The 288,358-nt window shown below is 37.3% G+C and overlaps 3 protein-coding genes and 1 pseudogene across 5 annotated transcripts in view; 2 read left to right on the top strand and 2 right to left on the bottom strand.

The window, feature by feature from the left end:
* The first annotated feature begins 63,587 nt into the window (after positions 1-63,587).
* On the top strand, positions 63,588-205,728 carry PKN2 (protein kinase N2). Of its 2 annotated transcripts, none has more exons than XM_043460749.1 (22): positions 63,588-63,959; positions 109,910-110,210; positions 130,872-131,026; positions 147,967-148,084; positions 148,426-148,571; positions 148,657-148,870; positions 164,642-164,827; positions 165,804-165,913; positions 177,812-177,955; positions 178,279-178,354; positions 178,947-179,121; positions 179,347-179,467; positions 181,548-181,678; positions 181,762-181,837; positions 181,929-182,020; positions 189,073-189,249; positions 193,668-193,730; positions 195,021-195,097; positions 197,934-198,076; positions 201,574-201,681; positions 202,151-202,231; positions 202,318-205,728. In XM_043460749.1, exons 1-22 carry the CDS (start codon positions 63,912-63,914, stop codon positions 202,519-202,521), a joined length of 2,946 nt encoding a protein of 981 aa, XP_043316684.1. In that variant the 5' UTR covers positions 63,588-63,911; the 3' UTR covers positions 202,522-205,728. The 2 variants fall into 2 exon arrangements, with proteins under 2 accessions (XP_043316684.1, XP_043316685.1); XM_043460750.1 differs by having other exon boundaries at positions 63,733-63,959; positions 109,910-109,942.
* Positions 205,729-223,903: 18,175 nt separating this feature from the next.
* Positions 223,904-255,235, bottom strand: GTF2B (general transcription factor IIB). Its single transcript, XM_043460748.1, has 7 exons — positions 255,105-255,235; positions 250,470-250,576; positions 230,938-231,071; positions 228,583-228,729; positions 228,114-228,243; positions 226,765-227,046; positions 223,904-224,320 (listed from the first exon to the last, which is right to left on the bottom strand). The coding sequence occupies exons 1-7, from the start codon at positions 255,119-255,121 to the stop codon at positions 224,187-224,189; spliced, it is 951 nt and encodes a 316-aa protein (XP_043316683.1). The 5' UTR covers positions 255,122-255,235; the 3' UTR covers positions 223,904-224,186.
* On the top strand, positions 238,841-239,000 carry LOC122437397 (annotated as a pseudogene).
* A 25,462-nt stretch (positions 255,236-280,697) lies between the features above and the next one.
* Positions 280,698-288,358, bottom strand: part of KYAT3 (kynurenine aminotransferase 3) — a 94,961-nt gene continuing 87,300 nt past the window's right edge. For both annotated transcript variants that reach the window (XM_043460745.1, XM_043460747.1), the window contains 3 exons: positions 288,343-288,358; positions 287,848-287,934; positions 280,698-280,893 (listed from right to left, as the gene is read on the bottom strand). The exon at positions 288,343-288,358 is cut by the window's right edge and continues 61 nt beyond it. In XM_043460745.1, coding sequence (XP_043316680.1) covers positions 280,831-280,893; positions 287,848-287,934; positions 288,343-288,358 — 166 coding nt within the window. In that variant the 3' untranslated portion in view covers positions 280,698-280,830. The remainder of the gene's footprint in view (positions 280,894-287,847; positions 287,935-288,342) is intronic.

Genomic DNA, 288,358 nt, shown 5'->3' with positions numbered 1-288,358 from the left:
ATATTCTAGGCTATATCATCTGGCCTTAGCACTCATCAGGATGTTAAATTCCATGTCTGTAATGTAGTTTTTAATCCAATTTGAATGAAACATTAAGGGCACCTTGGAACAGAGGATTCAAGTGTGGATAAGGAGGGCCAGGCAGGCCCAAGGCTCCAACTCAGACTGCAGCCTGTTCAGAGAATTCAGTAAAGGAGTATCCAGGTACTAGTGATGGCCATGGTTAACAGCCCAGACCCGGGACCAGCAGTGTCTTCATAAAGAAAGTAACCACGGTAGTCTCAGGTGGACAGCAAAGGGACAATCACAAGATTGTTTATCAGATATAATCCAATATAAAATTAAAAGTTCTTAAAAAAAAAATAACAAGGAAAATCTGAGAAGGTGCCCAAAGTTTGTGTTTCAATTACTGGAAAAGACTTAACACATTTAGTCACTGGGGTGGAGTCAATAGAGAAAAGTTTGAAGGCACAGGAGAGAAGGAATCTCTTTGACTGAGAGATTTGGGTACTAAAAAAGAAAAAGAAAAAAGGTGGAGACAGAGGTAATTTCACAGGAAAGGTGAAAGGAGATTGTCAATTCCCCCTTAAACTCTATTAAATTTCCTCAGTCCTTGAACATATTTATTTAGTGCTCACCTCCCTGATACTATTTGAGCTGGGCACCAAGAAAAGTCAACACTATAGTCCACCAACCTTAATCTAATCTTCCTCTGACTTTAGAGATTGTATGCAAAGTTCTGTGCTCTTTGGGGACAGAGAGAAAGATATAGGGTAGAATAAGATATTATAGGGCTTCCCTGGTGACTCAGATGGTAAGGAATCTGTCTGCAGTGCAAGAGACCCGGGTTCAGTCCCTGGGTTGGGAAGATCCCATGGAGGAGGAAATGGCAACCCATTCCAGTATTCTTGCCTGGGACTTTCCATGGATGGAGAAGCCAGGTGGGCTACAGTCAATGGGGTCACAAAGAGCGGGACATGACTGAGCAACTAACACTTTCACTTTCTGGTGGCTCAGTGGTAAAGAATCTGCCTGCAAGGCAGGTAACCCGCGTTTGACCCTGGATTGAGAAGATCTCCTGGAGGAGGAAATGGAAACCCACTCCCGTATTCTCACCTGGGAAAATCCCATGGACAGAGGAGCCTGATGGGCTAGAGTCTACAGGGTTGCAAAGAGTAGGAAATGACTGAGCAACTGAGCACACAGGCAAGCTATTCTAATCAAATATTGTCAGGAAAGTGACAACCCAGATAATATCATCAAGGAATAAGGAATGGCACACTGCAATTTTCTGGGAAGGCCCCTTGGGCAAAGATTGGAGAGACTGGCAGTGAGCCACCATCTAGGCTTTTAGCGTTTCTGTAAGACCTGGGTGCTGATCTTACTTTGTCATCTACTGATTGTATCTGCCAAAATTACTTAAGCTTTTTAAGTCCTAGCTTCCTCTTTTGCAAGATGGAGATGATAATAATTGTTCCTAACACATTGTATTTCTGTATTAGATAATATATGACAGGAAAACACTTCGCGTAGCACCTGGAACATGCTAGGCGTTGTTTTTTTATGGAAACTAAAGCTGTGCCAAGTGTGGAGGATCACCATGATGAAAGAGTCACAGATCCCTAAACTGGATAACCTTGCCAAAGAGGTAAAAAGGTTCGTACATGGAAACAGATCATCGATGGAGAAGCCTCTGCACTCCCTGCTTCTGCTCCACGCATGACACCTCTGCCCTGGCTCTAAACACATAGAAATTCTGGACACAACTTAACAACAATGACAAAGTTTAAATGCATAGCTACATTGTGAACAAGTAAGAAAAACTATCTAGTTCTTAGAAATAAAGACAGAATTCAAAGTGAGAGCCATGAGCAGAAACTGAAGCCAAAATTTTACAAGGTCATTCAAAAAAATAGAGGCCTGGAGTCTTTAATACCTACCTGAGGGACAGAGAAGTCTAGGCCTCAGACACCTGATCTCTGGGACCTGGAACCAAGCTACCTGCATAATCCTAGGAGCAAGGAAGGCTGCTCAACTATGTGACATGGACCTGAAATAGGTTCACCTAGGCTAGAAACAGTTCTCTGTCTAGTACAGCAGATTAAAAACATCTAAAAAAAAATGAAATCTGTGCTGTAAGTTGCACAGGGACATGTGGTCTGAATTCAGACTACCTGTAAGTGAGGAAATCTAAGCTAGGAAGTTGACATAAACCTGGGCCAGAACAGATGGAACTTTTAAAAGTAAAAGCAAGCTGGACACTGTTCATAGGAATATTTCCAGGACCTAGGACTCCCATTAAAAACAACTTACAGGAAGAAGCAATGCACATTAAAAAAAAAAAAAAAAGAATTTTTATCTTTAAGAACAAGAGGAAAAGAAAAATCTAAAATAAACTTCAAGATAAAGGGAAGTGTTCAAAATTATAAAAGAAGAATCTAATAAGGCAGTAAAAGAACAGTTCTTCTTTAAAACACAAATCAAATTTTAAAAATTCTGGAATTTAAAAATACAAGCACTAAAATTAAATATACAATGGATAGGTTGAAATGTAAAGTAGACATTTCAGACAGCTGAAAAGAGAATTGATTAATTAAAAGACAAAATCTAGAAAAATCACTCAAAATGCAACCTAGAGAAAATAAGAGAGGAAATAAATGAAAGCAGAATTAAGAGGAAATAATGGCTAGTGTAGGAAATTTCAATAGATGGTCAATAGGAATTTCAAAAGAGTGAGAATCAGAAAGATGCAATATTAGAAGACAAAATGGCAGGAAATGTTTTAGAATTGATGAGAGACCCATGTATAGAATATGAATGGCATATACACCATTTACACATATACACTCACAGCACATGTACCATTTTAGTGTGTTTGAATCTTGTCTGTCTCAGTCTACTGTCTCTTTGAGCTACCACTCCAGTGATTGACTTCATTCAGGCAAAACACTTACCTCATCCTCATGCTGCACATTTGTCCCTTGTTACCTTGGTGCTTCTGTATTGATATCAAGGTCCAGACGCTACAGTGCCCATATATATATATACCCCATGAATGAAAGGGAAATAACACTCCATGGGGTGAATCTCTGACATCAGCTAAGTTGTGTGCTTATCACGAATCAATCTGTGGTGTTTTCATTACTCTAATTTGTTACTGAATTAAAAATTTTGTAAACTGATGAAGTAAACTCACACAGTAAACTGTGTGAGAAAAAAAGAGAATTTTTTTATGAAATTTAAGTGGAATACTTTGATAAGACTAGATGAAAGCAATTGTTAAAAAAAAAAAATTTACTGTCAAAGTAAATGTAGACGAGACAAGTGTAAAAAATTGGGGAAAAATTTAAAATCTCAAGGGATATAACACTAAGATTGCTTTGCAGGTATCTTTAAACTTTTGTTTGGGTTTCAGGAAATGAAAATTGGAAATCATAGGCAATGCATTATGGTCATGATTCAAGAGAGGAAAAAAAAAACTTTAGAACAAGGTTACATTTTAAAAACAAGTCCTTAACCTAACATCAAAATATTGATGAACTAAGACATCCCTGGTGGTCCAGTGGTTAAGAATTTGTCTGCCAATGCAGGGGACATGGGTTCAGTACTCTGGGCCGGAAAGATCCCACATGCCATGGAGCAACTAAACCAATGCATCACAACTTCTGAGCCCGGAGCCCTAGAGCCCATGCTCTACAACAAGAGAAGCCACCACAGTGAGAAGCCCAAGCACTACAACAAATTAGCCTCCACTCATCACAACAAGAGGACTTCCCTGGTGGCTCAGAGGGTAAAGCGTCTGCCTTCAATGCAGGAGACCTGGGTTGGATCCCTGGGTAGAGAAGGTCCCCTGGAGAAGGAAATGGCTACCCACTCCAGAATTCTTGCCTGGGAAACCCCATGGATGCAGAAGCCTCGTGGGCTACAGTCCATGGAGTCACAAAGAGTCAGACACAACTAAGTGACTTCACTTTTCACTTTCATCACCACAAGAGAAAGCCCACAGGCAGCACCAAAGACCCAACACAGGAAAAAATAAAAATAAATAAATACATAATTTTTTTTTAAAATAATGGTGTATATATGTACATCTTTGGGATTTAATATAATATAAAGTAAAATGTTAATGGCATTCTTAATAGCCGTCCATTACACACCACTTCCATGCTTATCTTCCAAATGCTGTGTTTGCTTCCCAAATCCAACCAATAAACTAAATCCAGTGATTTAACAAATTCTACATAATTTTGCCTAGCTTAATTTTCCAATTTAATTTTCTAATCATATACCTTAACTTTAGCTCAATTAGACCTGTAATTCTCTGAACACAGGCTCTAATTTTAAGCTCATGCTAGTCTCTTTAACTGGAAGGAAAGGAAAGAGAGAGGGAGACAGAAAGGAAAGAGGGGAAGGAGGAAGAAAGGGAGATGAAGAAAACAGGAAGAAAGGAAGAAAAGGAGGAAGGGAGGGACAGAGACAAGAAGGAAGAGAGGAAGGAAAGGGGGGGAGGAGAAAGGGAGGGAAGGAGGCAAAAAGGATTAGCTGGATGAGCTAATTTCATCCCATTACCAGTGCTCCCAGGACATCTGTCCTCCCACTCAGCTCAAACTACCCCATTTATTGTTAGTCTCACTCAGTCGCATCTGACTCTTTGCAACTCCATGGACTGTAGCCTGCCAGGCCCCTCTGTCCATGGGATTCTCCAGGCAAGGATATTGGAATGGGTAGCCATTCCCTTTTCCAGGGGATCAAATCCAGGTCTCCTTCACTGCAGGTAGATTCTTTACTGTCTGAGCCACCAGCGAACCCCATTTATTACATGTATTAAAATCTATGGATTCACAGTAATGGGTTATTAAATGGGGCAAGCATAGGGAATGTGGGCTTCCCAAGTGGCTCAGTGGTAAAGAATCTGTCTGCCAGTACAGGGAACCACCAGAGATGCAAGTTCAATCCCTGGTTCAGGAAGATCTCCTGGAGTAGGAAATGGCAGCCCACTCCAGTATTGCCTGGAAAATTCCATGAAGAGAGGAGCCTGGTGGGCTACAGTCCAGGGGGGGTCTCAAAGAGTCTGACACAACTGAGTGCACACACAGTTACATAGGGAATACACTAACCCATGAAAGAGTATAAATGAAGCCAATTCTGTGGAACAAAGCAGAATTTTAAAATTTTGTAAGTAAAATGTAAGCAGCTAACTTTTTAAAGGACAGATGTAAATTTTGAGTGATATAAAGAGCTAATGTTCATTTGACTGTTTTATTCTGTAAATTTGCTTCAGTTCACAATCAAAAGAAATTTGTCATTAAATACAAAATCTTCTACAAGATGAGATTAGTTGTGAAGTGAATTAGGGGAAACTAAAGTATTCTGGATTGGAAAGGAAAAGACAGGATCCTCTGTTGGTTAACACTCAGTTAAGCCCCAACAAGGGAGTTCTAAAACAACTGACTTTGTGATTTCAAAATAATTTCTAACTTAACAAATCTGAAGCTTTTGAATCTCTTCACTTCTTTCTCACTCCTGACCCAAGAGAGAATTAATAATTTCGTTAGTTTCCCATTTTTTTTTTGCATTACATTCTGCCCGTAATTTTATTTTTCCATTGATTCAATAAAGTTTTTCTTAAAAGTGACAGAATTATAAAAACTCTAAATTAGAAAAGACCTTGGGCTATTATCTTCCATTTCATACAGCATCACAAATAAAGCTATCCCAGGCAGATGAAGAACTATGTTGTTTTTTAAACCTCCAGAGAAGATTCTACAATCTGCCAACACTGACAACTCACACTGTCAGAAAATTTTTCCACATATAATCTAAGTCTCTCATGCTGCTGTTCAAATCAGTTTCCACTCGGCAGAGCTGAGTCAATATTGAGAACAGCTGGTCTTCAGCCTCTATGTAGAAATTCTTCATTTGCTGCCACTGTAATGTAATAAGATTGAATTTTCTGTATAGCTTTGATTTAGTCCTTGTGAGGCTGTCACGGCTAACGCCATGGCAGGCAGCCTAGATTAGGAGTAGGCCTGGTTTCCCAGGGTAACATAATAATCAGGCCTCCTAGAGCCAGCCAATCAACATATGCCTAGCCAGAGAAAAGGGAACCTATCAGGGGAAAGCTGAAAGCCCCACGTTGGGCCAACAAAAATTACCTTGCAACTGTGTAACCTATCAGCTTGCGCCAACTACCCACTGTGTAACCAATCCGATTGCGCCAACTACCTGCTGCTTATTTTGACCTAATAAATACCCGAGAGAACTGGGGCTCGGGGCCTTTCGTCCTCACACACCTGGTGAGGGCGGGAGGCCCTGGCTCGAGTCAGTAATAAATTCCCCTATTGCAAGTTGCATTGTTTCGAGGAGTCTTCTTTCCCAACCGGGGACTCGGACTACGGGCAGAACATTTAGGGGCTCGTCCGGGATCCCTTGACCGGGGAAGAACGCTCTTTGGAACAAAGGGGAAAAAAAGATAGGGAATAGCACCGGTGCTCAGGCAGGTTTAGAAAAAGACCAGAGTAAAGCTGAGGCCCTGCTGTGAAGCGGGAAGGTGTCTGGTGCAGAAAAATACCAGAGTAAAGCCGAGGCCCTGCTGTGAAGCGGGAAGGTGTCTGGCGCAGAAAAAGACCAGAGTAAAGCCGAGGCCCTGCTGTGAAGCGGGAAGGTGTCTGGCGCAGAAAAAGACCAGAGTAAAGCCGAGGCCCCGCTGTGAAGCGGGAAGGTGTCTGGCGCAGAAAAAGACCAGAGTAAAGCCGAGGCCCCGCTGTGAAGCGGGAAGGTGTCTGGCGCAGAAAAAGACCAGAGTAAATCCGGGGCCCTGCTGTGAAGCGGGAAGGTGTCTGGCATTAGGGAAAGCTTTCCATGAGGGAACGGACTGGCCGTTCCGGCTGGTGTGAGGCTGCGGCCAGCAAGCGTGCTGGGAGGCAGCCAGCTCTGTGGGAAGGAGACCTCCTCTCCTAAGCCCGAATCTGGGGAACAGTGGACGCCATACGGTAAGGTGACCCTTGTTCCAGAGGATCTGTGTTGTCAGCTGATGTATGTCTGTCTGTGTGTTTTTCTGTGTAACTGCCGGCATTGTCTCTTGTCTCATTGTTCTCTGGTGTGTCGTTGTCTACTTCTTCCTATAAAGCCTTGGAGCCTCATTTCTGTTTCTGGGAGTTTCAGTGAACAGGCAGACAGTTGTCGGGGCAACTGACGAGTCCCGGCCAGGGCTACTCCCTGGCGGATTCTGAAGGCCTCCCAACAAGTCAGCCCCAGTAACGGGAGCCCGAGAGGGTGAAACTCCTTTCTTTTTTTCTCGTATTCTAAACCGAGAATCTGGCCAAATAAAAACCCATCTGTGTGGGCACGGGACAGGCACTTAAGAGCCGATAGGGTGCCTGCCACTGGAAGACTCCCATGAAAGGATAAGGGGGTCATGGAACGGGCTAGAAACCCTTAGGGTGCCTGCCCCCAGCAAGAAAACTTCCGTGCAACGACTAAGGCACTCAAATAGTTCCACAAAGCATACCACAAGCCCAACCTCCTGGCCGCCACCACTCCTGATAGGATTTATTGGTGGTAATTCTCGGTGACTTTCTTCTGACTCTCGCTATGGGGCAAGAAAATCTACCTCACTCTCTCATGACTGATCATTTCTCGGATGTCAGGGCTAGAGCATATGATCTGTCGCTACTGGTTACAAAGAGTAAATTAATAACCTTTTGCTCTGCAGAGTGGCCCGCCTTCCAGGTTGGATGGCCTTCAGAAGAAACTTTTCAACCTTCTATTATTCGGGCAGTGAAAAAGAAAAAGTTATGGCTCCTGATCCCTGGGGCCACCCGAGCCAAGTCCCATATGTTATGGTCTGGCAAGATCTAGTAAAAGATCCGCCCGAATGGTTAAAACCTTTTGTTCACAAACTCCCTGATTCTCCTAATGTACAGGCCCTGGTTATGAAAACTCCCACTGCCCCAGAGGAAGCCAAGAAGAATAAGGGCCCAAAACCGGTCTTGCAGGAATCCTCGGACCGGAACCTGATTGACTTGGAGACAGAAATTAGGCCCCCGCCACATGCCCCTCCTCCGTTGCAGGTTCCCCCAGGGGGAGGAGCCCCCCCCCCCAATGAATCAGAAGGGACAAGGGAATCCTGACCCCAGAGAAAGAATAGAAGAAATAGGGGTGAGCAGGATCATGGGGAACCTTCATCTACTGTACAGGCACTCCCCGTCCGGGTAGGACCAGCTAACCCGGACGGAGAGCGAACCTATCAATACTGGCCCTTTTCCCATTTTGTTCACTCATAACCCCACCTGGGATGATTGCCAGCAGCTGTTGCAGGTGCTCTTCAACACGGAAGAATGGGAGTGAATCCTGGCAGAGGCACGGAAACGGGTCCCGGGGGTCGACGGGAGACCAACCGCCCAGCCTCATCTCGTGGGCGAGGGGTTTCCTCTGTTGCGGCCTAACTGGGATTTTGAGCGAGTAGAAGGTAGGGAGCGTCTCCGAGTGTACCGCCAGACTCTAATGGCTGGCCTGCGGGCCGCAGCTAGGAAGCCGACAAATTTGGCAAAGGTAAATTTAGTAAGGCAAGAGCCCACTGAGAGCCCGTCAGCCTTCCTAGAGAGGCTAATGGAAGCCTTTAGGCAGTATACACCCATGGACCCCCAGGCTGAGGAATCACGCGCTGCAGTTCTACTAGTGTTTGTGAATCAGGCAGCCCCAGATATTAAGAGGAAATTACAAAAGATAGAGGGGTTAAGAGAGCAGACAATACAAGACTTACTGAAAGCAGCTGAAAAGGTATTTAATAATAGGGAGACCCCAGAAAAAAGGGAGGAACGACTTCGTCGGGAGGAAAGGGAACTAGCTGAGAAGATCAGGAAAGAAGATAGGGAACATAGGGCAAAGGAAAACCAGAAGAACCAGAGAGAGCTAACCAAGATTCTTTTTGCGGGGATGAAGGCCGGAACAGAATTGAGGGAGCCTCGAGACCCCCAGACGGGAGAAACAGAGAGACCAAAAAGGCAGGCCCTAAAGAAAGATCAGTGTGCTTACTGCAAAGAAGGGGGCACTGGAAAAATGAGTGCCCTAAGAGGGACCCGAAGCAAAGAACAACCCAGAGAGAGAATTTCCCCTGGAACTCGAGTTCTATATGCGGGGGAAGACAGTGACTAGGGGAGTCAAGACTCGACACCCCTCCCCGAGTCCTGGGTAACCATACATGTAGAGGGGAAACCCGTTGGCTTCATGGTGGACACTGGTGCCCAACACTCTGTTTTAAATAAAAAACTGGGACCAATGTCTAAGAAAACCAGCTTGGTGCAGGGAGCCACGGGGACAAAAAAAATATTGCTGGACCACAGAACAGAAAGTAAATTTGGGGACCCATCAGGTGTCCCATTCGTTTTTGGTGATACCAGAATGCCCAGCCCCTCTACTTGGACGGGACTTGTTGACTAAAGTTAATGCTCAGGTCCATTTTGACCCTGGGGGAATGTCAGTCACGGAAGGACTTGGACAGCCGATACATGTCTTGTCTCTAGCTTTAAGAGATGAATACAGACTTTTTGTGCCTAAGCCCTCAGAGGTTATAGCACCAGATATACAACCATGGGTCCACAAATATCCGTTGGCATGGGCAGAAACAGCAGAAATGGGACTGGCTAAACAGAGACATCCGGTCATCATCAAATTAAAAGCCGAGGCGACTCCTGTGAGGGTGAAGCAATATCCTATGAGCCAGGAGGCTCGGCGGGGGATCACTCCCCACATTCGATGGCTTATGGATGCCGGAATTCTCAAGCGGTGCCAATCCCCTTGGAACACCCCTTACTACTGATGAAGAAGCTGGGGAGTACGGATTACAGACCTGTCCAGGACCTACGAGAAGTCAACAAGCGGGTGAGTGACATACACCCTACTGTCCCCAACCGGTATACCCTCCTGAGCAGTCTGCTGCCTGAGTACACTTGATACACTGTGTTGGACTTGAAAGATGCTTTTTTCAGCCTACCCCTGGCGGCCCAGAGCCAGGAGATATTTGCCTTTGAGTGGACTGAGGGGGAAGGCCAACCAGTAGTGCAGCTAACTTGGACCCGCCTCCCACAAGGGCTCAAAAACTCCCCTACCTTGTTTAATGAGGCTTTGAGTGAGGACCTCTATGAATATTGGACTCGCCACCCAGAGGTCATCCTGCTGCAATATGTGGATGACCTTATGTTGGCTGGAACCACAGAGGAGGCATGCAGCCGTGCCACCGGTGACCTCTTAAAGACTCTAGGCACCTTGGGATATCATGCTAGCACAAAGAAGGTGCAAATGTCCCGGCAAGAGGTCACCTATTTGGGGTATAAGATCAGGCAGGGGCAAAGGTGGCTAACTCAGGCCATAAAGGAAACAATATTGCAGGTACCAGAGCCCAAGACCCCCCGCCAGGTGAGAGAGTTTTTAGAGACTGTTGGATATTGTAGACTATGGATCATGGGGTTTGCTGAGAAGGCCCGGCCCTTATATGAGGAAAGTAAAGAGACCCCAAACTGGACTTGGACTGAGCCAATGAAACAGGCTTTCCAGACACTCAGACGGGCCCTACTAAAAGCGGCCAGCCAGGACTACGCCGCCCCCATATTAGCCATGGGACTTCCACCTCCTGGTATGGGGACTCTGCCTCCAGTCCCCGACTATTCCCTCCCTGACCTCGTTTGGATCAAAGAGGATACCACCCTCCAGAAGAATAACAAAGATGGATGGTACTGAGATCAAAACAACAACCTGATATTGCCTGCCATCCTGGGTCGTCACCTATGTGAACACCTGCACACAACTACACACTTGGGAGAGAAAAAGACCTTGACTCTTCTCCAGACAGCCTGCCTGAGGTTCCCTTGACAAAATGCAACTGTACGAGAAATAATCCAGGCTTGCAAAGCGTGCCAGCTGATGAGAACAGGGAAAAGGCAGCACACTGGAACGAGGTACCGAGGGGAAGAGCCAGGGCAACACTGGGAGGTAGATTTCACTGAGGTAAGACCAGGCAAGTACAGGTATCGCTATCTGTTGGTTCTGGTAGATACCTTCTCAGGGTGGGTAAAAGCCTTCCCCACTAAGGGAGAGACAGCAACAGTGGTTGCTAAAAAGATCTTAGAGGAGATAGTGCCTAGGTATGGGCTGCCAGTGACTATGGGCTCAGATAACAGACCTGCCTTTGTGAGCCAGATTGTACAAGGGCTGGCCTAAGCTCTGGGGACAAAATGGAAGTTACATTGTGAATATAATCCCCAGAGCTCAGGACAGGTTGAGAGAATGGATCGGACCCTAAAAGAAACTCTGACAAAGTTGGCAATAGAGACTGGCGGGGACAGGGTGACCCTCCTTCCCTTCGCGCTCTTTCAAGCGCGTAACACCCCTTATAAGCTGAATCTTACCCCTTTTGAGATTCTGTATAAAAGACCCCCTCCTGTGTGTCATATATTCGAAGGAAAATGCCTACCACCCCCTACCTTGGGACAATTCCAGCAATCACTGATGGCATTAGGCAAGGTGCATAGCCATGTCTGTAAATTAATTCGAGAGATACACGAGGGAACAAGCAAGGGGACCATCCCCTCACATAATATTGGCCCGGGTGATTGGGTTTGGGTAAAACGACACCAATCTAAAGCATTAGAACCTAGATGGAAAGGCCCTTATGTTGTTCTCCTTACCACTCCTACTGCTGTTAAGGTTGACGGGATCGGGCCCTAGGTTCACTGCAATCACGTGTGGCAAGCCACCCCAGAAGAATAGGAGACGATGCAAGCAGAATGGGAGGCAAGACCTCACCCGTCAAGTCTTTTGAAACTGAAACTCATACGACGGGAGCCCTCTTAACTCTCCTGCTGATAACAGTTTTCATTGGCCCAGGAGGAACCAGCCATAACCCCCATCAGCCAGCTAACCTGACTTGGGTGATCTACAATCCTGAGACTGGAGAAGTGCTTAATTCGAGCTCCAACGTGGCCCCAAAGGGACATGGTGGTCAGTACTGACCTTTGATTTGTGCGTGCTGGTGGCTGACGGTAATGGGTTTGGTCCCCACCAACAGACCAAGTTCTTTGCCCATGGCTCTTTCGGTCTGTTCACCCGTAACTGTGAGCAAAAAGGCCCACAGTACTACGAACAGGTGCCTGTCTATGTCTGCCCGGGGGGAAGAAGGGATCAGAACCAAAATGAAAAATGTGGGGAAGTTGACTCTTTTTATTGCGCCGCTTGGGGTTGCGAAACCAAGGGAACAGTCCATTTCGCACCTCCAAGAATCCTTGAGCTCCTTGGCTGAAGTAATGTTACAGAATAGGAGAGGTTTAGATTTGCTGTTTCTGCAACAAGGAAGATTATGTGCAGCACTGAGAAAAGAATGCTGTTTCTATATCGACCATTCAGGGGTGTTACAAAAATCTCTCTAAAAAGTAAGAGAGGGACTAGCCCAGCAAAAGAGAGAACGAAAAGCCCAACAAGGCTGGTTTAAATCTTGGTTTCAGCGCTCCCCCTGGTTGACCACTTTGATTTCCACCCTCCTAGGTCCACTCATAGTATTAATATTGTTACTGACCTTTGGTCCATGCATTTTAAACTGTCTGGTCTCATTTATTAGGGAGCGCCTAAGTACCATCCAAATTATGGTATTGAGACAACAATATCAGTCAATTTCACAGAGTAAAGAGGAAGATTCCTCTACTTGAACAACAGACAGGGGGGAAATGTGAGGCTGTCACGGCTAACGCCATGGCAGGCAGCCTAGATTAGGAGTAGGCCTGGTTTCCCAGGGTAACATAATAATCAGGCCTCCTAGAGCCAGCCAATCAACATATGCCTAGCCAGAGAAAAGGGAACCTACCAGGGGAAAGCTGAAAGCCCCACGTTGGGCCAACAAAAATTACCTTGCAACTGTGTAACCTATCAGCTTGCGCCAACTACCCACTGTGTAACCAATCCGATTGCGCCAACTACCTGCTGCTTATTTTGACCTAATAAATACCCGAGAGAACTAGGGCTTGGGGCCTTTCGTCCTCACACACCTGGTGAGGGCGGGAGGCCCTGGCTCGAGTCAGTAATAAATTCCCCTATTGCGAGTTGCATTGTTTCGAGGAGTCTTCTTTCCCGACCGGGGACTCGGACTACGGGCAGAACAGTCCTTAGCTTGTATCCTTCTCCAAGCTGATTAACCCCCGTAACCCAACCTACCTGGAGGGTTCATTCAAACTCTGATCTATACTCCCACTTCACTTTCTAAGTTTCTCTACCAGAACATTATCACAATTTAGTGTGATTATCTGTATACAGGACTATCTCCCCACACCTCCTCCTGCCTTATTTGTGTGCCTATCTCTGTGATTAACATACAATAGGTCCTCAATAAATGACTATTGAATGAATCAGTGAATTAACAAAATGGCATCCAGATAAATAATTTTCTTCCAACCTTTCAGGCATGGTTGTGGCCATCTTCTGTTAGTTAAGTTTTTTTGTATAACACGTAATATAAACCAACTCCAGCAGTAAGAGCAAAAACAGGGAAGTGAAAGCAAGAATGTCTTACAGAATCCAAGAACTAAACCGAGGCTCAGAAAGGATAGGACCTAGGGCAACTCCATGTATTTCTTCTGCAGGAAGTTTTGGGCTTTCCTTTCAGAGCACTACAATGTGTCTCAGCTACCAACAACTTCCAATAACACTGATGCTCTTCTAGCAACATTTTCATTTCATGGGAGAAACAAGCCCATTTTCTCACTTTAGGTGAGATGACAGACCAGAATCAACAAGCCATGGTCCAGGGAACTCTTTCCGAGCAATGAGATGGCTGTCGAGACCCGGGCAAAGAGAGCCCCTCTCTCTGTATCCTGGCAGCTCCTCAGAGAAGCAGAAGCCTAGACTGTGGAGTCACGACCAGAGGTGCCCACTCAGGCTTGTTGTCACCACTGAATTCTTGTGAGGATGTCACAGCTAAATAAATAAGGTAATTCAACCTTAACCTTTTTTATAACTATTTTCTTTAGGCCTTCCATTACCAAGATTTAAGAAGATAAAAAATTTATCTTACTGTGTTGGCATGTAAATTTCCTTTGAATTATGGATCAGTACTCGAGTTAACGACAAATATTATTACAAGGTTTATGGTACACAGAAAAGTCTCCCTTTCTGAAATTCGATGCAATTTATGTATCACTGAATTGGTAGCAGACTTAAATGTGAAATACTGATTAGCAAGAAACAAATAGTAGCCAAGGCCACAAACATGCCCCAACTGGCTCAGTATCTATGCAGTATCCGGTCTTGAACTTCCTCAAGAGCATACCTGCCAAAAAGACCCTGGAAAAGAAGAGGAGGAACAATGGAGCAGCTTTATGGCAGTAACACTCTGAAGTGATTCGGGAGTATTTCATTTAAGTCAGATTCTTTATATTGCTTAGCCCATTCTGTAATTGAGTTAAATACTTAGAGAGGTGAAAATAAGCCACCAATTTTTTCTATCCTCTCTCACAAAGAGGAGGCAGCTTCTCCATTCCTTAAATAGGGGATGGCCTTGAGACTAGGTCTAACTAAATGAGGAGGAAGTGACATTGTGTGAATTACAAGGCTAGGCCTCAAGAGACCTTATGAACAAGCCAGGTAAGAGGATAAGAAACCATGTGGAAACTTCCATATTTGGGAGGGTGGGGGATTGCAGGAATAGATAACATACATCAAAAAAACTCACAGCTAATTTCAAACCATAATAAGAAAATAGGGATCCAATAAGGCATTTATAGTAAATATATATTTCAGTTCAGTTCAGTCGCTCAGCTGTGTCTGACTCTTTGTGACCCCATGGACTGCAGCATGCCAGGCCTCCCTGTCCATCACCAACTCAGAGCTTGCTCAAACTCATGTCCATAAAGTCGGTGATGCCATCAAACCATCTCATCCTCTGTCTTCCCCTTCTCCTCCCACCTTCAATCTTTCCCAGCATTAGGGTCTTTTCCAATGAGTCAGTCCTTCACATTAGGTGGTCAAAGTATTGAAGCTTCAGCTTCAGCATCAGTCCTCAATGAATATTCAGGACTGATTTCCTTTAGGATGGACTGGTTGGATCTCCTTGAAGTCCAAGGGACTCTCAAGAGCCTTCTCCAACACTACAGTTCAAAAGTATCAATTCTTCAGCACTCAGTTATCCTTATAGGCCAACTTTTGCATCCATACATGACTATTGGAAAAACCATAGCCTTAACTAGACAGACCTTTGTCAGCAAAGTAATGTTTCTGCTTTTTAATATGCTATCTAGGTTGATCATAACTTTCCTTCCAAGGAGTAAGCATCCTTTAATTTCATGGCTGCAGTCACCATCTGCAGTGATTTTGGAGGCCCAAAAATGTCTGACACTGTTTCCACTGTTTCCCCATCTATTTGCCATGAAGTGATGAGACCATATGCCACGATCTTCGTTTTCTGAATGTTGAGCTTTAAGCCAACTTTTTCACTCTCCTCTTTCACTTTCATCAAGAGGCTCTTTAGTTCTTCTTCACTTTCTGCCATAAGGGTGGTATCATCTGCATATCTGAGGTTATTGATATTTCTCCCAGCAATCTTGATTCCAGCTTGTGCTTCATCCAGCCCAGCATTTCGTATGATGTACTCTGCATACAAGTTAAATAAGCAGGGTGAAAATATACAGCCTTGACGTACTCCTTTTCCTATTTGGAACCAGTCTGTTGTTCCATGTCCAATTCCAACTGTTGCTTTCTGACCTGCATACAGATTTCTCAAGAGGCAGGTCAGGTGGTCTGGTAATCCCATCTCTTTAAGAATTTTCCACAGTTTATTGTGTTCCACACAGTCAAAGGCTTTGGCATAGTTAATAAAGCAGAATTAGATTTTTTCTGGAACTCTCTTGCTTTTTTGATGATCCAATGGATGTTGGCAATTAGATCTCTGGTTTCTCTGCCTTTTCTAAATCCACCTTGAACATCTGGAACTTCATGGTTCATGTACTGTTAAAGCCTGGCTTGGAGAATTTTGAGCATTACTTTACTAGCATGTGAGATGAGTGCAATTGTGTGGTAGTTTGAACATTCCCTGGCATTGCCTTTCTTTGGGATTGGAATGAAAACTGACCTTTTCCAGTCCTGTGGCCACTGCTCAGTTTTCAAAATTTGCTGGCACAGTGAGTGCAGCACTTTCACAGCATCATCTTTTAAGATTTGAAATAATTCAACTGGAATTCCATCACTTCCACTAGCTTTGTTCATAGGGATGCTTCCTAAGGCCCACTTGACTTCACATTCCAGGATGTCTGACTCTGGGTGAGTGATCATACCATCATGATTATATGGATCATGAAGAGCTTTTTTGTATTGTTCTTCTGTGTATTCTTGCCGCCTCTTCTTAATATCTTCTGCTCCTGTTAGGTCCATACCATTTCTGTTCTTTATTGAGCCCATCTTTGCATGAAATGTTCCCTTGGTATCTCCAATTTTCTTGAAGAGATCTCTAGTCTTTATCATTCTATTGTTTTCCTCTATTTCTTTGCACTGATCACTGAGGAAGGCTTTCTTATCTCTCCTTGCTATTCTTTGGAACTCTGCATTCAAATGGGTGTATCTTTCCTTTTCTCCTTTGCTTTTACTTCTCTTCTTTTCACAGCTATTTTCAAGGCCTCCTCAGACAGCCATTTTGCTTTTTTGCATTTCTTTTTCTTGGGGATGGTCTTGATCATTGTCTCCTGTACAATGTCATGAACCTCCATTCATAGTTCTTCAGGTGCTCTGTCTGTCAGACCTAATCCCTTGAATCTATTTGTCACTTCCACTGTATGATCATAAGGGATTTGATTTAGGTCATACCTGAATGATCTAGTGGTTTTCCCTACTTTCTTCAGTTTAGATGCTTCAAGATGATGCTTCCATAAGCCTCTTATCCTTCTCCATCAGAAGGCAGACAGACTGAAAGCTTTGGAACTCGGAAGGTCATTAATGGCTGAAGTCTTACCTATAAGAAATGGGGGACATAAAGGCCTTTCTGCCTGGAAGCCCCACAGGGCCCTGCTTGGTTTCAGTAGCTCTTGCTTTTTATTTGTGCTAAGTCACTTCATTTGTGTCCAACTCTTTGCGACCCTATGGACTGGATCCCACCAGGCTCCTTTGTTCATGAGATTCTCCAGGCAAGAATACTGGAGTGAGTTGCCATTTCCTGTCCCAGGATATCTTCCTGACCCAGTGATAGAACCTGTTTCTCCTGTGTCTCCTGCATTGGCAGGCAGGTTCTTTACCACTGTACCACCTGGGAAGCCTTTTATTTGGTATGACACAAATCATAGTCTTCCTTCAGAAATTTTTGATATATGTTTTTCTTTACCATAAAATTAATAAGTAAGTTCAGCTTGGTTTCCTAACATTTTCAAATAATGTTCACACTTAAAATGTGGTTAATTCATGATCATTCTTCTCTAGGTTATTTTAGATATTCAGATAGCCCATAAAATCTTTTTCCAAATGTAAGACCATTTTGAAAATTCTTGCCTCTCTTTTTGCATCATTTACTGAGAGAATTAAGCTTATGTTTTATACGCTTCCAGTTCTGTTCTCCTGAGTGAATTATCTGAAAGTTAACTGGGTAGTTGAAATCTATGGTCCATCTCCCTGGATGCAGAGATTTGGCTTCATTCCACTTCATCTTCCCTGACTTCCTGATTTGGAGATCTGTCACAAGCCCCTGCTGTGAGAGCGTCTTTATTCTATTTTCCTTATCTTTACCCAGAGACTTTCAAGAACTCTTTGTTCCTCCTATTTCCATAGTTACTTTGGTATTTGAATATCTTCCTAGGTCTCACCATGCTAGAGAGAGAAGTTTATGGATGCTTAGCCTGAATATGGAATGAGAGCTGGGATACTTCATAATTAGCACAGAAGCCAGCCTAGGAATACCCACAGCTGGTCATATCATATAGCCTTCTGTACTCATTATTTTTACTATGTTCTTTGATAATATTCTGCTTCTCAAAGACTAAGTGAGTCAGTTTCTTGCCCTGAAAAAAAAATCATTCATTTTGTATGGCTCCACCTTTTATTCATTTTTAATCTAATATCTTTATTGTCCTTATTTCCAGTTTCTGATTTTCTCTTCTCCCACAGTGATTATTGGGTTTTCTTCCCATGTGGCTCAGTGGTAAAGAATCTACCTGCCAGTGCAGAAGAACTAGATTAGATCCCTGGGACAGGACGATCCCCTGGAGAAGGAAATGGCAAACCCACTCCAGTGTTCTTGCCTGGGAAATCCCATGGACAGAGGAGCTTGGAGGGCTACAGTCCATGAGGTCGCAAGAGTCAGATATGACTTAGCGACTAAACCACCACCACAACAAAAGCAGTTTAGCCACTAAACAACAACAAAATACCTGCTTACTCTAAATCGAGCCTCTTTTTTTACCTCAGAAAAGAGACAGTAATCACTCTGATAAACAGGAGACAAGAAAAACTAAATTCTATAGAATAAGAGTTGGAACATTATTTTAAGAGATTCCTGCATTCTTACTATTTCTCCAGGCATCAGCATACCAGGCACCTCTATTCACATTCACCACTTGCTCTTCCAAAAGAAATAATGCTTTTCTGGAAGGCTGGGGAGAGGGTGGGATGGTACTCCATGAGAAGACCAAGACACTATTGCCTGAAAACATCAAAAATAAATTACAATCTTTTTTATTTGAAGTTTACATTAGGGGGAGGAGAGAGAAAGCAAAACTTTGATCTCTTTCTTCAAAAAGCACTTATTGAGCACCTTGGTTATACAGTTTACATCTGCATGCCTCAGTTTCCAAAGTGCTTCATGTAAATTATATGTGAGATAAATAGGTAGCTAATGAGTTATTGCACATGAAACACTTTAATGATAATACACTATATACATGCAAGAAATATTTCTATTTTACATGTTAAGCAAAGGGGGGTCTCAAAGAAGCTGCGAGACCTGCCTAATCTGATATGCCTGCTCTCCTGACCACTAGGAACCTCTGCATCACACCTGTGAGTCTCCTCTGTTCAGATATCTGACTTGAAAGAGTTTACAAATCTGTTATGGAAAAATGCTGCACACAAAAAAGAATAAATAACATCACCACCACCACTATCATCATCATCATTTAGTGCTTACTTTCTGCCAGGCATTGTTTTACCTGCAATGATTCATTTAATCCTCTCAGCAATCTTGTTAGATAGGCATTATTTTTATTTTCAATGTAGCATGCAGAGAAGTTTAGCAACTTGACTGAGATCACCAGGAATAGTGAGTGGTGGCACCAGGATTTGAAATCAGTTGCCTGGCTCCAGAGTCTATACGCCACAGACCACTGAACTCCACTGCCTTTCTACAAAATGGTATATGGAATTCCATATTCAGTATATGAGTGTGGTAGACCATTAGGGAAATTCATGTTGAGGAAAAGAAAGAAAAACAAAGAGAGATAGATAGAAGAAGAAAGGAAGGGAATGGAGAGGAAGGGAGGAAGACAAGAATTTGTCTCCCAGAAAAACTAGTATAGAACAGAAATTTAAGTTAAGATTTACTTAACTGGAAAAGGCTAAGAAAATACTGTAAGCAAAAAAGAAAAAGAAAGTCTGTGCTTGGTATTTCTGGGAACTGCCAATGGAACCATCTAACTAAAACCGAGGATTTAGGTAAGGGCATAACAGAAATTAACACTGGAGTGTTAGGTATGAATAAGTTGTGACTGGTCTATAGTAAAAAGCTAACTTTAGACTCAGTAATAAACAATAGGAGACCAAAATGACTTCTTAGCAAGGGGCTAAAGTCCTCAAAAATGTGTTTTTCTGTGATAAACAGAATAGATTAGGGAGGGGAAGACACAAGGCCTGTGGGGATGAGTTAAGTTACTCTTGCAGTAGGCCCTGGAGGTCACAAGGGCTTGAACTAGAGTGATGTGAAGAGGAAGGGAAGGGCAGAGAAGCCCAGTGAACATCATTCACAGAAGACTCATAGGTTCTGGTGTCTGACAGGAGGGAGAAAATGGGGATCTCAGAGCTGACTTGACACTTCCTAGCCTGTGAGAATGAGAAAATGATAAATGCCATTCATGGGAACAAGGTGTTCATAAGGGAACTGAGTTGGAGACACGTTCGATTTGGACAGAGTAGATTTGGGGTGACAGGGTGACACTGAAGGGGAAACATCAAGGAGTCAATCAGCGAGTATCTGTTGAGCCCCTACTTGTGTTAAGGCCATGTGCTGGTGCCTGGGGCCAGTGCTGCGACAAGACAGACAAGGTCTCTATGCTTGTGGAGCCTGGGGTAGAATCTGGACAGATAGAAGACTAGGCAGACTTGAAGAAAAGCCAAGGACAGAGATCAAGATTTCGAAACTCCCTATCCAAAGTGGTGACTAGAACCAAGATGCTGTCCTACACTCTTTCTCTCTCTGGCTCTTTTCTTTTTTTTTTTTTTTTAACCTTCTAAGAGATTCTTAGAAAAGACCCTGATGCTGAGAAAGACTGAAGGCAAAAGGAGAAGGGGGCAGCAAAGGATGAGATGGTTAGATAGCATCACTGACTCAATGGACATAAATATGAATCTGAAAAAACTCTGGGAGATGGTGGAGAAGAGAGGAGCCTGCCATGCTACAGTAGTCCATGAGAATGCAAAGAGCTGGACACGATTCAGCAACTGAACAACAAAAAGATTCAGTTATTACTATTTGGGTTCTCACCCCATCAATTCAATTACTGTTAAGAGTTGTTTTTCTTCAACTCAATTAAATTTTTTAATTTAGAATTAAATTTTTTAAATGCTTACTTGGGAACCCAAAGAGGCAGGGAGGTATTCCAGGTCAAGAACTTGCTTGAGTTTGCTACATCCTACAAATAGGGATGATCAAGCTCCTGTCACAGCCAGCATCAAACAAGAAGAGAAGACTAAAAAAAATGTAAAAGAGACAATTTATTTTTAAATTCTATACATCAATTTGCTGATAAATGAGCTATGGCCCCTAATGTTGGCCACGCAGCCCCCAAGCCAGTGATGACTGTTTGGAGCTCATATCTGTGCCTATCATTAGACCTTGTGCTTACTTAATTACAGAGCAGAGAAACCAAGAGCTTGACCATTTTTGATGTACAGGTCAAAAGTCAAAAGTGGTGCCCAAGGGTTAGATTGGCCCATAGGCCTGTTTCGTTTGGCGTGCACAGTGTTTGCCTTTTCTTTAAGTTTGGGTCAATATTTAAAATCCAGGTTTTGAATTTAGAGGTTATACACAAGACTCAGGATTTCCAGATGCTCTTGAAAAGTCAGAGTACCTGTCAACACTGGGTTAGCTTTTCTGGCTGACAATATTGGAACAGAATTAAGTCAAATCTGTTATTGTGGACACAGCTCATACCTTCACACAAGAAATACAACCTCTCAAATGTGTAGATCTCTGGGGAAGTTCAGCAAAGGCCCTTGTTTTTGGACACAGCTCATACCTTCACACAAGAAATACAGCCTCTCAAATGTGTAGGTCTCTGGGGAAATTCAGCAAAGGCCCTTGTCTGCAGGACTGTGGCCCCATCCTAAACTGATATGTTAGGTGGAATAATAATGAAGGAGTTAACCAATAACCAATAGGGGGCTCATTCAGGAGAAAGAGGCTTTGGTCATTAACAGTGAGACCTTGAGCAAGTAATTTATATTTTCTAAAACTCAGGTTTCTAATTTGTAAAATTAAATTAATAGAATTTATCTCCCAAAATTATTGATTCCATATAAGGACATCATGTTACATAAAACCCTTAGTACAGTGCTTAGCTTCAGATGCAAATACAAGCTGATTTTTCTATATATTTTATTCATGCATATTTATCGTGCACCTCCTGGGGCGCCCTCCATCCAGAGAGTGAAAAAGCTGGCTTAAAACTCAACATTCAAAAAACCAACATCATTGCATCCAGTCCCATCACTTCATGGCAAATAGATGGGGAAACAATGGAAACAGTAAGAGACTTTATTTTCTTGGGCTCCAAAATCACTGCAGATGGTGACTGCAGCCACGAAATTAAAAGACACTTACTCCTTGGAAGAAAAGCTATGACAAACCTAGACAGCATATTAAAAAGCACAGACATTACTTTGCTGACAAAGGTCCATCTAGTCAAAGCTATGGTTTTTCCAGTAGTCATGTATGGATATGAGAGTTAGACTATAACGAAAGCTGAGTGCCAAAGAATTGATGCTTTTGAACTGTAGTATTGGAGCAGACTCTTGAGAGTTCCTTGGACTGCAAGGAGATCCAACCAGTCCATTCTAAAGGAAATCAGTCCTGAATATACACTGCAAGGACTGATGCTGAAGCTGAAACTCTAATACTTTGGCCACCTGATGCAAAGAACTGACTCACTGGAAAAGACCCTGATGTTGGGAAAGATTGAAGGTGGGAGGAGAAGGGGGCGATATAGGATGAGATGGTTGGATGGCATCATCGACTTGATGGGCATGAGTTTGAGCAAGCTCCAGGAGTTGATAATGGACAAGGAAGCCTGGCATGCTACAGTGCATGGGGTCACAAACTGTTGGACACCACTGAGAGACTGAACCGAACTGACTGTGGCTCTATCTCTGTACAAACATCAGAAATATATAAGAATAAACATTGTTCATGTCCTTGGGGAATTCCCTAGTAAGAAGTCAAAGCGTTCAAGAAAAAAGGACTAACAAGAGAAAAGAGTTTCTGAAGTGGACAAAACCATCTACGATGAAAAATTAGAAATAAACAACTGGAAAGAAGCAAAAGAGGCTCAATACCAGAGTCAAGAAGATTGTATATGGGAAAATATCACAAAAGGTGAAAGCGAAAGAATATTTTAGATTATGTTGAATTGGGGATATTGCCCAATATTCCAATTGCCTGGAAAATCCCATGGACGGAGGAGCCTACCTACAGTCCATGAGGTCGCCAAGAGTTGGGCATGACTGAGGGACTTCACTTTCACTTTTCACTTTCATGCATTGGAGAAGGAAATGGCAGCCCACTCCAGTATTCTTGCTTGGAGAATCCCAGGGACAGAGGAGCCTGGTGGGTTGCCATCTATGGGATCGCACAGAGTCGGACACGACTGAAGTGACTTAGCAGCAGCAGCAGAAAGAATGTTTTAGATCATGTTAAATTTTGAATTTCTAGAAAGAAACAATATTCTTGTTCCACAAAATATTATCTTCAAACAATAACTCTGTGACAACTAACCATTATAGCACTTACTACATATCAATCACCATTCTTAGTGCTTTATATATATATACATATATATATATATATGTATATATATATATACATATGTATTAGTTTATTTGCTTTGCAGAACAACTTTTCAGATAGGTTCTATGATTTACTTTTTACAAATGAATAAATAACAGCCCACAGAGGTCAATAATTTGTCCAAGGTTATTCTACTATTAAATGGTGGATCTAAGATTTATAATCAAATTAGGCATGTCCATAATCCATGCTCCTAAGAGAATCTGGAAGTAGAAGGGAGGTATTTTCATAGCGGAAACCCTTCCAAGGGAGAAAGAAAACGTGGTCTAACACATCAACCCAAAGTGCTGTTCTCCTGGGATACATATGCAGGTAACTTCAGGGAATCTGTCCTTACACTTTTTCTGATCAACTTTGCCATAAGGAAAGCTTGGCTTTAGTGACAAACCATGTATTGAAGGTCTGAGGAAGAAAGAAGGGAAGAAGATCTGACTTGGGGCATGTCCAGGAGCAAGCACACCATCTCTGCTTTCCAGCTGAGTGCTAAAATTTTAGGAGAGAAAGCTGGATTTAGAAAGTGAATAACTGACCATATAAATAACGTCATATGATGGGATTTGGGTTGCTGTCACACTGAAAATACTGCAATGAAGAGACCTTCTCAGAGTAGGAACACGTTACTAACTCAGGAAAGCAAGAGATTCCCAGTGGCTTTCCAAATGAATCCTGAATACGTGTCATGATTCAGTTACATACCAAATCAATACCAGGAAATCCACAAACATACAAAAGTCAATAATAATACTAGGACAACTTTACTGAGTACTTATTCTGTGTCAGATATAGTCCCAAGTGCTTTCCATGCAGTATGTAATTTAACCTCACAACTCTATGAGAGGAGCAGTATTATTTTCATTTTATGGATGAAGAAGCTGAGACACAAATGTGTACACAGCTAATAAGGTCTGATGTTAGAGTTTGAACCCAAGTAGCCTGACCGGCAGAGAAGGTGATGGCACCCCACTCCAGTACTCTTGCCATGGATGGAGGAGCCTGGTGGGCTGCAGTCCATGGGGTCTCGAAGAGTCAGATACAACTGAGAGACTTCACTTTCACTTTTCACTTTCATGCATTGCAGAAGGAAATGGCAACCCACTCCAGTGTTCTTGCCTGGAGAATCCCAGGGACGGGGGAGCCTGGTGGGCTGCCATCTATGGGGTCGCACAGAGTCGGACACGACTGAAGTGACTTAGCAGCAGCAGCAGCAGCCTGACCGGAAGCCCATATTAACCACAATTTATTACAGGTACACATGTAATCTTGATTTCAACTAGACTAATATTTTTCACTCAACTCACAGCACGTTTCAGGCCTTGTTAAGGCCTGAGCCAAACTTGTCGTCCTAACCTCAGAAGGGCTCCTAGCATTTCTTTCCTGCTGATCCCGGCTAGCCCTAAATTTTCTTTTATTTTCAGAATAATATACAGATTTAAAATGTAGGTATAGGGCTTCCCTGGTGGCTCAGTGGTAAAGAATCCACCTGCCAATGCAGGAGTCATGGATTCAATCCCTGGTCCGGGAAGATCCCACATGCCACAGAGTAACAGCCTGTGGGCCACAACTACTGAGCCTGTGCTCTAGAGCCCAGGAACCACAAACTACTGAGCCTATGTGCTGCAACTACTAAAGCCCGTGCTCCCCAGAGCCCACGCTCTACAACAAGGGAAACCACTGCAATGGGAAGCCCACACGCCACAACTACAGAACAGCCCTTGCTCACCACAGCTAGAGAAAAGCCCACGCAGCAGTGAAGACACAGCATAGCCAAGAAAATAAAATAAATAATTAAAGTTTTAGATAAAATTAATAAAATGAGTTAAAATAAAATGAGATAAAATGAATAAAATAGACATAGATATCAATGTCATGCTTGTTCCTAGACTGAGAATGAAATAAGTATTTGAAGTTTGACTTAGTGAGCAAATACATCTTTAAGTCTATAAAGAGTAAGTAGTGATGTTTTCTTTTTATGTGGAGTAGTTCTCTGTCAATTAAGTGGCATAATAAAACAGTGAATCTATTAAATACTTGCCGGATCAAAGTTGAATAAAATCTTATCCATGAAAAACTAAAATCTCTTACTAAAGTCATATAACGGTTCACCACTAGATGGAGCAACTAAATTTTATATTTTTTCACTAAAGGCAACCCTTCAAGCTCGTTTTGAATTTAGTCCTAATTTTAGGTTACTTATTAACTGTGCTCCTTTTCCTTATCAGATGTTTTGACATTTATTGTAGTCTCTAGTAGAGAAAATTTAATAAAACAGCATTGCTATTTAGTGCATCTGATACTTGTAAACTTAAAGCTTTGTGAGAAAAAAATTGGTCAGAGACATAAGTGCATAATTTCAAGGAAAATACAAGAAATTCAACTTAAACAGATTTTAATGTGCTTAACAACCACCTTAGCTGCCCTCCTATCTGTAATCTGCTACCGAACAATGTGCCTCATCCAGTTAAACCAAGCAAAAAACACCTCTGACCCACTAGAGCAAGTTTCACAGAGTTGGCTTACAGATGGCTTCATGTACGTTAAACAATATTAGTGCTGGCTGGAAGAGCCAGGATGCTGTTTGATCCTGGGCATAGGAAACACAACAGTTTAGGGGTAATGACTTCTGTGTAATTGAGGGTCATTTTCCTAGACAATGTGTATTATACTTTTCCCACTGAAAGGCAGAGCAATCATCATTCATTTAATAGATATTTATTGAGAGACTGATAGGTGCTGGGCATCATAATCGCTATGACTTTCATCTCAGAGACAGAACCTTGTCTCAGAATTGGGCTGAGGCTGACTGTGCGCTGGGAATTTCAGCATTCATGGGTTTGTTCTGGAAAAACAAGGAGAGATAACCAGAATGGATGGAACAAAACTGCTGAAGCTTGTGAAAACCAGGATTGATGGAAGAAAGACAAAGACATTTCTTCATCCACAACTGACTAAGGATGTTACCATTTCCTGAACATAGAATATTAGATATCAACATCAAAACCCCACAGAACATTATTTTGAGCATCATTGTTAAGAGAGCTCCTCATAAAATATACGTGCTCATGTTTCAGGCTAAGCCATTTTCATATAATTTTGTGTTGTCATTATAAATACCTGAGTTAGAGAATACTTTTGTATATAACATTAAAATTCTCTCTGGACCAATTATAAGGGTCAAGATTCTGTTGATCAGAAAAAGCAGGTCAGGTAAGCAGTCCCTCTTGACAGAATGATACCTCATTAAAGCTTTTTCCTGCCTGAATAGGCCAGCTGCACTTATGCTGGCTTTCCTCATAAACTGGCTGGGTTAGGCATTCACTCACAGGCCATTTCATTTTATCTTATTTAGAGTTTGAAAAAGCCTGATTATCTGGTTTCCTAGTCCTTAGCAGATTTGAAATAACAGACAAGAAAGAGAATGACAATAACAAACATTTATTGAGTATCCATTATTTTCCAGGCATTGTTCTAAGCAGTTTTATTTCACCTAATCTTCATGACAACCTCATGAAGTAGGTACTATTATTATCTGCCACTTCATTCATGAGGAAACTGAAGAGCAGAAAGGTTAAGTAACTTGCCCAGGGTTTCCTGCTCTTACAAGACACATCTGAGATTTCTACCCAAACAGCTTGGCTCCACACTCACGCTCAAGTCCACTACCTCTACTGTGAGGAAGGGCTATTAGCTGGCAGGTCTTAGACAGCAGCAAGAAATGGCTTGACAACAAGGGAAGAGAGGACATTTGAAAGGCAGCTGAACTGATTTAAAATTCACAGTAACCTCGGATTGTTTAAAACACCAGAAAACTGCTCTTTAAGCACATGTTTTCTGGATTTTTTTCAGGATACTTCAGATTTTAAGTATTATTTCCATAATGTCCATGCTGCTGCTGCTGCTGCTAAGTCACTTCAGCGTGTCCGACTCTGTGCGACCCCATAGACGGCAACCCACAAGGCTCCCCCGTCCCTGGGATTCTCCAGGCAAGAACACTGGAGTGGGGTGCCATTTCCTTCTCCAATGCATGAAAGTGAAAGTGAAAGTGAAGTCGCTCAGTCTTGTCCGACTCTTAGCGACCCCATGGACTGCAGCCTACCAGGCTCCTCTGTCCATAGGATTTTCCAGGCAAGAGTACTGGAGTGGGGTGCCATTGCCTTCCCCACATAATCTCCATAGTGACACTCAAAATTTTCCCACTGTTTTTCCTAATTTTCAATTAAGAAAATAGTTACTACCCCCAAAACTTTCTTAGCAGTAAGTGCAATCAATGATGTAGCTCAGAGATCATGAGAGTCAGTGTCTAAATGTGCCTATGTCCTGGAGGAAATATCACTGATCCAAGTTCTCTGAAAGTTATTTGTGTTCTAAGTACTAGGGCCCATGATTAGGGGCCAGGATTTCTATAAATGGGGGCCTGGGGTGTATAAGGGGAAAGCTTAGAGAGAAGCCACCACAAATCTTATTCAGGTGGCAGGGCATGTGCCCCACCCCACCTGCAGAGCTAGTTACTGGATGTGCAAGGGTGCATACTAAGAAACCAGTTCTCACAGCCAGTCCTGTGACTCAGCCTAGTCTATACATCTCAGAGGAGAAGACAGGAAAGCTGTGGTGATACAGACCCCCATCCGTAAGACAAGTGAACACAAGGGAACACTGAGGTACTGCTGCCTGCTTCCCCTGGAATCAACATCCTGAGCTAACTTTTCAGGGTATGTCTCCCCTTTTTCCAAGAAAGGAAAAACTAGAAAACCTTTGAGGGGGATTCCATCAATCTCCTATTTTTGTTTAGTCAGTAAGTCATGTCTGACTCTATTTATGGCCTCATGGACTGGAGCCCTCAAGGCTCCTCTTCCTTAGGATTTCCCAGGCAAGAACACTAGAGTGTGTTGCCATTTCCTTCTCCAGGGGATCTTTCCATCCCAGGGGTTGAACCTGCATCTCCTTCACTGGAAGGTGGATTCTTTACCACTGAGCTACCAGGGAAACCTGTCAACTTCCTATAGGAAGACAAAAACTGTACAAAATAAAAAGCTCAGTGTATAAATTATGCTAAGAAAGTGGGGTGAGTACAAGGATGGGTCCACGTTTTATGATGCCTGATGCTAGCACAATTTGGGAGTATCTTTTAAGAAAAGGAATAAAAACTTATGAATTTAAGACAGGGTCAAAAATGAATATGCATACAGAATAAGAACAGAAATTACAATAAATTACAAATTTTGAAAAGCTGAAAAATATCACAAACATCTCTAAATCCAGAAAAATAACATTTTACTAATTAATTTTATGATAATGTAGAATAGTTTTCTATATCTTTTGGCTGTGTATTCTCTGATAATATCTTTAAATGATAATGATTTTATAAAATTATCTATAGAAGGAATTAAAAGATAATTCATCTTTCCTCTAGAATGACTGATTAAATATTTTTAGTTCCCTGACCAGGGATCAAACCTGTGCTCCCTGCTTAGGGAGTGCAGAGTCTTAAACAATGGACCACCACGGAAGTCCCCAAAGTCTTTTATTATTATATTATTACCAATAGATTAGAAAAGTTTCTTCCAGGTTCACAGTTCACTATTCCCAATGTCATTTTTAGGACTGCTGTCAAACTCTGAGAATATAAAATTTTAATATAAATCAACTACAAGATTTTAGGGCAATTCAAGTTCTTTTGGCAGGAACGACATAAGAAACTCCTTGAATTCACAACATTCAATTGGCCAGGTTGCCGGGGTCTTGGCATCAGCCCAGGCAGGTGGTGGGCCCTGAAGCTTAAGCTTCAGTGACTTCATGATAAACCCACTTCTGGGTGAGCAGACAATTTCAGCTGAGATTTGGGAACCAGTAGAAAGCTCAATGGAAGATGTCTGTGGCAGCAAGGGCAGCTAGCTACCCATAGTGGAACACTCCCACAAGTGGCCATCTGAAGACTGGGAACCACTTCCAATCTTAACAACTAAACCACACAGCATCAGCAACAACACAGAGGCTTCAGCTAGGGGATAAATCTCTGCAAGCAAAATAAGGAAACATTGCATGAATTTGGACCATGTCAGTCAACAGTAAGAGTGGCCAGAGCTATCATACATTATTGGTCAAAAGGAAAACATACTCCTTCTATTTCCTTTCTCAAGGCCCGACTCCTTTAGAGGAGATTTAATAAAAATGCAGAGGCAAAGGAGGATTTCAAAAATCAATGCTTTACTTCATTTTAGAGGAGACCTAGAAAATATGGTATTGCAATTGATGATGTTTGGAGGTCACTCCTGATAAAACAGTGTATTGGCTTTGGAAGTAAGTGGACTTAACCTCAGACTTCATCATCCAGTTTAAATTTTTTTAATATTGATTAATTAATTGATTAGGCTGTGTCAGGTCTTAGTTGCGGCATGCGGGATCTTCATTGCATCATACAAGATCTTTCACTGTGGCGAACAAATTCTCTAGTTGTGGCGCTTGGACTTCAGTAGTTGCGGCCCGGGAGCTTAGTTTCTCTGCAGCATGGGGAATCTTAGTTCCCTGATCAGGGATCCAACCTGAGTCCTCTGCATTGCAAGGTGGATTCTTAACCACTGGGCCACCAGGGAAGTCCTCCGTTTCAAAATGTATTAACTCATGCTAACCTGGTTTCTCCTATACCCAACCCACCCCCATCTCCTTCGTCTCCAAACAACTGTAAAAACAAATTCCAGAAATCATAACTGCTCATTGGCAAATATTCTAGAATGTATTTCTAAAAGAAAGGGCTTGTTTTGTTCAGCTTGGGCCGCTCTAACAAAATACCATAAGCGGGGTAGCTTATAAGCGACAGAAATTTCTCACCATTCTGGAGGCTGAAAGTCAGAGATCAGTATGCCAGCACATCAGCTTTTGGCCCTCCTCCAGGCTGCAGACAGCTGACTTCCAGTTGTAACTTCACACGGCAGAGCCGAGAAAGGAAGCAAGCTCTCTCCTGCCTGTTATGAGGGCATCAATTCCATTCATGAAGGCTCCACCCACATGCCCTCATCTGACCCTAATCTTCCAAAGGCCCCATCTCCTAATACCATCACACTGGGGGAAGGGGTCAACATATGAACTTTGGGGGACACAAATATTCAGTCCATAATAGGACTTTAACAACTCATAATAACCATAATATCACTATCATATCTTCGAAACTAATAGTAATTCTATAATACCAAGAAATAGATAGTCATATCTTCCTTTACCAATGTAAAAAACTGAAAACTTAAAAAATGAAGAACAAAAATTTTTAAAGAGCAATGAACTGATAGTGGAAAAAAAAATGTTTAAATCAGTTTTTTCCAGTATGCATACATGGCAAATTCTGGACTTTGATTCATCTTTATAAAATGAAGACAATTCCTATCCCACGTAACTCTCATTCTCTCATCATTATTACAAAGAGCAAGTTACACTTCTCAGAGCTTTAGTACCTCATCTACAAAATGGGAGTAATAAATAACCACCTTATAAATTTGCTATGAATATTGGAGGAAATGAAACATTTGAAATATCTGGCACATACCACCACTGAGAAAAAGAGATTAGTTCTCTTTCACTTTTGAATCCCAAATTCAACTTCAAACAATACTGCTACATTTCACAGTGTACAATCCTTGCTCTGATTTTCTCTCTCAAGTATTCACAACAATCTGGAAAAGTATATAGCTCAGGTTGTGTGTAATCCAGGGATCAGAGCGATTGAGTTGCCCAAAGTGCACAGCTGTTAAACGATGGAACCAAGATTTGCATAGAAAAAGCTCCTTAATCTTCTGTGTTTTTTTGAACCTGTGACTTCAAGTGAAAGTTAAGTTTTATTCTGAATATTAGTTCACAAAGGCATATATATATATATATATGTAATAGTCTTAAGGAAAACTTCCTTCCAAAATGGTTATATATTTAAAGTTTTTCAAACTAATTAAGAAAACTAATTTATCTCAGAAATTTGTTTCTTAGATGTTCAGGACAAGAGGTTTCAGTTTTATCAATGCCAAAAAGAGCTATGTGAAGGCTTTTAAAAACTTAACTACACTGACACTCAAGTGTCCAATTTGTACACATTTCAAGTGCAGTTTTTTAAAGTTGAATGCCTATTGGCTTTAAATAATCACATTTTAAATCTGTTAATGATAGTTCACAATGATTTTTAATTTATTAACAAACATGCCTATATTTTCTGGTAAAATAAAACTAGAAACCATTCCTGCAAGAAATACCACAACCTGACCAAATGCTCATTGTAATTAGAATGTTTATTGCAATTTGGGTTGCAGGTGGCCCAAAACCCTTTAAATTTCCTTGATTTGGTGTGCTTAGAAAGTAACAAGTCACAAAATGTGTAGCTTCCACCACAGCTCTTCCGTTAGAAACAGTAGCATCCGTTCACTTAACTCAATTCACCCCTGGGTGAATACTAAGTCTTTCTCAGCTACAAACCTGTAGGAAAAGTTATCTTATAGCTCAGTAGTCCTGTATTTTTCTTTACGTGAGCCTCACATGATTCTTCTTAAGGTCATTTCTAGGTATTTTATATAGTTTGCTGCTATTGTAGGTGAAATTCCCCTATGCGGGCTTAGTCACTTCAGTCCTGTCCGACTCTTTGCCACCCTGTGGACTGTAGCCCTCCAGGCTCCTCTGTCCATGGGATTCTTCAGGCAAAAATACTGGAGTTGGTTGCCATGCCCTCCTCCAGGGGATCTTCCCAACCCAGGGATCAAACCCATGTCTCTTATGTCTCCTGCATTGGCGAGCGTGTTCTTTACCACTAGCGCCACCTGGGAAGCCTGATATTTGCTGATACATAAGTAAATGATTGGGCTTCCCGGGGTGCTGCTGCTGCTGCTAAGTCGCTTCAGTCGAGTCCGATGATGTGCGACCCCATAGACAGCAGCCCACCAGGCTCCTCTGTCCCTGGGATTCTTCAGGCAAGAATACTGGAGTGGGTTGCCATTTCTTTCTCCACGTCCCTGGTGGCTCAGTGGTAAAGAATCCACCTGCCAATGCAGAAGACTCAGGTTCGATCCCTGGGTTGGGAAGATCCCCTGCAGAAGGAACAGAAATGGCAACCCAATCCGATATTCTTGCCTGGGAAATCCCATGGACAGAGGAGCCTGGTGGGCTACAGTCCATGGGGTCACAGAAGAGTCAGACATGAGTTAGCAACTCAACAACAACAAGCAAATTATTGCAAACCTAGGTGAGAGAAGCTCCTAAATATTGCTGGTAGTGGATAACCATTAGCCAAAAGGTTACACCAGAATTCAAAATGACCTTGGAACATTAGCAAAATGTTAGAAACCAAGAATACAGTATTTACCGGAGCAGGCACAACACAAAACGACAACCACCCATTTTTTTTCAAAAAGAAAGGGATTGTGGTTATACAAAAGACTGTCAGCAAAACATGTAGGGTCAAAGTGAATAAGTAGCTGACCATGAATGAGCAATGAAGCCCTACATTTTTTTCTTATCTGGAATCTGGTACGTGAGAACCGTCAGACCACCTCCCTGGTGTGTTCAGGGCTAGTGGAACCTCTCCCATGACAAACACTAACGCTGACAGCCACCTCTTTAAGAGCAATGCAGAGATCTTAGAACCTAAGTTGACATGACAACGCTGAGGATATCCATACATTTTTTTAAAAGAGACCAACAGTAGCCATGTACACTGATGACAAAAGATAAAACAGGCTTAACCTACAACTTGAAGTCTTGCCATAAATGGCAATGTTTTTGGATAGCAGATTTATTAGTCACTAAAATGGATTAACACGTGAGATTGTCAGATTTCCTGTTCTGGAAATGCAGTTTATTAAAGATCTCTACTGTGTTTCTCAATTCTAAGAATACTGAAAACTCCAGTGACATCAGGCTGTTTTTGAAGATGCTAGTGGCTAAGATATCCACAGCTAAGAAAGTAAATAATTCACCTTGCTCCTGAATACAAACAAAAGGACTTTATAGTCCAGCTAGTGAGCGACTGGAAAAGAACAGAATGTTTATCTTACAGTGCTTAGTGGAAGAGGAACATGGCGTGTTTGTTATACCCAGCAACCATCCAGGTCTAGTCTGTGGTGTCTGCTGTGTTTCACAAGAAAAGACAAGGAGAAGCAACTTGGAAATAAGGTAGGATCTTGTTGGATCAAATACAAAACTACCTCCTAACCAGTTCCGAGAAGAGGCAAAAAGAGACTCCCGGCATCTGAGAAACAATCCCTAATCGAGAGAGACAAATTCATTTAAACAGTTTTGGTCCAAGGTATGAGAGTTTAAGGTTGGTATGACCTCTTAGAGAAAAACATTAGGAATTGATAGGGAAACATAACAGCAGTGGTAAAGATTATAGCAGAGATGAAGAATTACTCCATGCTTCATTTAAAAATAAAAAGGAGTATGCCTTTTTTTTGATGGTATATTCAGGATTATTTGAGATATGGCCTCTTGAACTGCCCCAGGTCAGTACTGATGTTTTTATTCACCTCTTTCTGGAGCCCCATGAAGGTCACTGTTCTTTTTTTTTTTTTTTTTTTTGGTACATACCAGTATATTTTCCTTTCCCATAATCATATGTTCTTTCTTTGTAATATGCACTTTTCTTACTTAAAACTTATTCTACAATTCATTACATTTATGCTAATGACTGCTTCCTATTGTCTTAAACTTAACCTCATGAAAATGTGCAGATAGATCTGTAATGCAAACTGACTCTCCCTAAATTGGCTGTCTTACAGTTTGCCCCCTGTATTTATATCATTTCCTGACCTGTAATTCACTACACTAGCATACAGAGCAATGACACTGAGTAAGGCTAGATGTGAAACTGGAAATATATGTGGAAGAGTCAGTCTACTACTTACAAAAGAAAACTATACTTAAAATACCTATAGTACAGAGACTTGAGTTGGCATAGGTTGGAACAAAACATGTGCTCCCATTTTGAATACATGGAAGTAATACTTTTTCTCTTTGATTTTCTTTCTCAAAATTTTCAGATGTCCTTAGACTATCAGATTAATGCTGACCTGAGACAGCAGACAAAGGATTCCAGTTCTTACTCTCTGCTGACAACAGATCTTTACACATGGCTAGATTATAGGATAAGTCAACATATTTTTTAGAGGCACACTTTTGTTCACAAGGAATCCTTGGTTTGGTCTAAGTTAGGCTTTAATTATTTTCAGAACATTTTATTAAAGCTCCAAATTTTATAATTAATACAAACTAATAAAATATTATTTTAGGGTCATAAAAACTGATGAAAATAATACAATATTTGATAGCTCAGTGAAATCTAAATTTGCATTTTTATCATTTGAGATTTGGTGGAAATAGCATTAGAATATTACTCTGAATAATGCAGATCACAAGGAGCCTTGTATGGCATACAAATGCATAGGATTTTAACTGAGAAGTAATGGGGGGCCACATTAGAAGGAGCAGCAAAATCTGATTTGCATTTTAGAAATGCATCTCCATGGAAGTAAAAAGATGTATTACAGAGAAAGTGAGGCTAGAGAAGGGGAAGCCTTTTAGAAGGTGATTGCAGAAGCCCAGAGGAGATAACAAGCATCTGAGGGAGGATCCTAAGGCAATGACCATGAGGATGATGAGAAGATTAATCTGACATACGTTTCAAGAGTAGGTTTGACATGCTAGTACTACATGAGAGATAAAACACAGAACTGAGGAGGCCTTACAAATAGCTGTGAAAAGAAGAGAAGCGAAAAACAAAGGAGAAAAGGAAAGATATACCCATTTGAATGCAGAGTTCCAAAGAATAGCAAGGAGAGATAAGAAAGTCTTCCTCAGAGATCAATGCAAAGAAATAGAGGAAAACAATAGAATGGGAAAGACTAGAGATCTCTTCAAGAAAATTAGAGATACCAAGGGAATATTTCATGCAAAGATGGGCTCAATAAAAAACAGAAATGGTATGGACCTAACAGAAGCAAAAGATATTAAGAAGAGATGGCAAGAATACACAGAAGTGTACAAAAAAGCTCTTCATAACCCAGATAATCACGATGGTGTGATCACTCACACTCACCTAGAGCCAGACATCCTGAATGTGAAGTCAAGTGGGCCTTAGGAAGCATCACTATGAACAAAGCTAGTGGAGGTGATGGAATTCCAGTTGAGCTATTTCAAATCCTACAAGATAATGCTGTGAAAGTGCTGCACTCAATATGTCAGCAAATTTGGAAAACTCAGCAGTGGCCACAGGACTGGAAAAGTTCCGTTTTCATTCCAATCCCAAAGAAAGGCAATGCCAAAGAATGCTCAAACTACCGCACAATTGCACTCATCTCACATGCTAGTAAAGTAATGCTCAAAATTGTCCAAGCGAGGCTTCAGCAATACGTGAACTGTGAACTTCTAGATGTTCAAGCTGGTTTTAGAAAAGGCAGAGGAACCAGAGATCAAATTGCCAACATCCACCGGATCATCAAAAAAGCAAGAGAGTTCCAGAAAAACATCCATTTCTGCTTTATTGACTATGCCAAAGCCTTTGACTGTGTGGATCACAATAAACTGTAGAAAATTCTTAAAGAGATGGGTTTACCAGACCACCTGACCTGCCTCTTGAGAAACCTGTATGCAGGTCAGGAAGCAACAGTTAGAACTGGACATGGAACAACAGACTGGTTCCAAATAGGAAAAGGAGTACGTCAAGGCTGTATATTGTCACCCTGCTTATTTAACTTCTATGCAGAGTACATCAAGAGAAATACTGGGCTGGAGGAAGCACAAGCTGGAATCAAGATTGCTGGGAGAAATATCAATAACCTCAGATATGCAGATGACACGACCCTTATGGCAGAAAGTGAAGAAGAACTAAAGAGCCTCTTGATGAAAGTAAAAGAGGAGAGTGAAAAAGTTGGCTTAAAGCTCAACATTCAGAAAACTAAGATCATGGCATCCGGTCCCATCACTTCACGGCAAATAGATGGGGAAACAGTGGCTGACTTTATTTTTCTGGGCTCCAGAATCACTGCAGATGGTGATTGTAGCCATGAAATTAAAAGACGCTTACTCCTTGGAAGAAAAGCTATGACCAACCTAGACAGCATACTGAAAAACAGAGACACTACTTTGCCAACAAAGGTCTGTCTAGTCAAGGCTATGGTTTTTCCAGTAGTCATGTATGGATGTGAGAGTTGGACTATAAAGAAAGCTGAGAGCTGAAGAATTGATACTTTAGAACTGTGGTGTTGGAGAAGACTCTTGAGAGTCCCTTGGACTGCAAGGAGATCCAACCAGTCCATCCTAAAGGAGATCAGTCCTGGGTGTTCATTGGAAGAACTGATGTTGACACTGAAACTCCAATACTTTGGCCACCTGATGTGAAGAGCTGACTCTTTTGAAAAGACCCTGATGCTGGGAAAGATTGAGGGCAGGAGGAGAAGGGGACGACAGAGGATGAGATGGTTGGATGGCATCACCGACTCAATGGACATGGGTTTGGGTGGACTCCAGCAGATGATGATGGACAGAGAGGCCTGACATGCTGCAGTTCATGGGGTCGCAAAGAGTGGAACATGATTGAGTGACTGAACTGAGGATGATTCTAAGTTTTCTGGCTTGACCAATTAGGTGGCTAGTGATGCCATTAACTAAAGTAGATAGTATAGAAGGAAGAGTAGATTTGAACAAAAACAATAAAATGAGCTTGGTTGAAGATAAATGGGGTTTGAGGTAGAACTACTTGGTTGTTCCTTAGAAATATTGTGATTAGGACAAAGATATGAGCAGGATACACATATGCATAAGTAAGTAAGAAAGTCTTACTTGCTCAGTCGTGCCCGACCCTTTGCGACGCCATGGACTGCAGCCCACCAGGCTCCTCTGTCCATGAGATTTTTCAGACAAGGATACTAGAGTGGGTTGCCATTTCCTTCTCCAGGGGATCTTCACGACCCAGGGATTGAACCTGGGTCTCCTGCACTGCAGGCAGATTCTTTACCGACTGAGCTACAAGGGAAGCCTAATTATGCATAAGTGATAACCTAATTAACAGGATTTGATGAGTTGGCTCAGGTGTGAAACACTGATTCCTAGCCATTTCCCAGGCCAACATACCTGCATGATATATTGCAGCCACTTTGGTGACTGTAGCAATAGTAGCTTTATAGGCACGTGATCTTAGCACTCTCTCCTTTGAGTGTTGAGAAAGAAAGTGACAGAATCCCTAAGAATGGATATACTTAAAGCACTACTGCTTAAACTCAATGTGTATAGATCACCCAGTAAGCTTGCTAGAAGGAAGATGCCTAGACTCACCCCCAGAGACTTGGATTCAGGGTGTAAGACTCAGGACTACGCTTGTTTAGTAACTTCTACTATGTTGTATACACACTGTAGTTTGAGAAGTTCTAATAAAAAGAAGAAAAGGTAGTCAGAAGTTTGCATATGTGAGTTTTACCTTTATTTTTTTTTCCATTTATTTTTATTAGTTGGAGGCTAATTACTTTACAATATTGTAGTGGTTTTTGCCATACACTGACATGAATCAGCCACGGATTTACATGTATTCCCCATCCCGATCCCCTCTCCCATCTCCCTCTCCACCCGATCCCTCTGGGTCTTCCCAGTGCACCAGCCCTGAGCACTTGTCTCATGCATCCAACCTGGGCTGGTGATCTGTTTCACCCTAGATAATATACATGTTTCAATGCTGTTCTCTCGAAACATCCCACCCTCGCCTTCACCCACAGAGTCCGAAAGTCTGTTCTGTACATCTGTGTCTCTTTTTCTGTTTTGCATATAGGGTTATCGTTACCATCTTTCTAAATTCCATATATATGCCTTAGTATACTGTATTGGTCTTTATCTTTCTGGCTTACTTCACTCTGTATAATGGGCTCCAGTTTCATCCATCTCATTAGAACTGATTCAAAGGAATTCTTTTTAATGGCTGAGTAATATTCCATGGTGTATATGTACCACAGCTTCCTTATCCATTTGTCTGCTGATGGACATCTAGGTTGCTTCCATGTCCTGGCTATTATAGACAGTGCTGTGATGAACATTGGGGTGCACGTGTCTCTTTCAGATCTGGTTTCCTCAGTGTGTATGCCCAGAAGTGGGATTGCTGGGTCATATGGCAGTTCTAATTCCAGTTTTTTAAGAAATCTCCACACTGTTCTCCACAGCGGCTGTACTAGTTTGTATTCCCACCAACAGTGTAAGAGGGTTCCCTTTTCTCCACACCCTCTCCAGAATTTATTGCTTGTAGACTTTTGGATAGCAGCCATCCTGACTGGAATGTAATGGTACCTCATTGTGGAATTTTACCTTTAAAATGACCATGTGTTTTACTTGAATCCAATTATTCTTTTTGTTCGTTTTAAAGTTCATGGTTCATTTATTTTTCTGGAATTGAGCTTCAAGAGTTGCTTGTATATTTTTGAGATTATTCCTTTGTCTGTTTCTTCATTTGCTATTATTTTCTCCCAATCTGAGGGCTGTCTTTTCACCTTGCTTATAGTTTCCTTTGTTGTGCAAAAGCTTTTAAGTTTCATTAGGTCCCATTTGTTTAGTTTTGCTTTTATTTCCAATATCTGGGAGGGGGTCATAGAGGATCCTTGCTGGGTTTATGTCGAGAGTGTTTTGCCTATGTTCTCCTCTAGGAGTTTTATAGTTTCTGGTCTTACATTTAGATCTTTAATCCATTTTGAGTTTATTTTTGTGTATGGTGTTAGAAAGTGTTCTAGTTTCAATAAATAAACGACCCAATCAAAAAATGGGCCAAAGAACTAAACAGACATTTCTCCAAAGAAGACACACAGATGGCTAACAAACACATGAAAAGATGCTCAACATCACTCATTATCAGAGAAATGCAAATGAAAACCACAATGAGGTACCATTACATGCCAGTCAGGATGGCTGCTATCCAAAAGTCTACAAGCAATAAATTCTGGAGAGGGTGTGGAGAAAAGGGAACCCTCTTACACTGTTGGTGGGAATGCAAACTAGTACAGCCACTATGGAGAACAGTGTGGAGATTTCTTAAAAAACTGGAAATAGAACTGCCATATGACCCAGCAATCCCACTTCTGGGCATACACACTGAGGAAACCAGATCTGAAAGAGACACGTGCACCCCAATGTTCATCGCAGCACTGTTTATAATAGCCAGGACATGGAAGCAACCTAGATGCCCATCAGCAGATGAATGGATAAAGAAGCTGTGGTACATATACACCATGGAATATTACTCAGCCGTTGAAAAGAACTCCTTTGAATCAGTTCTAATGAGATGGATGAAACTGGAGCCCATTATACAGAGTGAAGTAAGCCAGAAAGATAAAGAACATTACAGCATACTAACACATATATATGGAATTTAGAAAGATGGTAACAACAACCCTATATGCAAAACAGAAAAAGAGACACAGAAGTACAGAACAGACTTTTGAACTCTGTGGGAGAAGGTGAGGGTGGGATGTTGCGAAAGAACAGCATGTATATTATCTATGGTGAAACAGGTCACCAGCCCAGGTGGGATGCATGAGACAAGTGCTCGGGCCTGGTGCACTAGGAAGACCCAGAGGAATCGGGTGGAGAGGGAGGTGGGAGGGGGGATCGGGATGAGGAATACGTGTAAATCCATTGCTGATTCATGTCAATGTATGACAAAACCCACTGAAAAAATAAATAAATTTAAAAAATAAAAAATAAAAAAAAAAAAGTTCATGGTTTTAGTCAAAATCTAGAGAATGTTTTTCCTAGAAAAGTTTGTAACAAACAAATTTTCCTGCTTTGATTCGTAACAGCATGATTCCCAAGACTTAAAAAGGAAAAAACCTAAAGTTAAAAACAAAACAAGCAGTGAAAAGCAACTGGTTTATAAAATCTGGAAATTTCTAATTTAAAATTTTGGACTCATTATGCTTAATGGAAAGGGTGCTGGACTGAAATTCAGAAAACCTGCATTATATGGTATTAGTACTAACCTTGAACAAGTCCTTAGAAGTTTCTAGGCCTTCATTTTCCCATTTACCACAAGAAAACCTTGGGTTAGGAAAGTCTCATAAAATTCTAGATAAAGATGAAGTGTAATCTTTTAACTTGTATGGTAGGTTGAGTCAAGTGAAAATGAAGCTGTTAGTATTGAACCATTGTGACCTACAAAAAATGGCAATGTCTTATGTGTCAACATCTCTAGGATCAAGCTGGAGGAGGGCATGGAAACCCACTCCAGTGTTCTTGCCTGGAGATTCCCCATGGACAGAGCAGCCTGGCAGGCTACAGTCCACGGGGTGGGAAGGAGTCAGACACGACCAAGCAACTAAGCTCAGCACAGCACAGGACTGAGCTGACCCCCGAGGTGTGAGCAGCCCAGGGGCTCTCCATCACTCCATCTCACAGTCGCAGCTTGCTTTATGTCCTCCAGCTACAAGTAATCTTTCTGTACGGCCACAAGCAGACACACATTTCCATCCTTCAGGTTCTGTGATTCCAAATTGAATACTCCTAAAGAAGGATTCAGATTATCATGGCTGGGATCATACCTTCACCTCAGCCGAATGCTGCAGTCAGAGTACTATTTCTGGATGGAAATGGATGACTTCCTGTTCCTAGTGACCAGAGGTGTAGAATATCATGAACGGCTGCTGTTAGTCCCCTCAGAGGTGTGGTACTGAACAGGCAAACTAGATATCCTCTACATGTCTGTATGTCTCTGGGTGTGTCATGACTTAAACCATACTTTATTCATTGAAAGTAGACATTATGAACAAACCAGCCAGAAGGAAGATGATTTGGATTCAAAATCTTTATGACTTGGGAAGTTATTTCCTTCTTTTGAATCTATTTTCTCATCTGAAAAAAACTTATTAGAAATACCTCAAAGGTTTATTATGGGATTATATGACAGCATGTATATGAAAATTTCCACGTGTATGACATTATAAAACACTATAGAACTTAAAGAATCTTTCATTCAATAAACTATTGAGTACCTACTAAGGGCTGTGAAACTTGTTAGGTGTTGGGAATATAAAGATGAATACAATATGATATTTTTTCCCTCTGTAACATCACAATAGATTAGTATAACATCAAGTATGTAAATTACCTCAGTGCATCTTTTTAAATATTTTAAATAGATCAAGTGCTTGACAGTTGAGTCAAAGAGTACAGTAGTTTAACAAATGTGTGCATGCATGCTCAGTCGCTTCAGTCAGGTCCGACTCTTTGCAACCCTATGGACTGTACCCACCAGACTTCTCTCTCCATGGGATTCTCCAAGCAAGAATACTGGAGTGGGTCACCATTCTCTCCTCCAGATGAACTTCCCGACCCAGGGATTGAACCTGCATCTCTTATGTCTCCTGCATTGGCAGGCGGGTTCTTTACCACCAGAGCCACCTAGGAAGACCTTAACAAACGCAGGGATAGGCAATATATTACAGAATAGAGATATTACTGAAAATTTGAGTGTAAAATAAGTTTCTTCAAAGCAAATCTTTCACTTGGTTTACCTATATTGACAACACTTTATTTGGTTCTGTTCACCTCTTGAGCAAATGATTAATTCCTCAAGATTAACATTTATTGCCTCAAAACTGGCTTTTATCAATAAACAATCATATAGCTAGTATTCTATTCTGTGTCTTATCTCTATACACACTTAGCCTAAATACAGCAATTCTTACCACATAGTCTCTCATACACTATTTTCAAACTCTTTCCTAAACAAATCAATTTTGAACTTGATTTATGTTAGTTTTTATTTTTATCTTTTCTTGGCACAATTCTCTTATTGAATAGTATTGTCCCACTCAAGCTCGTGTCTTGGGAAAAGGTTGATAAAACTGAGACTTGTTTATAAAATGATCTTACAATTGTCCTGCCGTTTGGAATCTAAAATTACCAATATCACTCAGGGCAGTCAAACATTTCTCACAGTGGTCTACATTTTCATCATTATGAAACACATTTTGAAACATGACTCATTCAAAATGTTAACAAGATTAAATAATAAATTATAAGAAACTTTTCAGGAACTTCCTGCTAAAAAATATTTGCTTGCTCTGCACACAGTTTATATGACAATCACATATTTATTCAGCATGAACTGGCCACACTGCAATGAGTTCCTGTCACCACTAGAACTGCATAAAATCCCCAAACCAAAGGCTAGCTTACTGTTTATAATGCACTCCTTATTGCTAGTACTTTATACTTATTGTTCAGTTTGGTATGGGTTCCAATTTCATTCTTGAAATTCTTTGCCTGGCTTTGCATATTCATTTCTTCAGCAAATATTTACTGTATCTTTGGGGGGGTAGGTACAAAATTAACAAGGCACAATCTTTGCTCTCTCTCCTGTGACAACACAGGAGAACAGTGGAATATGGGAAGTATGGTTTGTGTCTATCTCCTCCTAGTTCCTTTAGGTGATCCTTCCCCAATTCTACTGGTCTAAAAATTCTACTGGCTGATCATATGGGTTCAGGGATGAAACTGGCCCACGTCTATCAAAGGCCTCCTCAGAGCTTTCCTGCTGGAGTTAGAAGGGGAGGAGTACCCCTATGTCACAAGCGTCAAGTGTGGAGCCTGAAGCATGCAGGTGATTTCACTATTCGAAATGAGAAGTAGCACTTTTCCCACCATATGGAGAAAACAATTCAGGAGAGACCACAGGTAACATCCGAGGAGTAGCAGAGGAGAGCAAGACCTGAGAGATGAAGAAAGCCTCGCTGGTCTCTCGGTCTGGTGTGCCTGAAGCTGTCACTTCCCTAGACTGACCATATGGGGTGGCAGGCAATTCTGGGACAGTATGGGTGGCTCCATAATCATTGGGGATCCAGGCTTCTGCTTTTCTGCTCTGCAGTCCTTAACATTTGACTTCCATCCTCACATATCAACTGCACTTTCAGGCGCAATTTTACTACAGCCTCCATCGTTTCTTATCATCTCCCAGACACTGTGTTCTGTGCCAATTGTCATTTATCCTCAAGTAGTGTTGTTTTCCTTATGCTCTGCCCACTTCACTCATAACTCACTTAAACCCTGTAAGCTTTGAGAGTATTGTCCCTAATCAAAATCAAGAGGGTCATCTATTTAAGTACATTCCTATTGAGCTCAAGCAAGAAGTCTAACCACTCCTTTGTTGTAAATCTTTTGGAGAAAAAAGAAGACCCATCAATGGCAATGTTCTCAACTCCAAGTTTATGGGACAATGGTGTATCTACCTATTGTGAAGAATATGAGGTATATCTAGTAAGCTTACTAGATAGACATAGATTATTTTTAAAGTTTGCTAACAGTGCTGTTTTTCTTTTTAGAGAAGACTTAAGTTCATTCATATAATAACATCATTTTCTGTCTCTTGTATTCTTGTATGCTTGATAAAATAGGAAGATAAAAGGTCAGAAATACTGGTTAATTTACGACCTTGAAGTCTATTTAAATATATTCATAAGTGTGTCATGGGGGGATGGGTGAGAGGCTCCAGAGGGAGTGAATACAGGTATACTTATGGCTGATTCACGCTGTTATACGACAGAAACCAACACAACATTGTAAAGCAATTATCCTCCAACTAAAAAAAAAGTATGTCACAGATTTGAACTTCATCCTTTATATGCAGTAGCAGCAGAATGTCTAAGTACAATGCCAAAGCAGACAGACATTTTGATAAAGCTTGAAAAGGGACAGGGAGTAGAGACCAACTGTCATCACTAAACATACAAGTCATCTCACTAGTCATGTTAAGCGCCAAATGGGATTCGCTTGTTGGCCAAATGGGGCCCTGTGTGAACTTTAGCATGTGTCAGTAGTCTCCCGGGAAAGTCCTTTAAGATTAGGAAGAGAAGATTGATGTTAGATTTAGGAATGGAGTGTTGTGGATAAGGAAAGGGAATGATCTACTTCTGGGACCATGGCTTACTCCTCTAGTAATTTGGAAGGAGTAAGCTGTAAATAAAGGGAATCTAAGACTAAGTAAGAATTTCAAATCAGAGATGGTGCTGCCGGAGATGTGGACTCTGCTACAAAGTTTGTCTTAATAGAAAAATAGAAGGAATCTAGGCCTTCAGGTGTAGCTGTTAGCCCAAAATGATGGAAAAAAAGAAAATCAGCTAAGAGAAAAATACTGGCAAGAACCTAGATAATAATTTGATGGTGGTGATGTTGGCAATAAGCAGATCTTAGCAGCAGAAAATGGAGCAGCCAACTTGATAGGAACAACTCATCCAAAAATTGTGTGATTTGGGAGAATGCTTAGTAAGAGATATTATAAGCCTATGAGATATACTGGAGACTGTGACTAGCGAAGTGGCCTTAGGAAAAAAAATAAGGGATAGATGTAAGAAACACTAATGAAGTAATCAACAGACAAGACTTGGAAACTGAAATGGATGGGTGGGAAGGGAGTAGAGAGGTAAGGAATAAAAATTCACTTTGTTATTTTAGGTCTAAATAACTAGAAGAAATATATAAAAATATAGATAAACTATCTTCATATAAATAAAGAAAACTGGTGGAAAGACTATTTTAAGGGGAAAGGTGATGTGTTCAGCTCTAGATAATTTGAGTTTGAGGTGAATGAGAAATATTCAAGTGGAAATGTTCAGAAGAGTCAGTAAGTAACAGGAAATGTGAGACGGAAGTTAAATGAGAGAAGTCAAGGCTACATTTCTAGATTGGAAGCTACTGGTCAGTGATATTAGTGGAAGCTGGAAGAGAAGATGACATCACCAAGGGACATGCTAGAGACCAAAGTGTGCCACGTGAGCATGTCTTTTCCCTTGTTTATACATATTAACCTTAAATATGTGGACGGAAGATACTCAATTATTGCCTTGAACTGGTGGTCATTTATAGCCTATTGTCTGAAACATAACACAACAGGGTACTTTGAATTTGAATTTCAAAATTAGATTAGTGCAATCAAGAAATTTAAATACATGTGGTGGGTAAGAATATTTGGATACCAAAAAGTTGCTCCTAACTTGTGTTATAAACTAAGTTTAGTGACAGGTACATTAAAATTTAAGCTTTAACCTATACAACTAAATGTATAGGTTGACCTTCACATAATCTTTTTCCTTAATTCTACTGCAATATTTTTTTAAAGAAGAATTTCAAAATCATTTCTGAATTTTCTTAATTGTATGGCTTTAAGTTAGACGAATGAAATATGCCTTTTCAAATATAGCATTAAAGATTTTAGTATATTTATAATCCAAACTATTAATATCTGTGTTAATGTCTAATTATATAAAGAACATTATGCAAATATTTACCTGAACAAGTAAGATATCATTATTAATGATGACTTGTGAATATAATTAGAAATGAGTAATTAGGAAAAATACAACAGTAATAAAGAGTATATTTCAAAAGTAGTACACTGGGGATATGAAAATAAGCCCTTTATATGTCCTTTACATACCAGTAGAATATGCATATGGTGTTCCTGCCTATGAAATGATTTGAAATAAAAAGGTAGGAATAAAAGAATCATAATGGTCTCTTATCCTCTGAGTAATCTTAACTACTATATTCTATTACTCAGATTTAAATAGACTAGGTATCCTAGAGAAAGTCTTATCTTCTGAAGAGCAGATTGTTATCTTATCTTCCAAGATAACATATTAAAAACGGAGTTTTGAGGCTGATGGATCAAGATGGAGAGTAGGAATACTCTGAGCTTACCTTCTCCCATGGACACACCAAAACTACAACTACATATAGAACAGTTATCTCTGAGAATGACCTGAAGTCTAGAAGAGCAAATTTTCTATAACTAAGGATGTAAAAAAAGGCCATACTGAGAAGGGTGGGAGGGGCAGAGATATGGTCTAATCAGAACCCACACGCCCAATGCAGCAACCCACAAGAAGAAGGGTTATCACAACTAGGAGGTCTCCTCTGAGGAGGAAGGAGTCTGAGCCTCACACTGGGCTCCTCAGCCCAAGGAACCAGCAAGGAAATGGGCCCCCATTACATCTGGCTTTAAAAAAAACAGTGGGGCTTACCTCTGGGAGAGGAGGAGGGCTGTGGGAAACCAAGACTCCACTCCTGAAGGGACTTGCATGAAAACTTACTTACTCCAAGTCCCAGCAGAGAGGTAGCAGCTTGGAAAGCACAAGGGAATTATGAGAAGAAAATTCAGATTTAATTTTAGAGCATGTGCCAGAGGGAAGAGATCTGATGGAACTGTCTCCAGGGATGGAAGCATTCAAGGCACCATATTTTTTATTAAACTCTCCTTCCACCTAGCTGGTACAGAGCTGGTAGCTACCATTTTTGCCACTCTCTATCAACCTTGCTAACATCATGCACCTTGCCCAGGCATTCTTCTGAGGACCAGCCCTGCCCAATAGGGTTGCCCTAGGAGGCCCCTCCATCATGGCTCCCACCCCTCCCCATTTGGTGGGCAGCACTGGCCTGCACCAGCAGTAGCCCCCCAAAATGGCTCCTGCTTTGGGGGGGGGGGTCTAGCCCACACGTCACCATGCTCACAGCAGCTGTAGTTGGACATCACAGCCAGTCATGCTGGGGACAAGTCCTGCATACGAGTGTGCCCATAGTAGTCATAGCCAGGCCTCTCATCCAGCCAACTCGGAGGCCAAGCTCACCCACCAGCAATCCCACAGCAGTCACAGCCTAAGCGCAACAATGAAACACATGCAGCACGTATAGGGGATACCCCTAGAGCACCTAGCTCTGCTGACAGGGGGATAGTACCACTGGCCACACTGAACACTTCCTACATTAGGCCACTCTTTCAAGACTAGGAGACATTGCTGACTTACCTAATACATCGAAACAAACACAGAGAGTTAGGTAAAAATGAGGAGACAAAAGAATACCTCCCAAAGGGAAAAACAGGATAAAACCTCTGAAAAGGAACGAAAGAAATGAGGGTAAACAATCTACCAGGGAAAAGGTCAAAGAAATAGTCATAAAGATGCTCACCAAATTCGAGAGAAGTCAGTGAAAGGGTCAACAAACAGAAAATATTAAAAAGAACTAATCATAACTGAAGAATATGATAACTAAAGCGAAAAATACACTAGAGGGAATCATCAGCAGATTAGAGGAGGCAGAAGAATGGACTGAGATCTGGAAGACAGGGTAACGGAAATCACCCAATCAGAACAGCAAAAAGAAAAAAAGAGTTTAAAAAATGAGTATAGTTTAAGGGACCTCTGGGACAATATCAAGCATGCTAACGTTTTCTTGATAGGGGTCACAGAAGGAGAAGAGAAAGAGACACAAAATCTATTTAAAGAAATAATGGCTGAAAATTTCCCTCACCTGGCAAAGAAACAGACACCCAAGTCCAGGAAGCAAAGAGAGCTACAAATAAGATGAAATGAAAGAGACTCACACCAAGGCATATTAGAGTTAAAATATCAAAAAAGTAAAATAAAATAAAATAGAGAATCTTAATAGCAGCAAGAGAAAAACAACTAGTTATGTACAAAGGAACTCCCATACAACTATCAGCCAACTTTTCAGTATTGACTTTATAGGCAAAAAGGGAGTGACGCTATACGTTGAAAGTACTGAAGAAAACTTACAAATAAGAACACTCTACCTGGCAAGGTTATCATCAGAATTGAAGCAGAGATAAAGAGTTTACAGACAAGCAAAAGCTAAAGGAGTTTGTCACCACTAAACTGGCCTTTTAAGAAATATTAAGGGGACTCCTTTAAAAGAAAAAGAAAAATCCATAACTAAAAACAAGAAAATTATGAAAAAAAAATTCACTGGAAAAGACAAATATAAACTAAAGGTAGTGAATCAACCACCTACAAAGCTAACATTAAGGTTAAAAGACAAAAGCAGTAAAAAATTATCTATATCAAAAATAATTGAGTGATATATAAAATTAAAAGATGCAAAATATGATATAAAAACATAAAACAAGGCAAGTACTTTTAGAAAGTACTCAAACTTGAGTGACTATCAAAACAGACTATCAAAACATACATAGGTTGTTACATATGACCCACATAATCATGAACCAAAACCTGTAATGGATGCAAAAAAAATAGAAAGGAATGCAAACATATTAATAACACTAAAGAACATTATCAAATCACAAGAGAACAAGAGAATAAGAAAGGAACAGAGAACTACAAAAAAAAAAAAAAACCCAGAAAATAATTCACAAAATGGTGACATGTACATACCTATCAATAGTTACTTTAAATGTAAATAGGCTATATGCTTTAATCAAAGGGTATAGGATGGCTGAATAGATAAGAAAAAACCAAGATCCATATATGTGTTTACCACAAGAGACTCACTTCAGATCTAAAGACGCACACATACAGAAAGTGAAGGGATGGAGAAAGATATTTCATGAAAATAGAAATAAATATCAATGGAAATAAAACTGGTGTAGCAATACTTAGACAACACAAAAATATTTGTCTCCTAACAAGAGACAAAGAAGGGCATTAAATAATGCAAAGGGTTCAAGCCAACAAGAAGATAAAATACTTGGAAATGTATATGTACCCAACATAGGCGCACCTGAATAAGTAAAACAAATATGGACATAAAGGGAGAGAATGACAGTAATATATTAATAGTAGGGGATTTTGACACCTCACTTACATCAAAGGATGGACCATCCAGACAGAAAATCAATCAGGAAACACTGGCCTTAAACAACACATAGATCAGACAAACTTAATGGGTATATGTAGAATATTCTACACCAAAACAGATTTTTTGCAAGTGTAAATGAAATTTTCTCCAGAATAGATCAAATGGCATGCCACAAAACAAGACTTCATAAATTTAAGAAGGTTAAAATCATATCAAGTATCTTTTCCAACTACACAGTATGAAACCAGACATTCATTACAAGAAGAAAACTGGAAAAATAGGATAGTACTTGGCATAAATCTTTATTATTGTCATAAAGAATCTATTCGAACCATGCAAATACACATATTCACATAACACATACATATTACATTTTGTTGTTTGTTATGGTTAGGTACAAAAAGTACCAAGTTACCTTGGTAGACACAAATGGAATCTTCAATTCAGTCTCAAGAGTTAAACTTAGAGCTAGTATAGGACCTCTGGAGAGAAGTAAAATTGAATGTGTGTTTTATTTAACTTCATGTTCCACTGTTGTTTTAAACTCTTTGCTTCTTTATTCTTTACTGTTTTACTCTTTGTGACTCAATTAAACAGATGCCAATATAGTCATGCAGAGAAATACAAAATAGTGCCAACACAGTCAGGTGAAAACAATAACAATAAAATTGTAGGGGCAATTTGAACTAAAGCTAGAACTCAGATCTTAAACTCTGACTGTCTAAAATGAAAAGGAAGAATTTTCTTTTCTCTAGGTTGGCTGGTCATATTGATCAGATCCACAGGATAATTCAAATTAAGAAGCAAATGGGACTCTAATACATTCTTTTGATATTTAAGGAAATTGAATTTGGGTCACAAGTAACAAGTTAACAATTGATGGACAGAGAGTTGAATAAGTCATCCAATTAATTTAATTTTAATACATACATATATCTGTAAATTATTTTGTTTTCAATTGCTAAATGTAAACATAATTATTCTAGTTTGCTATCTATTCAGAAACTCTATTTTACAAGTTGAGAGTGGAGAACTGACATAAATTTGAAAAAAATGTATACATTTGACCAAAGGAAGAATTTTAAGATTGCAATTCAGGGGGAAAAGATGGATTATTTTCTTTTGGAAATTTTAAAGTTAGAGTTATTCTCCTGGTTGAGTTAGGTACAAAACACTTTAGAATTCTAGATTCTTAAAGTATATGTATGGACAAAAAAATCCAAACCCTGAAATGAATTGATGCTGTAGCTGTGGGATATTATACTTATTCTACATGTCTTACTTCACCAATCTATTGTGAGTAATTTCTAACCATGTGAGGTAAAGAAGGAGGTGAGTAGGGGAGGGCAGGGGGTCTGTGTCAGGGGAAAAATGATGGTATGTTGGAAAACATATTTTGCCACTTATAGATATAACTACCATTTGTCTACAAGCTACCTCCATCAAAGAGATACATTGATATCTCAGCACGTGTGGAAGGAATGAATACGTAGAAAACCCTGACTATCACATTTCAGACCTTTCTCAGGAATGTCCTATCTTTCATCCATTAACACTGCCTTACACAAAGATGTTCTGTATGCACTGCATACTGATAACACTTCACATATTTAATATTTTAGCTTCGTTTTTCACAAAAGTTTTTATAGCTTCTGGCCTCATTTACTTTTCAAAGAAAAACAATGAATTGAATGTATTATTACAGCTAAGAAATTTAAATTCTTTCAGCATTTAAGGGATAAGAGAAGGCCTGAATTGAAATCAGCTTTCACTTGGTACATAGGGCAAGGAAAACAGGTGTTAATGAAAAATGATTCACTTAGAGCTGTCATTACCAGCATTGTTAATCTATATCAGAAGCCAATGAGAGGAGAAAAATGTATTAGAAGGTTAATAGTTTTAGAATGACAGTTCAAAAATGAACATTTGAAGTAATGTAATATCTGCTAAATAATCAACAGGCTGTAAAAAATTATTTGCTTTATTTTTCTATTAACTATACTCAATGCCAAACTGAGAAGTTGAAAATGAGAAAATTTTGTTTATCTGCTCATTTTGTTAAATATAACAGATTTTTATCATTATACAGTTATATGCAAACAGTGTCTACACTGTGAGCTATAACATATGGCCATAACATAAATAATATCTATTAAAATAATTGAAGAAAGTAAAAAGTGAGCATTTATTTCCCATTGTGTGTCTCCTCTATGTATCTATGTTTCTTTGTCTTTATTCATATACTGATGAATATATTATAATGAATTTCAAATTTTAATATGGTTTGATCAGTATCCAAGGTTATAATGTAATTAATTGTTAATGTAATACTTTATTAACTGTCTCAGTACAGAGAAGTACTTATGAGAAGTGTTTCAAGTCAGGAAGGCATGCATTTCTTAGGTGAATTGCTCCAAGTACAGATTTTATCAGCAAAAGAAAACAGTGAAAGTGGATATTGATAATATAAGTAAGCCATTTACCACTATTTAAGAAGCATTTATACTAAAACAAACATAATCTGAAAAAAACTTTAAAAAACATATGTTCCTTTGAGTGATAGTCCATAAAATATGTTTATACCCAAAATAGGTTGTATGATTATATATCCATTACTAAAAACTAAAAAATTCCAATTATAAGGTCGGTCATTTTCATTCTTTGTTTTAACATAGGTAGCTCTCAAGAGCTTTCCATTCTTAGCACATGAAAAATAGGAAGTGTTTTTCTATGCCACAAATGAACTCATGAGAAAATCTTTGAATATCTTCTCTGCAGCCCCAATTTCAAGTCAATAGATTAAGTGCCCACATTGTTTGCAACTAAGTCACAGCTGTCTAAATTGCTTCAGAAATGTTTAGCAGATTGCTTTATAGCAGGATAACACAGTTTGAACCACAGTTTCTTGAATACATCTTGCTGAGAGCTTATCTCATTCAAATGATGAAAGCAGCTGAAGCATGGTATTTGAATCAACCACATTTTGTTCTAATAAAGGAAAATTTTAGGAAGCTCTAGTTGTGATTGGCAACACAGTAAAGCAATTGAAATGTGGATATTATATTTTACACCATTCAAACTACTTGTGTATATGTGTGTGGTGATAAGATATTTTAAAAATAAAATTTTTTTCATTTGGCGAAAAGCTTACAGTTAAACTGTAAAAGCAATATACAAATCATGTGAATTGCGAGCATTTAAAAATAAATATGCAAATGAGTATAATACTCTTTTCCAAAATAGCATCTTTAATAGGAAACCCTTCATAAGAATCTTTACAAAGTGACGCATTTTAAAGTCATTTTTATATTTCATAAGTACTTATAACTAGCAGTTCTTATTTTTAATTAAAAAATAGACATCTCTTCAGCCATACCTGAATAAACTATAGATATGAACAAGAGGAATGGATACATTCACTTCTAAATTTTAAAAATTCTTATCAGAGAAGTTCTTATAAAGTACTTTCTACACATGAGCTTTACATATACTAGATGCTGTTGTAATTACAGAAGTCTTATATATTAATTTTTTTTTTCACTCAAGAAACTTAAAATCTACTTGGGAAACATAAGAATGAGTATAATAGGATCCTAAGGTGTGTGACTTATAAATAAAAACCCAGTAAGTTGTAGATACTTCAAAAACTTATTGAGAAAGTGAATGTGTTATATAGAAGCTAAATTTTGTTTTTAACTGATTAGTTTAGAGAATGTATTTAAATATTTCAGAAAAATTCTATCAATGGCAAGTTTGAGAAGAAGGCTTATCTAAATATCCAGCTTGGAATGTATGCTCCAATGATCTATTGCCAAGTATTGAGTTGGTCAAACATTTCCTTTTTTTTTTTTTTAAGTAAAAATAAAATACCACATTTTTCATTTTCACTCAGAACTTTATGGAACAATGGATTCACCATTTTATTACACTACCTTATGCCATTGTTCAGGTAACTTCATAAGTCCATGTTCCCAAAACTTTTTATCTTTTTGAGCAAAGAACTGTTATAGGTGCCTTTTCCAGTCTTCCAAGAAATTGAAATCTTTTTCCATTAAAAGACTTTTGTAAAGACCAGAACAAATGGACATCCAAAGGTGCACCATCTGGTGAATAGGGCAAATGAATCAGAACTTCCCAGTCAAGCTGTAAGTTTTTGCCTGGTCATCAAAGACACATGCACTCTTACATTATCCTGAAGGAAGATTATGCATTTTTGACTAATTCCAGACACTTTTCATGGAGTGCTGCCTTGAGCTGGTCTAACTGGGAGCAGTACCTGTTGGAATGCATAGTTTGGCTTTCCAGAGGAGCTCATAATAGAGGACTCCATTCCAACCTCACCACATACATAACATCATCTTCTTTGGATGAAGACCGGCCTGTGGTGTGGTTCGTGGCGGCTCATTTCACTTGCTCCATGAACTCTCCCATTCCACATTATTGTACAGTATCCACTTTTCATTGCCCATCACAATTTGTTTGAAAAATGGAACATTTTCATTACATTTCAGTAGAGAATCACATGCAAAAATAAGCTTCCAAAGGTTTTTTTTTGGCTTACCTTATGTGGAACACAAGCATCAAAGTGATTAACATAACCAAGCTGGTTCAAGTGATTTTCAGCTCTTGACTTGAATATTTTGAGTATGTCGGCTATCTCCCAGGTGATATAACATTGATTGCTCTCAACTAATGTCTCCATTTGATCACTATCAACTCCAACTTTTCTATCCGACCATGGAGCATCATCCAGCAAGAAATGTCCCGCAACTAGAACTATCTTACAGAAAAAACAAAATGAACTTTTTGGCCAACCCAATATATCTATTGCTCCCCACCCCTGAAACAATTCTATTATGCTCACAAATTATAAATTCAGAAATTTGGACAGAATATAGCAGGGATTGTCTCTTCCCATAATGTTTATGGCCTCAAATAAAATGATTCTAACATTTGGTGACTTGAACAAACGGGCTGAAATTGCTGAGGCAAGAAGATTTGTTACCAAAACGGTTCTTCACTCACCTGTTTGGGGCCTGAGCCAAAATGATTTGAAGGTTGGGCTTAGCTGGGACTGTTGACCAGAATATTTACATAGAGCCTCTCCGAGAGGCTTTGACTTCTCACAGAATGGTGGCTGGTTCTAACAAAGCTCAGATTAAGAGGGAGCGTTTTAAGAAAGAAGTGTTTTAACATAGTAATGTCTGCAGGACGAGAAGGGGATGACAGGATGAGATGGTTGGACAGCATCTATGACTCAATGGACAGGAGTTTGAGCAAAATCCGGGAGATAGTGAAGGACACAGAAGACTGGTGTGCTGCAGCCGGTGGGCTCTCAGAGCCGGACAAGACTTAGCAACTGAACAGCAACGCCTGCCATGACTGTGAAAGAATTTTTTTTTAAACTGATACAATGTATGTTTACTCTGTGACACAATGTAGTCACTCAGTGACTAAAGAATCTGATAGTTACAGATTTGGAGCTTGCATTTTAAAGCCTGAAAAGTAGAACACTTTGCTGACTAGAAACTCTATGTGATGGATACTGTGAATTGTCCATCAAAATCCAAATTCCTCTTCTTCAGCAAAAGGGTTGACCCATGACTAGTCAGACACCACAGGTCTCAGCCTCCTTTGAGGCTGTGTGGTCAAATACCCACATTCTCACAATGGAATGGAAACAGAAATGATGTGTGCTACTTTTGAACCTGGGCCTTAAAACAAAGTACATATCATCCCTCATGCTCTGTTTTCCTTCCTTCAAGGTAGATCATGGAGTTGCTTGACCCAGCTTCAACCAGGCAATTGAAAATAATGCCATGGAGGATAGTAGAGTGGTAATATAGAAAGCCCCTGGATTTCTGGATGGCCTTATGGAGCATAGCTATTCTGAAAACTTGGATTTCATGTGTATGAGGGAGTAATACATTTCAGTGTTTTTTAAACCACAGAGTTGTCTGTTAAAAGTTTAGCTTTACTCTAATTTAGACAGTGGATGCACATGACTTAATAGTAGCTGGGTGCTAAAGAAATGATGGTAGGAAAAGCCAACTTCTTGTTGTCCAGCTCCCAAACACTTTAAAATGCTTGGTATGACTGATGTTGCATTCTTTGTGTCCATTCATTTTTATTGACATTTTGCAGTGGCCGAAGTTTTCTTCTAGAGGAAGTGCCACTAGCAAACCAGTCATGTTTTACGTAATTCTTTTTTTCATACCTATACTCCTTTTTTATTTTGAAAAGGATACATTTTTCATGTACCACATCAATGTTCCACTTGAAAACTCCAGAAGTTTGTAATTATTTTGACATGGTTGTAGATCTTAAACTCTGGAAACACAGAGATCACACTCCCATATTTACATTTAGAGAAATTGTACTAATTCAGAATCATCAGAAGTAGCTTCACAGGGTAGAAGAGCAGTTCACAAAGTGTGGTTCAGGTGGTCAGCAAGGTCAAACCTATTTTCATAATGATATTAAGATGCTGACTCACCTTTTTCACTTTTATTCTCCCATAGATGTAAGATAGAGTTTTTCAGAGGCTAAGTTCATGGGAAGAGGTCATCACTCTGATAGACAATGAAACGTGAATTTGTATATTCTTGTACTTTAAAAACTCTTCAGTTTTAACTTCTAATACAGTATACATTAGAAGATGTAACCCACATAAAAGTTCTTTAGTCTCCAATAGTTTTTTGGTCAAGAAAATTTTAATTTTTAATTATTAAAATGCATTACAGAATACTTTATACATTCCAAAGAACAAAAAGTTAACAGAAATCTATATGCTAACTACCAGCTGGTTTGCCAATTGTAGAGTACATTTCACTTGAATTATGTAAACATAGAACACCTTTCTTGCAACAGGCAAATGAACGGCTGCAGACTAAATTCTTTTCTCCAATTTTTCTTTCTTTTTTTTTGTCCAGTTGACATTTAGTCACCAGTGAGATCTCAGAATAAGTATAAAGTACTTGGGAAAGAATCAACTGACCTGTGTTCAAGGACTCTGAAATCACCTTCTTATTATGTCTCTTTAACTAAACTACAAGCCCCATGAAGACAAAGACTAGGTATGCATTGATAACCATTATACTGCAAGTGACAAGGAGGAAGGACTTTTCTCTTTCCAAAAAGCAGCTTTTTCTGCATCTTTGGACACATGGCAGAAAATAGCCTTTCTAGCACTAGGACCATAACACTTCCTACTCTAGGGCCACCAACTGACCAGCATTTCAATATTCTATTTCTAATAGAATATTCTATTCTAAACCTGGACATGTTCTATCATGGTCCATCCATAATTTTCTGGATGATCTAGGTAAAGACAAATCAACATGGCTACAGAGACTTCTCTGGTGACAGAAGCAATTCTCAGAGAAGGGAATGAGGCTGAGCTGCTGCTGCTGCTGCTGCTAAGTCACTTCAGTCGTGTCCGATTCCATGTGATCCCATAGACGGCAGCCCACCAGGCTCCCCCATCCCTGGGATTCTCTAGGCAAGAACACTGGAGTGGGTTGCCATTTCCTTCTCCAATGTGTGAAAGTGAAAAGTGAAAGTGAAGTTGCTCAGTTGGGTCTGACTCTTAGCGATCCCATGGACTGCAGCCCACCAGGCTCCTCCATCCATGGGATTTTCCAGGCAAGAGTACTGGAGTGGGGTGCCATTGTCTTCTCCGATGAGGCTGAGCAGACGCCTTCAAAAGTACCTGTTAGTCACTACAGAACACATGTGTTCTGAACTTTAACAATCTTGCTCTTGAAATTATCCTCATAGAGCTTACGAGGGAACAGCCCCGACAAAGGGTTCCTAAGGAAGTAAAGGGTGGTGACCAACTCTCTTCTGAGTTTGCCTCTCCTTTGGGAGTCTCTAACTTTGATTACCACTGTTACTTTACTTTTACCCCTTGGGAGTAGGGAGTTTACTCTTTCTTTTTTTTAACACTAATGTTGCAAAAACAATAATAACAAAACAAAAACAAAAAACCCTTCCATGAATTCTCCATAATGCTGTTGGAGAATTTCCAAAAATACTTCACTATTTAAGAACAAAAGAAAAATTGAAAAATACAAGGTAATAAAAGCACTTGTGACTCACAAAGTAAAGGTTTCTGACCATTTCCCTGGATATACAGTTCTTGTCTCATTTCTAAGAGAAAACAGAAGGCTTACCATTTGAATAGCTGTCTGTTTCTTGCCAGCAGCCCAGAACACAACAAAAAATAAAGTTCAAGTCTACTAGGATTTTTCCTGTAACATTTCTTCCTTCTTAAAAAAGAAAATAGAAGATACTTTCTAATTATTGTTAATTAAAACTATTCTACATGTTTGGTCATTTCTATTTCTTAAAGACTTTATTTTCTTGGACTCCAAAATCACTGCAGACAGTGACGACAGACATGAAATTAAAAGGCACTTGCTCCTTGGAAGGAAAGCTATGACAAACCTAGACACCTTATTAAAAAGCAGAGCCATCACTTTGCCAACAAAGGTCCATACAGCCAAAGCTATGGTTTTTCCACTAGTCATGTACAGATGTGAGAGTTGGACCGTAAAGAAGACTGAGCGCTGAAGAATTGATGCTTTTGAACTGTGGTGTTGAAGACTCAAGAGTCCCTTGGACTGCAGTGAAATCAAACCAATCAATCCTAAAGGAAAGCAACCCTGAATATTCATTGGAAGGACTGTTGCTGAAGCTGAAGCTCCAAAACTCTTGTTACTTGACACAAAGAGCTGACTCATCAGAAAAGACCCTGATGCTGATGGCAAAAGGAAAACAGGGTGGCAGAGGATGAGATAGTTAGATAGCATCACCAACTCAATGGACATGAATATGAGGACACTTCAGGAGATAGTGGAAGACAGAGAAGCCTGGCATGCTGCAGTCTATGGGGTTATAAAGAATCGGACACGACTTAGTGACTAAATAACAAAAACAACTTCTTAAAGACCTTTAAAATATCCATGAAAAAAATTAATAGCTACCTGCAAAACTAGTGACACAATTCAGATACTTTTTAGGTCTTTACTTTCTTATATGGAAATTAAGTTTTAAAAACACTTTTTCATTGTTTTTTTTTTTCCATTGTTAACATAAATGAGAACATAACTTGAGATGAACTGTATTCAGGATTCTCTAAAGACATTTGCAAGTAGGGATTGAATACAACTCATTTGAAGCAACATGATAAATGTGTCCATTAAAACTTTTTCAAGTGTGCTTCATTTTGATAAATACATTCCACATTCTATTACTTGTTCTTTCTCCTCACTATTCCCCCCATTGTAGACTGGGATCTGGGTAGTAGTACCTTAAGTTAATTTACTGTTTAAACCACCACATTTTTTAGATTCTCAGGCAGCTTTTATATTGTCTTGACTCCCTTTTGTACTATTTTCCCCAACATAACTAATATCAGAAATAATTCCTATAACTTTAAAAACTTTTTATGCTGGTTGCTTACATTTACATGTGATACCTGAAATTAAAATTACTATCAATACTTGACTTAGCATTGGAAACATGTAAGTTTGAAGTCTTTTTCTTTGGTAAAAAATACAGAGAGACTATAATGTTTTGAGTTCAATTTAAATGAGGAATCTATTTTAAAGTACTTATAGCAGCATGATGTAGGTTTAAACAAGCACAGGATTGGCAATTAGGAGACTAAGATTCCAATTTCCATCTCTGCCACTAATAATGTTTCCATGCTCCTAATTAGTTAAGTAAATTATGGCTTATTTTCTTCTACCTATAATAAGAATTGGACTCAATATTTTAAGTCTCTTCTAGTTCTAAAATTCCACAGTACTAAGAGGTGAACGCTTTTATATGTTTATTTTTAAAAAGAATGCTCATTGGCTATCTAACTCCTTACATAGGTACTTTTAAATTACATCATTATTAAGCACTTACTATGTGTGTCAGTCATCTTAAATCCATTCTGGAATAAGGCAAAAGAAAAATAAGCAAAATAAATCTGCATGCATTTGATGCCATTGAACTATATACTTAAAGTTAGGTGATATATCTTTATTACACACAGACACTACATATATAATATATATATATATATATATTATATATATCAGTTCAGTTCAGTCACACAGTCATGTCCGACTCTTTGTGACCCCATGGAATACAGCACGCCAGGCCTCCCTGTCCATCAACAACTCCCGGAGCTGACTAAAACTCACGTCCATCTTGAAGGTGATGCCAACCAACCATATCATCCTCTGTCCTCCCCTCCTCCTCCCACCTTCAATCTTTCCCAGCATCAGGGTCTTTTCAAATGAGTCAGTTCTTCACATCAGGTAGCCAAAGTATTGGAGTTTCAGCATCAGTCCTTCCAATATTCAGGACTGGCTTCCTTTAGGATTGACTGGTTGGGCCTTCTTGCAGTCCAAGGGACTCCCAAGAGTCTTCTCCAACACCACAGTTCAAAAGCATCAATGGTTCAGCACTCAGTTTTTTTCACAGTCCAACTCTCACATCCATACATGACTACTGGAAAAACCATAGCTTTGACTAGATGGACCTCTGTTGGCAAAGTAATGTCTCTGGTTTTTAATATGCTGGCTAGGTTGGTCATAGCTTTTCTTCCAAGGAGTATTTGTCTTAATTTCATGGGTACAGTCACCATCTGTGATGATTTTGGAGCCCCCAAAAATAAAGTCTCTCACTGTTTCCATCATTTCACCATCTGTTTGCCATGAAGTGACTGGACTGGATGCCATAATCTTCGATTTCTGAATGTTGAGTTTTAAGCCAACTTTTTCACTCTCCTTTCACCTTCATCAAGAGGCTCTTTAGCTCCTCTTCACTTTCTGCCTTAAGGGTGGTGTCATCTGCATATCTGAGGTTATTGATATTTCTCCCAGCAATCTTGATTCCAGCTTGTGCTTCATCCAGCCTGGCACTTCACATGATGTACTCTGCATATAAGTTAAATAAGCAGGGTGACAATACACAGCCTTGATGTACTCCTTTCCTGATTTGGAACCAGTCTGTTGTTCCATGTCCAGTACTAACTGTTGCTTCTTGACCTGCATACAGATTTCTCAGGAGGCAGGTCAGGTGGTCTGTTATTCCCATCTCTTGAAGAATTTTCCACAGTTTGTTGTAACCCACACAAAGACTTTGGCATAGTTAATAAAGCAGAAATAGATGTTTTTCTGGAATTCTCTTGCTTTTCTGATGATCCAGTGGATGTTGGCAATTTGATCTCTGGTTATTTTGCCTTTTCTAAATCCAGCTTGAACATCTGGAAATTCACAGTTCACAGTACTGTTGAAGCCTGGCTTGGAGAATTTTAAGCATTACTTTACTAGTGTGTGAGATGAGTGCAATTGTGCAGTAGTTTGAACACTCTTCGGCATTGACTTTCTTAGGGATTGGAATGAAAACTGACCTTTTCCAGTCCTGTGGCCACTGCTGAGTTTTCCAGATTTGCTGGCATATTGAGTCCAACACTTTCACAGAATCGTCTTTTAGGATTTGAAATAGCTTAATTGGAATTCCATCACCTCCACTAGCTTTGTTTGTAGTGATGCTTCCTAAGACCCACTTGACTTTGCATTCCAGGATGTCTGGCTGTAGGTAAGTAATCACCCCATTGTGGTTATCTGGGTGGTGAAGGTCTTTTTTGTATAGTTCTTCTGTGTATTCTTGCCACATCTTCTTAATATCTTCTGCTTCTGTTAGGTCCATACCATTTCTGTCCTTTATTGGGCCCATCTTCTCATGAAATGTTCCCTTGGTATCTCAGATTTTCTTGAAGAGATCTCTAGTCTTTCCCGTTCTATTGTTTTCTTCTGTTTCTTTGCATTGATTGCTGAAGAAGGCTTTATCTCTCCTTGCTATTCTTTGGAACTCTGCATTCACATGGGTATATCTTTCCTTTTCTCCTTTGCCTTTCGCTTCTCTTTACTCAGCTATTTGTAAAGCCTTGTCAGACAACAATTTTGCCTTTCTTTTTCTTGGGGATGGTCTTGATCACTGCCTCCTGTACAATGTCACAAACCTCCGTCCATAGTTCTTCAGGCACTCCGTCTATCAGATCTAATCCATTGAATCTATCTGTCACTTCCACTGTATAATCATAAGGGATTTGACTTAGGTCATACCTGAATGGTCTAGCGGTTTTCCCTACTTTCTTCAATTTAAGTCTCAATCTGCAATAAGGAGTTCATGATCTGAGCCAGAGTCAGCTCCCTGTCTTGTTTTTGTTGACTGTATAGAGCTTCTCCACCTTCAGGTGCAAAGAATATAATCAATCTGATTTCAGTGTTGACCATCTGGTGATGTCCATGTGTAGAGTCTTCTCTTGTATTGTTGGAAGAAGGTGTTTGCTATGACCAGTGCATTCTTTTGGCAAAACTTGAGCATAAACTCAGGCTTCGTGGTGGCTCACTGGTAAAGAATCTGCCTGCAATGCAGGAGACTTGCAGGAGACACAGGTTCAATCCCTGGGTTGGGAAGAAAGGAAATGGCAGCCCACTCCAATATTCTTGCCTGGAAAATCCCATGAACAGAGGAGCTTGACATGTATGTGTATGTATATGTATACATACACATATATCTGAATTCGGTGGGACTCTAACATTTCATAATTGCCATTTAAAATTGCATTACAGTTTTGGATACAAGTTGGTTTCTCCAAAGGACTCAATCACTTTGGGGACAAAGACTTTCTTAATCCTAGCTGTAGCTCCAGGATCTAGAACACTGTCTGGCTCTTACAGGGAGGACATTCATATTCTGGCTTTGCCAAGTGTTTGATGTATTTTAATGATCATTTTCAACCAATCAATGTACTAAACACGTTGCTACTGTTTAGTTGCCAAGTGATGTCCAAGCCTTTGAGAGCCCATGGACGGTAGCCTGCCAGGCTCCTCTCTCCAAAGGGCTTCCCGGGCAAGAATACTGGCATGGGTTGCCATTTCCTTCTCTATGAGCTCCTTCCCACCCAGGGATCAAACCTACATTTCCTGCTTAGCAGGCGGATTTTGGCGAATTCTTTACCACTGAGCCATCTGGAAAGCCCAACGTATTAAACATATGAACAGTTTTTAAACTTCTGAAATACTTATCAGAAAAAATCTTTATCATGTGGAGTTCAGAAAACATCATCAAAGAACACTAGACCTTCTTCAAATGTTTGTAAAACAAATGTGTTAGACTTTAGAAGACAAAAAGATAAACCTAAGCCCTAGCATCAGCCCAACAGATCTTACATGCAGCAATAAAAGTTCAGGACAGCGTACTTAAAAAGTATGCTAACGAAGCCATCCTTCAAGTAGCTATCTAACTAAATAATCCCTATCACTTTCCTTATATAGCTTTTAACAAAGCCAAAGTGTCTCAGCCTCATATAACAAAAGTCACCCAGTTGCCTAGAATATCCATTCACTGCTCAGACAAAAGCTAAGGGTTGGAGATTTTATTGACATTCCTGAATACCATAGTGTCATTTCTTGAGCCCAAACTTAAGACTATCTAACTCTAGGTTACTAATAGGTTATTTTGGATGTTTACTACACCAGGGAAAGCTGCCTTTTTCCCATTCATGAGGGTAAAACCGTCCCACCTCCTTCACTTTAGATTCAGTTAAACAATTCAAGAAACCAGTTAAATTCTAAGCTCGGAGGAATACTACAGCCCAAACCATAGTGCTAGCGGCAATCGGTCTGCCAATGCAAGAGACTCAAGAGAGGCGGGTTCGATCCCTGGATTGGGAAGATCCCTTGGAGGAGGAAATGGCAACTCACTCCAGTATTCTTGCCTGGAAAATTCCACGGACACAGGAGCCTGGCGGGCGACGGGTCCATGGGATTGCAAAGAGTCTGACACGACTGAGCACACACACACACACACGCAACCATAGTAGAGCGCTTGGGAAATGGTATCTTTAAAACACCGTGCGAAGGGTCCATGGGATTGCAGAATCCGACACGACTGAGCACACACACACACACACACACACACACACGACTGAGCGCGCACACACACACACACACACACACACACACGCAACCATAGTGCTGCGCTTGGGAAATAGTATCTTTAAAACACCGTGCATTAAAAGTTGCCAAAGGTCGACAGCCGCTAACACGTCTCGAAATGTACAGACCACACCCAAGTTTCACCAGCTGAGCACCTTACTGGTCTCTGAGCGGCGCAAAGCAGAAGAGAGAGAAAAACCCAAGTTAATCGTTTGGGCTGCGGAATAATCTGTAAGGTTTGAGTTTCGAAACTTTTGGGGTTGTGGAGATTAGAAAGGGATCCCTTTGCGTTAGGCCTAACCTTGGGCTAGAAAAGAGAAAGGGGCCCGGCGAAAAGGAAAGGAGTAGGCTCCTGACTTCCAGCGTTCTCGGCAGGGCCGTTAAACGCAGCAGGAAAGCGGGCGTGTGTTTTCTTCTTCCATTTCCCGCCTCCCAGGAGACGCGAGCCCAAGCCCGTTCCCCTCCTTTACACCCCGACGGGGTCCAATGGCAGTCCCCGCCGCGGAGTCGCGTCGGAAGCCATCCCGCCCTTGGGGTCCCCTACGCCCCACCTTCCCAGCCCGGCGGGAGGCGGTGGGGGGGTGGGGGGTGGGGGCGGCCGTGGCCGTCACGTGACCTGGCTGCCGCCAAGTGAGGCCGCTTTTGCGACGAGGTGACAGCCAAATGGTGCGACAGGAGGAGCTGCCGCCGCGGCCGCACCGCCCTGCACCGAGAGGCTCAAGGCGGCTCCTGGCGTCGCCCAGAGGCAGCGACTGAGCAAGGGAGTCCGGCGCAGACGGGCGGGCGAGCGGCGGCGGCGGCGGCGGGCGGCGAGGGGGAGCCCGCTACGAGTACCCTCGCTCCCCGCCGCTCTCCATGAACCCGGCGAAATAAGCCGCGCCTCCAGCAGGGGCTGCGCCTCCATGAATCCCTAGGTTTTTTCTTTCTCTCCCCGCTCCTCACCCCCCACCCCGGATCCCGTCCCGCCTTCTCCCTTCGCCGGCAGCGGCTGCGTCCAGGTGCGGAGTCCAGAGCGGATCGCAATGGCGTCCAACCCCGAACGGGGGGAAATTCTGCTCACCGAGCTGCAGGTAAGGGCCGCGGCCCGGGCGCGAGGCGGTGGCGGGGGAGAGAGGGAGGGAGGGAGAGGGTCTGGCTCCGGGTAGGGGGCCGTGGGGAGCGGTGTGGCCGCCGCGCCCCTAGCCCGCTAAGTGCGGAAACTCGGGGATGTCACTCGGGAGCCGCTTCCTTCTGAAGCCAGAGCTTCTGGCCCCACCGGAGCCCTGGCCTGCCACCGCTTTAATTTGACTCTACCCACCAGAGGGACCCCATCTTGCGGCCGAATTCCGCTCTCACCCGGTGCGGGGGCGGCCAGCCCGCTGCCCCCTTCTTAGTGTCAGAGCCGCCCGCGGACACCCCTGGCGCCCCCTCCCTCCTCTTGGCCGGGCCCCGCCCCGCCTTTCCCTCGAACACCGCTCCTTAAACTCCTTTGAATGACTCCCTAGCTGTTTTCTCGTCCCTCCCCTTCCCCTCCGACTCCGCACAAAGAGCGCCCCCGTAACTTCCAGCCCCCAGACAAGTTTTTTTTTTTCTTTTTTTTGAGGAAAAAAAAAAAAAAGAAAGGGGGGAAGTATCTCACCAAATGCTTGCTTCACTTCACCAGCCCTCTTCAGGTGACTAGATTTCTTTCTTTTATCTTGCGGGCTACTCTTTTTGTTTTTTTGTTTTTTTTACAAATAGATACAGGTCCCCTTCTCAACTACTCCCCTGCTCAGATCCGGAAGCCCAGATGCTGATGCTTTTCAGGCTTTCATTTTCCCTCCTGTTTGAATACCAGAAAAAGAGCTACAGAAGTTGTTTACAAAGGGCAAAGCAGTCGACTCAGGGAAAATGTTGGGCACCACATGCTTGCAGAAGATGAGAACAAAATAGATCCCTTAATTAGTTAAGTCCACGTTGAGTAGCAATATTATTCTTTCCATTTTCCAGCTAAATATTTGATGATGTAGGCATGATTTTTGTTTTTAGATCTCTATGATGTGCGCTACCTTGTAGAGTTTATTTTTTTACTTTGGAGTGTACCAGAGATGTTTACATCTGGATTAAAGTTTCATGCATGTTCTGTGACTTAAACTTATTTTGGTTTGTTTAAATATAGTCGTTTTCTAGCTACTCGAAGATTGAGATGGAAATTAAGAAAAAAATAGCCCACTTACATTGATTTTTGTGTGTGTGTGTGTGCTGGGTAATTTTTTTGAGAAGGCTTAATCTAGGCACCCTGAAGGATTAATTCTTGATTTCAAAATTCAGTTGCTTCTACATTTTTTGCTGTTTAAATATATTTTTCGGTAAAATCCTGTATTAGCTGGTTTATTGTACATTTAGATGTAAGCTTGACGGCACTGTTGTAATACTTGATATATCCTCCATAAAAATAGAAATTTCAATAAGGTGTATCAATGCACGTTTGTGAATTTGGAATCCTTTAGAAACGTACAGCTGAATTTCATATTATTGAACATGTTGCTGTATAGTGTTTTAATTACTCTTAGCTTTTTCTAAGGAGGTCTTACAGCATACTGGTTTGCTAAATGAATGGAATTTGTTTTATTACTTTACATGAGCTTTTGAAGTGAAGTTTGAGGCACATTGGAAATGCTTTCCATTATCTAGTCTTGAAATATGAAAAGCATACTAATGACTGAAAAATACCTTGAAAATGACAGGAGAATTTTCATTGAGTAGAGTGGCTTCAGAATCATAAAGTATTTGGTATCCTTATTTGTATTTATAGAAAGTTGACATAAAAGAGTCTTACTTTGGCACTGAATGTGAAAATATACTTTCATCTATATTAAAATATAAGATTTAGGAACTTTTGATAAGACCATTTTTTACAGTAACAAAGAAGCATGTTAAATAAATGGGAATATTTAAACATGAGTATTTTTAAAATGGGACCAAACCAGGGGAACATCCAATCTAAAGCTACACTTTTAAATAAACTAAAATATAATCCCTCCAGAAAAAGAATAGTTTCTATTAAATGTTGCTGATAGGTTGTCATGTATATCCAGGGCAGTTTTCTTGGTATACTTGACTCCTAGTTCTGATAAAGGTTATTGCATTTGAACTTTATCATGTTTATTAAAATAATTGAGAATAGTATTTATATCAGTACTCAAGATAAACCGTGATAAAATTTGCTTCACAAGTATTATGTATCTGTTCAGACATTGTGTTATTTCATTGGGTTATGAAACTAGAATATAGTAACCAAGTATTTATCAAACTTGTTTGGAGAACCAATTTTTAAAAACCTTCTAAGTTGTTTGAATTTATTTAAATTGAAAAGTTGTTCAATGTGAGGTTCTTAATGCTTTTCTTTCGTACAGATTTTAAGTATTTAAATAGTTATTTGTGTAGCAAATTTTTAAATTGTTTAGTTGAAAACTGTTACTTTCCCTTATCTCACTGAAAATTACATGTTACAGCCTCTTTTAATGAAATTGATATTTATTTAGAAATATTGTATATCCAACTTTTAAAAATTTATTTTTCAAATTATATTGCAGAATTTGAAATACTTTACTACTTGAGATGAAACCAATAACTTTTGGTTATGAAAAGACAAAGAAAACCTGAAACCAGTCTTGTTGATTACTTTAATATTTCTGTATAATGTAATGTTTCTCACTCTTGTTAGTCATTTAGGAGGCTTATTCAGCAAGGAATCATTAATAAAGTATACACAAACTTTGATGGCTGGAGGCTTTAATATGTAAGGAAGAATATTTGCTGTGGTAAAAACAAAAATAGGCTGTTAAAAAATATAAACTTGGTTGGCAATTTCTAATTAATTATCTCTTTTTTTTTTTTTAATTAATTATCTCTTATAATTAACTTACATCCTGTTCTTGTTTTTTATTTGAAGTGTAGTGGGAAAATTAGTGAGATACTTTTGTGAAGCCAAAGAAATTAAAGTTTAATACCATGAAAACTGAATTAATGAAAACTATATAAAGAATCTCAAAATGAAAATGTTGGCTGTGACAGTAACTTTGTACAGTGCAGACTCAAATATTAAGTAGCATACTAATAAAATTACCTGGTTGATTACTGGAAATTCATCTTCATCAGAATGGTTAATAAAGTGTTGGGAATCTTAAGTTCCCTTCTCAGCAGAATTTGTTTAGGTAGAGTTGACTTGCTTAAGTGGAAGGTTGAGTTAATTAGTCTTAAATTACAGGGATTCATTTCAAGAAACATTTATTGAGTAGCTACCAAAGGTATATCAGAGGGCATAAAGATGACAGAATATGGCTTTCACTTTCTACAGGAAAGTAAAAAAACATTTCTTGATTATCTGCACTATGTCAAACATTGTACTTGGTACCCTGTGTACTTTATATAATCTTGAAAACCATCCAGTAAAGTTAATGTTGTTATTTCCATTTTACAGATCAGGAAACTAAGTTCAGAAATAGTAAGTCATTCATGTTCACACTGTAAGTCTTGAGTTTGGATTTATATCTTTCCCACTATACCATTTGTAATATGTGGACCCATAAATAAATGTTTTGTATTCTGATGTTGTAAATATGTGAACTTTCTAAAAACTGGCCCAGAATATAGTAAAACAAAGCTAACTTTAATATAAACTTCTCTTTGTTAGGTTCCCCTATAACAAGGAAAAGTGATTTACACATTTAGTTAGGTCATTTAACAGTACTTTATTACTGCAAATAAGGTGTAACATTCTATAAAGAATAACAGGTCAAATAACCTTTTTTGCAAGTTTTCTTCATTTAACAATTACTGTTTCTGATGAAAATTGTCAAATGTTTGCTCAAAGCTTTCCAAAAGATTTCATATTTCTCTGTAGACTGTCCATAAGATAAACTTTGCTTTAAAAATTTAAGCTATGTAACCTGGCTATGCGTTTGCACTGAGTAAGTACTCAGTACATTGATGCAAAGGTTCAGCTTGTCACCTAGGATGAGAAATGTCTTGACTGTTAAAAGTTTCTTATGATTACTTAGTTTTCTTTAATTACATAGCTAATCCCTTGTCCCCAGAATATTCCCTTATAAAGTTCAAAAGGATTTCTGCACTAGTTATGTTAAATCTACATATAACACCCTCTTATTTTACCCATTTGATGGGAAATTAGGAGGTGAGATCTAATTTTGCAGTGATGCTGAAAAGTAGACGGTGTCTGTGTTGTGAGGATTAAGACTTTAGTGTGAGTTGGAGGAATGTAGTATGAGAACATAGGCACATGGGTAAGACAAGTTTCACAACTTTTTTCAAGTTATGAGTATAATACAGGTTTGTTCTAGAAAATCAGGAAAATGCAGAAAAGCACAAAGAAAATAAAATGTGCTCATAGTCTCATAGTTCTGTCAGTCAGTTAACTGACAAACTTTTCCAACTTATGAGTCCCAGGGCATTTGAGTTCATTTCCTCTTTTTTCCTCCCTTTTATTAAAAAAAAAAGAGAGAGGGAGGGGGAGATATTTGACATAGAATGTGTAATTTTAAGGTATACAACATACTGATTTGTTATTTTTTCTTCCTTCTATATCCTATATTACTGACTAGAAATTGAACCTCATTTCTGTGTAATGAGTTTTAAGACAGAAATAACTATAAGTTAAAAATTGCCACTAGTTCTCGTAAATGGATCTAATTAGTTTTATTGACTCTTTTTGTCTCAAAATATTTTGATTTTGAGTAAGTCTTTGTGCTGAAACTAGTATTATAAAATGATAGCTCTAAAATGGTCATGTTTTCTTATTGTCTCTATAGTTCTAGTCTCCTTACAGCTCCTGCTGTTCACAAATGATCAATATACTTTAAAATTTTTTTAAGTTTTTATGTATGTATTTTCGGCCGCGCTGGGTCTTCATTGCTTTGCGAGAGCTTTCTCTGGTTGCTGCGAGTGGAGGCGTGGTGGTGTGTGCAGCACAGGCTTCAGGAGTTGTAGCACGTGGGCTCAGGAGTTGTGGCGCTTGGCCTTCGTCGCTGCACACCATGTGGGGTCTTCACAGACCAGGGGTCCGACCCACATCCCCTTCGTTGGCAGGTGGGTTCTTATCCACTGAGTCACCAGGGAAGTCCTGTTCTCAGTGTTGAATAGGGAAAGGTAAGGGGCACTTTCCAGGTGTTTTCTGTTGGCCCCAGGGCTTCGCATCTGATTCCTTGGGCCCTCCTCTCTGCTTTTTAAATTTGGCAGCAGTAAATTTTCATGCCTTTTATCAGGTAGTTCCTCTGTGTCTACTTTTAAACAAATGGGAATAGTGGAGTGGTAGTTTGCAGAGAGGAGTATCACTTAAAATAATGTTACTTCCAGACGCATATATGATATGTGAATAGAGTAGTTAATTTTGCATCATTTTCTAGTATTGTGTTCTATGTTAAACAATTGTCAAGTGTCTACTGTTTTTCAGAAACCCATATACTCTAGAGAATGACAAAATCATGTGACATTTCATATGGTTATATACAGCAGAGTTCAAACTTTGCAACAAAGAAAGTAAAAACTAGTTAAAAGCTTTAAAAAGATATGTAAAATCTTGACTGGAAAAAAATACACTAATGGAAAAGTAAGCTTCTAATGTTTTACAAAAGCAGAAATAGAGAACATTTATTTTGATACATGTCTAGATTCCCTTAATTTTATCTAATGAAATCCTATTTGAAGCTATCTCTCTTGTCACATTTAGTTTTTCACAATCTCAGAAACATTAAATTTTTGTAACAGTATATACATAACTATTATCTGTTAAAAATGAAGAACAGGAAAGCCTGAGGAGTGTATTTGGTGATGATAATAAATACGTTAGATCCGAAGGTAACATCTGAAGGTAATATCATTTAGACATCAACATCTAAATGTTGATGTCATGTTATAGAGATGAACTGATAGATAAGAATTACATAATATATACCATTATTATAAGAATTTGTCTATTTTAGGAACTTGGCAATGTTTAGTTTTTACAATTGTTTGAAGCTTTACTGCTCTGGCTTACAAACATCTTAATTTATTGGAATGTTGTTATTATAGAATTGAGCATTTAGTTTAGATTACAGAAAATATACTTACAACCCGATGAAAGTGAACGTGAAGCCACTCAGTCGTGTCCGACTCTTTGCGACGCAGTGGACTGTAGCCTACCAGGCTCCTCTGTCCTTGGAATTTTCCAGGCAAGAGTACTGGAGTGGGTTGCCATTTCCTTCTCCAGTGGATCTTCCCGACCTAGGGATTGAACCCCAGTCTCCTGCATTGCAGGCAGACGCTTTACTGTCTGAGCCACCTGGGAAGCCTTACAACCCAATATGTGTGCTGAAATTATATATTTTACAATTAATCATATTGTTTTCCCTTTGCTATAGTTGTTTGTGTAGTAATTCTCTAAGGAGGTGCTGCTTTTGTTTGTTTCAGAATTTTCATTGAACAGATTTCATTAAATTTTCAGATTTTATTTTTCTTTTTATTAAACCTTAGGTACACTGGTTTGGATTAATCATTATCCATCTATATATATTGTAATAAACACCCAGGAATCACTACACACTCCGTAACTCCCCCAGAAAGCTAGGATTTTAACCTACACATGGTTTTTCTTTATTCTATCCCCCTACCTCCACTTTCTTGTCATCCAGAGTACCCATCATGTTGAGTTTTGTGTTCATTCTCTTTCTTTGAATTCAGTTTTCTTGGATATATAATTCTAAAAGTTGTATCTTTTATTGAGTTGTTTATGGTCTCTCTAAACTTGATTTTTCACTTATATTGCTGATTTAACCATATTGTGTTTGCTGTGTAACATTTCAATGAGTAAAATATTCAACTTATGGGATATTTGGATATTTATCCACTGATTCTTCCTTATTGGGTGTTTATTTTATGGTTTTTATAATTGTGAACAATGATGGATGTTCTGTGCATATTTTCTTCTTGCATATATATGTTTCTATTAATTATACACCAACATGTGGACTTGTTACTTCACATGGAAATGCCCGGCTTCCAGTGTGGTTGTGCCAGTTCATATTCATGTCAGCATATAGTAGATAAACGATCCTTTGCTTATCCATCTTCTCTGACATTTGGTATTGTCTTAATGTCTTGCAGATGAGGAAAGTGAAAAATGCGATCTTATCATGGTCTTGATTTAGGTCTTGATTTACATTTTTCTGAATTGGTTATTCAGTTATATGCATAGCTTGTCAATAAAGTGCTGTAGTTGATCAGATTTAATATTGAATATAAATAAAAAATAGTCTTCTCTTGCAGGATTTATTGGTATTTATAGATCTAGGATACTAAATACAGTTCTTGTCATTTCTGTGGTATCTTTTGATGAAAAATTAATTTTTAATTTAGTTAAATTTACTGATGGTCTGCCTGAAAATCTTTTTGACAAACAGCATTCCTTAAAATTCCACTAAGAAAAATGTATTTGTTGAATATATAAATATATTTATATCATATAATCAAGAAAACTTTATAACTTAAGGTACATTTTTGATAAATTAGTAAATTTATTGATTGATCATATAGTATTTTGATCCATTGGCAAATTAGCCTGCTTCCTATTTTGCAACTCTTGTAATTGAATATATGGCAAGTATGTATCAATATGCATCCAATTGTTAAATTGAATGTGTATCCAATTGTTAAATTATATGTGTATCTCTCAGTTTCAGGACAAGAATTAAATCTTACTCAATTTTCTGTCCGTAGCACCTGACATATGGCTTATAGTTAATATATGCTCACATAAACAAATGCATAATAAATAGATGATGTCTATGACTAATTCTGTGAGCAGTTACTGCATCTGACTTCTCTGTATCTCTGAAGGTGATCATTCATTCCCTGGTTGACCAAACTAAAAAAATCTACTTTTACTTGACTGCTGTCTCAGCCTATTCAGTTGAGTCCTTCTACTTATGTAAAGTGAATTCATCCATCACTTCGCTACTATTTAAGTTTGGACTCTCATTATCATTTGGATTGGATTACAATATCTTGATATTCCACCTCTACCTCTTCAGTCTCATTCTGTTTTTGTTTAGACTGCGTACAACTGCTAGATTGAGAAGTTGCAGCATTCAGGGACTCCTGACTGCTTGTGAGATATAGTCCTAATTCCTTAGCTCAGCACTGAAAGCTGTCATTGTTGTGGCCTCAAAATACCTTTTAATTCTTTTAACTCTTTTCATACAGACAACCTATTTTTTAGGCATACTGTGATTAGCGATTTTTTTCTCACCTATATTCTGTCTATATTGTTACGTTTTATCAACTGGAATGCTTCTTTAAGACATAGTTTAAATCAGCTTTTTAGTTTTGTCCCTTATATTCCCCTAGTCATGTATAATGTCTCCTCAAAACTTAAATAGGCTGTTTTCTGTCTCATGACTTTTACCATACATTGTATGCCACTATAGTTATTTGTATCCTACCTCATCTTCTCTCCTGTGTTGAATGCTTAAAATCTTTGATGAAAAGAACTATATATCCTGTCTTCATCTTTACCCTTTTGTCCTGAGCAGAGCAACTTGTACATAGTAGCTATTTATTAAAGTTTGTTGAATAAATATCAGTCTTTTGCCTAAAAGTCCGAAATTTTAAGTGTATTACTTCAAACTTTTTTTTTCTTCTATTTTTGCTGTGGTATTTATGAGGGAATAGAACTGCATTATGTTGTTTCTTTAGGTGGAGCCACTTGACCAATATATGATTTTTAAGTTTATTACCTTCAGTCATAGTAATTTGGTCTTCCCAAGTGGCTCAGTAGTAAACAATTCACCTGCCAAAGTAGGAGTCACGGAGCCACGGGTTCAATCCCTGGGTCGGGAAGATCCTCTGGAGGAGGAATACTGGAGAAGTTCTAGTATTCTTGCCTGGGAAATCTCATGGGCAGAGGAGGCTGTCAGGCTGTAGTCCTTGGGGTCACAAAAGAGTTGGACACAACTGAGCATGTACATAGTAATTTAGGGATCCTAAATTACTATGGGATTACTATGGGATTACATAGTAATCCCAAATTCTTGAGGAATTCAGGATTTCCATAGGACACAGGAGGCAGGCTCCTGTGTCCGTGGGATTTCCCAGGCAAGAATACTGGAGTGGGTTGCCATGTCCTTCTCTAGCGGATCTTCCCGACTTGGGGATGGAACCCATGTCTCCTGCTTGGCAGACGAATTCTTTACCAGTGAGCCACCTGGGGAACCTATTATGTAAGTTACAGTGTACAGTATAGTGATTCACAGTTTTTAAAGGTTATACTCCATTTACCAGTTCAGTTCAGTCGCTCAGTCGTGTCCAACTCTTTGCAACCCCATGGACTGCAGCACGCCAAAAGGAGTCAGTTCTTCGAATCAGGTGGCCAAAGTATTGGAGCTTCAGCATCAGTCCTTCCAATGAATACTCAGGACTGATTTCCTTTAGGATTGACTGGTCTGATCTCCTTGCAGTCCAAGGGACTCTCAAGAGTCTTCTTCAGCACCACAGTTCAAAAGCATCAATACTTTGGCACTCAGCTTTCTTTATAGTCCAACTCTCACATCCATATGTGACTACTAGAAAAACCATAGCTTTTTATTATGAAATATTGACGGTATTCCCTGTGTTGTACACTGTATTCCTTTTGTACCTCCTAATCCCCTGCTTCTGTGTTGCCCCCACCTCTACCCCTCTCCCTACTGGTAACCCCTCGTTTGTTCTATCAGTGAGTCTGCTTCTTTTTTGTTATATTCACTAGTTTGTTATATTTTTTAGATTCTACACATAAATGACACTGTACAGTGTCTGGCTTATTTCACTTAGCATAACACCCTTCGAGTCCATCCATGTTGCTGCAGATGGTAAAATTTAATTCTTTTTATGGCTGAGTGTGTGTGTGAGCACACGTGCATGTACCACAATTTCTTTATCCATTCATCTGTGGGTAGACACTTAGACGCTTAGAGAGCTTCCATACCTTGGCAACTGTAAATAATGCTGCTATGAACATTGGGATTCATGTGTCTTTTTGAATTAGTCTTTTTTTTTGGATATATACCCAGGAGTAGAATTACTGGGTCCTGTGTAGTTCTATTTTTAGTTTTTTTGAGAAAACTGTTTTCTGCAGTGGCTGCGCCAGTTTACATTCTTACCAACAGTTTGAGAGGGTCCTCTTTTCCCCATATTCTCACCAACGTTTCTTTAACTTTTTATTTCATGCTGAAGCATAGTCGATTAACACTGTTGTGTTAGTCTCAGGTGTCCAGCAGAGTGGTTCAGGTGTATAATACATGTGTTTATTCTTTTCACATTGTTTTCCCAGTTAGGTTGTTACGTAACATTGAGGGGAGTTCCTGTACTATACAGCAGGTCCTTGCTGGTTACCCATTTTAAATACAGCAGTGTATATACATGTCAATCCGAAACCCCCAAACTATGCTTCCCCCTACGCCCACCCTTCTCTGGTAACTATAATCTCCTTCTCTAAGTCTGTGAGTCAGCTTCTGTTTTGTAAATAAGTTCATTTGTATCTTTTTTCTTTCTTTTTTTTTAAGATTCTGCAATAGAGGATATTATATGGTATTTTTCTTTTTGTTATTTGTGTTTTTGTTGCTAGCCATTCTGACAGATGAGTAATATCTCATTGTGGTTTTGATGTTCATTTTCCTGATGTGTTTTTTTGAATGATTTACATAAAGTTCCTGGTATATAGTAAACAATAATCTTTCCCCTGGAAGTTTATATTTTAGGATTACTTCATTTTTCTTTAAATATTTAAGTTTTGTGGTTGACAGGCTGACTGAAGTTGGGCATAAAAGCTCTAGAGAACTGATCATACTTCATAGGTTGTTTTCCCTTCTTTTCTTCCCTCTTTTGCTTCTTGTAGAATATAATGTTGATAGCTGTCTAAAAGGTGTATGTGTTTCCATGATTGTCTTAATTTAAAGTATCAGTGTGCTGAAGTATGGTGTGTAAGAATAATAAAAGAAATCATAGGTAAATGATGAGCTTCCAGGATTAAGCTTTCATGTGAGAACCTATTTCCTTGTCATGCAGAACATATGCATTGTAAATATCTAGCAGTAAAGCAGTTCAGAGATTTCACAAAGCAGTTTAAGTGAGTTCAGGTTCTTATCTTGTCCCTTCCCAGAGGACTTTTTATAAATTTGAACTAAGATTATATAGTTCAAATTCCAAAATGGTCCTGTACATTTCAGCATTGAAAAAACAGACTTGTGGTAATAGACTTCTGAATTTTAATAAGTCATATCAACTCTAATTGAATATACTTGAGCTTTGATGTGTAAGTTATAGTAAATGTCCAATTGTCTGTTGCTTATTTATTAGCATAATTGACTTTTCATTTTATTGCTTTGGAGACCTTGTCTTTGCACTCCGGCATCAAGAGAGTTCTTTTTACTATCATTTTTTTTTCTGGCATGTGTTTTCATTGTGCTAAAACCTCATAAAACTCTGTACAAAATCCTACAGTTAGTTTTGGCTTGTCCTTTTAAGGACTAGAAATCTTAAGTTTCAGATCTAAGGTAAAATTATTACTTACCAAATCCCTAAAAAAAAGCACTTAACTAAATCTTAAAAAAATGGACCTTTCCTTTCCTTTTCTTTGAAGTTGGCCAGATGGTGAATAGCCTGTATTTGACTATACTATAATGGTAATTATAGAAATGGAACTAGTATTAGTTATAAAGGTAGCTCATATAAAATAAAGAGGAAAACATTGAAAAAAATATGGGTAATATTACTAATAGCAATATCACTCTGTTTGTGAGCATTTTTGAGTTACAAAGCACTTCTATATGTATTATTTCAGTTGATTCTTAAAATAATCCTTTTGGTTAGGCGTGGGAGGGGATTATTATACCCCGTTTACAGGTGTTCATGTTTACTCAGCCAGTGCTTTAACATGAACTGTTGTCTTCTGATTCCTACCCTTCATTTTAGTCCTCTATACAATTCTAGTTTATTAACTTTTAAAGTTGTAATTTTTTTCTTTAGTATACCTGAAAATGGTTAACATTATTAGAGCTATTTTTCAAATGCTAGTCTATTTTTTTTTTTTCCAAGAAAACAGAACTATAAAGGTAATATATAGTTTCCAACTAGCTATCAGTATTCATGGTAGTATCAAAGTCCTCTGTAGAATTTTTGTAACATAAAAATACTGTAGAGGTGTAGTGATGCCGGCAGCAGTAGTATGTAACTTCTGGAGAGTTTATCATGATTTAAAATTTATACAAAATTTAAAAATCATTTAAAGAAGTTATTACTAATGAAGTTGAATAGTATTTTCTATATTTATGTAAATTATGTTAAAATGGGCCAGTCCTGTTACCCACAATATCAACCTGCAAAGTGTTACATTGTGCATGAGATGCATTAGTGCACTGAAAAAATACTTGTTTGTTTTATATCATTTAAAGGAATAATATATTTATTCCTATAAGTGATGTTAAAGTTTAGTCTGCACTTATTTCTAGTTTATGACTGTGGGGTCAAATATAGTAACAAACTGCTTTAAATATAAAAGTTTAAAAAATTTTTATAGACCCTTCATTTTATACACCCTTTTCCACTTGAGCATCTAATAACTTTCCTAAAATATTTTGTTGTGATGTGTTAATATTTCTGTGATTGTAGTATTTGGGCCTAAATACATTCAGATAGATGTGTGAGAAAAAGGATGATCTGTTTGTTTTTGTTATCTACATTAATTTTATCCTCCTATCTTGCACCTAAGTAATTTCTTATTAGTGGTAGTATTCTCATCCCTACCCTAGTTTTTCCCTGCTAGGCTCTTTACAGCCTGAGAGCTGTATTTTTATTATGCCCTTTTACTAAAATAGAATTCATGTTATCTTCTAAGAAAGTTAAAAATAGCTGTACAGTTAACTGAATGTATTTCTGTTTTGTTTTTCTTGTTGCTCATTATGTGACTCGCCCAAGGCCAGCTCTATTGCCGGTGCCTAAAACCAAATTAAACCAAACAACAAAACAGACAGTACTTTAGAACTCAGCTTTGACTCTACTTTGTCTAGCCTTGTGCCTTCTCAAAAGAAACAATATTCTTTGTCCAGCTAGATCCTGAAGAGGTAGAATGCTCAGCTTTTGGCTCTAGTGGTTAATGTAATACACCTTTATTCCTTATGGGCTTACTATAGCTTTTTCTCAGCAGATCTGAAGTTTTCATGTGTAGGAAGCACGGTATTCGCTTTTTTGGTGACTTTAGATTTCCAGTTAGCTATTTTATCAGAAGTGCTTATTTGCTCAGATTATGATGCTTTTAAAACGTTTTTTTGATTGTGGTAAAATGTACATGACATTTGCCATCGTAATGATTCCTAAGTGTGCATGAAGTTCAGTGGCGTTAAGTATATCCACTGTGTTGGGCAGCTGTCACCGCCATCCGTCTGTGGAGCTCTTCTCACCTTAGAAAGCTGACCTTGTGCATCCATTCAGCCCTAACTTCTCATTACCATCTTTCTTCAAGTCCTGGCAAAACTATTCTACTTTCTGTCTTTATGAATTTGACATATCAATGGAATTATGCAGTGTATATCTTTCTGTGTTTGGCTTATTTCACTTCACATAATGTTTTCAAGGTTCATCTTTGTTGTAGCATGAATTTCCTTCCTTTTTAAGCGTGAATAGTATTCTCTAGTATGTATATACCATATTTTGTTTATTCATCCATTAATGGACACTTGGGTTGCTTACTTGAATGCTTTTCTTTTAATATGTGTTACACTGAGGGATCATACCTAGTTGTGATCATTTGATAGGCTGTAACTGTTGTTCAGTGCAGTAGCCACTAGTCATATGTAGCTATTAAAACTTAAATTAATAAAATTAAAATTTAATTCTTCAGTTGCATTAGCTACATTTTAAGTACTCAGTAGCCATATGTGGCTAGTGACTGCCGTAGAGACAGCATTGATATAAAGAACATTTTGATCATCACAGAAAATTCTGTGGAATAGTACTGTATAATGAATACACAGGCCTATTTTAATATTTTTAGTTTAAGGAAGACAGAAAAGTCTCTTGTGGATTATGGAAATATTTTTATTTGAATAAAGACATGTTTTAGTTTTGCTTAGAAAATAATTACATCTGTTTAAAGATAGTGTTCTTTTGTGTTTTTTTTTACAGTGAGTTGAGGTTTTGGTTCACACTGATGGGAAAGTGTTAAGGTACTTTGTACTGAATGAATGTTAAGTAAATTGGTTTTCAAGGGAAGTAAATAATTAATGTCTTAGAAGTTTAATACATTAAAAATTTATAAAGTATCATATATATTTATATATATCAGAGATTTTCAGAAAATAGATTGCATTTGAAATGCTGTTTTGTGTCCATCATTCTTAGGACAGTATGTATTGTGTTCTCTTTTAAGAGTTGGAGTTTAATTGATCTCAGGTGTAGAAGACAGCATATGATGATTAGTAGTAATTTTTCCGGTTTTTCTTCATGTTGAAATCTTAAAACAGCTTTATCCTAGAAATTTTATGTTTAAAATTTTTAATTGTGTTTTTTATCAAGATATAATTGCTGTATAACACTCTAATAGTTTTAGGTTTACGACATTAATGATTTGATACAGTATGTGTTGCTAAATGATTATTTTAATAAATCTAGTTAACATCACTATCACACATAGTTACAAGTTTTTCTTATAAGAACTTTAATAAAATCTGCTCTTAACTACTTTTTAATATGATGTACAATATTGTTAACTAGAAATTCCGTACTGTATTCTAAGCATTTTTACTGTCATTGAAATTAGATGAAACTTCTCTTTTTTTTGCTGACAATCTCAAATGCCATCTTTAGAAAACTGGAGGGGCAAGTGGGGTGTGTGTGTGTGCGTTTAGCATTCCCTCTATTATTCTGCGTTGTGTGTGTTTCTTAATACCAGTTTGTTGACCTGTCTCTTTAGGTTACTTTTTAAAAATATGTCAGAGGATATTTTTAAATGCATGAAACAGTTTTTTAACCTACAGGTTATGTGTAGAAATTATTTTGATTGCTGAATAATTACTTGAACTTGAGAACTTATTTAAATCTTGCATTTTTATAGTAATTTTAAAAATTTTATTAATTCTGTGAGTATATTATTTGAAAGACTGTAAGTCAAAAATAAAATCCCTCATTTCTTATGAATAATGGTTCATATATCTCTTTTCAGAAGTAAATGGGAAATTGATCTAATTTCATTTTTAAAAATCTATCAAATGACTTTTCTCGTATCAAAACTTTTAACTGTTATTGCACTAATTTGAAAACCATTTTTAGTTTGAACTAATATTAAGGGGCAAAAAATTAGGCAGTTGTTTATTCTGATCTTGTGGAAAGAGAATGGAGTGATATTGACAATAAGCACCTTTGGAATAGGTATCTTTTTAGGCTTAATTATTGAAGTTGGACTAAGAAAGGATACCAGTTCACATTCCAGTTCTTTGCAAAACAGAAACTTTTTGTTTTTCTGTTAATAACTTGGCTTCCTATAGTTATAGTTAATGAGCCAGTACGATACCAAGAAGTGACTGAAGCTGAGGAAAGTAGATAATTTTTTAAATCTTGTGTATGTAGGTACAGTAAAACACCTACAAATAATATACATTGAGTTCAGAAAAGAGTTATAAAACCAGAATTTCACAGTTCACTATTTGAACATTAACGTTTTATTTTTATCTGATGATGCTTAAAGCAATTTTTTTTTCATATCTAAGCAAGGATAGAATTCATTAATTCAGTCAATAGGAACGCCTGTTGTGAGTCGGCTATTGTTATCAGTATAAGCAAATGAATTTTGGTATTATTGTGAAGTTAAAATAAGCACCTATTAGTTTCAGTAGTCCTCAAAGGGAACTTTTAAAAAAAATAATCTCAGTAGTTGCATTATTAAGATGTGTATTTGAGAGACTCTCCCTGAAAGGCAGTCATTAGGCATTGCCAACTAGACAGCAAACGTAAATTTTTTATTCAGAACTTTTCATTTTTGTAAAAAAGAACAGTTTATTTTAAGGACTTGTAATGTTGAAAGGATTATGTGTCAAACTGGCCATGCAATTTTAAGTACGCTATAACTTTAGAAAACTGATCAAAATTATTTCTTATATTACTCAATAAAAAATAATTTTTAAATGTCCATAGAGTTTAGAGCAGAGGTCGCAAGTAATATGCCTTCACCATATAGGCAAGTAACAAAAGAGTGAAACAGGTGAGTGTAATGAACATACATACAACGTGGAATTGACAAGTATTAAAGCAACTGACAGCAATCATTTCTTGACTGTGGTCGTTTGTTTCCATGCTTTTTTTTTCCATTCGCTCATTGCTTTTTTGGGAGGAGAGATGCTCTAAATTTTAAAATATTTGTTTAAATTCTTAAAAGACTTCAACAAGACATTTGTAGGACCCTCTCTGCCAGTACAGTAATTTGTCTTTGTTAAATTAAATATTGAAGTGCCTACCATATTCAGGTCCTGAGTTAAGAACTATAGTGTATACAAGTAAACATTGGACCTGGCTACTACCCTTTAGAACAGCATTATTCAGTAGTACTTCTTGGGGTGGTAGAAATGTCATATATCCTTATGGTAATTGTTCCACATGGGAGCCACTAGCCACATGTAAATCATGACTAGTACAACTGAGAAACTTGCTTTTCAGTTTAATTTAAATTTAAATATACACAGCTACCTGTGGTTAGGGTCTCTTGAAACTAAATTCAGTTGCTAAGAGCATCATGAATAGTTTACCAGTCCAAGATTTAAATTCTACTTCAGAACAGCCATGGAAGAGATGGCTGGAGGTCACACAATTTCTAAGGGTGTTGTCCAGGCAGTTGCTATAGGACTTCAGAGAGGGGAGTGGTCACTTAAAGATAAACTTTAGAGAAGAGGTGAAATTTAAACTGGCTCCAGGGATAGGTGGAATTTTATTAAGAGGAAAAGATGTTCTTGGAGAGTGGGATAATGGGAACCAAATGCATGCAGACAGGGAAAGTTAAAGAAGACTTTTCATTCAGAAGGCTGCTTCAAATTATGTGTCTTGTTTTTTTCCTATTTTGACAAGCAGATACTTTAATAGTTGAAGTTGGCCTTGATATATTTGCTGGTTCTAAACTTTGGTCAATAGCTCAAGATATAAGGCACTGTGCTGTTTTTATTCTTTAAGGTGAACAGCCAAAAAGATGTAAAGAATGTAAACTTTTAAAAAATAGCTTTAGTAACTTTCACTCAGTTTCACTGTGAATCTAACAATACTGTAAGAAATAAAGCCTTCTACTTTATATCATATTTACTCCTTTTCCTTGAAATATGCAGATTTCACCACTTTTAAAGTTTTTTCATCAGTTATCTGTTTTTTTTCTGGGATGATGAGAGATATTTTAACTCAGAGAGCTTAGGGGAAAGCAAATGAAAGCTCTCAAATGCTTAGTTTTCATGAGGTATCCTAGTTTCAGTTGAAAACTTTTTCTGTTTAATAGTTGCTGAATCTTTTTTGGGGGTGGAATTTAACTTGCAGCACAGTGTTTGAAGTATTATGTGTCTGTTCATCCATATATCACTTTAAAGGGACTTCTTAAGTAGTGTAGAAAAATGTTTTATGAATTAAAATACTCTAAAATCCCTCTTAAATAATACGTTATGAGAGAGCATTTCCTTGGTTATCCTATGTAAAAGTAACAGTTCTTTCCACCCTACCTTCCAGCACTCCTTGCCCCCTTCTGCTTTCTGTGGTTTATTTATGTAACTTACATGAAATAGAGCATGTATTCCTTTATGTGCCCCGTACTTAGATGGGCACTCAGTAAGTAGTCTTCTCTAACCTTCCTTATTCATGATGAGTAACCAGACTCTTGCCTTTTAAAATTTATAGTGAGGGATACTTTTTAAGGTGGTAGTAGCTATTTTAATTTATGCTAATAAATGGTAATTGTTTTCATGTATTACAATGAAATCTAAAGCATGCAAATAGTTTTATAACTTAAAGCACTGTTTTATCATTGTTATTACCATTCATTAAACACTTGTTATGTGACAGTCATCTGCTGGGCATGTTACCCTTTTTACTTCACTGATCCTCACAATAATTTTGTGAGGTATTAATTTGTTTTCTTTATTTACATATGACAAACTGAGGCATAAAGAAATAAAATTACTTGTTGATATTACACAGCAAATTAGCTCAACAGGCATATGAAACTAGGTCTGTCCAAGCCAGTGCTTTTTTCTGTATATTTTATATTTTAGTTTTTTCTTCCAGTTTTATTGAGCTATAACTGATATATCATACTATATAAATTAAAAGGTGTGTAGCATAATTATTTGACTTAACATACACCATGAAATAATTATCACAGTAAGTTTGGTGAACATCTATCATCTCATCTCATATAAAGAAACAGGGAAAACATTTTTTTTCTTTGTGGTGAGAACTCTTATGAATTAACTCTAATACCAGTATATGTGTATATAACACAGAGCAGTTTTAATCATATTTATCATGTTGTTTATTATATCCTTGTCCTCATTTATCTTATAATCCATTTCCTTCTCCCTCCATCCCTTACCTGTGATAACCACAAATCTGATCTCTTTTTCTATAAGTTTGTTTGCTTGTTTTTGAAGTATAATTGGCCTACAACAATATGGTAGTTCTTGTTACACAACATAGTGATTTGGTATTTCTGTACATTTCAAATAATCACCACAATAAGTCTAGTTAGAATATGTTACCATACAAAGATGTTACATGGTTATTGACTTTATTTCCCAAATTGTACATTTCATACCGATTACTCATTTATTTTGCAATTTAAGCTTATATTCGCTCACCTATATTTTTCTTCCTCCACTTCACCCAGGGATCAAACCTCAGTCTATATTCCATGATATATTTATATACACACCATACCTTCTTTATGCATTCATCTATTGATGGATGCTTGAGTTGCTTCCATATCTTGGCTGTTGTATATTGTATAGGCACAGAGAAATAAAATTACTTGTTCATGTTACATAGCAAGTTAGCCCAACTGGAATTTGACAGTAGGTCTATCTAAATCTAAATTGATGCTCTTTTCAGTGTATAGTTCATATTTTAATATTTTAAACAATTATAGAGGTGTACTGTTGAATTTTGTAATAAACATTTTCCCCGTCACAGATGTGATTTGACTTACTATAGAATTCTTGGAACAACATAGTTTGATAAAAAGCTGAGGCATCTTGTCTAGTCTATAGATCTATAAAGTATTAAGTGAGATAGCAGTATATCAATTTAGCCTACAGTATATCGACTTAGCCTAATCTAATTTTACAGATAAGAAAAATGAGACCCAGAGAGATTAAGTGATTTGTCTGCTATCACTAAGTAAGGGAATTGAGACTAAAACCAAGGTATACTAACTCAAATAGAGTATGGTTTTTAATAAACAACCTTGAATGTAATAAAAGGAAAATATAAGCATGTCTAAAATAAGGCAATAAGATAATTAAAAGGCTTTCTCTTTAAAAAAAAAATACCTTTCTTTGTTGAGATCTAATTGATATACAGTAAACTGCACATATTTAAACTGCACAATTTGATATAAGTTTTGGCACACCTGTACGATCATGAAACCATTACTCATGAAAGCAATCATCATAATGAACCTATCTATCACCCCCAAAATTTCTTTTTGACCTTTTGTGATCTTGCCATTACATACTCTTTCCTCAGTTCCCAGGCCCAGGAAACTGCTCTCTCTCCTTTTTTTAATGTGGACCATTTTTAAAGCCCCTTTATCGAATTTGTTTCAATGTTATGTTTTTTGCTTTTTGGCTGCAAGACGTATGGGATCTTAGCACCCTGACCAGGGATCAAACCCACACACCCTGCACTCGAAGGCAGAGTCTTAACCAATGGACCACCAGGGAAGTCCCTTTCTATACTATAGATTTATTTGCATTTTCTAGAGTTTTACATGAAAGGATCTTACAGTGTGTACTTCTTTTTAAAACATAATTTCTTGTACTAGTGATTTTTGAGATTTTACCATGGTATTGTATATAGCCATAGTTTGTTCCTTTTTGTTGCTGAGTAATATTCCATTGTGTGGATATACCACAATTTATCTATCTGCCTCTTTATGGATATTTGGATTGTTGCCAACTTTTGATTACCAATAAAGCTACTTACTAAGTTGGATTTCCCAAGTGGTTCAGTGATTAGGACTTTATGCCTTTGCTTCAGCGGGGCATGGGCTTGATCCCTGGTTGGGAAACTAGGATCTGGCATGCTGTGTGGCCAAAAAAAAAAAAAACCAAAAAGCAAAGCTACAGGGAACACCTGTGTGCAGGTATTTTAGTGTGTTTATGCTTTTATTATTCTTGGGTAAATGCCTATGAGAGAAATAATTTGTTTTGGTATGAAAAATATCTCATTATTTTAACGACATCTCCTAACAGAGGTTTGGTGGGTTTTCACTTCCTTATTGTTCATTCTGAATTCTACCTGGTTGTGGGTTTTTTTTTTTGTTTTTGTAACCAAAATATTGAAGGAAAGCAACTCTTAACATATCACATTTGTTCTTCCCAGGCTGCTTTAGATAATGACAGAAGTAATCCACGAATAATTTACATTTGAATTGCTGCAGCACTTGGATCAATAATTGTTTTTACATTTTTCTTTTGAATCATTTTAACTTATTTTGTGTATTTGAAGAAAATCCAGCTTATCAGTCTCTGGGAAGAAAACTTACTTGCCATTTGGTTACGTTCAGTAGCATGACTAACACTAATGCTGATTGACAACTTGCAGTGGGGAGGGGAATCTCAAATTATTATTATTGTTATTGTTTCCTTGATGCATAATACCTTAGTGCCATTCTATAGATTTGCAGTAACAGCCTACCTGTTATCCTCTAACTACGATTTTTGTGGTTTAACCTGTCCGACTTGTAGTTCTTGTGTTAATGTGAATAGAAATAAGGAAACTAGTTATGGCTATTGACTGGCTCTCTGGAGGTTTTTGTTATCTAACCCCACCCATAATGGAGTATGTCATTTTATAAACTGTGTTTTATTTAGTAATAGAGAATAAGATAGTTCAAAGTCTTATTGTAACTACTTATCTTACTTTGGGGTACTGCTTATATCAGTGGAAAAGTTGGTTTTTCATTTTGGAGAATGTGAAATTGGATGTGTTGTGATATGATAGTCATACTTCAAAATTACCAATTTTAAATTGTGATTAAAATGTAGTTTTATTAAGTATTCAGACATAATTCATCGATGGGAATAAAGTATATATTTTCCAAATAAAGTAGTCTAAATCCTTTAAACATATGAAGCATTGATTTTTAACATTGTTTTTAGAAATTACATTTATGCAGTATGTGTCACCTTTTGCTGCCTGATTTACATAACATACATAGAAAATTTGACTCGTTCTTGAAATATGTAGTACTTCATATTTCTGTACCAGATGACTTTAGTGGTAATTCTTTCTCTTCTTTTCCACTCAGGTATTATTTCTCACTGAAGTATGTCAGCTTTTCTCCACTTAAAGCCATTTCTCCATTCAGTTAATATTTACTGAGCACCTTCTGTATTCAGAGCATTTTGGGGCCTGGTCAAAATGTTTAATAATGATCAAATATACTTCCTTCTTTCAGGGAATTTAAATTGTAAAAAAGAAGATAAATATTAAGAAATTATACAGGGATATTGGGACTTCCTTCTAAACTAAGATAATGAATAGGGGGTTAAAAGGAAGAATATAATCCCAGATCATTGCTAAAGCAAAAATTGTTTATAGTATTCATAATGGATACAATGTAAAGTTTGAATTAAAATTAGAACTGATGACCAATCTGGGGGAAAAAACGTTAAAACAGTTTAAGAATTTACCATTGGTCTTATAACAAACCAGTGACAAATCCATGACTAGAATTTCAGTTTTCTTATTCCTAATATTTCTGTCTACTGTCTTTAATATCCTGCCTTTGCTTTATCATTGTCTATAGTTTTGGTTGTGAAAAGAGTTTCTGTGTTGGAAGCATGTGAGAGCCTGAGATTTGCACATGCTGGCTATTAAAATAGACATGATTTTCAACTACATTTTTTATTGAGATGTCATTTTACCAGTAATAATTTTAGTAATATTGAATAGGAGATATGAAGATGACCGTGCTTATGGCAGAAAGTGAAGAGCTTCTGATGAAAGGGAAAGAGGAGCGTGAAAAAGTTGGCTTAAAATTCACCATTCAGAAAACTAAGATCATGGCATCCGGTCCCATCTCATGGCAAACAGATGGGGAGACAATGGAAACAGTGAGAGACTTTATTTTGGGAAGCTCCAAAATCACTGCAGATGGTGACCGCTGCCATGAAATTAAAAGACGCTTACTTATGGGAAGAAAAATTATGACCAACCTAGATAGCATATTAAAAAGCACAGACATTACTTTGCTGACAAATGTCTATCTAGTCAAAGCTATGGTTTTTCTGTAGGCATGTATGGATGTGAGAGTTGGACTATAAAGAAAACTGAGCACTGAAGAATTGATGCTTTTGAACAGTGGTGTTGGAGAAGACTCTTGAGAGTCCCTTGGACAGCAAGGAGATCCAACCAGTCCATCCTAAAGGAGATCAGTCCTGGGTGTTCGTTGGAAGGACTGATGCTGAAGCTGAAATTCCAATGCTTTGGCTGCCTGATGGGAAGAACTGACTCATTGGAAAAGATCCTGATGTTGGGAAAGATTGAAGGCAGGCGGAGAAGGGGATGACAGAGGATGAGATGGTTAGATGGCATCACTGACAAAATGGCCATGAGTTTGAGTAAGCTCTGGGAGTTGGTGATGGACAGGGATGCCTGGCGTGCTGCGGTCCATGGTGTCACAAAGAGTTGGATACAACTGAGCAACTGAACTGAACTGATAGGAGATATGATTGAGCCAAAAAAAATGATTTCTATATTAATAAAGTGATTAAATCATAGATGTTTAAGTTATTACTTTGGGTATAGAAAGCATTTTAATAAATGGAAATACTTTAGGAATGCTTACTATTGTTGTTGTTCGTATACTAAGTCATATGCTCTTTGCAAGCCCTTAGAATGCAGCAGGCCAAGCCCTCTATCCTCCATTGTCTCCCAGAGTTTGCTCACATTCATGTCCATTGGGTTGTTGATGCATTTTAACCATCTCATCCTCTGCCGCCCCCTTCTCCTGTTGACTTTCATCTCTCCCAGCATCAGAGTCTTTTCCAGTGAGTTGACACTTCATGTCATATGGCCAGAGTATGGGAACTTCAGCTTCAGCAGCAGTCCCAACAATGAATATTCAGGGTTGATTTCTTTTAGAATTGACTGGCTTGATCTCCTTGCAGTCTGAGAACATCACCACATTTGGAAAGCAGAAATTGTTTGGCGCTCAGCCTTCTCAGTGGTCCAACTCTCATGTCCATGACTACTAGAAAAATCAGAGCTTTGAGTATATGGATCTTTGTTGGCAAAGTGATGTCTCTGCTTTTTAATATGCTGTCTAGGTTTGTCACAGCTTTCCTTCCACAGGGCAAGTGTCTTTTAATTTCCTGACTGTAGTCACCATGCACAGAGATTTTGGAGCCCAAGAAAATAAAATCTGTCACTGCTTCCACTTGTCCTCCTATTTGCCGTAAAGTGATGGGACTAGATGCCATGATCTAGTTTTTTTGATTTTGAGTTTCAGGCCAGCTTTTTCACCTTTAAGAGGTTCTTTAGTTCCTCTTCACTTTCTGCCATTAGAGTGGTATCATCTGCATATCTGAAATTGTTAATATTTCTCCTGGCACTCTTGATTTCAGCTTGTGATTCATCCAGCCCAGCATTTCACATGATGTATTCTGTATAGAAGTTAAATAAGCAAGGTGAAAATATACAGCCTTGTTGTACTCCTTTCCCTATTTTGAACCAGTCAGTTGTTCCATGCAGGGTTCTAACTATTGCTTCTTGACCGGTATACAGGTTTCTCTGGAGATAAATAAGGTAGCTAGTACTCCATTTCTTTAAGAATTTTCCTCATTTTGTTGTGATCCACACAGTCAGAGGCTTTAGTGTAGTCAGTGAAACAGAAGTAGATGCTTTTCTGCAATTCCCTTGCTTTCTTCATGATCCAGTGAACGCTGGCATTTTGATCTCTGGTTCCTCTTCCTTTTCTAAGCCAAGCTTGTACATCTGGGAGGTTCTTATTTCATGTACTGCTGAAGCCTAGCTTGAAGGATTTTGAGCATAACCTTACTAGAATGTGAAATGAGAGCAATTGTTCAGTAGTTTGAACATTCTTTGGCATTGCTTTTCTTAGGGACTGGATTGAAAGCTAACCTTTTCCAGTCCTGTGGCCACTGCTAGAGTTTTCCAAATTTGCTGACATAGTGCAACACTTTAATAGCATCACCTTTTAGAGTTTTAAATAGCTCAGCTGAAATTCCATCACCTCCACTAGCTTTGTTTGTAGTAATGCTTCCTAAGGCCCACTTGACTTTATGCTCCAGGATGTCTGGCTCTAGGTGAGTGACCACACCATCGTGGTTATCTGAATCATTTAGACCTTTTTTGTATAGTTCTTTTGTTTATTCTTACCACCTATTCTTAATCTCTTCTGCTTCTGTAGTTCTTCTGTTTATTCTTACCACCTATTCTTAATCTCTTCTGCTTCTGTTAGGTCCTTGCTGTTTCTGTCCTTTATTGTGCCCATGTTGGCATGAAATGTTCCCTTGGTATCTCCAGTTTTCTTAAAGAGATCTCTAGTCTTTCCAATCCTATTGTTTTCCTCTATTTCTTTGCATTGCTCATTTAAGAAGGTCTTCTTATCCCTCCTTGTTCGTGGAACTGTGCATTCAGTTGGGTATATCTTTCCCTTTCTCCCTTCCCCTTTGCTTCCCTTTCTCAACTATAATATTTGTAAAGCCTCCTCAAACAACACTTTGCCTTCTTGCATTTCTTTTTCTTTGGGATGGTTTTGGTCATTGCCTCCTGTACAACGTTCTGAACTTCCATCCATGGTTCTTCAGGCACTTTGTCTACCAGATCTAATCCTTTGAATCTGTTCTTCACCTCTACTGTGTAACCCTAAGGGATTTGATTTAGGTCTTACTTGAATGACCTAGTCATTTTCCCTACTTTCTTCAATTTAAGCCTTAATTTTGCAACAAGGAGCTCATGATCTGAGCCACAGTCAGCTCCAAGTCTTTGTTTTTGCTGACTGTACAGGACTTCTCCATCTCTGACTGCAAAGAACATAGTCAAACTGAGTTTCGTATTGACCATCTGTTGATGTCCATGTGTAGAATCATCTCTTGGGTTGTTGGGAAATGGTGTTTGCTATGATCAGCATGTTCTCTTGACACAACTCTGTTAGCCTTTGCCCTGTTTCATTTTATACTCCAGGGCCAAACTTGCCTGTTATTCCGGTATCTCTTGACTTCCTACTTACACACTTTAGTTGCCTGTGATGAAAAGAATATCTTCTTGTGTTAGTCCTCAAAGGTGTTGTAGGTCTTCGCTGAACTGGTCAACTTCAGCTTTTTCAGCACTAGTGGTTGGGGCCTAGACTTGGATTACTGTGATGTTGAATGGTTTTCCTTGGAAGCAAACCAGTGTCATTCTGTTGTTTTTGAGACTGCATCCAAGGACTGCCTTTCCGACTTTTGTTGACTATGAGAGCTAAGCCATTTCTTCTAAGGGATTCTTGCCCATAGTAGTAGATATAATAGTCATCTGAATTAAATTTGCCTGTTGCCATCAGTTTTAATTCGCTGATTCCTAATATGTCAATGTTCACTCTTGCCATCTCCTGCTTGACTACATATAACTTACCTTGATTCATGGACCCAACATTTCAGGTTCCTTCTTTCTGGAGCTGTTAGTAATTGACCTCTGTTTTTCCTCACTAGCATATTGGACACCTTCTGACCTGGGGGGCTCATCTTCTGGTGCCATATCTTTTTGCCTTTTCATAGGGTTCTCGTGGTGAGAATACTGGAGTGGTTTGCCATTTCCTCTCCAACGGACCACATCGTGTCAGAACGCTACACTGTGACCCGTCCGTCTTGAGTGGCCCTGCACAGCAAAGCTGATAGCTTTATTGAGTTACGCAAGCCCCATCTCCAGGACAAGGCTGTGATCCATGAAGGGAAGAATGCTTATAAGACCCTACAATTGTAGATAGAAATATGATCATTTACTAATATATTGCTGAGGAGGTAGAGAGATGAAATCTCCATAATTTCAAACATACAGTATTAAAATGAGGTTTGAGGAATAGTAATCACAATTTGAGGAGGAAGGAATTGTATTTTATGTACTTTTCTTTCATTGCCTGGTACAGTTCTAATATAACATATTTATGATTTGGTTGGTTTATAAAATTATTAGGTATATTTATATATGTGTGAAACTCCAATACTTTGGCCACCTCATGTGAAGAGTTGACTCATTAGAAAAGACCCTGATGCTGGGAGGGTTGGGGGCAGAAGGAGAAGGGTACGACAGAGGATGAGATGGCTTGGTGGCATCACTGACTCGATGGACATGAGTTTGAGTAAACTCTGGGGGTTGGTGATGGACAGGGAGGCCTGGCGTGCTGCGGTTCATGGTGTCGCGAAGAGTCAGACACAACTGAGCGACTGAACTGAACTGAGGCCTGCTAAGAGAAACGGAAACTTTAAGATAACATGATTGCAATTTTCAGATAAAGGAGATATGCTTCTATGAATTTCAGTCTGAGCCACTGCTTTATAGGAAGAATGGCATGATCATTTTTGTATCATCAGTGTCTAGAATAGAACTTTACGTTTAATAAATTGTTGCTGAATGAAGCAGTTTTTAAAATGCAAACTTGTTTGCTATGTTATAAGACAGAAGATATATGAGAGTTCCTATGCCAAGACCCAAATTATGGTTTATGTCTGAACAGACTACTCCCACTTCTTTCCATGAATGTTTTTCTAGTACCTTATGGAATATGACTTTTGTAGGAGGAACATGCTTGCAATTATGATTATTGTATACTACTATATAATTTGTCAAGAGAACTAAACACTCCACATTCTGAATTGTTAAGAATGTATGATTCCTTCAGATGGGTAATAATCAGGGGTTTTATGAGTTATTAAAAACAGTATATTAATGTACCGTATTAATGTACCATAAAGTATAAAATATTTTAAATTAAGGCTGTAATTCAGAATCAGTTTAAGACATCAACTTGACTCCTTATATATTTGTCATTTTGTTTGATATATTAATATTTGTGAACATCATCTTTACAGTATGAGAAAAAATCAGTGAGATACCACTAAAAATGTAATTAAGTAATAGCTAGGAAGCTTCATTTTTAGAAATTATAAAAGAAGCTTTTGTATTACATTGGACACAAATTTAAATATGTATTTAATACTATATTCAGTATACTCAGTAACATGCCATTTAAACTTAATTCTTATGATGTTTTCAAGCAAATATACTCCCTGAGTAGAACAATTTTAAGAGCTTGGGGGGCCATTACCTTCAAAATTCCAGACAGGGAACTAGTCTACATTAGATGACCATCCCAGAATTCTGTAGTCTTCCAAAACTACTTTCTCAGTAGTGAAAGCTTGTATCTTTTACTGTTAGGTAGCTCTCTCCTTTACTTTTTGCATCATTCTTTCAAGTGTGCATAGGGAGTATTAACTACCCATCTAAAGAAGTAAACATGACAAGTGCAATCGAATGAAGCCTTCTGGATACCTCTTTCTAGCATTTTTTCCCTTCCCATCCAACTACTTTACTTTATCCCCAACTACTTTACTAAATCTGGTATATTTAGGAATCATTTCCACACCAGAGGTTATTTCTTGATAAAATCTCTAACTCTGAAACTATTTTTTCTTGTGTAATCAGCAGACCTGAAGACCAATATGAAGGACGGTGTAGTGGTTGCTCCTGTTTTCTTTCATATACCACATTTCTGTCAGCTTGCCAGTAAAATACTGTATAATTTACTAAGTTTTAACTTGCTTCAACCAAGTCACTTGGCTGTTTTTTGTTTCTATTTGTAAACAGCTGTTACATATCTAGCTTTTGACTAATTGGTTTTGCTTCTTCAGGGACCTTCTTTTGTGTTCTGTATAGCTTCCTTGTTGTGTTCCCCAGGCCCCGCTCTGAGTAACTGACAGCTTGTTTTCTATTTCTTCACCCTAATCAGTAAAATAAAACATTAAATGAGAACCCCAGGTCTGATTCCCTCCTTCTGTCCTCTCCCCCTCTCCCCTCCTTTTACCTTCCTTCCTCCCTCCCTTCTTCTCTCCTGTCTGTCCATCTGTCTATAATCTGTTTATAATCTTAGTTTGGTTGCCTTTTATTGTATACTTTCAAATAACATGGGCATCTCTGGGCTTTTCCTTTGCAATCTTTTTTCTCTTAATATCTCTTTATTCTTAAGCTCGCAAATACTTACATTATGCTTGAAGGCAGTATGCTTCATCTATTTTGTTTATGCCTGTGTTTTTAAAAATATTTGCCATTTTAGCTAGCACATTGGAGTTTTTGTGTGATAGGTCTGCTCTAAATTAAGCATAACAAATAAAAATTAATTTTAGTTCCATATATTCTTCACTTTGATATCCTATAATCCTTTGCCAAAGCACTTTTTGACTGGTTTTAGTAATAATGGTTGATTATTATGGTCAGTGGTCAATTATATGATTGAACTGACAAAGATTTTTGTATTTTACTAATTTAATCAGTCTATATTCTCTCAAGATAAAACTTTGATTGATCTTGACTCTTCTGGTATACTTATAGTTACTATTTTAATAGAGGCTTTTGGCTTTCTTTGTCATAGTATTTGACTCTGCCTGGTCACTTCCCTACCTATCTGTCTGTCTCTATCTTATTGTCATCTTTATAACCAAAATTTCTATTTCCAGACTTATCTTAGGAGGTGATAAAGCCCCTAGTAGAAACTCTGGCTAGAAGAAATGACTTGTAGTTCACATGTATAAATGAAACAAAAATACAGTGTTTAAGTAGACCTTTAAAAATTTTGTTTACACTTTGTTTTTAAAAGTTTCAGTTGAGGTTCAAGAGGGAGGGGATATATGTATACCTGTGACTGATTCATGTTGATGTATGGCAGAAACCAACACAATATTGTAAAGCAGTTGTCCTCCCATTAAAAATAAATAGATCTTTTTAAAAAGTTTCAGTTAAAGTATAATAGTCAGTAATAGGTGTTTGAAGCTGTTATCATTATTTCTTTTGTATTAGGACTAGGACTATAGACACAAAACAGGGTTTGTATGTTTTGTCTCCTGGGGAGCACAGGAATGGGGGAGGTTCAGAATGAAGATCTCCAGTTTTACCTTCAGTCCTGTGAGGACAAATAAAATCTAGACACTGAGAAGGATTTGTTTCTCTGATCATCTAGGGCACTGCTTAATATAATTTTTGAAGTTGTTTAAATTTTTAACATGATTAATTTTGGATAAAGGAGGTATTCTGGGAAGTTAATTAGTCAAGGCCTTGTTGTATGCCTTTTTGTGAATATGGTGTATTTTCCTTAAAAGTCCTTTTTGCATGTTAGGCTCCTAAGAAATAGGTAATAGCTAGAACTGGTTGACAGAAGGGTAGACATACATGGGTTCTGAACTTGGAGCACTTGAATGGGCTTAGGGATCTTTGAACCCCTTAACGTCTTGCCACTGTGTGTGTGTGTGTGTGTGTGTGTGTGTGTGTTACATACATGCAATTTTCTGAGAGTCCATTACTTTCATCTGGATCCCAGAGTAGATCTGTAATCTGTGCCCTGCCTCCAACCACCTTTACCCCAATTCCATGTACACAAAAAAATTTGAGAACCACTGCTGGAAAGTTGGTAAAATTGATCAGTGGTATGGTGATTAGAGTTGGGGTAGCTGTATTATCTGTCACTTGATAATGAAACCTAAAAGATTCTAAGAATTTGAATAAATAAAGAAAAAAAATACAGGAAAATCAATCCAGTCATTAAAAGAACAGTTATTAACAAAATTTGGACTTTACCCACTGTATAATTTATTTTGTGCTTGAATATATATGTGACTTAATTGAAAAGAATAAAAACTTCTCTCTGAAAGTGAAAGTGTTAGTTGCTCAATCATGTCTGACTCTTTGCAACCCCATAGACTGTAGCCTGCCAGGCTCCTCTGTCCATGGAATTCTCCAGGCAAAAATATTAGAGTGGGTTGCCATTCCCTTCTCCAGAGGATCTTCCCACCCCAGGAATTGAACCCTGGTTTCCTGCATTGCAAGCAGATTCTGAACCTACAGAACCTGAGCCACTGTGTCTGAAAACACTTTCTATATTATAAATATGAGGATTTTCTTGATTTCTGACTCTAGCCATTTGTGTCTTTCAATATCATTTTTTGCCTGAAACTTTTCCTATAACTAGAGCTTTTGGTGGGGGAGGGTAGAGTTTTGGATTTGGATTTGGGGGATTGCTGTTCTACTTAGTAAACTTGAAGCTTATCACTTTATTTAAAATTCCCTTAAGAATATTTATTGGGAACTTTCTGGTGGTCCAATGGCTAAGACTCTGTGCTCCCAGTGCAGGGTGCCTGGGTTAGATCTCTGGTTAGAGAAGTAGATCCCACATGCCACAACTAAGAGTTTGTGTGCCACAACTAAAGATCCTTTGTGCTAAAGATCCCACATGCTTCAACTAAGGCCCAGAGCAGCCAAGGAAATAAATAAATATATATTTTTAAAATATTAATTAGATATGATGTTCCAGACACTATGTTGGGGACATAGTAATGAACAAGACAGATAATGCCTCTGTACTTAGGTCGTGTCTTACTGTCAATCAGGGAAGACAAAGAGAATAAGTTATTATAAGAAATATGATAGGGAATGTGCATGGGTACTGTGGATCAACTCACAGCAGCATCTAAGCAAAAATTGTAGATGGTATTATGTTTTTAATGTTAGTGTCCATATGCTCATTGTTTGTACATAGAAGTACTTTTTTTTTTCAATTGGAGGATAATTGCTTTACAATGTTGTGTTGGTTTCTGCCATATAGCAAGGTGAATCAGTCATAAGTATACATATATCCCCTCCCTCTTGAACCTCCCTCCCACTTTCCTATCCCACCCCTCTAGGTCATCACAGAGCATAAGCTGAGCTTCCTGTGCTATATACCACCTTCCCACTAGCTATCTATTTCACGCATGCTGGTGTATATATGTCAGTGTTACTGTTTAAATTTGTCACACCCTCTCCTTCCCTCACTGGGTCCATGAGTCCATTCTCTTATGTCTGTGTGTCTGTTCCTGCCCTGCAAATAGGTTCATCAGTACCATTTTTCTAGATCCCATGTATATGCATTAATATATGATAAATTTTTCTCTTTGTGACTTACTTCACTACATATAATAGGCTCTAGATTCATCCACCTCACTTCAACTGACTCAGATTCATTCCTTTTTATGACTGAGTAATATTCCATTGTGTATACATACCACAGCTTCTTTATCTGTTCATCTGTTGATGGACGTCTATTTTGCTTCCATGTCTTGGCTATTGTAAACAGTGCTGCAGTGAACATTGGAGTACGTATTTCTTTCTGAATTATGGTTTTCTCACAGTATATACCTGGCAGTGGGATTGCTGGATCATGTGACAATTTTATTCCTAGTTTTTTTGAGACTTCTCCATACTGTTCTTCTTAGTGACTTTATCAGTTTACATTCCCACCAACAGTGTGAGAGGGTTTCCTTTTCTCTACCCCCTCTGCAGCATTTATTGTTTGTAAGTTTTTTGATGGTGGTCATTCTGACTGATGTGAGGTGATACCTGTAAGTATGATTGATATTTGTGTCTTCTTGTATCCTGTGATATTATTGAACTCTTTTATCCGAGAAGTTTCTGGTAAATTTCTTCGGATTTTCTATGTAGATGACCATGTTATCATGTAATAATGACAGTTTTACTTCCTTTTCAATCCACTATGCCTTTTATTATTGTATTGCAGTAATTAGATTGTCCAGTGCTGTGTGGGATAAGAGTGCTGAAAGTAGACATCCTTGTTCTGATCCTGCTCTTATGGGAAAGTATTTAGCCTTTCACAACTACATATAATGTGCAGTTCAGTTCAGTCACTCAGTCGTGTCTGACTCTTTGTGCACGCCAGGCCTCCCTGTCCATCACCAACTCCTGGAGTTTACTCAAACTCATGTCCATCGAGTTGGTGATGCCATGTTAGTTGTAAGCTTTTTGTGGGTGCTCTTTATCAAAATGGGGAAGGAAGTTCTCTATCCTAGTTTACCGAGTTTCTGACTGTGAATGCATATTGAATTTTGTCAAATGCTTTTTTTTGCATCGTTATGAACTCTTGTTCAGTTTAAAGTAGATATGAATGTCTTTTTTAAACCATATGTCCAGTGTCAAGTACAGCATCTAGCACAGGTAATAGGTATTTGGTAAATATTTGTGGAATAAATGGATCAGTAATGTTTGGTCAGGATATGGGACAGTCAGATTTAATCAGGCGTTTGTCCTTAGAGATCTATAGGATCATGTAAGAGCATCAAGGGGCTTCCCTGGTGGCTCAGTTGGTGAAGAATCCACCTACAGTGCCGGAGACCTGCATTTGATCCCTGGGTTGGGAAGATCCCCTGGAGGAGGGAGTGGTTACCTACTCCAGTATTCTTGCCTGGAGAATCCCCATGGACAGAGGAGTCTGGTGGGCTACAGTCTATGAGGTCACAGAGAGTTGAAAACAACTGAGCAACTAAGCATAGCACAGCACAGGAGCATCAAAGACCTCACTAAAATCATATGGTTTGAGTGAGATAAATATTTCCCAGAAGCTCAGGGGAGAAAAGCATGCAAAATGAGACAAAAAATTACTAGTGGTATCCTTTAGAACAAGGGTGGAAATCTGACCCTGAATTCAGTTTTGTGGTGTAAAATGAGATTATTTAGAGTGATAGAGAACACAAACACTTATTGGGGAATATTTTTCTTGATATTGGAGAAAAATCATATATAGAAATTTGAATCACAGTTATCATTAATAAATTAGAGAAAATTTCATGTTTCAAAGCAGGGAGCTAGACCTGTCAGTATTATTTGAAACTCTGATTTGTGGTAAGAGAAAACTTGAAGTCACACTAATTCAAGCAAAAAAGGAATTGGTTGACACTGTGACTAAGAAGTAGGGATGTGAGGGTATGTTTGCTTTAAGCATGTTTAAAGATTTAAGGATTTAGATGCTCAACCTGTGTCCTTAATGATCTTTTTCTCTTTAATTCTCATAGTTGCTTTTCTCTGAGTCAGTTTTGTTTTCTGGCTGTCTATGGTAAGAAAAGCACTTCTTTCATCAGTAGCTTCAGATTTTTGTTGTCTTTGGATCCTGTGTTCTCTGGAGTGGGATTTCCTAATCAGTCCCTGAAAAGGGCATTCAGTTCAGTTCAGTCACTCAGTCGTGTCCAACTCTTTGAGACCCCATGAACTGCAGCACGCCAGGCCTCCCTCTCCTCACCAACTGCCAGAGTCCACCCAAACCCATGTCCATTGAGTCAGTGATGCCATCCAACCATCTCCTCTGTCGTCCCCTTCTTCTATCCTAAATCTTTCCCAGCATCAGGGTCTTTTCAAACGAGTCAGCTCTTCGCATGAGGTGGCCAAATTATTGGAGTTTCAGCTTCAACATCAGTCCTTCCAGTGAACACCCAGGACTGATCTCCTTTAGGATGGACTGGTTGGGTCTCCTTGCAGTTCAAGGGACTGTCAAGAGTCTTCTCCAACACCACAGTTCAAAAGCATCAATTTTTTGGTGCTGGAAAGGGCTTATTTCAAGCACATGACTACTCCTAAACCAATCACTAAATCTAAGGATTGAATACTCTCACCCACATTCAGCTTATGCTTAGTTTTGTGACAGGAATGGTGGAGAAGCCAGGCAAAATTTTTTAAGCAATTCTGTTTTTTAAAATAATGACTTTGTTTTGTTTTTTAAGAGGATTGTTGTCTCTGCCTGCATCTTCTCAAAGTGTTAGGATGGTGAGGTAGAAAGTGGGAAAGAAAAGGAAAATTGTTTTTTCTTTTTTAACCTAATGATAATGTTAAACCGCCCCCGTTCCTACTTTTTATCTACTGAGAATCAACAAAAAGCAATTAATAATCAGAATTGAAGAGACTGCTTAAAGATCTCATTGTCTGTTACCTGGATTGCTACAGTAGCCTCTGTATCATGTCTATTGTAGTGTAATAAACTCACCTCAGAATTCTTTGGGTATAAGAGGTGTTTCTTCTTCCAGTCTTGCCTGTGCTGTTACAGAGCTGCATTAATCTGGTGGCTAAGCTGGACTGGAATGTCCACTGTGGCCTCTCTCACAAGCCTGGTGCCTCAGCTGGAATGGCTGGGACAGCTGGAAAGCTTTGGTTCTCTTCCACATGGCCTCTCTCCACATAATCTCTCTCATTCTCCAGGGGCCTGGCTCTAGCAGAATAATCCGGACTTCTTTAAATAGTAGTTTTCAAGAAGCAAAACAGAAGCTATTAGGCTTCTTGAGATCTCTGCTCGAAACACTCTGCCCATCATCAGAATGTTACTTCCACTATACTATTAGTTAGAGTAAATCAAAAGGTGCTCTTTGAGTCAGTGTGGAAGGAGGCTACATGATGATATGAATATAGAGAAGCAGAATTCATTTGAGGCCATTTAGTAACAATCTGCCATAGCTTCATAGCAGGTTTCCCTGCCTTTCCTTGCCCCCCCCTCAAATCTACTCTTAACACAGGAGGTCATACAATATCACTTATCTGCCTAAGCCCTATACCACTTCATTTTGAATAAAAGCCAAACTCTTTTTTTTGGCTTATGAGGCCCTATATAATCCTTAGTCAGATTGGGATTTATAGTTCATCTGAAACATCAAGTACAAAGTAGGCAGTCTTGGACCTGTGTAGCAGTTCAAGAAAGCTATCAGTGTTCTGGGCACTTCCTCTCTGCTTTGTCATCCTTGTTGTTTCTGTCCTATTGACCTATTACTGTCATAGGATCTCTCCTGCACCTTTGCCTAGGCTTTGAGTCTGCATTCTAGGCAAAAGGAAATGGAAAAGTGGAAGCTTTTTCCAAAATCCTGGGTGTCTCTTTGACAAAGATTTTCATATGACTACTTCTAGCTGCAAGGGAGTCTGGTAAAGCAGGAATTTTATCTCTGCATTTGTTGCATCTAACAAAATGGAAATTTTCTTAATAAGAAAACAGAGGCTGGATATTATCTCTCAGTGCTGTGAGCCAGGAATTATGCCATTGCTATAAAAGCACACTTCTTATTCCTAGGCATAACTGTTATGAGACTTAGAAATAATACAGTCAAGGTAGTTATAATAATTCCATTGTACTGAAAAAGAAATTGGAGCTTTAGCATGGTTACAGTATCAGAATATATGCATGGCCAGTCTGACTCTAAATGCTCAGTCCTTCCTTTCACACTGTATTCAGACTGAGCTTTTTGTAAAAACACACGTGTGTGCACACAATATAGCCAGCATTTGCTGCTGCTTCAGATTTTTGGTTTTCGTGTCTATCTTCCTTAATAAACTGAATACTTGAAAGAAAGTAGAATTGTGTCATTTCCATTATCTAGCTCTAGTGAATATTTGAATAAATGAAGGTTTTTTTTTCTTTTAAATTAAAAGATGGGAGAACCAAATATAATTTGGCAGATGGGCAAACAGGTACAGAGGGATAGGATAACATGCTTGGGTTGTATAACTAGTGACAGATAGTTGGTGTTAGAAATGGCTTCTTGCTTTCTGGTGAGAGCATTCTCTTCTTAGATGTGGAAGGTTGGATTAGGATGATGGGAGAGAATAAGAGGAAATATGTCCTGCTAGTATCCTGCTTAATTATGTGAATTAAGGCACATAATAGTGCTTACTTAATGCAAATCAGTTAAATAAGGGGAAATGGATACTCCTCTCAGAAGGTGGTTTGGAGTAAAAGAGCACCAAACTAGGAGTTAAGAAAATAATATACTAAACCTAGCCAGGTCACTGACTTATTTGTGACCTTATGTGCTTTGACCCTGCTTTCCTCAAAACTAAAATCAAGGGAGTTATACTACATAATTTTGAAATCCCTTCTAGCTAAATAGTGTATGAATCATTGTACCCAGTGAGTTTTTATGGGTTCTCTAACATTTCTTGGCATCTATCAGGTCAGACTGTTTTATATTTCTATAATATAGAGAAAGTAACAGCTTTTTCACTTCTTCTCTGGGAACTTGGCCAGTGAAAAGTAAACATCCTTTCCTGTTTCTCCCTAAATGAAGTACTTGGTCATACGTGACAGACTTTTTTCTTCATTTTGTTCTTTGAATGTTATCCTGTTCTTATTTTAATGTTTTTCTTAACTTCACTGTGAGTTTGTTGAAATACACTAATTTGAAAAATGTCAGTTTGTTTTAGCCTACAGATCAGAATTTCAGTATTTCATAAAATAAAAATAGTTGTATTTATTAAATACATATTAACACATTTGTGTATTTGAAAATACTTGGCTGGCACATTCTGTGGTCTAGTTATAATGAGTGGGATGTGTAGTCTCATCTTTTGCAGTAGAATTGTATTGACTTGAAATAGCTTAGTTAAATAATAGCAAATATACTGTATAGAGTATAAGATATCATTATAAGCTTTTACACTTGTCAAAAGTGAAATAAAGGGAAAGTTACCTTTGATGTCTTTAAAAAATGTAATCCCCTCCTTATTAGACAAGCAGCATATATTAATTGCTTTAAAAATTGAGAAAATATGGAAAACTTTGAAGAAATGAAATGAAAATCCTTCTTAGTTTTTTTCTTTTTTAACCCAGACATAATATTTTAATCTCTCCCCTTCCAGTCTTTTTTTTTATTCTTATTTTAAACATATTTTTTAAAATTTATTTTTTAAATTTATTTATTATTTTACTTTACAATATTGTATTGGTTTTGCCATACATTGACTTGAATCCTCTATGGGTGTACATGTGTTCCGCATCCTGAACCCCCCTCCCACCTCCTTCCCCATCCCATCCCTCTGGGTAGCCAGAACATGGAAGCAACCTAGATGTCCATCAGCAGATGAATGGATAAGAAAGCTGTGGTACATATAAACATATTTTTAAATAAAATTGTGTGTACATAGCAGCAATACACTGAGGTGGACATACTACTGAGAAATAATAAACTATAAGTAAAAGAAACTTTTCCTTATTCCCCAGTCTATTTGAAATTCTTTTGTTATGACACTTAGCATTTTGAGCTTTCTCTTTTCTGTATATTGGTTTAAAGCCCTGCTACTTGTAAGTTTTGTATAGGAGTCTGTCTGTGCCCAGCATATATTATTATTTTAAAATTACTGCATTTATCATTCTATATAGTAATTATCTTATTAGTTTACATTTGCCAAAGTAGAATTACTGGGTCAAAGGGAATCACTATTTTAAAATTTCTTCTTACATATTTCCAACTTTTATAAAGTCTTAGAGCTTACATCTGGATTATTGCCAACAGTATGATTAGAAAAGTCTTTGTCAATTTAAAAGGTAAAAATGGTACAGTCTCTTCTGCAATAGCACAGGTTTTTTTTTTTCTTCAATAGAAATGAACACATACTTGAAAGTGAACAAGGGAATGATGTTAAGTGTAACGTGGGCACTGGCTTAATTCATTTGTTATTTTTCCAAGAATGTTAATATTTTGAAGCAGCTGGGTTTTAGATTTTTTTAATTTTAGAGGAAGCCTTAGCAGTATATGAAGACCTTAAGATAAAGGCTGAAAATCCTGTTTGATAAGTTTGGAGCCTCTGTTGTTATTAAAGAATAGTCTTCTGCTGATCTAATTATCATTCATTTGCAGATGAAAATACTTCTGTTTTCTTTGTTGTTTTTGCTGTTATATTCATTTATTTTATTTGCAACTTGGGATGACCTTCCAGTCTAAGGGTATGTCATACTTCAATTCTGGAATATTCTCATGCATTTATTTCTTCATGTAGTGCTTCTCCCTCATTGTCTTTATTTTCTTATTCTGAAGCTCTTACTATGTGGATCTTGGATCCTCTCATTCTGTCTTCCAGGCCTTTTAATTTCTCTTACCACTTTATGATGAGTTCAGAGTAATTCCTTCAAGTTATCTCTCTGCCAGTCTACTAATTTATTAGCTTAGTCTAATCTGCTATTTAACCTATCCACTGAATTTTTAATTTTGGTTCTTTCAAACTCAATCTAATTTTTGTTCTTTGTTTTTTACTCGTTAAAGTCTCTCTTCCTCCTTTTATTTGTTTTGCTACATGAAATCTACTTAACCTAAAAATCATTTGATTGTACTGCTATAAATCCCAAGTGTTAATTTTACTAATGGTTTCCTTGATTTTGGATTTGATCCATCTGATTTGAATGACTGCATTAAGGATATGGATGATATAAAATTTAAAGTACATTAAAAATAGGCTGAATCATGAAAGAGTTGAAATATTTTTTGAGCAGTATTTTGTGATGGTGGATTTGGATTGATAGTGAAAAGAATATGGTATAAGAAAAAAGACAGATGTAAGAAAATATAGCAGCAAAAATGTTAGATTAATTTATGTAGAATGGAGTGGCTAACTTAAGTTTGTTGATTTCAGTGGTAATTAATGGTATTTCTTTTTTGTATAGATGCCTAGAGAGTCATGAGTACTATTAGGAGTTTAGTTTTATGTTTAGGATTAAGTTTGGTTTTTCCTTTTCCTTCCTTTTCTCTCTTTACTTTCTGAACATATTAATGAATTGTAAAAGGGTGCTTGTGATTAGAAGATGATGGATCAAACTTTGCTTCATTTTGAAAACATGAGAAAAGGTTACCTACCATTTACTTTTGGAGGAGACCTGAAGCTCATTATAATAGGAGCACAAAGACTTGACTAGTGGATGAAAGTGAAACACTTGTAAATATTAATTAATATAATGTTCCTACAGCCTTTGAGAGAACCTACTGCGAGAGATGATCACTGAAGATTTTCACTGGTTAAATAGCTGTTTATTTTCCTGAGGCTGATTTATTTCACTGTGTCAAGATTATTATTACATTGCCTAGTACTGATTCCATTCCCATGTAATTGCTCTTATTATTTTTTAGGGTAGAGACATAATTTAATAGATGGAATATCGCATTTCAGTGTTCCAAAAGGAAGAAAAATATATTTTTGAATAACTTTCACAGTTTATTGCAACTAAAATTTTCAGGAAAGGAGTATTAGTACTGTAACCTTTCCTATTAGCTGTTCGGGGGCATAGTTTATCTTCAGTTCAGTTCAGTAGCTCAGTGGTATCCGACTCTTTGCAACCCCATGGACTGCAGCATGCCAGGCCTCCTTGTCGACCACCAACTCCCGGGGCCTACTCAGACTCATATCCATCGTGTGGGTGATGCCATCCAACCATCTGATACTCTGTTGACCACTTCTCCCCCTGCAATCTTTCCCAGCCACAGGGTCTTTTCAAATGAGTCGGTTCTTTGCATCAGTTGGAAAAAGTATTGGAGTTTCAGCTTCAGCATCAGTCCTTCCAGTGAATATTCAGGACTGATCTCCTTTAGGATGGACTGGTTGGATCGCCTTGAAGTCCAGGGGACTCTCAAGTCTTCTCCAACACAGCAGTTCAAAGGCACCAGGTCTTCAGCTCTCAGCTTTCTTTATGGTCCAACTCTCACATCCATACATGACTACTGGAAAAACCATAGCTTTGACTAGACAGACCTTTGTTGGTAAAGTGAAGAATTTGCTTTTTAATATGCTGTCTAGGGTGGTCATGGCTTTTCTTCCAAGGAGCAAGCATCTTTTAATTTCATGGCTGCAGTCACTATCTGCAGTGATTTTGAAGCCGCCCCCCCCCCAATGCCCCCCCGAAAATAAAGTCTGTCACTGTTTGCACTGTTTCCCCATCCGTTTGCCATGAAGTGATGAAGCCAGATGACTGGATCTTAGTTTTTGGAATGTTGAGTTTTAAGCCAACTTTTTCACTCTCCTCTTTCACTTTCATCAAGAGGCTCTTTAGTTCGTCTTCACTTTCTGTCATAAGGGTGGTGTCATCCGCGTATCTTAGGTTATTGATACTTCTCTTGGCAATCTCGATTGCAGCTTGTGCTTCATCTACCCTGCATTTCTCATGATGTACTCTGCATAAAGGTAAATAAGCAGGGTGAAAATATACAGCCTCGATGTATTCCTTTCCTGATTTGGAACCAGTCTGTTGTTACATGTCCAGTTCTAACTGTTGCTTCCTGACCTGAATACAGATTTCTCAGGAGGCAGGTCAGGTGGTCTGGTATTCCCATCTCTTTAAGAATTTTCCTGTTTGTTCTGATCCACACAGTCAAAGGCTTTGATGTGGTCATTAAGCAGAAATGGATGTTTTTCTGGAATTCTCTCATTTCTTCGATGCTCCAGCGGATGTTGGCAGTTTCATCTCTGGTTCCTCTGCCTTTTCTAAATCCACCTTGAACATCTGGAAGTTCACAGTTCACATACTGTTCAAGCCTGGCTTGGAGAATTTTGAGCATTACTTTGCTAGCATGTGAGACGAGTGCAATCGTGTGGTACTTTGAACCTTCTTTGGCATTGCCTTTCTTTGGGATTGGAATGAAAACTGACCTTTTCCAGTCCTGTGGCAACTGCTCAGTTTTCCAGATTTGCTGGCGTATTGAATGCAGCACTTTCACAGCATCATCTTTTAGGATTTGAAATAGCTCAACTGGAATTCCATTGCCTCCACTAGCTTTGTTTGTAGTGATGCTTCCTAAGCCCCACTTGACTTCGCATTCCAGGATATCTGGCTCTAGATGAGTGATCACACCATCATGGTTATCTGGGTCGTGAAGATCTTTTTTGTATAGTTCTTCTGTGTATTCTTGCCACCTCTTCTTAATATCTTCTGCTTCTGTTAGGTCCATATCATTTCTGTCCTTTATTGTGCCCATCTTTGCATGAAATGTTCCCTTGGTATCTCTGATTTTCTTGAAGTCTTTCCCATTCTGTAGTTTTCCTCTATTTCTTTGCATTGATTGCTGAGGAAGGGTTTCTTATTCTCCTTGCTATTCCTTGGAACTCTGCATTCAAATGGGTATATCTTTCCTTTTCTCCTTTGTTTTAGCTTCTCTTCTTTTCTCAGCTGTTTGTAAGGCCGCCTCAGACAACCATTTTGCCTTTTTGCATTTCTTTTTCTTGGGGATGGTCTTGATCACTGCCTCCTTTATAATGTCACGAACCTCTGTCCATAGTTCTTCACGCACTCCATCTATCAGATCTAATCCGTTGAATCTGTTTGTCACTTCCACTGTATAATTGTAAGGGATTTGATTTAGGTCATACCTGAATGGTCTAGTGGTTTTCCCTAATTTCTTCAGTTTAAGTCTGAATTTGGCAATAAGGAGTTCATGATCTGAGTCACAGTCAACTCCTGGTCTTTGGCTGACTGTGTAGAGCTTCTCCATCTTTGACTGCAAAGAATATAATCAATCTGATTTCGGTATTGACCCTCTGGTGATGTTCATGTGTAGAGTGTTCTCTTGTGTTGTTGGAAGAGGGTGTTTGCTATGACCAGCACGGTCTCTTGGCAAAATTCTGTTGTTCAGTTCAGTTCAGTTCAGTCGCTCAGTCATGTCCGACTCTTTGCGACCCTATGAACCACAGCACACCAGGCCTCCCTGTCCATCACCAACTCCTGGAGTCCACCCAAATCCATGTCCATTGAGTCAGTGATGCCATCCAACCATCTCCTCCTTTGTCGTCCCCTTCTCCTCTGGCCCTCAGTCTTTCCCAGCATCAGGGTCTTTTAAATGAGTCAGCTCTTCGCATCAGGTGGCCAAAGTATTGGAATTTCAGCTTCCTCAGTCCTTCCAGTGAACACCCAGGACTGACTGATCTCCTTTAGGATGGACTGGTTGGATCTCCTTGCAGTCCAAGGGACTTCTGCAACACCACAGTTCAAAAGCATCATTTCTTCGGTGCTCAGCTTTCTTTATAGTCCAACTCTCACATCCATACATGACCACTGGAAAAACCATAGCCTTGACTAGACGGACCTTTGTTGACAAAGTGATGTCTCTGCTTTTTAATATGCTGTCTAGGTTGGTGATAACTTTTCCTTCCACGGAGTAAGCGTCTTTTAATTTCATGGCTGCAATCACCATCTGCTATAGTTTATCTTAAATTACTGATTATGTTGTGTTTATCTCCTGTTCCTTTCCAAAAGGTATTTGAGCCATGTCACAACAAAAGATGGGAGTAAAATATGGTTAGTAAAAATCCTTTTAGGAAAGGAAGCTAACATGGTAACTTCATATTGTTTATATCTAGTATCTAATTCTAGCCAGTGTAGTTGCTGTGATTGAATATCAATTTTGCTTTTGAGCTTCCTGGACTATGAATTCTCTTTATCAGAAAGAGGAAAGCATGACTTCCTTAGCAGTGATAGATTTTCCTGAATTCTAAAAGAAGAATATTAAATAATTATATCATAATCAACAAATCATTAAGAAAACAAAACAGAACCACTCTGCCAGGCATAAACTCTGCTCTCAAATTGCTCACAGTCTTTGGAGTTGTCAGATAAGAAAAGGAATAATTGTTTAAATAAAATCCACATTACCAGAGTACACAGGAGAGAGGCATTTAATCTAAATTCTAAAGAGAGGGCATAAGCAGGAAATTCTTTTCCAGGGGAAAGATTATGGTAAACTTTGAGACAAAGTTAACTAAGAAAAGAAGGGACTAGGAAGAGATAATTGAAGGAAGAAGGAAAAACAGTACATCCTAAAGGTGCAGCATGCGTAGTAACTAAGCCAGAAGAGATTGTCTTTCGAAGTTAATTTCTGTAATTTGATATGATTGGAATTTAGGGAGCAAATTTAAAAGAAGTAGGAGTTGAAGTAGCCCAGGGGTAACTGTTTGTGTGTGTGTGTGGTTGTTTTGGGGTTTTGGTTTGTTTTTCTTTTGTTTTTGAAAGTGATAGTCTTTTTCTGACTCTTTGTGACTCCATGGACTGTAGCCGTCCAGGCTCCTTCATCCATGGACTTCTCTAGACAGGAATACTGGAGTGGGTTGCCATGCCCTTCCCCAAGGGATCCTCCCAACCCAGGGATCTAACCCAGGTTTCCCATGTTGCAGGCAGATTCTTTATCATTTGAGCTATCCAGGAACCCCTTTTGTTTTTAATAGCCTTTAAATATTAGTACCGCGACTTCCAAACCTGCCACAGAACTCTCTGGGGTGCCTCAGCAAACTCTCAGGATGCCGCAGTATACTTTAAAATTTTCAAGGAAACACAGTGATACCATTCAGTGATACCATTTGTTGCATACCATGTGAGCTAACTAGAGTCTGTAAAACTTCAATATTAAGGTTATTCTACAACCCCTATGTACTGGCAGAATAGAAGATGAAGGTGGGAATGTCCAATCTGATTTCAAGTTTTGAGAAATTCCATTTGTTTAGTTTTGCTTTTATTTCCAATATTCTGGGAGGTGGGTCATAGAGGATCTTGCTGTGATTTATGTCGGAGAGTGTTTTGCCTATGTTCTCCTCTAGGAGTTTTATAGTTTCTGGTCTTACATTTAGATCTTTAATCCATTTTGAGTTTATTTTTGTGTATGGTGTTAGAAAGTGTTCTAGTTTCATTCTTTTACAAGTGGTTGACCAGTTATCCCAGCACCACTTGTTAAAGAGGTTGTCTTTTTTCCATTGTATATCCTTGCCTCCTTTGTCAAAGATAAGGTGTCCATAGGTTCGTGGATTTATCTCTGGGCTTTCTATTCTGTTCCATTGGTCTATATTTCTGTCTTTGTGCCAAATTGAGAAATTCCAAGTTACCCAATGGGCAGATCCTGTTAATAAGTAACTAGTTATTAAAGAATGAAATAAATATTAATTTTTCTTTCAATGTATATTATTTTAAACATACTAAATTATTACAAGTATTGATTAAGTTATTAAATGGAATTGTTAATAAATGGAATTGTTAGGTATTTCTTTATACCCCTAGGCTATGGGGCATAAAGAAAAAAATTCCTGAGACACTTAAGTTCTGGATTAGTACCTAGTATTAAAGTATAGATTTGTGAAAGCAATTCAAGGTGTTTTCTAAGTCTATAAAGATAGAAGCAAAAATATCAGATATCTAGAGGAGTGTAGTTAGCTTAAACTTTTTCATTTAAGAATTGTTTGTCTCAGTTCATTTTACCTGAAGCTAGACAACAGAAATTTGGGATTTTATGTTTTTATAATAGTCGTACGTATTTGATGACCAGTCAAAGGTGGATGTATAAACTTTGGAAACTGATTAAATAGATGATAGGATTTACATTCCATTATAAATAGTGACAAACCTAATAGACATTTTAGTCCTGATAGGAGATCACTCTGTTTGTATTTAAGGCCAACTGGTGTAGATCACCTATTTCAAGAATTTGTAAGAGCTATGATACCTAGAACTTGTACATACAGATATGAAATTTTATTTGTTCTACTCTTTTTTTTTTTTTTGGTCAGAGTTTCAAAGGCATTCTTGGCCCTAAAAGGTTAAGAACAAATTTATACATCAACTATATACTTCAGTTTTGGGTTTCCCAGGTGGCGCTTGTGGTAATGAACCCTGCCTACCAATGTAGGAGACTTAAGAGACTCAGGTTCAATCCCTGGGTTGGGAAGATCCCCTGGAAGAAGGCATGGAAACTCACTCCAGTATTCTTGCCTGGAGAATCTCATGGGCCAAGGAAACTATCTGGTGGGCTACAGCCCACAGGGTCTCAGAGAGTTGGGCACAACTGAAGTGACTCGGCACACGCATACTTCATTTTTTGCATAGTATGTCTGTTGGCACCAGGTAAATTCATACCAAAGCCAAGACAAAAATCCTGATCTTTGCATTTATTAACTCACTATTTTGCAAAATACATGTTTTTCAGAGGTTAAGAGACATAATTCTTGCACCAAGAATTTAAATAGAACTAATTTTATGGGTGTGATGAATTCTCAAAAAATTAAAGAAAATCTTTTAATTACTTAGATCTGTGGTTCAAAAGATACATAAAGGGTGAACATCTCTTCTGTGTCCTTCACAAACTTAATTCCTCGTCCCAAAGGTAAAATTTAACTTAAAAACCAATAGTGTTATAGTATTCGAATTTAAAATAGTGAATGTATCAGTACAAATAGCCAGAACATGTTTTCTTATTTTAAATATGGATTAGATGTGTTTACCTGATTTGATTTTCATTTTAAGATGAATAACTGATACTTTGTATTCTTTTAGCTTCTATCAGTAGGATATGGTTTAGACACTTTTTTTTTTAGTAGTTATTTTTATGTAATGTCAACCAAATTATCAATTGGGATAGTTAGCCATGAAATAAATAGAGTTCTAAAATAGTTTTCCCAAGCCCTAATGCTTTTAATTGCTTAACTAAAAAGTGGTCATAAGGATATAATTTTATTTTTGTGAATATTATTTTTAAGAGGTTTCTTATAGAAGATAAAATAGAATTTTATCTTACCTATGGAATTTAATAATAATCTTTACTTATTATTAAGTGACTATATACTGGGTCAGAAATTATATTTGGAATTTCACATATGACATTTTTAATTACCATGTTATCTGAAAAATGCCTAACATTTAGATGTTGCAGACAATTAAACTGAGTATTTGAAAGGTTAAATAACTTGCTCAATAGTCACGGTTGTAGGTGCTGCTAGCATCTAATTTGGGCACTGTTTTTACAGCCCAAAGATGCCTTTTTGTGCAGATGTGTTTTATTTTAATGTAAATTTGTCAGGTAACGCTGTTTAGTGAGTGGGCGGAGATTTTGAAGAACTGCCTTCAGTACAGTTTTATTCTTATACTGAATATTTTACTGAGCAGATAACTTTTTCTAAACTCCCATATTTGTATGCTTGTTTTTTTCTGTAGGGCGATTCCCGAAGTCTTCCATTTTCTGAGAATGTGAGTGCTGTTCAAAAATTAGACTTTTCAGATACAATGGTGCAACAGAAATTGGATGATATCAAGGATCGAATTAAGAGAGAAATAAGGAAAGAACTGAAAATCAAAGAAGGAGCTGAAAATCTGAGAAAAGTCACAACAGATAAAAAAAGTTTGGCTTATGTGGACAACATTTTGAAAAAATCAAATAAAAAATTAGAAGAATTACATCACAAGCTACAGGAACTAAATGCACATATTGTTGTATCAGATCCAGAAGATGTTACAGGTATTTTATTTGATGTTTATATAGTGTACTAACAAGAATGTATTATTTTACAAATAGTAAGATTTTTGCCATGTATAGTCTTTAGCCTTAATGAAAGTACAGGGGCTATATTTTCTCCTACAGTTAAGGTCTTATTTATATTTTATTCAGAAGTGCATTGAATTGATGGATGTGAAGATTAAAATATTTACTTAAGAGATGAGTAATTCTGCTGTCTGCTGTCTTACTGTCACTAAGACATTACTTATTTCCCATTATTAGTGTTTTGTATTGGATCAACCACATGCTCTTACCTGATTCATTCTTGTGATCAGCAGCACGAGTTTGCCAGATGACTTTAAAGTTAAAAATGCACTCTATGAACAAGAGATATTTTTATTTTTATTTTTTTGCAAATGTCATTGTTCAAACCTGTGACCTCTGTTCTTTGTGCTCTAAGTGACTGAATTAACAACTTATTCTACCAGGCATTTTGTTTAAAAAAGAAGAAAAACATTTAAAAAGCCAAACATTACTTTTTTTCCTTCAGTATAGAAAATGAAAGGAAAATACAACCTATAAGTCCAGATTAAGAGCATAATTTCTAAACAGTAGAATTAACAGATGTTCATATTGGAAATTTTTCAAATGGTACAGAAAGTAAAAATAGAAAAATGACCTCTATCCAGTCTAGGCCCTCTCCTTAAAGGTAGTATTGCTAACTTTTTTGTTGTATATCCTTCCAGAAAAAAAAAAGTCTGTATTTGTATCAGTGTTCATCCATTTACATTTATACATTCTTTCTAAACTTTTTACTTAACAAATCATATAAGACACATTTGATCTAATAATTTTGTCTTTGCAAAGAAAATATTTTAAACTAGTAATTGAATGTCTATAATCCTTTATTTATTTGTAAAGACAAAGAGTGGTATATGTAGAATGATGTATCTAGCACCATAGAAATTTTAGAAGAACTTGTGTGATTAGCTAAGAAAAAACGATATAAGTAAAATTAAAGTGAAGAAAGTACATAAATTTGATTAAGATCCATAAATTGCCAGTCTTAAATGTTGTACTTCTGATATTCCATGTACTTGATAGAACTTGTTTTATTACATTCCTTTCAACATCTGGGACTTACTTTAGGGATTTCATTTGGAGATTCAATGTAGAGATTTTAATCATGTAAGAATAAGTAAATCTTAAAAGTGAAAGAAATCATAAAGAAACCAGTCTTCTTATTTTAGAGCTGAAAAAATCCCAAAAATGTAAATTAATTTGCCCAGAATTACAAAACTAGCTAAAGAACTCTTCAATCTAGTATTTTTTTTATCCACGTGTTCAATAATTACATTATAAATGGAAATTTGTATTATGAAATGCTTTTTTTAGCAATATCATATAAACTTGGAAATAGCCTGTTCTGTTGGAACTCTGCCGAGCTCTACATTCTTTGCCCATTACTTCTTTAGGAGAGTTCTAAAATAAGAAATTGTGCTGGAGCTTTAAACTCCATTTAGAGAAAACGTTTTGCTAATCACAAAATACCAATAACTACCTTCTAATTGGAATATGAAAGTGTTTCTACCACACAGAGAATAACCCATTTGGTTTCCCAAGTCATTTTTAAACAACTAACTTTACTGACGTGTATAAATTACTTACGATAAAATGCACATATTTTAAGAATATGATTTGATGTGTTTTAACAAATGTCTATATCCAGGTAACCATCACTACAGCTAGGGATCCTGACCATCACTTCAGTGGTTCTTGTATAGTATACATAATAGTCCCCGTTGGTCTCTGATTCCCATTCCTGGGTTTGGGTAACAGCTGGTTTGCCTACTCTCACTTTAGATTAGACTTGTCTTTCCTAGCGTTTCATATGAAGAAATGACCTTATAGACCTTCTGTCAGATTTCTTTTCTACCTCAACACTCAATTTGGATATCACTGAACCCTTCCTTGACTTTCTCTGATTCTCTATTCTGGTTTGTCCACTCATTGTTGTATTATGTTGTATTACAGTTCACTTCTGCACATTTTTATACTACTTACTAAACTGTATGATCCTTGAGGACAGGACCCTTTTTTTATTCAGGTATTTTCAAGGTTTATTATAAAAGCATGGAACATAGTAGGTGTTTAGTTGTGAATATCATATCTTAAAAAAAAGATCCCAGTAAATAAAAATCTTATATTAGTTTTTATACTTATAATAATACCAAACCATAATTTATCATGGTATTTTATTTAATAACTTGGGGAATAAAACCTTAAATAAAGTTTTAGGATAAATATTTCCAGAAACTTTCTATGCTGTTCTTTTGACTTATCAGATAATTACAGGGCAGATGTTCTTTGAAGCATAACTTTCTACTGTTACTCCTTAATGCTTAAGTTTGTTGCAATGAACTTGACAAGTTGGTTAAAATTTGAATGTATTTAAAAAACAGTTCTCTTTGCAAATGTCATATTCACACATCTTGGTGATAAGTTGTTTTTGTTTTTTTTTTTTTGCTTTGTTTTGTTTTCATTTTCCCTTATAACTTACTTGACTGCATTAAAATCAACAATAGCACAGAGGATTAAAGTAGTTAATCATTAATTTTAGGTCCGATTGCCATGAAATTTTATGTTTTACATTGCATACTAAAGTAGGCAAAATCATTAACTTGATTAGATCTGACATAGAGAGTCAAGGACCTGGTGTTTGCTTTCACTTCTCTAAAGTATGTGGATTAATAAGTATGTGCAGAAGTATTTGGCTAATTTCTGTTGTCTTGAGGGTATGTGAGCAGAATAAATGATTCAAGGAGAGAGGGATAGAACATAAATTTGCATTGTATATATGATTGCCATGTAGGCAGTTAGGTGACCTGCTTTTAACTCACTTCTGCAATAATTAACTCCTTTAGCCATTAGTTTGTAATTTGTAAAATATGGACATTTATCAGATAAAATTTAAGACTTTAGCCATAAAGGTCTCTGAAATATTGCTTACTATAATATGAAGATGATCATTTGAGACTGTTAATGTCTAAAATATATGTGTTTATTCTTGACTAGTAAAAAGTGAATTTTTTGATGTTCTCTTCATGTTTATGATACTATAAGCTTCCTATTCACCTTCCATATACTTATAGGATAGTCTCATGGAGTATTATTATTATGCCCACTTGGAAATTAGAAACATAAAATGAGGCTAACTGTACGTTGTGAAAAAAGTTTTGGATCTGTAAATGGATTTGTAATCTAAGTCATAGTTGATACTTACTCTAGATATTTAAGAAAGAACTGATTTTCTGAATCTTTGGAATCTTATATGTTATCCCTAAAGAAGAGGACAAGAATAGTTCTCATATTTTACTAGGTATAACTAATAATTTGTATCATTTAAATCCCTCTGTTTTTACCTTCCTTCTCTTGCCCTCTTCCCATTTCCATTTTCTCAGACCCCAACAAACTTAGATTGATTTTTTGCCATTTGAGGTGGGGAATATTTTCTTTAATATGTAGAATACTCGGAAAGGAAGTGTTGATTTAGTGTAGAACTAACGGTGTTGGAATTTTGTGTGTGATTTTGTTTGTTTGTTTTGGCTGCAGCACATAGCATGCATTATCTTAGTTCCCCAACCAGGGATTGAACCCATGGCCCCTGCAGTGGAAGCACAAAGTCCTAACTAGCGGACTGCCAGGAAATTCCCTGGAATTTTTTGGAATTAACTTTGGAAACTTCTCAATTTCTGAGCTGTATCTGTATCGAGGGAGCCAACTTAATGACTAAAATGTAGTTTATGAAGTCTTTCTTGAATGAGTACAAGTGAGAATTTAAATTTCTTTTTTATTATTGGCCTATCCACCTAAATGTAGCATAGAAATTATAGTTGACTTTTATGTTTATTAAAATGTATAGCTTGATTTATTATGCTATTTCTACATAATCCTTATTTCTGATTGAATTTCTCATTTTGAGGTAAGCATATGTTGAATTAAGTTGTGAACTCCTAAGGAAAGGATTGCCATTAGGTTGGTAACTATAATCATTAATTAACAAGTCACTTTTAATGCCTCTGGATTTATTTTCTTGTCTTTAAAATCATGAAATTAATTGATTAATAGACACCTAATATGTGAATTCTTTGATGATATATTTTTTAAAGTTAATACACAGTAAAACTGATTCTTCCTGGGTACCTCATTCAGTGAACTTTAACACACAGATAGGTTCATCTAAATATCACCACAGTCAGGAAAAAGGGCAGTAGTATCCCTTCGTAGTCACACCCTCTTCCTACTCCATATCCCCTGGCAACCACTGATATGTCCTCTGTCACTTTTAGTTTGCTTTTCAAGAATATCATATAAATGCAGCCATAAAGTTTATAACCTTTTAAGTCTGACTTCTTTCACTCAACATATTGCTGTTTGAGAGTCATCTAGGTTATTGCATTTAGCAATAGTTTATTCCTTTTTACTGCTGAGTAGTAGTCCGTCATGTAGATGTACCACAGTTTATTTATCCATTCTTCCACCGGGAACTATAGAGTTCTTTTCAATTTTTTGGCAGTTATCAGTAAAGCTGCTATAACTGACCATTAACAGGTTTTTGTTTGAACATGTTTTCAATCCACCTTGGTAAATACTTAGGTGTGTGATTGCTAAATCATATATTAATATGTTTGATAATATAAGAAACTGCCAAAGTGGTTGTATTATTTTTCCAGAGTGACTATATTATTTTTCATTCTCACCAGCAATATATGAGAGCTCCAGTTGTTCCACATCCTCTCCAGCACTTGGTATTGTTAATGTATTTTTTTAAGCAGTTTAACTGGTGTGTACTCATTGACTTGATATATTATTGTAATTAGGAAGAGCACAGAAGAAAAAATGGCACCATCTTAAGCAGAATTTATGAAAGAATTGTGCATGCTGTAGGTACAGAATGTAGGCCTTTTCTACCAAGAGTTAGGCAATACACAGTGTTTAAACATTAAGGTGTCATGTAACAGATGAAGGCAGTTATGAAATTTTAATGCCTAAGTTGCTTATTTTAAACAAAAAAAATTACAGCCCACAATCTTGTTTCTTTTTTTCTTAATCTCAAGATCATCAACTAAGTTTTGTTTATTTTATATCTGTATCACCTAGCATCATGCCTGAGAGTAAGCAGGTCCTCATTTGTTTGTTGAATAATCAGAATGAGTTATCTTTTAAGTCTATATATTAAAAGCAGTCTTTGAGCTGCAGATTGATCAAAGACTGCCAGACTCATAGCTTTGTGCTTCTCCCTGAATCTTAAGTTGCATTGGATTTGTTGCTAATAAAGCCCCATTTTCCCATCTTCTATGTGGGTTGGCCAGGGTGTAGTCTAGATGTTTCTGCCACTTGCCAGATCAACCTCAGAGCTCAGAAGGATTTACAGCTACCCAGTGGTTCTATGGAGCTTCCCTGGTGGTTCAGCCAGTAAAGAATCCACCTGCCATGGGGGAGACCTGGGTTTGATCCCTGGGCTGGGAAGATTCTCTGGAGGAGGGCATGGCAACCCACTGCAGTATTCTTGACTGGAGAATCCCCATGGACAGAGGAGCCTGGCAGGCTACAATCCATGGGGTAGCAAAGAGTCAGACATGACTAAGTGACTAAACACAGCACAGCACAGTGGTTCTATCGTTTGTTAGAGATTTTTTCCATATGTTTTAACTCCAAACTTCAGTCGTCAGTTGTGTTTTCACAGCTTGACCTCAGTTTCCGGCTTTTATAAATTAGCTCTGGGTCTTCTCAGTACTTCATTCTTTTTTAGTGCTGAATAGTATTCCATTGTATGATTATACCATGTTTTCCTTAGTTATTCACCAGTTGATGAGACATCTGGGTTGTTTCCACAGTTGGACTTTTATAGATATTGCTGCTATGAACATTCACATACAACTTGTGGTGGAGACACTTTTATATAAACTTATCTTTATGTAGGTATTTAACTTTTCTAGAGCATTTTATTTCTTCATGTGGATTTAAGTTACCAGCTGGTGCCATTTCTTCTCAATCTTAAAGACTTTTAATATTTCTTGTAAGAAAGTTCAGATAGCAATAAATTCTCGCTATCTTTGTTTAACTGGGAATTATTTCACCTTCATTTTTGAAGGATCATTTTGCTGGATATAGAATTGTTGGTTAACAGTTTTTCCATCTAGGACTTTGACTGTGTCATCCCACTTCTGTCTGTCCTGTATTATTTCATATGAGGAGTCTGGTATTCATAGTTATTGCTCTGTATGTAGTAAGTCTTTTTACTCTTGCTGCTTTCAAGATTTTCCTCTTTGTTTTCAGTTTTTAATGCTTTGACTATGATGAGCTTTGGTGTGAATTTCTTTGTATTTATCTTGAGCTTCTTAGTTGTGTAGATTAATGGTTTTCATCAAGTCATGAAAGTTTCTGGCTTTCATACGTTTTCTTCTCCTTTTTCTGTTGCTGGTATTTCTGCTTAATTAAAAAGTATATTATTCTTATCTTATTTTTATACTTAAGCTTGGTTTGTTGGGGTTTTTCCCTGTGACAGCATAGCATAGTGTCAGACAATGATGGGTTAGATGTTATGCTCAAATGCTTTGGGTCAGATAATCTTATACCCTTTGCTGGTAGGAATGCAAGAACAGTACAGTCACTTGGGAAGACAGGTGTTTTTTTTTAACTGGAGTATAGTTGCTTTACACTGTTGTGTCAGTTTCTGCTATACAGCAAACTAAATCAGCCACACACGTACACTCCCTTTTTTTGGATTTCCCTTCTAGTTAGGTCATCATAGAACACCAAGTAGAGTTCCCTGTGCTATACAGTAGATTCTCATTATAATACATTTTATACATCATAGTGTATACGTATCAATCCCAATTTCCCAGTGCATCACACTCCCCCACTTCCCCTTGGTATCCATTAATTTGTTTTATACATCTGTGTCTTTGTTTCTGCTTTGCAAATAAGATTCCACACATATGTGTTAACATTATTTTTCTTTCTGACTTACTTCACTCTGTATGACAGTCTATGGGTCCATGTACATCTCTGCAAATGACACAATCTTTTCCCTTTAAATGGCCGAGTAATATTCCATTGTATATATGTACCACATCTTCTTTATCTGTTCCTCTGTTTATGGACATTTAGGTTACTTCCATGTCCTGCCTATTGTAAATAGTGCTTCAGTGAACATTGGGGTGCATGTATCTTTTTGAATTACAGTTTTCTCTGGGTATATGCCCAGGAGTGGGATTGCTGGATCATGTGGTGCCTCTATTTTTAGTTTTTGAGGACTTTCCCTACTGTTCTCCATAGTGGCTGTATCAGTTTGCATTCCCACCAATAATATAAGACGGTTCCTTTTTCTCCATACTCTCTCCAGCATTTATTGTTTGTAGATTTTTTTAATGATGGCCATTCTGACCAGTGTCAGGTGATATACCTCCTTGTAGTTTTGATTTCCATTTCTCTAATAATGAATGATGTTGAGCATCTTTTCATGTGTTTGTTAGCCATCTGTATCTTTGTCGTCTTTGTAGAAATGTCTAGGTCTTCTGCCCATTTTTTGATTGGGTTGTTTGTTTTTTTGAAATTAACCTGCATGAGCTGCTTGTATATTTTGGAGATCAATCTTTTGTCAGTTGCTTTGTTTGCAACTATTTTCTTCCATTCTGAGGGTTATGTTTTCATCTTGTTTATGGTTTCCTTTGCTGTGCTCAAAATTCTCCAAGCCAGGCTTCAACAGTACATGAACAGTGAAATTCCAGGTATTTAAGCTGGTGTTAGAAAAGGCAGAGGAACCAGAGATCATATTGCCAACATCCACTGGATCATCAAAAAAGCAAGAGAGTTCCAGAAAAACATCCATTTCTGCTTTATTGACTATGCCAAAGCCTTTGACTGTGTGGATCACAATAAACTGTGGAAAATTCTTAAAGAGATGAGGGTACCAGACCACCTGACCTGCCTCTTGAGAAACCTGTGTGCAGGTCAGGAAGCAACTGTTAGTACTGGACACAGAACAACAGACTGGTTCCAAATAGGAAAAGGAGTACGTCAAGGCTGTATATTGTCACCCTGCTTATTTAACTTCTATACAGAGTACATCATGAGAAACGCTGGGCTGGAGGAAGCACAAGCTGGAATCAGGATTGCTGGGAGAAATATCAACAACCTCAGATATGCAGATGACACCACACTTATGGCGGAAAGTGAAGAACTAAAGAGCCTCTTGATGAAAGTGAAAGAGGAGAGTGAAAAAGTTGGCTTAAAACTCAACATTCAGAAAACTAAGATCATGGCATCTGGTCCCATCACTTTATGGCGAATAGATGGGGAAACAATGGAAAGAGTGACAGACTTTATTTTTCTGGGCTCCAAAATCACTGCAGATGGTGATGGCAGCCATGAAATTAAAAGATGCCTACTCCTTGGAAGAGAAGTTATGACCAACCTAAATAGGATATTAAAAAGCAGAGACATTACTTTGCTGACAAAGGTCCATCTAGCCAAGGCTATGGTTTTTCCAGTTGACATGTATGGATGTGAGAGTTGGACTATAAAGAAAGCTGAGCTCAGAAGAATTGATACTTTAGAACTGTGGTGTTGGAGAAGACTCTTGAGAATCCCTTGAACTGCAAGGAGATCCAACCAGTCCATCCTAAAGGAAATCAGTCCTGGGTGTTCATGGGAAGGACTGATGTTGAAGCTGAAATTCCAATACTTTGGCCACCTGATGTGAAGAACTGACTCATTGGAAAAGACCCTGATGCTGGGAAAGATTGAAGGTGGGAAGAGAAGGGGATGACAAAGGATGAGATGGTTGGATGGCATCACTGACTCAATGGACATGAGTTTGAGTAAACTCCAGGAGTTAGTGATGGACAGGGAGGCCTGGTGTGCTGCAGTCCATGGGGTTGCAAAGAATCGGACACAACTGAGCAACTGAGCTGAGCTGAACTGAACTTGCTGTGCAAAAGATTTTATGTTTAGTTAGATTCCATTTGTTTATTTTTATTTTTGTTACTCTAAAAGGTATGTCAAAAAAGATCTTCCTGCAACTTATGTCAAAGTGTGTTGTACCTATGTTTTCCTCTTGAGTTTTATGGGGTCTGACCTGTAACCCACAATCCTGTCCATGCTGTTTTTGTAAAATACTAAGAAAGCTCAATTAAAGGTTGTACTAGTTATAAAATATTTCAGCAAAATTACTTCAGTTGAGTGACATCTGACAAAGGTCATCCTGAGTACACAAAGATCTTGATTAAGATCCATTAATAACTAATGAGCATTTATTATAATCTGGACAGGTTCCAGATGACTGTATAAGGTAAGCATATCTGTTTAAACAAGAAAGGTGAATTTGGAGGGAAATAAGCATAGTTAACATGATTGTAACACAGGTCAAGAATCTGGAGTAGCTTATTTTTAAAATCAGTGTATAAGTACTGTGTATAAGTAAAAACCAAAATGTTGACCAGTCAATAGTAACTAAGAGACATAGATTGTCTTTGTGAAAGTGGTAGATAAATAGTAAGATAGTGCTTCAGCATACTACTGCCGTTATTAATTTAGATTTGGCTAGATTTACTTCAATTATATTCAATTATATTTCCTCTTATTAAAAAAAAATAGTTTTGTTCCCTAAACAGACATCCTGGCTATACAAGACAACGTTATGAATATTGAGCATTGGGAGTTAGCCAGGTGTAAAGACCATAGTTTGTATAATCCAAGGTCTCATCCCAGCTGGGCCATCATGTATTTATGTGGTTGTATACCGCCTGTAGTGGTACAGTCTCTCCAGGCCTTGTTTTTCTCATTCATAAAACAAAGAAAATACAGACTATTTATGTTCTTTCTATGGTGTTTGGTGAACAGGTGTTTTAATAGCCTAAGAAAAGGTCAAGTATGAGGCATTTAATTGTTGTTCTTTAGTAACTAAGTCATATCCAACTCCGCAACCACATGGACTGTAGCTTACCAGGCTCCTCTGTCCATGGGATTTTCCAGGCAATAATATTGGAGTGGGTTGCCATTTCCTTCTCCAGGGGGATCTTCCCAACCCCGGGATCGAATCTGTGTCTGTTGCATTGCAGGCAGATTCTTTACCACTGAGCCACCAGGAAAGTCTGTGAGATATTTAAGCTTTTCTAAATCTGAACATGAAACTTCTATTGGGATGTAGGTAAAATCTGAGGAAACTTTCCTTAGGCTGGGAAGTAAAGATTCATTTACATTACTAACCACCAAGAAAATCAAGGAAACAGTTTAAGGCTGAGCCTTAGTTAGGAGTCTTCTATGGATGGGGACTGCACCTGTGTTCTAGAACTCAGCTCATCTTGAAAGCCAACTGCTCAGTTGCGGATTTAGAGAAAATACTAAAAGCACCAAAAACAGTATATCTGTTACTCTACACGTTGTTGGGAAAACTGCTAGCAAATTCCATTTTTACTCATCTTTCTGCCCTTGGAAAATGTTATCCCTAAGGAGAATAACAAGAATAACTAGAGAATTGGAAAAAAACATATACTTCTGGTTCATTGACTAAGCTGAAGTCTTTGAATGTGTGGATCACAACAAACTGGAATATTCTTCAAGAGATGGGGATAGCAGACCACCTTACCTGCCTCCTGAGAAACCTGTATGCAGGACAAGAAGCAACAGTTAGAACTGGACATGGAATAATGGACTGGTTCAAAATTGGGAAAGGAGTACGTCAAGGCTGTATATTGTCACCCTGCTTATTTAACACATATGCAGAGTACATCATCCAAAATGCTGGGCTAGATGAATCACAAGCTGGAATCACAATTGCTGGAAAAATATCAACAACCTCAGATATGCAGATGATACCACTTTAATGGCAGAAAGGGAAGAGAAACTAAAGAGCCTCTGATGAAAGTGAAAGAGGAGAGTGAAAAAGCTGGCTTAAAACTCAACATTCAGAAAGCTAAGATCATGGCATCTGGTCCCATCACTTCATAGCAATAGATGGGGAAACAATGGAAAAAGTGACAGACATTTTTTTCTTGGGCTCCAGAATCACTGTAGATGGTGAACGCAACCATGAAATTAAAAGATGCTTGCTTCTTGGAAGAATAGCTATGTCAAACCTAGACTGTTTTAACAAGCAGAGACGTCACTTTGCCGACAAAGACCCATATAGTCAAAGCAACAGTTTTTCCAGCAGTCAAGTATGGATCTGAGAATTGGACCGTGAAGAAGACTGAGCGCCGAAGAATTGACACTTTCGAACTGTGGTGCTGGAGAAGACTCTTGAGAGTCCTTGGACAGCAAGGAAAGCAAATTAGTCAGTCCTAAAAGAAATCAACCCAGAATATACACATTGTAAGGACTGATGCTGAAGCTGAAGCTCAAATACTTTGGCCACCTGATGCAAAGAACTGACTCATTGGAGAAGACCCTGATGCTTGGAAAAATTGACGGCAAGAGGAGAAGAGTGTGACAGAGGATGATAATGTTCAATGGCGTCACTGACTCAATGAACATGAGTTTGAGCAAACTCAGGGAGATAGTGGTGGACAGAGAGGCCTGGTGTGCTGCAGTCCATGGGGTCGCAAAGTTGGACACGATTTGACAGCTGAACAACAACAACAAGGAGCTTTTAACCATGTCGTATTTTCTGCTGACTTCCAGAGTGGTATTTCAAACCAAGATAGATTTTCTGGGCTTCATCTGAGAATTTATAGCCTTATAACCTTTTGGATAATTACCTGAATATAGGTATTATCCTACTGACTTTGCCTTTTGTCATGTTTAAAGTTGAACTCTTCTTTCCTGGAACACTGCCTCTAAATCTTTCCGCTTTTGTTTTCTGCCCTGTTAATGGCATAACCCCCATAATCTATAAATGAAATCTGATGTTTACTGTAGATTTCATTCTCTCTTTTTACTTTCAGTCTTCAGTGTAAGTCAGTTCACCAAACTTGTAGATTCCACCTCTGACATAGGTCTCAAATTTGTATTCTCAATCCTCACTGCTAAAGCCTCCAAGTTCAGGTTTAATCCAACCTAAACAGTGCTGCCAATAATTTTTACTTAGTATTCAGTTTTGATCCTGTTACTTTCTTGCTTTAAACCTCTCAATGACTTTCCATTCTTTACAGAATAGAGTACAAATTTGTAGCATTACAGAGATACCATCTTCATATAATCTGGCCTCTGTCTCTTACTTCAATTCTGATGCTGTTCCTCCCGAATCTAATTTTCCCATCTCTCCTCCTACCATTTATATTTGCTTTCTCTCTCTCTCTTTTTTTAAATCTTTCTTAACATGTGTGTGGGGTGTTTGTGTGTTTGTATGTGTGTGTGTATTGGCAGAATCTAGGTGATAGGAATATGGGTGCTTACTACACAATTCTTTCAATTCTTCAGTATACTTGAAAATGTTAATGTATGCACACATATACTATTTAGAAATGGGCACACATACCCCTTTATGTAAGTATACAGACTGTATCTGCTATTTGAGAAAAGGAATTTTTTTCTCAAGTCCTTTGCACAATACCTGAATATTCATGATGTAACCAATTCCCTGTGTTAAATTCCCTTTATTCAAAATATCTAGCGTGGTTTCTGTTTGTCAACTAGACTCTTAATGGTATACCTTCTTTCCATACCATATAAGAAATTTAGAATAATTTCAGTCTACTTAACTCCACTTATGTGCTATCATCATTCATATTTTTGTTCTATCATTGTATCTTCAATTCCATAAATTAGATTAATTATTATTTTATATAGTCATTGTTGGTTTACATTTATTTTCTCTCTCTTTTTTTTAAACATTTATTTTTATTTATTTGGCTGCATAGAGTCTTAGTTGTGGCATGTGGGATCTAGTTCCCTAACCAGGAATCGAACCCAGCCCCCCTGTATCAGGAGCACAGAGTCTTAGCCACTGGACCACAAGGGAATTCCCATACATTTATTTTCTTTGTACATCACTTCTTCTTGCTTCTCAGACCTTCCTTCGTTTTGTTTCTTTTTCTTCTTAAAGGTATAGACTTTAGAAAGATATTTTCTCTGGTATATCATTCTAGATTGGCATTTAATTTCTATCAATAGCTGTAAACTATTATTTTATGTCTTCTGGATTGCCCTGTTGTTGAGTAGGCAGCTGCCATCTAATAGTTAAACTGTGCTGATATCCTGCCCTTTCTCCCTAGCTGTTTTTAACAAGCTGTTTGTCTGCAGTGTTCTGTATAATGGTATAGGTTTCCTTTCATTTGATCTGCTTGGGATTTGTTGGATTCCTGAATCTGAGATTTGTGTGTTTCATTGATTATGAGAAGTGCTTAGCCCCTCTCTCTTCAATATTGCTTCTCCTGTATTCTCTCTTCTGTTTCATTTTGGTGCTCCAGTTAGACGAATAGTAATTTCTTCAAGTCTACGTCCATTTCACTAATAATTACTTTCCGCATGTCCAGTTTGCTCTTGACCACATACATTATATTTCTAATTATGCTGTCCATCTATCTATCTATATTTTTTTACTACTACAATTTATGCTTAGTTTTGTTAATCTTTGACAGTCTCTTGCTTTAGTCATTCTTTTAATACCTTTTTAATTTAACTTTACCTATAAAATATACTTTTTCACATTTTGTGCAACATAATGACAACAAATGAAATCTTTGCTATGCTACTCCTAGATTTTTTTCTCACTCGTGGTGAATTTCTTTTCTGCCTGTACTTTGTGATTTCTAATTGTTGTACATTTTCACTGGAACTTTATCTGTGGGAATTATTTTAAGTGCCTATTTTAAGGGATTTAAAGTGCCTTCTTTCAAAAAGGATTTGCATTTGTTTCTGTATGATGCCTGAGAGCATTATTAATCTGAGGCCAATTAAAATTCATGCTTAGTTTTGGCAGGGTCACATAGTATGGTTTCCTGCCTCAAACCTGTATGAGAGTAATAGGAATTTTTTTTTTTTTTAAAGAATATCCATTTCCCTTCCCCCCAGTCACCCCAAGCCAAAGGCAAGTCAACAAATTCAGCTGTTATGGATGACAACTTTTGAGGTTCCTGTCTTTAATCATATTTTTCCTGATCTGACTGACTACTTTGTAAGAGTCCTCAGGCCTTTTCTTGAACTCTTATTAAAATCCAAGCTTTACTTCACTAGGATGATGAGAACCCAATAAGTCCTTTTGTTCAGAAGAGCAAAACCATTCTCAGAAGCACAAAGGTACAAATGTCTACTTATATCTGTCCTGGAATTCTGTCACATGCACCATGAATGCACTACCTCCTCCCTAGCCCCCAAGTGCAAGTAAGTCTGAAAAATCTTGCTTTTTTGGTTTTATTTTCCCCTTAACCTGCCTCTTATTTTAAGCATGAAAGAAGGAGATTACACATGGAGTATTAAGTTAGTCAACCTACCTTGTCAGGTGTTTAAAGACTTCATATATCTCCTAGCTAATTTATTTGAGGTGTCTTGTAGCACTGTGATTTTTTTATAACTAATTGTTCTCTCTTCTAGAGTTATTTTTGTGGAATTATAAATTCCTAAAATGTTCTCCAAAGATATCACACACAAAAAAGACAGTTACAGGCCAATATCACTGATGAACATAGACACTAAAATACTCAATAAAATACTAGCAAATCAAATCCAGCAATACATTAAAAGAATCATGCACAATGATCAAGTGGGATTTAGCCCAGGGATGCAAGGATTTTTCAGTATGCACAAGTCAATCAATGTGATACACAACATTAACAAATTGAAGAAAAAAACTGTATGATCGTCTCAATGGATGCAGAAAAAACTTTTAATAAAATTCAACATCCTTTTATGATAAAAATTCTCCAGAAAATGAGGATGGAGAGAACATACTTAAACATAGGAAAGGCCATATATGGCAGTCCCACAGCTAACATCATACTCAGTGGTGAAAAGTAGAAAGCACTTCCTTCAAGATCAAAAATAAGACAAGATTCTCACCGCTTTTATTTAACATCATTTAGGAAGTCCTAGCCACAGCAATCAGAGGGAGGAAAAAAAAAAAGAGTCCAAATTGGAAAGGAAGAAGTAAAACTGTCATTGTTTCCATATGACATGGTGCTATACATAGCGAATCCTAAAGATGCCACCTAAAGATGCTCATTGATGAATTCAGTAAATTTGCAGGGTACACAATTAATATACAGAGATCTACTGCATTTCTATACATTCACAATGAAAAATCAGAAAGATAAATTAAGGAAACAATCCAATTTACCATTGTATCAACAAGAATAAAATAACTAAGGAGGCAAAAGACCTGTATTGCAAAAACTATAAGATTCTGATGAAAGAAATTGAAGATGACACAGATGGAAAGATATACCTGTTCTTGGACTGGAAGAATCACTATTGTTAAAATGACCATATTACCCAAGGTAATTTACAGATTCATTGCAATCTCTATCAAAATACCAATAACATTTTTCACAGAACTAAAACAATTTTATAATTTATATAGAAACACAAAAGTCCCCAAATAGCCAAAACAGTCAAGAACAGAGCTGTAGGAATCAAGCTCCTTGACGTCAGACTGTACTTCAAAGCTACAGCTATCAAAGCAGTATGGTACTGGCACAGACTCAAGGGAACAGGATAGAAAGCCCAGAAACAAACCCATGTTCCTGTGGTCGATCAGTCTATGACAAAGGAGGCAAGGATATACAATGCAGGAAAGACAGTCTCTTCAGCAAATGGTGCTGGAGAAACTGGACAGCTGCATATAAAAGAATGAAGTTAGAACATTGTCTATCACCATGTACAAAAATAAATTCCAAATGGATTAAAGGCCTATTTAAGTCTAAAAATGTTAAACTTCCAACAAGAAAACAGGCAGAACACTCTTTGACATAAATCATGGTGATTATTTTTTGGAACTGTCTTCTAAAGTAAAGGAAATAAAAGCAAAAATAAACAGATGGGATCTAACTAAAAAGCTTTTGCACAGCAGAGGAAACCATTGACAAAACAAAAAGACAATGTGTTGAATAGGAGAAAATGTTTTCAAATGATATAACTAATAAAGGATTAATACCCAACGTATGTAAACAGCTCATACAACTCAACGCTTTTTAAAAAATTTTAAAATAGGCCAAAGAAATGAGTAGACACTTTGCCAAAGAAGAAATTTAGATGGCCAACAGGCACATGAAAAGATGCTCAGCATTGCTAATCGTCAGGGGAATGCAAATCAAAACCACAAAGATGTCAGAATGGCTATCATCAAAAAGCCTATAAAAAACAAATGTCCACAAGGAGATAGAGAAAAGGGAATCCTTGTACACTGTTGATGGGAATGTAAGTTGGTGGAACCACTGTGGAGAAAAATACGGAGATTTCTCAGAAATAATATGACTCAGTAATTCCACTCCTGGGTATATATAAAAAAAAATCACCAAACCACCAATTCAAAAAAATGCATGCACCCCAATGTTCATAGCAGCATTGTTTATAATAGCCAAAGTATGGAAACAACCTAAGTGTCCATTCACTGTTGAATGGACAAAGCAGCTGTGGGGGTGGGGGTGTGGGGTGTGGGGTTGTGTGTGTGTGTGTAAAGGAATACTACTCAGTCATAAAAAAGAACAAAGTTTTGCCATTGTAGTCACATGGATGGACTTGGAGGACATTGTGCTAAGTGAAATAAGTCAGAAAGATAAATACTATATGATAATGCTTATATGTGGAATTTAAAAAGTATGACAAATGAATATAACATAAAATAAGCAAAGTTGTTGCTAACAGAACAAGCTAGTGGTTACCAGTGGGGAGAGGAAAGTGTGGGGGGACAGTTTAGATGTGGGAGAGTGGGAGGTACAAACTGTTGAGAGTCTGATAAATGCAAGGATGTATAATACAACACTAGTAATTGCAAATATTTTGTAATAACTGTAAATGGAAAGTAACCTTTAAAAATTGTATAAAAGTTTTTTAAAAATTTAAAAACAAAAAAACTAGAGAAAGTAGCAGGTTGAAAGAGAAAACAGCTGAAGTCTAAAGAATCCAGCACAGTGTTTTTCTAACCTCTAAATGAATAAAAAGTGGGCTTTATAAAACAAGACATTTCTAAAGTTGAATTTCTGACTTGGCATATACTTGTGACTTTTGCAAATTACTTAGCCTCTCTGAGTATGCTTTTTTATTAGTAAAATGAGGTTATGTTACAAAATTTGTGAGTTCCTTTGGAGATTAGATGGCAGAAATATCGGCTGCTTCACTGAGCCCTGACATGTAATTTTATTGAGCCCTACATTTTTGCCTAAGCACTATTCAGGATTTATCTCCACAATAACACCCAATTGGTGGTTAGATAATTATAACACAGATATTAAGTATCTGATTAAGATCACACCAATAAGTAACAGTCACAGGATTTTAACTCAGACATTCTGACCTCAAGAGCCCAGACTCTTAACCATTGTGTTCTTTCTTTTTTGAAATTTTGTTTATTTATTGGCTGTGCTGGGTCTTTGTTGTTGGGTGCGGGCTTTCTATAGTTACGGCAAGTGAGGGCTAGCTACTCTTCGTCTTGGTGTATGGTCTTCTTGTGGAGCACAGGTTCAGTAGTTGTGGCACACAGGGCTTATTTTCCCTATGGCATGTGGAATCTTCCCCGATCAGGGATCAAACCTGTGTTCTTTGCATTGATTGATAAGCGAATTCTCAGCCACTTAACTGTCAGGGAAGTCCACCAGCGTGTTATTTCTTATGTTCTTAAAATTCTTTTAAAACTCAAGGTGTAATTTTCTGTGGAAACAGTACTAGACATAATAATATTATTAGAAATTCACCAACTGATAGAATGAATGGATATTTCAATGTCTTGGACAGTGTGCTGTAATGTGCAAGAATTTCTTATTTAGTATCTTCAATAGTTTGTAATCTAGTTTCTATGTAAATGCTTCCAGAGACAAAGGATTTTATTACATTTTTAAAGTAAACCATTTAATTTTTAGATAACTCAAAATCTAAGGAATTTTTCTTTTCCTGGGATAAAAGTTTTGCTATCACTACCTTTACCCATTGTTTCTAATTCTCTACCCTGTGAGAAGATTGTGAAAGGATAGCTTCTTTCATAGTTTTTTAAATGTTTAGGCAAGAATCATTTCTCTTTCTCACTATAAGCTAAACACCATCAAGTATTTTATAAGCAATACATTTCCATATGTGTCTCTATTGAGGACCTTTTAACTCTGCATTCCAGTTCTTTTAAAAAATGTGCTTACTAGAAATTAACTTTAAGTACCAGATTTTGTATAATTTTAAGTTTTTTCCAAGAGTCTTGGATCATTTATGTTTTTAAAAAAAGGAAATGGAGGAGAAAACATAATTGTTCACAAATCTGAATATACTTTTTAGTCATTACTGTAATGTGCATTTGATTTATGTATTCAGCAAACACTTGTACACTGACTAGTTCTAGTTAATGTTTATTGGATTTACTATGCACCATGCCCTTTTCTAAGCTCTTTACACATAACATTTAGTCACAATAATTCTGTGGGGTAGAGGTCATTTTCACTATTTAACAGATGAGAAATATGAGACATAGAGCTATTAGCTAATTCATCCCATATCTCATGGTTTGTACTAAATCTCAGGGTCAAAACTGAGATTCAGACCTAGGCACAATCTCTGAAGTGTGTGTGTGTGGGTGTGTTAGTGTGTGTATTTATGTCTTAATCTAGGCTACTTTAACAAAATACCATAGGGACTTCGCCAGTGGTCTAATGGTAATGCTCCACACTCCAAATGAGGGGGCCTGGGTTTGATCCCTGTCCAGGGAACTAAGATTACACACACCACTACTGAGCCCGTGTGCTGCAACTCCTGAGCCCACACGCTGGGCTAGAGAAGCCCTTGTGCAGCAACACACACCCAGTGAAGCCAAAATAAATAGTAGATAAAAATATAATAATAATTAAAGGAACTACTTCTTAGCAATTAAAAAAAAAGAATGTAAACAAAATTTTAATTGTTTTAAATTCTTTTTGTTTAAAGAATTTAAACAAAATACCATACACTATGGTATTTAAACAAAATACCATAAACTAGAAATTTGTTTCTCATAGTACTGGAGGCTGAGAAGGCCAAGATTAAGGTGCCAACATAGAGTTATAATGATGGCCCTCTTCCTCGTTTGTAGACATCTTTTCACCATATCCTCACGTAACTAAGGGAGACTGCCCTTATGACCTCATCACTCCTGAAAGCCTCACCTCCAAGTTCTCTGACATTAGAGGTTCAACATATGAATTTTGGGGGGTGAACAAACATTCTGTCCCTAGAAATATGTTTTATAGTTCTTTTGTGTGCCTGAAAAATTATCTACCTTTTAGAGTAGTTTTAAGTGTATGTCACTTACAAAAAAAACCAACTTTTGGATCAGCTCATTTGTAATATGAGAGTTCAGTAACAATAAAAACCATTCATGAATTTGAATCCTAGCTAATAACTGTAACTTTACCTATTTCCTGATGTGTAAAGTGTGCCTAATATCTGTCTCAAATGGTTGTTTCTCTTAAAGAATTAATATGCATATATACACGTGTTAGTGTGTATAAATTATACTGTTAAATATGTAAGTATACACAGAGTCTAGTACACATGTTTACAAGACTTATAAATGGCTAAAAGGTAGCATAGCACCGCAATTATTAGGCTAGACTTTGGAACAGAGCTGACTTACGAGCTGTATGACCTTGGGCAAGTTTCTTAACTTCCCTGTGCTGTAGTTTTTTTTCTGTAATATAGGTATAATACTTGTTATAGGGCGGTTATGAGGCCTAGTGAGTCAAGAAAGTCCTTAGATCAGGACTTACACCTTGTAAAGTAGCTATATAAATTATAAAATGGTATTATTTTTTATCAGTATATAACATAGTATCTGTATTTTTGTAAGTTCATTAACTTGGTGTGGATAAAACACAAAATAATGAACTTCAGTATGAAGAATTTTAGATATGTGGTCAAATTATTAGATGTGTTTCAACAATAATGGATTACTAAGAATAATTAGAAGGTTTTATTTGAAGTTTTTGTTTTTGTTTCCAAATAAAAGTACCATGGTATGCTTTATGAAAAGCAGTGGACTTGAATTTTTGGTCTTCCTACACCCACTACCATCATAGTAGAAAATAAAATGTGAAGGCTTTATGCATACACTTAGATTATTACTTAATTAATGCTAGTGTGATATTTGAAGTACCCTTAGTCCTGTTTATAAGTAATTATTTTAGTAGAGTTTGTTTGAGAATGCTTTGTTTTCTAACCAGTCAGGTAATAAGTAGGGAATTTAGTTTAATTGTTGAACAGATTAGTCAAAATGATTTGATTTAATTATAAAGTAATTGTGCTAGTAAAACTTTGAATAGTGATTAAACTCAGCTTCAGACTCAGGATAGTCACTTCTATAGTATCCTTGGCAGGTGGTCCTACAACTCTACTTGAATATTTTCCTGACTTAAATTCTCATATTATCTGTAAGCATAAGGAGATTCTATTTAAATGACTTTAAGCTTATCTCAAACTTTATAATTCTTTATTCTTTGAAAATATTAACTTGCAATTTTAAGCAGCAATTGATCCTAGTAAATAATTTTTAACATACTATTTGACTTACAGATTGCCCACGGACTCCAGATACTCCCAGTAGTGACTCTCGTTGTTCCACCAGCAATAATAGGTTGATGGCCTTACAAAAACAATTGGATATAGAACTTAAAGTAAAACAAGGTGCAGAGAACATGATACAGATGTATTCAAATGGATCCTCAAAGGTAAGTACAGTAAATAAATGTAGGTGTATATAGTTGATTCTCATTATTCACAGATTTCCCCATGTGTGAATTAGCCTACCTGATAAAATTTATTTGAAACCCAGAATCAGAATTTGTGGCACTTTCACAGTCATTTGTGTACAGGGAACAGAGGTATAAAAAATTTATCTGATGTGAATGTTCACAGTTGATGTGAACAAGATGATACTCTTCTTGTTTAAGCTCTTACACTGTAAACAAGTATCCTTTTCATGGTTTGTTTAGCACTACATTTTTTGCATTTTTGTACTTTTCATGATTTTACAGTTTAAGCACTGTATTAGGATTTCTGAAATCTCTTTAACCTCCAAATTTATAAGTATTGACAACAAAACAAGTTGGAAACTATAAAGATTTCTAAAGTAATACTTTCTGAATTGCTCATTTCTTCCAAAATCAATCAGTAAAATTTTTTTAAGTAGAATTGTCTGAGTAAAGGGTGCAGAGGAAACCGCAACTTTTCTGTAAATCTATAGTTGTTCTGTTAATAAAACAAAAAATTTATTTAAAAACATTTAAGCTATAATGAGCTTTCCATCACTACATACAGATCTTTAAGAAAGAACAAATGAAAAGAGAAGACATTCTATTGTTAATGATTGGACTCATCTTTGGGTGTTTAGGGAATCTGGTATGGGCATGTTACTCCTAATTGAAAACTAGTGTTACAGGGAGCACTTGTTACTAATGGGAATGTGTTCTTTTTCTGAGATATAATGTGAAAGAGAAAATGTTAGGAACAACCAAACCAGTTTAACATGAAGGTCCTTTCCAATCTAAGGTTCTATAGTTTTATAATTTTCAAAAAGTCTTAGAAAAGTGGATTTATTATAAAATCCACCCTTTTACTTTCTACTTATTTATTTTAAAGATTTTTGTCTCTGTGAATTAGTTTCTTCCATATTTTAATAGAGATTTCATAATTTCAGAATAAAAGTGAGTAGGATTTTTTTTTTTTTTTAAGTTTAGCAAGAATTTAAAATTGGGGGAAGAGAAGGGGACAGTGGGAGTCTTTGCTTGGAGACATGTACCCTACCTACGTGTGTGTGTGTGTGTTAGTCGCTCGGTTGTGTTCGACTCTGCGACCCTACGGACTGTATCCTGCCAGGCTCTTTCTGTCCATGGAATTCTCCAGGCAAGAATAGTGGAGTGGGTTGCCATTCCCTTCTCCAGGGGATTTTCCCTACCCTACCAAACATGGGTCTTCTACTTTGCAGGCAGATTCTTTACTATCTGAACTACCAGGGAAGCCCCTAATGCAATTTGTGAAAATGCTGAAAAGAGAGAAATGTGTATATGTTATAAATAACATTTTTTTAAGCTTAATTGTGAAAATTAGCTTCAGTATATGCCATATTTCAAAATAATTTTAAAATTACTTTTAGAGAAATATATTTGTTCCTACTTGATATATTATTTACATGATCTAATACTATACTACTTCACTAACTTTGAACTTTTATTATGGGGTAGTAGAGTTGGTTTTTCTCTGTTATTTTTTAGTATTGATCATTAGTTTGGGTTTTTGTTTTTGTTTTATTCCCACTTTTATCAAATGTTATTTTGGGCTTCCTTTTTTAGAAGGTAAATATGGTGTTCTTGAAACTGTGAATGCAAACATATTATACTCAGTGTTTTGAAATGGAAACATTCTGGAGTAAACTTTTAACCTAGGATTAGATTAGATTTTAACCTAGGGATTAGATTGAGAGATTGATGAATCCTTGAAGTTATAAGCAAACTGTAGCCTGCCAGGCTCCTCTGTCCATGGGATTTTCCAGGCAAAGATACTGCAGTGGGTTGCCATTTCCTTCTTCAGGGGATCATCCTGACCCAGGGACTGAATCTGCATCTCCTGCATTGGCAGGCGGGTTCTTTACCACTGAGCCACCGGAGAATCCCCAATATTCTGATACATAAGATGAATAAGAGGATGAATAAGAGTGCCACAGGTTTCACCATATTCTCAAAGTGGTCTGTAAGCAACACCCTCCCTTACCCAAATTTAATAGATTTATGGATGTATTAAAAGGAAAACATAACTTATAATAACCACAGGTTGAAAAATAAACAGGCCTGTGAGTAGCCTGATAAAACAAATGGATAATTTCCAGTAACCTTTTATTTTTAATTAGATTCATTAATTTGAGAAGGGGTCAAGTTCAATATCCAGAGCATATCAACAGCCATTATAGTCTCTGAGATAGTTCTGTGAGTTATTCTTGTCTAGATTTGGTTCTAATAGTAATAGTCATCAGTTCTAGCAGTTATTTTCAATGAAAAGCCATGACCTAATGGGGAAATACCTGAATCTCCACAAAGGCACAATAAGACTTTTTCTTTTTTCCTTTTCCTCCACTGAAAGAACTTTAAGCAATGAGATATAGTGAGAGGTGTAGCTAGCATAAAGACAAACCAGATTATAAGTACTTTGTACAAAATTAAGCAGTTGAGATTCTATCTTATAAGATGTGTGGAGCTGTTGAAAGACTTTTAGCAAAGAAAATGCATGTTCAGATTTAAAATTTAGATCGTTCACATCCATCTTCCTAAGACTTGGAAAATTAATGAGAGGGTCAAGTCTACAGACAGCAAGTTTAGGGAAGCTTTTGTAGTAGTTCAGGTTAAACATGCTTAAAGCCTCTTGTAGCACCAGTAGAAAAAAAAAAAAAGAAGACAGTCAAGCAGTTTTGGTAGAATAAATATGTGCTGTCTGGATATGAGGAAGAAGGCAGAGTCAGAGATGATTCTTAGATTGGTTATGTGAACAGACTGATAAATGGTAGTATCCTTCACAAAGATAGGTAATTCTTAATGAGGAGCAGATTTAGGGATAGGTATGATGAATTCAGTTAGGCAGTAGTTAGTCCTCTTCAGAACTTTGGTTATTGGATTCTGTGATCCAGTTTTTACCCCCGTACATGTTAGAGTGTGATTTGTCCTTGTGAAAGGTAAGTCAGATATTTTCACATGCTTATTAAAAACCCTGCAGGGACTTTCTAGTAATTTTCGAACAAAATCTTACAAAAGAGTCCTTACTGTGATTCTGCAAGTTTGTACATGATTTACCCCTGGCTACCTTGCTACCTTATCTTCTAAAACCCTCTCATTCTCCCTCGTTACACTCTAGCCATATTGGCTTCTTTGCTATCTTTTGAACATACCAAGCACACTTACCTCAGAGCCTTTGCGTTTACTGTCTCTGCCTAGATGCTCTTCTCCTAAGTACTTTCATGGCTTTCTCACTTCATTGAAATCTCTGCTGATATGGTACCACTTCAAAAAGTTCTTCATTACTATCCTATGTAAAATAGCACCCCCTGCCTCTCTTTATCCCTTTCACTGCATCACCTCTACCTGAAATAATAATTTACACAACTTCTTTATCTATTTTCAACATCAGAGTGCAACTTCATGGCTCTTAAGTAGTACATTGATTTTCATAATAATTTCTGAGGGCTTGATAAGACATGTTGAAGAAATGTTCCCTGTTCATATATTCAGATGACAGACCAAGCTGTTCATTAATATATTGGATTATTTCTAGCCTCTACCACTTTTGAAAAAAAATGCTTCTAAGTTTTTTCATTCCTGTTCATCATTGAAAGTACCTGACCATCTATCTAGGCCTCCCTTTCTCAGTCTTTTAAAACAGATAGTCAGTGGGAATTTGTATGACTCAGGGAACTCAAACAGGGGTTCTGTAATAACCTAGCTAGAGGGGTGGGATGGGGAGAGAGTTTCAAGAGGGAGGGGACATGTGTATACCTACGGCAGATTCATGTTACTTGGCAGACACCAACAAAATTCTGTAAAGCAATTATCCTTCAGTAAAAAATAAAAATAAAGCTAATATACTCCAGTCTTATATATACCAAGGGAACATTTCATGCAAAGATGGGCTCAATAAATGACAGAAATGATATGGACCTAACAGAAGCGGAAGATATTAAGAAGAGGTGGCAAGAATACACAGAAGAACTATACAAAAAAGATCTTCACGACCCAGATAATCATGATGGTATGATCACTCACCTAGAGCCAGACATCCTGGAATGTAAAGTCAAGTGGGCCTTAGGAAGCATCACTATGAACAAAGCTAGTGGATGTGATGGAATTCCAATTGAGATGTTTCAAATCCTAAAAGATGATGCTGTGAAAGTGCTGCACTCAATATACCAGCAAATTTTGAAAACTCAGCAGTGGCCACAGGACTGGAAAAGGTCAGTTTTCATTCCAATCCCAAAGAAAGGCAATTCCAAAGAAGGTTCAAACTACCGCACAATTCTACTCATCTCACATGCTAGCAAAGTAGTGCTCAAAATTCTCCAAGCCAGGCTTCAACAGAACGTGAACTGTGAATTACAGATGTTTAAGCTAGTTTTAGGAAAGACAGAGGAATCAGAGATCAAACTGCCAACATCCTCTGGATCATTGAAAAAGCAAGATGGTTCCAGAAAAACATCTATTTCTGCTTTATTGACTGTGCCAAAGCCTTTGACTGTGTGGATCACCACAAACTGTGGAAAATTCTTAAAGAGGTGGGATTACAGACCACCTCACCTGCCTGTTGAGAAATCTGTATGCAGGTCAGAAAGCCTCAGTTAGAACTAGACATGGAACAACAGACTGGTTCCAAATAGGAGACGGAGTACGTCAAGGCTGTATATTGTCACCCTGCTTGTTTAACTTATATGCAGAGTACATCATGAGAAACGCTGGGCTGGAGGAAGCACAAGTTGTAATCAAGACTGCTGGGAGAAATATCAATAACCTCAAGATATGCAGATGACACCACCCTTATGGCAGAAAATGAAGTAAAGAGCCTCTTGATGAAAGTGAAAGAGGAGAGTAAAAAAAGTTGGCTTAAAGCTCAACATTCAGAAAACTAAGATCATGGCATCTGGTCCCATCACTTCATGGCAAATAGATGGGGAAACAGTGACAGACCTTATTTTTTGGGGCTCGAAAATCACTGCAGATGGTGACTGCAGCCATGAAATTAAAAGATGCTTACTCTTTGGAAGAAAAGTTATGACCAACCTAGACAGGATATTAAAAAGCAGAGACATTACTTTGCTGAAAAAGGTCCGTCTAGTCAAGGCTGTGGTTTTTCCAGTGGTCATGTATGGATGAGAGAGTTGAACTATAAAGAAAGCTGAGCGCCAAAGAATGGATGCTTTTTGTTGTTGGTGGTGGTGGTTCCCTCACTTCTTATCCATTTGTTTTTATTAGTTGGAGACTAATTACAATGTTGTAGTGGTTTTTGCCATACATTGACATGAATCAGCCATGGATTTACATGTATTCCCCATCCCGATCCCCTCTCCCATCTCCCTCTCCACCCGATACCTCTGGGTCTTCCCAGTGCACCAGCCCTGAGCACTTGTCTCATGCATCCAACCTGGGCTGGTGATCTGTTTCACCCTAGATAATATACATGTTTCGATGCTGTTCTCTCGAAACATCCCACCCTCGCCCTCTCCCACAGAGTCCCAAAGTCTGTTCTGCACATCTGTGTCTCTTTTTCTGTTTTGCATATAGGGTTATCATTACCATATTTCTAAATTCCATATATATGTGTTAGTATACTGTATTGGTCTTTATCTTTCTGGCTTACTTCACTCTGTATAATGGGCTCCAGTTTCATCCATCTCATTAGAACTGATTCAAAGGAATTCTTTTTAATGGCTGAGTAATATTCAATGGTGTATATGTACCACAGCTTCCTTATCCATTTGTCTGCTGATGGACATCTAGGTTGCTTCCATGTCCTGGCTATTATAACAGTGCTGCGATGAACATTGGGGTGCACATGTCTCTTTCAGATCTGGTTTCCTCGGTGTATGCCCAGAAGTGGGATTGCTGGGTCATATGGCAGTTCTAATTCCAGTTTTTTAAGAAATCTCCACACTGTTCTCCATAGCGGCTGTACTAGTTTGCATTCTCACCAACAGTGTAAGAGGGTTCCCTTTTCTCCACACCCTCTCCAGCATTTATTGCTTGTAGACTTTTGGATAGCAGCCATCCTGACTGGCCTGTAATGGTACCTCATTGTGGTTTTGATTTGCATTTCTCTGATAATGAGTGATGTTGAGCATCTTTTCATGTGTTTGTTAGCCATCTGTATGTCTTCTTTGGAGAAATGTCTGTTTAGTTCTTTGGCCCATTTTTTGATTGGGTCATTTATTTTTCTGGAATTGAGCTGCAGGAGTTGCTTGTATATTTTTGAGATTAATCCTTTGTCTGTTTCTTCATTCGCTATTATTTTCTCCCAATCTGAGGGCTGTCTTTTCACCTTGCTTATAGTTTCCTTTGTTGTGCAAAAGTTTTTCAGTTTAATTAGGTCCCATTTGTTTAGTTTTGCTTTTATTTCCAATATTCTGGGAGGTGGGTCATAGAGGATCCTGCTGTGATTTATGTCAGAGAGTGTTTTGCCTATGTTCTCCTCTAGGAGTTTTATAGTTTCTGGTCTTACATTTAGATCTTTAATCCATTTTGAGTTTATTTTTGTGTATGGTGTTAGAAAGTGTTCTAGTTTCATTCTTTTACAAGTGGTTGACCAGTTTTCCCAGCACCACTTGTTAAAGAGGTTGTCTTTTTTCCATTGTATATCCTTGCCTCCTTTGTCAAAGATAAGGTGTCCATAGGTTCGTGGATTTATCTCTGGGCTTTCTATTCTGTTCCATTGATCTATATTTCTGTCTTTGTGCCAGTACCATACTGTCTTGATGACTGTGGCTTTGTAGTAGAGTCTGAAGTCAGGCAGGTTGATTCCTCCAGTTCCATTCTTCTTTCTCAAGATTACTTTGGCTATTCGAGGTTTTTTGTATTTCCATACAAATTGTGAAATTATTTGTTCTAGTTCTGTGAAAAATACCGTTGGTAGCTTATAGGGATTGCATTGAATCTATAGATTGCTTTGGGTAGTATAGCCATTTTGACAATATTGATTCTTCCAATCCATGAACATGGTATGTTTCTCCATCTGTTTGTGTCCTCTTTGATTTCTTTCATCAGTGTTTTATAGTTTTCTATGTATAGGTCTTTTGTTTCTTTAGGTAGATATACTCCTAAGTATTTTATTCTTTTTGTTGCAATGGTGAATGGTATTGTTTCCTTAATTTCTCTTTCTGTTTTTTCATTGTTAGTGTATAAGAATGCAAGGGATTTCTGTGTGTTAATGTTATGTCCTGCAACTTTACTATATTCGTTGATGAGCTCTAGTAATTTTCTGGTAGAGTCTTTAGGGTTTTCTATGTAGAGAATCATGTCATCTGCAAACAGCGAGAGTTTCACTTCTTCTTTTCTTATCTGGATTCCTTTTGCTTCTTTTTCTGCTCTGATTGCTGTGGCCAAAACTTCTAAAACTATGTTGAATAGTAGTGGTGAGAGTGGGCACCCGTGCCTTGTTCCTGATTTTAGGGGAAATGCTTTCAATTTTTCACCATTGAGGGTAATGCTTGCAGTGGGTTTGTCATATATAGCTTTTATTATGTTGAGGTATGTTCCTTCTATTCCTGCTTTCTGGAGAGTTTTAATCATAAATGAGTGTTGAATTTTGTCAAAGGCTTTCTCTGCATCTATTGAGATAATCATATGGTTTTTATCTTTCAATTTGTTAATGTGGTGTATTACATTGATTGATTTGCGGATATTAAAGAATCCTTGCATTCCTGGGATAAAGCCGACTTGGTCATGGTGTATGATTTTTTTAATATGTTGTTGGATTCTGTTTGCTAGAATTTTGTTAAGGATTTTTGCATCTATGTTCATCAGTGATATTGGCCTGTAGTTTTCTTTTTTTGTGGCATCTTTGTCTGGTTTTGGAATTAGGGTGATGGTGGCCTCATAGAATGAGTTTGGAAGCTTACCTTCATCTGCAATTTTCTGGAAGAGTTTGAGTAAGATAGGTGTTAGCTCTTCTCTAAATTTTTGGTAGAATTCAGCTGTGAAGCCATCTGGTCCTGGGCTTTTGTTTGCTGGAAGATTTCTGATTAGAGTTTTGATTTCCTTGCTTGTGATGGCTCTGTTAAGATCTTCTATTTCTTCCTGGTTCAGTTTTGGAAAGTTATACTTTTCTAAGAATTTGTCCATTTCATCCAAGTTGTCCATTTTATTGGCATAGAGCTGCTGGTAGTAGTCTCTTACGATCCTTTGTATTTCAGAGTTGTCTGTTGTGATCTCTCCATTTTCAGTCCTAATTTTCTTAATTTGGTTCTTCTCCCTGTGTTTCTTAATGAGTCTTGCTAACGGTTTGTCAATTTTATTTTTTCAAAAAACCAGCTTTTAGCTTTGTTGATTTTTGCTGTGGTCTCTTTAGTTTCTTTTGCATTTATTTCTGCCCTAATTTTTAAGATTTCTTTCCTTCTACTAACCCTGGGGTTCTTCATTTCTTCCTTCTCTAGTTGCTTTAGGTAGAGTTAGGTTATTTATTTGACTTTTTTCTTGTTTCTTCAGGTAAGCTGGTAATGCTGTGAACCTTCCCCTTAGCACTGCTTTTACAGTGTCCCATAGGTTTTGGGTTGTTGTGTTTTCATTTCCATTCGTTTCTATGCATATTTTGATTTCTTGTTTCATTTCTTCTATGATTTGTTGGTTATTCAGAAGTGTGTTATTTAGCCTCCATATGTTTGAATTTTTAATAATTTTTTTCCTGTAATTGAGATCTAATCTTACTGTACTGTGGTCAGAAAAGATGACTGGAATGATTTCAATTTTTTTGAATTTACCAAGGCTAGATTTATGGCCCAGGATGTGATCTATTCTGGAGAAGGTTCCGTGTGCACTTGAGAAAAAGGTGAAATTGATTGTTTTGGGGTGAAATGTCCTATAGTTATCAATTAGGTCTAGCTGGTCCATTGTGCCATTTAAAGTTTGTGTTTCCTTGTTAATTTTCTGTTTAGTTGATCTATCCATAGTTGTGAGTGGGGTATTAAAGTCTCCCACTATTATTGTGTTACTATTAATTTCCACTTTCATACTCATTAGCGTTTGCCGTACATATTGCGGTGTTCCTATGTTGGGTGCATATATATTTATAATTGTTATATCTTCTTGGATTGATCCTTTGATCATTATATAGTGTCCTTCTTTGCCTCTTTTCACAGCCTTTATTTTAAAGTCTATTTTATCTAATATGAGTATTGCGACTCCTGCTTTCTTTTGGTCTCCGTTTGCATGAAATGTTTTTTTCCAGCCCTTCACTTTTAGTCTGTGTCCCTTGTTTTGAGGTGGATCTCTTGTAGACAGCATATATAGGGGTCTTGTTTTTGTATCCATTCAGCCAGTCTTTGTCTTTTGGTTGGGGCATTCAACCCATTTATATTTACTAGGTAATTATTGATAAGTATGGTCCCGTTGCCATTTACTTTGTTGTTTTGGGTTCACGTTTATACAGCCTTTCTGCATTTCCTGTCTAGAGAAGATCCTTTAGCATTTGTTGGAGAGCTGGTTTGGTGGTGCTGAGTTCTCTCAGCTTTTGCTTGTCTGTAAAGCTTTTGAATTCTCCTTCATATCTGGGTGAGGTCCTTGCTGGGTACAGTAATCTAGGTTGTAGGTTATTCTCTTTCATTACTTTAAATATGTCCTGCCATTCCCTTCTGGCCTGAAGGGTTTCTATTGATAGATCAGCTGGTATCCTTATGGGAATCCCTTTGTGTGTTATTTGTTGTTTCTCCCTTACTGCTTTTAATATTTGTTCTTTGTGTTTGATCTTTGTTAATTTGATTAATATGTGTCTTGGGGTGTTTCGCCTTGGGTTTATCCTGTTTGGGACTCTCTGGGTTTCTTGGACCTGTGTGACTATTTCCTTCCCCAATTTAGGGAAGTTTTCAGCTATTATCTCCTCGAGTATTTTCTCATGGCCTTTCTTTTTGTCTTCTTCTTCTGGGACTCCTATGATTCGAATGTTGGGGCGTTTCACATTGTCCCAGAGGTCCCTGAGGTTGTCCTCATTTCTTTTGATTCTTTTTTCTTTTTTCCTCTTTGCTTCATTTATTTCCACCATTTTATCTTCTACCTCACTTATCCTATCTTCTGCCTCTGTTATTATACTGTTGGTTCCCTCCAGAGGGTTTTTGATCTCATTTATTGCATTATTCATTTTTAATTGACTTTTTTATTTCTTCTAGGTCCTTGTTAAACATTTCTTGCATCTTCTCAATCTTTGTCTCCAGACTATTTATCTGTAACTCCATTTTGTTTTTTTTGTTTTTTTTTGCCCATTACTTGCTTTTATTTTTATTTTTTTTTTTTTTATTTATTTATTTTTTTGGTTTTGTCATACATTGATATGAATCAGCCATAGATTTACACGTATTCCCCATCCCAATCCATTTTGTTTTTAAGATTTTGGATCATTTTTATTATCATTATTCTAAATTCTTTTTCAGGTAGATTCCCTATCTTCTCCTCTTTCGTTTGACTTGGTGGGCATTTTCCATGCTCCTTTACCTGTTGGTATTTCTCTGCCTTTTCATCTTGTTTAGATTGCTGTGTCTGGAGTGGGCTTTCTGTATTCTGGTGGTCTGTGGTTCCTTTTTATTGTGGAGGTTTCACCCAGTGGGAGGGGTTGGACAATTGGCTTATCAAGGTTTCCTGGTTAGGGAAGCGTGCGTCAGTGTTCTGGTGCGTGGAACTGGATTTCTTCTCTCTGGAGTGCAATGGAGTGTCCAGTAGTGAGTTTTGAGATGGGTCTATGTGTTAGGTGTAACTTTGGGCAGCCTGTATGTTGACGTTCAGGGCTATGTTCCTGCGTTGCTGGAGAATTTGCGTGGTATGTCTTGCTCTGGAACTTATTGGCTCTTGGGTGGTGGTTGGTTACAGTGTAGGTATGGAGGCTTTTTGATGGTCTCTTATTACTTAATGTTCCCTGTAGTCAGGAGTTCTCTGGTGTTCTCAGGTTTTGGGCTTAAGTCTCCTGCCTCTGGATTTCAGTCTTATTCTTCCAGTAGTCTCAAGACTTCTGCAACTATACAGCACTGATAATAAAACTTCTAGGTTAATGGTGAAAAGATTCTCCCTTGTGAGGGACACCCAGAGAGGTTCACAGAGTTACATGAAGAAGAGGAGAGGGAGGAGGGAGATAGAGATGAGCAGGAGGAGAAAAGGGGGCACTTAAGAGTAGAGAGACAGATCTACGCAGCTGTCTGTTCCCAGAGTGTTCTCCGTAGCCCAGACACCCACAGAGATTCACAGAATTGGATTGGGAAGAGAAGGGGGAGGGAGGAAATAGAGGTGATCTGAGGGAGAAAACGGAGAGTCAAAAGTGGGAGAGAGTAATCAACACACTCCTTAGTAAAAATGGCTACTGAATATTGGATTCTTAAATGTCCGAAATTGATATCAAATACTGAAAAACAAAGATTAAAAATCTAGAGTAGAGGTTAAACTCTTAAAAATACAATATTAAAACAAAAACAAAAAGTTTAGAAATATATATGACATTTGGTTTAAAAATAGGGCTTTTTTTTTTTTTGCAAGATTATAGTGAAATGAAAATTAAGCAGCAGTAGAGGAGTAATAGAGGACTTTAAAAGAAAATAAGAGAAAAAAATTTTTTTCTAATTAAAAAAATAGTAAAAATATATGAAAATGAAAGTTAAGGAGTAATGGAGGCATAATAGGGAATTTTAAAAGAAAATAAAAGAGGAAAAATTGAAAAAAAAATTTTTTAATGAAAAAAAAAAAAGTACAACAATATCTAGGAATTTCTCTGGAGCTGTTGCGGTCAGTGTGGGTTTGGTTCAGTTTCAGATAGCTCCTCGTTCCAGGTTACACTTCTCGATATCTATAGGCCCCTTCTGGTGTAGTCGGTGTTAACTACAGGGATTTTAATCTGTTGCAGCAGTCAGTTCTGAAGCGGTTCCCTTTGTTTATTCGGCTTCTGTTTGCAGGTCTCTTCAGTGTCTAACTTCCGCCCTGACACAGGCGGGCGGAGGTGGTCTCTTGTTTAGGTTCGCTGGTTCAGTCTTGCTGCGGGGAGGGAGGGGCGCTGCAGACAAATGTCACCGGCCTGTGTGGGGAGCACTCGCAGTGTTCCGGCCACACTGGGTTTGCCCCCGCTCACGGGTGTGTGTTTTCCCCGTCTACACTGCTCAGGCTCCCGGCTGCTCTACATGGAGCGGGCCCTGCATTGCGTGCGGTTCTAGTTTTCAGATATTCCACAAAAGCGCAGACTCGGTTGGGCCTGCGTTTTGTGCCTTCCCCTGCAAGCAGCTCAGGCCGCCAGGAGCTTGACAGGCGCACTCTTCCCGGGTGCAGTGCGCCTTAGCCCCTCCACGGTCCCAGCCTCAGTTTCCGCGAACGCACCAGTTGGGTGCGCCTTGTGTCTGTTCTCGGGAGCTGGCCTCTAGCCACGACCCTCCTGGTGGATGTCAACCATCCAGAATCTCAGGAAGTCTTTGGTTAGAAACTGGGAGCCTGTTTGCAGTTTGGTAGGGGTGCCATCTCTGGGGCCGAGTTTGCCCCTTTCCCCTCCCCCCTGCCTCCTGCCTCCAGCTGGGGATGGGTCGGTCTGCAGCTAGCTCTTCTCTGGGATCGCTCAGTTCTTCCTTTGTTTGGGAACGGGTTGCAGTGTGTTCTGACCGGTTAATTTTCTCTTGCTATCCCACAATTTAAGTTGCTATCTCACGTTAGCTCCCTCAGATTGCCCTCAGGGCATTCAGGCCTGGTCCTTACCCTAAGCAATGCAGCCTGCTCCTCTCCCTTACGCCCCCACTTGCTGGTGGTGGATGCGGGAGTCTGGGGTACTTTTCTGCTGGGAGTTGCTTTTAGGCATGTAATCTGTGGGGTTTTATTTATTTTTCCTCCCAGTTAGGTTGCCCTCCGAAATTCCAAAACTTCCCCCTGACCCGCCAGTGAGAGGGTTTCCTGGTGTTTGGAAACTTCCTCTATTAAGACTCCCTTCCCTGGACGGGTCTCCGTCCCTAGCTCTTTTGTCCCTAGCCCTTTTGTCTCTCTTTTTATCTTTTATATTTTGTCCTACTTCCTTTTGAAGATGATGGGCTGTTTTTCTGGGCACCTGATGTCTTCTGCTAGTGGTCAGAAGTTGTTTTGTGAAGTTTGCTCAGTGTTCAAATGTTCTTTTGATGAATTTGTATGGGAGAAAGTGGTCTCCCCATCCTATTCCTCTGCCATCTTAGCTTCTCCCCCCAGAGTTGATGCTTTTGAACTGTGGTGTTGGAGAAGACTCTTGAGAGTTCTTGGATTGCAAGGAGATCCAACCAGTCCATCCTAAAGGGTTATCAGTCCTGGATGATCATTGGAAGGACTGATGTTGAAGCTGAAGCTCTAATACTTTGGCCACCTCATGCGAAGAACTGACTCATTGGAAAAGACTCTGATGCTGGGAAAGATTGAAGGCAAGAGGAAAACGGACGATAGAGGATGAGATGCTTGGATGGCATCACGGACTCAGTGGACATGAGTTTGAGGAAACTCTGGGATTTGGTGATGGACAGAGAGGCCTGGCATGCTGCAGTTCATGGGGTCGGAAAGAATTGGACGCGACTGAGCGACTGAACTGTACTGAACTGAGTCTTATCTATATTAACACTCACAGAACATTTCTGCTGAAACTGATCCTGTCTTCCTGTGAATTTTTCTTTGACTTCTTTTAACATTCTGATGCATGCATGAGTGCTCTGTCATTTCCAACTCTGCGACCCCGTCAACTGTAGCCTGCTGGGCTCTTCTCTCCGTGGGATTTTCCAGGCAAAAATACTGGAGTGGGTTGCCATTTCCTTCTTCAGGGGATCTTAACCCAGGGATTGAATCTGCATCTCCTGCATTGACAGGCAGATTCTTTACCACTGAACCACCAGGGAATCCCCAGTATTCTGATGCATGTAATAAATCATCTGTATCTTTTCAGGCTCTAAATTTTATAGGATAGCTTTCTAACTGATTAAATCTTTGTATTTTTACTGAATGTGACAATATTTAACTCATGCAAAATTAGCCATAAATATGTGGTGGAAAAATAAAGATAATAATTGGTTTATTTATTTCTGAAAGCTGTGTGTGCAGTGTAGTTTGTTACAGTATCCCACTCTGACTTGTAAAACAAAAGTTATTTTTATGAATAAAAATATTGCATAATTTGAAAATATAAAATTTTTTTATTCATAATTATAAAATATTGTACATTTGAAATATAACTATTTGTAGAAGGTAGAATGCTAATTACTAATAGTCAACTATTTTATCTAGTCTGTTAAGCTGTGTGCTCAGTCACATCTGACTCTTTGCAGCCCCATGGACTATAGCCCACCAGGCTCCTCTGTTCATGAGATTTTCCAGGCAAGAATACTGGAATGGGTTGCCATTTCCTACTCCAGGGGATCTTCCCGACCCAGGAATCAAACTCGCATTTCTTGCATCTTCTGCATTGGCAGGCAGATTCTTACAAGTAGCACCACCTGGTCTGTTAGGCTGAACCAAATGAAATTGCTCTTTGTTTAGTTAAAATCAGTCAGATATTGGCATGTTCATATGGTTCAACCTATTTGTGTAAAATTTTTCTCATAATCTCAGGATAAAATTCAGTATTTTTGTAATGTATAAACCAAGTCTTGTGCTTTGGATCTAGCTTTTCTGTTGCCTTGAATGTATTAGGTGCTCAATAAAGAAGTCCATTGGATGCCTGAGAAAATAAAACTGATAGTAAAAATTTGTTGAATGCTGGAACGCATTAGACTGTCATTCAGTAACTGCCAATTGCCTGTGATAGGTAACATCCAATGTCAATTTTTAAAACCTTTTTCACGCTTTAGCATCTGTGCAGATCTTTCAGAAGTCCATGTGGAAAAATCATTTACCTTTTAAAATGAAATATAAATACTTCTGTTTGCATGTTACATTAAAATAGTTAAGGGTATTTCTAAAGAAGTAAATGACAGAACTACTGTCTTCACATAGTGATAAAAGTAGTAAGAGGAATAGCTTATTTGAAAAGCATAGTATTATAAAAACACTTTACTTAATATTTATACTTTTACATTAGAACTTCATTAAAATATTATAATTAATCATTGTTTTTATTCCTCTAAAAGAGAACGTTTTAATGGCAATCATGCTAGGCAATATAATTTTAGTTTTATCTAATGCTTACAGAAGCTCTCTATGGTAGAGAATGGTATTTCTGTTTACATAATTTCTTTAGGAAACCTATATATTCCCATTAAATTATAAGTTTTGAAGTATTAATATTTCTATTATTTTAATCTGGTCTCAAAGAAATAGAAAAGTTATTTCAGATCTTTAGTCTGATTTTCCTAATACTGGATTTAACAGGAGGAAATTTTAAAGTTTTTTCACTTTAAACTTGGAAGATTAATATGTATATTCATAAAAGCATATATAATGAGTCATGGGCAAACAGTTAGATTCTAGCTAGTGTCCTTAATGGTAAAGCATAGTTTTAAAAATGTATAGTGTGTGTGTATACACATGCATGCATGCACAGATACACACACACACTTCATGTAAATGAATATTTAAAGGACTTAGTAAACTATTTAAGCCCAACTCCTTAATGTGAAATCTGAATATTTTATTTAATAAACAACAAAATCTGACCAGGTGCTTTTTCCTAAATTACTAACTGTGGGAATAGGAGAGAAATGAAAGAAAAATTCATATATTTGCTAATTGCTTTTGCCTTCACTGCATGTTAACCTAGTTTGGTGTTTAATGTGATATATTTTTCACTTCACTTTTTTTTCCTTATATATGTATTTTCTCTCCCATCATAAATATCTCCATCCTCCCCTTTATTCAGTGTCGTGATATATTGTGTGTGTTTGATTTATTGAAATGATGCTGCACATCTGATGCTTGTCTCTTAGCTTCTAGTATTTTCAAATTAATACAGACTGCCTTAGTGTTAAAAGTAGAGATGCGTAAACAATATGAAAAAATTGGTCTTTCCTATGATTGAGTGCTTTCTAACTTGATGCTTAGTTGTATTTATCATTCCTTTTTATTTTTTTTTAATAGATTGAAGCATACTAGACTTTGACAGCTAATCAACTAACTAGGAGATGGCATTAACTTCTGTTACTTGTCTCATGACTATTAAAAAAAAAAAACACCCCTATATTGGTTACTGTGGCTGCTGTAACCAGTTAACAAATTCATTGACTTAAAACAACTCAACTTTATTATGTTACAGTTTTATAATTGAGAAATTGGAAATAGATTTCACATTCTAGAGTATGTAGGAAAAAATTTGTTTCCTTGCCCTTTTTAGCTTCTGGAGGCTGTCATGTTCCTTGGCTCATGGCCCTATTCCTCTGTCTTTGAAGCCAAAGCAGTGGCTCCTTTTCTCACATGACCTTCTCTTCTGCCTTCCTTTTCTACATTTAAGGACCCTTGTGATTACATTGGGCCCATCTGACTCTGTATTTTAAGATTGGGTGATTGACAGCCTCAGTTTCATCTGCTATCTTAATTCCCCTTTGACATGTAAGGTAACAAATTCACTTGGCAGATTGCCCCATGGACATCTTTATGTGGATTGTTATTTTGCATACCACAATTCCTAAAATGGTAAGTTTTTTGTGATTCATTGTTACGGAACTAGAATGCGAGGAAGGACATTATTTCACTTAATTCAGGCCCTTTCTTGAAGTCTTAAGACATATAACAGAAGTTTATTCAGTAAAACCAACTCCCTAGCTTTTAACTAATGGAATTGTTTTCTTATTTTCCATCCGATCAGTTTGATAGTTTTTGAAAGTAAGTGTATCTACAAGTATATATACTATAGTGCTCAGAAATATATTCTTTTGACCTTTGCTTTTCACTTGCTGCTATCATTTGATGTTACTTAGAAGTTATAAAAATATTTTCTTTGTCTCTGTATCTACTTACCTTTTCAACCTTACTTTTCATAGGATCGGAAACTCCATGGCACAGCTCAGCAACTGCTCCAAGACAGCAAGACAAAAATAGAAGTGATACGAATGCAGATTCTTCAAGCAGTCCAGACCAATGAATTGGCTTTTGATAATGGTGATGGAACAGATATAAATTGTCATTTCTTACAATTATGGGCATTTAGTATAGTACTAAATTAATTTTATATTGGAAAGAAGTGGTGGTTCAGAATTAAGGAGGAAAGAGGCATTCTGTTTTTTATCTTGAATTTTTATCTTTGAATTTTGGTGGCTAAAATATAAGATTCTGTATTTTAACATTGTGTCTGTTAAGTGTTTATTTACTTCAGTGTTTATTGATTTTTAAGTACTAACTTTTCTTTTAATGTAAGAGTTACTTTCTTTTTCTTGAGTTTTAGTCACTGTGTATTAGAAAGTCAAATAAATGGTTCAATTTTTTTTGTTTTCCTCCTCTAGCCAAACCTGTCATAAGTCCTCTTGAACTTCGAATGGAAGAATTAAGGCATCATTTTAGGATAGAGTTTGCAGTAGCAGAAGGTGCAAAGAATGTAATGAAATTACTTGGCTCAGGAAAAGTGACAGACAGAAAAGCACTTTCAGAGGTAATTTTAAATAAAAATTTTAGCTTAATAAATATTCAAAGAATATAATTATTTAAATGATAATGTTGTCTTTTCCCTATGTAAGGCTCAAGCAAGATTTAATGAATCAAGTCAGAAGTTGGACCTTTTGAAGTATTCATTAGAGCAGAGATTAAATGAACTTCCCAAGAATCATCCCAAAAGCAGTATTATTATTGAGGAGCTTTCACTTGTTGCATCACCAACACTAAGTCCACGTCAAAGTATGATATCTACCCAAAACCAATATAGTACCCTGTCCAAACCAGCAGCACTAACAGGTATGTAGCATATATCTTCCTGATTTTTTTCATGTATTTTTAATCTATATTTGCTTCTGATTTAATAGTGAATAAAAATGTGTTTATACAGTTTTTAAGTATTGTGGTAAGATAGAATAGAATTTATTATTTTAACCATTTTAAAATAATGGTTAATAATATTTTAATAATAACCAGATAATGGTTAATAATAATAATAACCATAATAATAGTTAATAATATTTTAAAATAACCAGAATTCATAGGCATTTAGTATATCCACACTAATTGTACAACTCTAACCAGTTTCTGGTTCTGGGGTATTTTCATCACTCCAAAGGGAAACCCAGGACCCATTAAGGAGTCATTCCCAATTCCCCCTTTCCCCTCAACCCCTAGCAGTCAAAGTTGACTTCCTATTTCTATAAATTTGTCTATTATAGATGTTTCCTATAAATAGAATTTTATAATTTGTGGCTTTCTTTGTCTGATTTCTTTCATTTTTCTGTACTCTTTTCAAGGTTCATTCTTGTTATTACATGTATCAATACTACATTCCTTTTTATAGCTAAATATTCTGTTGTACAGGTATATGTCTGGTTTTATTTATCTGTTCATTAATTGATGGACGTTTGGGTTATTTCCACCTTTTGACTACTGTAAGTAGTGTTTCTGTGAATTTTTGTTTGCAGGTTTTTGTTTGAACACCTATTTTCAGTTATTTTTAGAATATACCTAGATGTATAATTACCAGGTCATATGGTAATTTTATGTTTATATTTTTGAGGGACCATCAAACTGTTTTCCATAGGGGCTTCATCATTTTACATTTCCAACAGCAAAGCATGAGGGTTCCAATTTCTCTGCATTCTCCTCAACAACACTTGTTACAGTAAGTCTCCTAGATACAAACATGTTCATAAGTCCAATTGTTCATATGTCTAACAAAGTTAGCCTGGGTTACCAAACACAGTCAGCTGTATAATGCTGTACTGTAATAGGTTTATAATGCTTTTCACACAAATAGTACATAAAAAACAAAACATTTTTCATCTTACAGTACCTTGAGAAGTACAGTCATACAGTATAACAGCTGGTTTACAGGGACTGGCATCAAGTGAACAGGCAAGAGAAGTTACTGAGTGGAGGAGGGAAAGGAGGTGGGAGATGGTAGAGTTGAAGGGTTGTCAGCAGTAGGAGATGGAAGGCAAGCTGCTATTTCACTCACACCTCATGTTGATGGCACAGGTTCTGGTTCTTTGCTGGATTCAGTTCTATCTAGCTCCTTGGAAAAATGATTCAGTGATGTTTGTTTATGCTCAGTCTCTCAGTCATGTCCAGATCTTTGTGGCCCCATCAGCTGTAGCCTGTCAGGCTCCTCTGTCCAAGCCAGTGTCTGGTTAGTAGCTCTTTTCTTTTCTCATCATAGATGACACCATAGCACGGGATTGCATTCTGAATGGCTGTTGCAACCTTTCGTGTACTGTTCTGTGTTCAAGTCCTGGCCTCAAAAACTATTAGTGCCTCCTCACATCAGGAAAATCCGCTTGCCGTTTCCTGCAGCATGAGTCTCTTCGGTTCTTCAGTTACTTCTTCTTCCTCTTGTCTCTGTTTGTCCTTTCTCTGGGCCTCCAATTCCAATAGGTCTTCATTAGTATGCTCCTCGTATGGAACAGCAAGTTCAGTGAAGTCATCCTCTTGCAGATGTAGCTTAAAATAATGACACTGTGCTACTGCACTCCATATAGTGTGTGCATGCTAAGTCACTTCAGTCGTGGCCAACTGTTTGTGACCCCACGGACTGTAGCCCTCCAGGCTCCTCTGTCCATGAGATTCTCCAGGCAAGGATGCTGGAGTGGTTTGCCATTCCCTCCTCCAGGGGATCTTCCCAACCCAGGGTTCGAGCCCACATCTCCTGTGTTTCCCGCATCGGCAGTCAGAGTCTTTAGCACTGGTGCCACCCGGGAAGCCACCCCGTACAGTACAGGTGTAGAGAAGTCACAGTCGCCTGTAGAGGACGCAGACACGTGACAGTGTACCCCAGACACATGAGCTGATTGGACATGGACACATGTTCATGTCTTTGAAAGTTCTCAACTTGAAGGTTCATTTGTGGGGAATTTACTGGATTTTTCCTTTTTTTTTTTTTAATTACTGCCATCTTAGCTTCATTTTTGAAAGTGTGGTGGTGGTAACAAAGTCTCCAACTATTTTTGTAGATTTGCTTGTTTTTCCTTTCAGTTATGTAAGTTTTTGCTTCATATGTTTTCAGGCTCTGTTGTTCAGTGCATATATGTTTATAATTTTTATATCTTCTAAATGGATTGACTTTTATCAAAATATAATATCCTTTTTCTACTGTAACAATTTTGGATTTAAAGTAGTCTATCTGATGTTAGTGTAGCCATTCTAGCTCTCTTTTGGTTACTGTTTACACTGAGTATCTTTTTCTGTTTTTTCTTTTTCAACTGATACATGTCTTTGGCTCTAAAATGAGTCTATTTTAGACAGCATATAATTGGGTCAAGGTTTGGGTTTGTTTATTTTAATCCATTCTGTCAGTCTCTGCCTTTATTTTGAACACTTTAATCCGTATATGTTTAAGATAATTACTGGTAAGGTGCAATGCAATTCTGATGCTGACTACCCAGAGTTAGGTTAAATTTCATAGGTTTATGTCACACTCCCCCACAAGACTGCCTTCATTTCAGACACAAGCTTCAAGCTTGGGGTTTCCCCAACCACTCACCTTCTGACCAACTGGCTACAAATTTAGGGGTTCGTACTAATGCTGAAGCTGAACCTCCAGTACTTTGGCCACCTCACGTGAAGAGTTCACTCACTGGAAAAGACCCTGATGCTGGGAGGGATTGGGGGCAGGAGGAGAAGGGGACGACAGAGGATGAGATGGCTGGATGGCATCACTGACTCGATGCACATGAGTTTGAGTAAACTCCGGGAGTTGATGATGGACAGGGAGGCCTGGCGTGCTGTGATTCATGGGGTGGCAAAGAGTCAGACATGACTGAGTGACTGAAACTACCTACCTACCTACCACCTCAGACAAAGTAATTCCATGGAACAAGTCATAGAACTCAGGAAAGCTCTGTATTTATAAGTAAAGTTTTATTATAAAGGCTACAAATTAAAACCAAAGAAGAGACACTTAGGGAGAGATCTGGCAGTTTCCCTGCTGTCAGTATGCATCACCCTCTCAGAACATCAGTTTCTGTTTTTAGCCAGTAATCTCACTTTAGCTGAGAGTATTCAGAGTTTTCATTGTGGCTTTATTAGTGGGTTGGCCGAAAGGTTTGTTCGCTTTTTTCCATAAGATGGCTGTAGTAGCACTTAATTGTCTTTAACTTCATTGGAAAAAATTTTGTTAGATTGTATTGTGACAGCTGTCATATCAGCATGCATTTTTTAAAAACTTGTCAAAATTAATGAATTTTTGTGTAGCCATTTTAATATTGAAGGGGGCAGGAAAGAAGTAACATTTCAGCATGTTATGCTTTATAATTTAAAGAAAGGTAAAAATAACAAATGAAATACAAAAAAGAAAAAAATTTGTGCAGTATATGGAGAAGGTGCTGTGACTGATCGAATGTGTCAAAAGTGGTTTGATAAATTTTGTGCTGGAGATTTCTCACTGGATGATGCTACATGGTGGGGTAGACCAGTTGAAGTTAGTAGCAATCAAATCAATACATTGTTTGAGATCAGTCAATAGTATACTATGCAGGAGACAGCCGACATACTCAAAATATCCAAATCAAGCATTGACAATCATTTCCACCAGTTTAGTTATGTTAATCACTTTGATGTTTGGGTTCCACATAAATTAAGCCTTCTGGACTATATTTCTGCATGCAATTCTCTACTTAAATGTAACAAAAACATTCTGTTTTTAAAACAAATTGTGATGGGCAATGAAAAGTGGATACTGTACAATAATATGGAATGGAAGAGATCATGGAACAAGTGAAATGAGCCACCACTAACCACACTAGAGGCCAGTCTTCCCCTAAAGAAGATGATATTGTATAAATGGTAGGATTGAACTCTTTCTAGAAAACCAAACATTTAATACCATCAAGTACTGCTCTCAGTTAGACCAAGTGAAGGTAGCACTCAATGAAAAGCATCCAGAATTAGTCAACAGAAAATGCATTATCTTCCATCAGGATAGCCTAAGACCACATGTGTCTTTGACGACCAGGAAAAGCTGTTACAGCTTGGCTGGGAAGTTCTGATTCATCTGCCATATTCCTCAGATATTGCACCTTCAGATGTCCATTTATTTCAGTCTTTACAAAATTCTCTTAATGGAAAAAAATTTCAATTCCCTAGAAGACTGTAAAAGACATCTGGCACAGTTCTTTGCTCAAAAAGATAAAAAATTTTGGAAAGATGGAATTATGAAGTTGACTGAAAATTGGCACAAGGTGGTAAAACAAAACAGTGAATATGTTGTTGAGTGAAGTTCTTGATGAAAATGAAAAATGTGTCTTGTCTTTTTACTTAAAAAAAAACAAAGGAACTTCTTGACCCACCTAATACATAGGAGTGAGTGAGTGAATCATTGGCCACTTGACTGAAATCAGTCTCCAGGCCCCGACCTTTTCCGAAAGACCATAGTTCTGACTGATAGGTGGGTCAAACATGAGCCCTCTAACCACATGTTGTTTTTTGTGTCATAGCCAGCCCCCATTCTGGAGCTGTGTACAGGCCTACTGTGGGTCATTTTGTTAGCCTAAACTCACACGTGGTCTGAGGAGCCCACCATGAATAACAAAGATACTGCTGTTACTAGGGAACTGACGAGGGTTTAGAAGATCCTTCTTAAGAACCAGGGAAATAAACCAGCCAAAGTCTTATTATGGAACAAAAAGGCTTACTTCTACCATTTTGCTATTTGTTTTCTGTAAGTCTTCATCTTTTTTGGGGAATTCTTTTGCTTTCTTTGTTTGATTGAATTTTTCTAGTTTACCTTTATTTTATTCTTTCCTTGATTTCTTTTCTGTATATTTTAAAATTACTCTTAGTGGTTACTCTAATGATTACAGTTAACATCCTAAATTTATAACAGTAGGCCACAAAAACTCTGCTCTTATACGTCTGTGCATCCTCATCATTATATTTTTGTTGACATAGATTATGTCTTTATGTACTGTGTGCCCATTTGATTAGATTGTATTACATATTATACTACAATTATTGTTTTATCCATGTCTTTTAAGTCATAAAGTAAACACGGAGTTACAAACTGGAAATATATTAATAGTGATACGGGCTTTTTAATTTACCTATGTAGTTAGTTTTACTGATGTTATTATTTTTTTTCCATGATTTCAGGTTACTGTCTAGTGTTCTCTTTCATTTCAATCTGGATGATTTCTTTTAGTATTTCGTCTAGGAAGGTCTGCTAGTGATAAGCTCCCTTAACTGTTGCTTATTCTAGAATCTATTGTTTTCTTCATTTTTTGAAGGTTAGTTTTGCATATATAGCATTCTTGGTTGACAAGCTTTTTTCTTTCAGCATTCTGAAAATGTCATCTCAGCCCCTCCTGGCTTTTATGCTATTGATAAAGAATCAACTTTTATTGAGGATTTTTGGTAACTGATGATTTGCTTCTCTCTTGCTGCCTTCAAGATTCCCCTTTTTGTCTCTGGTTTTTCACAATTTGATTATAATGCATCTCAAAATGGTGATTTCTTTTGAGTTTATTCTACTTGGATTCTTTGAGCTTCTTGATGTATAGATTCATGTCATTCATCAGATTTGGGATGTGTGTGTGTTTATTGCTTACTTTAGAGAGTCACATATGCATATTGAACTTAATACAATCTGTGATCATAGTATATACTCTCTTCCAAATTAGTTGCTGACCCTTGAATAACACAGGCTAAGGGTGCCAGGCCTCTGCAGTCACAAATCTGTATATAACTTCAGTCAACCCCCACATGTCTTCAGACTCAACCAACTGTAGATCATAGAGCACTATGGTTAAGTATTTAGTGAAAAAAATTCACATGTAAGTGGACTTGCTCAGTTCAAAGCTATGTTGTTCATTTCCACTGTATATCTTCTGGTTTTGTTTTTACTTTAAAGAGCAGAAAACTTTAAAGGTATAAGTGATCCATGTTTGATTGAATTAGTGCATATGGGATTACAGATATGGAAAACCTACTATGAAGTTACCTGCAGATTTTTGACTGTGAAAATGGCCAGTGCCCCTAACTCCCATATTGTTCAAGGGTCAACTAAGTATTTTTTTCAAAAAACAAAACAAAGCATTGTCTTTTATATCTAGTGACTCATTATTCTTTCTGCTCTTGTTGTACTTGAAACTTTCTGTTAAAATTTTCCTTTAGCCTGTGGTCCTTTCTTTAGCATTTATTGTAGTAAACATGTGCTAGAGTCTAATTTTTCCCCTTTCTCTCTTCACAATAACATCCTTCATTCCCCAACATTGAATTTCCTTCATTTTTTTTTTCTTTCTTTTCCTAAGACTGCACTTTCAATTCAGATATCTTTAAGTTTTTTTTCTGATTTTTCAGCCTGCTCGAATATGGTGTTGAACATCTCTAGTAAACTTCAAAAATTTCAGTTAGTGTACTTTTCAGCTCCATGATTTCTATTTGGTTCTTATTTATAAATTCTATGTCTTTATTAATATTCCCTATTTGTTGAAATACCGTTCTCCTTTTTTGCTTTTGGTTTCTTTTAGGTCTTTGACCACTTTGACCAATGTAAGCTTTGACCATTTGTAAGACAGTTGGTATAGTCTTTGTGTAGTAAGTCCAATGTTTTGACTTCCTCAGGAGTAGTTTCTGTGAATTTCTACTTTTCTTGTGAGTCGGCCATACTCTCTTATTTATGTGCTTGCCTCATAATTTTTTATTGAAAGCTGGATATGGTGAATATTATTATTTGTAACTCTGAAATATAGTCCCATTTTCTATAATTTCTTATTGCTCTTTGACCCAGGATATAGTTATTTAGTGACTTTGTAATTATGTGTGGTCACTGAAGTCTCCATTAAGTTACTGGTCAGCTAGTGTTTTGACAGACTTTTTTTTTAACGCCTGAAGGTAGAAATATTTGCCTTATGTTTGCAGCTAAATTCTTTGTTTGTGTGCCAAGGCTACTTTCAGCATTCACCCCAGCATTTTGTAATTCTGCTTTTGCTTGTGCAGAGCTGGACTATCAGCCAGATATGAGAGCTTAGTGCCTTCTTAGAGCTTTTCTGAGGATGTCTCCTTGTGCAGCTAGTCTTCTGGTTTCCCGGTAACATGTAGAAGCATTGAAGAGCTCTTATTCCCTAAAACAGCTTACTTCCTATCTCCCTAAGACTATAGGATGTCTATTAAATAATATAGACAACTAATATCCTTTGCTCCAGGCTTCATTTGCCTTTCAGTGCCCTGTACTTAGCTGTTTCTCTGCCTTGAAAGATTTCTTAGTTAGGTGAAAGAAAGGTAAACCTTTACCATTAGTCTTTCAGGGAGCCTTCAGAGAGGTCAAAGCAGGCATCCAGAGTTCTTTGAGAATGAAGTCTTCTCTGCTCCCTTTGGCACCAAGAACCTATATCAGAAATACAGCCTGCTATCTTCAGGACTACTGGGCTTCCCTGGTGGCTCAATGGTAAAGAATCTGCCAGCAGTGCAGAAGACACTGGAGCTGTGGTTTTGATCCCTGGGTCAGGAAGATACCCTGGAGGAGGGAGGGCAAGGCAACCAACTCCAGCATTCTTACCTGGAAAATCACATGGACAGAGAAGCCTAGCAGGCTACAGTCCATAGGGTAGCAAAGAATCGGACATGATTTGAAGTGACTGAGCACAGACACACACATCGTCAGGGCTATCACCAAGCCTGGGGTTGGGGAGAGGAGAGATGAAGCAAAGATAAATTGAAATGCCCCAAAGCTTTCCTACCAAGTGTTCATTGCATTTTTTGATCAAGCATTTGCTTGGTTGCAGTAAACCTTTGACTGTTTGCCAGATTGCTGGTAACATTTATTCTAACCGGTTTTCCTGATTTTGTTTGTTCTCCTGTGTTTCTGTAAAGAAACTGTCTTTCAAGTTTGCTACCCTACAATTTTCTTACCATTACCTACAAAGATTTTTATGGCCCATGTGAATGTGACATATTTTTGATACATAGGCCTTCCTCATCCCCAGGAATCCTTAAATGATCAATATGAATGTCAGCAGGGGCTTTACCTTAAAAATAATGTCATTAAATATTTTGAGGATATGAAAGTGTTCTTCAGAATTGCACAGCATACTGTCACATTCTAGTAGCTTTGGGTATCATTATCAGTTTTACATTATGGCAGACTTCTACATTAAATCTTGAAGGACAAATTTATAGTTGGACAGTGCTGTTACTACTATTAAGATCAGTCTAAAGCTTCAGTTACCAAATTGAGTTCCTAAATTTGCGGTACCCTGGGATGCCAAGTGAATTTTCCTTCACTGCTATATTAATAAATACTATAGGAAAATCAATATGGAATAGAAAATAATGGTGGCACTTTCCAATCTAATTCCAAAGTTTGATAAATTGTACAGTGCCCAGTAGGTACACACATCTCATTAGAAAGTGATCATGGTTATTTAAGAATGAAATATGAAACTTTTCAGTGTATTATTTTTTCAAATAGTTATTAATTTGTTATAATATCCTATGAAACAGAACTGTTTGGTGTATCATTTAGACTACTAGCACAATGAAAAAGTTGAGATACTAGGCTACTATGAAACAGAAAAGCTTGGAAGCCTCTGGCCCAAACTTTCTGTTGTATTTTAAATGTTTATAAAGTATTTATTGTTTAAGGCATTTATCTTACGAGGTATCACCTCACACTGGTAAGAATGCCCATCATCAAAAAATCTGCAAACAGTAAATGCTGGAGAGAGTATGGAGAAAAGGGAATCCTCTACACTGTCGTGGGAATGTAACCTGGTATAGCCACTGTGGATAACAGTATGGAGGTCCTTAAAAACCAGCAGTAGATGCCATATGATCCAGCAGCCCCACTCCTGCGCATATATCTGGGAGAAAAACCCATAATTTGAAATGATTCATGCACCCCAATGTTTATTGCAGCACTATTTACAATAACCAAGGCCTGGAAACAAACTAAATGTCCATCCACAGAGGAATGAATAAAGATGTGTTACACATAAACAAAAGAACAGACTTTTGGACTCTGTGGGAGAAGGCGAGGGTGGGATGATTTGAGAGAATAGCACTGAAACATGTATATTATCATATGTGAAATAGATCGCCAGTCCAGGTTGGATGCATGAGACAGATTACTCAGGGCTGGAGCACTGGGATGACCCTGAGGGATGGGATGGGGAGGGATGTGGGAGGGGGATTCAGGATGGGGAACACACGTACACCCATGGCTGATTCATGTCAATGTATGGCAAAAACCACTACAATATTGTAAAGTAATTAGCCTCCAAGTAGAATAAACAAATTAATTTAAATTTTAAAAAAGTTTAAAAAAATGTGTTACATATAAACTATGGAATGTTACTCAGTCATATAAAGGAACAAAATAATTCCACCTGCAGTGACATGGATTGACCTAGAGATTGTCATGTGCATGCATGTGTGCTCAGTTGTAGCCAGAAACTGTGGCCTGCCAGGCTCCTCTGTCCATGGAATTTTCCAGGCAAGAATGCTGGAGTGGGTTGCCATTTCCTACTCCAGGGCATCTTCCCAACCTAGGGGTCGAACCTGCATCTGTTGGGTTTCCTGCATTGGCAGACAGATTCTTTACTACTGTGCCACCTGGGAAGGCCAGAGACTATCATACTGAGTGATAAAAGCAAATATATGACATTGCATTATGTGGAATCTAAAAAACAGGGTACAAATGAACTTACCTATCAACACAAAACAGAAATAGAGTTACCGCTGTAGAAAACAAACTTACGGTTACCAGGGAGTAAGGTGGGGCTAGGGATAAATTGGGAGCTTGAGACTGACATATATGCACTGCTGTATATAAAATAGGTAACTAATAAGGACCTACTGTATATAACACAGAGAACGCTGCTCAGTACTCTGTGATGGCCTGTATTGGAAAAGAGGCTAAAAAAGAGTGGATATATGTATACGTATAATGATTCACTTTGCTCTACACCTGAGGCTAGCAGAACACTGTAAATCAACTACATTCCAATAAAAATTTTTAAAAGTAAATAAAGCATTTATCTTTCCAACCACATCCTCTGTAACTCGTATTACTCATCTTCTGTCACAATTCATCTGGTTTGTGCACAGTGCCTATTAAATGTCTTTGACTTATTACCTGTCTTATTCTTTTTTTTAAATCAAAACTGGAATATAGACCTGTGAAGAACAAAGACTTTGTCATCTACCTACATGTACTCTTAATCCCCATCACGGGGTACTTTATACATTCAGTAGATACTTGGTAAATATTATTTGATAATAAGTCAGGGACTGTACTTATCTAAGTTTCCCCACCCCATGGCTCAGGACTGAACATAATATTCAAAACTTAAGAAAGATTCACTGGTTAAAATATAATTGCTGAAGTCTTTTTAGAAAAGTAATAAAGCTACATTTTAGAAAATCAGCTGATGTGACTGGAAATTATTTTCCTTTTCTATTCTAGCTGGCACCTCTTCCTTTTCTATTCTAGCTGGCACCTCTTCCTAACTCTTTAACCTTTTTTGAGTTCTCTCTGTGTTCTTCATTCCCTTACTTAACTTTACTTTTAGTGATGTAAATCAAGCCTAAAAGGAAGTATCTTAAGATATTTTGGTTTTTTAAAAAATTCCTTTAATTATCTACTGGACTTTAAATTTGGAATTAACTAGAAAGACAAATAGTAGTGGTATTAATAAAGGATTACACATGATAAAGGATTAGCCTAGATAAGTTAGTTGGAGTATTTACTGCCCTGACTTTTTACTGCATGCTATTTATGGTTTGTCTCATTTACACTTGTTTCTTTTGCAGTGTTATGCTTATAATACTGAAATTTACAAATTACTTTGATACAAAGTATGATTGAGTTTTTTAGTCCAAAATTTCAAGACTAGTTTCAAGTTTTTATGAAAGATTTCCTCAGAATTTTAAAAAGTTACTCAATTGTACCAAGTTGAAATACTGAATTAGTAAAATTGACATAAAATAATTTTTCCAGAAAGTAAGAGAAATTAAAAAATACTTACTTATTCTAATGGAATAAGAACATTTGCTCCTTGGCTTTGCTTGTTTTTAAAATTTCATATTATGGGTTATAAAAGTAAAAAATGTAATTTTAAGCTATTTCTTATATGGTTATATGCAGTTGCAGTTATGTCACCTCGTAAAAGACAGAAACTTCTATATACTTAATAAAGATCTTAAATCTCTCCAGGTTTTTTCCTAAATGAAAGCAGGTGTTGAACATTGTCATCTCCTAATACATTGAGATTACTAAAATACTTAATTATTTACCAGGATTTGAAGTAGTAACCAGATGTTTTCAGTTTTCCCAGGATGACTTTTGCATCCAAACATTTACAGTGGAAATGAACTAAGTTTACCACCTTAACAACAACAAAAAAAAGCAAATAAAACACAGACACAAGTTGTTTCTTTTGAACCAGAATTGAAATGATATTCATTAAACTTACAATGAGCCTTCATACTTAACAGTGAGTTTCCATAGCCAAACCAAAAATAAGTTTGAAGTTTTCCCTCATGCTTAGCCATCTTTATTAGGACATATTTGAAATAATACTCCAATTTTTACTGGTTTTAAATATAGTTTTACAATTCTTAGTAAATAAATATACCTGAGCTACCATTATCAATATCCAGTCTATAGAACAGTTTTATTGTATATATTTGAAGTATATAATTTGAGAAGTTTTGTTATATGTTTAAAGTTATGAAACCATCACCACAATCAAGATAATTATATACATTGTCTCCAAAAGTATCCTCCTGTGCCTCTGTGAAACCCCTCTTTCTTGCTCTTTTCATGCTTGCTTTCCCCATACATGTCCCTCGGCAAATCACTGGCCTGTTTCTGTCACTAGATATTAGTTTGCATTTTGTAGAACTCTGTATTAATTGAATCATACAGTGTATACTTTTGGCGGGGCGGGGGGGGGGGGCGTGGTGCGGGGGGCAATCTGGCCATTTTCACTCTGAATAATTCAGAAGAATTGCATCTACCAGTAGTTCCTTTCTGTTTGTTGTTGACAGTATTTAATTGTGTGAATATACCTTAACTTTTTTATCCATTCACCTGTAGTCGATATTTGGGTTGTTTCCATTTTTCACTTTTTTCAAATACAACTGCTGATAATATCCTTGTATAATTTTTGTGTGAACGTACATTTCACTTCACTTGGATAATACCTTGGAATGGTGTAGCTGGATCACATGGTAGTCTTCTGATAGTGCGTTCTTTATCCACTTTTATATTTGAAAAAGCTTCATTTTTGAAAGATACTTTCAGTATATTTAGAATTTAAGGTTCATGGTTTGTTTCCTCAGTACTTTAAAGATATTGCTTCTCTGTCTTGCTTTCATTGTTTCTAATGAGAAATCTGCTGCCACCCTGATCTTGGTATGTCTTTTATTCTCTGGTGGCTGTTAAAACTTTCTTTTTATCATTTGTTTTGAGAAATTTAATTATGTTATGCTTTGGTGTAATTTACTTATTTTTCTTTTCCTTAGTGTTTATTGAACTTCTTGGAAAGTTTCAAGCACATTATAGTTTTAATCACATTTGGAAAATTTTTAGTCATTATTTTTCCAAATGTATTTTCTGTTCTCTGTCTTCTCTATTTTTCATGAAGGACTTTAAGTACTCATGTATTAGGACACTAGAAGTTAAACTCACAGCTCACATATGTGTTGTTTTGGGATTTTTAATTTGTTTTTTGCCCTCCAAGTCTTTCCTTTCTATCTTCTGTTTTTGATCATTTATATTGCTCTAGCTTCAAGTTCACCAAGTTCTTTTCTTTTGCAGTGTGAGTGTGCCACCAATCCCATACAGTTTTTTTTTATTTTTTAATCTCAGACAATGTAGTTTTCATCTCTAGAAATTTTTTTCTAACTGTGTGAATGTCTGCCAATCATAATATTTATATCAGTTTTATATTGGTTTTCATTTGGTTTTATTTTTTAAATGTGTCCTGTTTTTCTGTTTATTTGCTTTCCTGGTATGATAGGCAGAATATTAAGAATGACTTCCAGAATCCGTCCCCTGTGAATATGATGGGGCATCACTTCTGTGATGTGGCAAAGGAGAGTTTTACATTTGTGATTAAGGTTACTACTCATTTGAGTTAATGTAAAGGACAGTTATCTGGATCAGCTTAATACAATCACATGAGCCCCTCAAAAAGCAGAAAAATTTCCCTGGCCAAATATTATTATTAAAGCTACTCAGTTGGGTCTGATTCTTTGCAACCCCATGGACTATACCAGTCCATGGAATTCTCCAGGCCAGAATACTGGAGTAGGTAGCCTTTCCCTTCTCCAGGGGATCTTCCAAATGCAGGGATTGAACCCAGGTCTCCCTCATTGCAGGCAGATTCTTTACCAGCTGAGCTACCAGGGAAGCCCAAGAATACTGGAGTGGGTAGCCTATCCCTTCTCCAGTGGACCGTCCCCACCCAGGAATTGAATCAGGGTCTCTTGCACTGCAGGTGGATTTTTTACCAACTGAGCTATGAGGGAAGCCCTCCCTGACCAATGGAAGAAGGAAAAATCAGAGAGATATGAATCATAAAAAGAATTTTATGTGCCCTTGCTGGCTTAGAGATGGGGTGGGGTCACCTCTAGAACTTGAAATAGCCGCTGGCTGTCAGTAGCAAGGAAATAGAATCCCTAGTCTTATGGCTTCAGGAAACTAGATTTTGCCAATAACCTGAAGGAGCTTAGAAGCAGGTTCTTCTTCAGAACTTCCACATTAAGAGCTCAGCCTGGCAGACAACAAAGATTTCAGCTTTATGAAATCTTTAGCAAAGAGTGCAGACCCTCCCACCCAAACTCTGACCTACAGAACTATTGGGTAATAAATGGGTGCTGCTTTAAGGCACTATGGTTGTGATAATTGGTAATACAGCAATAGAAAACAAATATTCCTGGTAATCTCTGAATGAATGCCAGACATTTTGAATTTTAGCTTGTTAGGTGCTGGATATTTTTGTATTCCTACAAATATTACAGATATTTTTGAGCTTTATTCCAGGTCACAATTAAATTACTTGAAAACAGTTTGATCTTTTGGGTAATGCTTTTTTTTAATTTTTATTTTTTTGAATTATTTTTGGCAGTGCTGGGTCTGCATTGCTGCACACAGGCCTTCTCTAGTCGTGGCGAGCGGGAGCTGCTCTTTGTTGTGGTGCCTAGGCTTCTCATTTATGTGGCTTTGCTTGTTACAGAACACAGGTTCTAGAGCCCACGGACTTCAGTAGTTGTGGCTCGAGGACTTAGTTACCCTGCGGCATGCAGAATCTTCCCAGGCCAGGATTAAACTCACATCCCCTGCATTGGCAGGTGGACTCTTAACCACTGGAGTACCAGGGAAGTCCCTGGGTAATATGGGACTACAGCATTGTTTAGTTTAAGGGTAATTATTCTTTATTCCTGAATCAAGACTGAATACTTAGTCTGAGGAACCTTCTGTACTTCTCAGGAATTCTGTCTCTGGGTAGCTATATTTTTTCCCTTATGCTGGCTGTGAAGTCTAGCCCCCTCAGAGCAGTCTCAATACTCGTTTCTGTCTCCTTAACTCAGGTAGTCCACTTGGCTCCACCTGAGTTCCCCCTTTCTGTACTGATGTCCATTAGCCACTTTTTCTTTAAGTTGTTTGAGTTGAGAGTAAATATAGACTTTCTTTGCTGAAAGTCCTTTGGTTACTTTTAAATAATTAAAAACTTTAAATAAAATTAACTTTTAATTACTTAAGTTTAATGGAACAGCTTTTCCCAGGAAATACTCTTCCTAAAGTGCTTACTATATGCAGTATCTAAAATTTTAATACTGAAGAACCATTTTAAAATTTTAGTACACTAACTCTAGCCCAAATGATGACAAAGCCGTATCTCCAGATGGCTAAGCTCAGTGTCCTCAGTTTCATTTGAACACCTTTCATATGTATTTGCCTAAGGAAATAACAATTATTTTATGCTTGGATAATTATAGCCCATTATTATTGGACTAACTAAACTATTAAAGTGAAAAGATAATGTTATTTTTACATCTCAAATGTAACAGAAATCCATCTATTCAACCCCCTCCCAAAAAAACCTATAGTCGTTTTCTATGTTAACTGTGCAACTATTAAAAACAAATGTTATTCACATAGTCAGATTTCCTTGTTTCTAATTTCTGTATGTCTGTTTTAATAGGCATATTATTTAGCTTTATATTTCCCCTCCCACGTGTTTTATCCACATAATTCTGTAATTCTTCCATGTAATTACAGAAGTGACTATTCATATACACTAGAAGATGATGTAACTAGTTTTGTTCTGTGCCCCGTAGACAGCTTTTGGGAAGTGCTTTTCTTTCTATAAATTTTTTTTATAGTTGTCTTAAGTGAAAGTTTTTAATAAGTTTCTCTAAATAAAGCAGGAAAGAAGATAGTTACCTCAGAGAACCTCTGGGAGAAGAGATTTTGTTATTTTAGCAAACATTTCCCCCCTCTATTTCTTAATAGTTAACAAAGACATAATTCTATGTGTGGAGAATTGATGTTTTCTTACTTGATACTTAAATGTGCTATAGGTACTTTGGAAGTTCGTCTTATGGGCTGTCAAGATATCCTAGAGAACGTCCCTGGACGGTCGAAAGCAGCATCAGTTGCGCTACCTGGTTGGAGTCCAAGTGAGACCAGATCATCCTTCATGAGCAGAACGAGTAAAAGTAAAAGCGGAAGTAGTCGAAATCTCCTAAAAACTGATGACTTATCCAGTTCAGTAATCAGATTTTTTTTTAACAATTCAAATAACAAATTAAAGTCCTATACAGAGGGCTAAGTGGTGGGGACAGAAGAGTGAGAAGAGTCAAAGCTGGACAACAGACTTTAAAATTATGATTTCCATAGTTTGAAATATCAAAAGCTGCAATGACAGGAAAATTTAAAAGGCTACAAAATTTACCATACTGAAAATGTTGGAAAACTGAATGACATATAGCATTCATTTCTTTGGAATAATGAAATACTGAACATCACTCTTTATGACAAACTGTTTGTGTCACATCTTGATTCTTTAAATGGAATAATGACACTTCTAAAGTAATGAAGAAATTTTGATAAATAACCATGTTAAATTAGGATTATAGCCTAGTGTCCGAGAAGTAAACTAAAATGGGGGAGTGGATAAAGGTGGTAAGAATAAAATACAAGAGGTTTATGAAAGTACTTTGGAGATACTCTAAAGTAGTCATAAACTATGATATAAATATATAACTCGTGGGAAAGGCATGTAACAATTCAGCCTAGTAGTGTATATCTGCTTTCCTGTATATGGAGAGAGACTTTAGGAGAAATGTAAAAATAAAAATCGTTTGAGGTAACAACCTTAATGGCAAATGCAGAGGGAGAAAAACCAGGTGACTGATAATGATAAATAAAAACACACCCACACATACATGTGGTGAACAGCTACTGGCCCCCTGTCAGTCCTTTCAGTCATTTTCTGATGTAGACGAAATACCAATTACTATTTGTATTTTTGTAAAACACAAAAGATATCTTGGGAAGGGTCTAGTAGGAGTGTATGTGTGTGTTTATACACAGCTAGCTGTTTAAGATTTAAAAGCTTCAGTAGTGAGTAAGAAAAACTTATTTTCAAAGTATCATAAAACTTTTGTTGACATTAAACAGTGTTATTTCTATTTTTAAAGGTTTTAAAATACTTAATCAAATTTTAAATTGTAATTACAGATGATGTCTGTGCAGTTTTGAAGCTGGACAATACTGTGGTTGGTCAAACTAGCTGGAAACCCATTTCCAATCAGTCGTGGGACCAGAAGTTTACACTGGAACTAGACAGGGTAAGATGAGAAACTTTTTACCTGAATTTTCATTATATTTATAATTCATTTTTCATGTATATTTTATGTTTTAGAAGAGTTTGATAAATTTTATTCTTAACAGAATCCAAGAAGAACCTAGGTATTTTTGACATTTCTCATCTGATGAGGTATATATAAATCTACCTTATCAGATTGCTGCAGGAGCTTTCATTTGTGCAGTGATTTGAAAATATAGACTTTGTACTAACCTGAAAGATCGACAACCAGGTGAGATCTAATATTGAACTATTTTTTGAATTTTAATAATGTGCTCTCTAACCACTAAGGAGATTTTTCTGACTCACCATTTGTGGGTTATATTATCAAAGCTGGATTTGAAGTGAACTGTTATGCTCAGACAGACATTCCTCCATGTATCTCAGTGGATTTCATGGATACTGTGAGTGGCTGGAATGTAATCTATAGCTGCAGAACCCAGCAGAAGTAAACTTGGTCCAGAGTAGAGTTAAATCCATGGTGATAATTTTACTTACATTCTGGTTTATCCATTGGTGTGTGGGAAGAAAATATTAAAATTTAATCATAATTTTATCTAAATGATAAAGATGTTTTTATCATTTAGTATTCAGGTTAATGGTACATATGTCTTTAAAAAATTACATATATTAGTGAAAGCAGATTTATAGTGCTTAATGATGATATGAGGTGGCACTTAACTGCTCTGGCCTCTACTTTTAAAATATTTTTTCCAGTTTATTTCTTTTCTATCTCAGAGGCAGCATCTTAACCAGGCTCACCATTGCTTTTCTTGGTTCAAATACTATGTCAGCCACTTAAATGTATTTGGACAAAATGCTTAACTTTTTGTGTATATCAGTTTCCTTATCTTTAATACTGTCCACCTCACTGAAGGGCTTTCCTGGTGGCTCAGCAGTCAGAGAATCTGCCTGCAGTACAGGAGACACAGGTTTGATTTCTGGGTCAGGGAGATTCCCTGGACAGGGAAATGGTAACCCACTCCAGTATTTCTGCCTGAGAAAGCCCATGGACAGAGGAGCCTGGCAGGCTACAGTCCATGGGGTTGCAAGGGTGGGATATGACTTAGTGACTAAACTACCACCACTAAAGAGCTTTTGATAGGGAAATTGACATCTGATTTAGATGATCAGATATAAATAATACAAATATTGTTGATGTTGTTCAGTCACTAAATACTGTCTAACTCTGCAGTCCCATGGGCTGCAGCATGCTGGGTTTCTCTGTCCTTCACTGTTTCCCGGAGTTTGTTCAAACTCATATCCATTGAGTCAGTCATGTCATCCAACCATCTCATCCTCTGTCACTCCCTTCTCCTCTTGCCCTCAGTCTTTCCCAGCATCAGGGTCTTTTCTGATGCTCTGGAAGAGCTCTTTTCCAGAGTCGGCTCTTTACATCAGGTGGCCAAAGTATTGGAGCTTCAGCTTCAGCATCAGTCCTTCCAATGAATATTCAGGACTGATTTCCTTTAGGATTGAGTGGTTTGATGTCCTTGCAGTCCAAGGGACTCTCAAGAGTCTTCTCTAGCACCACAGTTAAATGCATCAGTTTTTTGGCACTCAGCCTTCTTTATGGTTCAACTCTCACATCTGCGCATGACTACTGGAAAAACCGTATCTTTGACTATACAGAGCTTTGTTGGCAAAGTGGTATCTCTTCTTTTTAATACGCTGTCTATGTTTGTCATAGCTTTTCTTCCAAGGAGCAAGTGTCTTTTAATTTCATGGCTTACAGTCACCATCTGCAGTGATTTTGGAGCTCAAGAAAGTAAAATCTGTCACTGTTTCCATTGTTTCCCCATCTGTTTGTCATAGTGATGGGATCGGAGGCCATGATCTTCGTTTTTTAAATGTTGAGTTTTAAGCCAGCATTTTCACTCTCCTTTTTCACTTTATTAAGAGACTCTTTAGTTCCTCTTTGCTTTTTGCCATTAAGGTGGTGTCATCTGCGTATCTGAGATTGTTGGTGTGTCTCCCGGCAATCTTAATTCCAGCTTGTGATTCATCCAGCCCAGGATTTCACATGATGTTCCTTGAATGTAAGTTAAATAAGCAGGGGCTTCCCTGGTGGCTCAGACTGTAAGGAATCAACCTGCAGTGAGGGAGACCTGGGTTCAGTCCCAGGATTGGGAAGATCCCCTGGAGGAGGGCATGGCAACCCACTCCAGTGTTTTTTGGAGCTTCCCTGGTAGCTCACTTGGTAAAGAATCTGCCTGCAGTATAGGAGACTTGGGTTCGATCCCTGGGTAAGGAAGATCTTCTGGAGAAGGAAATGGCAAACCACTCCAGTATTCTTGCCCATGGACCAAGGAAGCTGGCAGAGTGACAATATACAACTTTGATGTACTCCTTTCCCAATATAAATATAGAAGCTAATAAAAAAGTAACTAGCCCATAATGGGGAAAAGTTTGTAAAGGAAGAAAAAAAAAAGCTCTAACAATCAAATCTTAAGCAGTATCCCTAGCATAGGAAAAGAAGGAAGATTTGCCAAGGAGAAGTAGAAAACTGGGTAGACTCAGATCATAACCTTATGAAAGCTTATCCAGTATCTAGTGAAGAGTTGCTAGGATGGTGAGATGATGAAATTCCTGTTACAAATGAAACACTTGAAAGAAAGTGGGATTTAAAATCAATTATAGATTTAACTAAGATTTGGTAACTGTCTTTAAAGTGAAAAGGAGGGGCTTCCCGTGTGACTCAGAGGTAAAGTATCCACCTGCCAATGCAGGAGACATAGGTTTAATCCCTGATCCGGGAGGATCCCACATGCCTCAGAGCAACTAAGCCCCTGCACCACAACTGTTCAGCCTGTGCTTTGGGAGCCACGACTATTGAGCCCATGTGTTACAACTACTGAAAGCCCTTGTGCCCTAGAGCCCATGCCTGCAACAAGAAGCAGCCACAACAATGAGAATCCAATGCACTGCAACTGGAGAGTAGCCCCCACTTGCTGCAATTGTTAGGTTGGTACAAAAGTAATTGCAGTTTCAGACCATGAATTTTAAATCATCATGATTAGGCTCAAACCCATTTTTAGTTATCAAAATAGGAATCATTGCAATCAACACATTTTTGCCAATGAGAAATAAGATTCTTTATTCTTGTACCATAAAAATCCATGCTTCAGGATTCAGTAAGCTTTTTGAAAGCATTTTCTGCCTCCTGCTGGTTGTGTGTTTTCCCTGCATAAAGTTGTTGAGATGCTTGAAGAAATGGTAGTTGGTTGGTGAGAGGTCAGATGAGTATAGTGGATGAGGCAAAACTTGGTAGCCCAATTTGTTCAACTTTTGAAGTGTTGGTTATGCGATTACACGGTCAGGCGTTGCTGTGGAGAATTGGGCCCTTTTTGTTGACCAGTGCTGGCTGCAGGCATTGCAGTTTGGTACATCTCATCGATTTGCTGAGCATCCTTCTCAGATATAATGGTTTCTTTGGGATTCCAAAAGCTGTAGTGGCTCAAACTGGAAGCAGACCACCAGAAACCATGACCTTTTTTTGGTGCAAGTTTGGCTTTTGAAAGTGTTTTGGAGCTTCTTCTCAGTCCATCAGCTGAACTGGTCATTGCTGGCTGTCATACAATCCACTTTTTGTCGAATGTCACAATCTAATTGAGAAATGATTTGTTGTTCTTATTACAGTGAGAGAAGACATGCTTAAAACGATGATTTTTCTTGATTTGCAGTCAGCTCATGAGGCACCCACTTATCGAGCTTTTTCACCTTTCTGATTTGCTTCAAATGCCAAATGACTATAGGATGCTTGACGTTGAGTTCTTCGGCAACTTCTCACATAGTTGTGAGGGGATTGGCTTTGATGATTGATCTCAGTTGGTCGTTGTCAACCTCCAATTGCCAGCCACTATGCTTTCCTCTCCTTTGCAAAACTTCTTGAACCACCACTGCGCTGTCTGTTTATTAGCAATTCCTGGGCCAAACGCATTGTTAATGTTCCGAGTTATCTTTGCTGCTTTATGAACTTGAATAAAAAAGTCACTCAAATAAAAAATATCACTTGAATATGCTTTTTGTCTATCATCATTTCTATAGTTTAGAATAAATATAAACCTCAATTATTAAGTCATCAGCAAAAAACATAAAGTAAGAAATGTACATTAAAGTCATGTATAGCGTTGTTGTTCAGTCACTAAGTCATGTCCAACTCTTTGCAACCCCAAGGACTGCAGCACACCAGGCTTCCCTGTCTTTCACCATCTCCTAGGGTTTACTCAAACTCATGTCCATTGAGTCAGTGATGCCATCCAACCATCTCATCATCTGTCATCCCCTTCTCCTCCTGCCTTCAATCTTTCCAGCATCTAGGTCTTTTCCAGTGAGTTGACTCTTCACATCAGGTGGCCAAAGTATTGGAGCTTTAGCTTCAGCGTCAGTCCTTCCAGTGAATATTCAGGGTTGATTTCCTTTAGGACTGACTGGTTTGGTGTCCTTGCTGTCCGAGGGATTATCAAGAGTCTTCCCCCACACCACAGGTTGAAGGCATCAGTTCTTTGATGCTCAGCTTTCTTTATGGTCCAACTCTTAACATCTGTATATGACTACTGGAAAAACCAGTATAGCTCTGCCTATATGGACCTTTGGAGGCAAAGTAATGTCTCTGTTTTTTTAATCTTTGTCTAGGTTTGTCATTGCTTTTCTTCCAAGGAGCAAAAGCATCTTTTCATTTCATGGCTGCATGAAATTTATACATCATGAAATTAAATTTATACATCATGAAATTAAAGGAGCAGGAGTCACCACATTTATTTGAGAATGTATTCTAGTTTAGTTCAGTTGCTCAGTCATGTCCGACTCTTCGCGACCCCATGAATCGCAGCACGCCAGGCCTCCCTGTCCATCACCAACTCCCGGAATTCACCCAAACTCATGTGCATCGAGTTGGTGATGCCATCCAGCCATCTCATCCTCTGTCGTCCCCTTCTCCTGTACCCAATCCCTTCCAGCATCAGGGTCTTTTCCAATGATTCAACTCTTCGCATGAGGTGGCCAAAGTATTGGAGTTTCAGCCTCAGCATCAGTCCTTCCAAAGAACACCCAGGACTGGTCTCCTTTAGGATGGACTGGTTGGATCTCCTTGCAGTCCAAGGGACTCTCAAGAGTCTTCTCCAACACCACAGTTCAAAAACATCAATTCTTTGGTGCTCAGCTTTCCTCATAGTCCAACTCTCACATCCATACATGACCACTGGAAAAACCATAGCCTTGACTAGACGGACCTTTGTTGGCAAAGTAATGTCTCTGCTTTTTACTATGCTGTCTAGGTTGGTCATAACTTTCCTTCCAAGGAGTAAGTGTCTTTTAATTTCATGGCTGCAATCACCATCTGCAGTGATTTTGGAGCCCCCAAAAATAAAGTCTCTTACTGTTTCCACTGTTTCTCCATCTATTTCCCATGAAGTGATGGGACCAGAGGCCATGATCTTTTTTTTTGAATGTTGAGTGTTAAGCCAGCTTTTTCACTCTTCCTGTTTCACTTTCATCAAGAGGCTTTTTAGTTCCTCTTCACTTTCTGCCCTAAGGGTGGTGTCATCTGCATATCTGAGGTTATTGATATTTCTCCTGGCAGTCTTGATTCCAGCTTGTGCTTCTTCCAGCCTAGTATTTCTCATGATGTACTCTGCATATAATTTGAATAATCAAATGGCAAAGTTCAACAATGTGAAACCGCAATTACCTTTGCACCAACCTAAACAGAGAAAAGCCTATGCAACAATGAAAACCCAGCACAGTCAAAAATAAATAAAATTATTGTTGTTGTTATTATTTTTAAATTACAAGGAGGAACAAATAAAGCAAAAAATAAAGTAGGGATAGCAGTGAGATTTCCATTTGAGTGTATTGACTAAATGGATTGGTAGTAACTTCCTCAAGCTCACTGTTAAGGTTTATTGGATGAGTTGTTGTTTATGCTGATCAAGTAGCAGTGTTTGCCAAGTGCTTTAAAAGGGGCAAGTAGTAGATTGTAGTACATGTTCTTTTCATCCTTGAACATCCTTGACTGTATGCTTTGTGAGTGTGGAAGATAAAGTAAAATCAGTGATGGTAGATTTCATTTCAGTACAAAGAATAGTACTGTTAAAAAATAAACTGAGCTGCTACAGTAAGTTCTCAGTGAAGTTTTTTAACTTTTCATTTTATATCAGAATGTAGTTAACAATGTTTTATTAGTTTCAGTTCAGTTCAGTTCAGTCGCTCAGTCGTGTCCGACTCTTTGTGACCCCATGAACCACAGCACACCAGGCCTCCCTGTTCATCACCAACTCCTGCAGTTCACCCAAACCCATGTCCATGATGCCATCCAACCATTTCATCCTCTGTCTTCCCCTTCTCCTCCTGCCCTCAATCTTTCCCAGCATCAGGGTCTTTTCAAATGAGTCAGCTCTTCACATCAGGTGGCCAAAATATTGGAGTTTCTGCTTGAACATCAGTGCTACCAATGAACACCCAGGACTGTTTCAAGTGTACAACAAAGTGATTAAGTTATACATGTATCTATTATTTTTCAAATGCTTTTCCCAATTTGATTACTACATATTTAGCAGAGTTTCCTGTGCTATACAGTAGATCCTTGTTGGTTACCCATTTTAAATATAGCACTGTTGAGATGTCAATCCCAAACTCCCTAACTATCTTTCCCCAACCACCCATCCACCTGGGTAACCATAAGTTCGTTCTCTATGTCTGTGAGTCTGTTTCTGTTTTGTACGTAAGTTCATTTGTATTTTTTTGATACTGCATATAAGTAATATCATATAATATTTCTCTTTCTCTGCCTAACTTACTTCACTCAGTATGATAATCTCTAGGTCCATCCATGTTATGCAAATGGCATCATTTCATTCTTTTTAATGGCTGAGTAATATTCCATTGTATATATGTATCACCTCTTCCTTGTCCATTATTCTGTTGATGGATATTTAGGTTGTTTCCATGTCTTGACAGTTGTAAACAGAATTGCAATAAACACTGGGATGCATGTATTCTTTTGGACCATGTTTTTCTCATGATATATGCCCAGGAATGATATTGCAAGATCATATGGTAGCTCTATTTTTAGTTTTGCAAGGCTCTCACAATAAAGTTGAATTAGTAAGTTATAAGAGAGACTTAAGGGAACTTTGATCAGAAAAAGATCCCACTTCCAAGTTTTTAAAAATTCTGATATTTTCTCTTTTTCCAACTATGATATTTTCTGGAGCTAGCATTGTTACATGCTCCAAATTAGCTGTTTAGTTAGACCAACATAATTCAGCCAAGCCACTAGAGAGGAAAATACAGTTGAGGTTGTTAGTGTATGTAAATATTATTTTCATGTCTTATTGTACTTGAATCTTCCTTCTGAACTGTAAATGTATATAAATATTTAGAATTATAAAATGTTCCAGTTTCCCTTCATTCTTAATATAATAGGTTTGCTATAACATTGGCTTTGAAGCCAGACAAACAGTTCATTGTCTATTTACTTATTAGCTATTTGATGGTAGACAAGGTATATAACTTACTAATGGACATTTGTTTCACCATCTCTAAAATGGGAATAAAATATAATCTTTATAGGACTGTTAGGAAGAAATACTGAGGTAGTGTGTATAAAATGTCTTGTGTTGCCTGGCACATTAACTGTTAAATGACATTAGCTCTTTAGCCCTAGGCGTTGATGTATGGCTATGAATTTGAGTATAACAGAAGAGCATGTTAAGTAATGGGAAATCAATTGGTTGACTGTCATTTTCTTTCATTTCAGAGCCTATTCAAACTAATTATAGGATTTTAATGAATGATATGATCAAAATGAAACATAGGGAGATACATTGTTAAAGGGAAAGTGGCTGCTTAGATTTCTCTTGTAGCCAAGTTATTGTAATAGAGTTTTATATTTAAAATAGATCTTAAAAGTAGTAAAATTTCTTGCCATCGTTTTATAGATAAGCAAACTGAGAACCAGAGTGATTTAGTTCAGTTCAGTCTCTCAGTCATGTCCAGCTCTTTTCGACCCCATGGACTGCAGCACGCCAGGCCTCCCTGTCCATCACCAACTCCTGGAGCTTGCGCAAATTCATGTCCATTGAGTCGGTGATGCCATCCAACCATCCCATCCTCTGTTGTTCCCTTCTCCTCCTGCCTTCAGTCTTTCCCAGCATCAGGGTCTTTTCCAGTGAGTCAGTTCTTCCCATCAGGTGGCCAAAGTATTGAAGTTTCAGCTTCAGCATTAGTTCTTCCAGTGAATATTCAGGACCGTTTTCCTTTAGGATGATTTTCCTTTAGGATTGACTGGTTGATCTCCTTTCAGAGTGATTATATGTTGATAAATTTCAGAGCTGATAGTAGACCATGAGTGTCCTTCAGAATGCTCTTTCTCCCTTGGTAATTTGTATGAAATAGAAAGTTAACAGTGGCAAAAATGAAGAAATAGCAGAAGATGATGAAAACCTGGTAAAGAGTGAATTATTTATTATTACCCAAGCTACACACTTAGAAGACTACAAAGTTTGATAACTGTTGTTTGGTAATGTTTTACTTGCACTGTAATCTTCATCTGAAATTGTATTTCTTCTTCATGACATGAGACTTTCTTCCCACTTTGGAGTAATTCTCCCTTGAAACTTTGAAGACACTGCATAGCTAAGTAAAGTTATTCATCCCTTAGGCCAGTTCGACCTTCTGGGTTCCTAATGTGCATGTTACCTATCCCTAACTGGATTATAAGCTCCTCTTTGGGGAAGGCCACATTGCTAATCATAATAAATCCTTCTGTTTATGTAGTATATTTTACCTTTCATGTACTTTTTTAGTTTTTATTTTGTCCCTTATACTTTTAGAATATTTATTTATAGAAAATGTTTATAGAAACATTTATAGAAGATATTACTTTAAACTGACATGTTCATGCTTAGCATTTTGCCTCATGTTGAGCTTCTTTGCTATGACATCCTAGAACTAAGTTGTCTATACTGTTTCTTTCTTTTCCAAAATACAAAAATTCATAGGTCTTTTCATTTGTTTTTTAATTTATGTTGTATTTTTGGTCATGCCATGTAACTTGTGAAATCTCAGTTTCCCAACAAGGAACTGAATTCAGGCCATGGCAGTGAAAGCCCAGAATTCAAACTTCTAGGCCACAGGGGAACTCCCAGATAGGTCTTTTTAGAGATTTGAGATACTCTAGAAATTATCTAGATTTAGAATGATCTAGAAAAGTTAAAATTATGTTCCTGGGAGCTCAGGGCTCTTACAGAATCATTTCAGATGCAACACAAACTATTTTTCTGTGTGTGCATTGTTTTGATTTTGTTTTGAGATTCAGGGTAAGATGTCATTTGAAATTTGGCAGCTTAAAAAAAAAGTTTTGAAAATTACTGATGTAATCCAGCCTCCTCATTTTACAGATTAATAAGGATATTTTGTGCCCTAGAGGTTAAATAACTAGCCCAAAGTATAAACTAGGATTCTGAAGTGTACTATCAGTTCTGAGTTCTATCTGTTCTTATCAGGTTACCCTTTTTATATTTTCTTACAAAATTTGGTCTTTACTAATGTTTATTAGAAACACAATGGCTATCTAATTTCACTTTTTTTCTGAATTCCCTCAGCCTTCCTCTAGTAAAAAGTTTAATCCTCCCATGAGAGATTGAAATAAAAAGCAAGAATCCTTATATATAATCTTTTCCCATTCACATTTCCTTTTGATTAACTTTGCTCGTGTAATGGGGAACCATCTTTATCAATATTAGAAACAGAATGAATTGAAGCTTGGAAAAATTTTAACAGGAACCAGTTCTGTTAAGAGCAGACTACTAGAGAATGTTCACTGATCAATGGAAAAGGAAGAAGAGATCATTGATGGAGTGGGAGCCAGTAGACATGTAGTAGGCTTAGTGGATTAGAAGTAACAGTGAGTGGATGTTGAGGGGCTAGAAAGACTGAGCTACTAGAATGTTCAGAGGTGATGGTGTCAGAGAGAGGGATGCAAAGAGCTGAGGCTGTGGAAAGATTGTAGATACTGGTGGGAGTGAGAGGCTGAGATGTAGGAATGAGGACAAGATTAGTAGAGAACTTCTCAAGGAATTCCTATTTATTGTTTTGCATTATCAGAAATTACCAATACATACTATTAAACTATCCACACTCCTGTCCTCATTCTTCCAAATAATTAGATTAAATCAGTAACTTAGGGTTTATATTATTACGAAAGTGAAAGTGTTAGTCACAGTGTGAAAAGTATAACAACTTTTAAGTATTACTAATTCCATCCCCAGCATCAGTACTACTTTGATTTGCTTGATTCAAAACAAGTTTTCCTCCCTGATATTGTTGGACAATACAGAAAGTAGACTTCTCCATTTCTAGTCTAAAATAATGTAGTCTAAATTACCAACCTCTGGTTCAGTTATGCAGTTTATAGTTCCAAAGATAACTGTTTTCAAAATACTTAAGATTCTAACTTGAATAGAAATAGCATTAATACTCAGCACTTCTAAATGCCATTGTTGATCTTGAAATAATTATACTTCCCCTTTCATGACAAATATTCTCTCCATTAGTAATATCAGAAAGAAGCAGTGAGGCTATGTGTTCACTGCCAAGGTGTCTTTTCCTTGTCGCTTTTCCTGATTGTCTGTGAGACCTAGCACATTGTGTCTTGACTAATTTTTTTCATGTGTTGTTTTTTGTAGGTATTTTCTGTGTTCATTTCCATCATCTAGTTTTATTATTCAAAGTCAAATAATTTTTATTATGCATACTAGGAGTCTAGATAACAAGATGCATAAGTTCACAAATTGAAAGTTTTTATATGAAAGAAATAATGTATTACTTTGTTGAGCCTGAAGGAATTTGTCTCTATGGATGATCCACAAAATTCTGAAAAACAGAATGGATAAGTCATGCTTTATAATTTAAATGTATGTAGATTATGACTTGTATGTAGAGGTCTTTTTATGGCTTCACCTCCAAATTATAAACTGTGTTCTACAAGTATATTTAATAATTGATTGTTAAAACCTTAAATATCTTTTTCCACATAAGCATTATTTTTAATGACTGTAGAGTTTTCCCTCATGTAGATATGGTATAATATACTTGTCCCTGGTTTTGTGCAGCTTTTTTGTTGTGCTTTGTCTGATATTGTAATAAATGAACATCATTCTGTAAGAAACTTAGTTTTCTGTTTGCTGCTGACCTACGCAGACGCCTGTAATCACTGGTCCTGTTACTCAGTATTGTTCTTTAGAAGATTAAATGACCTAACATTCTTAACAGTATTTGGCACAGTGTGTGGAACACTGAAAGTAGAGAATAAATGCTGTCTGCAGACGTTTTTCTGATTTAGCATCGAGAAAACCACTGGTAGTCCAGTGGTTAAGACTCCACACCCCCAACGCAAGGGCCACAGGTCAGTCCCTGGCCGGGGAAGATCCTACATGCCACATAGCCAAATACATAAATAAGAAAGAAAGAAAAAGGTTTGAAATGGGTTGAGGTGAACACTGAGGTCATACAATAGCACAACAAATGATGCCAGTTGGAAGAGGAAAATCCAAAAGATATTGAAGCTATAAGATGGGGAAGAGTTTCTGTGGTCATTCATCTGTAATGTTAGTTCCCAGTTATGTATTCTTTATCTAAAAGGAGTGCCTTAACTGAGGAGTATCAGAATATGAATTTCTTCCTTTTAGTAAAATATATGTTTGTTAAAGTAATACATAATAGAGAAACATTATAAAAGCACTCTTTAAAATAGTGTGACCATTGTGTATGTTATCTTTGTTTATTGTATTTGTATTTTGTATTTTTTGTAATATTTTATTCACATGTGTGTCCAATGATGTCTTCCCTGTTTTCTTTATTTTTTATTTAATTATTCTAGTCACGTGAACTGGAAATTTCAGTTTATTGGCGTGATTGGCGATCTCTGTGTGCTGTAAAATTTCTGAGGTTAGAAGATTTTTTAGACAACCAACGGCATGGCATGTGTCTCTATTTGGAACCACAGGGTACTTTATTTGCAGAGGTAATAAATGTATTTTATTTTAAATATGCATAACTACAATTGAAATTATATGTGTAAGCAACATGATGTAGAAGTGGGAAGAGTATTTAGGCTGAATGACAGATAACTTGAATTCTTGGCTCAACTCTGCCACTAAATAGTATATTACCCTGTGACAAATCATTTTTCTTTTCTAGGTCTGTTATCTCATCTAGAAAATGAGGGGATGGAACTAAATTATATCTCAGATTCTCTTAAGTTTTTAAAACTTAGAGGTTTACTGAATTTCATGAACCACGAATCTAATGCTGTATTCATGTCAACTTAAGTTTTCTTCCCTGCAGGTTACCTTTTTTAATCCAGTTATTGAAAGAAGACCAAAACTCCAAAGACAAAAGAAAATTTTTTCCAAACAACAAGGTAATTACTAAGAAATCAGGTACAAAGTGTTTTGGTGTTATCTTAAATATTTTAAAATGTACATACTATTTAAAAAGTGATACCCATCTTTGCTTTTTGCTTATTTGTTCAATTATTTACTTAATTTTATTAGGGAAAATTTTAAACATATACATATGCATAGAGACTAGTGCAATGTAACATCACTTAGCTTCAACAACAGTCAACTCATGTCCAATTTTGTTTCATCCATGTACCATCACTCACAACTTCCTCAGCTTATTTGAAGTGAACCCAGACATCATATTGATTCATCCATAAATATTACAGTTAGTATCTCTAAAAGATAAGAATTCCTTTTTTTTTGTCAACCTTATCTGCTTATCGTTACTACACTTAAATGAGCAATTCCTACCTATTTATTTTTTAAACTGATTCTGCTTTTTTGCACTAGCCTTTAATAACAAATAGTTAAGAACTGTTTTTTTTAAATGACAGATACTGTTTGTTCTTCATAAATTATAAACCAATGAATATGAATTTTTCAGTTATGGCTTTTGGTAATATATTCAAAAATTACTTGTTCGGTTTTCTTTATTTACAATATCCACAGGCAAAACCTTTCTCAGAGCTCCTCAAATGAATATTAATATCGCCACTTGGGGAAGACTTGTGAGAAGAGCTATTCCTACAGTAAATCATTCTGGCACCTTCAGCCCTCAAGCCCCTGTTCCTGCTACAGTGCCAGTGGTTGATGTACGCATCCCTGAATTAGCACCTCCAGCTAGGTATGTGTTTTAACATTTTTAAACTTTTATAAAATAATTATTGTGACACTCATACATATTGATTACAGTGAATCTATTAAAAGTCTCATTTTTTCCAAATAGTATTTTGAAGTTAGTGCTCTACTTACTTTTAAAAACAATAAAATTATTTGCTTTAATTTTAAAGCTATTTAAAATATATACTTTTGGTTACTGCTTTTGGTGAATTGCTTTATCTTTTATAAGTGATTCCACAGTAACCAAGTTGGACTTTGACCTTGAACCTGAGCCTCCTCCAGCCCCACCACGTGATTCTTCCCTTGGAGAAATAGATGAATCTGTAAGAGATTTGGATACACCAGGACAGGTAAGGCATTTTAAACCTTGTATAATTCCTTTTCACCAAATAAATTACCACTTATAGCATCATGGTAATTTACCAGCTGTAGCATCATTGGGCTTCTCTTGTGGCTCAGATGGAAAAGAGTCTGCCTGCCCTGTGGGAGACTGGGCTTGGATCCCTGGGTAAGGAAGATACCCTGGAGGAGGACATAGCAACCCATTGCAGTATTCTTGCCTGGAGAATCCTCATGGAAAGAGGAGCCTGGCAGACTACATGGGGTTGCGAAAACTCAGACCCAACTGAGCAATTAACACTATAGCGTCATAGTGAATGAGATGCGCTTTTAAATTGTTTCTTGTGAGTGAAACATAAAAACCTCTGGATGCCCATGGGCCACTAGAGATGGAATAGGTTGCTTATTCTAGGAGCCTGGGAGTATGGCTGATATTAGATGAAGTATTTCCTGACACTGTGCATCTTCTAACTAGGTTAACATGATAACCTGAAAATGCGTATAAAATGAAAGTAATGTATTCATTTTTTAATTGAAATATGATTGATTTACAACACTGTTTCAGGTATACAGCATAGTGATTCAGTATTTTTTTCAGATTCTATTTCATTATAGCTTTTTACAAGATAATGGTTATAATTTCCTGTGCCATACAATATATCCTATTATCTATTTTATTTATAGAAGTTTGTATCTAATAATCCTATACCCTTAGTTTGTCCTTCTCCTATTCCTTCTCCCCCTGGTAACCACAATTTTGTTTTCTAAATCTATGAGTCTGTTTCTGTTTTGTAAATACATTCATTTATATTATTTTTTAGATTCCACATATGTGATATATACCATTTCTTCCTCTGTCTGACTTACTTCACTAACGGTAATATTCTCTAGGTCCACCATATTGCTGTAGAGGGCATTATTTCATTCTTTTTGTGGGCAGAGATTAACTTTCCATTGTATATCTATATACCACATTTTAAAACAATTTTATTGAAGTATAGTTGATTTACAATGTTGTGCTTAATTTCTTCTGTAGAGCAGAGTGACTCAGTTATACATATAAATATTTTTTTCCATAACAGTTTATCACAGGATATTGAATATAATTTCTTATGCTATATAGTAGGACCTTGCTGTTTATCCATCCTGTATATAGTAGTTTTGAGTCTGCTAATCCCACATTCCCAATCCTTTCCTCCCCCAAACCCCGTCACCCTTGACAACCACAAATCTGTTCTGTGTATTTCTGAGTGCTTCGTTTTGTAGATATGTTCATTTGTGTTATATTTTAGATTCCACATATAAATGATATCATGTGGTATTTGTCCACCTCTTTCTGATTTAATTCAAGCATGATAATCTCTTGATCCATCCATGTTAGTGCAGATGGCATTATTTCATTCTTTTTTAATGGCTGAGTAATTCCATTGTGTGTCTGCATATATGTTTATATATATATATATATGTTTATATATATACACACACACACCCCCCAGATGTTCTTTATCCATTCATCTATCAATGGACATTTAGGTTATTTCCATGCCTTGGCTATTGTAAATAGTGCTGCAAGAACATAGGGGTGCATGTATCTCTTTGAATTAGAAATTTGTCTCAGTATATGCCCAGGAGTGGGATTGTGGATTATAGGGCAACTGTATTTTTAGTTTTTTGAGGAACCTCTATACTATTTGCTCTAGTGGCTGCACCAATTTACATTCCTATGAACAGTGTAAGAGGATACCCTTTCATGTGCCTATTGGCCATCTGTATATACCGCATTTTCTTAAACCAGTGGTTTGTTGGTGGACACTTTGGTTGCTTCCATGAAACTAGTTATTGTAAATAGTGCTGCTGTGAACGTTGGAGCTCCTGTATCTTTTCAAATTAGTGTTTTTATTATTCATTTTTTACATTTTTAAGATAAGAGTAATATATAATTTATGACCATAAAAATGAATGTCTAATAATAATATCTGAATTTTATTTTCTCATTCATATTTATTTTGACTTAACATTTTTTCTTTATTCTCACCTAATAAGTTGTTTTCTGAATTTTCTATGATTTAATGAGTGTTTAATATTTTACAGGATTCAGAAACTGTTTTTGATACTGAGAATGACAGAAATAGAATACTTCCAAAATCTCAATCTGAATATGAGCCTGATATCCCTCAGTCAGGCCTAGAGTATAGTGGTATTCATGAACTTGAGGACAGAAGGTAAAGAATATATATCCACAGCTTTACTTACATGTTCGGTCCCATACTTTTGCCTTATTTTTAATTGGCATTACTGTTTTCAGATCTCAACAAATGTTTCAATTCAATCTGCAAGACTTCAGGTGTTGTGCTGTCTTGGGTAGAGGACATTTTGGAAAGGTAATCTTTTAAATTTTCTTTCTTTGGCATTCTTAGAATGCCTACAAAGTAATCATTCAAATGAGAAATAATTATTTTAATCTAATTTCAGGTGCTTTTGGCTGAATATAAACACACAAATGAAATGTTTGCTATAAAAGCCTTAAAGAAAGGAGACATTGTGGCACGAGATGAAGTAGACAGGTTAGTTTTTTAAAAATGAAATTGTTATACTTTTCTAAAGTTATAACTTAAGAAAATCGATGTATGCAGTATATATTGAAATGATAAAGTTTTCTCTTTTCACAATACAGTTGATCGTTGAATAACATGGTCTTCAACTACATGGGTTCACTTAAATATGGATATTTTTCATTTAGTAAATGCTATAATATTACATAGTCTGTGGTTGGTGAATTCATAGATGTGGAAGAACTGCAGATACAGAGGGCTGACTATAAATTATGCACGATTAACCCCCATGTTGTTCAGGGGTCAACTGTAATAAGTAAAGAAACTAAATAAATTAATGCATGAGGTGGGTATTGATTAAATATTGTTTTTCTTTCTAGCTAATTCCCTCTTCCCATTCTTATAACATTTTACTGCTTGGTGAATACCAAAAAAAGTTGATGAAATGTTTAAACTAATTCTAATAAGTTTTTATACTTGGAAATGTTGAAGTGTTTGTATGAATTAGGAACTATTACACATCTGTGGTTGAGTGAGGCTATTTTGCATTTCATACTACAGAAGTAATGAGATGTCACTTACAAGTAATCTTCAGTTAAGTGGTTAATTCATTCTGCTTTTTAAAATACACCTATATCTATTTTTTGCTCTATTTCTCTTAAAATGGTAACTTTTGACCACATCATCTTTCCTTTCTATGTGTAAATTGCTATGGATTCATTTCTTCATATACGATTATTAAAATGTAAGGACTTTGGGGATAATATTGTAATTAGGTTAGAGAATATACTTTAAAAAGACTACCTCAAATTAATGAAGTGGGTCAATATGGAAATCATTGTGTAATAAAATGGCATTTTATTACAGAAAGAAACATTTATTTGATATTTAGAAGAACCAGGAAGCATCAGTTGATATTACTAGAAGACAGCCCAAATAAAACAGCCTGGGATTATGAGTGAAAAGATTCTCTAGTCCTGATTGTTCCTTCTGAATTAATGATTTGATCCCAGGGCAATTCACTGAACTTCTTTGAGCCTCAGTTAACCCACATATTTTTAAAATACATTTTTTGGTAATACTTGCCTTACTGAATTGGATTATTGCCATATAATATATCAAATTGCTATTTTTAATATATTTCCATTGTATGGAACGTTCTTAGAATCAGTCTTAAAAGATGAGCATTTCCTTTATGTAAATCTTTTCCTTTTGGATTTGCCTATTTATTTTTTATCTGTTTCTCATACTCCTCAATTATATAAAAATAAACTCTTCCTTGATCTAAAACTACTCAGGATTTTGCATAATATTTATAAAATATTCTGAACACCATAGTATATACTAACAGTTACATCAGTAGTTAAAGCAAACCTTTAATTACACTGTCAGTCTGTTTTTAATTATAATAATAGTACAGTCAGGTGTTTTTCTTTTCTGGAAGAATATTTGCTTTATTCCAGATCCATATATGGTAAATTCATTTATAACCTACAATAATAGTTAGTAATATGAAAGTGGTAATTAGTCGGTGGTTTATATAACTTTCTGCTACATTGTTACTTCTTTGAGCCACATCTCTATAGGAAAAAAAACTTTCCAATTAAATATAGATAGAATAATGTTAATATTACTATTAAAGAAGAATGTCTGGATCAGAGGATGAAACTTTAGCCAGATTCAATGGACATGGGTTTGGGTGGACTCCGGGAGTTGGTGATGGACAGGGCGGCCTGGTGTGCTGCAGTTCATGGGGTCACCAAGAGTCAGACATGACTTGAGTGACTGAACTGAACTGAGGACATTACCCCTACTTTAAGAGGTGGCAAGAATACACAGAAGAGCTATACAAAAAAGATCATAATGACCCAGATAACCACAATAGTAGGTTCACTCACCTAGAGCCAGACATCCTGGAGTGCGAAGTCAAGTGTACCTTAGGAAGCATCACTATGAACAAAACCAGTGGAGGTGATGGAATTCCAGTTGAGCTATTTCAAATCCTAAAAGATGATGCTGTTAAAGTGCTGTACTCAATATGCCATCAAATTTGGAAAACTCGCTCAACAGTGGCCACAGGACTGGAATAGGTCAGTTTTCATTCCAGTCCCAAAGAAGGACAATGCCAAAGAATGTTCATGTTACTACACAATTGCACTCTTGTCACACGCTAACAAAGTAATGCTCAAAATTCTCCAAGCTAGGCTTCAACAGTATTGAAACCGAGAAGTCGCAGATCATCAAGCTGGATTTACAAATGGCAAAGGAACAGAGATCAATTTACCAACATCCTTTGGATCATAATAAGCTAGGGCTTCCCTCATAGCTCAGTTGGTAAAGAATCCACCTGCAATGCAGGAGACCCTGGTTTGATTCCTGGGTCAGGAAGAGCCACTGGAGAAGGGATAGGCTACCCACTCCAGTATTCTTTGGCTTCCCTTGTGGCTTAGCTGGTAAAGAATCTGCCTGCAGTGTGGGGAGACCTGGGTTTGATCTCTGGGTTGGGAAGATCCCCTAGAGAAGGGAAAGGCTACACACTCCAGGGTCCTGGCCTGGAGAATTCCATGGTCCATGGGGTCGCAGAGTCAGACATGACTGAGCAACTTTCACTTTACTTTTCATTGGATTATAGAAAAAAGCAAGGGAATTCCAGAAAAAAATGTACTTCTGCTTCATTGACTACGCTAAAGCCTTTGACTGTGTGGATCACAACAAACTGGAAAATTCTTCAAGAGATGGGAATACCAGACCACCTTACCTGCCTCTGAGAAACCTGTATGCAGATCAAGAAGCAACAGTTAGAACTGGACATGGAACAACGGACTGGTTCCACATTGGAAAAGGAGTACATTGAGGCTGTATATTGTCACCCTGCTTATTTAACTTATATGTAGAATACATCATGTGAAATGCTGGGCTGGATGAAGCACAAGCTGGAGTCAAGATTGCTGGGAGAAATATCAGTAACCTCAGATAAGAGGAAGTAGAGAGCCTCTCGGTAAATGTGAAAGAGGAGAGTGAAAAAACTGGCTTAAAACTTAACATTCAAAAAACGAAGATCATGGCATCTGGTCCCAAATGGCATTTGTCATTTCATGGCAAATAGATGGGGAAACAATGGAAACAGTGAGAGACTTTATTCTCTTGGGCTCCTATCACTGCAGATGACGACTGCAGCCGTGAAATTAAAAGACACTTGCCCCTTGGAAGAAAAGCTGTGACAAACCTAGACAGTATATTAAAAAGCAGAGCTATCACTTTGCCAACAAAGGTCCGCATACTCAAAGCTATGATTTTTCCCGATGGTCAATTATAGGAACAATTATAGGAAGGCAAGAAAAAAATTAATTTAGAAAATAAGAAAATAGACCAGCATGCTTTTAAAAATAATGTAACTTGAAAGTCTGAATAGTAAATAACTAAGGAAAATCCATTATATCCACTTCTCAGTTCATTCTTTCAATAGATCCATAGAATTCAGTGTTATTGCATATAAGTGCAGTTTTTTAAATAGATATTTCTGGAAAACTTGATGGTTCTTAATGTCAGTTTTATTTTCTAAATTTTATTTTTCTAGTATGAATCTTATTATTTTGCTTATATCATAGAAAATTCCAAACCAGCTTATTTTTTGTTATTTCGTTTGTTTTTGTTTTCTGCTACTTGTATTGAGACAGAATTGAGCTGCAGTACTGTATAAGTTTAAGGTGTACAGCATCATTATTTGATTTATGTACATCATGAAATGATTATCACAGTAAGTTAAGTGAGCATCATATAGATAAAAAATTCAAAAAATAGAAAAATACATATTTTTCCTTGTTATGAGAACTCTTATGAATTATTCTCTTAACAACTTTCATATGTAACGTATAGCAATGTTAATTTTATTTATCATATTGTACATTATATCTCTAGTACTTACTTATCTTATAACTGGAAGTTTGAACATTTTTTACTGCCTTTACACAAATTATGCACTAACTTCGAAGTAATGCAATTCATGTACGAAGATCACATTTTCCACCATTAGTAGAGCTTTCTGAGTGCCATCTTCCCCTACTCCTAAGTAAGAATGTTAAATGTATGTTACAGTTATGCCTCCTCATTCAGCTTAGTTTCTGTACCAGTTCAAATTTCCAAGCAACAGAATAGACTTGGAAGTACATTTTTGCAGTTGCAGAATAAAAACATAGCTAGCCAGATTTTTTATATATATCATATATACATATATATGCTTTAATCCTAAGATTAGCCTTATTAGTGATGTAATTTTCCACTGACCAAAATAACTATTTATACAGTTTTTAAGTTTCTAACATATCTAATAATGTACTAAAGGAAGTATGCCAAGAAATGTTAGAATTGAACTAGTCACTTAGGAGATAAACCAGAAATACATTAGTTATGCAAACAAAAGAAATTAGATCTGTTTGAGTTAAAGATAAACAACATAGACAGTCACAGCTCATAAAAGGGGAAGCATGAAAGTGACAGTGCACTGGTGGATTTAGGTGAGGCCTTGTAAAGAAGATCTGGTTTGTGCTGGTCTTTGGCAGATGGAAGGTATTTGGGAACATGGAGAGGAGAAATGACAATTTAGGGAAAAATGTTTTGGACAAAATGAATAATGTTTGAAGTTTTTCATGGACTTTTAAGGAAAACATACGATTTCGATTAAATTGGGAAAAGTTAAACTCTTATGGAGCAACTTTTTGGTGTGTTGTAGGACTTCGCTAGTGGTTCAGATGGTAAAGTGTCTGCCTACTATGCGGGAGACCTGGGTTCGATACCTGGGTCGGGACGATCCCCTGGAGAAGGAAATGGCAACCCACTCCAGTACTCTTGCTAGGAGAATCCCATGAATGGAGGAGCCTGGTGGACTACAGTCCTTGGGATCGCAGAGTCAGACACGACTGAGCCACTTCAACTTCAACATGTTTAAAATTATTATTCTTGTTTGGGTCTATAAAAGAGCTTTCCTCCTTTACCTAAGATATATATCCAATCCTCATCAATATTGTCAGTCCTCATCAGAGAATTCTGTGAATGGGATTAAAACCATTTTAAGGAACACTCTTATCAGTCCTTTGGACCATTTATATGTTCAACACATGGTCTAACCTTATAGTTACCCACCCAGTTGAGAATCAGTAATTCACACATAGTGGATTAGTAATTCGTACATGAATGATACACAGTGAAGAGGCCATGTTTGTTGTCTTCTTGAGCCCAGAACATCTTGTCAGTTTGTTATTTCATGTGTATATTTTATCCTCATTAGCCACAATTTAGATAGACCTAGTAAATCACTTGTTTTAGAATCTAATTTGCAGATCTTGCCCACTTGTACATGATTTTCCAATAAAGTTAAATGGTGATTAAGTCAGAGCTATTAACTTTTCTTTTTAATCATCTGTGAATTTATTTCTAATAGTGACTTAATTTGTAGTAGCATTTAGAAACCTTGCAAATGTATGTAGACATAAGCCGAACACTAGAAGCAATTATAATGGGGTTTCTGAGTATATATAAAATTATAAACAAATTGTATGAAACAGAGGGTAAGAGCTCATCTAGAATGTGACCATATTAGATGTACTGTAAACACTATTTCATAGTAGCTATATTTACTGTATTTAAAACTGAAGAGGTGTTTCAGTTCATCATTCAGAATTCAACTATATTAACAGCAGTGAAAATTCCATGTTCCTTCTACACAGCAGTTATACTTTTAAATATTTTAAAATTCTCTTTAATTTTCTTGAGTTATAGCAATATAGTCTGGATATCCAGACAAATGCTTTAATCTTTAAATTAACCTTTTTAAAATTAATTCTTAAGAGATGCCAAAGAAAGGAGAATGAGTCTACCTCCTTCTAACATTAGAATTTTGGTTTGGTATTTTGAAATCAACAACCACATACACACATAAACACAAAATCTAAACATTTCTTTAATTTTAAAAATAAAAGCATTATTAATGCTTTTCAACAAACTTTAATAGCAGTTTTTTATTCTGGTCTCAAAAACAAACCAGAAAATGCCTATTTTATGTTAGAAACATAAACATAAAATTAAATTTGTATATTTATTTTGATCAGTCCTTAAAACGTTAATTCAAAGTTACATTTGAATAATACTTGACCTGGTTTTCTTCTGCTTTGAGGTTTTTTTTTTCCTTTCAGTTATATGTATATGTGTGTCTATTTTTCAAATTCTTTTCCCATTTAGGCTGTTACATAGTATTGAATAGAGTTCCTTGTTGGTTATCCGCTTTAAATGTAGCAGTGTATATATGTCTGCTTTGAGTTTTAAGTCAGGTTGATTTACTAAATATTTTCAGCGGACAGAAGGTTGGTATTTCTTGCCATTTAGGCAAAATTAATGTTTCTGAGTCAGTAAGTTTGACCACTGTTCTTTTAAACAGCTTATAAGAATTCTTACAGGGAAAACCTGTGATAGCTATATAGATTTTATAGATAAATTGTATCATTTTCCAAGAGCTTCCTTGAAGCATGTTATAGAATTCTCCATGAAACTCCTTTATTTTCCAGGTAGCCTTCTAAATTAAAATGTTATGCAGTGTATTTTTACCTCTCAGCTTCATATGATAGAATATTTGGATACCATAGCTTGTAAATTATAAATATACACTGTCCTTGAAATCACCTTGATCACAAAGTTTATATTTTAAAATTATGCTTTAGGTTGCTAAATCCTCTGACCAATTCCTGAAAATTTTTCGCAATTCACTTTGAATTAAGACTCTTTTATGATTACCACTAGTCTTATGTGTGCTACTCTGATACTGTCAATAGTGAATTTTATGTCCTGGTAATCATATTTAGTTTTCATTAATATATTTCTATTAAAGTTATTTATATATCACATAGCCCAAATTTTCAAAGCATTTAGAGCAAAATGGCATACTTTATGGTTTTAAAGTCATAATGATTAAGAGCTTCACTTCTTTTAGAGTTTAGTAATTTTTAAAGAATGTTATTTGCAACTAGAACTGTAAAAAAAAAATACCAGTGATATTTTCATGTTTTCTCTTACAGCCTGATGTGTGAAAAAAGAATTTTTGAAACTGTGAATAGTGTAAGGCATCCCTTTTTGGTGAACCTTTTTGCATGTTTCCAAACCAAAGAGCATGTTTGCTTTGTAATGGAATATGCTGCCGGTGGGGACCTAATGATGCACATTCACACTGATGTCTTTTCTGAACCAAGAGCTGTGTGAGTATTTAGACATTTCTCTGAGTTTCTTCATGACTGATTGCTTTCTGGGAAGGAAGAAAACTCTGAATTTTAGATTTATTTTTTTCCCTTAAATGGAAAATAGAGAAAGGAGTCTTAGAACTCTTTACTTGCCTTTTTGTCATATATAAATGTATCTATTTTTCTCTGTTGTTCATGTTGAAAATTTCATATATTACCCTAAGTCACACTTGATAAGTTAGATACACCATTTAGGTTTGCTTTAGTAAAATTTTTTTTTTTCTAGTATATTTTATCCCTAAGGAATGCCATCTGGGACCATGGTTTTAAATATTAACTATACTCAAAGTACATTGTTAAGTGAAAAAAAAAATGTAGAAGAGTTTTTATCATATATTTGTGTGAAATATTTATATTTGCATTTTAAGGGGTAGTTTAAAATAGTGTGCCTTAAGTATTAAAATACTTAATGCATATCCTTAAAATACCTCTGAAAAAATATAAAAGAAATTGATATGCATGTCACCTCCAATGAAAGGCATAGAATCCAGATTTATGATAATAAATGAGTATACTGTTTAAAATTTATATTTCACTGAATACTTACTAGATGTCAGGTACTGTGTTAATTATTTTAATTTATCACCATAATCCTTTTTGTAGTTTTTGAGTGTGATATTATATGGAAGTTTTGCTTATTCAGATGCAAAAGAATAAATAATAACAAACACTTGTGACTAAACATAATGTGTATGTATTCCCCCCCTGTTGTTATCTCAGTTTTATAGCTCTTAAGTGTGGAGCTAGGGATTTGAACCTAGGAAAATTTACTGTTAATCGCTATACTCTGTGTGCAGGTGTTTACCAAATTTATGTTTCCAGCCCTTACCTCGTTCCCTAACTTCCAACTCTAGTAAAATTCAGCAGCCAACTTGACTTTTCCCTTTATGTAGCTGATAAGTATTTCAAGTATCTCAAAATGAACTCCTGACGCTTCCCGTTTCCCCTCCCTTCACTCACCACTCCCTAGCCTGTTGCCCCTCTAGGCTTCTCTTTTATTAAACGGTAGTACCTGTACCAGCTCTTCAGGCCAGAACACAAGGAGTCATTCTTGATTCTCTTTCTTCCTTACCTGCAACGTCTAAATTCTGCCTCCAAAGCGTAAAAATCATAAACCAGTGATTAGTAAATCATTGTTGTTGTTGTTTAATCGCTAAGTTGAGGCTGACTCTCTTGTGACTTCATGGACTATAAGCTGCTGGGCTCCTCTGTTCATGTGATTTCCGAGGCAAGAATACTGGAGTGGGCTGTCATTTCCTTCTCCAAGGTATTTTCCTGACCCAGGGATCGAACCTGCATCTCCTGAATTGGCAAGATTCTTTACCACAGGGAAGCTCAGTAAACCTTTATTGGGTTTATGATAAAATCTTTATCTCTTGTCTGTATTCTGACAATTGACGTTTGTGTAATATTTTTACTTTCCTCCCTTTATTTGATTCTTACCGTAACCATTAGAGGTAGAACAGATGGTAGTACTGTCGTATTTTCAAATTTCAAATAAAGAAATAGGGCATTAGTTCTGGTGGATAGTGACGCTTTCAATAAAGGAGACAAAAGCCACAAAATAATAGGTGGCTATTAAAAATTTGTTCCCTGCGTATTTAAAAATTAAAAGCAGGCCATCTAGACTATGCCTAGCCCTGTACTAACTGCTGTGGAAATTTTGTTTTTGTTTTGTTATGCTTTTTTTTGAGATAAATATAAATTCCTATTTTGCATTAACACACTTTTTATTCTTTCTGAGAGTACGAATTACATAGTACCAATGAAACAATTAACCCCAGTGAAATACAAGAATAAAATGCTACATTGCAATACTTTATATCTGCAGTACCTCCCTGTAATCATTCAGATCTCACCTGCAATGTCATTTCTTTGAAGGTCCTTTCCTGAGTACTTTATCTAAAATATCACTGTATCACTAATGTCTAAATCAGGCCATTCTATTCTGTTTTATATTTTATGTTCTCCATACCACTTTATTTATATCTGAAATTGTCTTATTTACTTTTTACATTTTTATTGTCTGTTTCCACTCACTAAAGGGGCACAATGATGACTCTGTCTATTCTGTGTACTAGTGGAACACCTCAAGGGGAGGGGTAGCTCATATACTAAGGCAAACATATTCTTATTGCTTGAGACGGTGGAATTAAAATTAGTCCTAGCCTTGCTGTGTTCTAGCTATGTGATTTTAAATTAGAGCTTCATTTTCTGCTTCTGTGAAAATATTTATCTTAAAGGTTTAATTTGAAGATACTCCCTGTACTCAGTTATTTACTAAGTATCATTAGGACAACCTATTTACAAATAAACAAAAGGGAAATCAAGGTATTTTTATAATTGTCACAGTTTTGTTTTGCCACCAAAATAAGTTTGCTTCAAAAAAAAAAAAAAAGCTACCTAAGCAAGTTTAGAATCACATTGTTTTAATGGACTTCACTTCTGATAATTATTTAAGATCTAATGTATAATAATATTTATTAATAGTTGAATTTTAAAATTCTCAAAATTGTGGCTCCATCTTTGTAAAAATAAGTAAACACAAAACATAATTTTATTATCTATATGTACACATAAATGCATTCTAGAAGTTTGAAGAACAATCACCAAACTAATAAGAGCAGTTATCTCTGTGGATAGTAGTGGCGTTAGGATGAGATGGAGATGTATGAATGAAAAACTGTGCTTTGGGGTAGGGGTGTTATGTTTTTTATAGAGGAAATATCCTTGTATTACTTGTAAAATTAAGATTCTCTTAAGTGTCTCCTTGTAGGCTATTCTACACTGAAGACAGCCCTGCATTTTTTAATTCATTCATTTATGATTGACCTACCTCCTCATTCATTAAGGTTATTGTGTATCAAGCATTTTGCTCAGCGTTTAGGCTGAATTCTGAAAAAGACAAACATGGTCCAATCCCTAAAGAGTTAATATTCTAGCTTGGCTGAAGTTTTTCTAAGATCAAAACCTATTTAGCCAATTTCCAGACGTCTTCACCTGTCCCAAGGCAATTTGAGGTCAATATCTAAACACAAACTCACTTTCCCCACAAAATTTGGGCTACTTCTGTATTTTTTCACCTCTTCATTATAATAAAAAGGAAACCTTGAGAATCATCTTCAGCTTTTCCTTCTCCCTCATCCTTTATATTAATAGCTAATGAGACACTAAGTCCTGTTGTGTTCATTTTAAAGTTTCTCTTGAATCCATCTCTTATTCTCTTTGTGGTCACTACATTAGAGGTTCTAGTGATCTTTCATCTGTACTATCATTTTAGTCTTATCTGTTCCTTATCCCTCTGGATATCTACCTACTTGCACTCCAGCCTTCACACTACTATCAAGAAATTTTAACATAAATCTGATCATTCTGCTCTCTTTAATATGGTTTGATTCAGTATTGCTAAAAGAAGAATTTTCAGTACAGGCATACCTCAGAGATATTGCAAGTTCAGTTCCAGACCACTGCAATAAAACAAATATCATAATAAAGTGAGTCATGTGAATTTTCTGGTTTCCCAGTGCATTTAAGTTACATTTACACTATACTGTAGTCTATTAAGTGTATCATAGCATTGTCTTTTTAAAAAATGTACATACTTTAATTAAATACTTTGCTAAAAAATGCTATCATCTGAACCTTTGTGATAGTAATGTCAGAGATCACAGATCACCATAACAAACATAATGGTGATGAAAAAGTTTGAAATATTGAGAGAATTACTAAAATGTGATACAGAGACTTGAAGTGAGCAAATGCTGTTGGAAAAATGGCACCCATTGTGTTTCCATTCAGGGTTGCCACAAATCTTCAATTTGTTTTAAAAAAAAAACGAAACAGTTATCTGTGAAAATGCAGTAAAACAAGGTATGCCTTTGTTCATAATATGACAATCAGGGTCTTTTGCAACTAAATCTCGGGCTGTCTTCTCAGCCTCATCTTCCACTACTTCCCTCATATTTACTTCAGCCACAAACTTGTTATTGGTTGTCAAACATTCTATGCCTTGTACACTGCTATTCCTTTCCCTCTTAGGGAAATGCCCTATATTTCTCCCACAAAAGTTTAACATCCTTCTGCCTTTATAATGGCATATTGTAATTTTTTCTAAAGAACCAGATAAAATATCTACTCTAAGGACTTAAGTGACCCCACCCAGACGAAATTAATGGCTTCCATTTTAGGGACTGTATTTTTCTTATTTTTAAAATACTTAGCACATATCTTACATGTCTGGCACATAGTAAGGACTCAATAAATATTTGTGAAACTTTAAGTTAACTAGAGTTCTGCTTCGAAGCATAAAAGTATAAACGCTGGGATTCAAAAGAGTGAGATTTATTAAAATTCTTTTGATTTAATTCTTGAAACAGATTTTATGCTGCATGTGTAGTTCTTGGGTTGCAGTATTTACATGAACACAAAATCGTTTATAGGTAAGTAAAATTTTGATACTTTTCTAATTGCTTATTGATATGAAGTAGAATTAAAGATGATTAAGAATAGTTTGTGTTTAACCATCTTCATAATTTTCTCTTTCATATGGTAAGTGACCACTAAAAATGTTAAAACTCAATTTTGAAAGACATAGTTAACACAATAATTATATGATGAACTTCTTTGTTACTGGTCCTCTGACCATTACCTAATTAGAATAGTGAGATTGTAAGCTGGCCTATGATATACAATTTACCAACAATATTCATCCTAGTGAATATTTATATTCAGTTGATCCACTATAGAAAATTTCTATAGGCTACTACTACTGAAAATTTGTTCATGATAAGTAGCTTGTGCCATTTTGCTTCCTTCATTAAGCCTTGCTTAATGAAGTGTACTTGAGGACATAGCTGATTAGCTGATTTATATACTGGCACAAACTCCTTACCAAATTGTAGACCAGTTAGAAATAGTTCATAGTCCAGCAAGTCGTCTGTGGGTAACACTTTGAATAGCATTGCTCTAGATCAGACAAATTGTAGGAAGGCCAGTCGGAATTAAAAGACTATAAACATGAGTTTATTCAAACTTCTAACAATGTTTTCAAGGTAATGGTTTCCTCATGACCTTATTTTACTCAACGAATAAAATATTTTCAAGTTAATTTGTAGTCATTTAGTATGACTTAATAACTTCCTCTTTATTTTGAATTATTCTCTTAGAATGTTAAACCTGCTTGTTTATACCTTATTTATGCTGTTCATTTGACAGTTCTTTCTTATGGATGGTATGTAGGGAATTCAAACAAGTCCGAGAGTTCCCTGGTGATCTAGTGGTTTGGATTCAGTGCTTTCACTACTGTAGACCAAGTTCAATCCCACATACGGGAACTGAGATCTTGCATGCCATGTGGCATGGCCATTAACTTATTTATTTATTAAGCTTGAATATCATGAAAGTATAAGTATCATGAAAGATACAGGAACTCTTTCTAAGCTTTAAAATATATATATTTAAACAGATAAAACATTTCTCTTAGATACATTCTTTTTTACATAATGGGGGAATATTCAGAAATTATATTTTGTAAAGTAATAATCTTACCAAAAAAAGAAAATGAATATTTATAATATAATATTTATAGTAAATCTCAAACCATAATATGAAAAAACTCATTTTTTAGTAAAGAGAAAGTATAACTCATATTAAAATGATGTTTCTACTTTATTATCTACTGATTTTATTGATTTTTTTTTTCATTTTGCTTTTTTTTTTATCCTGAACAGAGATTTGAAATTGGATAACTTATTGCTAGATACAGAGGGCTTTGTGAAAATTGCTGATTTTGGTCTTTGCAAAGAAGGTAATTGGATATTTTAAAGTGCCTTTTCTAATAAATTACTATTGCTTTGTGCTTTGGAAGTTTTCAAGTTTGTCTATGGAAAGCAAAATGTATTTTTTAATTTATTAAAAATGAAACTTTATTGAGATGTTACAGATTGTTCATATATATGTTATATATATGATGTTATATAATCTATAACATTATTAAGAATTTATTCTGTGAACATGAATAAGATTGGGTTTTCAGAAATCACAGTATGGAAAATAAGACTCTCTTTGTATGGTTAATAATTTTGTCACTACTCTAAGAAAGCATTGGTCAATCACCAGATTTTTGGCTTTGCTGGGATTGTGCTGAGTAAATTTAAATTACATATGCCTAAAAACCTCTCCTGCCTCTTAAAACTTTTAACATTTTAAATAGGAAAAAATGCATATGCCTCAAGAATCTTTTATGTGTGTGTGTGTGTGTGTGTGTGTACACAGAGGTAAATAAATATCCAAACTGGGAAAATTTGAATCATATGTAGCATAAGAAATAAAAAGCATGGGCTTAGGCACCACCCTTGAATCCTGACTCTGACACTTATTTGCTCTGTGTCTTTGGACAAGTTACTTCTAACCTCATGGAGTCTGTCTTCTCAGCTATAAAATAAATGTAATTCTTCTTGTTTAGGAGTATTATGACAACTAGAGATAGTGCCACAGTTTGTGGCACTGTGCCTAATATAGTAAATAGGTACATTTAATATATTGTATTGTAGGAAACATTGTCTCCCTCTCTATACCCTGGTACTTCTTGTTTCTTATTCAGCTTTCTTTCCACCATATACTGTAGTGCTCGGCACATCTTAAGTATTTAGTGAATATTTAATTAATAAGCAGTTGAATAAATGAATGAATGAATTTTGTAAAGCTTTATCCATTATTTACCCACTGACCTCCTAATTATTGAATCCAGTGAAAGTTTTTTTCTTTTATTTGATCTCACTGTATTGGACATGTATCGGACACTGTTGACTGAAATGGTTTTGCTCCTAGGAGTCTGGACTTAGTCCATTGCTATTCTTAGGTAGTTTTTAGCTAGCAATTATATACTAATGATTCCCAAATCTATCATTTCCTTTCCAAACATAAATAGTCAACTATCTACTGGACAGTTTTACTTGAACAGTCAGTCAGTAGGTACCTGAATCATTATCCAAACAGAAATAGTTCTTTTCCTCAGTCTCATTTGCAGTTGATGGCACCATAATCCTCCCAGTCACCCAATCTGAAAATGTGAAATTGTTCTGGACTGTCTCCTCTTCATTACTTTCCACATCCAGTTAATCACCAGATTGTATTGACATCTACCTCCTTGATGTTTGGTTTTTTTTCAAACAATATTTAAGTTTTTCATCTCCCCTCTACTCCCCTCTCCCTTTCTACTCCCCTCTATTTGCAATCATCATCTTGTTTTAACAAGGCTACTTTAATAGCCTCTTAACTTTTCTGTCTCTGTTCTTTTTCTTCCTCAAATCTCAACCTGCCATATAATTGCTAAAATACAAAAGAGGCCCATATAAATTCAAAGCTGAGCATGGTACGTCCCTACTGAAAACCTTCAGTGGCAAAGACGTGATATATATTGCCCCACCTGATCTGCCAGCCTCCTTCTCCAGCCAGATCTCTCGCAGCTTTCTTCTTAATACCTTCTGTTCCAGGAAACCAAACTGCTTACAGTCTTTGTTTTTCCACCACTATGACTTATCTCAGTCTATTTGCTAACATCTCTTCATCCTTTATGCTTCTCAGGTATCACCTGTGCATATAAGTTACCTGAGACTCTCCTTCTGTCTCAAGTACCAAGTCAGCTTTCTAACACTTTAGAATACGTTCAGACATTTTCTTCAATAAGTACGATTTTATTTGACTAATTTATTACTATATTTTGAGGAACATATTTGGGCTTCCCTTGTAGCTCAGTCGGTAAAGAATCTGCCTGCAATGCAGGAGACCCAGGTTCAGTTCCTGGGTCAGGAAGATACCCTGGAGAAGGAAATGGCATCCACTCTAGTATTCTTGCCTGGAGAATCCCATGGACAGAAGAGCCTGGCAGGCTACAATCCATGGGGCCACAAGAGTCAGACACGATTTAGTGACTAAATATGAAGAATGTATTTAGAAAACCAGTTAGCTAAAATGTTAATACTGTATTTCTATATAATATGATACACTCATTCAACTCTTGATTATCCAAGGGTTTGCTTTTGGTAGTTTTCAGACTATACTCAATGCAATTTTTATAATAAAGCAAGTAAGTATATTTTAAAAATTTAGTTGACAGGGTAGAAATTAAAGTTTAGAATAAGTTTTTTTTTTTTCTTTTGTAACTTCTTAGCAGTGCTTATAAAGTAATGACAAGAAAGAAAAAATAAGTGGTAAAATGAAACATGGAAATTTTATTTATTTTTATCCATTAATTAAATAATAGAGTTGCTTTTGCACAGTTTACTCCATATTAATTCTTAGCATTTTCTTTAAAATCTTTTTCCTGGGCTACCCTAGTCGTCTAGTGACCAGGACTCTGAGCTGTCAGTACAGGGGATCTGGATTTGATTCCTGGTCAACGAGCTAGATCCCACGTTCCACAGCTAAAAGATCCTGCATGCTGCAACTAAAGATTCTATATGCTGCAGCTAGGATCTGGTGAAGCCAAAAATAATAAATATAAAAAAAGACTCTTTGATGTATTTTGGGTTTGATCACCATGCACAAATGTACATCTTTAATTTTGCTTCCTAACAATATCTTCTGACTCTTATGCTAGATTTTTTCTTTTCTAACAAATATTTGAATTTTATCTTTTTCAGGAATGGGATATGGAGACAGAACAAGCACATTTTGTGGCACTCCTGAATTTCTTGCCCCAGAAGTGTTAACAGAAACATCCTATACAAGGGCTGTAGATTGGTGGGGCCTTGGTGTCCTTATATATGAAATGCTCGTTGGTGAGGTAAGTAGTATAAGATAGATAAAAGGGAAAGATTGAAAGAACAAAGCATGTCATTTATAAAACCACTTAATATGTTTCCTGCATAAGTATAACTTACGCTTTATAAATACTTATATGTATTAGTAATGCTTATGATCCTATATTACCTTCACTGTCTTTTTTAGGTTTTTATATTTGCGGAATATATACCAGTGTTTTGAAAATAGTTTAATTTAGTGTTGCTATGGGCTTCCCAGATGGCGCTAGTGGTAAAAAACCTGCCCGCTTGTGCAGGTAGACGTAAGAAATTAGGTTCAGTCCCTGGATTGGGAAGATACCCTGGAGAAGGGCAAGGTAACCCACTCCAGTATTCTTGCCTGGAGAATCCCATAGACAAAGGAGCCTGGTGGGCTCCAGTCCATGGGATCACAGAGCATAGGATGCAACTGAAGTGCTCTAGCACACTCGCATGGTTATATTTTATGATTTTTAAACACAGTCATACATAACTGATCGTTTCATAGGAAATAGAAAGCAGGAAGACTGATAAGAGGAATGTATTCTGTATCTATAAAGAAATGTCAGCTATACATTGGTTGGAAATAAATGTTACTTTCAGAAGCAATATAGCAGAATTGAAGAGGTTAACATTTTTTTCCTACTATTTTCTTTATATTAATTTAAAATAAATTTCTGAGGATAAGTTAGTTTTACACAGAAATTGTTACCACTTAGAAAACAGTGAATTATATTTAATTAATAAAACAGTAAGAAGAAGTTACTATTTTGTTATAAATTGTTGAAAATGATGAATTAGGATGGAATTAAGAAAGAGTAAATATTTAGACAAGTAATTGAAAACTACTTAGATGGGCTTGATGGTCTTGAGATGAAAGAAAAATTTTCTTAGGGAATTGGTTCCTTGTTCTACAGTTTTTCCAATGCCAGTGACCAACCTTGTACATTCTAAGCATGAAAAAAACTAGTAGCTGAATGAATGAATGAATGAATGGCTAAATTGTTGAATGTCAGACATTTCTAGTTTTGCTCTGTGATTGTCATTTAATGGCACATATCCCAAACAAGTAAATAAATGATTTTAGTTCATCCACTGACGGTGCCTTTTGATATGTAAATTGGAATGGAACTTTGGGAAAGATTGAAAAGAAATAGTGAATTAAAATATATATTATGTGCTAGGTAGGCACTGTTCTATGTGCTTTATAAGTATTAGCTCACTTAATTTTTCATCAACCTTTAATGATCTCAGTAGTAGTCTTATGTTTATTTCCAGATGCATAATTAGAGACACAAAGAAGTTAGTAACTTTAAAGTTATACACCTCTCATATAGTGGAGCTTGGATTTTAACTTAATCTCTAAACCACTGTACTTTGCTGCATCCAAGATAGGGTATCCACACAAATTTATTTCACCTCTGTTTAGAAAAGAGAAAAGCATACAGTGCTTTAAGGCAGAAAGATATATTTAACACCTTATTCACAGTTTTCTTTGCTTTCTACAAGTGCCAGAGGTAACCATAATAGTTGTTTCTATAAGCTCTGACATACTTAAACTTTTTTTAAGTAACATTTTTGTTGCTTTTTAAAAAAATTTAGTGTTCAATTATGTATGAGATTTGTTACCAAAAATTAGGTGCTTGCTTAAAATTTACTCTTCATATTGGAGATGACATGCAAAAGATGAGAGTCTACTATCAAATACTATAGAATTAAGAGCCAATTAATTTTACTCCCCCTGATTCTAAAGTATCTGGGAGATTTGGCACTGAACAGTGAGGAAGTTCCTGTTTCATATTGTTTAAAGGAACTTCTCATTGGTTAAGCTCTTACTAGGAGATAAAAGAGTGAATCTGGCTATTTCTTCACAATTGCCTTTTGCAATTTTATTTCTTTTTAGCACCTCCATAAAAGGAGAATTGGGAAAAGAAACTTAAAATTCATTGGTACATATATTTTGTAATTTTATAGCACTGGTGAAATCTTAGCATTACCTTTTCTTAAATTTATAAAAGTGAAGTTTGGCTAAAGTTTATATCTAATTCCTCTATTATTACAAATGATTGAAAACTTAACTGGATATATCATGTTTTCAAATTTGTATGAGTTGTGAGGATTTGAATCAACCCTAGGAATAAACTAACATATCAGATCTCCTTTCTCTGTGCCAAAGAAGAGTGAAGATACCAGAGAAGTTTAAAATAACCATAGATATTAGAATTAGATCCTTGACATCTGATCAGACTATTGAATTCTTTTAATGTGTGCTTAAAATAGATTTGTTAACCTTCCATTGTTAGCACTGTTAGCTTATAATCTATTTGCAGAAAAAAAACTTTAACAGTTTAACAAGTATGTAAATATATTTTCACTATTCAAAGACTTGTGGAGTGATATAGTTTTCAAACACAAAATTGACTTATCAGATAGGAGTCAAAATTGCTTCGTATTACCATTTGAAATTCTCATTGAAAATCCTTGTGAAAGAGGATTTTCCCCTGACTTACTGTCTCAATCCCAGAAATTATATTGTCCCATATAACAGGTATTCAATTTATGTATTTTGAGTGAGTAAATAAACAAACCTGATTTTGATACAGCAAGCCTGATAAAACCCAAGTTTTATCAAACCAAAAGTGAAATTTTGATAACTGAAAAGTTTGAAATTTTCTTGGATACAAGCAATAAGATTAGCAGTTCAGTTTTAGTATGTTGGGTTCTGAAATGATTTTCACAGGTTCCTCAGGTCAGAGATCCCGCTCCTGTTGATACTGCTTTCTGCTTGGCTCTTGTTCTTTAAAAATTAACAGGAAGTAAGCAGCCAAATCTAAGGTGTCTGAAATTCTGAGGTAATAAGTCATATTTCATAGCAATATTTTCAGTGTAGTTGAGAGTTTATCCCTATGTACAACAAATTGTTATACTGAATGTTTATTTAACTACTTTTTTTATTACTCAGCGTAATTAGTGTCACTCTGAGCAACCATCTTAACATTCTTCTGCTGAAATGCCTCAAGACCTGTTGTGTATAGAGCATTAAATATGCCTGGAAATAATATGTTTTTTTGGCTCCTTTCAGTTTAATTTTGTTTACAGTTGCTTCTTAGTACAGGCAAATTGTCTCTAATTGTGTTTTGTTGTTATTATTTTGCTATTGACTGTGGAATTTGGAACACATTCATGTCTGATGTATTTCCACAAACTGTGCTTCCCTCTAGTAACACTTCACCTTATGCATTTCCTTCTGTCTTTCCACAAGATTTCAATAAGCGTATATGGTGTGTCCTCTGGATAATAGATACGTATCTATTGTGTGTCTGTTGTAGCTTCTTGTAGTCCTTATTTGTTTTGGTGGAGGGTTTTTGTTTGATTTTGTTTTTCCTTTTTCTTTTTCATATTTTCCTCACTGCATGGTTCTTTGTTGTATTTCAGAATCATGAATAGGTAAGATTTTACTGTATTGAACTCATTTTGACTAACTCAGGGGTATTTCTTCTAGTCTCCCTTTCCTGGTGATGATGAAGAGGAGGTATTTGACAGTATTGTAAATGATGAAGTAAGGTATCCAAGGTTCTTATCTACAGAAGCCATTTCAATAATGAGAAGGGTAAGAATTTTGTTGTAATATATATGTTTTATTTATAAAATAAATACAATACTCAAATACTTTGGCCACCTGACGTAAAGAACTGACTCATTGGAAAAGACCCTAATGCTGAGAAAGATTGAAGGCAGGAGGAGAAGGGGACAACAGAGGATAAGAGGTTTGAAGGCATCACCAACTCGATGGACATGAGTTTGAACAAGTTCAGGGAGTTGGTAATAGACAGCAAAGCCTAGTGGTATTGGACAGGGAAGTCCATGGGGCTTCAAAGAGTCAGACACGACTGAGCGACTGAACTGACTGATACTAAGAATATTTCCCAGTAGCATTTTAGAAATTGTTTTTCAGTCATAGGTGTTCATGGTTTAGACAAACACATACCAAAAGAAACTCTAAAAGGTTGCAAGTTATGAGAATCCTTCTCAGTGAATCTCTGGTTTTATATTTACTTTCTTCCTTTATATTGTGTTAGTTATTAAGAAGAAATCCTGAGCGACGCCTTGGAGCTGGTGAAAAAGATGCAGAGGATGTGAAAAAACACCCGTTTTTCCGAGTAAGTGTGAAAGTTTAAAAATTTTTTGATACTCTAGCAGTTAGAAGTAGGAAACTAAACTGGTCATTTTATATTTTGTAATCCAGCTAATTGATTGGAGCGCTCTGATGGACAAAAAAGTTAAGCCGCCATTTGTACCTACAATTAGAGGACGGGAAGATGTTAGTAATTTTGATGATGAATTTACCTCAGAAGCACCTATTCTGACTCCACCTCGAGAACCAAGGATACTTTCAGAAGAGGAGCAAGAAATGTTCAGAGATTTTGACTACATTGCTGATTGGTGTTAAGTTCCTACACACTGTGAAACCAAGCAGACTGACTCACAAGAAGACCTCTTAAAAATAGCAGCCCTTCATTTGCTCTCTGTGCCAACAAAAGCTTCTGAGTTTTTTTTTTTAAACATATGAAGATGTGTTTAAAAGTACTATTCTAATACCTTCTTGAAAAGTGGCTTTTCAATATATTTTAAACAAAATTCTGAACACTGGAAACAGTTTCATGGAGTTTAAGCTGAATGAACATCAGTCATGAAAATCTATCACAAATGAATACTTTTGGATCAATAGTCTTATTTTTTAAAATCAGAGGGGGAAAAAACACTCTTCTACAGTTCCTAGCTTTGCCGTATGCCTGCCTTAAATGGAAGGAAAATTAATTAGTTAATTTTCCTTAGGTGTGTTTTACAAAAAGAGGAAAAGAGGGCCTAGGATGTTATTACTATTCACACATAGTATGATTCTGTTTGAATAAGGCAAATGCTCTTATTTTTTTTAAAGAAATTACTGTAATATCCAAAAAAATGTAGTAATAGTTTGTGCACATTTTGGGGCTTTTTTTAAAATGAAATGAATTGATGTCTTGTATTATACATTTTCTATATTTATTAGAAAATTTTTATTGCCTTATCTTTACCAACCATGTAAGAGCCTCATAGCTTTCCAACTGAGCTATTTGCCAAACAATCTTGTTAAATCAACCATGCTGAAACAAACAGGAACAACTAAACATCTGCATTTACTTAAAATTTTAAGAATGAGGACTTAATGATCATCCTGAACCAAGATACTGTTACCTGTATGCATTCCCAAAGTCTAGATTCTTAGTACATTCAGTCATACTTTCTTCCAGAATCAGTGAACTGATTGCTCCTTTTTTTGATACGCATTGTACATTTATCAACCTAGTTCATCTTGTTCTTGTGTCTACTGTAGAAGGGAACTATATCTTTGTTAAAACATATGGATTATCATTGTATACATGCTGTGAACATGTATATGTGCAAGTTGTAATGTATTCTATGTTGTAGGTTTATTATTTAATTTCACCACTTCATCACTTTTGTACAGTGGCCAAGCAGACACCTCAGACTCCAGCATTTACATTAAGTGCATTTGTACATTTTAGGCCACTGGATCCAGATTTTATATTGGCAGTTACTGAGGGCAGAAGCAATATATTATAACAGAATGTATAAATATTTTTGATAAAACAGTCTATATTTTATAAAAATTATTATAACACTAAAGCTGTACCTCAAAAGTTTCAAAAATAATTTGATCAAATACTTTGTACAAGGATCCATTTGTGGCTTTTTAATGCCCTTATAGGAAAGTCTTTTTGCAAGCCATGACTTTTCTACTTGCCTGGAGTTTTGGGTTTTTTTCTTTGTTTTGTTTCAATTATTTTCCCTCCTAGTCCATGACTTTATTGTTTTTCCTTAGTTCAATAATAACATCTTTGATTCCATGCTTAGCATGTTAGGGTCGTCATACCTCAGGAATAGCAAGTTGTTAACTAACCAATAATGAATTAACGATTTAATCACTCTTGTCTTATGTCTTAAAAAAATGCTGAAGTTTAAATCCTATGAGAAAATGAAATCCTGTTGATTTATAGAGGTTTTTTGAGCTTAAAACATACATGAATATTCTGCCTTGCCAGGGTATGTTGGCATGTCTTTGCTGTACTCTGAGAACAGTTAAAATTGTTCAGAGATAATTTCTATTTCCTTATAAATTGATTATAAACCATGTTCCCTTGGGGGAAAATCTTATAGGAAAAGGGAGCAATATGTTGTTTTAAAATTATTTTAAAATGCCAGTTCACTTCCTTGGTAAAGGACAGTAGAGGATCTTAGCTAAACTGTCTGCTTTTAATTTAAACAGTGTTAATACAACATTAAAAAAACACTAAATACTTTTGAGGTACAGTCTGCTCACCTTTTCTGGTTCTCAAATATGCATAGAAAGCAATGTCTAAAATAGGTTTTTAGCATTAAAAACTGACATAGCATTTTGTAACTACACAATGTACAGAATTTTTTTTTTTTTAATTAAAGTCAATCACTAAAAAAATTAGAGGGCAGGGTATATTCACACAATTAAGCTGAAGAAAGCACTAATTTTTTTTCCTGTAGTTTAAAAAATATATATATTTTAGTCAGATTTAAAATTTTTAAACTCTATAGAGTGTAAATATATTTTGTTATTACTGTATGTGTAAGTGACTGCTCGAGCACTTTGTAAGGAAATTAGGATATTTTAGAATGGTACACTATGCATTCAAATGAAATGTGCCTTTATGTCATTTTAAGAAAAAGTGTTTTGCAGTCATAAATTACCACAAATGCACAAATTAAAGTTTAAATAGATTGTAATTTGTAACTTTGTTTTTAAGTATTATTTCCTTTTGGAAACTTACTATTGGTTAAAATATGTATTAGCTTTACTATATTCAAGATCTTGAAGACAAGTTGACTTTAGTTAATCTTCTTGCAGGTACTTTTAGTCCTGGGGAAGGGCAAAATCATTAAGACTCAAACCGAATTTTCTACTTCACTGGTAATACTGGGAAATTTTTTCATTTTTTTCCTGTAAGTTTAGTAGTATTTTTCATTCAGTGTTTACTTATGCAATGCCTTCTGTGTGCTGGACACTAAGGATAGAAAAGTACAAAAAAGAAAGCACCAAAGTCTTCATAAATGATGAGTGGTATACATCAGTGCTAAAATGTATTATATGTACTTTTGTTTGAGATTAATTTATTTAATTTTAGGACATGACTTTTTGAAAATAGGTAAATGAAAACAGATTGCTAGCCATTTTGTAGTCATCTTATTCAAAAATTATGAATGGAATATTTTAGAAATGTAAAAAAGATCCATGCTATCTCTGTGACACAAATTAAGGTCATAATGTAAATCACCATTATATGTTGACTAAATGAAAGCTGCATTATAGATTGAAGTCTAACAGGAGTTTTACAAGTGCTGCTAATCTTTCCAAAGCACTGAGGGGTGAGTATGAGAAACCCAAAAGAACAAATGCCAACCCATGGATCGTATTTTTAATTCAGAATTCTTATTTACCTTCTAGCTATTTTTTGATATCTAGTGTTTCTCTGATATAAGCTTCATATGTATATACAAATATATCTATGTGTAACATATGTATATAAATATATACATATATAAATAGAGGTAAGTTTTTAAAGTATCTTCTAAGTGTCAAAAATCTTGCATGATTTCTACTTCTAGTATCATGACTAAGTAGAAGCTCTCAGACATCCAAAAGGACACATATTTTGAGTCATTGCTAGTCTCATTAAAGATAAAAGTGGTCTCTGGCAATTCCTCACTCCAAAGTAGTCAAAAAACTTTTGAGCATGAATCTGGACACACTAGGGCTTCAGCATCTAAGAGTTAGGGAGTATCCAAGCACAAGAGTGAGAATACTCAGAGATGGGGAGATTAGTCCAGAGAAGTTGGAAGTTGGAGAGGATAAGAGCCAGGATGGCGGGTAGCTGACTTTGGAAATGCAGGCACTCAGAATAAATAGAGTAGCCAAGGATGAATTTCTGTAGCACCACCATTATGGGGATAACAAACTTTGGAATTGCAATGGAACTTACATTCTGTGCTAAAATTCTCTAGAGGAGCTCAAGTCCTATTTTACATATCACTTTTTCTACTAGTAGAATCAAATATTTTCTGAATGAAAACTTCTCCGGGATGGAAATATATAGGATTTTCACAAATTAAAATCAAGCAATACACTATCACAGATCACTAAATAGATGAGTGACAGGAAGTTATCTTTAATGAAGCCAATAAAAAAAGCAAATATAGATATCCCCTTCAAAAGATTGCAAATATTAGGATCCTTAGATGCAGAATATAACTATATAAAAATGTTTATATGCCTAAAATTTACCGCATAAGTATGTAAAATGATATTTGAAAGAAATTAGCATTTTGAAAATTTTAAAAATATATATATATAATTGACCAAGCTTGAAACTCAGTGGAAGCATTACAGCAGATGAGACAGGTGAAAAAAGAACTTAGTAAGTCAAATAAAGTGATGAGAAAATGAAAAATACGAAAGGAGGTTTAAGAGGTATGGAAGATGGAAGGGAGAGACTCAATCAGAAGAAATGGAAGAGAGGCAGTATGTAAGAGATAACGGCTGTGAATTTCCCAGAGATGAAAAATATTTAAGAAGTACCATATTCTCCATGCAGAAACTTAAATTTATGCATAGAATCGTTGTGAAGCTGCAAACCACAAAGACAGCATCTTGAAAATACGCAGGGGGAAAGGACTAATAGTATAAGGGCTTCCCTGATGATTTCTACTTCTAGTATCAGTAGACTGACAGGCAGACAGTAGTCTGCCTGCAATAACAGGAGACCTGGGTTCCATCCCTAGGTCAGGAAGACCCTGTGGAGAAGGAAATAGCTCCCACTCCAGTATTCTTGCCTGGACAATTCCATCATTGTAGTGAAACTGCAGACCGCAAAAACAACATTTTGAAAATACCAGGGAGAAAGGACTAATTATCTATGAAGGAAAGACGACAAACAGTTAACTTTTCAATAGCAACAATAGAAGCAGTGGAATATTAATTTCAGAGCATTGAAAAATGAAATGTCAACCTGGAATTGTGTAGAAAGTAAAACTTATTTTTTTAAGAAACAGAGCAATTTAAAATATTTTTTAAAAGAGGGTTTGGATCAAGAGTCGCACTCAAAAGGAAGAAAGAAAATGAGCCCAAAATGATGATCTAAGATACAAAAAAAGGCTTGTAAGCAAATAAAATGGTAAACAAGGAAATCTAAATAAACCAAGTCCACACATAGAAGCCTTTTTCCCCTAGGTTAAGTCAACAGAAACCTGGATAGAAAATGGAGAGAAAATCAGAGCTAAAGTATTCTATTGTGTTGTTGGGGTGTCAAGGTATTGATTAACTTTAGTTAAATGTATAATTGTAAAATGTCAAGGATATTCACTGAAAGAATATAGTGTATATAAATTCTAAATCAAAGATAAGATTGTAGAAGTCTAAATGTATAGCAATATAAATAGAGAAAGCTGACTGACTAGTTAAAAGTAAAAAAGGAAATTGACTTTATAATGTTTACAAAAAGATCACTCTAAAATATACATACATAGAGAAGTTGAATGTAAAATTAGGAGGAAATATATATGATGCAAAAACCAGTCAAACTGAAGCTGTGCTGGCGTTACTTAATATCGAACAAAACCGATTTTAGACGCATCTCGAAAAAAGGACTTTTTGTCACCTAGAGTGGAGTGTTTCTACACAATGATAAAAGATTGAATTCACCGAAAAGGTACAGTAATTCAAAGCACATAGGTATCTAATAAAGTAGTCTCTAAATACAAACTTTAAGAGCTACTTAAAAATAACAAATATTCATTAGGGTGGAAGAGTTCAACTCACATTCTTGCACAACAGACTTTTTAATTAGCAAAGATAAAATGTTGAAGAAAACAATAAGCTTGGTCCAATGGGCTTACATAGATTTCTGCATCCAACAATTAAGAGAATCTACATTCTTTTCAAATACATTTACATTTACAAAATGGAACATTTACAAAAATTGCACAAATTATAAAATTGTACCAGTTATATTTTCTAACAAGTTTGAACAAAAAGATTAAATATGTATAATTTTATCTCATAAATATTGATGTAAAAATACTAAAAAAAAATTACCAAATCAGATTCAGTGATATATGCGAAACACACTTCCATTAGCAAATTAAGGATGGCTTAGTATTAGAAAATCTATAATTGTCATTTACCATAGTAACAGGTTATAAAAGAAAAGGTAATAGATTTAGATACAGCTGATGACATTCATGCTTTAATAGGGCATGGCAGAGTTGGTTAAACTGATAAGTGATATATATAGTAAAACAAAAAACACAAGTAACGAAACTCAATGGCATCATCCCATATGAGGAAACATTCTCTTTAAAACTGGGGAATAAGGCTAGAATGCCTGTCTTTACTACTTTTCAACATTGAACTCTGCTACTCTCAATAATATAAGCATTCAAAGGAGGGTGTAAAATGGTTATTATTTGCAAGTGATATGATTATCAACCTAGAAAACTTAAAGACTACAATTAGCTAACAATTATAGTTTATCTAAGATTCTGGTTATAAGATGAAGATACAAAAAGCCGGTGACATGTCTTTGGATCATTATCAAGTAATTAGAATACAAAATATTTTTAAAAAACAACCTTACAATAGCCACAAAATTTAAGTCACCTAAAAATAAATTAACAAAAGATGTGCAAAATCGGTTGTTTTTGTTTTCAATTCTTTACGGGGAGACATTAAAGAAAACCTAAGTAAATGTAGAAATATCCCATCTTATCATGTGCTGCCAAGTTTTCCTCAGATTGCTCTGTAGGTTTAATGCAACTCCAGCCAGAGTTTCAACATTTTTTTTGGTAGAACTTTACAAGTTCATTCTAAAATTTATATGGGGCTTCCCTGGTAGCCCAGCACTTAAAGAAGCCGCCTGCAATGCAGGAGACCCCGGTTCGATTCCTGGGTTGGGAAGATCCCCTGGAGAAGGGAAAGACTACCCACTCCAGGATTCTGGCCTGGAGAATTCCATGGACCGTATAGTCCATGGAAAGTTTATATAGAACAAAAAGTCAATAATAGTAAAGAATAGTTTAAAAAATTTCTGAAGAACAAAGAGGAGAAGGAATTTACCCTACCACATATGAAGAATTTAAAAAGGGTAGCAATTATTGTAGAATTGGTACATATTACAAATTAAACAGTAAGGCCAAGGAAGAGACCCACGCATATATATATAGAAATTGATATGTAAAAGAAGCAGCCTGGGGACTTATTTGGTGGCACAGTAGATAAGAATCCGCCTGCCACTGCAGGGGACATAGGTTCAATCCCTGGTCTAGGATGATCCTGGAGACAGCTAAGCCCATGCAACAAGAGAAGCCCCCACAGTGAGGAACCTGCACACCACAATAAAGAGTACCCTACTCACCACAACCAGAGAAAGCCCACACAAAGCAGTGAAGACAAAATCAATCAATAAAAATTTTTTAAAAGCAATATGGCAGTTTAGTGGAGAAAAATAATGTTCCATAGATAGAGCCAGGAAAATTGCTTATCCATATGGAAAGGAAAAACAAAACTGAATTTCTGTGTCATGCCATCCTAAAATTTCAAATGAATTTTAAAAATGTCAAAAGTAAGACATGAATCAGTGAAAATATACATAGGTGAAGAAAGCACTAAACTGTAAGAAAAATTTATAATTCAACCATAGTAAAATTCAAAAGTTCTGTTTATGAGAAGACATCATAAAGTAAAAAGGCAAGTCACAAACTGGAAGATTATTTCCATCATGTAACAGAATGATAGCTAATATACATTAAAAGTTCCTGAAATTCAATAAGGAAGACAGTGACAAAGTTCAAAAGATATGAACAGATATTTCACGTGAACAGTATATGTGTCCAATCTCAACTGTTCTTAGAAACTACAAAGTGAAGACCATACTGAGATAAAATGGTGTGCTGTGCTCAGTCGTTCAGTCGTGTCCAACTCTTTTGACCCTGTGGACTGTAGCCCACCAGACTCTTCTGTCCATGGGATTATGCAGGCAAGAATACTGGAGTTGCCGTTTCCTCCTCCAGAGGACCTTCCCAACTCAGGAGTTGAACCCACATCTCCTGTGATTCCTGCATTGGCAGGTAGATTCTTTACTGCTGAGCAATTGCACACATTCAATTGGCAAAAATTTTACATTCAGCTCATATCAAGTGGTAGAGATGGAGTGGAACAATGAGATCTTGTGTAAATTGTTGTGAGGAGTATAAAGAAATAGCCACTCTGGGAACACAATTTGGTATTATCTTGTAAAGTTGAACATTTACACACTTTGGTACCCAGCAATTCAACTTGAGTACTATAGCCTTCCCAGGTGGTGCGGGTGGTAAAGAATCCGCCTGTCAGTGCAGAAGATGTAAGAGACATGATTTCAATCCCTGTGTCGGGAACATGCCCTAGAGTAGGAAATGGCTACCCACTCTGGTATTCTTTCCTGGAGAAATTCCATAGACAGAGGAGCCTGGTTGGCTCCAGTCAGTGGGATTGCAAAGAGTTGGACATGTCTGAGCACACAGTGCACTGTACCCTAAAGAAACTCTCTGTAATGCACACAGTACTGTTCTAGCACTATTTGTAAGCAAAATTGGAAACAACCCAAATACTTATCAGTGGAAGAAAATGGTTTAATAAAATATAATTAAACCGTGAAATATTATAGAGTGATGAAGATCAACTGCCCCATAGTGAACAGTACAGAAGAGCAAAATATGTGAAAGAAGCTAATAAAGATTATGTACAGTGTCATATAAGTTTTTAAAAGTTAAAAATTAAGCCAAACCAAACATAAATGTGATAAAAAAGAAAAAAAACATTGCTTTTCTTTTCAAGCAAGTAATTGTTGAACAAAAATAAAGATAGGATTATCTGATGAAAGAATATGATAGTGGTGGAATACACATGATGATGAGCTGACTCATTGGAAAAGACCCTGATGCTGGGAAAGATTGAAGGCAGGAGGAGAAGAGGGCAGCAGAGAATGAGATGGTTGGATGGCATCACTGACTCAGTTCAGTTCATCAGCTCAGTCATGTCCGACTCTTTGCGACCCCATGGACTGCAGCACACCAGTCTTCCCTGTCCATCACCAGCTCCTGGAGCTTGCTCAAACTCTTGTCCATTGAATCGGTGATGCCTTCCAACCATCTTATCCTCTGTTGATACTTGAGCAAACTCTGGGAGATAGTGAAGGACAGGGATGCCTGGCATGCTGCAGTCCATGGGGTCGCAGTCAGACATCACTTAGCAACCGAACAACAATGATACTGACAGGTAGAAGGTTAGATCTTCAGTTTGGATGGTGATTTAATCAGTTCAGTCATATTAATAAATTATATACTCCCCACCATCTTGAAACCTCACTTTTCTCCTTTTCTACCTTATATTGCCATCTCCATCAAACTGTTTAATGTATAGCCTCAGCCCCCTGCTCCTCTCTTGCTTCTTAACCCTGCTAAACCCATCCAAATCTGTATTAAATCTGTTTCTGCATCTAAACAACCATGCTAACTTGTCTCACTACCATGAAGTGAGCCAATACTAAATTTCCTTAGTCTGGTGGTTCTCAAACTTCAGAGTGTATTAGAATCTCAGAATCATTGGATGAGCTTGTACATGAGCCTTATCAATCAGATTGTTCGTTTTGTTTTTTGATTTTTTGTTTTTTTTGATACTGGTTTGTATGAGTTCTTTGTTTATTTTGGATACTAACTCTTTCTCTGATACATGGTTTGCAAACACTTTCTCCCATTCCATAGGTTGCCTTTTCGTTTTGTTAATTTTCTCTTGCTGTGCAGTAGCTTTTTGGTTAATATAGTCCCACTTACCTATTTGGCTTTTGTAGCTTGTGCTTTTGGTATCATATCCAAAAAAAATCATTGCTCAGACCAATGTCAGAAAACTTTTTTCCTATGTATTCTTGGAGTCTTATGGTATTAGATCTTAGGTTTACATCTTTAATCTGTCTTGAATTAATTTTTGTGAATGGTGTCAGACAGAGATCCAGTTTCATTTTTTTGCACATGGTTATCCAGTTTTCCTAGCACGCTGTGTTGAAGGGGCTATCTTTTCCCCGTTGAGTGTTCTTGGATCTCTTGTCAAATATTAATTGATTATAAATGTGGCGGGGGGCTTATTTCTGGACTCTGTACTGTGCTATGTCCACTTTTATGCAAGTACCGTGCTGTTTTAAATAGCTATGTATATAGTTTAAGATGAGCAAATGTGAATGAATGCCTTTGGTTTTCTTCTTTCTCAAGATTACGTTGGTCGTTCAAGTTTCCTTTTGTGGCTCCAAACAAATTTTTTGGATTATTTTTTTCTATTTCTGTGGAAAATATCATTGGAATTGTGATGGAGACTGCACTGAATCTATAGATAACTTTGAGTAATACAGATGTTGTGTATAGAAACACAACTGATTTTTATATGTTGATTTTACATCCTGTAACTTGACTGAATTTGTTGATTAATTCTAATTTTTTTTGTTCAGTCTTTGGGGTTTTCTTTATATAATATCATGTAATCTGCAAATAACGACAATTTTACTCCGTTCTTTCCAATTTGGATGCCTTTTCATTTCTTGCTCAACATTTTTCTCACTCCAGTTTTGATTGCTTGCTGACTTTGCTGTAGCTTTATTTGCTTATACATTGGAGCCAGAAATACTGTCTTTATGTCAAAGCAATCAGTTTGTCCTCCAGCATCAAAACACATTGCCATTATTAAGTTGAACATAAGTTTTAAGTGATGGGTTTGCATCTAGGAACTGTGTTGTATACCCCACCCAAAAGTACGTGTGTGTGTGTGTATGTGTGTAAACATCCGTGTCTCAAGTTTTTAAGTATTAGGATCACTTAGCAAAAACACCTGTGAAAGGCATGTGTAACTGAGACCAGCTGAGAGACAATTCACCTGACTCCCTTATCATGTTCACTCTGAAAAATTGATTTATTAAGAGATGGAGTAAAATAAGAGACAAACTGGTAGCAAAATTTACTTTTCTTTCTCTCGTATGGGTGTACATGCCAAGTAAATATTCGTATAAATATGTGCTTGATGTTGCCAAGGAAATATAATTATGTAATTTGTAAAACAACCTCTCCTCTCTTCAGATAATCAGCACTGTGTATCTCCTAGGCATGAACACACATAAACAGAAAGAAATCCAAGCTATCAAGATCACCATCTTGGCACTGGGCTTTCCAGGGCAGTTTAAGTGTTCCCATTTTCACTGACTTTTTAGATCTTGCCTTTTGCCCCCACCCACTTTCTATTCAGTTCTACTCTATTCACTTGCTTGTCATCCTAATCAGATCTCTGACCTGAAACCATTGCCTACTTGTGACCTTAGTATTACCACTTTTCCCTGTTTTTAGAAACACAATAGTAATATTTAAAAATTTTAGTATTCTACCATATATGAGTGCATTTAATCCCCAAGCCTGTCCCTGAGAAGTTGGCCGAGTGAAGTAAGTTGCCCCAGCTCATACAGCTGCTAAGTGGCAGAGCCGGAACCTTGACCCCTTCTTTGCCCAGTGTGGTTTTTTTTCTGTATGCTACAAACCTTTTAAGTTGGTTTTAAATTAGACCAGTCGATAGTCAACTCCCCTTGAAAGTAAGATGAAGACAGAATAAAATTAAAACTCCCCTTTCCCTTCCCCCAGGAATACTACCTCCCTCAGTGGTATTACATACTTCTTATTGCATTACATCAGGAGAAATGTAATATCACATTTTTTCCACTAAGTTTGATCACTTGTTTAAGTTGATGACCATGAGATCTCTCTTTGTGAAGATGTATTTTTCCTTTATAACTAACAGACAATCTGAGACAATACATTTTTTTCCAAACAGCCTTCCTCCTAATACTTATCTGAATAACTTATTATATTGGGAGTTGCAGAATAATTTTCCAACGCTAGTATTGCATCTACATGCGGTAACTGCCATTCCTGTTAAGCTTTCCCTTTATCCTCCTAACCTCACTTTAAAAAAAAAAACTGAGTATTATGTGGGTTTTTTTAAATCATTGTATTATAATCCATTGCTATTACTATTTTTTTTTTCTTGGATGCTTCAGTTGTCCCCAGATTTGAACCCATTGGTGTTTGAGTACCTCCATGCTTTCTTGTGCTATGAGATGTTCCTGTCCCACTTTAGGCATTCCCTGCAAAACCTGGAATTAGCCCTTTTTATGAGAAAGAATATTTAGAAACTTAAAATCTGCTGTTGTGAAGCCATGATATCTAGTTCCTTTTAGTTGATATAGAAATAAACCCCTTTCAAAATTATGAGTCTATGCTGATTTAAATGGAGCATCGCAGGATTCTTTCTCAACTTTTCTTCATTTCATATTTTTATGTCTCTTCTGCCATCATAGACCCTCATTTTTAAGAGTCTGTATTTATAATTCAGTTTCATACTAGAAAGCATTATTTTTCACTTGTTTTAGAAAAACTTGTTCAGTTTACCAAAGTGATCATTATATTTGAAAACTAACAAGGAGGGACTTCCCTGGAGATCCAGTGGTTAAGACTCATTGCTTCCACTGCAGAAGGCACAGGTTTGATCCTTTGTCAGGGAACTAAGATCCCACATGCCATGCCACATGGCAAAAAAAACCGATATGAAAGCTTAAAAGCTTCATGTCACTACCTTCAATGCCTCAATGGGAAATAGGCAAACACATCAATGGTCCTGAAAAAATCCAACTTTTAGGTAATTGTTGTTACAGTTCCTAATATTCTATTTTCATTTTCACTGTTTATACAAAGTCATCACACTCACAAATTTATTTCTTCTAGTATACAGATTCATATTTTAGATTCTCAGTGGAATCCAGTTCAGTATTTTTGACATTGATAGCATTATGCTGAATTATAGTATTTGCTGCTTCATGCTTTTTATATTTCAGTGAGCCATTTTTGAGTTGCTGGTTTACTTTGTGAAATATGGATACAATACAAAAAAAATAATGAAAAATGTGAACTAACCAAGACTAAACAATATGCAAATGAAAAATACCTTATTGCCTTATCTGATTGGCACAGTCTGTGTAGTATGCATACAATATTTAAGAATGCAATTATTAACAAGAGTTAGGTTTCTATGGAAATAGTAACTACTTTTATCTTTTACAAATTTAAAATTGTGTGAAAAAACCTTAATCCCAGTAATTTTATCTTTGGCCCCCAAACTGCTTGTAAACCACTTAATAGACTTCCAGGGATTTCCAGCATCTAAACACTGTAAAAAAAAAAAAAAAAGTCATAGCTTTTTCTAATCCACCATCCTGGGCTCATCAAACCCTGGACTTTTCTGGATAAAGTAAATAAATTGCAATTTGATTTCTAAAGAACTCCTGATGCCTCCTTGGTACCTGCTTTTCCTTTACACACTGATAACTACTGCCTCACTATTCCTTCAAGTTGTGTTATAGTCTAGTTAGAATAGGTAAGAAATAAATGCCAAAATGGCCTTTTAAATGTTGTCATTTGAGGCCGATGCTCCAAACTGGAGACCTTTGAAACGAGGCCTATGAAGAAAACAGCAGTCTAAATTAAAGTGTGCATTAACTGAACTAGAAATTACTTCTAGTTTAGTTAACAAAACTATGTAAGTTAAAAATAATGCATATATATATGTATTTCTTTATTCTGTGTTGTGTCTTTTCCATGTTGAGATGTCCAAGCCTAGAATTCGGGAAGAGGCCTGGGCTAGAGAGGTTTACAGTGGGAATGAGGGGCAATCTTTCAACAAGTTTGGCTATGAAGAGAAGAAAGTGCCAAGGAGCAAAGCGTTTAGGACCCAGAAGAGACTGCAGTGTGTTTACATGTTGATGGGAGGGCACAAGCCAGCCAAACTGGTTGTCATCCACATGGAATCCAGGCAGCAGGAGGCCACCTGGTTTGATTAATGGTGATCATTTTCAGTCTTCCCAGAGATGAGCCTAAACCCAATGTCAATCAATCTTAATGTTGATCTCAATGTTAATCATCTTCCAGATTCTGCCAAGGGAAAACAGTCTTTCTCTGACCACTCACTCTCAACATAGAATTAATCAAATTCTCACTTGTATCCCCACCATAACCTGCAAATACTCTCCATGCTGTATTGCATTTATTTGTGTACACGACTCTTTTCTCGACAAGTTGCGTTTTATTCAGCTTCGATGCCAAGGGCACAGCTCTGTTGCTGAGGCGCTGTAGCATTCAATAAAGAGTAATAGCCTAAGTAATAACATTCATTTAAAAAAATCAGGCCTTTTGTGTTACCCTGTGGAATCTTCACAACAACCCTGTGAAAAGTGCTAAGTATTCTCAGTTTCTAAGTAAGAAACCTGAGACTTAAGAAAGTTAAGTAACTTGTGCAAAGTCCCACGGTAAGTGGAAGAGTCAGGACTCCAACCCAGTCTTTTAGCAAGATTCACGCTCTTAAGCTCCCTATCGTCAGTGGGTGATTGAATAAGTGAATGACGGGATGGGTATAAAGGAATTCAAAGGGATAAAATTCCCATAAATGAACTACCACACCACTTTTAAAACATAACACATACTCAGAATGTCTAGCTGCTGTTTAACAAATGCTTTTTGTTAAAAAAAAATGGAACAGTTGCAAAACTGAAATTAAGGGTAAATCATTAACCACTGGAGGCTTCTTGCTTGCTTTCTTATTCTTTCTTGGTAGAATACAAAAAGGGTTAACATCCATCCTATCTTTGTTCATCTTTGTATACATTGCTCCAAGAGCTTACTGATACTGAAAAGACCAGCTCTTCCTGGGAAAAGAAAGTGTCTTTTGCTTTAAAACTGTTACCTGCAAAACAATAAGGCCGTATAGCAGAAAACTATATTCAATGTTGTGAGATAAGCCATAATGGAAAAGAATATGTGTACATAATATGTATGTATATCATAGAAGAATATGTATACATAAAATAAATGTATACATATATACATATAACTGAATTTGCTGTGCAGCAGCAATTAATGCAACATTATAAATTAACTATGCATCAATAAAATACAAAAATAAATTTTTTAAAAATAGCACTATTGCTTGAAATGACCACACAAACCTATTTGTCCTCTCCTTCTTCAGGCATAAGGTTGATTACGCCTGTAACTGTCTTAGAGCCACCAAGAGCAGTATGCGAAGCCCTTGCTGCTAGTATGTGCTGGGTATGACTGCTGTTCATGGTCCCCGAGGCCACCAGCCTGGGCCTGTTGGTCCTGCTGGCATTGTGTCAAGCCATCCCATGACTGAAATAACATGAGGATGTCATGATCTCAAATTTGAGATCTTAATTTATATCTAAATTAACTCAATTTATATCTAAAATATAAACTTCAAGAAAGTCTGGGATTTTGGGTTTGTTTTTGGTGGGTAGTTTTGCTTTCTAGCCTCTGCTATTCAGGGAAGTATGCTAGAAGGAAGTTAGTGAAGTGAAAGTGAAAGTCGCTAAATCATGTCTGACTCTCTGCAACCCCATGGACTATATAGTCCATGGAATTCTTATCATTGCATAATAATTACACTATATTCTACAGATTGAACTTTACTTAAATCATTCTGAAAGTGCCCTTTGTTCCCCTTCCCCCATTTTTTTTTTAATTTCAGCATTCTGAATTGTTTCTTCAGGTTTAATCTAAAGGCAATTGTAAGAAAATAACCCAAAGAATTCACCTTTATTTCAAGTTGCTTCTTCAGACAATACAAGGTAGGCTTTTACCAAACCCGCTCATTATTTCCTCTGAATCATTTCCAGGGCCATTTTCATAGTAAGAGTTGAAACTTTCTCTTTTTAAGTAAATTACTCTGTTCTAGAAACTTGCATAGAATGAGAAAAGAAACCTAAAAAGTTTAGTGCTTAACTATTTGATCTATAAATGAATCGTTTTAGTCATAAGTATATACTCCAGTGTGGTTTCCTATCCCAAAACATAAATCAACCCTCTTTATTAAATTCAACCAATTTTTCTTATTGAGGTATAATTGAAAAATGTCATTATATTTCATTATAATATCATTATATAGTTTCAGGTATATGACATAATGACTTGGTATTTGTATAGGATTGGCCAAAAGGTTCATTCAAGAAATTGTGTTGTAAAGTTATCACCACAATAATTCTGGTTAACATCTGTCACAATACATGGTTACAAAATTATTTTTCTTGTGATGAGAACTTTTAAGACCTATTTTCTTAGCAACTTTCAAATAAGCTATACTCACCACCTGTATTTTATTTACATCCCCATGAGTTATTTAATAGAGTATAACTGCTTTACAATGTTGTTTCTGCTATCCAACAATGACCTAGTTTTATAAGAGTTTATGCCCTTTGATCACCTTGAGCCATTTCTCCCATTCTCCCCACCCAAGCACCAATTTGTTCTTTGTGAAGTCATTTTGGTTTTTGTTTTAAAGATACCATGTATGAGGTTGAACAGTGTTTGTCTGATTTATTTCACTTAGTATAATGTCCTCAGGGTCCATCCATGTTGTCACAAATGGCTGAAGAATATTCCGTTGTATCTATATACCACATCTGCTTTATCTGTTCAACCATCAGTGGACACTAAGGTCATTTCCAGAGCTTGGCTATTGTAAATAACGCTGAAATGAACATGGAGGTGCATGTATCTTGAGTTAGTGGTTTCATTTTCTTCAGATAAATACCCAGAAGTAGAATTGCTAGATCATGTAGTAGTTCTATTGTATTTTTTTAAGGAATCTCTATACTGTTTTCCATAGTGGCTGTACCAATTTACATTCCCACTGATAATGCATGAGGATTCCCTTTTCTTCACAGCCTTAACACTTACTTATCATCTTTCTGATAATAGTGTCTGATAGTTGTGAAGTTATACCTCACCGTGGTTTGGATTCATGTTTCCATGATGATTATAGTGATGTGGAGCACCTTTTCATGTACCTGTTTGGCATCTGTATCTCGTCTTTGGAAAAGCGTCTATTCAGATCCTTTGCCTATTTTTTAATTGAATTGTTTGGGAGAGAGGTTGCTTTTGTTTTGGTATTGAGTTGTGTGAGTCTCTGTATTATTTTGGATATTAACTCCTTATCAGAGATATGATTTACAAATATTTTCTCCCATTCTGTAGGCTGCATTTTCATTTTGTTGTTTCCTTGGCTGTGCAGAAGTGACTTCACCTCACCAGTGATGTGAACATTTCCCCCAATGATGTTCTTACTGTAAAGTGAAGGAGTTATAGTAGGTCATTCATTTTTAACCTTCCTTTCAAAATCTCCAACACATAACAAAGTCAGAGCAGAAGCAGGCTGGGGGCCCAGGTCATCACACAGTTGAGGCCTGTCTTCCATCGAAGCCCCCAGCCTACATAGTTTGATGTCCATGCTACTGCAAGACCCTTAACGAAATGCCTTTTAGAGTTGTCATTCAACATCCACCATCTCCAATATGATGGCAGACTCAAAAGTCATAGAGCTAAACTGTGGTGTAAGAGCCAAAATCCAAGCCCCTATTTTGTACTGAAGAAAAGAACCTCTGCTCACACAGACAAATTAGGAGTGAGAGGAGCTGTTCAAATACCAGATATTTGTTGGGCCACAGCAATGCAGCAGGATGTTGAAAGTTCTGAGTCCTTTTCTGATATTTCATCGTTAAAGAAATGAAACTGATTTCTGCATGTTAATCTTGTATCCCACTTCAATATCCTAAGATAAACCATAATGGTAGAGTATTTTAAAATGTTTATATATGTATAACTGAATCACTGTGGCTATACAGATTTACACAACATTGTAAATCTTTACTTAAGTTTTAAAAAAAAAAAAGGAATGATGACCTAAAAAAACAAACAAAAAAACCCCAAACCAAATAATGGCTGTACCATCCTTAGGTTGTTGCAGGTCAGAAAGACTATGAGGTTATGGTACTCTGCATTAGTTTTATGGTCACTTTTTCCCTTCTCCTCTTTCCCCAAGTATGAGTTTGAGCCTCCCAGAATGGCAGCTAAATGTCCCCCCAGTCGGAGAAATGCCAGTAAGGATTATGAATGAAGTTTGTGCTTTTGAGAGACGCTGGTGCCCTGATGGCCTGGAGATCAGCTGAATGGTGGTTTCACAGTGACACCTTGAGATCTTGAGATCCTGTTGAAAGAAGTATGTATGTGTAGTATCTGAGAGGGGGAGAGCGAAGTGTTTAGGGGGCCAGGGAATCTCTTAGTAGCTCCACAATTGGCAGATGAGATTAAAACTCCAGCAACAGGAAAAGTCAGGGCCACTGACAATTGGAAATATTGGCATGGGGCACAGAGGCCTCTTGGCTGGATTAGGACCAGATGGGTAACAGGCTGACCCCTCCCAGCTGTTCATCTTGATAATTAAAGTAAATCTTGCACCTGTGATACAAAATTAGCTCAGAAACCAAAGACAACCCTGGGTAAAGTACATTTGTTGCTCTGAACACAAAGGCTTACTATCAAGAGGCATTTAGTTTAAGCAGCATTTCATTTAGACAAAGAGGTAAAAGAACAGTTTCTAGCTATTAACTCTTTGTCACCTGAGCTGATTTAAAAATAATTCAAACCTCACTCTGAGGGACTTTCCCCAGAGCCAGATACAAATACTACATTGAATAATTCTGTTCATTTATAAACCGAAATCTATTTGAAAGCTACAACTAAAATTAGTCCTGAAGCAGCATCCTATGTATTACAACTTAAAGGTTTTGTAGAAAAGAGCACTGGATTGAGAGACCACCAGACCTGAGTTAGTCCGCTCTGCTAAGCAAACTTGGACACAGCTTTTGGTTTTTCTGTGCTTCTCTCAACTACAAAATAGGGAGATTAGACCAGGGTAAACTCAGATTATAAACTTGAAATTTATAATCAAGTCCTTGAATGAGATTAATAGCAGACTGCCAATTATTGTGGCTTTCAGTTAAGTCTTTAAATACCCAAAGGGAAGGGGCCACAGTAAACACGTTTTCAACTGTTCAAAGATGGCTGGCATGCACTTTACCTGCATTGTTCATAGAAATGGCTTGCACAGCTCACTAATATTCCTAAATTGCTGAAATGTAGGTCCCGAACAGAAGCTTGCTTCAACTTCTACATCTCTCAATGAGGTGAAGAGCTTTTGCCACCTCGAGGTTAAGACTCTAAGTGCCATTCTCTAAAAATGCAAATACACCTGCCTACAGTTTACCCTTTAAAATCAGTTTCATTGAGCCATGTATTTGAAATATATTTTTAAAAAAGACCAAGTTGTTGACATAGCCAAGTAGCAGGAGCTAGATCCCTTTTCTTTTTGCTTACCTGCATTTTTTTAAGTTATTTAATGGCATCCAGTCCCATCACTTCATGGCAAATTGATGGGAAAACAGTGGATGACTACATTTTAGGGCTCCAAAATCACTGCAGATGGTGACTGCAGCCATGAAATTAAAAGATGCTTACTCCTTGGAAGGAAAGTTATGACCAACCTAGATAGCATATTAAAAAGCAGAGACATTACATTGCCAACAAAGGTCCGTCCAGTCAAGGCTATGGTATTTCCAGTAGTCATGTATGGATGTGAGTTGGATACTAAAGAAAGCTGAGTGCCGAAGAATTGCTTTTGAACTGTGGTGTTGGAGAAGACTCTTGAGAGTCCCTTGGACTGCAAGGAGATCCAACCAGTCCATCCTAAAGGAGATCAGTTCTGAGTGTTCATTGGAAGGACTGATGCTGAAGCTGAAACTCCAATACTTTGGCCACCTCATGGGAAGAGTTGACTCATTGGAAAAGACCCTGATGCTGGCAAGGATTGGGGGCAGGAGGGGAAGGGGACAACAGAGGATGAGATGGTTGGATGGCATCACCAACTCAATGGACATGAGTTTGGGTAAACTCTGGGAGTTGGTGATGAACAGGGAGGCCGGGCGTGCTGCAGTCCATGCGGTTGCAGAGTCAGACACAACTGAGCGACTGGACTGAATACATTTTTTTTTAGCCAGGAAAATGAAAAGACTAAACAAATCCTAGTACTATACCCAAACTGCAGCTTTATTTTAAAAATAAAGTATAACAGCTAGAAAGAAAATAAATACCAAAATGCTGGTGACTATTTCTGGGTGGCTCATGGGTGTTTTCATTATGCATTTTCCAAATTTCTGTAATGCATTACAGAAATGCATAATACTAACCTTTGATAACTGCAAAAATAACTTTTAAAACGACCTACTTATCTGGTTGCAGCTTGCAGAATGTCATTACTGAACAGCAGTTTTGTGGTCAGTCACTAGAAACTGGAGTATTAGAGGAGGGAGGCTACTGCCCTCAATCTACCCTTGGAAAGAAGGAGATGTGTGGTGCTGGGGACCAAACGTGATGCCCAGGGAGACTAACCTAGGATTTCTTTTCTTCCTAGGTCCCACTCTGGGTGAGACAGGCTCTGCGTGCCTGGAGTCTACACTTCACCACTATCCTGCAATCCTCTATTTGGGTTGTAGTGTTCTTGTGTCAATTTGTCTAGTGTTCTCCCACAGCTGTGAGCAGTGCTATGTCAATGTCCTACATTTTGTGCAAGGGAGAAATATCATTTGTCTTCATGGTCTGATACCTTTCCCCTTCCATGGTCAACAGAAGTATGACGAGGGAGGTCTGATCTTCTAATAGGGAAAGTTCCTTCCTGGACCAGGGCTGGAATTTGCTCACCAAGACCACAACAGGAGACTGTCTTTTAAATCTAGTTAGTACTGAGAAGTGAAGTGTTAGTCACTCAGTCGTGTCTGACTCTGTGTGACCCCATGGACTGGAGCCCACCAGGTTCCTCTGTCCATGGAATTCTCCAGGCAAGAATACTGGAGTGGATAGCCACTGCCTTCTCCAGGGGATCTTCCATACCCAGGGACTGACCCTGGTCTGCTGCACGGCAGGCAGATTCTTTACTGTCTGAGCCACCAGGGAAGCCCAACCTAGCGTTAGCCTCTTTACAGACGTGTAAGAACCATGAGACCTATTGGAAGCAGTACAGTTTACAGAGACATTTGGCATGGATTCAAGACCCCGGTACAAACTACCTAACTAGCAAAAGGGCAAATGTTGTTGGTCTTTGCTTACACTGCCTAGCAGTCAAGAAACCTTAAATTAGTGTTCATCAAAGAGTGACAAGCAAAACATCTTCACATCACAACCACCGAGGGGGAAGGTGCTTGATAAAAAAAATTCCTGGACATCCTTAGGCCAATAGTTTCCATTTTAAATACTGTTTAAGACTATGAGTATCCAAAATGTAAAAATAACAAAGAACTATAGATATGCAGATTCTATAGACTGAAATGTAAACATCTGAAAATTGAAACCTGTCTCTACTAATTACTTACTAGCATCATATTCCACTCAATTAGCTCACTGAGAAAAAACACATACTTACACATTCTTACATTTCTAAAGCCAGTGCCTTTCAAGGCCCTGTTTAAATCACTTCTTGCTTATTAATATACAAGTATTAAAAAATCACACACATACCCTCTTTCAAACCACAAACTAAATATGTTCAACAGTGGTTCCTCAAAAGCCTATTATTTCCACAACTTTATTAAAATAAGGAAATTAAATATATATGAAAAAAATAATGGAAAACAAGGACCTCTATCAGTTTTATTAGCTGCAATATGCATTATATGTAATTATATATATAAATTAAAAATTACATGTAACATAATTATAACAAAAACTTTAGTTTTGAAAAATGTTTTATTCAAGAATTTCAAATATCTTCCAAAATACAGTTTCCTAGATTGCTACAAAAGAAAGCAAGTTTAATATGAAATTTAAATCATTAAATATGTTTCACTAGTATATACATACAGAATGCCAAGCAATTTATATTTAGCCCTGGAATGCGTACCATGTCTTTCGTTCTTCCTTATTAAAGGCTCAATCCAGCACTTGGTATATAGGCTATGTACAACAGGCAAAGTTCAGTGTTCACAGGAATTTCACATTAGCTTCCTCAACTTATAGCTGTGGTAGTTTGTCCACAGGGGTGTCAAATTTGAAGTCTGTAGGAAACAGATCTGGGGCCCGCGGATAGATTAATCTGTACGACTGTCTGATCGTAACATCAGCAACACCAGCAATATCTCCAATCTCTAAAAGACAAATATCAAAGCATTAAGAATAACTTCCATCCTACCTCCCTTCTACCTGCATTCTAATTTTGGGACCTGGTAGTATAAAATGTCTAAGTGAAAAAGAAAACAAAAATATTTTTAACGGTTAAAAAGTAGAAAGTAGGGCTACAGTAACAACAATGGCCTCAATACCTATTATCTCAAAGGGTTGTTGCTATTAACATTAAGAAGTTTACTATATGTGAAACATCGGAACAGTTCAGGGCATAGAAGAATATGTGGTAACTATTATATTTGCTCACTGTATTTAGAACCGACTTTTTCACAGTACATTTTTTTGAGGATCACAGAAGTCATCCACGAATACATTCTTGTAAAGAAATTCACTTTACTATTTCTGTGTTTTAAAGTTCCTCTATATCTCCCCTAGCAAACCTCTATTAAGAGGTTCTTATAAAGTTAAAACCAAATAGGATCACACTATATTTTTCTCCAAACTCTTTTTTCTATTTAACACATCTGAGATCAAATAGCTATATATTACAGCATGATGTATATGGTTTTCACTATTATAAACACATACTGGAGCATATATATTGAGCTCATTGAGTTATTTCTATAGTCTATTAAAGAATCCAAGGATCTGCACTTACCAAACTCAAGTGTCACTTTTTTCTTTATTTAAATGAAGTCCCAAAGGACTGCCACATGACAATTATTTGGTTAGTTATACATCATCAAAATAGATTTTTTAAACACATCCTTTAATACAACCTCATTTTATCTTTTCAGAGCCAGTTCGAATTGGTGACATTTTATGGCTTCGAAGCGTGGATGTGGCCATCAGTAAATAATTTTAAATTTCCTTACCTTATGTTACATTATATTTTTCTGGATACAAATACCAATGAATGTCGACTAGCTATATATGCTATCAACTAGCTGCTGAGCAGGGAAAGAAATGACCTTATATTTCAAGAAAACCCTTCATGTGAAACACAAACAGAAAGTGTCAAGATGATTAGAACAAACTTTACAACTATTAATAGGAATGAAGGTAAAGACAATCTGCCCAGCCACAACTTCTCAATTTTTCCAGAAGACTCAAAATTTTCTTGGAAAATACAAGTGGAGCCCAAAGGGAATGGATAATGGCACATTTAAATAACTAATGGCTGGCTTCTTTTGTCTAATCATTCTTCTATATAATTTATTACTTTTATTAACATAGGAACATACAGCCTAAGCTGAGGTAAAAGGCTATTCTGAATAGGGTATTAAAAAGTTATTGCAGCAAGTAATTTCACTACCTCACTTTTAAATTTAGAACTGACCGCTCCTTTTTCTTTATAAAACTTTTTGAGGATCATAGAAGTAATTAATTAGTGAATGCTGTGTGTTGTGCTGGAGGAGAAAATGGCAACCCACTCCACTACTCTCCCCTGAAAAATCCCATGGGCAGAGGAGCCTGGTGGGTTACAGTCAAAAGGGTCACAGAGAGTCAGACACGACTGAGTGACTGAGCAGAGCACGGCACACAGCTTCTCTTTCTTTATGAATCTTTTTGAGGATCATAGAAGTAATTAATAAATATATGCTTGTAAAGAAATTCACTTAATATTTGTCTCAACGTTCTACAACAGTAAATTAAAAAATAGCTGAAGGCTGAATAGTATTTTCATGAAGAAACTGTGAACAGCATACAAAAGAACGGGAGTAGATTTCACAGAAAGGTAAAACTTGATGGTCAGCACACATTTATAGTGTGCCTATCTGCAGGGCACCATGCCAGCTCCAGAGAAACAGAGCGTGGCTGCCTCCTATCAAGATTCAAAAGGTAAGTTTTGAGGTGGAAAAAAACAAGACTATTCCAAATAGCCAGAAATATTTAGGGGGTACAAATAAAAACAACTTCTAAAAATGAAAAAAATCTATGAACTAAAATTACTTAATTCAAATGAAGAAAAAAGTTAAGTACATGGGGTTATGCCTGCAAATATTTTTATTTATGAGCCACTTAAAAGCAAAATATTGTATTTTCTTAAGTTTTGACGCTAAGGAACTAACTACCTCTTAAACATGGGCTCTGGATATTTACTGTCACACCTCAGAGAACTGCAGGTTCAGTTCCAGACCCCTGAATTTTTTGGTTTTTTAGTACATAATAAAAAATTATGTTTACACTGTAGTTTATTAAGTGTGCAAAATAATTTTGTCTAAAAAAAGAACGCACATACCTTAATTTAAAAATATTACTAAAAAACAAAAATGTTAACCATCATCTGAAAAACAATTGCCATAAATCTTCCATTTGTTTAAAAAAACAAAACAAAAATGCAGTGTCTGTGAAGTACAGCAGAATGAGGTATGGCTGTACCTGCTTCATAACTTAAAATGGAAATACAATCACATACTACAGCCTTCACAATTTTATCAATACTCTTCCTGATGAAGAATCTTACCTTTTTGGGTCCGTTTCTCAGCTGATGCCTGTGAGGCCATGTAAATAGCAGCTGCTGCCACAGATATCGGGCTCCTTCCAGGAACCAAGTCCAACTCCACAGCTTTACGGGCTATATGTGTCGCTGCCATCTGTACTTGCTTAGGAAGACAAAGGTTGGAACAAAACCTGGACATGAAGTCCCCAGTTGTAATCAAATCCACACTGGTTTCTAAAGCTTTCAGAATAAGTTTAAAACATCGGCCAATTTCTTTCTTAGAAATTCGTGATACAGCACATATTTCTAAAAGACAAAAAAAGTTTAAATAAATAAATCCACATAGACCATATATTCACCTTAAAATCTATTTTTTATCATAAAATATACTGCAAAATTCTATCCTGCCTTAAAGATCAATCTAATTCTCTCAGTGATACTTCTCACAAAACTAATTTAGTATTTCTCAATTAATTTAAATGTTTACAACACCTTTTTAAAAAAAAAAAGCTAAATGTAGGTCTTAATATTTCAAAATATTAACTTCTCTGAAGTTTCAATTCATGCAAGTTTCTTCAATCAATCAAAAATTTCTTTATATGTATTAATCTGTTGTAAGGGGTATATCAAGAAAATGAAAGAAAATATTCAATGTCATACATACATGCAATCCCTGCAATTACAGACAACAGCAAAATATGATCAAGTATTTGACCCTGGTGTTCTAAAATTTCAACTAAGAATAAATTTAACAGAAGTCTTAGTTTGAGTTGTAAGAAAGAGAACATATAAATATTCCTGGATGAAGGAAGGGTAATTATAGTCTTAAGCTAAAATGTACATGTATCACAGCAACACTGAGTAAGCTGTCATGTTTTCAAGCGTAAACTGAAAACGACATGAAAAATATTAGTTCTCTCAAAGCCTTCAACCAAACTGTGAAAATGAAAACTGTGTAACTCAAGAGAAAAAATTTCATTGATTCTAAAGCTTGACACTCTCACCTGTAGAGACCTGTGCTGGAAGCAGAGACTTTGCTGTACATCCAGTGTAGAGACTTGCAACAAAGGAGTCTTGAGGCCAGGCCTCAACGCTCACAAAATACAGTCAGAAGACCTTACTAGCAAAGAACACAGGGCTTACATGGACTAACATGACTTTACATGGGAAAACAGCCTGAAAAGAACATGATCAATATGATCATAGAATTTTTGTCAAGGAACAAAATAAGGTGGTGTTTAGAAAGATGCTTAAGTGGATTACTGTATGTAACCAGGAAGCTTAATTTACTAAGCATCCAAGCTGCTTGATTTTGGCCTGTCACTTTAATATGAAATAGATTAACATTTATATCTAAACAATTAAAAACTTACCTTTAAATGTTCTAGGAACCCCTTCCTGTCTGCAGGCAATATAAAGACAAGCAGAAGCTATGGCATCATTGGCTCTCCCCTTTAGGCTCTTCTGTTCATACACTTGCTTGAATAGGTTATTTGTTCGATCCTTCAAAGCAGAGAAAAGTTAAAAGTCGCTCAGTTGTGTCTGACTCTTTGCGACCCCATGGACTATACAGTCCATGGAATTCTCCAGGCCAGAATACTGGAGTGGGTAGCCTTTCCATTCTTCAGCAGATCTTCCCAACCCAGGGATCGAACCCAGGTCTCCTGCATTGCAGGTGGATTCTTTACCAGCTGAGCCATGAGGGAAGTCCTCAAAGCAGAGAAACTAAGTTTAATGAATTCTAGGCTATTTAATTAACCATAATAGCAAAATTTCATGTGTTCACTAAAATTATGCTAAGTCAAAGCCAACACAGTTTACAGAATATAGACAAGAACTTACAACTATATTTCGAGGGAGGTTGATTCTGTCTGCCATGGTAGTGATTTCTTTAAATGCGTTCATCATTGCCCGATCAGAACTACTCATGGTTCTCCTATTCTGGTACTTAGAATTACCAAATTCATCAAAACTTGCAGCTCCTGTACCCTATAAAACAAAGTTTTATAACTTATGCAAAAGAAAACCTCTGAAAACCTGAATGAACAATTATTCTAAGAAAACAACATGCACAATCTGACTCCATATTGCCTAAGAAGTCTACCCTGAGCAACCTCTATTCCTCAAAAGAAAAAATACCAGGTTAAGGTAGTTTTAAAGAGTTTTTCTAGCAAATACTTTAAATGAAAAATATTATTAGAGAATTCATAACATAAACCATGAAATCTCAAGACCTAGGAGAAAAATCACAGTTATCTCCAAAAGGTGTTTAAAAAAGGTAAGCAAACAAATATCCCAAGTCCAGACCCAGCACATTAATGGAGAAACATTAGCAGCATTACCACTAAAAGTCAGAAGACAAAAATGCCTCCTGTCACTACCATTCTCTAACACTGTACTAGAAAAACTAGCCAATATGACGTAATTATAACTGTAAAATGTAATTATATAACAATTATATTAATTAGTGTAATTATATTAAAAATTCAGCAGGAAAGAGATGAGTACAAATCTGAGACCAAACTGATAAACTATCTTCAGATAACATCTTTGTAAATACCTAGAATTATTCAAGAAAATCACTCAAACTCTAATGAATTCATCAGAGTGGCAAGGTCAAAATTAACAAACAGAAATCAACAGCCTACATACGTGTAATCAATCAGAACATGCAAGAAAAACCTGCAATTACAACAGCAACCAAAAAGATAAAATATCTAGATTAACTTAGAAAGAAAACTTTAAAACACCCACTGAAGGACAGATATGACTTAAGGAAATGCATACTATATTTCTGGATAAGATTTTTTCATTAAGAAGTCAGTTTTCCCTGAGCCAATTTTAAAATAAATCTAACCAAACAGTAAAAATAATTACCAAGTTGTTTTGTTTTCTTTTTTAATAAACAAAGTTATCCTAACATTAAATGGAAAAGACCAGTGAAGAAAATGCTGAAAAGGTTATAAAGCAAGACTAATGCTCCCAAATATTAGGATAGCGTAGTGTGTCCTTAGACAACTAGACCACGTTAGAGAAAAGGATAGGAAGTCCAGAAATATTCCCAAATACATACAGAAATTTAGCATGTGACAAATGTAGCATCTTAAAAATCTCTTTGCCACAAATGCATCAATAATTCTCAGAGGAGTCAGAAGAACCTAGCAGCAGTAGTTCTCTGCATCTGACAGGGGAAAGGGGCTGCGGCAGAAACAGAGGTTAGGGGTCAACAGTGAGGAAAACTACTGTTCTTTTTACTTTTTTTCAATCATGTTATTTCCTACTGGGGAAAAAGTAAACATTAAAAAAAAGTAACAGTATTAGTTGCAATCTTAAAATTTAAAAACGTTCTTAGTATGTATTTTTCCAGCCTGTAAAGCTACATGCAGAACTACCTACTTTAAAAGACTCTTGAATATTGTCAACTTTTTAACTTAGCCCACACCATGTTTTTCAAACTTAGTATGAAATCTATAGGGCATGAAAAAATGACTAGCTTTTGCATGATTTCTTAAAAATAGACTATGCAGTAGTATAAATTAAGTCCTAAAATAGCATATGCTTCCTCAATGAATTCTTTGAAATAATGCCACTATTACTTCCAATTCACATAGCAGGGCAAAAACCTGCCAGGCTGCCAGGAAGATTATGTTACTGCTTGCTATATAACAGCAACAGGTACCATTTACTGAACACATTATATATACTATGTGTATATAGATATTTTATACACATTTCCATGTAACCCTCAAAATGTCTCTGAGATTGCAGTATTCTCACTTTACTGATGAAAAAAGTAAAACTTAGGAGAGTCATAAATTCACCATTATTAGCAAATAGTATATTATACAGCGATCCAATTTATCTTAGTGGTATTGAAGGAAAAGAGAAAAGTTTACTAATATTCAAGGAACATTTTAATATGAACTCAAAGAGCCTACAACACTCAATTTTTTTGTGCAAAACTGCTTCATTAAAACAAGGGCCTGAGATATAGAGTCTGTAACTTCAATGTATTAGTCTCCTGTTTAAGACAAAAGAAATAAATAAGGCAACCATCATTACTAGTAGTCTTACTGGCTGATCTTACTCTTAGATCGAGATTCCTCACTGGAACAGTGACTGATAATTTTGCAGTTCCCAATCTCCAGGTCTTTGGTCAGTCTGAGCCTGGCATTTCCTGACAAATGGATTTATTACCTTGCCAATCATAGTAGACAAATCTCCATCACTCAGAAGAGGATTCTGAGAATCTCCAACTCGAGATGGATCTTTTGTTGCTTTATCATTGCTGAAAGTTCTCCACTCAGATCCTACATCAATAACTCGGTCACCTGAGAATATAAATGGAAATCTGAATTGTCTTGTCAAGAGAGGATTTATTTAACTCTGCCTAACGCCCAACTTAGCTCTTTTATTCCCCGAAAATCTCAACACAAACATCAGGCTTCAGCTAAAGTATCTTGTCTCAGACATCTATCCTAAAATATTACTATTGTGACAGTTCAATAATAACCCTCTTTAAACATTATGCTATGATTAGTCATATTTTAACTCTTGGAATAAAGAAGTAGACAAAATAAAAACAAAAATAAAGTTAATCAATGTGATGAAGAGATAAAGTAAAGTAACAATGAAGAATCAAGATTAAAAAAAAAAAAAGAATCAAGATGTGAACAAAACGTGCAACAGGCACAGAAAAACCAGACAACATTTTTCATGATGTTATTAATACACAGTTTAAAGAAATTATGAAGTTTTCATGGGCGATGCTCTGCAAAGAACTAAGCCTAAGGGGATATTTTAGTAACTATTTGAAAATATTGAAAATATTTGGGGGTCAAATAATTCATACAAAATAAACTTAAGCCTAGAATCATTAAGCAGAAAAGTAGGCAAACTTTTCTTTTTACACAAAGAAGCAGTGCCTAAAAACACCATGCCAAGAAACCAGACAGGTAGATTTGGTGCAGATTACTGCTTTGAGGGGAGTGCTCAATGGCTGGTAATACCTCTACCAGAGACAAGCGTTAACAAGAACACCTGCATATGCTAGTCATGGTGCCCTTTGTAAATGTTATTTTTCAATCCTTAAAGCTTTATAAAAATAGGTATCACTTTTATTGCCACATTAGAAATAAGATTAATCTGCCTAACATCACACAACTAAAATGCAAATGGGATTCCAGAATCCGTTCTATACTGCATTTATAAAACATTAGTTTTTCCACCAATGGGATAAAATTAAAAGCAGGAACCAGACCATTTTCATCTGTGCCTATATATAGCAAACAGAAAGGAATGGAAGAAATAAGTTATCTCAGTAGTTAAAAAAAAGTTGCTATTGACAGTCAATTAATATAATGGTTAACAGTGTGGACTCTATCAGGTGCTGCTTCAGTTCAGTCGCTCAGTAGTGTCTGACTCTTTGCGACCCCATGAATCGCAGCACGCCAGGCCTCCCTGTCCATCACCAACTCCGGGAGTTTACTCAAACTCATGTCCATCGAGTCGGTGATGCCATCCAGCCATCTCATCCTCTGTCGTCCCGTTCTCCTCCTGCCCCCAATCCCTCCCAGCATCAGGGTCTTTTCCAATGAGTCAACTCTTTGCATGAGGTGGCCAAAGTATTGGAGTTTCAGCTTCAGCATCAGTCCTTCCAATGAACACCCAGCACTGATCTCCTTTAGGATGGACTGGTTGGCTCTCCTTGCAGTCCAAGGGACTCTCAAGAGTCTTCTCCAACACCATAGTTCAAAAGCATCAATTCTTCAGCGCTCAGCTTTCTTCACAGTCCAACTCTCACATCCATACATGACCACTGGAAAAACCATAGCCTTGACTAGATGGACCTTTGTTGGCAAAGTAATGTCTCTGCTTTTTAATATGCTATCCAGGTTAGTCGTAACTTTCCTTCCAAGAAGTAAGTGTCTTTTAATCTCATGGCTGCAATCATCATCTGCAGTGATTTTGGAGCCCAGAAAAATAAAGTCTGACATTGTTTCCACTGTTTCCCCATCTATTTCCCATGAAGTGATGCGACCAGATGCCATGATCTTAGTTTTCTGAATGTTGAGCTTTAAGCGAATTTTTTCACTCTCCTCTTTCACTTTCATCAAGAGGCTTTTTAGTTCCTCTTCACTTGCTGCCGTAACGGTGGTGTCATCTGCATATCTGAGATTATTGATATTTCTCCGGGCAATCTTGATTCCAGCTTGTGCTTCTTCCAGCCCAGCATTTCTCATGATGTACTCTGCATAGAAGTTAAATTAGCAGAGTGACAATATACAGCCTTGATGTACTCCTTTTCCTATTTAAGTTGCTGCTTAGCCTTGGACAAATTTCCTCATTTCTGTAGTAGTGCAATGATTCAGCTTTAAATTTCCCCAATTACCTTATTTTAAATAAATTAAATAAACTAATACAGTTTCAATCCATATGAAGTGCTTAAAAACCAGTTCAAAGTAAGTTGCCTGGTATAAGCTATTTAATGCTATAAAAATAAGATGACATTCTGACAGTTTGATGTTAATTCTGAGTAAGAGGAGCACCAGTTGTAAAACATTAACCTCCATATTAGACTTTACAAGTTTTAGAGTGCTCTGCTGCAGTATTTGGTATGTAGGAGAGCAAAGGAGGTAGGGAGAGAACAGAAGGAAGGAACTCAGTGCAGACTGCTGAACTTTTTATATACTGTAGTTAACTAAAATGCTTATTATTAAACAGAGTAGAGTGATCTGACCTTAGGGTTTTATTTTAGAAAACAAGTCGATACATAGCACAATCATTCCTGATGATTTTGGGAAGATTTCTTCTTCTTTGAATACTCAAATCACTTGGGAATAACCAGATGTCACTTGGACTATCACATGTCCATGTCACAAGGGAAGTGGGATAGAGATAGGAACACCACTTGCCACACCTCATGCAGTGAAAATGGCCGAGGAAAGCAGAAGCAAGGCAACTTCTGTGGATCAGAGATTCGGCAGGCAGCCCAAAATAAGGAGAAAAAGTTACATGAATAGGATGGTCAAGATGCATTTCTCTGCTTCCTCCTCCTAAGACCAAACACCACTAAACATGGGAAGCAATTCTAATTATGTAAATTAATAATGAGTTTCAAAACTTACCTGACATTAGTGTAAAATCTCTAATTGTGCACTGAATTTTACTACAATACTAAGCAAGGCCCATGTCTCAGACTACTCTAAAGAGATTGATTTTTGTTCCTTTTTACAGAAGAGTAGCTGCTTACAGGAAATAGTTATATAAGCAAAGTAAAATTACCTGTATTTCCAACACCCCAAAGATAGCCACTGTCAATACTATGGTATACATTTTCTTTTCCATTCATTTGTACACATAGGTTTTTTGTGAGATTAAAATTATAGTGTCTATTCCATTACAAGCTCATTTCACTAAATTTCTACTCAAAACACCAAAACAAGACTTTTAGACAAAGTTTAGCCCTTTCAATAGTATCCACTCCTCAAAGCGTTGCCATGTCTCCATTCTTCATGTTTTCAAACGGAGAAAAGTGAATCTAACTTTCCTAGTCAGTAAAATAAAAACACAAAACAAAAAACTACTGCAGCCTTCAAATCTAGAGTTACTTAATAAATTTAAGTGAAAAAAATCAAACGCCATCATTAACTTTTAACACTTTAATTAACACAATGGATGTATTAAGAGAATAGTTTATCTTTAGTAACACATTTTTTAAGTCTCTTTGGAACTCTAAAAAGTACTAGTTTGCTAGTAGCATGCTTCATTTCACAGAATTTTTCTTTTGACCCAAAATTAACTTACCATGAGCTTCTTTTGTGCTTGCTTTTACTGCCTCAAAAAAGACAAGTTGGATTAGGAGAGAGAAAAAAAAATTGGCCTAGGATAGTATAAATAGAAAGCCCAGAACTGGGTAGTGATGTAATTTTTCCACATACGTGGGAATGGTCTACATGACTCATTCAACAATCTGTGGTTTGTGCTCAGAGTCATTCCCTCTTTTTATACTTTACTGCTCAAAACATAGCATTTATAGAAAATAAAATTTCCAAAATAACTCAAATAGCACATCATGAAACTACAACTAGACCATCATATTATGTGCATGAGTAATAAGAAATACAGCAGATCATTCAGAAAAAAAGTCAGAACACATAAAAGATTTTCTTGAAGAACATCTAAATGCAGTAGCATTTTTTAAAGTTGCTGTCGAAGGAAACTGCATTACAGAATCTTTTCAAGGACTAAGTGTACAAGGCAGCTATACTGTTTAGGTAGTCAACCTTTGACAAGCAGAAGCCCAACAATTAGCACACATGCACATAACATACAACCTCACATAGCCTTTTTAATGTTCGACAAACAGAGAAACATGCCAACTTTTAACAGTTCCTTTTTAAGCCACACCCTGATTTTTATAAAATCAACATCAGATAAAAAGTCTATATATAAAATAGCAAAATCATAGCACTACTACAATAGTCCCTCCATCTATATTGTGTGATCTCTTAACACTCTGATCAAGTTTCCCATCCAAGAAGGTAAAGAGACTCAATATGTATACACTCATGCACAGTTCTCAATCCATGTTATCAGAAAGGTGTCTAAAGAATATTAACTAAAACATTTTACTATACCCTAAAGCAATGAGTTTCATCTCTATTTTTTCAGGAAGAAATTGAAAATAACTGCCAAAATCATTCACACTAGTTTACAACTGTCCAACCACTTTGGCACACACCTACCTTATGATTTGTGCACAACCATTGAGCCTCTGCTCCAGAACCCGGCAGCTGCCGACACCCGAGCACCCCAGGGCTCGCGCTCCAACGAGAAGCACGTGCACCACACTGGAGAGCAGCCCTTGCTCTCCACAACCAGAGAGGGCCCGGGCGACAACCAAGACCCAGCACAGCCAAAAATAAATAATTTTTTAAAAATCTCACCTTCTAACTAGAAATTGCTATTGTATTTCATACGCCTATATTCAGCCACTTTTAATAGACTTAATTTTTACAAAATGATCTAAATAATCCAGATACAGAGTCCCATCAATGGCAAGGAACTTGATTCCTTTCCAATGCTTAACTCCCATTTCTATTTTGTATCTAAAGCACTTGTCAGAACCTTCACAACAATGCCTTTGATTTAAAACAAAAATGTCCCCGATTCTTTGACATTATGCATGAAAGGGACAGGTGAACTGAAAGTCTTCTGTTAAAGCATCAAGCATCATTGTACTCTAACTCAGAGTATCTTAAATGAGAAAACTGCTTATTAAATGTCTGTCATCTCAGTAGACTACAGTATTTATTACATACTATCTTCTTACATGGTACACTGTAGGCCATTATTCTTCTAGTACTTGTGTGTTAAGATTAAGTTATTTGAAGATAATAAACTGATTCAGAAGTTAGGTGGCTTAAAACAAAGATTTCTTATTCACATTACCTGTGTATAGAAGGGGACAGGACTGCTTTCTATGCAGTCTTTACTCAGGATGATGGAATTCCTACCTCTTGAGACAAGCCAGTCATCATGCCTGGGGAATGAATTATGCACTGACTTAATCGTTTCTAATAGTAACATTTCTACTCGCAAGCCACCAGCCACAGCCAAAGCCAGCCATGGGATGTTTAAATTCAAAGCGAGCGGGGAAATAAAATTGCACCATGTGGCCCAAGAGAAGAACCAGAAATATCAGTGAGTGGTCATAGGTACTCAGCAAATAAAACTCAAGCTCTGTATTTTTGTGGATTTATGTATAAATTAATTTTAAAAAGATTGTTCTATGACTTCCTTCTGTGTCACAAGACAAACAGGAATGAGAGTTAATTTCAGTGTATTAGCATTTGTCAACCCACTCCAGTCTTCTTGCCTGGAGAATCCCAGGGATGGGGGAGCCTGGTGGGCTGCCGTCTATAGGGTCGCACAGAGTTGGACACGACTGACGTGACTTGGCGGCAGCAGCAGCATTTGTCACAGAGAAGTAATCCATCAGTAAAATTGTGGGTCCCTTCAAGGTAACATTTCTACTGGTTAGCTGCTTACAAATTTCTGTTAATAAAACTTTTTAAATGTTAAAAGGATACATTCCCCAGTGGTGCACAGGAGTCTTGATTTTGCAACCCTAAGGTCTTCTGTGAGCAATGTAAGTTTTCTTGTACCTTTAATACTTTATCATATTCACCTGATCTTCAAACAGTACCGTGACAGCCATCTTGTCTTTACTACTGTCCAAAAGTCACTCTCTATATTCTCAGGTGTTTTCTGTTTCGCTGATTCAATTCTCTAGAAAGTTAAGTTCAGCCTATCGCTATCTAAAACAGTTTTACTGTTTGTCTCCTTGTGCTATCTTCTTTCTTTCTGACCCTTTTTAATAGAGACATTAAAGAGGCTTTATTTCATTGATCACAAAAAAGTAGTTATTTTCTATAATTTTTTACTGGTAAACTATACCAGGAGAGGGCTTCCCTGGTAGCTCAGCTGGTAAAGAATCCGCGTGCCATACAGGAGACCCTGGTTTGATTCCTGGTTCAGGAAGATGCCCTGGAGAAGGTAACTGGCTTCCCACTACAGTATTCTGGCCTGGAGAATTCCATGGACTATAGTCCATCGGGTTGCAGAGTCAGACACGACTGAGCAACTATCACTATTATCAGGAGAAGAATCTTCTGTTAAGTCCACAGGACTGCCGTTCCTCCACTGTAGCTTGAATTCATAAGCCTCAAGTTGATTTTTATGCTTATTCATCCTGTAATGAATTATCAAAGTCCACTGGAAAACCTTCCAATCCACCACCTCAAGTATCCTCAGCCTCTCTGGATACTCACAAATCCCTGGCAGACAAAACTGAACCCAAACAAAACTAAACTTCTGGTATGATTCCAAAAATTTATCAATATTAGAAAGGATGCAGGTAGACTTGTAATTAAAGCAAAAACAATAAAAAGTAACAAAAAAAATAAAAAGTAACTTCAACAAGATAGAACTTTCTCCGGTTACCAGTCCATTAGTTATAATAATAGTTTTGGATTAGTGTGACTCCCTATCTTTTTGATAAGCCGTCCTCATCATGACTTGCATTCTGCAGCATATGATGGCTATTAGTAGTTCCCTCCTTAATATCTGTATTCTAGCCAATGGGAAGCAGAAAAAGGGAAAGCACATCCCTTAGGGCTGGATCTAGAGTTGCACAAATCTTTTCTACTTTACAATGCATATTAGAATTCAATCACATGGCCACAGCTAACTACAAGGGAAGATGGGAAATACAGGCTAGCTGAGCAGCCATGGGACCAGTCTAAAATTCAGGGATTCTTATTATTAAAGAAAGAACTGGGGGTTCAGTGGTAAGGAATCCACCTGCCAATGCAGGAAACAAGGGTTTGATCCCTGTTTCGGGAAGATCCCACATGTCGTGGAGCAACTAAGCCTGAGCGTCACAACTATTGAGCCTGTGCCGGAATTACTGAACTTGGGAGCTGCAACCACTGAAGCTTGCATGCCCTAGAGCCCATGCTCTGCAACAAGAGAAGTCACTGCAATGAGAAGCCCACGCAATGCAAGTAAAGCAGCCACCACTCACCACAACTAGAGAAAAATCTGTGCAACAACGAAGGCCCAGCACAACCAAAAATAAGTAAATAAATAAAATTACAAAGAAAAAAAGAATATATCAATAATACAGTGATCTTTAAAAAAAAAGAGAGTGTTCAGTAATAGCTACTGGGAAACAATCAGCGGTTCCTGCTACATGGAGTAATGGGATCAGGAGAAAAAAAGTATATCCCCTAGAAACAAGGTACTTTGCCTGACAGTCTAAAGTGAACAGTATACAGGGACAAATTAAACATTTAACCTTTGTACCAGGCAAGCTATAAAGCTATAACCAATGGTATTTTGTAGTACAACATTAAAATCATAATGGCTTAAGATAGCAGTTTTAATAGAGGGAAAAACTGCAACATACCAAAAGCAGCCAGGAAACCAATATTGGAGAGATAGTCTTTCTAGCCTGACCTAGACTCAGAGGATATTTTTGTTTTCTGTTTTCTATTGTAAATTAACAAAATAATTTTTTAAAAAGGGATATTGAAGCTTTGCGCAGTGGCAGTATCATAGCCAATGAGGTTTATCCGAGGCGCGATTATTGCTAATTGAAAAAAAAAAAGGGATATTGAGAGGAACTGCCCAAAATTTCAGATCTTTCTGCCATCTTTCTAGAAAAGGATTTATTTTGGCGTACCACCTCTAGTAGAGAATTCAGAAATAAGAGTCTTACAACAGTATTTCCCAAGCTACTTGTTTTCATAAGTTAGATTTATCTAAAACCATTTAATTTAAAACAACAAAAGTTTTAACAAGTGCTGGTAAGTCGAAAGCTTCAATAATCAAAATATATTATTATTCAGGACTTCCCAGGTGGAACAGTGGTAAAGAATCCACCTGCCAAGCAGGAGACATGGATTCAATCCCTGGGTTGGGAAGATCAAGAGGAAATGGCAACCCACTCCAGTATTCTTGCCTGGGAAATCTCATGGGCAGAAAGCCTGGTGGGCTACAGCCCACAGAGTCTGTAAAGAGTTGGACATGACTGAAGCAACTTAGCACACACTGGGCTTTTACTAAGTTTCAGGCACTAAATGCTTTACATACTGACATCCAGAACCTCCCCTAATATTTGAGAGACCTGAGGCAAAATTATAAGCGGAGATCAACAGGGGTGCAAAGAGTCAGATACAAAACTATTTAGGACTAAACAACAAACAACAATTATTATTATTTAAAATGGATAAATCCAAAGCATTGAATTTTTTAATTAGGTGCTCTGGAAAACTGTTTAAGCCATCACATTGTATTTTTTAAATCTAATGCTGAAAATGAAATGCATCACTAGCATCAGCTTCCACACCTTCCTCAGTCATCTAACCTTCCTCACATTTCAAAGTATCCAAATTTTTAGTCTAGGATTACTATATATTCTCATCAGAAATCCTGCATTGATGATAACTTTGAAGGGAACTTTGGTCAAGAGATACTTCATAAAAAATACTATTAATAATATAGTCAGTCTCTAAATCAATTTATGTTCCCACAATGTAAAACCAGGTACCAACTCATAATGAATTATCCTTTAGAAACAAACCAAATCACGGTTAACTTCCCAGACCAGCCCATAAAAGCCTGTTTTATCCATGTTCAGACCCTTGGAGGAGGGGAAAACATGTACAAGTCAACAGTGATAATTACCATTTGGAAAATAGTTCCATCCTTGAATATGTGAACAGACCCTGCTTTTTCCGGAAATACAGGCAGATTTCCGGAAATACAGGAGCTATGGCTCTGGTAGAAGATGCATCTTAGCTTAGCCACAACAACATTTACTCATTTACACACTAATCCTCTCAGGCCCCTATCCTATGGCGTATGTTTCTTTACCCCTCTACCTGGAATCATTTTCCCTCCTAACATTCTTTTTTTTTTTTAAACCCTAACATTCTTAATCATGTTTTCCATGTAAATTCAACAGTAATTTCCTCAGGAAGTCACCACTTCCTTCCTAGTGCTCTCCTCAAACTCAGAAGATCTGTAATAGAACTTTTACCACTTTCTGTTGTTTTAATTCACCCCTTCCTTCCACACACTAGCCAAAGAGCTAGTCCAGAGCTTGCTTATTGCATCTCATCTTTCCCACACTCTCCTGACCAGCAGTGCTTAACAAAAACATGTAGCACAAGACCAGAGGCTTTTCAAGTCCCACAGATCTAGATTAAAGTGGCTGTGTCACTGACTAAACAGGGAATCTTGAGTTAATTACCCAAACACTCCAAGCCTGTTTCTGTTTCTGTGAAACAAAAAAACTACCTCAAAGAAGAGCTGTGTTACCCAAGCAAAATTAGCTGTTCTCTAATGCTTAAGAGAAAGTAGCATCTATATTAAAAATTCTGAATTAGATAAAAATGCTGTGTCTGAGGGCTTACAAGACATGACAAAGCAAGAATTTGAAAATGAATACAAATACTCCTTACTTTAAAAATACAACTTGGCCATCTTAAACTAAATGTTTTCCTTTAGGAAACATTGCTAATGCAAATTTAAAGATAATCTGATAATGTTTAAAATACTATAATTGCAGCATTAAATATGCTAGACCAATAACAATCTCTCAAACACATTTTGCAAATGACCTGCTAGGGAGAATGGCATCTCAGACTTAGAATCAACCTTTTTCCTACAAGGTTAAGAAAAAAGGAGTACTTATATTCCCAAAATATGTATCACTGAAATCTCATACTAAAATTCTACTGTATATTTTATACATTACCTCATTTGATTCTTAATTCCTAGTAAACATGAAATTTACGGTATATGCCCTTGCAAGGGGGCTGTACTTATGTTACATATAAAGAAAGCTAAGCTTGGAAAAATTATACAACTTGACCTAAGTCACATAACTCATCAAGTAGTAGAGCCAAATCTAGACTCGAGGGCCAAGGACTACTAGTTTTTCCAGGAGCTATGGACACACACAGATATCTGGTTTACAGGAATAATTTTGAAGTCTAGGTCTGGAGACACGGGAAATATGAGGGCAAAGATGAAAAGCCTAAAGAAGTACAGAGATTTCAAAGAATGTGGCAAATTATAAAGTTTACAGGATAGATCTGTGTTTCTTAACATGTTACCAACGTAAGATCTGAACTAGAGTTTCTGAAAGTGGGGCCAGGAATCCTTTTAAACATATTTCTCAGCTGACACTTAATGCACACTCACATTCATGTCTCAGATTCACTGCTATTAACAATATCCAGAATAACTTAAGAGGGGAAGGTCAAAGTGATTCATTTTTCTCTTGCAAATTCATCTAAACTATTCTCCCAAGAAAAAGAAATGCAAAAAAGCAAAATGGCTGAGGAGGCCTTACAAATAGCTGTGAGAAGGGAAGCAAAAAGCAAAGGAAAAAAGGAAAGATATACCCACTTGAATGAAAAGTCCCAAAGAATAGCAAGGAGAGATAAGAAAGCCTTCCTCAGCGATCAATGCAAAGAAATAGAGGAAAACAATAGAATGGGAGACTAGAGATCTCTTCAAGAAAATCAGAGATACCAAGGCAACATTTCATGCAAAGATGGGTTCGATAAAGGACAGAAATGGTAGGGACCTAACAGAAGCAGAAGATACTAAGAAGAGGTGGCAAGAATACACAGAAGAAGAACTATACAAAAAAGATCTTCACGACCCAGACAATCAAGATGGTGTGATCACTCACCTAGAGCCAGACATCCTAGAGTGAAAAGTCAAGTGGGCCTTAGGAAGCATCACTATGAACAAAGCTAGTGGAGGTGATGAAATTCCAGTTGAGCTATTTCAAATCTTAACAGATGATGCTGTGAAAGTGCTGCATTCAAAATGCCAGCAAATCTGGACAACTCAGCAGTGGCCACAGGACTGGAAAAGGTCAGTTTTCATTCCAATCCCAAAGAAAGGCAATGCCAAAGAATGCTCAAACTACCGCACAATTGCACTCATCTCACACGCTAGTAAAGTGATGTTTAAAATTCTCCAAGCCAGGCTTCAGCAATACGTGAACTTCCGTTCAAGCTGGTTTTAGAAAAGGCAGAGGAAACAGAGATCAAATTGCCAACATCTGCCGGATCATCGAAAAAGCAAGAGAGTTACAGAAGAACATCTATTTCTGCTTTATTGACTATGCCAAAGTCTTTGACTGTGTGGATCACAATAAACTGTGGAGAATTCTGAAAGAGATGGGAATACCAGACCACCTGACCTGCCTCTTGAGAAACCTGTATGCAGGTCAGGAAGCAACAGTTAGAACTGGACATGGAACAACAGACTGGTTCCAAATAGGAAAAGGAGTACATCAAGGCGATATATTGTCACCCTGCTTTATTTAACTTCTACGCAGAGTAAATCATGAGAAACGCTAGGATGGAAGAAGCACAAGCTGGAATCAAGATTGCTAGGAGAAATATCAATAACCTCAGATATGCAGATGACACCACCCTTATGGCAGAAAGTGAAGAAGAACTAAAGAGCCTGTTGATGAAAGTGAAAGAGGAGAGTGAAAAAGTTGGCTTAAAGTTCAACATTCAGAAAACTAAGATCATGGCATCTGGTCTCATCACTTCATGGCAAATAGATGGGGAAACAATAGAAACAGTGGCTGGCTGTTTTTCTGGGCTCCAAAATCTCTGCAGATGGTGATTGCAGCCATGAAATTAAGACATTTACTCCTTGGAAGGAAAGTTATGACCAACCTAGACAGCATATTAAAAAGCAGAGACATTACTCTGTCAACAAAGGTTCGTCTAGTCATGGCTATGGTTTTTCCAGCGGTCATGTATGGATGTGAGAGTTGGACTATAAAGAAAGCTGAAAAGAAAAAAAATGAAAAAAAAAAAAAAGAAAGCCGAGTGCCACAGAATTGATGCTTTTGAACTGTCGTGTTGGAGAAGAATGTTGAGAGTCCCTTGGACTACAAGGAGGTCCCTCCAGTCCATCCTAAAGGAGATCAGTCCTGGGTGTTCATTGGAAGGACTGATGTTGAAGCTGAAACTCCAATACTTTGGCCACCTAATGCAAAGAGCTGACTCATTTGAAAAGACCCTGATGCTGGGAAAGATTGAGGGCAGGAGGAGAAGGGAACGACAGAGGATGAGATGGCTAGATGGCATCACCAACTCAATGGACATGGTTTGGGTGGACTCCAGGAGTTGGTGATGGACAGGGAGGGTTAGTGTGCTGTGGTTCATGGGGTCACAAAGAGTCAGACACGACTGAGTGACTGAACTGAACTGAAACTATTCTCCAGTGTTTTCCTTACATTACTTTTAAGAAAAATGAAGGAATTCTCTTTTAAATGGTATTCAAAAAGTGGCTTTAAGTTGATAACACTATTTCTATATAAGACTTCATTGTGAAATCCTAATTTATAAAAGTCTTGATAATTTACTAATACTTTACAGCCTATAAGTCACATATAAACAATGTACAAGGTCAGATTTATGAACAAATTGATAATCTAAATATGATTATACTGCCACCTAGTGCTCAACTTTTAAAGTGACATAATCACACAGGGTTGGGGGGGAATCCACAGTGCTGTTGGAGCCAACAGTTTCATGGTAGAAATAACAAAGCTTTGCTTTAAAAATTGGCCCTATTTGAGTGATCACTAGCAATATATTAAGGGTCACTGACAAAACAGCCAATGACAATAATACTTCAAATGTCTAAAATAACAATCTTATAATTCAAATGTCAACTAAACTGTTACATGTTGTTAAACAGTTCTACAAACAGCTAAAAAGAAATTGGACACAATCTAAATTATAGGAGAGACTAAATACTACACAACCATTTAAATACTGGGGAAAAATTAAACAGGACATCAAATTGTATATTCCAAAGATAGCAGCAATATCATCTCCCATCCGCATATTCTTCTGAATATGACCTTGTTACCCTCCCACTGGGGCTTCCATGGTGGCTCAGCTGGTGAAGAATAAGCCTGCAATGCAGGAAACCTAGGTTCAATCCCTGGGTTGGGAAGAGACCACGGAAAAGGGAATGGCTACCCACTCCAGTATTCTGGCCTGGAGAATTCCATGGACTGTATAGTCCACGGGGTAACAGAGAGTCAGACATGACTGAGCGACTTTCACTCACTACCCTCACACTGAGGTGGGGCCATTTCTTCTCCCCTTCCAGTCTAGGCAGGTCCTAGGACTGCTGTGACTAACAGAATACAGAAGTGATCTTGTTTCAAGGCACAGCCCTTAACTACTTGAGTCCAGCTTCCATTCTCCCTCAGAACACTTGCTCTTGGGATATCTTTCTTAGAAACCAACCAACCACCATGTATGAGCTATTCTAATACAACTATGGAAAGGCTTTAGAGGATGACACTTCAACGTAGGGAGGTCAAGGAGCAGAAAGGTACCAAAATGCAGGTGAGAAACCATTAGGGAAGTGGACCCTCCAGGTCCAGTTAGGGCTGAAACAGTGGCCTAAGTGAGCCTTCCCAAATTAATGACCTATAAAATTTTGAGCAAAATTAAATGGCTGTTACAAGCCACTAAATTTTAAAGTGGTCCATCATGTAACTGAAACCAGAAACTGGTTCCACAAAGTATGATGTTGCTTTAATAAAGTCCTAAAATATGTGGCACTGGTTTTAAGACTGAGTGATGGGGCTCACGTAGCCTATGAATGATGGCTTGAAGGACAGTGAGAAGTGTTATTAGAGACTTCAAAAGAGGTATTTTATGTCACACAAAACTTTTGTATTGTGAATTATTTCACTTAAGAAAAAAATAATAATAATGGGTGCTCTTACTTGATGGCTCAGTAGAGGGGTACAATACAGCTCCAAAAATGACAGTTAAGCATTATCCGGTCTTGAGTTTGAAATTAAAGGGAGTTAGTGACAATGGGATGGAGAAGGAAATGGCAACCCACTCCAGTATTCTTGCCTGGAGAATCCCAGGGACGGGGGAGCCTGGTGGGCTGCCGTCTGTGGGGTCGCACAGAGTCGGACACGACTGAAGCGACTTAGCAGCAGCAGCAGCGACAATGGGATGCCCTAAGTTTCAAGAACACATTAATATTAAATATTAAGTACAGAGTTGTCCAGAAACAATTGAGCTTGTTTCTAAAGTTGTCTGGGTGACTATTTAAACAAAAAGCTATTCAAAGTGCTTGTTCAATAAATGTTATAACCTCAAAACTAAAAACTTTCAGGCAATGTAAAATTTCACGGCAAGTATAATCAAAATGTGTACACCAAAATTATTTATTAGTAGACACATGATGATGCTATCTAAATATAAATCACTATGAACATCAATATCTCAAATGTTAAAAAAGTTACAAATTTTATGCCCTCAGTGGACTACAGAATATTCGCCCAGCTTAATTTCTTCCCTATCTCCAAAGTATTAGAGATAAAGGTTGAACTGAGCTGACAAGAGAAGAGCATATGCCTTTAAATCAAAATGATGATGGAAATCTAATTTATTATTAATATATGACAATGATATATGTTTCTGTATATGTGTACATATGTGTATTTTTAAAATTTAGACCCATGGAAAGTCATGATCAATTAAACTATTTTCAACATAATTTGACTGATGGTAACATCAGCAAAATGGAACTTTCTGTTTGCAGACTCCTTCTTGCTTGCCTCCCCTTGTCTGATTCTTCACTTGCAGGACATCATATTATACAGTTAATCACCTTACTTGTGAATGGGGCTACTGTGTATGTTAAAACAAAAGTTTGTTATACTTTGTCAGAAAACCCAGCATCACAAACAGGTATTTCTATATACAGAAAAGTTTAATCAGATTATACTTCAAAATTTTCAGGCCTTAAAATCTAGCCTGGGGACTTCCCTGGTGGTCGAGTGATTGGGAATCCAGCTTGCAGTGCAGGGGACATGGTTTTGATCCCTGGTCAGGAACAGAGATCCTACACATCACAGGGCAGCTAAGTCCACATGCCACAACTAGCGAAGTGAAGTGAAGGAGTGAAGTCACTCAGTCATGTCCGACTCTGCAACCCCATGGACTGTAGCCTGCCAGGCTCCTCCATCCATGGGATTTTCCAGGCAAGAATACTGGAGTGGGTTGCCATTTCCTTCTCCAGGAGATCTTCCCAACCCAGGGATCGAACCTGGGTCTCCTGCACTGCAGGCAGACTCTTTACCATCTGAGCCACCAGGAAAGCCACAATGAGAGAGTGCCACAACTAGAGAGTCTGTGCACCACAATGAAAGATCCTGTGTGATACAACTAAGACCTGATGCAGCCAAATAAACTGGAAAAATAAAAATTTAGCCTACATAGTTAGATTGAAAAATACCATTTTTGATGCTGTTCAATAATAATAATAAAGCAAAATTTGGTTTGAGATAAGAAAAAAAAAGTAAAATTTAGGATTCCAAGCACTACTTAAAAGAATGTAAGACTTGAGAATTATATCCTCCTTCTCCAATTACTTAATTTTATCCAACTATCTTGCTAGTTACAGCAGAAGTGAAGCTGATGGAAAGACTGGAAATATAACACAATATTTTAGAACCAAGAAACTGAAATTCTAATTCATCTTCTGTCTCTGTCTCACTCTTACATATTATCAATTCAATCTTAATACTTGGGAAGAATTAGAATGCTCTCATTTAACTTGGGGGGTCAGCAAACATCTTCTGTAAAGGGCCATAGAAAACATTTTATAAAGGCTTTGTGGGTCCAGAGGCCAAACTGAGGTTATTATTTTTTATATATATATATAATATATATGTATATTATATATATATATAGGTAATTGAACAAAAAGAGAATAATCCAGTAATTTTTAAGTAAGTTAAAAATATAATAATGACCAAATATAATTTGTTATAATACAATTTCTAATACTGGGAGTAAAAGAATTCTCTTTTGAAGGGATAACATTTCACTTAATCAGAGTTCAAAGTTAGTGTTCCCTACCGTTAAAAAAAAATTTTTTTATTCGATTACAAATGGTCATCTGTCAGTGTTATATTAAAAAAATTTTACGTATCTTACTTTTAAAAATGTCTTCCCTCATGCAGACAAGTACAATCAAATACTGATATTAATCCACAAGCATTTCTAATAGAGCATATTCACTGCTTGGAAGGCATTTACAGAATTTTATTACATTCTTCTGATATCTACCTTTTAACATGTCATTACACTGTAGATTAAAAAATCACTTCCAATTAAAGGTTAGGTAGACGCTCCTTAATTGCAGTTAAGCAGTTTTAAAATATGAAAATTTCCTTTGCACTTGTATCCTGGTCTGAAAAATACTGATTAAAGTTTGAGTTTGGAAAATATATCCACTGCATATTTGGGTGGGAATTAAAATTTTAGTTTTTGTTTTAACTTCTGACAACAATGAAACTATGTAAGATGTATTAAAGCAATTTGACATTACTTATGTTTTAAATAATGCTTGTTGTCAAACTGGCTTTACTACAGTGTAATCAATCACCGCTTTGCCTTTGCAGTTCTAGATTGAATTTATTAATAAACACTAGCAACTCTGCAGGAACACCTAATTTCTGAAGCCATTTGTGTTCAACAGTAGTGGCTGAAGGCAGTACTGGCTCAGAAAAACTTCAACCTTGCCCAAGAGCTTTAATAAAGTCACAGAAAAACTTTGCCATTATTAAGTTACCAAATGACTGTGTGGTTGGGCAAGTCAAGATACTCAGCTTCTATTTCTGACAAAAATTTATAGAATTGATGACAGTTAAGTCCATGAGGGTGAATAAAATTCACCACTGACATTATATATGGATCAATAACACATGATGAATTCAAACCTTTTCTACAACATAGCAGATGAGTAATACAATGGATTACTATACACTTGAAAAATCTTCCATTTTCACAATCTTTTTAAGTTTGTCCAACTAAGTCTTCTGCACTACACATCCTAGCAGATTCCACTTCAGGTTGTACTGAATCAGTATTTTAGCAACTTAATTTACAAGTAGTTTCTCCTGTAGCTGTTCCATGCAGCTGATTCACAGTCTATGAAACCCTGCACTGACTCTGTGAGTAAACAAATCAGCAGTATCAGTAACACCTGTCTAGTCATCAAGCGTCTAGGAAAAGTACTTAAATAAATTATCTTGTTTTTAATTTACTACTGATGTCACTCCCAACATCCTCAACTCTTCAAGCAACTGTTTCTGCTGAGAGGCTAGCAGTCTTAACTAAGTTTATATTCTCTGGACACATTTCTTCAGCTACTACAAACACACAAATAACTCATCATTGATAAATGATCTTCCCTGTTTGGCCCACAAATGAGCCACTCAGAAACTTAACTGCAGCCTTATTTTTATTCTTTTACTTTTGTGAAGAAATTCGGCTGTGATGAGATATTCTACTTGGTATTTTCTAAATTTTATGACCACTGTTTTCCTGAGTTAGCAGTACTGTGATGAGTGCTTAGCCTGATAATGTCAACATCAGTTGTCTTCTTCTGGCGTATCTACAGTATGGACCACATGATAAGGACAATGCTTTGCTATTTCATCCAGTAACAAACAACATATGCTCCACTAAGCCTTAAAAGCATGACCTTCAGAGTTCATCTTTTTTTTTTCTCATTTTGACTTGATGGGTATGCAATGGTAACAAAATAAATAAATATAAATTTGCAGTATGGAGGTATGCTTGGCACTCAAAATGCTGCAGATTTATAACTGGGATTTGTAGTGCACTGAGCGGCAGTATGATGTGATGAGAAGACCACATAAGGTTTCTTTTTGTTTTTTAATTAATTAATTGGAGGCTAATTACTTTACATTATTGTACTGGTTTTTGCCATACATTGACATGTTTCTTTTACAACCACTAAATTCTGCTGTTGCAACATGAAAACAGCCACAGACAATATATACACAAATGAGTGTGACTATATTCCAATAAAATTTTATTTATAAGTTTGACTTTGATAATATTTTCATGTCCCCAAATATTATTTTGATTTTTTAACCATTAAAAAAATATAAAAGCCATTCTCAGCACACAGGCCATATAAAAATAGGTGACAGGTCATACTGGAACTATGGCAGTGGAACTAGACTGCTGGACTACTTAATCCTCAGTTTCTGCCATTTCTAAAATGAAGATATACCTCAGAGATGTCACTAAGGAAAAACTGAGTGAATATGTAAGTCATTTAGAACACTGCCTAGCATATAAGCTTATTAACTGTTAATATTGCTTACTGAGTAGAATATAATTGCAAATGGATTTCAATTCCTACTAACAACTCTGTATGATTAAAAACCCCCACTGGAGGTCTGAGGCAGCCTCACCCTATTTGGATGAATATTACACGTCCTCCAAGCAAGACACTTCCACAGTATAACACTATCCATGTTTCTGTTATACTGTCCACAATCCTATTAGCAGTTTCATTCTTCGAGTATTTCAAACCTTAAAGTATACCTCCTCTCAGGTGCTGGAGACAACCTCACCATAAGAAAAATTTCTGAACAGACTATCTCTATCCTAAAGTTATACTACAGATCTAGATTAGTGAGCAAGTAGGAATAAAGTGGTATTTTAAGAAGCAGTATTTTTGGCAATAACAATTTCACACTAGAAATTCATAAATAAATCAGTCTGTATGAGCAAATGAAATTTAAACAAATCTTTTTTTGATGACTAAAAGGCCTTGCATGAGACTCAATACCTCTATATAGACATACCTTTATTATCCCAAAATAATTCATGCTTATCTAATTTCATTGCTCTGAAACAAATCATGTTTAAATATAAGAAAATCACAAAAGGTAGATTACATTTATTTATTATTTCCATATGCATAAGTGTGCATCAAATATTTAAGCCAAAAAACTCAGAAAACAAAGGACTAAGGGCCTTTCCTTCTGGATTTATTACTTCGATTTTAGATGTTCCATCCTACCCCACATTATGAAATATATGTGTTTCTACAGACAGCAAAATATGGTGTCTCTGACTTTACTCTCACTCATTTCCTTTCTTCTAAATCTATTTGCTTTACAAAAAAATATGTATTACCTGTAAGTGGAAAAAGTAAAATGTATTCATTAAAAGAGAGTTTGGAAAATATACAAAAGCAAAATACCCAAAATAGTGTTTTCAGTTAAAATCATAGCAACTGCTTACCTACAACCAGGCCACATTCAGGACAGATCATATCACCAGCTCTGTAGTCTTCCACTAGGATCGCATCTGGATGGTTTGGACATGTGACTCTTGGAAGAGCATCCAAACTACATGAAAAAAAATTTTTCTTAAAATATCCTTCTAAGCAACATGCAACAAAGTACTAATCTTTCAGAGGGGGAAAGAGGTGGATTCTGAACATTTTCCCAAAAAATTTACAGTACATCTACACTTATAATACATTTAAGCTCAAATTTCAAAGTAAACATCCTAGTTATGTTACTTTAAATCCTACTCAGTAATTAACAGATACTACTGGAACTGCCTTTTGTAAGAATAGTTCCTGGTTTGCAAAATAGAAGGCTTTAAAAATATAAACAGAAAACAAGTTTACACTCAACATGTACATATAACCATCTGGTCTTCGACCCTTGACACTTATTTCTCTGGTGAGAGAATAAATTTCAAGTCTGTGTTTTTCTACTTGCTGGATACTTTAATAATAAACTTGAATGTACATTGAACCTAAAAAGGATACAAACCAAGGTGGTAGATGTGGCTCTGCTGAACTTAGGATGATTTCATTTAGTCCAGAACTGAGTTTGTAAGCACTCAAAAAATGACTTCAAAGGCTACTTTTAAATCTATTTGTGCTATTAATAATTTGCTCTATTACTTTATTTTGAAAATAAAGCAGTATGGGGAAGACACATCACCCTTAAGTGACCTGAAAAAATCAGTTCTAAAAACCATGAAAGGTATTTAACATAGATTTAATAATTATTTCTATGGCTGTGGTGTCTTAACAATCATAAATGTCTGGTATCATTGAAAATAAGCCCTTTTTAAAAAGTTCACTTGAAGTAATACAGAACAAGCTTCACAAATAAATATATAAAAGACAACATCAACTATTCTTGAAGTATGTAAACAGGTATTTGTGGTTTTGGGTAAAGTTTCTCAAACTAGCAAACACAGTTCAGAATGGTAAGTTTCAACAGAGGTGATATACACCGAAGAACTGATAAAATAATCCATATTCCCAAATGTACATATTCAGGTTAACCAGAACACATCTTGAATATTCTCACTGGGAAAACAGGGAATGGCGGTTTAATTTATATTCACGCTTATTAGACTCTTGAGTCCCCTGAGCTGCAAGATCAAACCAGTCAATCTTAAAGGAAATCAATCCTGAATGATGCTGCAGCTAAAGCTCAAATACTTTGGCCACCTGATGTAAAGACCCAACTCACTGGAAAAGACCCTGATGCTGGGAAAGACTGAAGGCAGGAGGAAGAGGGGGCGACAGAGTGCGAGATGCTTGGATGGCATCACTGACTCAACAGACATGAGTCTAAGCAAAGTCTGGGATATAGTGAAGCACAGGGAGGCCTGGTGTGCTGCAGTCCATGGGGTTCCGAAGAGTTACTGAACAACAACAGGCTTATTCCATAAACTTCTACTAGGAAAATATTTTAATAAATTATAACAAATAAAACATTAAAAAATTAGTATAAATTATTTTTAAAAACCTGTGTCAAAATAAAGGACAGTGTTAGAAAAGTAACTGTAATTACAAATGTGTAAAATGGGCAGCCATGTGACACACAGCATTCAAAGGACTGATATATTTTGTACTATTAAAAAGTAGACTATTGTGTGCATGTATATGTATATAAAAATGATATGGGAACAACTCAAAGATATGCTGAGTGAAAGAACAAAATAGGGATTTCAGAGAAAAGTGAAAAAAGAACTACAGTCATATGCAATAACATGAATAAATCTCTGGTGTCCAAAGAGATCAGACAACAGAGAAATACATATGCATTTATATATAAAGTTTAAGTCAGGCAAAACAAATCTATAGTGTTAATAAGAAGGATGTGGTTTTCTTTGAGAAAGGGTAATGACTGAGGGCATAAAGGAGGTTTCCAGAGTGCTTCTGCTGCTGCTAGTGGTATCTGATTGGGTGACAGCTACGTGCATGGGATCCCTTTTTAATTGAACTGCACACTTAAAATCTATGTGCTAAATAACTTCACAAAAAAAGGTAAAAAGCAAGATAGCATTCAGTTTTTATATCAGACTACTTTTTGGAAGGAAGAGAGGTTAGGATTATATGCATATGTTTGTTAAACCACAAAGTCACTAGGAAAACACCCAGAAACTGGTTACAATGACTGCACTGGAGAAGAATTAGATGGCTAGGAGTGAGGGAATAAAAGAAACTGCTTTTCACTTTTCTTCTTGGTTTTTATGATTTGCACGTGTTACCTATCCAAAATAAAACTGTGCTCAAGCAGTTAACTTTTAATGAAATAACCCACAAGGGTAATACAAAAGAGAAACCACAAGAGTAGGGTGGTGGGGCAAGTAAGGGATAGAAACGAAACTGAAGGAATGGAGCAAACCACCACCACTGACATTAAAACAACTCAGGCTGCCTAAGAAGCCACGTAATTCCAAACTTCATTTTATAGCTATCCTTTACTGGGTGCCTACTATGTGTCTAGTATTGTACATATATTATTAATCTTCATTAGCAGTACCCTTCAAATTAAGCATTACCTCTATTTTAAAGATTATGCTCAGAGAATGATTTCCCTGAAGTCACAGAACTAATGAGTGGTAGAGTCTAGGTCTGAATTCACAACATTTGTGTTCTTCTCAGTGAGAACACCAAGCAGTTTCACAGCCCAGTAACTGTCCCTTTTCCTCGGAGGGCGGGGGGGCTATCACAGAAATACTAACATTCACCTTTGTTCTCACTGGCAGAAAAAACTCGAGATGGACAACTGCAATAATCCTAGGAAAAATTTCAAAGAAATATCTCAAAGATTTTTTTCTTTTAATGAAGAGAATAAAGCACACAAAGGAAATGTATTTTTTTTTTGGTAAAGAATCTATCAAGTGAATTTACTACATATAACTACTACAACATGTTATAATAAAGCCCAAATATAACCATATTCATAGTAGATCTGCCCTAGGAGAATGTCATATAGAGGCGTCCTTGGGAAGCTAGTTCTCCATTTACCTACAAGGAAGTCTAACCTGACAGAGCCACACCCAAATAGAATGATTGAGCATTTAATCACAGAATTACAATCAGTAAACAAGTGTCACTGGCCTTAAGAGTTGTTTCCAAGTAGTTTAGCTAAGGCTGCCTCCTGCCCCATCTTTTAAAAATACAGTAACATAAAGTAGTAAGCCTTGGTACTCACCAGAAAGGGCCTGGACTACTCAAAGTTTATTATTTTGTGATGATGGCTTTCATCAGGAACTCAATTCCAAAGATGAGAACAAGTTCAGAAAAATTATGCCAGAGTTACCTTGCCTTCCAGAAGCTACAGAACTTAATCTGATACATTTAATACATTATGAGTTACCAAGTGTGATAACAGGAAACAGATACATGAGATTCTACACCCTAACAACCTTGGAAAAGTCAACATGCGCATGACTCAGTTTACACTTAGGCAAAGATCTTAATATCTACCTCATACTGATCATGAGAGACATAATTAGGGTCTGCAAGCATTTTTCATGTCACAGGATTAAAGGTTGTCTCTAATGGCTGCTGCTGCTGCGTCGCTTCAGTCGTGTCCGACTCTGTGCGACCCCTTAGACGGCAGCCCACCAGGCTCCTCTGCCCCTGGGATTCTCCAAGCAAGAATACTGGAGTGGACTGCCATTTCCTTCTCCAATGCATTAAAGTGAAAACTAAAAGTGAAGTCTTTCAGTCGTGACTCTTCCCGACCCCATGGACTGTAGCCTACCAGGCTCCTCCGTCCATGGGATTTTCCAGGCAAGAGTACTAATGACACTGTATGCATTTGCGGTAAGTATCAATCAGTACATCACATTTTAAAAATATATTAGTGACTTCCCGGCTGCTGCCAAGTCGCTTCAGTCGTGTCCGACTCTGTGCGACCCCATAGACGGCAGCAGACCAGGCTCCCCCGTCCCTGGCAAGAACACTGGAGTGGGTTAACATTGCCTTCTCCGAGTGACTTCCCAGTATACGTTAATTTTCTGCAGGCAAAATTTTCTTCAGGAGTATGCAGATGACATCTCTAAAGAAATCTCTTTAGGAGACTTATCAACTGTTCAGAAATGCCTTAGCTTCCACTTCAAAAGGCCTCGGGGATGGCTATCAGTTTCCATCAGGCTTACCAACGCTGACGTCCCTAACTTTTTGTCAGATGGATAAAGGCCTAGAACTAACCCTTTCCCGCTCTCTAGAAGAGGATTCACGGACCCTCGGCTGGCAGACCAACAGATAAAAAAACAACCGTAGAATATTTAAGAAAAAAGGACAGTTGGATCATACGCAAAAGACCCGGGACCAGGGGCTGAGGACACCGGAGCCCCCCATTCGATAGTGCCTGGGTAAGAAAACGACCAAGGACGCTGGAGGAGAAACGCCGGCGGCTCGTTACCCTCTGCGACAGCCCTGACAGCCCTGCGTCTGGAAGTGCCTTTGTCCCGGGCGGCCAGCCTGTCCGGCTGCCTCTCCCCGCACCTCCGAGACGTTCTGCTCGACGAAGCAGCGGGAGAGGCCACCCTGCAAGCCCCGGCAATCGCCGCCCGCCCTTCAGCTGGCTGGGCTCTACATGACGTACTAACCGGCTGGTAGACGCCATCTTCACGGCCACTGCAGCTCCAGCTACAAACAACGACAGACGCAACCGCAAACAGGAAGAGACAGTGGCGACGAAACGCAGCGAGACGGGCTTTATATAGGCGAGCCGCCCACGCAGTCGTAATAGGGCGTGGCTACGGGTCCGGAGAAGGGCCAAGAATGGTGAGCTCGGATACGCCACGTGCTTTGCGTTTCCTTATTTCCCTATTCACTTTCGGTCACTTTCTGTGTGGCTGGGCAAATATAGGAAATCACCCGGGAAAATTCTCAAGGGCACCCTGCAAACGTGTTGCACCAGAGATACCCTCAACTTGACTGAATTACAACACAAAATGACTGGGCGTCGTGGAGGGGGCAAAGCTCACATGCCCGAAGGCTAAACACCCCTCCCCCAGCCTGGAGTCAGCTACTCCAGTTTGACCGCAATTCTTAACTTGCCAAAGGGATGATTCCACCAAGGTATTTAGAAAAAAGAGAAATTCACTTAGGTCAGCCACAACAAGTGTCAATTCAGGCTCTATCAACAGCTAGCAAGCTTCTTAGGCGCGTCCTTTGCGCTTTGGGGTAAGCGGTAATAGTATATCTGCCTTGCATACCCTTTTAGAATTGGCAGGAAATGCAACAAAATCATGTGAGATCACTGTACCAGTGAGGCAGGGAGATATGGGTCCTACCCTGACTGTTGTTTTCATGATCTTTGCAGATGTGGCATAGCTGAAATATAGAGAACTTAGCAAAACTGGTTAGATACTGCAAAAGGTCTCTAGGTTTATTAATTAGACAAACTAATGTCAGAATAGTAATAAAAATAACAGCAACACTATCACTACTTTGCTGAAAACGAATCACCCTTGACCCTGGGGGAATTGGAGGAAAAAAAGGTGCTCCTGGTTTCTATGGGGATGAGAACTTAGAATATACTGGCTGCTTTGTTCTTTGGGCATGGGACTTAAATGTCACTGAGCCCTCATTGTTTTCTTGAAAGGTGGGACAGACTCGTTTCCTTAGAAAGAACAAGAGGCCGAAGTTTAGGCACTGAAATCCAGATGGAGTTGGGAGAGCATTCTGTGTGTGTGTTGGCGGCGGTGGGGGGGTGTCTTCTGTGCCCTAATACTGTAATTTAAAAACGTGATTGTGCTTTTGCGGGGGATTTCTCCCTCAATATCTGGCAAAGTTTCAAAAGGCCAATTTATTTAAGCTGTGCCAAGTAGAACCCCGGAAAGAGACTGAGGGTGCTGCACCCTAATCCAGCAGGAAGTTTTCATAGTGGAGCACTTTGGCTTGGGAGAAGAAGAGAGAGAGGAGAAGGAAGGGAACTGGGCACCCCTTGAGAATCAAGATAAGGACCTAATTGTTTATGGTAGATGTTCAGTAATGTTTGTGGAAGGAAGAAACCATCAAAGAAATTGAAACCTCAGAGAAAGGAAGCTGAGCAATTGGTAAATTACTCCTTGCCCATCTGGAGAATCTCCGTCATAATCTAGCTAAGATTCCTTTCATATTAAAACACAAGAAGCTAAGGTAGGCCATTCCTCTTTTTGTTGTTAGAACAGCATTGGCATTTTGTAAAGTGTTTTCATCAACATTATTCCACTGGATCTTTGTACCTGATCCTAAATTGGACCCCACATACAGAGAGTTGGGGTTTTGTCACCTAGGAATCAACGACCCATACTAGCATTCATCAAAGCTGCTGGTTGGTTAATATCATTTTATTTAACTATATGATTAATTAATTTAAAATGTTTATTCAAATCAATTATTGAAACTAACATTTTTAAAAACAACTTTATTTTAAAACTTTATATCACTACTGTGAAATCACAACTTAATAGGTTATAGCTCTTCTCAAGTATAAAATGCTTTACATACCTAATAAATTTTTTTTAAGTTTGTGATCCACTTAGATATATATTTTTTTAATTTATTGAAGTATGATTCCACACCATAGAATTTACCTGTAAAGAAATCAGTGATTTTTAGTAATTTTACTGAGTTGTGCAACCATCCCCACAGTCGAGTTTTAGCACAATTCCGTCATCCCATTAAGATCATTCGTGACCATGTACAGTTAATGCCCACTCCATTTCCAAGACTAAGAATCACTCATCTACTTTCTGTCTCTATGTTGTTGCTGTTTAGTGGCTAAGTTGTGTCCAACCCTTTGCAAGCCCATGCATTGCAGCATGCCAGGCTTCCCTGTCCTCCACTGTCTTCCTGAGTTTGCTCAAACTCATATCCATTGAGTCAACGATGCCATCCATCTCATCTTCTGTCACCCCTTTTCCTCTTGCCCTCAGTCTTTCCTAGCATCAGCTTCTTTTCCAATGAGTCAGCTCTTCGCATCAAGTGGCCAAAGTATTTGAGCTTCAGCTTCAGCAGCAGTCCTTTCAATGAACATTCAAGACTCATTTCCTTTAGGATTTACTGGTTGGATCTCCTTACAGTCCAAGGGACTCTCAAGAGTCTTCTCCAAACACCACAGTTCAAAAGCATCAATTCTTTGGTGCTTAGCTTTCTTTATGATCTGACTCTATAGATTTGCCTTTTCTGTACTTTTCATGTAACTGGAACCATATTAAATGTGGTCTTTTATGTCCAGCTTCTTCCTCTTGGTTTAATGTTATCGAGGTTCATTAGATTTATCTTATGGCCTCAATTTTGGAAGCATTGATATGTAAGTGTCTGTTATAAAAGTGTCATATGATGATATTGCAGAAGAGGACAAATTCCTAACTTAAGCAAGATTTGACAAATATTTGACTGGAAATTATGGCATATTTGAAATATGTCATGTGACATATTCTGCTGGACTAGGAATAACTGAGGATTCACTGAAATGTGTGACTGGCTCTGACTAGGATTCTTTTGGAAATGAGATAAAATGCCTGGAACATTAGACAAACCTTGCTTGCCTGGTGGCTAAGTGGCCTTATTATTACTCCTAGAAATGTGAGGAGTTCTTATTTTAATTTTTAAAATGTTTTATTATGTATGAAGAGTTTTCAAACACACTAAAAATTAGAGAAAATACTATAATCCTCATATACCTATTATCCTGATTAAACAGTTATCATGGTTATCATAAATTTGCCACATTTGTTTTGTGTATCCTTTTCTTCTGTGTTTTCTCCTTTTGCTAGAGTATTTTAAAAAACAAATCCCATACATCATCTTGATGCATACATTACATTTCTAAAAAAGCTGGACTTTTAAACCTTTTTATGTAGCTAAATTGTTGTTGTCATTGTTCAGTCACTAAGTCGTGTCCGACTCTCTGCGACCCGATGCTTTCATGGTGTTCTCATGGTAAGAATACTGGAATGGTCTGCCATTCCCTCTTCCAATGGGCCACATTTTGTCAGAACTTTCCACTATGACCCGTCCACCTTGGGTGGTCCTGCATGGTGTGGCTCATAGCTACATTGAGTTATGCAAGCCCCTTTGCCACAACAAGGCTCTGATCCATGAAGGGGATAGAGCATAATAACACTTACAAAATGACCAATGGTATTTTTGCTCACTAAGTTTCCAGGTGGTAATGGTCCTGGGCCTGCTTCTTTCTGGTTTGGCTACACTGGGCAGAAAGGTAAAGCCCTGCTGAAGGTGGCAGGGGGCCAGAGAGGGAAAGGGAAGGCCCCACATGGAACTTCAAGATCTAGGTAAGTTCTTAAAAGTAACTCTGAGATTCTTCTACATTGGGCCATCTGTCAGGCTCCTTACATTCATCATCTTACCTAGTTCTTAGTTATCTTGTCAGGCAAGAATTATTAGTCTCCTTTTAAAACCGTAAGTTGAATAGGTACATTGCCCAGGGTTACACAAATAAGTTAGTGCTGATGGTAGAGTTCAAAGCCAGGAATGACTGACCCCAAAATTGTCCTACTTCTCTGCAGGCCTACTATGTAACTGTTACTACAGGACTATATTTTTAAACCCAAATCACAGTGCCCGGGAAATACAGGTTACATCTGTAGAAGCATTCATTATCCTTTTGATTCTTTAATAAAGGCATATAGTTTTATTTAAATTCAGGTAGAAGTAGTCATAAACATTAATAATCATGATATTAATAGTATTAGTAAGCACTCATATAGCACTTACTATGTGCCAAGTACTATTTTAAGGCTTTGCCTATATTAAATATTAACTTATTTAATCTTTCCAACAACTTTATAAGTTGGATACTATTATTATCCCCACTTTATGCATGGATAAATTAAGGCACAGAATGGTTAAGTAACTAGCCTGAAGTCACACAGCTAGTGAATAGAAGAGCTTGGATTTAGAACCCAGCAATTTGGCTCCAGAGCCCTATTAGAAACTCAATTTACAGAAATTCAGCTTACAGATTTTAAGATCAGGAAATGAGTTTAACAAGCAGTGTACCTGCAGCTATTGTGTGGGCTTGATTTTGTGGGGCAGCTGTACTCCAAAATATTCTAGCCAGCTGTCTGCCTAGGGACCCTTGTGTTTGTCAGTTACTACACAATTACAGTAATTACAATTATTACCTAAACTGAAATGTGCTTGGCTCATGTGCTTAGTCCCTGCCTGGCTCATATCCTATTGCTAAATGTACTTGCATATGTGATCCTGAATTTAACCTTTCCATTTGTTTGTTGATTTATTTAAAAGCTTTGATTCTCCCATACTGGCAGCTTGTTGTCCATTTGAGAATAAATCTATTTTTCCATTGAGAAAAGGCAGCAGCTTCTTCAAGTGTTAGGAAGGAGAATATAGGTTTAAAACATTAATAATCTATAAGTAGAAAATATTGTCATTATCTCCTTACAGAATCAAGGAAGAAGAGTGCAGAAATTAACTCACTTTTTAATTCAGTGTTCAGTGGGCAGTAGTTTCTTTTAAACTTCTAAATTACTCTGCTAAAAACAAAACAGAGCTAAACAACTTTAAGGGGTTCACACTAGTAGCTTGTGACTTTTAATATCAATACTTTTTCCAAAAAGATGTCATTTGACAATAAGTATATGACTTCAAAAGTTATGCTACACTATTTAATGTCATTCTATTATATGTCTTGAAGTCAGTATTTTTTCCAAAAATAACAACATTCTCATTTTATAATTTTAAAAAATGGGGATATTGAATGCTATATGAGACTGTAATTTTCTAAAAATGTTTCTTAAGTCATTTATTTAATGTAAATAAGATTTGGCTTTAAAGTCCTACAATGGTTTTTGTGTAATGAACTATTGGGAGAAAATGAGAACATGAAATACATTCATGTGATCCATTCAGTTCAGTTCCATTACTCGATACTTTTTAAAGGCAGAATTTTAACACTACTGTTTCCATGAAAATCACATGCTAAAAACCTTATTGTATAAAATGCCTATTTTCAAATAATCTCTTATTTGTGTATTAAATTAAGTTTATTAATTATAAAGTATAACTATGTGATGAGAATATAAAATTGCTCTCATTACTGTTTCTCCTAATGGCCACGCATTGCTCACGGTATTATAAATTGATACAACTCCTTTAGAAAGAAATGAAATGATACTCCAAAACTATTTAGATGTAAAAGCCTCTTGAGCCAGTAATCTCACTTCTGAGATCTGGAGTAAGGAAATAATCTAAAATATGAGATACTATATTCATGAAGATATCCATTGCAATGTTATTTATAATTTTAGCAAGATAAATGATAAAAATAGGAAAATTGCAATTTTTGTTGTAACGTTATAAAACAGAAGCAACATTTACCTTTGAAACAGGAGAATAATATACAGACAGTCCCTAAAATCTGAGTACAATTTAGGCAGCAAAACCAATGCATGTGCCGAGACCCTTTTCTAAGCAGCGCTTTACCAGGGTTGATTCTGTTACTACAGGTGCTTGAAAATGAATGGTGGTGAGCTCACTGAGAGGTGAAGTATCCTAATTTATTGTTTGGACCTTTGTGACTAATTTTTCACATAGAGAAGACATCCAATAACTGTGGTTTAAGTGAGCTATTGGTTGATTGAATGAAAGAATAGAATTTAAAATATCATTATTCCGACTATTCTTCACAATAATTAAACCAAATTAGTGAAGTTTTACAGAGTTTTCCCATTGTGGCTAGCTTTTCCTTTTTTTCCCCTCTAGTACTTTCTCTTGTCTATAGAATTGTATATTACCTGCTCATTCTTCCTATTTTCTGATCTTTTTCCTACTACCTAAGATTTTGCTCTTTTGCATTAACGAGATGAAAGGACCCTACCCACACTTGTGAAATAAAGCGTTTTTCACCCCACCTTGCCACTAATCTCAGCCAAAATGGGTAGTCTCTCCTCAGTTTCTCATGTTCAGACATCAAAAGAGTCCATGTTATCACTACTAGTATCATTATTATCTGAGCATTAACAATCACTACTAGTATCATTATTATCTGAGTATTAACAGTGTGCCCACTATTTTTTCCTTTATTTTATTTATTCGGTTTTTTTTTTGGCTGCTCTGCACAGCATGTTGAAGAAGGCAATGGCACCCCACTCCAGTACTCTTGCCTGGAAAATCCCATGGACGGAGGAACCTGGTAGGCTGCAGTCCATGGGGTCGCTGAGTCGAACACGACTAAGTGACTTCACTTTCACTTTCACTTTCACTCATTGGAGAAGGAAATGGCAACACACTCCAGTGTTCTTGCCTGGAGAATCCCAGGGACGGGGGAGCCTGGTGGGCTGCCGTCTATGGGGTCGCACAGAGTCGGACACGACTGAAGTGACTTAGCAGCAGCAGCACAGCATGTGGGATTTTAGTCCCCTGATCAGGGGTCCGATCCACATCCTCTGCACTAGGAGCGAGGAGCCTTAACTACTGGACCACTAGGGAAGTCCCAACAAGGTGCCCACTCTTAATGAGTATTTTAAACAACAGTATGGTAAGTAATCTCCATATATAGCTTAATAGATGTGGTGTTTGATACACTATCAGTTATTTAAAATACTTTTATTGGGATGGGTTCTTTCAAGTTAAAAAAAAATGAAAGTTAACATGATTGTAGTTTTTCTATTAAAACTGCAAAAATGACAAAGGGTTGGCAATCTTCTACTGTTTTAATGACTTTATGGCATTTATATCCAGATGCAGTATAAAAAGCTGCATAGGAAGCCCCTGCCACTTAATTGAATTTATCTGTTCCCACCCAGTATTTCAACACCTCAGGCTAATTTTGTAGCATTCTCATCAAAATGCTCACTCCTAATATGTCTTTGGACTATCATCTTTACTTTTGCAGTTAGGTTAAACTCTGACTGTAGTCTGATGTTATTGTCTATTTTGTGAGTGAGGGATTGACTATGTCTTTCTGAGTTCTTTTCTGTTATGTGGAAGTTAATGTTAAAAAAAAAATTCCCTACAAACCCGAGGTCAGTAGTTTGATTTTACAATACAGATCCTAAGATTTCCCACTAAACTAAATGGTCTCAGCTTTCTACATCTAAAATAACTAAACTTGCTTGAGTCTTTCAAATTTTCATAAAATTGTTACAGAGTAAAATGATACAAGCTACACTTTAAGTTAATGAGAATTTAGTTATAACTTGCTTTCAGACAGCTACATACTCTGTGATAGATTATTCCTTTTACTCAAAAGTATTTGGATCTATTAATATGGCAATATACTTTTCCACTTAATTGATTATGAAATAGAGAGAGATAGATATGTAACTTCTTAAGATCATTTGTTGAGCACTGTATTCAGCTATTCCTATTTCCTGAACAAAACACTGAGCATGGGGATGTCACATCACACTCGCAGTCATTCAGTTCCTCTGACTTCCCAAGCTCCTTTCACCTCAGCATTTGGGCCAAAAGATGTCACTGTTTACAGCTCAAGTAATACTGCCATGTTGAAATTGTATAACCAATGGCCTGACAGTCTTGAAGTTATGTATTTTTTCAAATATTTTATTTGAGGAAATGAAAACTAAATTCTGAGCATAAGAAAGATTTTATTACTATTTTGATATGGTCCAATACTAATTTGCAAAATTCAAATTCATGTAAAAGGCATACATATCCTGCCTGGGCATAATCATCTATTAATATATTTTTATTTTCTTTGCACAAACAGGTCATATTCAATACTCTATTCATTTTTTTCAAGTAATGGAGATGAACTGCATTCTTTGACTAGATACCATAACCTAACAATTTTGCCAATAATGAAGGAATTAGTTGTTTCCAGTTTTGTGATATTATAGGTAATGCTGTCATGAACATCCTTGTTCATAATTTTGAGTGAAGTTTTGCATGTTCAAAGTGTAAATACCTAACAACAGAATCAGGGTATCAAAGGACATGTGTTACAACATTTTGATAGATATTGTGGAATTGCCCTCCAGAGATGATGCACCATTTCAAGTGTCCATTTCCCATGTTCAGAAGGAGATGAGAGAGCATTATCAGCATCATTTCAGACTGAGAACCAAGCCCTGATTTATTTCAGTTTAGTTAATTTGCTCAGTCATGTCCAACTCTTTGCAACCCCATGGACTGCAGCTCGCCAGGCTTCCCCATCCATCACCAACTCTTGGAACTTACTCAAACTCATGTCCATTGAGTCAGTGATGCCATCCAACCATCTCATCCTCTGTCGGCTGCTTCTCCTCCTGCCTTCAATCTTTCCTAAAATCAGGGTCTTTTCAAATGAGTCAGTTCTTCACATCTGGTGGCCAAAGTATTGGAGGTTCAGCTTTAGCATCAGTCCTTCCAATGAGTATTCATGACTGATTTCCTTTATGATGGACTGGTTGGATCTCCTTGCTGTCCAAGGGACTCTCAAGAGTCTTCTCCAACACCACCATTCAAAGCATCAATTCTTCAGCGCTCATCTTTCTTTATAGTCCAACTCTCACATCCATACATGACCACTGGAAAAACCATAGCTTAGACTAGATGAACCTGTGTTGGCAAAGTAAGGTCTCTGCTTTTTAATATGCTGTCTAGGTTGGTCATAACTTTTCTTCCAGGGTGCAAGCATCTTTTAATTTCATGGCTGCAGTCACCATCTGCAGTGATTTTGGAGCACCCCAAAATAAAGTCTGTTACTATTTTCCATTGTTTCCCCATCTATTTGCCATGAAGTGATGGGGCCAGATGCAATGATCTTAGTTTTCTGAATGTTGAATTTTAAGCCAACTTTTCATTCTCCTCTATCACTTTCATCAAGAGGCTCTTTAGTTCTTCTCTGCTTTCTGCCATAAGGGTGGCATCATCTGCATATCTGAGGTTATTGATAGTTCTCCCAGAAATCTTGATTCCAGTTTGTGCTTCTTCCAGCCTGGCATTTCTCACGATGTACTCTGCGTATAAGTTAAATAAGTAGGGTGACAATATACAGCCTTGACGTACTCCTTTTCCAATTTAGAACCAGTCTGTTGTTCCATGTCCAGTTCTAACTGTTGCTTTCTGAACTGCATACAGATTTCTCAGGAGGCAGGTCAGGAGGTCTGGTATTCCCATCTCTGGAAGAACTTTCCACAGTTTGTTGTGATCCACACAGTCAAAGGTTTGGCATAGTCAGTAAAGCAGATGTTTTTCTGGAACTCTCTTGCTTTTAAGTGATCCATCGGGTGTTGGCAATTTGATCACTGGATCCATGCCTTTTCTAAATCCAGCTTGAACATCTGGAAGTTCACGGTTCACATACTGTTGAAGCCTGGCTTGGAGAATTTTGAGCATTATTTTGCTAGCCTTAGACATGAGTGGAATTGTGCGGTAGCTTGAACATTCTCTGGCATTGACTTTCTTTGGGATTGGAATGAAAACTGACCTTTTCCAGTCCTATGGCCACTGCTCAGTTTTTCAAATTTGCTGGCATACTGAGTGTAGCACTTTAACAGCATCATCTTTTAGGATTTGAAATAGCTCAACTGGAATTTCATCACCTCCACTAGCCTTGTTCATAGTGATGCTTCCTAAGGCCCACTTGACTTCACATTCCAGGATATCTGGCTCTAGGTGAGTGACCACACCATTGTGGTTATCTGGGTCATGATGATCTTTTTTGTATAGTTCTGTGTATTCTTGCCACCTCTTCTTAATATCTTCTGATTCTATTAGGTCCATATCATTTCTGTCCTTTATTGTTCCTATCTTTTCACGAAATGTTCCCTTGGTAGCTCTAATTTTCTTGAAGAGATCTCCAGTCTTTCCCATTCTATTTTTTCCTCTATTTCTTTGCACTGATCACTAAGGAAGACTTTCTTATCTCTCCTTGCTATTCTTTGAAACTCTGCATTCAAATGGCTATGATTTCCTTTTCTCCTTTGCTTTTAGTGTCTTTTCTTTTCTCAGCTTTTTGTAAGGCCTCCTCGGACAACCATTTTCCCTTTTTGCATTTCTTTTCCATGGGGATGGTCTTGACCACTGCCTCCTGTACAATGTCACGAACCTCTGTCCATAGTTCATCAGGTTCTCTATCAGATCTAATCCCCTGAATCTATTTCTCACTTCCACTGTATAATCATAAGGGATTTGATTTAGGTCAGACCTGCATGGTCTAGTGGTTTTCCCTACATTCTTCAATTTAAATCTGAATTTGGCAATAAGGAGTTCATGATCTGAGCCACAGTCAGCTCCCAGTCTTGTTTTTGCTGACTGTATAGAGCTTCTCCATCTTTGGCTGCAAAGAACATAATCAATCTGATTTCAGTATTGACCATCTGGTGATGCCTATGTGTAGAGTCTTCTCTCATGTTGTTGGAAGAGGGTGTCTGCCATGACCAGTGAGTTCTCTTGGCAAAACTCTGTTAGCCTTTGACCTGCTTTGTTTTGTACTGCAAGGCCAAATTAATCTGTTATTCCAAGTATCTCTTGACTCCCCACTTTTGTATTCCAGCCCCCTATAATGAAAAGGACGTTCTTTTGGGGTGCTAGTTCTAGAAGGTCTTGTAGGTCTTCATAGAACTGTTCAACTTCAGCTTCTTCAGCATCACTGGTCAGGGAATAGACTTGGATTACTGTGATATTGAATGGTTTGCCTTGGAAACAAAGAGATTCTGTCATTTTTGAGAGTGCATCCAAGTACTGCATTTCAAATTGTTTTGTTGGCTATGATGGCTACTCCATTTCTTCTAAGGGATTCTTGCCTACAGTAGTAGATATAATGGTCATCTGAGTTAAATTCACCCATTCCAGTCCATTTTAGTTCTCTGATTCCTAAAATGTCGATGTTCACTCTTGCCATCTCCTGTTTGACCACTTCCAATTTGCCTTGATTCATGGACATTCCAGGTTCTATGCAATATTGCTCTTTATAGCATCAGACTTTACTTCTATCACCAGTCGCATCCACAACTAGGTATTGTTTTTGCTTTGGCTCCATCCCTTCATTCTTTCTGGAGTTATTTCTTCACTGATCTCCAGTAGCATATTGGGCATCTACCAACCTGGGGAGATCATCTTTCAGTGTCCTATCTTTTTGCCTTTTCATACTGTTCATGGGGTTCTCAAGGCAAGAATACCGAAGTGGTTTGCCATTCCCTTCTCTGCTACTGCTAAGTCGCTTCAGTCGTGTCCAACTCTGTGAGACACCATAGACAGCAGCCCACCAGGCTCCTCCATCCCTGGGATTCTCCAGGCAAGAACACTGGAGTGGGTTGCCATTTCCTTCTCCAATTCCCTTCTCTAGTGGACCACATTTTGTCAGAACTCTGCACCATGACACATCCGTCTTGGGTGACCCTACACAGCATGGTTCGTAGTTTCATTGAGTTAGCCAAGGCTGTGGTCCATGTGATCAGATTGGTTAGTTTTCTCTGATGGTGGTTTTCATTCTGTCTGCCCTCTGATGGAGAAGGATAAGATGCTTATGGAAACTTCTGATGGGAGCGAGTGACTGAGGGGGAAAGTGGGTCTTGTTCTGATTTCTCACCTGACCTGCCTCTTGAGAAATCTGTATGCAGGTCAGGAAGCAACAGTTAGAACTGGACATGGAATAACAGACCTGTTCCAAATATGAAAAGGAGTATGTTAAGGCTGTATATTGTCACCCTGCTTATTTAACTTCTATGCAGAGTACATCATGAGAAACACTGGGCTGGATGAAGCACAAGCTGGAATCAAGATTCCTGGGAGAAATATCAATAACCTCAGATATACAGATGACACCACCCTTATAGCAGAAAGTGAAGAACTAAAGAACCTCTTGATGAAAGTGAAAGAAGAGAGTGAAAAAGTTGGCTTAAAGCTCAACATTCAGAAAACTAAGATCATGGCATCTGGTTCCATCACTTCATAAAAAATAGATGGGGAAACAGTGGAAACAGTGGCTGACTTTTTTGGGGGGAGCTCCAAAGTCACTGCAGATGGTGATTGCAGCCATGAAATTAAAAGACACTTACTCCTTGGAAGGAAAGTTATGACCAACCTAGACAGCATATTAAAAAGCAGAGACATTCTTTGCCAACAAAGGTCCATCTATCAAGGCTACGGTTTTTCCAGTAGTCATGTATGGATGTGAGAGTTGGACTGTAAAGAAAACTGAGTGGAAAAATTTATGCTTTTGAACCATGGTGTTGGAGAAGACTCTTGAGAGTCCCTTGGACTGCAAGGAGATCCAACCAGTCCATCCTGAAGGAGACCAGTCCTGGGTGTTCGTTGGAAGGACGGATGTTGAAGCTGAAACTCCAATACTTTGTCCACCTGATGTGGAGAGCTGACTCACTGAAAAGACCCTGATGCTGGGAAAGATTGAGGGCAGGAGGAGAGGGGGATGACAGAGGATGAGATGGTTGGATGGAATCACCAACTCAGTGGATAAGAGTTTGGTAAACTCCAGGATTTATGATGGACAGGGAGGCCTGGCATGCTGCAGTCCATGGGATGGCAAAGAGTCGGACAGGACTGAGTGACTGAACTGATCTGATGGCCATGCTTATTAAATCTTTAATCCAATTTTCTGTTGATGGTCGGGGCTGTGTTCCCTCCCTTGTTTGACCTGAGGTCAAACTATGTAGAGTTAATAAAGATAATGGCAGCCTCCTTAAAAAGGTCCCGTGCATACACTGCTTCACTCAATGCCCCCAACCCTGCAGCAGGCCATCGCCAACCCATGCCTCCACCGGAGACTCCTGGACACTTGCGGGCAAGCATAAGTCAATCTCTTGTGGGGTCACTGCTCTTTTCTCCTGGGTCCTGGTGCACACAAGATTTTGCTCGTGCACTCCAAGAGTCTTTTTGCCCAGTCCTGTGTAAGTTCTGGTGGCTCTCTGGTGGGGTTAATGTCCACCTCCTCCAAGAGGGCTTATGCCATACCCAGGTCTACTGCACCCAGAGCCCCTGCCCCTGCATTAGTCCACTCTGACCTGTACCTCTGCAGGAGACACTCAGACACAGTTCTGTCTGTCTCTGTGGGGTCTCTGGGTCTCTGTGGCTCAAAATAAGGTTTGTTTGAGCCCTCCGAGCATCTCTGGTGGATACAGGGTTTTATTTCTAAGCCCTGATTAGAAATATTTATTTGCCAGGCCAAAGGAAAATATATGTAATTCCAAACTTGCATACGTGTGTGTGTGTATGTATACAAATTTATGTGTATGTGTACATGTGTGCGCATGTACATGTGAGTGCATATGCACATGTACATATGTACTCACTGACATAAAAATGCTTGCAGAACACTACTCTATTCAATTTAATTGTCTTGGAGCCAGGAACCAAGTGCAACTTTGAGTCCTGTATTCTGAGGTTGGGCTTCCAGAGGTCAGATAGAGAGTCCCACATAATTGATTAGCTGAGGCCTTCAGCACAGGTGATTCAGAAGCCTGGCTAAGCATATCTGCAGTTTTAGGAACAATATTTGGCACTTTAGAAAACTATTATTAAATGAAAGACAAGGGCCAAAGAAAGACCCAAGGTTAAAAACAAATCAGTATTAAAAAAATAACAACAACAACAACAAAAAAAACCAGTCGTGTTCTGAGGACCTATTTCAATTGCAGATACTCATTTATTCAGTGCTACTTTTTGCTGGAGTCTGCTTTAGGTGCTGCTGATACAGCCTTGAACAAAAAAATAAAAATTCTTGGCTTCATGGTATGTAAATTAGGAGGGGATAAAAATGATAAACAGATTGAGAGAAACATTTTAAGTTTAATAGTAGTAAATGCTAAGGAGAAAAATAAGGCAGGGAAAAGGGATGAGAAGAGCCAGGATTTATGATCTTAAATGGGAGATCAGGTAAGTTCTCCTGAGGTGACATCTGAGTATAGATTGGAAGAAGCCAAGTGGACACTGGGCAAAAAGTATGCAGGCAGAGGGAACCTTGGGGACAGAGGACCTAATCTGGAGCAGGTCCGGTGTCAGGGATGAGAAAGTGCACGGGGCGGAGGGTGGAGTGGTAGGAGGTGAGGTTGGGGGAGAGCGGGGTCAAGTACAGGGCTCCAAGGTCAGAGTGAGGATTTTGGCTTTTATTCTGAGTGAAACCAAGTCGCGTTGAAGGGCTTCCACAAGCAAAGTGTCATGTGCAGACTTTCCTTCAGAAATGTTCACTTCCCAGGGTAGAGCAGGCAGACAAGTATTTCACCAGGGCATTTCAGAGAGAAAAAAAGACTTCAGAAAACAGAATGGTTTTTATGAATTTAGTACTCTTCCATATATATATAGGTCAGCAGAATGCTCCAAGAATAATTATAAAAGTAGTCTTATAAGTCATTGGGGGAAATTCTCTGGCAGTCAAGTGGTTGTTAGGACTTGGCGCTTTCACTGCTGAGGGCATGGGTTCAATCCCTGGTCAGGAAACTAAGATCCCACATGCCATGCAGCACAGCCAAAAAAAGAAAAAACAGAAGTCGTTTCAGTAATTCACATAGAAAATGAGGTTATGTTGTTAGAAGTTATAGATCTAAGTTTTAAGCTAATATATGATTTTTATACTTCCAATGGATAATGAGAGGGGTAGATTTTAAAAGGATAACCACTCTCATTGACAAAAGGACAAAATTATTAATCTTTTTTACTATGAGATTTTGCTACAAATGATGTTTTACATATAAGAAAATGATGCTGTATTAAATATAAAAGAAAGTAGCAGCTGTATAATATGATAAAGTTAATATTGATTAGAAAATCCAATTATTTCTACAATTTATTCTGATCTATCCCAAGATAGCTGTTTGTCAGCAGGTGGAAGTTCCTATTTAATTGGCATGATTGAGTAATTAGATGTATTCTCAGAGCAGCAATAAAATGAAATTCTTATGTCTCAGGGACGTGGTTGAGGTTTTTGTTTTGTTTTACCCAGGTTTATCCAACTGAAACAAGACTTGTTTTATTTGGGGACAATTTTCGATTTAAAATATTTGTTAATTGTGTCATTATGTAATTGCTTTTTATCATAAGAATGATGGGGAAAATTGTATGAATTTGACAAATATTTGTGATGATGTATCTTTCTCTCATACAAAATCCTTCAGGCCCTCACTATCCCCTTCCTGTAAGACCCTTCTGATTGGTCTCTCTCACTACCTCCAGGCCTTTTCATCAGATCAATTTATATTCTAGAAGAAAAAATTGATCTCTGTATCATATCTTCTATATCAGGTAGTAATTCATAATCATCTGTAAATAACAAAAAAAAATGCTATTCTGGTGGATTGAAAAGTAGGGGTTCATTTGTCTCATGCATTGCAAACTCTGGAGATACAGTAACTCTAAATAGCTTCCAGGGTCTGGAAGCTATGTTTCTGCTCTATAGTTCTTATTATGTAGGCCTTCACTATGATGCCATTTGCTGCCTGAACACAAGATGGCTGTTGTACCTCCAATCCTTACTTCCAGAAAGTTAGGAAGAAGGTAGAAGGATGAAGAGGACAAGAAAGACAAAAAAGTCTCAGGATAACTTTGCCTCTTTTTCCACAAAGAGGCTCTTTTCACGCACTTTTGACTAGTTCCAGGGAAGCTAAGAAAATTGGATACTTTGACTTTTAGCCTCAATAGTAGACACAGTCAAAGGAGAAAGTAGATTATTATTGGCTTTTGGATAGGCAAACTTATCTTCCACGGAAATCTTTAGTAAAAGGTGAAAGATTTCAAACTTATCTTCCAGAAAGAATCTTTAAAAATTCATTCTTGCTTACTGTGTGAAGTCCATATCTCTCATTATTAAACGATATAATGTCACAGAATGAGTTCTTACATAACTGGGAATCTGTAGACATCTTAGGGCTTCCCAGGTGGGTCAGATGGTAAAGAATCCACCATCAGTGCAGGAGACCTGAGTTTGATCCCTGGGTTGGGACGATCCCCTGGAGAAGAGAATGGTTACCCACTCCACTATTCTGGCCTGGAGAATTCCACGGCAAGAGGAGCCTGGAGGGCTACAGTGCACAGGGTCACAAAGAGTCAGACATGACTGAGTGACTAACACAAGTACATAAATACAAGTACACAATAGATTGCCTACATTAACCATGATTGAAGGTTAGGAAATGACGTTTGCTAAAAGGCAGAGAACAAAGGGCTCACTTAGAAACTGACCTGAGTTCAGTAAGACTGGACATTTGAGTAGGAAAAGATGAGAAAGATGCGACTGGGGGAGGAAAAGGGAAACCAGGTCATACAGGGCGCTGTAAGCCCTGATGAGGAGAGTTTGAGTAACTGAGGAGAAATGACCTCCAGGGGTGATTCCCTTACCTGACTAAGCAATGAACTCATTCTTTCCTCAATCAAGAAGAGTTTGCATCAGAGAATGATCTTCTAAAACCCCCAAACACCAAAAAACAAAACAAAATCGCAAAGCAACAGCAGCAAAAGACTAATTATGTCAAGAGCAATGGGGAGTAAAAAGTTTTAAGTCACTTAAGACATTTTCACAGCCATTTCCTCCCTTTGTCATTCTGTCCCTTCTTTGAACCAATGTAGTTCATGTAGAGTTGATCTTGCATTGGCCTAAGTTATTTAGCATGTCCATTCCCATGGCTTCAGGAAGTAGCTCAGGAAAGAGCCAGTAAGACACAGTATACCATTTGCTGGAGCTTCCAAGAAAGTGTCCCCTTATTTGCTGGATTTTCTAGTGTCACCATATGATACTCATAAACTGCTGCAGCCATGTATCCAAGAGGTACCAGCTGGAGATAAAGCTGACACAGAGAAGACAGAATTACAAGCTGAAGAGCTTGGTTACATATTACAGTCTGAGTCTTGGATCAGTTCAGTTCAGTTCAGTTGCTCAGTCATGTCCAACTCTTTGCGACCCCATGGACTGCAACACGACAGACCTCCCTGTCCATCACCAACTCCCGGCGTTTACTCAAACTCATGTCCATTGATTCAGTATTGCCATCCAACCATCTCATCCTCTGTTGTTCCTTTCTCCTCCTGCCCTCAATCTTTCCCAGCATCAGGGTCTTTTCAGTGAGTCAGCTCTTTGCATCAGGTGGCCAAAGTATTGGAGTTTCAGCTTCAACATCCGTCCTTCCAATGAACACTCAGGACTGATTTCCTGTAGGATGGACTGGTTGGATTTTCTTGCAGTCCAAGGGACTCTCAAGAGTTTTCTCCAACACCACAGTTCAAAAGTATCAATTCTTCAGCACTCAGCTTTCTTTATGGTCCAACTCTCACATCCATACATGACTACTGGAAAAATCATAACCTCGACTAGACTGAGCTTTGTTGGCAAAGTAATGTCTCTGCTTTTTAATATGCTATCTAAGTTGGTCATAACTTTTCTTCCAAGGAGTAAGCATCTTTTAATTTCACAGCTGCAGTCACCATCTGCAGTGATTTTGGAGCCCCAAAAAATAAAGTTGGCACTGTTTCCACTGTTTCCCCATCTATTTCCCATGAAGTGATGGAACCAGATGCCATAATCTTGAATGTTGAACTTTAAGCCAACTTTTTCACTCTCCTCTTTCACTTTCATCAAGAGGCTCTTTAGTTCTTCACTTTCTGCCATAAGGGTGGTGTCATCTGCATATCTGAGGTTATTGATATTTCTCCTGGTAATCTTGATTCCAGCTTGTGCTTCATCCAGCCCAGTGTTTCTCATGATTTACTCTGCATAGAAGTTAAATAAGCAGGGTGACAATATACAGCCTTGACATACTCCTTTTTCCTATTTGGAACCAGTCTGTTGTTCCATGTCCAGTTCTAACTGTTGCTTCCTGACCTGCATACAGGTTTCTCAAGAGGCAGGTCAGGTGGTCTGGTATTCCCATCTCTTTCAGAATTTTCCACAGTTTATTGTGACCCCCACAGTCAAAGGCTTTGGCATAGTCAATAAAGCAAAAATAGATGTTTTTCTGTAACTCTCTTGCTTTTTTGATGATCCAGCAGATGTTGATTTCTGGTTCCTATGGCTTTTCTAAATCCAGCTTGAACATCTCGAAGTTCGCGGTTCATGTGTTGTTGAAGCCTGGCTTGGTGAATTTTGAGCATTACTTTCCTAGCTTGTGAGATGCGTGCAATTGTGCGGTAGTTTGAGCATTCTTTGGCATTGTCTTTCTTTGGGATTGGAATGAAAACTGACCTTTTCCAGTCCTGTGGCCACTGCTCAGTTTTCCAAATTTACTGGCATATTGAGTGCAGTACTTTCATAGCATCCTCTTTTAGGATTTGAAGTAGCTCAACTGGAATTCCATCACCTCCACTAGCTTTGTTTGTAGTGATGCTTCCTAAGGCCCACTTGACTTCACATTCCAGGATGTCTGGCTCTAGGTGAGTGACCACACCATTGTGGTTATCTTTTTTGTACAGTTCTTCTGTGTATTCTTGCCACCTCTTCTTAATAGCTTCTTTTTCTGTTACGTCCCTACAATTTCTGTCCTTTATTGAGCCCATCTTTGCATGAAATATTCCCTTGGTATCTCTGATTTTCTTGAAGAGATCTCTAGTCTTTCCCATTCTGTTGTTTCCCTCTATTTTTTTAAGGCTTTCTTAACTCTCCTTGCTACTCTGCATTTAAATGGGAATATCTTTCCTTTTCTTCTTTGCTTTTCACTTCCCTTCTTTTCACAGCTATTTGTAAGGCCTCCTCAGATAGCCATTTTGCTTTTTCACATTTCTTTTTCTTGGGGATGGTTGATTCCTGTCTCCTGTACAATGTCAGGAACCTCCATCCATAGTTCATCAGGCCCTCTGTCTATGAGATCTAGTCCCTTAAATCTATTTCTCACTTCCACTGTATAGTCATAAGGGATTTGATTTAGGTCATACCTGAATGGCCTAGTGGTTTTCTCCACTTTCTTCAATTTCAGTCAGAATTTCGCAATAAAGAGTTCGTGATCTGAAAGCGCTGCACTCAATATGCCAGGAAACTTGGAAAATGCAGCAGTGGCCACAGGACTGGAAAAGGTCAGTATTCATTCCAATCCCAAAGAAAGACAATGCCAAAGAATGCTCAAACCACCACACAATTGCAATCGTCTCACACACTAGTAAAGTAATGCCCAAAATTCTCCAAGCCAGGCTTCAACAACACATGAACCATGAACTTCCGTTCAAGCTGGTTTTAGAAAAGGCAGAGGAACCAGAGATCAAATTGCCAACATCTGCTGGATCATCGAAAAAGCAAGAGAGTTACAGAAGAACATCTATTTCTGCTTTATTGACTATGCCAAAGTCTTTGACTGTGTGGATCACAATAAACTGTGGAAAATTCTGAAAGAGATGGGAATACCAGACCACCTGACCTGCCTCTTGAGAAACCTGTATGCAGGTCAGGAAGCAACAGTTAGAACTGGACATGGAACAACAGGCTGGTTCCAAATAGGAAAAGGAGTACATCAAGGCGATATATAGTCACCCTGCTTATTTAACTTCTATGCAGAGTACATCATGAGAAACGCTAGGATGGAAGAAGCACAAGCTGGAATCAAGATTACCAGGAGAAATATCAATAACCTCAGATATGGAGATGACACCACCTTTATGGCAGAAAGTGAAGAACTAAAGAGCCTCTTGATGAAAGTGAAAGAGGAGTGAAAAAGTTGGCTTAAAGTTCAACATTCAGAAAACTAAGATCATGGCATCCGGTTCCATCACTTCATGGCAAATAGATGGGGAAACAATGGAAACAGTGTCAGACTTTATTTTTTGGGGCTCCAAAATCACTGCAGATGGTGACTGCAGCTGTGAAATTAAAAGACGCTTACTCCTTGGAAGAAAAGTTATGACCAAACTAGATAGCATATTAAAAAGCAGAGACATTACTTTGCCAACAAAGGTCCGTCTAGTCAAGGCTATGGTTTTTCCAGTGGTCATGTATGGATGTGAGATTTGGACTGTGAAGAAAGCTGAGCAGAATTGACACTTTTGAACTGTGGTGTTGGAGAAGACTCTTGAGAGTCCCTTGGACTACAAGGAGATCCAACCAGTCCATCCTAAAGGAGATCAGTCCCGGATGTTCATTGGAAGGACTGATGCTGAAGCTGAAACTCCAATACCTTGGCCACCTCATGTGAACAGTTGACTCATTGGAAAAGACCCTGATGCTGGGAGGGATTGGGGGCAGGAGGAGAAGGGGACAACAGAGGATGAGATGGCTGAATGGTATCACCGACTTGATGGACATGGGTTTGAGTAAACTCTGGGAGTTGGTGATAGACAGGGAGGCCTGGTGTGCTGCGATTCATGGGGTCACAGGGTCGACACGACTGAGTGACTGAACTGAACTGACTGAACTATGATCGATGTGATTAGATTGGTTAGTTTTCTGTGATGGTGGTTTTCACTCTGTCTGCCCTCTGATGCAGAAGGCTAAGAGGCTTATTAAAGCTTTCTGATGGGATAGACTGACTGAGGGGGGTACTGGGTCTTTTCTGATGGGCAGGGCCATGCTCAGTAAATCTTTAATCCAATTTTCTGTTGATGGGTGGAGCTGTGTTCCCTCCCTGCTATTTACATGGGGCCAAACTATGGTGAAGGTAATGAAGACAATGGTGACCTCCCTCAAAAGATCCCATCCATTTACTGCTACAGTTCTTTCCCCCAATCCTGCGGCAGGCCACCACCAACCCACGCCTTCGTCAGAGACACCCAGACACCCACAGACAAGTCTCCTGTCAGGTCACTGTTCCTTTCTCTTGGGTCTTGGTGCACAAAGTTCTGTTGTGCCCTCCAAGAGTCTATTTCCCAGTCCTATGTAAGTTCTGGCGACTCTATAGTGGGGTTTATGGTGACCTCCTCCAAGAAGACTTATGCCATACCCACACCCAGAGACCCTGTCCCTGTAGTAGACCACTGCCGACCCATACTGCCGCAGGAGACGCTCCAACAGTCTTTGACCAAGCTTTAACAAAACTAGACTACCCCTAAAATGCTCAGTTGAGACAGACAATTCTTTTTCATTTGATTTAAACCCATATGGGTTAGGCTTTCTGTCACTTGCAACAGGAATATTCTTAAGTAATATATGTAACATGATTACATTTACATTTTATAAAGCTTGTTTGGGCTACATGGATACATTGTAAGCAAGAAGGCTGGGAGAACTGTTAAAGAGTTGAACTGGTTGAGAGATGGTATGGCTGGTGGGGGCAGGGATGGGGGCAATTGGAGCAGAGAAAAGTGATAGATTTAAGGGATATTTAGGGTACTAGTTAGAGGATTTGGATGGAGAGAAAAGTTAAAAATGATTTGTGTCAATAGGCTTTCTGACCTGAGTTAGTAGATTGGGGGCACCATTCACTGAGGTGAGGAGATTGGATATTGTTTGCCAAACAATACTGGATATTGCTTATCCAATCCAGACTGGATAAGGTTTGCCTATAAAATGTCTGTGTGAGATGACAAATGGGGTGCTGGGTATATGGGTCTGAAATTCAACAGACAGGACTAGGCTGTTACAGATTTAAGAGTCACTAGTGGGCTTCCCCTGTGGCTCAGAGGTTAAAGCGTCTGCCTCCAATGCGGGAGACCCGGGTTAGATCCCTGGGTTGGGAAGATCCCCTGGAGAAGGAAATGGTAACTCACTCGTTTTCTTGCCTGGAGAATCCTATGGACGGAGGAGCCTGGTAGGCTACAGTCCACGGGGTCGCAAAAAGTCGGACACGACTGAGTGACTTCACTAGTGTATTCAGCGGAGAAGGCAGTACTCTTGCCTGGAAAATCCCATGGACGGAAGAGCCTGGTAGGCTGCAGTCCATGGGGTCACTAAGAGTCCAACATGACTGAGTGACTTAACTTTCACTTTTCACTTTCATGCATTGGAGAAGGAAATGGCAACCCACTGCAGTGTTCTTGCCTGGAGAATCTCAGGGATGGGGGAGCCTGGTGGGCTCCCGTCTATGGGATCGCACAGAGTCGGACACAACTGAAGTGACTTAGCAGTAGCAGCAGCAGCAGCAGCAGTGTATTCAGAGTAAATGAAGTTGTTTACTGAGAAAGACAGAATATCAATATCTAAGAAAAGGTGAAGGAGATGAAGAAGGAACAGACAGAAGGTAATTTACGAATGTGCAGCATCACAGGAGCCAAAACAGAAAAAAAAAAGTGGGCTTACGAAGGCCGGAGTGGCAAATGCTGTTTTGTTCAACGCTCTGTGACCCCATGGACTGTAGCCCACCAGGCTCCTCTGTCTATGGAATTTTCCAGGCAAAATACCATAAGGGGTTGCCATTTCTACTCCAGGGGATCTTCTAGACCCAGGAATGGAACCCACATCTTTTGTGTCTCCTGTAATTACAGTTGGATTCTTTACCACTACTGCAACATCGGAAGTAAGAGGTAAAGTTGGATGGAACTGGGAAGGTTCTTTTAAATCTTAAGAACATGGAGGTCATTAGCAAATTTTGATCAATAATGGGTACAATCTAGATTATAGCAGGTTGAGGGTAAGTGAGGAGTGTGTGTTTGTGAGAAAGTAGAATCATCAAATGAGAAGAACTTTTTCAAGTTATTCCACTTTGCAGTCACATTTTTCAAAAAGTCCAGAGCTAAGTCATCAGCCCCCTTTAGTTTCTAATACTGACCTATTTGGTGCTCTTATCCAGTCTCATGTCTTTTGGGTGGTTACCAGTTTGGAGTAATTAGAAACCATGCTCCAATAAACATTATTTTACTCATTAAAAAAAAAAAAGTATGGATGAGATGGTATCAAAACATTATCCTTCCTCTAGTCCTTGAGGTCCTATGCTGCTACTCTGCCCTAATACCTACTACTCCATCCCTTGGTTATTTGGTACTCATCAAACAAAAGACGCCTTCCTGTTGTAGACCCTTTGCACTGGCTATTTCTTGTTCCTGGAGTGTTCCTCCCTAAGATCTTCACAAGGCTCTCTCCCTCTCCTCTTCTAAGTCTGTTCCTATGGCACCTCCATGAAACTCACCTGACCACACTATTTAAAATACCAATTTGCTTCCCTGATACTCTCATTCCCCTCTACCCTGCCTTCTTTTCTTCACACAACTAACACGTATAAGTTTAACAAACAATGAATTTCATTATGTTTATGACAAAGATAAAATATTAAAAGCAACAAGAGAAAAATGACAAATAAGATACAAGGGAACTTCCATCAGGTTATCAGCTGATTTCTCAACAGAAACTCTACAAGCCAGAAGAGAATGGCATGATATATTTAACTGATGAAAGAGAAGAACCTACAACCAAGAATACTCTACCCAGCAAGACTCTCATTCAGATTTGATGGAAAAATCAAAAGTTTTCTGAAGAAGCAAAAGTTAAACTAATTCAACACCACCAAACCAGCTTTACAACAAATTCTAAAGGAACTCTAGGCAGGAAACAAGACAAGGAAAAGACCTACAGAAAATAAACCCAAACAATTAAGAAAATGGTAATAGGATCAAACATATCGATAACTACCTTGAATGTAAATGGATTAAATGCACCAACCAAAAGATACTGATGAAAACATGTGCCATACATGTACTTCCACTTACTACATCACTCTGTTTGATCCCCAAACTGTATGTAATTATTTTATAGTTAGGTTAATCATGTTCCCATCATGGCTTGCAATTGTCATTATCTTTTACTTTTTGTCTGGCTATTGATTGTGAAAACTGATAAACATCTTTTATTATTGTGATTGTGTAACTATTATTCACTTAATACCATTGTATCATGATTGGTCAACAGAAAAATAATAGAATTCTATATCACCAAAACTGTCATTTAATAGAAAAACCTGTAATCACTTTTTAAAATCCAGATGCATATCAGAAGTATCTTGGAAATTTTTGAAAAATACAAATGCCCAGATATTGTTTTTTTGCTCCAAAGCTCCAGATATGTTTCTAGAGAGCAGTCATGTTTAAAAACAACTGGATTATATGATGATCTTTTACTTTTATCTAGTTTTCTTTCACTTTTTCTATTTCATATTCAGTTCTCTCATTTCATTTAGTTTATGTTTTCCAATTTCTCCATCTCTCTCTTTTTTTTTGTTCTTTCTCAAGACTTTATCAAGTATAGTAGAAAAACTTTTGCATACATATATATATAATATGTATAACATACATCTTAGATAACATGAATTTTTGCCTAATTAAGAAAATTATGGCGTTAAATAAATCTAAGTTGGATAAGGAAGGGGGTGAAGATATAAAGAGGCTGAGACGAATCAAAAGGTTCCACAAGCTACAGAAGTGACTGTCAAACTTTAGTGGTGTAAGAATCACCTGGAAAGGGGCAGATTCTGAATTATTCAGTAGGTCTGGGCTGAAGACCAAAATTTATTTTCAACAACGATTCTAGTTGATTCTGATGTCAGAGGGCCATGGACCGATTTTTGAGTAGTAGTGGATTTGAAATGATAATTTAAAGTGCTGTTTTGAAAGAAGCTGAGAGAGAGAGGGAAATAGTGGGGGATGGTGATATTTACTGCAGGAATAGGTGGTTACAGTGTGAGATGATTAACTTATTATCTCAAAGATGGAACAGCCTGGAATGATGAAAGGTTTAGAGTATGCCCAAGGGAGTGGGTGGCTGAAGTGGAGAGTGAAATGGAAATAAATATCACCAAAGGGGAGTGTCAAAAGTCTAGGTAATAATCCATGTGGATCCTAAAGCTGCCCCAGATGATGGCAGTACTTGTAAGCAACAGGCAAAAGTATGAACAAAGTTCAAAACCATTAGTAAATGAGGGGAAGGAACTATAGGTGGGTAGAGATCAAGCAAAAATATAAAGTTGAAGGACCTGTAATTAGCCAAGAGTTTTTACGCAATGGCAGAGAAGTGAAACTGGCCAATAGTATGTGAGTCCTTATTGTCTGGCAGGCTTTACATACATCAGTCCATTTCACTCTCACAAACAACAACTCAAACTTCATATAAAGTGAAAGTGAAGTTGCTCAGTTGTGCCGGACTCTTTGTGTCCCCATGGACTGTAGCCTACCAGGCTCCTCCATCCACGGGATTTTTCAGGCAAGAGTACTGGAGAGGGTTGCCATTTCCTTCTCCAGGGGATCTTCCCGATCCAGGGATCGAACCCAGGTCTCCTGCATTGTAGGGAGACACTTTACCGTCTGAGCCACTGGGGAAGTCGTATAAATAAAGTAGGTGCTATTTTTATTTCACTGTTATGAGGAAACAGAAGCTGTTTTAATACAGTTCAGCAAAAAAAAAAAAAAAAAAAAAGATCTCCAGAATATTGTTAGGGGTGAGATTACCAATGGAAATGTTCCTTTAAATTTTATTTGTATTGAAAGATTTTCTTTTCAATATCCAGCAAGTGGCAGCACCAAGTAATTTTACATTAGGTCACTGAATAGAAACAACACACTCTGTATGTATCAAGAGTTCTGTCTACTCCACGCCTTGATGATTTCTTCAGCAGCATCCAATGTACTGTCCTTCTGTAAATTAATGAAATAGTCATCATTACAAATCAAAATAAATTCAAGACAAAGTAAAGATTTAAATACAAACAGTATACCAAAGTCAGTCCATCTGTAAGAGTCATGTAGTGATTTGGGAACTGAGTGGTCCTCAACCCCTGATAACTTGACCCAGGCTTTAGCTGGTCCTTGGCCTCAGTAGCTGAGACAGAGTCCAACAGCATGGCATGGGGATGGGGGATACCTTGAGTAGTGTCACTGGAAGTTCTACCCCATTTTAAACCATTTAACCTTAGCAGGAACACAAAAACTGGGAAATGGCATCTACAGCATCATCCTTTGCCTTGGTGGCCAAATACACAAGTCACAAGCTCTTTAAGGAGCCTAGCAGCAAATCAAACAGGCCGAATATTTATAATGCTATTATCCCATTCCTGTCAGGCTAGAGAAGTGTATGAACCTCATAAGAATTCAATGTTGGGGAGCTATAGAAGTGTCAAAAGCAATCATTACATTATACTGTTTTGTGATGCTGGCTGCTGGTTCAGAGCACTTTATTACTACTATCCTGACACCAAAAGAACTCTACAAATTAACTAGTATGGGGCCAAGGAACATTACCAAGAAAATGATGAATAATCTGTATATACAGCTCAGTCTGAAAACAGCTTAACCTAATCCCAGCCAAAACCATGTCTGTCAGTGTGGACGCCCTCACTGCCAAAGACACAGACTTATAAATAACATTGATGCAGGAGGAGAGCCTGAAGGATGTACTGATGAGATCCTTATTTACTGTTTAGTTCATTTGCGTAGGAAGAGCACAAAATCACAGACTTCTTTCAAAGAGCCTTGTAGACAACAAAAGGAAACCCCTCCCTTAGCTCCCAACAAAGAGGATGCCAGGCGGAGTGAGACTACAGTAATAAGTTAATATACAATTATAGAAAAAAGTCAAAGAATACAGAAGAGTTTACATTGAAAAATAATCATTGTTTCTTCCCTTCTCATGCCTTCCTACTACCCGCATCATCCTCTAAGTCAACTTCCTATGGCAATTTTGATTTTAGTTCTAGTGATTACCAACAAAATCTAAATAATGTATGCTCCTAGTTTTTTAATTTATCAACTTCAGACAATGTTTACCGTTCTCTGCTCTGAATGAGGATAAATTGGTTCTTTCACACTACTCTGCTCCCTCCTATTGAAGTCTCACAGTTACAAGCTCCTAACACCACAGTTAGAGGGCCAGCTGTAAAGATACAATTTATTTGTTTTTTGAATAGGTAATATGTACATATGATGTAAAATTAAATTGATGGATAAACTTCCTGTTGCTTTCTCCACTCTTTTCCTTTCTCCTCCATCTCTACAGAATGACTTACTCCAAAGCCGTTAGGTGGGGCTGAGGGAAACGAGATCACGCATGGGGGTGGGAGAGCCTCAGCAGCCTGGTGCAGGATGCCACAGCCAGAGTGAAGTAAGCAGACCTTCCAACAGCGGGGCGTGAGGTGGCGGTGAAGACGGTAGTGGCACTGGTCAGGAATAGGGCGTCAGAATCGAGGGGGTAAGTAAGCAAGGCATCTGCATGGCAGGGTAGTTCCAGGCAGCATGCAGCCTGGAGGGGATGAGGCAGGCATCTGCCAGCGCAGACGGGTATGGAGCGTCAGAGCCTGTGAGGGAAGAGGGGCGCTGCCATGCAGTGGGTGACGGTGGCTTCGTGTGTGGTGGTGGAGACTCAGAGGAGGGTATCTCTGCAGGGAGGTGACGGAAGCAGGTCAGCACATGTGCTGAAGCTGAGGTGAGGCGAGGATGGTGACCGTACAAGGGACGGGGTGGAAGACTGGTCAAGTGGCAAAGCCGAGTAGGGAAAGGGTGCCTGTCGGGGTGGTGGGTGGAGCGGCAGCAGCACTGAGGAGACTGGTCACGCGCAGAGGTCCTGTTCAAGAAGTGGTTAAATGGTGAGCAGGTGTTTCCACTGTCAATACTGGCAAAGACGGGACTGACTAACATACATAGGGAGAAAGCAGGAATAAACTAGGAGGCGGTTTCTATGTATTTAGATAGACATAGGAATAAGTAGAATAGACAGACATAGAAAGTATGGACATACATTTACATGTTCCCTATCTCTGTCTTCTGGGAGGGCCTGGGAATACTAATACCCCAATGAGCACTTGTCATGCCCAGATCTTGGTTTCTTAACACCATTCTCCAGTAAAAGGTGATTTCAGGTTGAGTTGGACAATGACAAAGTGAACCTACTGCATCTTGAAATGCCAGAAAGTAAGAAAATGCTCAAAAAATTATGGAAGACAAGTCAAAGGAAACAGAGACCAGCTTAACGGGGCTCCTAATGGCCAAATTTTGGAAAATTTGAGCATTGAAATAAGTAATAATAATAAATTTTAACCCACTGAATAAAACAAGTTTATGAGTCCTTACATATATGAATGGCTAAATGAATAAATTATTTGATGTGATATGGAATATTTTCATAGTTTTAAAGTACTTTACCACAAAACATTCATTATTCATCAAGGAAAAAGTGAAACTTTACAGTAGAGAAGCCTGGCAGACACCACCTCAATAAAATGATTAAACTTAACATCACCAGTTGTAGATAAAACTAAAATCACATGCTATCTGATAGGATGCAAAACGAACAAAATATCACTTCTGTGGTTTCTACCAAAAGTGCATAACCTGAATCTATCCATGAGTAAATGTCAAACAAACGTGGAGGGACTTTCTTCAAAATAATTGGTCAATAATTTTCAAAAGTATCAAGATTATGAAAATCAAGGAAATCTGAGGAAACTTCTCAGCTTGAAGAAGATATGACAACTTAATGCAACGCATGATTCTGGCTTGGACTGACTGACTGATGACTGGTTGATTGATACAATTGTGACCTGGATTTATTTATTTATTTGCTTGTGATAAAAAAAAGACATTATTGGGACAATCAGTGAAACCTGAATTGGATCTGAGAATTAGAATAATATAGCACTCTTAAGTTCATGATGTTGATGGTTATATTGTAGAAGAATGTTGTATAATGGAGAATACATAATAAGATATTTGGCAGTAACAGAGGCATCAATAATTAAGTTAGGAACTTGCTCTACAATTGTTTGGAAAAACAGGTTTCAAAATTTATTTACTGAGATTAAACATATATTTCTTTAGGTAACCCTGCCTCTCACCCATGTCTCTCAGCCATTCAGTTTTCCTCTCCAGAAGCAACACTGGATTTTATTATGTATCCTTCCAGAGAGACAGTTGAGGCATTTAAAAGCTTCTTCTCCTTCCCTTCCTTCTTTTCCTTTTTATGTAAATGATATGGTTCCTCACAAACTAATCTGCTCCTTGCTTTTCACTTATTCTCTAGCACTCCACAGAGCTGCTTCACTCGTTTAGGTATGTGAATGTACCATAATTTATTCAAGCAGTCTGCGCTGGTGAGTATTGTGGTTGTCTATTATAACTCTTTGATAGTACAAATAATGCTTCCCTGAAAATCCTTGAATACAGACCTTCAATATGTAAGTAAATCCACAGAAAAAAATCCTACAAGCAGAATTGGTGGGCCAAAAGACATGTGCATTTACATTTAGATAATTTTCAAACTAACCCCATAGAGATTTTACAAATTATACTTGTACTCTCAATCAGTGCATGAGAGCATCTTAGGGAACTTTCCAGTTGTTTTGGTTATTTCCAATCTAACAGATAATATAAAATTTCAAGGCAGTTTTCTTTTTCTTTTTTTTGGGCAGTTTTATTTTTCATTTGTTGTATTATTGAGATGCTCTATCCTTTAATATTTGACAGCTACTTAGGATTTTACTAATAGCCATTGTAAAGTGCTGCCTTTGGCTTGTTCTGTCCTAAAATTCGCCCTGCTTTCTTTCAGTTTCCACTTTCTTGGCATGCTTTGCCCTCCTTTTATTTTTTGCTTTTCCAAGCAGTTGGGTTAGGTGTGTCAGCTTTCCCTAGGGGCTGGATGTTGCTCTGCCATCTTCCAATATTGAATGCTGATGCAAAGGTGAGTCTACACTGATCTTCCTCCTCTCCTGTCTCCATGGAGGCCTCGATCACCTTGTGTAGGTACCAAAGGATCATTTATAAAGCCCAATATATTAAACAAGGTACATCTCAGTGTTTTTCTGTGACATTCCTGAGACAAGCCATTTCCTTCCTTGTTTCAAATGGAAAGGATTCTCAAAGCTATAAAATTCTTTCCCAATTCTATTTGTTCTGCCCCCCTCACCCCTATCCTCCACTCCTCCAGGAACTCTAGATATATCATTTGTCTCCCACATTTATACTTTTTCTAACATTTAAAAACTCTTTGTTCCTGGGAATTCCCTGGCAGCCCAGTCCTTAGGACTCTATGCTTTCACTGCTGAGGGCCCAAGTTCAATTCCTGGTCAGGGAACTAAGATCCTACAAGCTGTATGGTATAGCCAAAAAAAAAAAAAAGAAATTCTTTGTTCCCTTCACTTCTTTTCACCCACTTTTCTCAATCCTCTGTGTGTTTACAGAAGAATTTAGTGTTCTCTATGCTGCTTCCAATGTTACTACCATTATCAATAGCTATATTTTTTCTCCTTCAATTTCTTACCTGATCTCTTGACAGCTATCATTTCATCTTCTTACATTATCTTACTACAGCTTCCCTGAATTTTAAAAAACTTCTGCTGTTAACTCTTGTTTTAAATGTTTTGAATTTGAAATATAACACTTTTTACTTGCTCTATGGCAACAGTTCTTTTTTGGTTTTGGTTTTTTGTTGTTGTTGAATATTCTCTGATACTTATTTTTCATTATATTTTTCTCCTTCTCCTTAATAGCATCTTTGTAGATTCAGAGTCTGGTCCTTTTTATTGCTCATTTTTGGGTGAATTCTCTTTGTAAGCTCCCACAGCCAGCACAATTATGGTTCCTATTGTTCTGGGTAATGAGTAAGCTAGTTGTTGGCTCTATGATTTGAACATGTAGTTGCAGATTTGTATAAAGGAGGAGACAGGAAAGAACTAGGAGGGAGTAGAAATTATCTTTGGCTCACAGTAAAGTTAAATATGATTGATGGAGAGTTCAGTGAAGGGGAGTTCTTTTAGACTTTATTTCTTTTTAACTAATGTAACTGTCTCCCTCCAATTTAATGTATCCACCTTGCCTCAACACAGCTTTAGCAAAAATGAGAGGAAAGAGTAAATCTATAGCCCTTTCTTTCCACTTGGTTCGCATAGGTACTAGATGACATGACCCTATGTTTCTACTCTGCCTTGTCCACGCTGCCAAATGGGTCTGGAGAAGTTTCCACTCCCAGTGCACTTACTGTTCCCGCTGCTCTGGATAATGAGTAGGCTACCTATTGGCTCTGCCTATTAGGACGTAGAAGCAGGAGCCTTTCTCCGTGTCTTCCCTCTGCCATTTCCTTCACTGTATCTGGCAACTCTTCCTCATTTCCTGGTGGATTTGGAATTTGTTTTCCATTTTCCTAGCTGTTCTTTTTAAAAAATAATTTCCAAGAAGAGAATGGGAGAAGGCCTGTTGACCGTGTCTAAAACTGGAAGTCTTATGTTACTTTTTTGTTCTATTAGTTCTGCTTATAACTTCAAATAATATATATTTATACCTCTATAAATCCACTATAAGATGCAAGTATTAATGGCCTTACCCTTTCTTCTACATTTCAGATAATTAAATGTTGACATTGTTAGGTTGTTAAAATTTATATTCTATTCTAAATAAGTCTCCCATAGTTTGTCTATATGGTGTCTCTAAAAGTTGAAAACAGTGTTTACATCATTCTGACCAGACTTATAGATGAGTGTGTTGGTATAGAGAGTGCCTTAATTTTGATAAGATTGTTTTCAGTAGTGATAACATCTTAAAAATAGCAACAATACATTCAGATTATTTTTTAGCACAGATCTGATGGTGCTGAATTCTCTTAGCTTTCATTTATCAGGGATGTATATTTTGTTTTCAGTGTAAAAGGATATTTTCCTGGATATAGAATATGTCAGCACTTTAAAGGTGCCACTTCATTGTCATCTGGTCTCTACTGTTTCTGATAAGAAATTAGTCAACATTCATATCTTTGCTCCCATGCATGTGAAGTATAGTTTTTCTCTGGCTGCTTTCAAGATCTTATCATTATCTATAGCTTTCAGCAGTTTAATTATGATGTGTCAAGTTGTGATTTTATTTGTATCCTGTGTGGTTCACTGAATTTTTAGATCTCTGAATTGCTATTCACCAAATATAGGGAAATATAGTCCTTTTAAAAAATATTTTTTTCTGCCACATTTTCTCTCTCTTTTTTTGGATACTACAGTTACATGTATATTATTACTTGACATTGACTCTGAGGCTCTGTTTATTTTTCGAAAATAATTTTCCCCTCTTTTTTCAGACTGGATGATTTCTATGGATCTGTATTAAGGTGAACACTTTTTTTCCTCACATCCTCAATCTTCTGTATGTTATGACTATATATATTTTTCATACCAAGTATTACATTTCAAAATTCTTTAAGTTCCATTTGGTTCTCTTTTTAATTGCTTTAATCTAGTTGCTCATTATGACCATATTTTCACATTTATAATATCTGCTTTAAAGTCCTTGTCTACTAATTCCTACATATGAGTAACCCTTAAGATCTGTTTCTATTGACTGTGTAGAAGTCACATTTTTTTCCTTTTCATTAAAGTTTGCATTTTCTTGTGTCTTCACATGTGTCTGGATATTTTAATGTTACAGGTAAGGAATCTAATTATATTGTAATCCAATAAACTCAGCTTCAAAAAGTGCTGAGTTTTTGTTCTGATAATTTTATGGTAGCAAGCCAAAACTTAAAAACTGCATATGAGCACATCATGCCTAGCAATAGAAAAAAAATGGTGCTTTATAAACCAGAAGGAAGGACATTATAAATGTGTAGAACAGGGAACTTACTTTAATGAAGCAAAATCGCACAAATTTCTCAAACTGTAATTTGGTCTCTGCATTACAGAATGCTGAAACTGGGATGGCTGACAGTTTCTGAAAAACAAATAGGAAAAATATGAAAACTACTTACACTTTAAATATTAATTTTTAGAGCACAAACATTAAAAACAAATAAATACTTCCAAATATTCACAGTAATTTCCAAAAGAAATATATTTTTAAAATCCTCCAGAGAATTCTCTAGTGAACCAATGGTTAGGATTCTCTGCTTTCACTGCCAAGGGCATAGGTTCAATCCTTGGTCACAGAACTAAGATCCTGTAAACCACATAATGTGGCCAAAAAATAAAATAAATAAATAAATAAAATCTTCCAAATAACTGTGAGTAGAATATCAGGGAATAAAACTACAGCTCACATTTTTCAAAGCATGTCAACAGGCTTCCTTCATAAATTAACTATAACATACAGCACAATATTGCAGAAGCCAATAAACATTACCTTATTTTTAATCATC

This window comes from Cervus canadensis, chromosome 2 (assembly GCF_019320065.1).
Source record: "Cervus canadensis isolate Bull #8, Minnesota chromosome 2, ASM1932006v1, whole genome shotgun sequence".
NCBI lineage: Eukaryota > Metazoa > Chordata > Mammalia > Artiodactyla > Cervidae > Cervus > Cervus canadensis.
Note: the sequence above shows the minus strand (reverse complement) of the source record. Positions and strands in the feature narration are given on the sequence as shown.

What these genes read in the sequence shown, in the direction of transcription:
- PKN2 (XM_043460749.1), top strand. Translation starts at nt 63,912, where the DNA reads ATGGCGTCCAACCCCGAACGGGGGGAAATTCTGCTCACCGAGCTGCAG. An exon ending in TGAATTGGCTTTTGATAATG is followed by an intron (nt 148,085 to 148,425) that starts GTGATGGAACAG and finishes TTCCTCCTCTAG; the next exon opens with CCAAACCTGTCATAAGTCCT. An exon ending in AGGGTACTTTATTTGCAGAG is followed by an intron (nt 177,956 to 178,278) that starts GTAATAAATGTA and finishes TCTTCCCTGCAG; the next exon opens with GTTACCTTTTTTAATCCAGT.
- GTF2B (XM_043460748.1), bottom strand. An exon ending in TGTCTACTATGATTGGCAAG is followed by an intron (nt 228,730 to 230,937) that starts GTAATAAATCCA and finishes TTTGTTTTATAG; the next exon opens with GGTACAGGAGCTGCAAGTTT. An exon ending in TGAGAAACGGACCCAAAAAG is followed by an intron (nt 224,321 to 226,764) that starts GTAAGATTCTTC and finishes TTTGTCTTTTAG; the next exon opens with AGATTGGAGATATTGCTGGT.